Here is a 288,358-nt window from a genome sequence, read left to right as displayed (position 1 = left end):
TCGGTCGGCCTCGAAGAGATTCTGGCAAACCGTCCGGCGCCTCAGGAGGGGAAAGCAGTGCCCTACCACAGCTGTTTACAGTGGAGGGGGGCAGCTGTTGACCTCGACCGGGGATATCATCGGGCGGTGGAAGGAATACTTCGAGGATCTCCTCAACCCCTCCGTCACGTCTTCCATTGAGGAAGGAGAGGCCGAGGGCTCGGAGGCGGACTCGCCCATCACCCGGGCTGAAGTCACCGAGGTAGTCAAGAAACTCCTCGGTGGCAGGGCACCGGGGGTGGATGAGATTCGCCCTGAGTACCTCAAGTCTCTGGATGTTGTGGGGCTGTCTTGGCTGACACGCCTCTGCAGCATCGCGTGGCGGTCTGGGACAGTGCCCTTGGACTGGCAGACCGGGGTGGTGGTCCCTCTTTTTAAGAAGGGGGACCGGAGGGTGTGCTCCAACTATCGGGGATCACACTTCTTAGCCTCCCCGTGGAAGTCTATGCCAGGGTACTGGAGAGGAGAATCCGGCCAATGGTAGAACCTCAGATTCAGGAGGAACACTGTGGTTTCCGTCCCGGTCGTGGAACACTGAACCAGCTCTATACCCTCTCCAGGGTGCTGGAGGGTTCATGGGAGTTTGCCCAACCAGTCCACATGTGTTTTGTGGATTTGGAGAAGGCATTCGACTGTGTCCCTCGCGGCATCTTGTGGAGGGTATGGGATTCGGGACCCTTTGCTAAGGGCCATGCAGTCCCTGTACGACCGGAGCAGGAGCTCGGTTCGCATTGCCGGCAGTAAGTCAGACTTATTCCCGGTGCGGGTTGGAATCCGGCAGGGCTGCCCTTTGTCGCCGGTTCTGTTCATAATTTTTATGGACATAATTTCTAGGTGCAGCCAGGGGCCGGAGAGTGTCGGGTTTGGGGACCACACGATTTCATCTCTGCTCTTTGCGGATGATGTCATCGTGCTGGCCCTATCAGACCAGGACCTTCAGCATGCACTGGGACGGTTTGCAGCCGAGTGTGAAGCGGCTGGGATGAGAATCAGCACCTCCAAATCTGAGGCCATGGTTCTCAATCGGAAAAGGGTGGCTTGCTCACTTCAGGTAGGTGGAGAGTTCCTGCCTCAAGTGGAGGAGTTCAAGTATCTGGGGGTGTTGTTCATGAGTGAGGGAAGGATGGAACGGGAGATTGACAGACGGATCGGTGCAGCTTCTGCAGTAATGCGGTCGCTGTACCGGTAAATCGTGGTGAAGAAGGAAATGAGCCGCAAGGCGAAGCTCTCAATTTACCGGTCAATCTACGTTCCTACTCTCACCTATGGTCATGAGCTGTGGGTCATGACCGAAAGGACAAGACCCCGGATACAGGCGGCCGAAATGAGCTTTCTCCGCAGGGTGGCCGGGCGATCCCTTAGAGATAGGGTGAGAAGCTCGGTCACTCGGGAGGAGCTCAGAGTAGATCCACTGCTCCTCCACATCGAGAGGGGCCAGCTGAGGTGGCTTGGGTATCTTTTCCGCATGCCCCCTGGACGCTTTCCCGGGAAGGTGTTACGGGCATGTCCCACCGGGAGAAGACCCCGGGGAAGACCTAGGACACGCTGGAGGGACTATGTCTCCCGGCTGGCCTGGGAACGCCTCGGTGTCCCCCCGGAAGAGCTGGAGGAAGTGTCTAGGGAGAGCGAAGTCTGGGCATCCCTGCTTAGACTGCTGCCCCCGCGACCCGGCCCCGGATAAGCGGAAGAAAAGGGATGAATGGATAGCCCCTCAATAGTTCCTGAAGTCAATCATCCATTTGAAACATTTATAGAAGTAACTTGTGTGTGTGGTTTTGGTTTGTGTAACAGTCACTGATGAATGGGTGGTGAGTGAAAAATGTTTAATAAACAAAAGAGATCACAGGAACAAACAGGGATTATCCACATGACATACACCAATGATAGGTACATAAATCACAATAATACCAAATAAAATATTGAACCAGGAGGAGAACTTAAATAGAACAAATCAGAAGGTGAAAACAGGTGATGGGGATGAACTAATGAGGAGCATGAAGAGGGAGCGTTGGAAAGTAACGTCCTTGGGCAAAAACGGAGACAGAAGACTAGGGACCGACGGGAGTGTCACACTATGCATGTTCTGATATCAGCCATTATATTTTTAATAGAAGACTTTAAACTGTGTTTCTGTAGCACTTAACCCACACAGATGTTAATCGCGTCTGCAGGAACAGATAACCAAATCAATGAAGCCTCGGTGTGCTAAAGTGCTGTCATCCCAAACTACCTTAATGTATGGAGATACATCAGCTTCAGTCCTGTGAGATTCCAGCCAGACTGCATTACTTTCATATTAAACTATAATCTATGTCACTGTTTTCAGCCTTACACTTTTCCTTACAGAGTTTCTTAAACATGACTCTGAAAGTATTGAACGCTGCTGAAGGAGACTCTTTCCTTTCGTTCAGAGCAATTTTTGAGGATTGGATTGATGTTGCAGATATTTGTTTTGTGAAGAACTGAACAGAGATATTTTTTCAATGAGAAATAATCCTTGTGCACATGTACAAATGAAGGTGCTTGACAGCCATTCCGTAGAAGAACCATCCAGTCAAAGAACCATCTCTTTCTTACTTTTGTATTATCTAAAGAACCTTCTTTCGCCAAAAAATACCCTTTTCTGAAACAGGAGGGTTCTTCAGATGTTCTTGTATGGCATCACAGAAGGATTTGAAGGACATTTTTTGAGAGTGTGAATTTATGAGTTCCATTCATTTGCAATTATGATACATGTTGTAATAGTAAAATGACTAAATTCAATTCGTATCATTCTCTTTTCTTATAAACACCACACAATTCTCATGTGACGTGACTTATTTTTCTTCCTTATTTCTTAGTCAAAATGTGTTTTATTCAAAGACTCATCCAGATCTAAAATATACAATCATTTTGTTTCTTGACCCCTCTTCTCTGGAAAAATCTGTCTCTACCAGCTTCTAACAATCCAATTGATTCCTGAAATATGAAATCAGTGTCACCCCAAAATATTTGCCCATATGTTTGTTATTTCATGCACTTCAGCCAATGTGATGTAGGATTGTCTGTGTTTCATGCGGTCATCTTAACTTCCCTTGAGATCCCTGAATGCTCATTTCATTTATCTGAGAACATTTCCAAAACATCTCTACAACAATTGTTGTTCACACATCAGCCCTGAACAGTAAATGACTGTTGTGCTTTAATCAAAGTGACAGTGGAGTTACTGTAGACAGAAGTTCATTCTCAGTAATATTGACTTTAAAGTTGTAATGTTTGTCACAGTGTGAGTGTAAACGGCTGTTGCAGATATGATTAACACTGCAGTGAATCAATGAGAGGAAATCTGCTGACAGCCTCTCCCAAGCTTATGTTTTGTCCAATAATCCTAATTTCTCTTCACCCAGGGTTATTTTTGTGTGAACCAACAGAATCAGAACGTTGGGAAATCAATGGGGCACTTTTTATTACAAAACAAACAAAAAAGCCTCATAAAAAGTCATAAAAAACCCATTCTTCATTAAACGATTCTGCCCGTCCCACAGAGAGACTCAGATGTACTCAATGAGGTTCATTCAGCGGTGTGGAAAACCTCTCAACAGCACATGAGCTTTAATGTGGGAGCTTTAACATGTCCAGCAAAACTACAGAGCAATAGTTAACCACAATTCTGTACAGTGATTATGTCTTTGAAAAGTCTTAAGAATTTCTTTGCATTTAATGGTCAACATGAACACATTTGTACCCGTGGATTTGGAAAGGTAAAGTGACCTCCCCTCTCGCCGCCACGGCACCATTAAGGGCAATAGATGCAAACACAATATCATCTTAATGCGGCTATTACACATCTAATGTAATAGTTTTAGCTGCCAGTCGACACTTTACACCACAGCTGGTGCAGATGTAAATTGTTTTTTGCTGCAATAACAAGAACACTACCTACCTACAGACATGAAAATGAATACAAGCAGATCAATGAGACCTCAGTGTGCCAGATTGATTCCAGACTACATGAATCTACAGAGATACATCAGCTTAGGTCCTGTGGGATGCCAGGCAGACTGCATTACATTACACTTTCAGAACTGCTGACGCACTCCCTGAAACCTACCCACCCCATAACACATTTCTCAACACTAACACACACATGAACACACACGCACACACACGCACACACTCATGTTCGGTTTCCATGTATGCTGAGATTCCATAGACACAATGGTTTTTATACTGTACAAACTGTGTATCATATTCTCTACTCCTAAACCTAACAATCACACAAACGTTCTGCTCTTTTACATTTCAAACATGTAAATGATGTGTGATTTATAAGCTTATTTCCTCATGAGGACCAAAAAATTTCCCCACAAGGACAAGGACTTTAGATATTGTCATCTTTGTTGCCATACCTCTGGGTTTACCCTACCCACACACACACACACACACACACACACACTACTGCAGTACAGAATTTTGAAATTACCATGAAATCTTATTTTTTGTATCCAAATGTCAGTCTGTCAGTTCTATTTCAATATGAAAGGGTTGGTTATACACATTCAATCAATTCACAGCAGAAAACACAAGCCACACCAACTACCCCTCACATCGATAATCCCTTTCACTTATAAATACATCAGAATACTTCACTTAAGAGGATCTCTACTGAAGTCTTCATGGCGACTTTTAGTGACAGCGGTTGTCTAGTAAATAGACCCCAAACAGAACTAATTCAAACTTAAATCATGCTTTTAAATTCTAATGGAAAATTGAAACACTACTAAAAATTCATGTAGGCAAAAATGATATGTCAGATATATCCACCATTTCATAAATCCAAAATAAATCCCATGTTTTGTGATTGTTTTTATGTAGATTCTTACAGCACAGTGTGTGTAGGCTGTATATGTGTCCAAAAACAAGATGATAATGTAATGTACCACCACAAAAAGCTACAGTATTACACAACTCTATATGTCAATTATAATATACATCTGTTAATGCAACACAACGAATGAGAATCATTTATCAAGTGCTTATGTTCTCAAACTTTTTTTTAACATTAAGCATTTTGTCAGAAAAGATTAATCACTTCATCTCTTTTGTTGTTTTATATTTCATTAAATTGGGCGAGTTTAGTGCTCTCTTGTTTCTTGGTGCCTTGTAAGGTAGATTACAAGATGTCTGATGATGATGTTTGATGGGAGTCGAGATATGCAGCCTTCCATTTGAGAAGCACACAATATGGACAAGATAACAACAGGAAGTGACAACATGATATAACACAAAAAAAAAAACAGAACACAAACATATAAAAAAATGTCCAAAACTCAATGGAGTTTTAATGTTTAGGAGTTTGTAATAGTATACCATTTAAAGCAGAAAACAATAGAAAGTGCATTGTTTTGTGTTTCAAAATGAATGCAATGATACAAATATGTTTGAAGTTTATTACAAAATATAAAATAATGAAGTAGTGTAGGGAGAATAAAATCCCTCTCAGTGGTTTATTCTGGCGGGTGGTTGCTGTGCCAGAGTCCTCTCCCTATAAGTCATTCAAACCTATCGTCTAGATGGGATAGCTGTCGTTCATCTTTAGTTTTGAACTTTACTCAGGATGTTACTGTAAAATCTATGATGAATCTACTTTGCCCATATCTCAAGTTCAAAGCAATTGCAAGAAATAAAAAAATACTGACAATAAGAAAAATGCTGGAAAAAAATGCTTGTGGTAAGGTGAAAACTATTTTATTTGTGACTATTGATGCAGGCAGGCCATTAAACAGGAAACAAGATGAGATTTGAGGTTATATCGTGGGCGTCAGTACATTAGGTCATATGGCACTTTTCCTCTGGTTACCCTCTCAATTGTGATTCTGATTGTTTCCTCTCATGAAATGTAATTTTTCAAACATCTTGGCACCTCTGACCTATTCTAGGGTGGCATGGACAACAGTTAGTAGACAAACATCCATTACAGTTATTGCATTTCAACCTTTAAATACAGAGCTTGCTGTCGCTGGGCAGATGGAGGGATGTACACCAGACTCAAGCAAGGACCCTGCATGGTAATAATGTATTCCATCTGAGATCTCATGAAGGATGTGCCTCACTCAAGTCACACTCAATCATGTAGGGGAGAATTCATAAGTACATGGAGATGGCATTTATATTCAAATTCATTTTACCGTTAAGGTATGAATAAAGCCAAAACTCGTACTGATTCGCTGGCTTTCTCTTAAAACGCTGGGTTATTTTGTAAAATAAATGAACCCGACTATTGGATTAAATGTTATAATGGAAAACAACCCATCTTATAACGTGTACGGTGGCATTCTTAAACCACTGTGACAACAAAACACTATTCTGTCAATGTAGCACTTCTGGACTTCAGAACCTGAACTGGACCAGGCTAACCCGGCACCCATGTGCAAATATTGCAGTATTATGAGTTGAGGGAAATCAAGTGTTATATAGAGGAAAGTGCTGGATGGTTTTCAGGATTTGGGAAGCAACAGAATTTGGTTAATAAACTGTATTGCTACTCCAGAGTTTGGTGTGCCAAAAGATGCTGGCACAGAATTCCCACTACACAAAGATGAATATGTTTCCTTCAGAAGGACAGAAGGGTGGCTCTGGGTCAAACAGAATCAGAAGAATTGCCTGAATAAATGATTCTTCTTTAACTGGATGTTTGGTCAAGTGGATTCAGTCAAGAAACAGAAAGTGAATTGTTACTGGCATAGTCATTCTTCTCTCAATACAGATACACAATTCAAAACTCCACGACTACTTGTATCAGATATTAAAAAAAAGATGAGTTGTGATGAATTGGAAGTTGCAATCAATTGTATGTCTATAATACGCATTTCCAAGTGACATGGAATTTTGGAATGGGAAAAATAGAGGGCGTGGCTACGGTCGTTCTCTGCGATCTGATGTGATGTGTAAAAACAGTCGTCGCGTTTGGTAATGGGACTGGCAGCAGACTGACTGTTGAAAAGGAGGAGTTAATGGATGCTCCGCCCAAGTCGCCCTACATGCTTCATTTAAGATGGATAAACACTACAGGACGGAATGGCATTTTCTGATTTTAACTGAAGATAATGAGGGCACGTGTTTTTTAAAAAGAGAACCAACCACATTGAATATTTATTAACAATAAACGCTGTAATATTTCATGAAAAAATAGACATTGTCAATATATCATTTCATTTAGGTGAAAAGGGTGATTAAAAGGGTGATTGAGCATTCTTAATTTGTAAATGACATGTTTTACAGATTTCACTATACAGTATACATCAATTCAAGAATTTTGTCTGAATGAGCACAAAACAGCAAAGGATATTGACTCAATGCATCATTTGATCTGCACATTGATAGTCAACACTGCATCAAATCCTCAACATTATTACTATGGGCTCAGATCAGATTGTTTGTTTTGTTTTTACACACTGGTTGGTGCTTCAGTTGTTGTGTCTGGTCACTCATTACACTCCACATGGACAGCATATGTACTGTATATGTTAGTCTGATAGTTTTTGATTGTCACCAAGGGGCAATCTTCCAGCCTCTCTCGTGAAACCAACACGGAAGTGACTCCAATTCACCACTGGCCACTAGGGGCTGACTCCAAAACAGAGCAGAATCTCATTGAGCCACATGTTATAATGGGCAAATTTGCAGCACAAAAAAACGTGTTTAGAGTCTGGTTCAAAAACATGTTTTAACTCATCCGTTAATATTATATTAAGCCTTAAAATTCTGCATAATTAAGGGCGTGGCCACTTGAGTGACAGTTGTCCAATTATCTGTCACATGCGCCTTTTTTGTGTAGTTTCAGGTAATTTACCTCAAAAGTAAGGTGTAAACCTCTGTAAACGCTTAAATGTCAACAGCCAATACGTCGACCTTGGCGGGCGTGGTTTGTTTTAGCAACAAGGCACATCAGATCCACTTTGCCCATATTTGATTATCTGGGAGTGACGCTTGATGTCAAGATGGGGACGACCGGCTCCGCCTACTTTAGGCTTTATTTTTACATTTCACAAACCTGCGGGTGACGTTACGGACACTACGTCCATATTTTATACAGTCTATGGTTGTCACATATGTTATACAGTAGATGAGTACTTAAACAATGTGTTAATCATGAATGAGATGATGCACAGACCGACTGCTCTAACACACGGCATCATCTGCGTTCAGAAACAGGGCGTCCCTCGGAGACTCTCGCATGTGAATAAAAGGCAGCCATAACTGTCCGCAGCCACGATAATTGCAGTCAATTTGCCAGTAAACAGATGTGAGGGTGAATGGAGCGTTGTTATCAGGCGAGCAGCAGCCTCTCATTGTACCAGCGAGTTGTGGAGTTGAGGGAGACTAATAGAGTGCTGAGACAACAGAAGGATTACTGACGACTGCTCCGCCAGCACCAAGGACATTTGCCAATAACAACTTTATCAGTCTTCTACATGTGCCCTGGGTGCTGGCACTTCACTCGCTGCAAATATTAGAAAATAAGAAGGTCGACTTTTGTGCAGCATCTGTTTGTTTACAGCAGATAGATATTTGTGAATGCAGACCACTGTGACGCTTGTTCTGTTTTATTGATTCATTTGAGCACAAATGAGCTCAGGAAGTTTCTGTTCCGTTTCATCAGTTGTGTCCGGGACTTCATGAAGACAAGTTAAACATCTCATGAGTCTTCTTATTTTGATATATTCCTTAAGTCATTTCCTGAGTCAAGGCAACAATGGAGAATGTTCCCTTTGTCCAGAATGCCTATTTAGACTAGATCTTTAGACAGACTTTAATATATACACGTATATGTATGTATTATATTACCGTTCTCAATGTGAGCGGACATTCTGTTGCTGTTCACAGATGATCTGCAGGATACCGGCTGCGTCCAAAAACATGCTTGACCGATCAGTATCTCCACAGACACATGCACAGGATCATGGGACATGGAGAGCTGTGAAGGAAGGATCCTTTAAAATCCATCCGATGAAGGTATCTCAGGAAGTCAAGCAAACATTGTCCGAGCCGTGATGCATGCCTGTCTTGGAACGCCGCCACTGGAGTTTTCGGACCCAGCCGGTGTTTTGCAGCATATGGAAGAATTTTAGTGAGTTCACTTCATGGAGATTGTGTTATGGCTTTAATATTTGTATGGTGATAGTGATAAGGTACTGGAGGTCAGTGCTGTATCTGCTTCCTGTCGTGCCTGACAATGACCTTCAGCTGTGACACTTTCTCCATCCAGCACAGACTCTTCTACCACACATATTGTGTTTCAAATCCGTCTTGGCCAGAGAAAGTAGTGTCACCTTGAGATTTGTTAACTAGCTGTGAAAGAAAGAATGTAGAATCCATTTTGACAGAGAAACTCACTTTGAATACGTCACTTCCAATTGTCTAATTGAGCTAACATTGATGTTGGTGACTTGCCCTCCTCATTTTCCCGTTCAGCGACTCACCTTGATCAAGGGTCAGAGAGGATGGGACTGAATGAGACACAGGTTGTTTTAAGGCCACACTAAGCCAGCTGAAATGTCACTTTATGTCTTTTGTTGCCTTCCTTTCATCCCATCAGCTCTAATGAGTCTATTGGTCTCAGAGGAACGTGTCTTTCATGGCTTTTAGAGAAGTGTTACCCCGAAAGGCTTACATTTTCCTCAGAGCCTTCAATTGAAGGCACAATCTGCCTGCGCCGCAGCGGTTTGCATTTATTTATTCAGTTAATGGTCCAGCAGTTTTACAAGCGTATTTCTGTCCTTAATGAAGCTCTGTATCTGTAAGCAGAAGAGAGAAGCTCGGGTCCATTAATGGAGCGCCAACACATCTCTCGCTCTAATGATGACGTTACTTTACTAATACACACATGTTTGTTGGTGTATCTTTCAACCAGATGTAATAAATAATGAGTTATGAGTCTCATAAAAAGCAATTTAATATATAGAAATAATAATCTCAATGAATGAAATCCAGCCCCGCCCTGCATCTCACACACAGATTGCTCTTTTACTTCTGTGGTGTAGAGCAGTGGTTCTCAAACTGTGGTACACATAACACTAGTGGTATTTCTCTATACAATTTCAAATGTTTAATACATGCTTGATAAAAACAGAATATATGTGTGCAATTTTAAAATTGTAAAATGAATGATGGTTAATGTATTTATCATAGGTGTTACTCAGGCGCATGGTAGGGGGCAGTCGTGGCTCGTAGGGGGCAGTCGTGGCCTAATGGTTAGAGGGTTGGACTCGTGACCAATCGGTTGCTGGTTCGATCCTCAGGTCAGACGGGTAACGATTGAGGTGTCCTTGAGCAAGGCACCTAACCCCTACTTGCTCGCCGGGCGCTGCAGCGATAGCTGCCCACTGCTCTGGGTGTATGTGTGTTCACTACTTCCTGTGCGTGTGTTCACTACTCTCTGGATGGGTTAAAAGCAGAGGTATATCTCGGATATGGGTCACCATAACTGACAAATTGGTCACTTTCACTTTCACTTTCATGACGGGCAGCTCAAACACAGAGCGAGGGCAGACAGACACTTGTGATGTGAGTCTCTCTCTCTCTCTCTTTCTATCTTTCCCTCTATTTCTCTCTGTCTCTTTCCCTCTTTTTCTCTCTGTCTCTGTCTCTCTCTCTATCTCTATCTTTTCTGATGAGCTGTGTGTAAATTAAGTTTCTTATGTATTTCTGCACTTGAAGTGCTGTTTAAAGCAGTTATTGTTAGTGTATTAAAGCGCTAATTCAACACGTGTCTGCATCTACTCAAGATTAAATCAATGAAGCAATGAATGAATTTAGTTTTGACGTGCCGCTTTGACAAGAGACGCTGCAGTAAAGTGTGAGTCTCTGTTTGTTATATTCAGCTGTTCACTTGATGTATAGTATTGTATATTTATTTATTTATCATCAGTATTCTTTACTCACTGTTTGTCTTTAATATAAGTTTGTAGTCTTTCTGCATTTATTAATTAATAACCAATAATACTTATTTCCAGAACCCTGTTTACAGTGCACCACAGACAAGTGTTTTGTGTTCACAACTATTTCTGCTGACTAACTTGAAAAACATGGAAAAAACATGATCTTTAGTTTGAAAGCAGCTGGTAAATAAAAAAGTGTGTGTATTATTAATATTATAAACAATCAAACTAGAATTGGAGGATGTGGTGTAAAGATTTCCTGTAGCTCAGTGGTTAGAGCATGATGAGAGCAACGCCAAGGTCATGGGATGGATCGTGGGGGATTGCACATACTCAGATACAATGTGTAGGATAATGCAATGTAACACACTTTGGATTAAAGCATCAGCCAAATGCATAAATATAAATGTACGTGCATTCATGTGTTTTCTATGGCGGTCACTAGTTGGTACTTGGAACAACTCATTTTATTAAAGGTGGTGCTTGATCTGAGAAGTTTGAGAACCACTGGTGGAGACACATCAGAGACAATACAGTCATTAATGACGGCTCACTGTGATGTGTAACATTCATCTGATGTCATCCCACCATATCTCTGTAGCTGTTAAGGGTCAAGCTGTTGGTCTTCAGGAAATCTGTCTATCAAATATTGCAAAGATTGGGCTGAACCGTCGGACAAAAAACATCCTAATTATTTGTGTTTTCCCTCAACAGTCATCTTCATGATGTGCCCTTTGGAAATCTGCCTGTAGCATGACCACAGAGAGACATCACACACCCACAGCTGTTTCAGTAGCTCAGGACCTCTGTTTCATGTGTGAAGGATGGATTTGTGTTTGCTCGTACAGATGTAGAGTTTCTGTCATTCTGTGACTATTACAGTAATATCATGAGCTACAGTATGATCATTGTTATCTGCTGAAACATATGACCAGAGGAACATGAAGCTCAAGGTCCGGATAGCAACCCAGATAACAAACTGGATACTGAAATTAAAATCCCATTCACTTTTCTTAGATCATTTTAATGTGACCAAATACCTTTAGTCAGAGCTCAGAGAAAGGTCAGCGGTTATATTTCTGGAGAAGCCTGAAAATAGTAAAAATTTGTAAATAACTTGATATTGTGTTACAAGTTTTAATGGATTGTCATTTGCAGTTCTTTAGGAATAGTTCATTTTCTATAAACGGTATTTGCCTGTTTCATTCATATACTCTTTTGCTTCAAATCAAAAGTTGTGAAGTTTATCTGGTGAAGAAGGTTTTTATTGCCTGTGGAGAACAATTCTTACAATTGTATCGTTGATGCTCAGTCGCTGCTCTTTCGTAGCTCTCAGAAATCTATCATTTTTAACATTTGTTATGTCATGTTGTAATGAATCGTGCTCAAGGAAGACCAGGAATGTCATTTGAAAAGAGAAGAAATGAACATCGGGTCATTTCTGAATTTGCATGTATGCGGACTGTAGAGGGAACTGAGAGGACTTGAATACATTGAGTCACTGAGCTCCCTTGACTTTTTTCTCTCAATAATAACATTTGAATCTCAGAGACCTTTGAGAAGGTCCGTCCCAAAAACATTCAGCGCTGCACTTCAATTTTGTGTGAATTTGTGTGAAATGTAGTGCTGTCCGCTGTGAAATGAGAAAGTTTTCATTCAATCTCTATGTTTCTACAGTCGGTGTGAGTTCTTCTGATGTGCCTGAGGGAACACCTGACATTACAATCTTTCAGGTTTTCTCAGATTCATGTGAAAGAAGCCCTTTCCCTTGAATAAAGGTCCACCTAGTTTTTATTTTCATGTTAACATGAGATGGTATAAACTGAATTACCCCCCCCCCCCATACGCACACACACACACACACTTATAAGTGCGTTATATTTACAAAGACGTATTAAACTGCCCCAGAAGGTTGCCGGTTCGATCCTCAGGTCAGGCGGGTAACGATTGAGGTGTCCTTGAGCAAGGCACCTAACCCCTACTTGCTCCCCGGGCGCTGCAGCGATAGCTGCCCACTGCTCTGGGTGTATGTGTGTTCACCACTTGCTGTGCGTGTGTTCACTACTCTCTGGATGGGTTAAAAGCAGAGGTATATCTCGGATATGGGTCACCATAACTGACAAATTGGTCACTTTCACTTTCACTTCACTTTTCTATTGAGTCAATCGCGTAAATACATCAAGTTGAAAATAAAAAGCATTTCAGTCATTCTGTCCAGATAACATTCAGATTTTTCTTCTAAAATGTTTCTGATTAATTGCTTTACTTTTGTGCTGAGATACCAAAGAGGGATTTATTGAATGTGCTTGAGATTCCTAGCCCATTTTCAGTTGCCATAGAAACCATAGGAAAGGTCAGGCACTGTTGCTCTCTTTCTCTCATATGGATAGCACTGATGAAAAAGTAAAAACCATTCTGAGCACTTCCAAATGAGTTTGATATGATAAAGCACTGCGTGTGAGAACACCAATGAAGTGCAAATGGTCTGTGTTTACATGAAGGTATATGTGTTGATGCATGTGTGTGTGTGTGTGGGCTGTATGTGTTTAAACACTTTGTTTTCCTGTTCCTTTTTAAATGCTGGTAGAAATCAACAGCCTTTCAGATGAATATGAAGACTGAGTGATATCAGTGACTGTATTTTGACATCTGTGAGCGTATTGTACATTTGACAGAATTAAATTTCATTTCCTCAGCACTGCTTCACGTGTGTGCCAAAAGCAGAATAAGTTTGATAAATAGGTTTAATCCATCTTTCACAATAAACTTTGGCCATAGTCATGGTGACAGACGATTGGATCACATCATATTTTTATTTCCCATGAAAAACTCAGAGCATGGGTTATAAAACGGCATTTAAGTCTAGCGAGCGCTGTGGTTATTTCATTATTTTCTAGGGCTGCTCTGGTCTTCTATTCTAAGTGGGTGTCTTTAATGACAAACCTGCCCGAGAGAGAGGCATTATGGGAAAACTCACGCATAGCCCTTTCTTATTATAGCACACAATTTGTGTAGCATAGGAGAGCTCTCTCTGCGAGTGACAGGAAAGACATTTTACATGCTGCACGTTTTTATTGTTATTATTGTTATTATTATTATTATTATGGCTGATCAGATGGGTAAATATACATCATATTTCTTTTCCGGTAGCATGATGAGTGGGAAAGTCTTGCCCTTGTGCTTATTTCAGTGTGTGCTATACCACTGGGATTGAGTTTTAGCAACATGCCACAGGACATTATTTCATGCATCGCTGCAGTGCCTTGAAACCAATTTAGAGCCGTAATTCTGTTGCTTACATCAAAAGACTTTACTCTCTCTGTATTTCACTCCCTATTTCCAGAGTTACACTCTAAGTCGACATTCCACTTATGTGCCCTGTGATGTCACTCAACTGAACGCTTCTTCTATCATGACTCTGATTGGACAAAGGTTTGATTCTCCAGCACACCAGTGTGAGAGAGATAGAGACACATTGTCCACACATTCCATGTAGTTTTATTTGGAAATGTCTATTGTTTAACTATTGTTGTAGGTGTAGGTACTGTTTAACAAATATACATTTACATTTAGGCATTTGGCAGATGCTTTTATCCAAAGCGACTTACATTGCTTTATCCTATACATTTTACATAGGTATTTGCAATCCCCTGGGACTCACAACCTTGCGTTGTTAACGCAATGCTCTTACCACTGAGCTACAGGAAAGCTATATAAAGAAACCTTCAGAAACACATCCCACGTGAGAGATGTATACCAAACTTTGAACTGTTAAAGGGTCCTAAACAGAAGGCTGATTTTCATTTTGTGCCGCATTTTATGGGATTATTTGTTTGTTCCACACATTTCAGCACAGACTGTCAGTCATCAGTCACAATATGACAATGGCTGTTCAGGTACACTGTTACTGAAACACTCTTTCACCATGTAAACTTGTTGGTATACTGATAGTTTACTAGATCAATACTTTTAGCACATGTTTAGTCTATGAAAGTACACTTTGAAGTTTACTCAGTAAACTATTAGTTTTTATACCTCAAGTGTACTTGTAGGTTATCTTTAGGTGTACTGGTAGTTTACTAGTTCATTACTTGTAGCACAGTTGTCATTCATAAAAGTACACTTTAAAGTTCACTCTCAGTAAACAACAAAATTATTTTAAGTTTATTTGTAACTTTTCTTAAGGTGAACTTAAGAACTCTTGGAACTCTTGGAAAAAAAAACTTGGAACTCACTTAACATGACTGTAATGTCATTGAACGAGGAAAATTAAACCATTCAGCCATAAAAAAATAAAAAAAATAACAGAAAAGCACCAACATACCTCACCATGCTTCTTTACTTTCATTCATGCCTGTCGGATGTGAAAGCTTGATTATCCTGAAACTTCTTACATTTTAATGAGTGTTAAACTGAATTGATTGTGTTGGGCCCGTTGGACTCTCGCTCTTCAAATGTAAATCCTGATGAGCTAACCTCCTCCATAAAATAGTGGGTAAAAAATCTGGATATTATCTTTGATGATGGCTTAAAGTTTGACAAACAGATTAACATGGTGGTCAAATTCTGTTTCTTTCAGCTTCGACATCTGGCAAAAGTGAAAAATATCTTGTCCAGTAAAACTTTGAAAAAGTAATTAATTCTTTCATTACATGTAGATTAGATAACTATAACTCTCTGTATTTTGGGATCGATCAGTCAGCCCTATCCCGTGTGCAGTTAGTAAAATAAAGCTGTGAGGTTGTTAACAAGCACTAAAAAACGAGATCACATCACCCCAGTGTTATATTTTAAAATTCCCCTTCTCGTGTGTAAATCCTTACACGGTTTGACCTCCTCATATCTATCAGATTTACTGGCTGAACATCGGACCATCTTATCTCTCTGGTCATCAAACCAAAGCTTTGTGCATCCCGAAGTCGAGGTTGAAGTGCAGAAGTGACGGAGCTATTTCAGTTTCTGCCTCTAGACTGTGGAATTCTTGGCCCTCAGAATCAGATCTGCATCTTCCTTATCTGTTTTTAAATAAATGTTGAAAACATACCTTTGTGATGTTGCTTTTTGCAATTACAATCTTTTCATTTCTGGTTGTGTTTACACAATTCATGAAAGAATTCACCAATTTCTAACAACTATAAACACATTCTCAGAACAATACACCAGCTTGAACAAACCCCACACACAAACAGCCTCATTTTGTTCTCATTCAGAAAACACAAACACACAATATAATAAAGTGAAGTGTCAAGATGTAAACTGAAATAGCACACATGTATCCATCAGTAAACATTCAGTAGCAAAACTGATGACACACACATCAGAATCTCACGATCATATCAATGGGAGCAAAGGTCATTGTGCATCCTAGAATCGTCTACTGGACTTCATACTGCTTAAACAAACATTATAATCACACTATTACAGTATCCAGTAAACTACGTGCCCACCCTCAAATTTGTGATTGTCAAGATTACTCATTAGAAATGTGTATCTGTCGCCTTTTTTACAGTTTTTTCCAACTGCTTACACACAAAATCTTTTCATGTCACATGCTTTTTGAAACCTCTCACTCAAAGTGCAAAACTACACACCAAATCTCCAAAACCATAAGCTATTTCTCAGCCTTTGACTCAGTGTTTATTGCATAATACACTTTTTTCAAAACACTACACACAATTCTCTACCTAAAACACAAAAATCTAACAGGAAGTGATTTGCTTTCCTTTTCCAAACACAACCAATCAAAATGCTACACGTAATCACCAGGTCACACACACACTCCTCACATGTGGAAACACTAATTGCTTAACTGATCACTATCCAATCACTGCTTGATGGTAGTATTGGCCTATAAATACATCGAAGGTCAGATTACCTGTTTTGAACAATGGATGCCAACAATGGACAGAGAGCAAGAGGAGTAGGAGGAGTAGGAGGAGTAGGAGGAGTAGGAGGAGTAGTAGGAGGAGTAGGAGGAAGAGGAGGAAGAGGAGGAAGAGGAGGAAGAGAAGGAAGAAGAAGAGGAGGAAGAGGAGGAAGAGAAGGAAGAAGAAGAGGAGGAAGAGGGCAAGGGCAAAGAAGAGAAGGAAGGAGAGCAATCTCTGATGAGATTAGGGCAACACTTGTTGATCATGTGATCAACCACGGTTTGACCATGAGAGAGGCTGGAATGAGAGTCCAGCCCAGCTTGAGTCGATTTACAGTGGCGTCAATCATTCGAACTTTCAGAAATGAGAACAGGTGTGGAACTATCTAATGACTATTTTAGCTATAAAGTAATGTACAGTAAAAATACCCATTACTACATAGTATTGCATAAACATTTGTAATTCTAAACCATCCATTTACTGCACTGCATTGAATGAATGAGGTTTGTTATCATGCTGTACTACAGTTTGTGTTGTAAGTTGTTTGAAGTTCCTATGCTGAACACATACTGTGTTTCAATTCTGTACAGAGTGGAAAGGCAAAGATATCATGGAGGACGAAGACGCTTGTTTACAGATGTTTATGGTTTTGTTGAATTCTACTGTATAAAACAGTAATCTTTGGCCTAATAAATATTTTCTGTTGGTACATTGCAATTGTGTTTACAGTGTACTTGTTACCACTCTCAGCGGATTACTTTCACTGTTGAACATTGTATTGAAATATAGATATAAACCCATGAAAGACCAAAGAGCTTTAAATTAAGAACAACAGTGTTTACATGGTATATCGAAACTATTCAGTATTATGAAAGAAGTGTTTGCCATTTGATGCAAATGCTTCATTCTGACATGTGTTTATGGTATTTTGAATGCAGTGTTACATTTTGAAGGAGATGTGAGGCATTTTGCATTTTGTGTGCTCATTTTTGGGAATTGTGTTTAGAGTTTTGAGAAAAGGTGACATAGTTTTGAAAACGTGTGTAAGCCATAAGAAAAAACTGTACCTGTTCAGTGTTTTTGCAGAAAATCTTATACTTTTATGACACTGTGCCAAAGGTGCAGAGGATGACATTTTTGTTTACATTGACATCTATTGGCAAATCACTTCACTGTATTGTTTCCTTTCTCTGTAAGTGACTTTGGATAAAAGCATCTGCTAAATGCCTGAATGTAAATGTTGTTTGTGCAGTTGTGTAGTGTATTGTGTTGCATGACCAGTTCATATTGTTCTTTGGTTTTTGAACTGTTCTCGTCTTGTAAGATCATCTTCATCTACTTTACAGTAGTATAATGTTTTATTTAATTTTTTCCTAAATCTCAAGTGACGAGCAGGTGGGACGAGAGCTGTGAGGGAATGACGCGGGGCCGGTGACGCCTTGCTCGTCACATCTCATTCTTGCATTTTGTTCTATCTGCAATCTTTTATGTTGTATATTCTAATAAACACTAAGCTGTCAAACTATTCTTGAAAATCAGTGAGAGGTTTTAGTAACAGTGTGTTGAATTGATCTCATCAGTGTCTAAGACTATGTTGAGTGTGGGTGTTTTTGTGGGCTTGTGTGTCATGTCTGGGGGAGGGTTTGGTTTTTCAGCAAGTGCGAATGGTTTTGAGAAGAGAGCTTCATTTTGACTTGAAAATAGGATGTTTGGGGAATTGGGTGAGATGTTATGGATTTGTGTTTACTGTTTTGAGAATACGAGGCATCACTTCTAGAAATGTGTTCAAGCAATTGTGAAAAACTGTAATAGTGCTTTATAAATAAAGATGACATTGACATTCACTCCGTCATTGTTCAAAAGGACTCCTGCTACATGTGGACATGCGTAACGGTGCACGAGCAATACACACATGAAATTTACACTTGTAACTTAAGCACAGATAAATTAATATATTGAGTTCTCTTTCTGTCGGTCTCTCGACGTTGTGTCGAGAACGACAGATGGGGTTCGCCCTTGAGAAACAATCAACTCTGACTACTATAGAAAAGGCCAATGAAATTTGGCGAATGAAATTTGCATGCCGGGCTCCGCCCCCGGATATCCGGTATAAAAGGAAGCCGGCGTGCAGCATTCATTTACCTTTTGTTCTTCAGAGCCATCGCTCATGACTACGAACAGAACGAATTCTATGAATTCTTCTTCTTCTACATTGCCGGATCTACGACGTGTAGCAGCGGATCGTCCCTACCTGCAGCGACCTTCGCCTGGGCGTCTCGGCAGTTCCGAGGTGTGTGAGATTTTATCTAAAAGTCCTTTTCAGGACTGACTGAGCATTCTCCAGCGCAGCTGTTCTCTTTGGTGCGGCAGGGAATGGACACGATCGCTGCATTAGGTGTGTGGGCGTCCAGCACACTGAAGCAGCGTTCGTTGACACATCTGCGCGCACTGCGGGCACATTGTCATTTAGAAGTTGCGGTCACGGGTGGCTGTCTTCCTACGGGAACCAACCACCATTTCGTCTGCTACCCGGGCTGTGACATCTGTGGCTACGGCCCCGATGACCACCCACGTTAGCAGCGTTAGTGATATGGGGAACTCTGCGAACGTAAACCCGCCAGCTAAGTGCTCACGGGCCGAATGCACCCCGATTCGCTCTTCTGAACGTTCCCCAACTGGTGGAACTGGTGGTGCCATACCGGATTCTCACGCACACACATCGGGAACGATGTGTGACGTATGAGATGTCGCTCGCAGCATCGGAGGGAGACTGACATCCGACTCTGACGAATCCGAGCTCCACCCCCAGCGGTCGAGTAAGGAGGAAGCAGAAATGATGTCATTCATGCTAACCCGGGTTCCGGAGGTGCATGAGGAGCTGTGTAAAACTTGGAGCGCTCCACTCTCGGATGGCTCCAGTGAAAACCAGCTCCACTTCCCTTACTTCCCTCGATGGAGGGGCAGCTAAGGCTGCCTCCTCTCTCTTCGCCATGGCCAGCCTGCAGCCTGCCCCACGAGGGTAAGGCCGACCTAGGTATAATGCAGGATTTCCGTGCCGCTGACAGTGCTCTACGGACGACTAAGGCGGCGGCACGGGCCCTGGGTCGGACGATGTCCACGGTAGTAGTCCAGGAGAGACACCCCCGGCTATACCTTGTGCAGAAGAGTGACACCAAGGAAGTCCGCTTTCTTGATGCACTCATCTCGCAGGGTGGGTTGTTGGTTAACACCGTCGAGGACTGCGCTCAGCAGTTTTTGACGGTGAAGCAGACAGTGGCAATTAACCACATTTTTCTCACCGCGACTCGGCCGCCTAAGGGCCTCCGAGATCCCGCGTGACGTCTGCTTCCCTGCAATCCAGGACCCCCTCCCCATCGGCTCCGGTTCCTGTGCCCCCACAGGCGGCACCCCGGAAGCAGATGTCGAGGGGGAAAACCTCCACCCCGTCAGCAAACTTCTCACGAGAAGGGACACTGACGGGAAGACTCCAAGGAGAACAATATCGGGCCCGAAACTTCACAGCCACGGCTCTGATCGGTCGGTACGGGACGATTCCTGCCCCGTCACCAAAGCCGGGCCATTTTCAGGGCCTGGCGCCCACTTACTCAGAGTTTTTCCGTTTTCCCCGGATGTACTTGCAGCCGATCGCACACTCCACTGGACTGTGCTCAGCGAACCGACCTCACAGCCATACGACAGCTGTCACCACTCTCAAACCGACAGTGCGTGCCATTGTCCCGCCAGGCAGGTAAAAAGGCGGAGCCGACCTTCCCACCGGGGAAACCCCGCAACAGATGGTTAGACCCGCCAGCCGACGAACCACCCCCCGTGGGAATGATGAAGCAGACTGCCCCCTTGGTCGCCCTGTACAGTCCCTGGGAGCTCGAGAGCTGCCCACACTCTCGCTGGCTAATGCGGGCGGTCCGTCTTCGTTACTCGATCCAGTTCGCCAGAGACTCTCCCTAGTTTCAGGGCATCATCTCTCCCTCTGTCAGAGGCAGGGACGCCACCATACTTCGGGTAGAGGTCACCACCCTTCTGGCAAAACAGGCATTGAGTTCGTCCCTAAAACCAAGATGTTCAGTGGGTCACGACCCGCACTTCACAGTTCCCAAGAAAGACGGCGGGTTGCGCCCCATCGGTCTGCGTACCCTGAACAAGCACCCTCACAAGCTGCCATTCAGATGTTCACGCAGAGGCGCATCCTGACATCTATCAGGTATCAGGATTGGTTCGTGGCAATCGACCTGAAGGACGCTTACTCTAATGTCTCGATCCTCTCGACACCGCCCCGTTCCACGGTTTGCCTTCGAGGGGTGGGCATGTCAGTACAGAGTCCTCCCTTTCGTTCTGTCCCGGCGGGTACTAAACGATCTCGACGACTGGCTTATCTTGGCACACTCGCGAGATCTGTTGTGTGCACAGAGGGACCTGGTGCTCCGGCATCTGAACCAGACAGCCGTCGCACTCTCTCGTCAGTATACGCCTTGCGGAGAGTGGCGACTCCATCCCCGGTCCAGCTCATTTGGGTGCTGTTCGGACAGGCACAGATAGACCTCTTTGCCTCCCGCGACACCACCCATTGTCTGCTTTGGTACTCCTTGACCGAGGCCCCCCTCGGCACAGATGCCCAGGCGCTCAGCTGATGGGCGGAAGCACACTTTCACCCCCAGGAGCCTCCTTGCACAGACACTGTGCAAGGTCAGGGAAGAGGAGCACCAAGTGTTATTGGTTACACCGCACTGGTTTAACCACACTTGGCTTCAGAGTTGATGCTCTGAACAGCGTCTCCCCCTGAACCATTTCCTCTGGAACACCCATGTCTGGTCTCTAGACGGGACGAGAAGATCCTGAGATGGCTACTCCCCCTATAAGGCTGAGACCATCACCCAGGCTAGGGCCCCATCTACTAGGCGGTTACACGCCTCTAGACGGTGCCTCTTCTCGTCCTGGTGTCTTTCTCTTTTCTCTTTCTCAAGTGGTGGACTTGCAGGTGCTCCCCACTGGGGAGGAAGACCCAACCCCATCCGTGTTGTGTCCTGGACCGCACGCAGAGCTTCAGTAGCTCTGACCAGCTCCTTGTTTGTGTTGGAGGACAGCAGAAGGGGAAGGCTGTCTCCAAGCAGAGGCTGGCGCACTGGTTCGGGGATGCCGTTACGATGGCATTCCGATCTCAGAATCTCCCATGCCCATTGGCAGTGAGAGCTCACTCCACGGAGTTTAGCCACCTCCTGGGCACTGGGAGAAGCGCCTCTCTAGCAGACATCTGTAGAGCTGTGGGTTGGGCTACGCCCAAACACCCTCGCAAGGCTTAACTACCTTCGCGTAAACCCGGCGTCAGCCCACGTCCTGCGTGGCGACATGTAGGACTGGCATCCGGGGGGGCGTATGCCTGCGAAAGCACCTTCCCACCCTCCGGGAGGTTGGGTCAGTGTGCTATCTACCTTCCTTCTTACCCAGACACTGGTTAAGAACAGGCATTCCATCCATCACTAAGCAAGCAACCCCTGGGGGTTGGCTGGGCAGAGCAGCCTTCCCCCTTAGGCCGGGATACCATATGAACTATCACAGATAGCTCTTACCGGATCTAGTGCTATCGGACGCAGTAACACCCCCCCCGTGGGCTGTTCCGTCTGCTATACCCTCATGCAATGGTTCCCACACATGGTAACCCATGAGCTTCCCCAGGTGGACCTCCACCTCGCGGTTAACTACCCAGTCCGCACGTTCCATGCGTTCTCCTCCAAGGACGAGACCATTTATATATCTCCACCATATCCCTCCCCACGGGTAGGAGGTGGCCTCTGCAGCGCTTCTCTGATTAAGAGTTGCGCTCACCCGGTGTAAACCCGAGCCGGACGCCCTCTCGCCAGTTGAGAGCTAAGGCCCCATCCGTGAAAGGTTACCGGTCAGGGCTGTACCCATCTTTCTCCAAGAAAGCTCTGGGACCCCCCGACCACCACACTGGAAGGTTACAGTTTCACGAAAGCTTCGAGCTGACACGCCCAGGCTTGTTACCGTCACTTCGCTGAGATTGTGACGCGATACAGCGTTGTGGCGTTTTCCATAGGCAACCCCATCTGTCGTTCTCGACACAACGTCGAGAGACCAACAGAAAGGGAACGTCCTCGTTACGTATGTAACCTCAGTTCCCTGATGGAGGGAACGAGACGTTGTGTCCCTTATGCCACAAACACGTATCGTCTTCTGCTGCAGTCGTGAGAGGCTCTCAGGCTCTTCAGAACAAGAGGTAAATGAATGCTGCACGCCGGCTTCCTTTTATACCGGATATCCGGGGGCGAAGCCCGGCATGCAAATTTCATTCGCCAAATTTCATTGGCCTTTTCTATAGTAGTCAGAGTTGATTGGTTCTCAAGGGCGAACCCCCATCTGTCGTTCTCGACACAACGTCTCGTTCCCTCCATCAGGGAACTGAGGTTACATACGTAACCAAGACGTTTAATCACGTCCTATAGACCAGAGTTGTCTTTGATTAGTTAAACTGGTTTTTGATGTTTGATGAGCACTAAAACAGATGTATTTATTATGCTGACTTGCGTCAGGAATAGACTTTTGATTTGAGCTTGAGCATACAGAATGTCTACATCTGTCCTCGACGCGACACATCTTGTCTGGTGTGCTACTCTGTTAACTTACATGCTGCTTTGTTTGTTTAGGTTGCATTGAAAGCCCAACTGTCACCGCTACAGTCTTGATGGTGAATGATCATGTAAGATCGATTGTTTGGTCTCTCTGCCATAGTTCATCTAGTGTGTGTCGTGGTCTCTGTGTCTCTGATAAGAACGGCTCCTTCAGCTGGTGTAACTTTGTTTTCATTTTGTGCAAGTTGCAACATTTCCATTTTCCTTGCAACAGAAACATGCGGTTCTGGCATGCGAAACCGTGACAGGTTTTTTCTTTCGTGTTTAATATCACTGCATCCCTAAGTTCCACACATTTGTATTTATTTTATTCCAACCCAAATTGGACTTGTTACTGTGTAAACTAAAAGATGTAAGTTATAATACTAAAGTTATAACAAAAACTAGAAGAAAAGATTCTATAGGATGTAAAACTGTTTCCAGGGTGCTCTAAATGATAGCCGGGGCATGGCTCGATAGCTTCATCGCCATCATATGCACAATATCTTAGAAAAGTCATAACACACCACTCCTCAGTAAGTCGCTCAATTCTACACCTCATTTGTGGGTCTACGACAATCAGTGCGCTGCGGGACAAGTTATGCACCGAAGCTTTGTCCAGAAAAAAAATCAATAATAAGAAGGGAACTTATAACTTTGAGAAAAATGTATTTAATAGATTACTAAAGCAAAAGAATAGACGCAAGTACAAGCCAAGTATCCTTAAGATTAAATGTGCGTATATTTCTGAGAAGTACATAAGAAGTAGACTAATAGCACACTTGAATAACTTCTTTTTGATAAGGGAACCCTTTTCAGGGACTCATCCAGGTAAGTTTGTTGTTGAACTATACCATAATAGTGTTATCTTCCTACTTTCCAACGTTACATGTTCCATAATTGTTACGTTTTCCCGGCGTCTTCTAACCTTTGATAAATATAAACACAGTGTCAGGAGTGATCCCATATGTCTTTAAACTGCCTTATCAGCTGAACTTATACACAAGAAGGAAGCATCGTTTTTTTAATAAGTTTTACTCTAATGCCTTGGGTTTAGGATTCCTGAACACGTTTTCATTGTGTAGGTTAACGTTTGGCTCCATTATCAGATTGTTGATTTCAGAAAAGAGATCGCTTCCCAACATAACGTGTGCAGATACACAAAGAGATTCATCATGTAGAGTATTCAGACTCTTTCATGTAGAACCTGAAGCCATTGAGTGTTTAAGAGATGTTGAATGTTCTTTTGATTGTCTCCTGTAATTGAAACAGTTGAAAACTGTTTCAATTTTCATGTTCCTTAGAGAATTATTGTGCACTTTGATAAAAGAACAAAAACAGCAATAAAATCATCCGTAAACGTTTCTCTGCTTGTTTTGTAGAGTGTTAAACGTTTTCATGTATTCTTTTATCTGACCGTGATAATCAAAACAAGAACACAACATTAAGGGGAATAATCAGCCTCAATGATTTTGTTTTCATCTTCTAGTGGAATGAGTATATGTTTTATATTTATAACATCTGACACGCTGCTCAGATCCACCTCAGTTTAAAGACACTTCTGGTGCTGCTTTGTTTCTGTTTAAATGAATCCTGTTCCCTATCAAAAGCTTTACTCGATGCTGCGTTTCAAACGCTATGGGAGAACAGTCTTTGTTCGACCGGTTGTGAAGCACGTGTGTCAAACACGGCAAAAATTATTTTGGCTTTATATAACCTCGGCAGGTGACGTGGCTAATTACACCTGCACCTGCCGGTTATAAATACGCGTGAATGCGGATGCGTCATCAGGTTCTTTTGTCTTCAAGGACCGCTTTGTGTGTGCGTGTGTTTTGAGGGAGAAGTCTCCCTCTTTGTTGTTTTCAAAATCTTTAATATAAAAAAAAGATATAACCAAGATTCTTACACTAGTGACCAAGCACTCTCGGAGTTACTTAGCCTAGTGTAAAAATAAGGAAAATAAAACCATGACTTACCCGGATCGAAGATGTGTTCGTCCCTGTGAGAGGATCCTCTCCGATTTCGATAAGCATGAATTTTGCTTTGAATGCTTGGGGGTTGACCATGCCGCCCAGGGACTTGGGGGAGAGTGTGAACTCTGTGATGTTTTTGAATTCAGAGTTCTGCGTGTTCGGCTCGCCTTTTTTAAACAAGACCGAAGCACCTCTTCCTCACCCTGTGGTTCACGGTTTGTTTTTGCTGAGGCACGGGAAACGGATACGTCCGCTTCTCTCGTGCATTCGCCGAACCGCGGTCTCCTCGCGTCCACTTCTGAAGCGTGCCCCGGCACTTCTTCTGAGCCGGCGGAGGACGAGGTTTCCCTTGTTTCTGCGGGGTTAGATAGCTCCGCCTCGGGGCGTTCCTCTCACGATATTAAAGCGGTTGAGGATCTACTCGGGGCGGTAACCAAGGCAGTCGACAGGTTAACGTTCGACTGGCCGCAGGAACAAGAGGCTCCCAAGAGTTCAAAGCTCAACGACAGATATCTGCTGGGTGGCTGGAGGGATGAGCCCCAAAATGACGTTCTCTCATTCTTTGAGGATCTCCACGGCGAGCTGTCTCGCTCATGGCAGAAACCTCATTCCTCCCGTGTTTTCGTGCCATTAACGTTGATTTATTCGACCGTCGTTGGCGCAGGGACACGGGGATACACTGCGATGCCCAGGGTGGAAGAGACGCTGGCTAGCTATCTCTCCCCTGGGACATCGTCGTCCCTGGAAAAGCCTTCTCTTCCCACCAAGCCTTGCAGAGTCACATCTGCGCTGGTGGGAAAGGCTTTTCAGGCAGCGGGTCAGGCTGGTGCTGCCCTGCACACCATGGCGGTTTTGCAGGCGTACCAGGCTGACATACTGGATGATGTCAGCACTGGCGGGTTGATTGACAAGACAGCGTTTTCAGAGGGCATCAGGGACAGGGAAAGAGCCTTCCTCCTTGATGCCCCGATCTCGCCTTCCGGACTGTTTGGTGGTGCGGTTAATACCGTAGTCACCGGGTTCCGGGAAGCGAGACGTCACGAGGAGGGATTTGTCAAATATCTACCCCGCAGTGCCCAAGTGTCTGGAGTGTCTGCCCCCTACTCCGGACCAGTTCCCCAGTCCCAACTGGCACAAGGCATAGTCTCGGGTGGGTCCAGTCTACCTGAGGCATGAGGTCCTCCGGCAGAGTGTGGCGAGTCGCGCTCCCCCTCGCAGAGGCTGGGGAGCGGCCCACCGTGCCCCTCAGGCCACCTCGGGAGGGTCGGACCTGAGGTGCCTAACTCTTCTAAGAAGAGATCCTAAGATGTGTGCCCGGGACTCTGGGGGTGTGCCCCCCCGAGGAGGGGTTCTTAAATTTCCAAGAGTAATTGGAGGCTCCCCTTCGGCACCGTCAAAGTGCCGCTTTGCAATCTCCGCCGCCACCGGGCGTTTCGGGGATTAGCGGGCTCAAAAAGATTGCTAGATGTTTGGTTGTCTCCTGCCATATCTCAGGCCGCCATACATCTGGCATCCCCCCCAATGAGAAGTGCCAGAATTGATACCCCTTTCGGAGAAAAGCTGGCAGCGTGGAAACCACTGCCAGGTATCTCTCCATGGGTTGAAAGAACTGTAGACCAGGGCTACAGGATAAAATTTGCATGTCGCCCTCCGCGAACGGCGTGGTCTTCACGTCCATGCAACCGGAGCGAACAAATCTGTTGGCACAAGAATTACAAACTCTGCTGGTTAAAGGGGCCACAGAATGTGTTCCCCTACTAGACAGAATTAGGCTACTAAAGCTGGTATATTTTAGTTCCCAAAAAGGGATGGGGGATTGCGTCCGAAGACGCACATGTTCAAAATGTTGACAATCAAGATGATTATGTCTTACATTCAGTCCCACAACTGGTTCGTGAAGAACGATCTGAAAGATGCATACTTTCATAAAGAGATCCTGCCACAACACAGAAAATTCCTGAGGTTCGCTTTCGGGGGCGAAGCTTACCAATATCGGGATCTTCCATTCGGGGTCACCCCGCACATACACAAAATGCACCCTGCAACTCCAGGGCATCCGCATTTGAATTATATAGACGACTGGCTGAATTTTAGCTCAGTCTTGCGAGTTAGCGCTTCAACATCAGGATGTCGTCCTATCTCATCTCAAAACTCTCGGGTTAAGACTCAACGCCACAAAGAGCGTTCTCTCCCCTACGTAAAATACAATGTATTTAGGGATAATATGGGACTTGACCGCGATGCAGGCACAAATGTCTCCTGCACGTGTTGAATCCACCCTGAGCACCCCGAGAAGCATCAGGCTAGGCCAGAAAGCTACTCATCACTTTCAAAGAGTTTTAGGTCTCATGGTGGCGGCTTCCACGGTGATACCTCTGGGATGCCTGCCCAAGAGACCGTTTCAGTTGTGGCTCAAAGCCAGGGGGTTTTATTCAAGGGCCAACCCCCAGAGGCAGACAAGGGTGATGCGCCAGGGGCTTCTGACCCTTACTATGTGGTACAGACCTCGGTTTCTGACTTTAGGTCCCACTTTCGGTCCGTGTTGTCGTCGCAAGGTGCTAACGACAGACGCATCCCTTATGGGTTGGGGTGCGGTCTTAAATGACTGTCCAGCCCAAGGGATCTGGAGAGGACATCTTCTCGATTGGCACATCAATTGCCTCGAAATGATGGCTGTATTTCTGGCCCTGAAATACTTCCTCCGGTAGTTACGAGGCTGCCATGTCCTAGTGCGGGGGACAACCCTTCAGTAGTCTCGTACATAAATCAACAGGGCAGGCTGCAGTTGCGCCACCTGAACAAACTTGGCCCGCAAATCCTGCCCTGGGAAGAGGGCAAATTCTTGTCCCTCAGAGCGATTCACATCCTGGGGCATAGGAATGAGGGAGCAGACTTGCTGTCCAGACAAGCTGTGACAAACGGGGAATGGAAACTCCACCCCGAAATAGTCAAACAAATCCGGAAAGATTTTATGAAGCGGATATGGAACTCTTTGCTATGCAGGAGACGGAACACAGTTCCCTCTACTTCTTTGACTCATCCAGCTCCCCTGGGTCTGGACGCGATGGCCAAACATGTGAGATGGTGGTCTAGAGGGTTAAACCACTGAACTGGTAAATCAAAAGGTTGCTGGTTCGATCCCAGCAGCCACCACCAGTGTGTCCTTGAGCAAGACACTTTACTCCATGTTGTTCCAGGGGGATTGTCCCTGTAATAAGTGCACTGTAAGTCGCTTTGGATAAAAGCGTCTGCCAAATGACTAAATGTAAATGTAAATGCAATACGTTGCCCAGACTACGTCTTTACGCATTTCCTCCGATAGCTCTGCTCCCTGGAGTCCTGGCAAAGGTCTGTCAACAGGGCTCGCACCTCTTATTGATGGCTCCCCGTTGGCAGACCAGAATCTGGTTCTCAGACCTAGAATCCCTCCTTGACGACTCGCCATGGGCGATCCCAGTCAGGAGAGACGTATTGTCTCAGGCGAAGGGGACAGTGTTTGATCCCCATCCTGAGCTCTGGACCCTCCATGCCTGGCCCCTGAAGGGCACCAGCTGAGAGATGTCGAGCTTCAGCCTGATGTAGTAGAGACTATTCTAAGTTCTAGGCCTTCCTCCACTAGAAGGAGCTACGCCCCAACATGGAGCGATGTTGACAAATGGTGATTGGCAAACCATGCAGACCCAATTACTGCCAGATCATTTCAGTGTTGGAGTTTCTGCAAGATAAACTGTCCTCAGGGACAAGCCCCGGTACTCAAGGTTTATGTGGCCACCATTTCGGCCTGCAACGCCCTGATTGAGGGGGTTTCTGTTGTAAACACCCTTTAGTCACCCGCTTTATTTGTGGAGCGAGGCGGCTCATGCCTCCTTCTAGAGGGACAGTACTTCCATGGGACTTAGCGACAGTGCTCGAGGGTCTAGTTAGCGCCCCCTTCGAACCTTTGGAGTCAGCGCCTGTCAGGCTTCTGACCTTTAAAAGGGTTTTTCTAATGGCAATCACCTCTCTTAAGAGAATCAGAGATTTGCAGGCGCTTTCGACCTCGCTGTCCTGTTTAAATTTTGCCCCTGGGATGGTCAAAGCTATTCTGCATCCTCACCCGAGTAATTTACCTAAAGTTCCGTTCTCCACAGTGCATCCGGTTATTCTTGAGGCCTTTTGCCCTCCGCCGTTCACGACGTCGGAGCAGGAACGATTACACCTACTGTGTCCAGTACGTGCTCTTCAGACTTACGTCCACCGCACTAGCTAGTGGCGTAAATCAGAGCAACTATTTATATGCTATGGGGGCCGCAACAAAGGGGGGGCTGCAACCAAGCAAACAATATTACAGTGGGTGAGGGATGCTATTGCTCTATCCTATGAGGCGCGCGGTCAAGCTTCACCTCTAGGAGTCAGAGCTCATTCCACAAAGGGGGTTTCATCTTCTATGGTCTTAGCAAGAGGTGTCCCCTTGCAGCAAGTGTGTGATGCGGCGGGCTGGTCCTCTCCGCACACATTTGTTAGATTTTATAGTCTGGATGTCCATGCCTGGATCACGTGTCCTGGAGTCTACATCCCACAGTCGTATCTGAGACCTCCTCTCGGATTGTGCACACACGTCACACAACCTGGGGGGTCCAGACACTTCCAGTGCAGCGGTGTTGGTATTCTCGTTCCCATAGCGTTTGAAACGCAGCATCGAGTGTAGCTTTTGATAGGGAACTTCTCGGGTTACTTGCCTGTAACCCTGTTCCCTGAAAAAGCAGGAACGAGATGCTGCGCCTCAATGCCGCACTGTAGGCGTGCCCGGACGTCCTTTCACACAAAGTTGGAACCTGATGACGCGTCCGCATTCACGCGTATTTATAACCTCCAGGTGTAATTAGCCACGTCACCTGCCGAGGTTATATAAAGCCAAAATAATTTTCGCCGTGTTTGAAACACGTGCTTCACAACCGGTCGAACAAAGACTGTTCTCCCATAGCATTTGAAATGCAGCATCTCGTTCCCGCTTTTTCAGGGAACAGGGTTACAGCCAAGTAACCCGAGACGTTATCACGGTTAAACTATGTTTTCAACATTTTCATCATTTATATTTTATAATCTATTCCATCTGCACATGTTTTGAATGACATCGATCTCATTTTATTGTGCAATTATTTTGTATAGGCCACATGTGTGACACAGATTGAGGAAGTAAATGATCACTTGTTCCTCTCATCAGTAATACAAGGATTTATTTATGATGGTTCAATGTCAGCTCAAGGTTACACACTAATGTTTTGTCATGGTCTGTGGACCCCCTTAAGTAGCCTTGGCCAATATTAAGTCCAGGACCGCCACTGCAGCACAACAGTTCTTATACTCTACGTCTCTGATGGTATGAACCTCTGGAGCTTTCCACCAAAATACACAGATTATATATAGATGAAGAGTTTGGATCCAAAATGAGAATATACATTTTTTTAAATCATATTGTTATGTCCTTAGTAAGAAACAATGAGGAGGCATACGGACATAAAGAATACTTTATTTTAAACAAAGCAAGTAGCAGAATAGTATAGCGCATGTAGTTGCAGGCGTAACACTTCTCACTCTCCGTCTCCTATTCCCACATACCCATAGAAGCAACCTCTACTGCCACCTACAGGTCAACATGCACATAAGAACACAACATATTCCCTCATTACTTAAAGCAAACTGTCTACACAGTTTTTAACGAACAACAACACGAAAATCCAATACAAAGTTACTACTGTACTAAGTATACACTTTTTTATAACACAATTACTTGCAATTAGACTAGGAAAAATAAAGCATTATAAGAATTATTAGAATGTAGCATTCACATGAAAATCTATATAAGATGACTTAGGAATTATTCAAACTTTATAGACATATAATGAAAGATGACTATGTAACGTAACCTTCCATCCAACGAGGAGGTCGGCTTACACGGGTAGAAACCCTTTGAAAAACTTCAGGAGCTTGAGACTCTGGAGGAGGAAGAAACTGAAAGGACAAGTCCACAGCATCTGTGTCAGTAGCCTCCAGAACAGGTGCAACAGTACGAGCCAGATGAGAAGCATGCCATTTCTTCCCGTCGGATAACAGGTAAGTACACACCCCCAATTTACGCACAATTTGGAGAGGATCACTAAATTTCGGATGTGCTTTCGGAACATGAGTTGGGATGCGCACACGCACCCAATCCCCCACTTTAAAATCAGGAGCACGAGCTACACGTTTAGAATCAGTGTATGCTTTCATTTTCTGTTGTTTCAAAGAGACTCGCTGAAAAAGCGCAGGAGCATCCATCTGCAGCAGGGGAGGAGGAAGAACATTAAGACGCGTTCGCATCTTTCGTCCATGAAGCAACTCAAACGGGGATAACCCCGTAGCAGAATGAGGTGTAGCACGATACACTTGGAGAAATTCCATGACTGTAGGTTTCCACGGCTTAGTTTCGAGAACAGCAGACTGAATGCAGCTTTTCAACACCCGATGAAACTGTTCCACAGCTCCATTCGCAGCTGGGTGGTACAAAGAAGTACGTACGTGGTGAATGTCTCTCTCTTTCAGAAATTTAGAAAAATCGGCAGAGGTGAACTGAGTCCCGTTATCTGACACGACAGTACGGGGATTGCCATATCTGCTAAACACGGATGACAAGAAGGCTGTAACATTCTGAGTAGTGACGGAAGCGGTGAAAGCAACTTCAGGCCACTTACTGTGATAGTCAACCAATGTGAGAGCATAACGACAGTCTCCCACAGCGGTTTCAAATGGGCCCACCACATCAATCGCAATCTTGTCCCACGGAACAGACGGAAAAGGTACTGGCTGCAACGGCGCAGCTGAGGTGTTTGCAATTTTGTCAGAGGACAAACACAGATGACAGGTCTGGATGTGCTCTTTAACTAGGCAATCGAAGTTGTCGTCAGCTGATGCAGGCAAAGGCAGACGAGAAAGACAGTCAGCCGTATTGTTTTGAACTCCAGGCCGATAAACAACATCATAGTTAAAGCACATCAACCGCGCTGCCCAGCGCGCAATACGCATTCCGGCGCGATCAGTTCCTTTGGATGAGAAAAGCACAGTTAAAGCCTGGTGATCCGTGCGCAGAAGGAATTTACGACCCCACAAGTACGTTCGCCACTTTTCAACGGCCCAAACACAAGCAAGTGCTTCCCTTTCAATGGTCGAGTACTTGCGTTCAGTCAATGACAATGTCCGGGACGCAAAAGCAACAATGCGCTCTGTTTTATCCTCGTGAACCTGAGCGAGAACAGCTCCTAGGCCATAGGCAGAGGCATCCGTAGATAATACCGTAGGCAGATCTGGGTCGAATAATGCGAGAGCAGGGCTGTGGACAAGCAATTTCTTTACAGCCTCAAAGCATTTCTGCGCCTCCTCTGACCAGGCGAAATCGGAGCCCTGTCTGATGCAAACCCGCAGAGGCTCCACGAACGTGGCGAAATTAGGAATGAATTTACTATACCAGGATAGTAGACCAAGGAAAGAGCGGAGTTGTGTTGCATCTTTTGGTGCAGGAGCATGAAGAATGGCAGAAAGATGATCCTCATCAGGTTGAATTCCTTGCGCATTCACAGTATGACCAAGGAACCGCAGACTGGATTTGTTGAACTGACACTTCGATTGATTCAATTTCAGTCCGGCATCCTGCAAGCGTTGAACAACAGCTTTGAGTGTGTGGTCATGTTCGTTTTGTGTACGTCCCCAGACAATGATATCGTCAAGGTAATTGGCAACATTTGGAAGTCCTTGTAAAACTGTTCCCAACATTTTTTGGAAGGCAGAGGGTGCTGAAGCGAGGCCATATGGTACACGGCAAAATCTGAAAAGTCCTTCGTGAGTAATAAAGGCGGTCAGATCTCGGCTGTCGTCATGCAATGGCAACTGAAAATAGGCACTCTCCAAATCGATAGTGGAAAATACACTCGCTCCCCGTAACAAAGACAATAGTTCATCAATGTGAGGTAGAGGGTAACTATCCGTAACCACAGCCTTATTGGGCTCTCGCAAATCCACACACATACGAATGGCACTCGATTTTTTCTGTACCACTACTATAGGGGAGACCCAGGGCGAAGCATCCACACTCTCGATAACGCCTGACTCAAGAAGCCGTTGGATTTCCTCAGTGACGGCATCTCTAACAGAAAGAGGTAAGCGGCGGAGTTTTTGGCGCACAGGGGCAACAGCTGATGAAATCTTAACTCTGTGCACAAAGCCTTTTGCACAACCGACATCTGCTGAAGGCGTCAAAGCAGACAATCGCAGAACAGGAGTAGAAATCTGGTTGGGCAGCACAGAATTGCCTTCGAAACGGAGATGTAAGCCTTTAATAAGATCCATACCAAGCAAAGCAGTACCCGACTCAACCACAAAGAACGACGTAGAGCAGGTGATGTCATCCTTAGAGACAGTGACAGGTAAACATCCAAGTACAGGAATCGGATCAGAAGAGTACGTCACCAGTTTCAATGACGGAGGCAGAAGGGCGTCTTTCTTGAAGTGAGTTTCATACAAAATTTTCGGTAAGGTAGAAACAGACGATCCAGTATCAACAGTAAGCTCGACAGGCACGGAAGTAGTCGCGGTCGTAATGACAGCACTGCACCGAATTTTATCCGTCAACGAATCATGCATATAAAGAATCTGCACTTCAGGCAAGTCAATTTCACACACTGAGCGAGCTTGTCCCGAACGACACACCCGTGAATAATGTCCCATCTTTTGACAGTGATTACACTGTGCTGATGCAGCAGGACAACTACGGTCGTTCGCGAGGTGTTTCGTAGACCCACATCGATAACACTCACGTGCCGACGAACCAGGTGCAGAAGATGACGGCTTTGAAGGACGCGCTGTAGACGGCGGTTTTGGAGGCGGTCTACGGCGATGACGCACAGCTGCAGACGGAGACTTGGCATGTATCACTTGCACAGGTACTGAACGATGACTCGATAACACTTTGGCTTGTTCACCAGCAGCTTCTGTTTGAGAAGCAATCGTAATGGCTTTTTCAAGAGTCAAGTCCGTTTCTAATAGCAACCTCTCACGAATCCGATGACTGTACACATTCTCCACTAGCTGATCACGCAACATGTCATCCAGCGTAGCTGCAAAGTCACAAGTAACCGCTAAGTCCCGTAGAGCTGCTACGTACTGAATAATGGATTCTCCCGGTGCTTGAACTCGTTTCCTGAAAACATGGCGCTCAGCCACGATGTTCCGTCGAGGAGTAAAGTGCAGTTTCAAGGCCGCAATCGCGTCTTCCACAGAATCACCTTGATTCGGCAAAGTATAAAACAATCGCTGGCCTTCAGTCCCCAAACAATGTAGAAGCAATGCTCGCCTGCGTGCAACCGGCCATCCATCTCCAGAAGCATCAACCACCAGCAAATAATTCTGGAACATCCGGAGCCACGTGTCAAAAGGGATAGCTGGATCTCCAGGACATGGCAAAAACGGCGTGGGAAACGAAGAAACAGAAGCCATCCTCATCACAAAAAAATCCTCGTCGCCAATTTGTTATGTCCTTAGTAAGAAACAATGAGGAGGCATACGGACATAAAGAATACTTTATTTTAAACAAAGCAAGTAGCAGAATAGTATAGCGCATGTAGTTGCAGGCGTAACACTTCTCACTCTCCGTCTCCTATTCCCACATACCCATAGAAGCAACCTCTACTGCCACCTACAGGTCAACATGCACATAAGAACACAACACATATTTTTTATTGTGCTTTCTTATTAATATCAATCACTATACAGTATATATTTAATTCATGAGTGTTATGGTTGAATGGTATTTCCCCAGGTCCTTCCAGAGAAAGTTTCTAGTTTGTTGCCTGTTCCGTTGATGGTAATTAGAAAAGTCTCAGTTATTTGTTACAAACACCTCACGTGCATCAGTCTAGAATGTTGTAGCCTTATGCATATGAATGATCTTTTTTAAAGGATGCTAATATTGGAGCTAATTTCCTCCAGCCCGTACGTTATCGGTCTACTGCTGATCCATGCCTAGACAACATATATGAAGGCAGCGTGTCAGCATAGCAATGAAGTCAAAGTGACTATGAAGAATAAAGAATGATTCATGCTGTTAAACTTCTGAAGTCCTCTGAGGCCACGAGCACCTCACTCATCTCAACCACTTCTCTTCTCACCACAATTAAAGGAATTGGTCGACACAACGACAAACACAGAGATAACAACAAAAATGCTGTCCAGTCTGCCATATTTACATCCAAAATACTGCACTCGTGTGGACATCCCACTGAATTCTAGCAGTGCTCTCATGTAAACACCCACAGAGTGTCAAATATGTGTAAGAGCCTGGAGGTATGAGCACAGCTGACGGGGTTTATGCCGAAGTGTTGATTTGACTTGGCTTTTTTTGCTGAGATGCAGAAGTGCCTTCAGCGCACACACAGAAGCCAACAATTATTTGCTTTAGATGATAAATAAAGAGGATTTTTTTAAAACCTCACCTGGTGACATACTGTGTAAGTACTGTTTTGTGTTAGAGCAGCAGTCAGATCTTCTCCTTGTGAAAGCACTCGACAAACAGCATTGCTTGACATCACTCGTGCCATCAGAATGGGCTGTGTGATAGGAAACATACGTGTGGCGTGTATGATGTTACATGCTCAAGATCCCATCAATGCCATGATGTCATTTCTGTGCTGGTGTACTCCTAAAACTTCAATCTGAACACAAATGAAAAGACAAAAGAACCTTTAGAAGACAGATTTTATTCCTTGAGATTATTCGCTGTTGTGGATTGCTTTGGATATAAGAGTTTGTCAAATGTTTTTCTCAATGTAGAGAAAATGGGATAAAAAGTTCAAAATATTAAAAATGAAAAATTGATGTCTCATCTTGTCTTTAGTGGTAAATGTAAACATTTGTATAATAAAGATCTCCTGCTTTCAAAAGGGATAACACATGACATTTTCTTTACTGTGTACAGCATGCTCTTTCTGTATACAGTATAATTCTTCATACAGTATACAGTATGAAGTAAATAATCTTCCAAACTGTGTTGTGGCACTTCAGCCAGTCATCATCTCAGAAAGAAATACAGTTAGTTTGCATGTTTTGTTCACATGTGTACTTTACTACAGCCTTACAGTACAAACACTGTGTGCAGTTGGACATTTTTACACAAGCAAAACTCATTTTTGTGCAATCATTCATATATCTATAGCTACAATGAATTCATGTTAGAATAGTTTCAAGAAGATCTTACACGGGTACAGCGAGTGTGTGGCGTGACAGAAAGAGGAATGTCGGATGGTCTGATCGGGCACAGCTGAATTTTAGCTTTGATCCATCAAACGTAACGTCGTGTTTGCTTTGTTTTCACGTGTTTCATTATGTGTGTCTGACATCATGCACACTAATTGAGATTAAAGGATGCTGTCTGAAAATATTGTTCTGTACGATGTATAAGCTTTTTTGTCTATGAGGACCTCAATTTTGTTCCCCACGGTGACACGTGACCCATGTGTTGGTGTGCATTCAGGTTTAGGTCCCAGCCGGGATATAAAAACATATGGACCATTCTACAGAATTTGTGCAAACTGATGTCCCAGATCAAAAAACACTTTCAAAAAGCATTCAAGTATTCAAATGATAGTTGTGTACTAAGATCCTTCTGTCATCTTTCAAACCCACAATAATATTTATAATATCAGTTAGCATAATGTTCATCAAATCATCATTTATTGGGTACTTTTGTTGAGATGGGAGTCCCGAAGCCAAACCTCTAAATTTCAACTTATAAAAATGATATTACATTTGTTTACATCGTTTTCCAAAGTTGTTTAAAAAAAAGGATATGTTAATTTTATATTTCACTTTTAAATGAATCAACTTTATGAAAAAATGTGTCCCGGATTTTCATGTCGCTACCGAAACAGTGTATGTTTTAGTCGATTGGCTGAGACTGATTTTAACCATTTTTTATCAATAATCATTATTGTGTCCTTTTCTCCAATAAGTTACATGCTGAGTAGATCGGTCTTATTGTTTTAAGTAAATGTGTTCAAAAGTCTGTAAATCTGTGATGTAAGAAATATCACTATAGAACACATATTTTCTGCAATTAAGCAAATGTTTTTGGGTGTTACTCCATCAAATGTTGTTTTTATGTGTGTACATCTGATCAGAACTGTCCTAGCAAACCATGTGATGATTAGCATCTTTGAGTTGGCTCAAAAGTATTCAAAAAGTTTCACTACCAAAACAGTCACGACCGAAACGTATCACTGAGTATCATTGTTTTTGTAGAGATAAAAATAGTTTCGGTAGTGAGAAAGAGGAACATTTAAGCCTTTATTTGGGAAAATAAACAAAGCTCTTTACAGTTATGCAAATCATTAGTATTTTAGTGTGTTAAAAGTGATATTGTGTGTGAGAGGTGTGTTTTCTATTAGATATTTACAGTCAAATGTGTGTTATGTATATTTGCTGGCTCCATATGTGCAACATAGTTATTTATTTGTATTATCATGTTGAAAGTCTGATAAAGCTACTCAAATTAAATATTGTGATCACTGCCAAAACATTATTATCACTACTGAAAATGTTTGTGTCAAGACCAAAACGTGTGATGTTTGGTCAAAAATAAAGTGTATTAAAGGACCAACTAAGATGTTATGATGGTTTTGTTCAATGTATATTTGAACTAATTAATCCTTAACTTTGAAATAGGTATGATCAATATTATGCCTTTTACAAAGATAGATTAGTTTCAAAATACAACAAATGTCATAAATTACACTTGAAATATTGTACATGTATTTAGGAAAAGTTAAAAACATATTTTTTATATGATAACCTGGATGTGTTTCATGTGTCTTGTCTTGTCTTTCATATTGCTGTTAGGGAATTTTTTGCGTCTCCTGAGGTTTGATTTTGTTGAAACTCGAAAGACATTGGGCTGGAATGACCACGATACATATAGAAATAATGATTTGAAAAAAAAACTGAAATGGTTCATTTCTTTCCTTGGCCGTATATAGAATGAGAAGAGCATTTGACAGACGTCTTTAAGAAGACAGCATAAAGCCATGTGGAGTGAATGCGGAACAGCTCCTGCTCGCACCTTCTGCAGCACGGCAGGCCCGCTGAGAGCGCTTCAGATAAAAAGCCCTTCAATTAGCGGGAGAAATATTGATTGTGCTGCTTTTCATGTGGCTGTTGTTAAGCCAGACACGTTTCTCTGGCCCGAGCAGACACAGCCATGATGCATTTGTGAAGATCAGCCTCAGCATCACAATCTTCTCATAAGAAGTAAGTAATTGATAAGCAGCTGTCATGGCAGATTGTGCCATCACGCCGGTTAGCCTTTTCACTTTCATGAATAAAGCTGAGCTCTATTACGCAAAGACCTTTCCTCCTTCCTTCTTTTCGGTTTTGTGTTGAAGTATACAGTAGTTGTTTATATAGAGACTTGTTCAAATTCATCTGAACTCTGGTAAAATGACTCTAATGAATGCATCCTGTTACAGAAATGAAGTAAATCTGATAAAAGGCATGTTCAATAAGCATCGCTGTTTATTATTGAAAATCACAAACATTTCCAAGTAAGGCAGAGTAATAACGTGAATCAGGCCCACAGCAGGTATCGTAGTATATTAAAGTCAATATGACGTCTTAATATATGCTCATTCTCTTCTTGTTCCTGATTTGTCACTGCACATTATTTCTAGATTCTGATCTTTTATTAAAACTATCACACTTTTATTACACGGCTGGTTGGAATGCTTGATTCTGATTGGTCAGTCGTGACTTTTGCAGGATTGTTATTCCCAGATAATAACCTCTCAAAACTAATAACACAGAAACCTGGATGCAGCAAATCATTTTGACAGTTCTTTTTGACTAAGGAAATATAAATAGGTCTTTTAATAACATATATTACATTATATTTACAAATTATTAAACAATATTGCCTGTTCGTGACATCTGAACATCATTTCTTACCTTAAGACGTAATTTTTTCTGACCCAAAAGTAAACAGCTATTTCCTCACTGAAGGTCTGTATTCAGTAATAATGAGCTAATAAAATACATCAAATTCACATTTCATGTCCAGTTTTCTCATGTGGCAAGTAGCAGCTGTTATTATGAAATAAGCCCCTTAGCGTCATGTCCTGATCACACTGTCAGGGATTATTTCTGTGATAACAACCGGCTGCCTGTGCATTATCACTTACATATCAGCCTGCTCCACTTCTAAAAAACATGTTTCTGTTTTCAGCTTGTTTTCATCGCCTCCCATTCTGCCACTTCAGATGAAGACAACTTTTCACCATGTCACCTTATCTCATATAGCACTTAATACAACACAGATTGTTTTGAAGCATGTTTACTATAATAAATCAGAAAATATGCAGATTTTAAAGCTCAACAGAACTGAGCAATTCCAGCGTTGTCGATGTGACATACATGGGAGACAACAAACTTTGTAGGATTTCTGTGAATTAAAATGTAAAAACCTGAAGCCATAAGAAATGGAGAAGTGATGCCTCTTCATAGAACATTAAATAGTATCTTTATATTTATTTTCATGTGTCCATTCATGATGAATATGAAGCGTTATGGATGTGACAATCCTGAAAATTGCTCTTACCTGACTGTGAAAAATCATGCACTAAAAATAAAACTTGGAGACGGCACATGAGTAGTTGTTGATATCTGTGATGTTAGTTTAGTAAAAATCTTGAAGGTTGACATTTTCACGGAATCGTCCAACTCACTTCTGACCTTTGAAAATATTTACAAACATAGATTTACATATCATCTTTAAACTTGAAAAGTTGTTAAATCGTTCACATGTATCTTGAGGACTTTATAGAGGAAAATATATTTCATCAAAAACTTATTGTATATAATGAAGTCAATGAATGTCCTGTATAACTAAATTCATAACATCCCAAAAGATAAAATGCTGTGATTTATCCTACACAAATCAGTCCCACACAAATAAGTCCCAACCACAGCCCTGCAAAAGAAAAGAAGAAGAAGTTTATTTATATAGCGTCTTTCCACAAGCTCAAGGTCTCTTTACAATGAGCACCTTCAAGCAAAATATATTTTCAAACAAACATACAAATGTACAGAAACAGATGCAAGATTATTGAAGATACATTTCACACAATGTTTTTTAATTGTGTTTTTAAGATGGATAGAGTAGAAGAGATTCTCAGCGATTTGGGTAAAGAATTCCATAACCTGCGTTGAGACATTCACACAAAACGACCTTCCACCTGCAGTGGACAGTCTAAACTCACAATCAGATGATCTAAGAGGGTTTTTATAGGTGAATAAGGTCTTTGATATGAAAGACCGTTCAAAGCTTTAAATGTCAGCAGGGGAATCTCAAACTGAAGTGTCGTGTCATCACTAGGAATCACAGGCTCTACCCTCCGCAGGTTCAAATCCTACCTCTCCGACAGATCCTTCAGGGTGTCATGGAGGAGCTCGCTGTCCACAGCTCACCACATGATCACTAGGGTCCCTCAGGGGTCGGTGCTTGGACCGCTGCTTTTTTCCATCTACACGACATCACTGGGACCCATCATACAGGCACATGGCTTCTCATATCACTGTTATGCCGACGACACCAACATCTACATCTCGTTTCACCCAGACGATACCACTGTAGCAGCTCGCATTACAGCCTGCCTTGAGGACATCTCAGTTTGGATGAAAGGGCATCACCTACAGCTGAACCCTGCCAAGACCGAACTACTCGTGTTTCCGTCACACCCTACGGTCCAACATGATTTCAAAATCCATCAGATTCAAGTCACTAATGTTTGCCTACAGGACTATCACTGGATCTGCACCGGCTTACTTCCACACTCTCCTGCACTCCTACACCCCATCAAGATCCCTGCGTTCAGCAAACCAGCGGCGTCTTGTATTGCCTTCCCATAAGGGCAGTAAATCACTCTCCCGCTCTTTCTCATTCACACAATTCTCAGTCACAACTCCTTCCTGGTGGAACATTCTTCCTAACTCTGTCCGTTCAACCACATCAAAAAACTACTTAAAACCCATCTCTTCTGTGAATACTTGAAAAAAAAAAAAAACACTAACCCTTTCTCTCAACAGGTAGTGGTCTAGCTTTTGTTGAAACCAGTAACTTTGTATGAACCTGTATGAACTATCGCTTATTGCTCCTAAACTCTTTGTAAGTCGCTTTGGATAAAAGCGTCTGCTAAATGACTAAATGTAAATGTAAATCTGTAGTGTAGAGTAGAGTAGAGTAGAGTAGAGTAGAGTAGAGTAGAGTAGAGTTGTGTAGTGTAGTGTAGTGTAGTGTAGTGTAGTGTAGTGTTTTGAAGTGTAGTGTTGTGTAGTGTATTGTTTTGAAGTGTGGTGTTATGTAGTGTAGTGTAGTGTAGTGTTTTGAAGTGTTGTGTAGTATAGTGTAGTGTAGTGTTTTGAAGTGTAGTGTAGTGTTGTGTAGTGTAGTGTTGTGTAGTGTTTTGAAGTGTAGTGTTATGTAGTGTTGTGTTGTGTAGTGTAGTGTAGTGCAGTGTTGTGTATTGTAGTGTTGTGTAGTGTTTTGAAGGGTAGTGTTGTGTAGTGTTGTGTAGTGAAGAGTAGAGTAGACTAGAGTAGTGTTGTGTAGTGTAGTGTAGTGTAGTGTTTTGAAGTGTAGTGTTATGTAGTGTAGTGCAGTGTTGTGTAGTGGTGTATAGATTAGTGTTGTTTAATGTAGTGTTATGTAGTAGTGTAGTGTAGTGTTGTCTAGTGTAGTGTTATGTAGTGTTGTGTAGTTTAGTGAAGTGTAGTATAATGTTGTGTAGTGTAGTGTAGTGTAGTTTAGTGTTGTGTAGTGTATTGCTGTGTATTGTTGTGTAGTGTAGTGTCGTGTAGTTTAGTGTTGTGTTGTGTTGTGTTGTGTTGTGTAGTGTAGTGTAGTGTTGTGTAGTGTAGTGTAATGTAGAGTAGGGTAGTGTTGTGAAGTCTAGTGTTACGTAGTGTAGTGTAGTGTAGTGTTGTGTTGTGTAGTGTATTGTTGTGTAGTGTAGTGTTGTAAAGTGTAGTGTTACGTAATGTAGTGTTGTGTAGTGTATTGAAGTGCAGTGTTGTGTAGTGTAGTGTAGTGCAGTGTAGTGTAGTGCTGTGTAATGTATTGTTGTGTAGTGTAGTGTAGTGTAGTGTTGTGAAGTGTAGTGTTGTGAAGTGTAGTGTTACGTATTGTAGTGTTGTGTAGTGTAGTGTAGTGTAGTGTAGTGTTGTGATGTGTAGTGTAGTGTTACGTATTGTAGTGTAGTGTAGTGTAGTGCAGTGTTGTGTGATCTAGTGTAGTGTTGTGTAGTGTATTGTTGTGTAGTGTAGTGTAGTGTAGTGTTGTGTTGTGTAGTGTATTGTTGTGTAGTGTAGTGTAGTGTAGTGTTGTGTAGTGTAGTGTATTGTTGTGTAGTGTAGTGTAGTGTAGTGTTGTGAAGTGTAGTGTTACGTATTGTAGTGTAGTGTAGTGTTGTGTTGTGTAGTGTAGTGTAGTGTAGTGTAGTGTTGTGTAGTGTAGTGTAGTGTAGTGTTGTGTAGTGTAGTGTTGTGTTGTGTAGTGTTGTGATGTGTAGTGTAGTGTTACATATTGTTGTGTAGTGTAGTGTAGTGCAGTGTTGTGTGATCTAGTGTAGTGTTGTGTAGTGTATTGTTGTGTTACATATTGTAGTGTAGTGTAGTGTAGTGCAGTGATGTGCAGTGATGTGTAGTGTAGTGTTACATATTGTAGTGTAGTGTAGTGTAGTGTAGTGCAGTGTTGTGTGATCTAGTGTAGTGTTGTGTAGTGTATTGTTGTGTAGTGTATTATTGTGTAGTGTAGTGTAGTGTAGTGTAGTGTAGTGTTGTGTTGTGTAGTGTATTGTTGTGTAGTGTAGTGTAGTGTAGTGTTGTGTAGTGTATTGTTGTGTAGTGTAGTGTAGTGTAGTGTAGTGTTGTGTTGTGTAGTGTTGTGATGTGTAGTGTAGTGTTACATATTGTAGTGTAGTGTAGTGTAGTGCAGTGTTGTGTGATCTAGTGTAGTGTTGTGTAGTGTATTGTTGTGCAGTGTAGTGTAGTGTAGTGTAGTGTATTGTTGTGTAGTGTAGTGTAGGGTAGTGTTGTGAAGTCTAGTGTTACGTAGTGTAGTGTTGTGTTGTGTAGTGTATTGTTGTGAAGTGTAGTGTTGTGAAGTGTAGTGTTACGTATTGTAGTGTTGTGTAGTGTAGTGTAGTGTAGTGTAGTGTAGTGTTGTGATGTGTAGTGTAGTGTTACATATTGTAGTGTAGTGTAGTGTAGTGCAGTGTTGTGTGATCTAGTGTAGTGTTGTGTAGTGTATTGTTGTGTAGTGTAGTGTAGTGTAGTGTAGTGTTGTGTTGTGTAGTGTATTGTTGTGTAGTGTAGTGTAGTGTAGTGTTGTGTAGTGTAGTGTATTGTTGTGTAGTGTAGTGTAGTGTAGTGTAGTGTTGTGTAGTGTATTGTTGTGTAGTGCAGTGTAGTGTAGTGTTGTGTAGTGTATTGTTGTTTAGTGTAGTGTAGTGTAGTGTTGTGAAGTGTAGTGTTACGTATTGTAGTGTAGTGTAGTGTTGTGTTGTGTTGTGTAGTATCCTAGCAGCACCATTCTGGACGAACTGCAACCTTTGATTATATGTCTCCATGACAAACTGAGGAACAGATGATTGTGATAATCTAGCCATGATGTGATGTGATGTGATGTGAGCATGCGCTTGTGTTTCTGTATCAGACAGATCAAGTGAAGACGTACAATATTGTGCAGATGATAAACAGAACTTTTAAGCACTGACAATGTGTCAATCAGGACAGTTGAATTAAAGAAGAGCCCATCAGTGTCAGATAGTATAATCCTCTTTTATGTGTGATGCAGTGGATGTAATCAACATTATCTCAGTTTTACTAACATTCAAATTAAGAACATTTGGCGACATCCAGAGCGATCTGAACCTCTTGGTGATCTGATCCATAACTGTAGCAGACAAAGGTCAGATGCAGTTGTAAAAGAAATGTGCGTATCATCAGAAAAGCCTAAAATACAATCTCCTTCTTATCCGAAAGGGATAAAAGAACCTTTATAACCGTTGACCGAAAGCAGGCAGTCGGCAGCTAAGAAGGACAAACAATTGTGTAGAAACAGATTTTCACTGTGGTGTCTTGTGTGCATCATACTACACAATCCGAGGTCGTTATGAAAATCCCAGTTAACTGATGTTGTGTGAAACTGGTCTCTATAGCCGCAGCAGTAATGGTGACGCTGTTTCATGTTGTGTTGGTTGGTATGTTGTGTGTCAGGTGGGCTGATGTCCCGACACCGTGACTTTGTGCTGGAGACACAGGAGACAGAGAAGAACTTCTCACATTGAGGAGCGTGTCAAAAGGGAGATGCACCTCATTACTCCTATCAAGAGGCCTGTCTGACCCCTGCGGCTCGTCCTTTACCTCCCTCTCTCCTCCATACTGCCTCTGTGCATTAAACACATGAATCTCTGTGATCCAGACAGATTGCAGAAGGGCCACTCACATTTCTGGGGCTCCTCGAAGTCTTTTTATGGACACTTCTCTTTCTCCAAATAAATGTCAGCCCTATGGCTGATATTGGCTGAAGATAAACCGCCCGTTCATTTCCTCAAACCTCGCTGGGATATTTGCATTCGCTCGGCGTCTCCGGTTTGCGCTTGTAATTTCCCCGAGCAGGCCGTTCAGAGACCGCTGGACGTGTCAGGCTGTCTGAGAGCTGCACTGTTGTGAGATGCTGCAGAATTCATTAAAGCTACAATACAAATGTTTTTGTTTTTCTGGTGGAGATTAAAACAGAAATCAGTTATTGAGCAAGTACATAAACAACCAAACTGTCTGCTTAGAGCAGTTCAGGAATGTGATTTCATGATCAGATAATGAAAGATAACAGCAATTCTGTGTTTAAAAAGAGCGTGATGAGATGTTGGTTTATTTGCTGATGTGAACACTGCTGTTGTGTAACATTTGTGTAATCATGAAGAAAGAAATGACCTCTCTCCAGTTATTTCTCTCAAGGTTTCATGAGCCAATCGGCAGATCCGTTAATGTCATGTGACTAATAATGATTGGCTGACCTGACACAAGCCCCGCCTCTCAGGTGTGTTCTGTGATGTCAAAGCTTCTTCATAAGCACTACATGAAACCGTTACAGTCACCGTGTTCCTTCATGACTGCACATTATACTCCAAACACATTCTCCTGCACATTAACCAAATGTGATGAAAAAATCATGTGTTTCAGAGGATAAGGAGAGTAAACGGAGCTATGAGATGTTTCCATGAACTAAGGCAAGATGAGCTGCGAGTGTCAGCAAACATTTGCGTCTGAAGTCCACAGATTCCAATTATAGATGATTTCTGCCCACTGTTTCTATCTGTGTTTCTGTCTGCGGTTCCAGCTTTAAAGTGCACACAGCCTCTTTTATAACTGCTTTACAGGGGAAACAAATACTTAAGAGAGAGATTTTCTTTTCTTTAGACGACACCAAGTGTTCACAGCATCAGCCAAAGACATGTGATTTTTCATAAGGCACGAGTTTATGAGAAACATCAGTGTTTACAGGTAAAATGGAATGTGTTCGGTCAGTGAATAAAATACTTCATAATGAAGCAGAGATCTCAGCTATACTACACATTTCTCTTAGCGATGCAGATGTGCGGATTCACCCGCTGAATATTCATCAGAAAACCTCAGCCTTGCATTAAAAACAAGGACACGATGACCAATCACTTACAGCCGGCACGAAACGTGAAAGGCCATTCCTGTTTTTAGTCTATAGTTTATAACAGTCTGCACGATCTTAAATTATCGTAAGGATGATTGAACTGTGTAAATAAGGTTCTTTGTATGGAAAGAAGGAGATGAGGTCGGATTGGCTGATTCAGAGTTTTTATTCAGCTCTTCGGTAAAACACAAAGCAAAAGTAAATAATATGTAATTTATGGCCTCCTGGCACATAAGTATTTCACGTCCTGTCTCTCTCTCTCTCTCAAACGAACGTCTCTGCTTCTCGTTCCTTTCTTCTCTCTCCTCGAACGTCTTTTGTTGGCATTTATACTCTTCTCGCCAATCACTGGAATTACAGACAGGTGTTTACAATTGTTCTCTGACCTACTTACCTCCCGTCGATTTCCTCTCTCTCTCTCTCTAGATTCCGCTAGGCCACGCCCCCCTTGCCACAAACTGTTTGAACATTTTTCATTAAAGAGTGCTCGCCCATGCAAAACTCACCGCCACATTGCTGGCTCTTCAGTGTTGTTGTCAGGTGGTTGCTATGCAGTTGTCAAGGTGATTTCTCATTGACCCAAGAGTCCACCCTTCAATCTCCATCATATTCTGATGTCCACACATGTCTTTTCGATTGATTTCTTCCTTAACTTTTTTTTGAAGTTTTATAAATGTGTTTTTTAATCCTTATTTTTGCATTTGAATTCTATTCTTTTGTCTTTCAGATTTCAGTCATTGTGGATTGGGGAACGGGTGTTAAACATCTGTCACTGGGACAGTGAAGTAGAAGTGAAGTAATGCAGTGAACATACATGTGAAATAAAGATTCTTCAATGGCTCTTTCAATCTGACTCCAGACCTTCAGCTTTCAGTAACTGATTTCTAATGTAATCTAATGTCTTATGTAAGTCTTCCTAGACCCCAGATCTCCATCATTTAACATGAGTGTCACCCCCCACACAAGCACACACTATCACACCGGCCTACACCGGACGCGACCGGCACGATGCAACATGACAAGAGACAGAAACACGTTAGAACCCATTATCATTTGAAATTTAGTCCAAACTGGATGCGGCGCAACAAACTCATTACAACAAATTGTGTGTCGCGTTGCGAAGGTTGCGTCCGGTGTAGACACATTTTGGAAGGCTTTTTGGATATATTCTTTACTAACACTGTTTTTTGCAGTGCAAGACTCATCACACACACTCAATGATGAAATGTAATGCTTAAAGGTCACTTTGGATAAACAAAATGAATAAACTGATGAATAATTAGTTGGTGTTTCCTTCTTACCATGACTGTACAACCTGTAATACCCTCAAAGTATAAATACTAGCAATTCTACAACAAACAGTTTAAAGAGGTTACACATATTAGCCGGAACATAGAAAGCGACTGTACTAGAGACTCACATATCACCCATCCTTTAAATTTCCATACTTAAAATCGTTGTTTTCTTCTGTCATTGTAACACAACTGATCTGTTAAACTCAAAGCTCAAAGATGTTTCTTCTACATCAGCTTCAAATCATGACCAAGCTATGGTGACTAGATATAATAATTGCTGTGTTTGCAAGACTATAAAAGAAACCGGAGGAACGTTTGATGTTTAGAGCTTCTGTTCAGTGTAAACGAACAATTACTAGAAAAACACGAACAATCTCGACTCAAAATTAAAAGATGAATACTAACCCCAACCAGAAGTGTGAGAAATCTCAGAACATTGTAGTTACTGTTGTGCTTGACATGCTGGTGTAATACAGCCGGGGGGTCTTGTTGGTTGCTCACTGGTCCAAATGAGGAAAGTCTATGTGTAATTCAATTGAATTGTGTTAATATCATCATCCGTCTCAGCATCACTCGTGTGTGAGGAAGCAGGTATATGAATATATCCTCAAGTCCATAAGACTTAAACACGACCCACTGAAAGGATTGTTTTGTAATAAATCATTATAATATCTGTGTGTTAATTGGAAGTTCTCACACTTCTGGTTGGGGTTAGTATTCATCTTTTAGTTTTGAGTCGAGATTGTTCGTGTTTTTCTAGTAAAGGGCTAGATTATGTTGTAAGATCTTATTGACACAACGGCATAAACTGTATTTTGCTGTATGATAATGCAGCTGTATTTTGTCATGTGGAAACACAACAGCGTTTCCAGTGTTAATTCCATCCGTGTGAAACGCCTCCAAAGGTCAGCTGTGTTATCGGTCAGTGAGGAGGTAATTGGCTCAATGTTGTGCAGACTCTTCTCTTTTCCCTTCTGTCCTGTACGGATGAGTCACCATCATAAACTCACACAGATATTATCACAGCAGCTGCTGGAGAAGAAGAACATATATAGGAAAGAAATGGCTAAAAGAAGACCTCCTTCATTTCTTTGTTGTTTATCCTCGACAGCGAAAGCGGCCGCATGTTCTCCTTTGTTCATTAAATTATAAAAAAAAACTGTCAGCTTATTTCATTCCCTTTGCTCTTGCTGGAGCAGAAAAAGAAAAGTTTAGCAGCTTAGAGCCAATGTATAGACAGCCTTTTGTTCCCTAAAAATCTCTCCAATGACTTTCTCACATTCAGACCTTCAGTGTTTCATAAGTGAATGAACCTTCTGAGAACTCACATGCATGTCATCCTGAGCTCCACGTCTGTTACTGTGCTCAAACACAGCCGAAGTCAACAGGACAGATTCTCTGACATGTGCTGTATATTAGTGCTGGGTGATATATACCAACCTTTCCAGATGTTGACAATATTCAGAGTACTGTATTTCTTCGCATTTTTACTTTTGCTCAACAATAGTTAAAAAGTTGATTGTTTTTAGCACCCGTTTAAAAGGCCTGATTAGGATAGAATACTCTAAATGTTTAAAGTGTAGACAGTAGTGAGCACTGTAAGAAATTAGGCTGGTAACTACTCATCCTCCCACCAGAGGAAGTCGTGTCCCAAATACTCTCATGCCACACCCACACTTCCTGTATATGCCATCATCTAACCATCCCGTGAAAATACATCTTGCTCATTCTTACTGTCTTATCGAGCATTTCTCTTAACATTTGTGTGTCTGTTATGATTATTGTGCTTGTCTTGTTGGACTTCTGTTTATTTGGGGGACTGTTCTTGTCTCGTTTGCCTGCTTGGGCTGACCTATTATTACTGCATCTACGACTACATCTGTGCCTTGTTTTGGACTGTTGCTGTCTGCATTTGGATGTCAAGTCCTCACAGGCACTTACTAGCTATTATCAAATGAACAAATATAAACATTGTTTAAGGTAGCGATCGACAGACATCAGTCGGGCTGTCACTCGGTTAAAGGGGTGATATGAGACGGCTAAAATGAATATAATATATATTATAAGATGTAATGTAATGTGTGAACACAATTTAAGGTTCATAAACGCTGTTTTTTCCACATAACGTGCATGTTTGTATCTCCTCTTTGCTCCGCCTCTCTTAAACGAGCAGATTCCTTACACTACTCATGGCTCTGAAAAGCGAGGTATGCTCTGATTGGCCAGTTCACCAGTGTGTAGTGATTGGTGGAATACTGCAAGCGTATGAGGGAAATGTACCGCATCTGACCATATTTGGAACATCAGGTTCCAAGGCAATAATACTAACAGGTGGTAATATGACATCGGTACTTCCTTATATCAATTCGAGCCCGAAAATCTGATACGGAAAATGAAGATTATCGAGCTGATACATCAACTTTGCCAGCGCGACTTGAGCAGGATGTAAATGATTGGTAAGGTTTTATAAAAAAATATGGTGTTAAATAGTTAAAAACTATAGCTAACTGTTTTACCTTTTATAAATGACATTATAAAGACTATAAACAAACAACCATATACATCATATATGTATCATATATGTGATATATGATACATGATATGACATATATGTGATATATGATACATGATATGACATATATGTGATATATGTATGATGTATGCCAAACCCTCTCCGTGTCACTTGATAATGATGAGTTTCATTTTTGATTGTTTAAAGTTTTTGTGATGTCACAGAGGTTAGAGATTGTCTGTCGGTGTCGTCTTTGCTACGTTAAGTGGAAAATGCAATACTTTGATATGCAACACAAAGACCTTCCAGAGAAAACAATTTCCACTGGTGTTTAGTGAAATGGGAATGTCAAGTGACCCGTGGCTGAACTTGTGTTGAGCAGCAGCAAGAGATAAATAATGGAGAAAGCTAAAGGTACAAGATAAGTAGATGCGAAGTCAAACACACACTCCAAAACAAGCCCACAAGGGCATCCGTGCTGTAAAGAATGCATTTTATGGCGGCGCGCTCACACACCGAGAGGAACGAACAGCGCTGGCCTACATGTTGTTTACACGGCGAGTCTCTGGTCTCTAATTATCAAAGAGGAATCTTCATCTGGTGGATCTGTGGGAGCACAGTAGCCTCATCACGCATCACAGCTCCGTCCTTCTCTCAGCCTGACCCAATATTGACTCAAATGTGAATTTCAGAGCCGCTGTAAACAGTGAAACGCTTGACAAGACCACTTCCAATTTCACAGATATGACCCTGCGGAGAGCACAGCAAAACAATCTACCATGTAAAAGAACGGCCTCTCCGCTCAGCCATGCACTAGGAATTCATGACGGAAAAGCAACAATTTCTTCTGATCTTCATTATTTCAAATGACATTTTAGAGCCGCTCTTAAGCATTTCTCAGGTTAATGTATTCTCTCATCTCCTCAAAACAAATATGATAGCATAATAAAGCATTATAAAGAGATAAGAGATCTTTATTATGTTCTTGTTTCAAGCATCAAGATTATTATATGATTAATCATTTTATTTGACAGCAAAGAATTCTGTCAGCTCTGCTTATTCCTCCAACAAGAGGTCGAAGGATCTTTGAAGCGTCTTCAAATGAATTTCTATTAGGTGCAGGTTCAGTCTCAAATTAAAGTGCAAATAGCCTTTAAACTACAGGCCTAAATTTGCAGATTAGAGCCGGTTCGCAGAATGAAAAAGAACAACTCCTTCATTTGATAAAATATAAAACAAAGCAGGTTGTGTCATTGTTCTTTATTGCATTCACAACTGTTTTGTTAATCATTATCTCAATTCAGTTTCATGTTTATAGTTTATAGTGCTTTCAATAATGTTTCATCGTTTACAGGAAGAAAGCCGAAAAGTAAATATTAGTATTAAAATAAGAAGCGGCCCATCTTTGCTCTTGGTTGTTGATGGAGATAACGTGAGCTGGAGCTGACGATCAGTTAAGTGCACAGGATCTTTCAGGAGGATGGCACCTTCTGTATTCCAAAACTGTATCGCTCTAAATAATGTTATTTCGAAGTTGTTTCAAACAATGGTTGAGTGAAATATGATCCCACTCAATAGATTTAAATCAACCTAGAAACTGTCCATATTCGACCCAAAACTTAAGCAGTTGTCTTTAAATCATCTCTTTAAAATAGTTTATTCAAGAGTGAAAACTGTTTCCTTATGACACTCAGCAGATTGTTTCTTCTAGATATTATGTTGAGTGTCCAATCGACAAAATAGTCTTTTGACATTGTTGAATAAAATATGAACATATTTGCTATAGTGCTATAGTGGCTTCCTCAGGTCCAGTGCTCCGTGGTTTAGGGCCGCTGAATATTGGACCAAAGTGTGTCAGCTAGGCGTGAGGAATGATTCAAATGAAGGGCGGAGATGATCTGAGAATCATGTTTCCCTTTTTAAAAACACAGAAACACCTGCAGATTCAACTCAAAATGAAAAATTCCTAGCACTGATGCACTCTCAATGTAAACACTATTATCTTTGAGTTTACTGAGCAGTGATAAATACAGTACAACCATTTTTACAAACTAAAAGACTTTGTGGGTTAAATTACATATTTTGTATCATTGAATAAAATTGAAGGTTGAGCATTTTTCTCAGTTTATGTAAATGTTTTTTAATTTATTAGTTCCGATTTTCTTTAAATATACTGTGTAGACAGTTTGATGGCATGTATTATGTATGTGAACACTTTATCAATATCAACAACCGGCAAATCCCACATCTCTCTGACTTTATTTTTAAAATACTGGTTGAAGTACACATGAGAAACACTTTCATTATTCTGTTACATAACAGTTCAATTTAATAATCGATCAAATTTGTGCACTGCTAGTGCACTTAAGTAGATTGTGCTGCCTGCCTGTCTAGCAACGTTTGTCATACATAACATAAAATAAGCGTGAACTGAGAAAAATGCTTAATGTTCAATTGTATTCAATTATATAAATATGTCAAAGTTGCTTTAAGAACAGGCATAATGACAAGAAAAAACCTTGATGATCTCATTCGTCTGAGACTACAGCCTGTATAACCATCAATATCATGGTATTATATCAAAATAATAGCATTTGAAAGCAGAATAGTATCAGGGTTTGGCTATTTTTCCTTGTCTTGCTTTAAGACGTGCTGTGAGTCAGTAAGTCTATTGCTTGAAGAACTGCAGTATAATTAGGTGTAGACATTATCATAGATTTCACTCATCATAAGAACCCGTCTTCATTTCTCTTAAATGTAAGGATGTTCCCAACCTCCTCATATATTGAGTTATTACAAACCCAAAAGCACAGAACCTGCTCAAGATGAGCTGCTTTCATTTCATTTGAACACGAGAAGTACAAAAATAACGCTCATCTCGACGAGGAGAAGCGAGGCGGATCTCTCTGGAATATTCTCCCCTGCGTGGTCTGTCTCTGGCTGCTCGGCTTTACAGCACACGTGTTCTACAGATACGCTCGATAACAGTGTGATAGCGGGTTAGGCGTGTAAGCACAATAATGTGTTTTGAGGAGCACGAATGCGGTAGGAAACTAAAGATAAATGCTCCCACATATGCACTCGCCCCAACTTCTCCTTTGACTCGCCTCTTTCTGAAACCTCCATTACCATTTCTGAAGCTCTGACCTTTTGCTCCTATCAAGACAGAGAGAGACGGCATAATCTCCCAGCTCCTCGTCCTCCCAAGGATGATTAGCAATGCACCATGGGACATAAGTGGTGATAGTGGCCGTTTAATGGCAATGAGAGCAGAATGACGGAGCACATGTGTGAATGTAGGTCAGTTCAGGCCCTAAGGCGGCTGTTCCCATCTGTTTTTGCCTCTTTAAGACTCATGTGCACTAATGTGTCGTATGTGCAGTGTCCACAATAGATCAAACAAAGGCAGACTTGGCATTCTAGAAGGCCAACCCTCTCCACAAGCCCTTTTTTAAGCAAGAAATGTAGTGAAACTTTTTGAGGGAGTCCGCTTTGTATGATTTACATGTTCTTAGATGGCTTCTGCATAAGATACATAAGGCATGTTGACTATTATGTATTTGATAAAACCAATAACAATACCAAGGCTCAACGGGAACACATGCATTAACCTGCAAAAGACTGCAAGCTCTAGAAAAACCTTTTTTATTTTCATATCAACATATGTAGCGGTACACGTTACCATCGCTCAAATTTTGAACCAGCCCATAATCCTGAGTATTACACTTTTTCAATTGTGCTTTGGCGGTTTATTGGGGAGAAATGTGCTATTACCTTGAGCCTTCAGACTTCACGTGGTGGACAATAAAAGAGATGAAAATCCCACAGGATTCAATTGAATGAGGGAATTGATCCATATCTAAAGACCAGAATATCTTAATAAAACAGACTTGGCCCAGTGAATAACCACAACTAACTAGAAAAACTCTAGCAACATTATTACAGTATTGTTTATTTTCTGTCACATGACAGTATTATATTATAGATCTCTACTTTATAAGGGTTGATGTTATAAGACAATGCGCTGGTGTTAGCTCGCATCATTCAGTCAACGGTACCAACGCTTATACAAGCCCAAAATAAAACATTCAAATGAACGTCATCACAGATATGTGAGAAATATTGTAATTGCGGTGAAACGACAGATTCGTGTCTAGAAGTGTATCAGAGTTTTACGGTAGAAAACCCCAACAAGACTCTGTAAGTGACAGATTGTGAACAAGAGAGAAAATGCACAGGGGAAGAAAATCTGTTTTGAGTCATGTACTTTGTATTCAGTGCCAGATAGGGCCCATGGCTTTTACATTGATCTACAGATGAATGGAGAGGAAGAAAGCATATGGCTGGACATGAGAACTTCTCTGCTTTTGCTCCCTCAGGACCATCCCAGAGACTCACTCCAGATCAATTCACCTGACATCATATGCTGGGGAGTAAAGGCATGTGTTGCGTGAATTCTGGGTCCTGCTAAAGTAAACAGTGGACTAAATTCATCCCTCTCGGAAGTAACAAAGAGCTCTTTTGACTTAAATATGAAAGATCTTCTTAAATGCTCTCAAGGCAGTGGTGTGGATGTGTTCCATGTGGAAGAAGACGACTGTAGTACCTGAGACCGATCAGACACGCAATAACTAATTCAATTTCTTAAATATTACAACAACACCCCTCACCCCACCAGCAAGCTAGTCTCTTGGGGGTCTACCCCCAATCTGCAACTTACACCAAGGCAGGACCAGATCTCTGGTGACCATAGCAACTCACACCAATCCATCAAGATAAGAGTATTTTACGACCGAATGGAATGTAGGGAGCTGAACTCTCTTTAACTCACTTTGGGGACAGACATACAATCCTAAATGCATTTATATGGAAATGTACATATTTCATTTATAATATTTCCATTTATTAATGTTCTTGTTGTTATGTCTGTTTTAAACATTACTCCAAAGTATCCATGAATGTGTGTTTAACTACTGGAATTTTTAGATTTGTAGTACTCATTTAACCAAGATGATATTTAGATCATGTTTGGTGTCTATGAGCTACATTTGTGATGTCCTTTATGTTGATGTTTGTTATGTTTTGGTAACTCTTTTCATATTAGTCTTATCAAACTCTTAAAAGTCTTCTTAGTGAACATCCAATCAGCTTTCACATGCAAAACACCATCTGAAAGACAAAGACAATCAACTTTCCCTCCAAAGCTGCCATCTCCTGACTGGACCAGTCACGTCTGTAGGATGTGACATCCTTACAGTTTAAAAGAGACCACGAGAAGAGTCTCTTTGTTTTTCGGGGGTTTTTTAGGAGTTGTTCTTCAGGTTTGCAGTTTGTGGGGTTTGTTCTTTCTCTCCCTGCGTTCTGCATCTCCAAAGGATGGACTAGAAGAAGACTTCACCTTTAACTCTTAAGTTTGTGCCAGGCTGCGGCCTCGTCTTTCCAGATACAGATCCTCTGCATAAAACTGGTTCTCTCTGATCACATCCAGCCAAGACCACGTGGAGCCTTAACAAACTGCATCAGGACACGTTCTTTCTTTTGATGGGCAAGACGTGCAAGTATCAAACTTAGTCTTATTAATGGATGCATAGGGCATCATTAATCCTTTTAACAAAGGTGCTTTACAAGAAGAAACTGATGTTTCGTTCAGGCTATTGATCTTCTGAATATCAATGAAGGTAAGGTGCGCACTCACTGTTTTCCTGGCGCCCGTGTTCTCGATGTCTCTGCGCAGGTAACTGCGATTCTGAAGGAGGATGCAAGAGTGGGAGCCGTAGTTCTGCACGCGGGGGTGAATGATGTGAGAATGCGGCAGTCGGAGATCCTGAAGAGGGACTTCAGGAGTCTGGTCGATACTGTTCGCAACGCATCGCCCACGGGGAGGATCATCGTATCAGGGCCGCTTCCTACTTACCCACGAGGGAACGAAAAGTTCAGTAGACTAACCCTTACGCTTAATAATTGGTTAAAGTCATGGTGTATTGAACAGAAGCTGCTATTTGTAAATAATTTTGATCTGTTCTGGGAGCGACCAAGGCTCTTCCGCCCCGACGGGCTGCACCCCAGCAGCATTGGAGCGGAAATTCTGTCTGACAACATCTCAAAGACGCTTCGCACCATTTGACTAGTAAGTACAAATTTTAACCATAGTCTGTGTTCTTCTCACCCAACTGTTAAGAATGTTACAGTTAAGAATGTAACTGCTTTCAAATGCATAGAGACTGTGTCTGTCCCCCGAATAATACAACCAAATAATTATTAATTTAAAAGTCTAAGAAAAAATCTTATCATGATTAAATCAAAAGACAATATATTTAATGAGCAAAACCAACGCCTAAAGTTTGGGCTACTTAACATTAGAACACTAAATCCAAAGGCAGTTATTGTAAATGAAATGATCACAGACAACAGTTTTGATATACTTTGCCTCACTGAAACCTGGCTTAAGCCAAATGATTACTTCGGTCTAAATGAGTCTACTCCACCAAGCTACGGTTATATTCATGAGCTACGTCCGGTTGGTCGAGGCCGATTGTTTGGTCTAAAACAATCTTTAGAGACTTTCTTACCGTTACTCGGAGAACAATGCATACATTTAAATCATTTGAAATGCTTGCGTTGAACATAACAGTTCCAAACAAATGTAAAAAATCATTGGTCTCTCTTACATTGGTTACTGTGTATAGACCCCCTGGGCCTTACACTAATTTTCTGATAGAGTTCGCAGACTTCTTATCGGATCTATTGGTTAACGTCGATAAAGTACTGATTGTTGGAGATTTTAATGTCCACATAGATATTGCTAACGATCCATTAGCTGTGGCGTTTAAAGAACTGCTAGACTCTTGTGGTGTAACACAATACAGTTGTGTTCAAAATGATTCAACCCCCAATGCTGTAAATGGTTTTAGGGAATTTAGTGTACATTTGTAATTGTATTCAGAATGAAATCCTACAAAGACTTCTTAAAGAACCATATGCAACTAAAATGACATCAATTAGTTTTGTAATACAGTAGTAAATGTTTCTTTTGTGAATTCTTCATTGACATAATTATTCAACCCCTTAAAGACTACCACTCTGAAGAACAGAGGTTCAATGAAGTGTTTTCAATCAGGTATTGAAAACACCTGTGGATATCAGGGAGCAGCAATAAAGCCTAATAAGCACCAAGCTTTAAAATGACTGTGATACTCAGCTCCTTCTAGACATTTACTGGTGTGGTTACAAACATGGTGAGGTCAAGAGAATGGTCCAGGAAGACAAGAGAACAGGTGATTACTCTTCACAGGAAGGGCAATGGCTATAAGAAGATTGCAAAGATGTTAAACATACCAAGAGACACCATAGGAAGCATCATTCGCAAATTCAAGGCATAGGGCACTGTTGAAACGCTACTTAGCCGTGGCAGAAAGAAGATGCTGACTTCGACTGCTGTGCGCTACCTGAAGCGTAGAGTGGAGAAAAGTCCCCGTGTGACTGCTGAGGAACTGAGAAAAGATTTGTCAGATGTGGGTACTGAAGTTTCTGCTCAGACAATACGGCGCACCCTGCGTAATGAAGGCCTCTATGCCAGAACTACCAGGCCCACCCCCTTGCTGTCCCCAAAGAATAAGAAGAGTCGACTGCAGTATGCCAAAAGTCATGTGGACAAACCACAGACGTTTTGGGATAGTGTTCTGTGGACTGATGAAACAAAATTAGAACTGTTTGGGCCCATGGATCAACGCTATGTTTGGAGGAGCAAGAACAAGGCCTATGAAGAAAAGAACACCTTGCCTACTGTGAAGCATGGCGGGGGGGCAATCATGCTTTGGGGCTGTTTTGCTTCTGCAGGTACTGGGAAGCTTCAGCGTGTGCAAGGTACCATGAATTCTCTTCAGTACCAGGAGATATTGGATGACAATGTGTTGGAGTCCGTCACAAACCTGAAGCTTGGAAGACGTTGGACCTTTCAACAGGACAATGATCCCAAGCATACCTCCAAGTCCACTAGAGCATGGTTGCAGATTAAAGGCTGGAACATTTTGAAGTGGCCATCGCAGTCACCAGACTTAAATCCGATTGAGAACCTCTGGTCGGACTTAAAGAAAGCAGTTGCAGTGCGCAAGCCTAAGAATGTGACTGAACTGGAGGCTTTTGCCCATGATGAATGGGCGAAGATACCCGTAGATCGCTGCAAGACACTTGTGTCAAGCTATGCTTCACGTTTAAAAGCTGTTATAACTTTAAAAGGATGTTGTACTAAGTACTAAGATTGAATGTCACTTGGGGGTTGAATAAAACTGATAATGATGTGAGCTCAGAAAAGACATTTGTGGTTATTTCATTATAAATGTTATGTTATATTTGTCTGACCTACACGTACCTCTTTGATTTAATTGTAAGCAGGATGACTGAATGATCATAATCAATGTCAAACCGACCAAAACAATCAATTTCAGTGGGGGTTGAATAATTTTGAACACAACTGTACATCAATAGTCCTACTCATCGCCTTAATCATACCCTAGACTTGATCATATCTCAAGGACCCGATCTAACCAATATCGATATTATACCTCAAAGCGACGATGTTTCCGATCACCATCTTTTATTATGTACCCTGCGCACTGCAGAAATCAGTTGTATATCTCGTTATCGACAAGGTAGAACAATCACCTCAACTACTAATGATAGTTTCGTAAAGAACTTGCCAGATCTGACTCCTCTAATAACCTTTCCAACTAATATAGAATCGCTCGATGACATGACCAGCAACATGGGCACCATTTTCTCTAATGCATTAGAAGCGGTCGCACCTATGAAGTCAAAAAGGATAAATGAAAAGATCACAGCACCATGGTATAATAACACCACTCGCGCCCTAAAAAGAGAAACGCGTAAACTGGAGCGAAAATGGAAACAAACCCAATTAGAGGTCTTTAAAATTGCATGGAAAGAGAGTGCAAGCTGTTACAAAAAGGCACTAAAAGCAGCAAAAGCCGAGCACTTCCGTAACCTCATAGAAAATAACAAAAACAATCCAAGGTTTTTATTTAGTACAATTGCTAAATTAACAAACAAACAGACTCCACCTGACCTGGGTATTCCGCCGCACCTTGGTAGCAATAAATTCATGAAGTTTTTTACTGAGAAGATCGATATAATACGAGACAACATAGCTAAAACCAAACCTCCAAGTGTGTTGGAAGAATTAGTTTCAACCGTCACTCAAAAAGAAAAGCTAGAGTGTTTTTCTCCTATAGATCTGGAAGATTTAATTAAAATAATTGCAACATCCAGACCGACGACATGCTTATTAGACCCCATTCCGACTACTTTATTAAAAGAGTTACTACCTGCTGTAATTGAGCCCGTTTGTAACATAATCAACTCGTCAATTAATCTAGGACATGTCCCAGGGCCTTTAAGATGGCTCTAATTAAGCCTCTCATCAAAAAAACAAAACTTAGACCCCAATGAACTTGCAAGCTATAGATCAATTTCAAATCTACCGTACTTGTCTAAAATACTAGAAAAAGTAGTGTCAACTCAACTGTGTACCTTCCTACAAAATAATGACATGAACGAAAAGTTTCAGTCTGGCTTTAGACCGCATCACAGCACTGAAACTGTGCTCGTTAGAATTACAAATGACCTCTTTATTGCTTCAGATAAAGGTAACATCTCACTCTTAGTCCTGCTTGACCTTAGTGCTGCTTTCGATACTGTAGACCATAAAATACTATTAGATCGTTTACACAATTATATCTGTATTCAGTGACGAGCACTGCAATGGTTCAGATCTTACTTAACAGACCGATATCAATACGTCCATTTAAATGGGAAATTGTCAAATCTCACTCAAGTAAATTATGGATTACCTCAGGGATCGGTTTTAGGACCCTTGCTTTTCTCCATATACATGCTGCCCCTCTGCAACATTATTAGAAAACATGGAATTAGCTTCCACTGTTATGCAGATGATACTCAGCTTTATATCTCATTAAGACCAGATGATTCCTTTAAGCTATCCAAACTGGCAGAGTGCATCGAGGACATAAAACATCGGATGACTAGTAATTTCCTCCTTTTAAACTCTAGCAAAACAGAAATATTACTTATAGCACCAAAATCAAGTAAACAGAATATCTCCGATTACAGCCTGCAAATTGAAAGCTGCACTGTTACTCCAACAAATACAGTTAAAGCTCCAGTATGTTATAATTTTGTAATAAAATTTCAGAAAATAACTTGCACAGTGTGATAAATTTCCTCCAGTTGTGTACTTACAATATTTCAAAAGTCTCTAAAGATTTTTTATTTCAGAGAAATTCTGATTTTAAATAACTGGCCGTCCCGTCGCCTCTCAGTGACGCAATGTCCGCTCTATACTTTGTTCCGGTGTAGACCAGAATATCACATGGTCAAATGCGGAAGTGGTTGTTATGGATCACGATTACTCTTTGGCGAGTATTGAAGTGCCAGTAAAACGGAAGCGTCCATATTTGGATACACGCAGACTGTGTGACAAACGGAGGAATAAAACCAGGATAAATATCGGCCAGGCGTTTTCGAGATGGAGAGAGCTGCGCGACAATCTTGGACTTGACAGAGACTCTGCTCTCACGAGTGTATTGATAGACAGGTAAGCAAATCAATTATTTATTTTAGAACGATTGGTTTGAGCACGTTAAACAACACGGCATTAACCATAAACACGTAACACTGCACAACATTAACCCAACAAATCATTTAACAAATAGCTGTAAGTTGTAACGGGATAATATAGCATAACATTTCACGTTCCTTGCAGTTCATTAATTATGATGACATAAAATAATACGATCAGATATACAGGTAATACAAAAACAAATAAATTACCTCATCCGTGATCATGATTCGTTTATCCATTTTAAATACATCGCTATGCAAAAAAAGCATATAAAACGAAATCTCCCATCGTCACCTGATTCATAGCGTCATCAAGCTTCGCCTTTGTTATTGTTGGAAATGCGCCCTCTTGTGGTCAAATACCAAGGTTACATACTGCAGCTTTAAAGACCTAGGCGTTATATTAGACGGCAACCTGTCATTTAAAAATCACATCTCAAATATCACAAAAACAGCCTTCTTCCACCTTAGAAATGTTGCCAAATTACGAAATATTTTATGTGTTGCTGACGCAGAAAAGCTTATTCATGCATTTGTGACCTCAAGACTTGACTACTGTAATGCTCTACTTACTGGTTGTCCTGTATCATCAATAAACAAACTACAGTTAGTTCAGAATGCAGCTGCCAGAGTTCTTACCAGGTCAAGAAAATACGATCACATAACCCCAGTTTTATCATCGCTTCACTGGCTACCCATTAAGTATCGTATTGATTTTAAAATTCTTTTAATTACTTACAAAGCCCTGAACGGTTTAGCACCTACTTACTTAACAGAGCTTTTATCACGTTACAACCCATCACGCTGTCTAAGATCTCAAAACTCAGGACTTTTGACAACACCTAGAATAACAAAATCCACCAAAGGGGGACGAGCTTTCTCATACGTAGCACCTAAACTCTGGAATAGCCTTCCTGATACTATTCGAGGGTCAGACACACTCTCCCAATTTAAATCTAGATTAAATCTAGATTATCTTTTCAGCCAAGCCTTCACTTAATGCATAGTTAATGAACAGCAGCTACGCTAATTATTCTCTTTATTCTCTTTCCGCCTCTGCCTCGGGATGCCCATCCCGAGGTAGGAAGAAGTTCCACCATGTCCAGACGACTGACAGATGCCCATCCCAAATTTGAGATTACGCCAGCTACAGCTGCAGACTGACTGACCATCCCAGCTCCATCTAAGGCAATTCCACCACCAACCAAGATAAATATGACCATCGGACCATCCCAGCTCAGACCACTACATCCCCAACCAAGAGCAAAAGACGGACTATTTGTCTTACTAATGCTGAAGTTACAATATCTGGTATTAAATGCTAAACTTAAATCACATGTCAGCAGTTTGAGTGCAGCTATGACACGTCAGAGGGGATCTGGCCCTCCCGGTTGAGCCTGGTTTCTCCCGAGGTTTTTTCCTCCAATAATCAATCATTGGAGTTTGGGTTCCTCGCCAAAGCAGGGCAGTGTTGGCCTACTCACCGGGACACTGCATTCATTCATTTATTTATTTAATTAGAAATTAGATATTATTTATTAGAATGATCTTACTCGTTGTATAAACACCATGCACTGTGCTGTGTTTTAACTTTTCTGTTTTTCCTGTTTGCCCCTGTAAAGCTGCTTTGAAACAATACACATTGTGAAAAGCGCTACATAAATAAACTTGAATTGAATTGAATATACTGCCATAAATCCATGCTCTGTTCTTCTCTCTGCTTCAACTTCAACCTTCTTCCAATGCTAAACTGTATGTGTGTGTATGTTAGATTAGTATGTGTCTAGTCTAGGTAATAAAGTCCTGTTTTATTTCACACGTGATGTTGTTTGTAGTTCATGCTCATGATCCGGAGTCCATAAACATGCCGATTCTTGCTACCTGCTCATAATGCTGATTGATTTCCCCAAATCATGAATTTGATCCGGATAATTATAATTGATCATTATTAATTAAATTCATCCCAATTTGGGTTGATATTTGTTTCCCTTACAAAGAGTGATGGAGAATATATTACTTATAATTTTGATCAAAGCTCATGATAATTCTTACATATTTGATGAAGAATAGTGTTTAAATAATACTGTTCCTCATTGAATTCCCTACACGTCCCAACAGCTCCATCAATCCCAGGAATGATAAATGACTAAGGAATCCTCTCCGCCAGTTATACCAACCGATCTGAGAAGAGCGTAGTTTTACAATCACATTCAGAATCTTAAGAAGCCATTCAGATGGAGTATACGGAGATGTCATTTCACATACACCACTCCAAAGTCAAGTACACCTTATGGCATTTACATTGCAGTTCTGTTTCTCAGAAAGTGTCCACAGATCAGTATTTTGTGCTGTGTTTCAAGAGCCATTATGACACAGTGGTGTAGAGAAACACCCTTATACTCTTAGAAACAAAACTCTCAGTTGATGGACAAAGATTAGTCAGTTGACTTTGTGGACATCTTGACACATAAAGGCTCTTTTCTAGTCACACCAGTGCAGTTCTGAACTACTTGAATCTTGAAATACCAACATCTCCTGATCCACTGCCAAGCTTACGTGTGGTCAAACACATTCTCAAATCACAAGAAATCACACATTGTCTTCTTCAGCTTAAATCGGGGACAAAGAAATATATTTCATCTTGTCGGTCCCACTAAAGTGGGAGGAAATGTTCCCTTCTCAGATGACGATTCCACAGAAGAGTATTCATCTCTTGAGACATCTTTGGGCTTACTGTGGTTTTGTGAAAGAAATGGTATAATTTAACAAAGTTCTCTAGAACAACTGCTTGCGTGGCTCTCCTGATTTTGCCAAGTGGTTAATGACCTCAGGGCAACATCATGTTGACCCTGGGACAACATTTAAATCAACCAATGAGATATCTCTGAACATCCAATTATAGCATAAAAGTCCTTAGTCTAAATTATTGACTTAACTGTTAAGATTGGCTGATGTTGAACAGCACTGGGGTGTGAAGCATGTGTGAGTATATGGGCATGTACTGTATGATATGTGTTATGAATTCATGAATAGATGTTGCATATGTACAGATATGGGGGCCAATTGCATGAACATAGCCAATGACTAGCAATTAGTTATCAGACTATTGGTCTGACTTTTCAGATTTCAATTAGACCAATTAACCTTTTTATCTAAAAGTTATAAAGAGTCTTTAAGAAAGAAAATTAGATGACCAACTTGTAAGACTAGTTTAAAGAGTTTATGCAACCAACCCGTGGTGTTGTGTTTTTGGGTGGCTATAGTGTTGATATGATGTCATTTTGAGTATCGGATGTATTATTGTTTATATTGTCTTTGTATTTATTATTCTTAGCATGCTGATCGTAACACCCTAATTCCTTTCAGGGATTAATATAATATATCCACAGCCACATTGTTTTGAGAGGAATATACATGTAAATCAACATATGTTTTTTTTACATATAATTTAAGTGTTCAGGCTTAATCTAAAATGATACATTATACCACAACAATACACCAACAACTAAATTATTATTTTAATTATGTTTTGAAGGGGTCATATGTCTTTGGTGTGTTATAAATTGCTCATGCATGTATTAGACGTGTAAAAAGCCAGAAACAAAAGTGTTAGAACAAAAGAGTCATTCTATCTTAAAGCAAAAATGCCTGAAACACCTGGTGTAACCACACCCCCACAAATCTATGTCAGTTGGTGGTCTGATTTGACTAAGACCGCCCAAATGTATACGCAAGGAAGGTGGTGTACCTGTCAGTACAATTGAAGAGGAACCTGATATTCCAAATATGGTAAGAGGCGTTACATTTCCCTCACATGCTTGCAGCTTTCGTTGACACATCTTGCCCGCACTGCGGGCAGATGGTCAAACAGAAGTTGCGGTCACGAGTGGCTGTCTTCCTCCGGGAACCAGGCACCATTTCGTCTGCTACCCGGGCCGTGACGTCGGTGGCCCCGATGTCCACCAGTGTTAGAGGCGTTAGTGATGTGGGGACCTCTGCAGACGTAAATCCGCCAGCCAAGTGCTCACGGGCCGCTCGCACCCGGACTCGCCCTTCTGACTGTCCCCCAACCTGCGGTGGCATACCGTCCGGATCCTCAGTCACGCACTCGGGAAACGATATGTGACGTAGATGAGATGACGCTCGCAGCATCGGAGGGAGACTTGCTGGCATCCTTCCCTGAAGACTCCGAGCTCCCCCCCAGGGGGATCGAGCTCAGGAGGAAGCAGAGGTGATGTCAGCCATGCTAACCCGGGCAGCCGTGGGTATTGGGTAGCAGTGTACGCCACTAACCAGTGTAAGCCAGCTAACACGACTTGCCCTACGCCTCCTCCTGTGGAGTCAACAGGTGATCCGCTACCTGTGGGCCACACACATCCCGGGCAAACTGAACCAGACAGCCAAAGCACTTTCTCGTAAGTATACGCCTCGCGGAGAGTGGCAACTCCATCCCCGCACAGTCCAGGTCATTTGGATAATGTTTGGGCAGGCACAGGTAAAACTGTTCGCCTCCCACAACACCACCATTGCCCGCTTTGGTACTCCCTGTCCGAAGCCCTCTCGGCACAGATGCCCTTGCGCACAGCTGGCAGCAGAACGGGCGGAAGTACGCCTTCCCCCCAATTAGCCTCCTTGCACAGACACTGCAAGGTCAGGGAAGAGGAGCACCAAGTGTTATTGGTTGCGCCACACTGGCCCAAGCGCGCTTGGCTCTCAGAACTGATGATCTGGACAACGACTCCCCTGGCCCATTCCCTTGACAGAGGACCTGCTCTCTCAGGGGAAGGGCACTTTCTGGCATCCCAGACCAGACCTCTGGAACCTCCATGTCTGGTCTTTAGAGGGGACAAGAAGATCCTGAGCAGGCTACTCCCCGTCTGTGGCGGAGATCATCACCCAGGCTATGGCCCCATCTACTAGGCAGTTATACGCCTCTAGATGGCCCCTCTTCTCGTCCTGGTGTCTCTCTCAACGAGAAGTCCCACTGAGGTGCTCGATCGGGATCGTGTTGTCCTTCTTTAGTGACTGGAGACTAACATCTCCCCTCCACACTGAATGTGTATGTAGTCGCTATTGCCATTCATCACGACTCAGTTGATGAAAAGTTTCTAGGGCAGCACGACCTGGCCACCAGGTTCCTAAGGGGCGCGAGAGGGCGGAATCCGCCTCGTCTTCGCTCCATACCCTCTTGGGACCCTAACGTGGTCCTGGTGGGCCTCTCTGGGGCCCCCTAGAGCCCCTCGGGGGTTCCTATATTCCTCACCTTCCGAGTAAAACGGCCCTCCTGATGTGCTCGCTTCCTTCAAGAAGGTATGGGACCTTCAAGCATTCTCTGTGTCCTCGGATTGCCTTGATTTCGGCCCTGGCAACTCTCACGTTATCCTGAGACCCAGGCCCGGATATGTGCCCAAAGTTCCCACGACTCCCTTCCAGGACCAAATGGTGAGCTTGTAGGCGCTCCCCATCGGGGAGGAAAACCAAACCTCATCCGTGTTGTTTCCAGTACGCGCACTGCGCCTCTACTTGGACTGCACGAAGTGCGGCGGGGCGTATGCCTTTGAAAGCACCTTCCCACCCTCCAGCAAGCTGGGTCAGTGTTCTATCTACCTCTCTTCTTACCCCACCACATGGCTTAGAACAGGTATCCCATTCACCTCCCTTCTTACCCAACCACTGGTTAAGAACAGGCATTACATCCATAACCAAGCAAACACCCCCTGGGGGTCGGCTGGGCAGAGCAACCTTCCCCCTTAGGCCGGGAGAACATATGAACTATCACAGATAGCTCTAACCGGACGTAGTGCTACAGGACGTCTGTAACACCCCCTCCGTGGGCTGTTCCATCTGATGTATCCTCATGAGTTGATTCCCACTCCTGGTAACCCATAACCTCCACCTCGCGGTTAAATACACGTTCATGCGATCTCCCCCAAGGGCGAGACCATATCTATATCCACTATATTCCTCTGCAGCGCATCACTAATTAAGGAGGTCGCGCCCACCCGGTGTAAACTGGGACCCTCGACCATCACACTGGAAGGTTACAGTCTCGCGAAAGCCTCGTGCTGACACGCCCAGGCCTGTTACCATCGCTTTGCTAGAGATTGTGACACGATACAGCGTTGTGGCGTTTTCCATAGGAACCCCATCTGTAGTCTCGACACAACGTCGAGAGACCGACAGAAAGGGAACGTCTTGGTTACGTCTGTACATCAGTTAACAGTTAACATCAGTTCCCTGATGGAGGGAACGAGACGTTGTGTCCCTTATGCCACAAACACGTATCGTATTCTGCTGCAGTCGTGAGAGGATCTCAGGCTCTTCAGAACAAAGGTAAATGAATGCTGCACGCCGTCTTCGTTTTATTCTGGACATCCGGGGGCGGAGACCGGCATGCAAATTTCATTCGCCAAATTTCATTGGCCTCTTCTATAGTAGTCAGAGTTGATCTCAAGGGCGAACCCCATCTGTTGTCTCGACACAACGTCTCGTTCGTGCCATCAGGGAACTGAGGTTACAGACGTAACCAAGACGTTTTTTGAACCTTACATTTTATATTCACATTAAATTACATCTAAAACAAACCATCATTTTCCTTTTAGCCGTGTCATATGACCCCTTTATTTACGTTTTTAGTCTCCAAAATTCTAAAATAGAATTATGAATAAAATATAAATAGCATGTTTTGCAGTATCAGAGGTTATATTTGGGTAGATGTGTCACAATGTTTCCTAAGCACATGCATGTTTTTACCTATGATGTTTAAGGATGTCTGTCATTGACCGGAGCGAACAGGAGGGCTTTTAAAGGCTAATCTTGTTTTCTCTCTAGACTGCCGTCTGATATCAATGTGTCCGGCCATCTGACACATGTGAAGTCCCCTGAGTGCCTGACAACTACAGGTTTCTCTCATTCCCTGGAAATAAGAGCAATGAGTCTTCAGAAGCGATCCAGCACCACTAACACTGTAATATCACCTCATGAGATTTCCTAGAAATTCTTTTCTCCTAAGAGTAACAATACGTGTTATTAAAAAAACACGACAACATGAACGCAGACAAATGAGCTCTGTAATACTGATGTGTTCAGTTCAGGTGTAGAATCATGTTAACTGCATCATTGTGTTGCTCTGAAATGAAAGAGAAAAGACTGTACTGTATTGTACCGTCCTTTTTATTCACAAGATGCATAGCATCATTTAAAAAACAGTTTTTGGATGTAGTTCCAGAGGGAAAAGTCTGAACATTTCGAGTCTAATTGAGTTAAGAGAGAAATATCAACTGCTGGAGGCGGTTCATGTTTGCTGTGGATTGGGTCATTACATAAGTGACTGGAACAATTTTGGTTGCAAGCCAAACTCTAATCTGTGCCATTAATTACAGTAGCCATATGGTGGAGAGCGGTGGTGAACGACATCTTCGGCTCATCTCCTCAGGAGGAGCTGGAGGACATGCTGACATTTACACCACCTTCACTGTTTCACTAAACACTCACTGTCTGTCATGCTGGGAAACATCACACGCTTTACTACATCACCCTTTAAAAACTATTGAAAGCACACTACTTAAATGGAGCTATATTCTTCTCTTCTCAATGCGTTGTGTGTAGTTGTAGACAGATTGAACAGACGATATTTGAACTTGCATTGAACAAAATCCTTTGCTTCAATAATTTATGCACTGACCTCATGTGTAAACATGGACAACAAAACCAGTCTTGTGGGTCAATTTTTCGAAATTTAGATTTTTACATAATCTGAAAGCTGAATAAATAAGCTTTCTGGTGCATATGACTTGTTAGAATAGGACAATATCTGTCAGAGATACAAACGTTTAAATATCTTGAACCTTGAGTGCAAAAAAATCTAAGTTGTTAATCAGAAGCACTGTGACAGGCCATGCATTCACAAAAATAGCGATTTTATATATTTAAGGTAGGACATTTACGAAATATCTCCATGATCTTTACTTTATATCCTAATGATTTTTGGAAGAAAAGAAAAATCAATCATTTTGACCCATACAATGTATTTTTGCTTTTTACTAAAAATGTTATTTATGACTGATTTTGTGATCCAGGGTAGGATCATTGTCTTTTCTTATTGACGCTGCGTGATAAAAGTATGAATTTGATAAATGCACAGAATGCTCATGTTTACTCAATACTTCATTATCCATGTCGCATAAATATTGTTCCTGAATATTTCAATGTTAAAGGCAGGGTGGGTAATCCTGTCCAGAATTTGTTTTTGTCCTCCTGGTTGGAAATCTCTTTACATCCTGATAGCAATCAAGAAGTACAGTGGTCAAATAATATTTGTATAATTATATATCATCTGTGAAAGGAGTAGGACCAAAAAACTCTCGCCCAATCAAAATGTTCTGGCCGAACGCTGTGACTGGTCATGTGTACATTTTCAGTCAACGTATTTTGGATACCACTGCACACAAACAGACATCATCCGTCATCAGCATGTTCACGTCCGCTGTATCAATGTAGGGAGAATGGTGGACAATCAGCAACAATCAAACTTTCCTGCTAAACTGACAACAAGTACATCTACAAAACGAAAGTCAGTTTCTTTTAAAGCAGAGCCAAAAAAAATCATGAAAGAGGGAAAACTGGAATTAACATTGGTTCAGCTTTTACACGATGAAGACCTGGCAGGTAAGATTTTTTATTTTTGACTGATTTTGTCCTAAGCATATAATATACATTTAATTCTGTATCCAGACTATGAATGTTCTTCAATGAAAATGTTGAGTAGTATTTATATCATATTAATAGTTTAATATTCATTTGCGTGAGCACTAACACAAGGGTTTGGGTGGTTCTCAATGATTGATACTTATAGGATGTGTTATTGAAAGGGCCAAGGACTCTGTCTACCCTCAACTGTACCTTATGGAAAACTCTGTGTAAAAATGGAAATGTAATTTCATAAATCCAGTGTGGCTCTGTTCCTTACTTTAAAGGTTACTGGAAACTGACAGGACATCCTCCTCAAGCAGCAACAACAATAAGATGCGGTGGAGACCCTTGACAGTCCCTGTGAGGTGAGATTTATAGCATTCTCTCAGCCAGACATTACAGTTGATCAGCACCATTGGCCCTATGGTTACATATGCTAAGCATTTATTTTCCCCTAGAAAGTGGCCTTGTTCAATGCACTGAATCCATTTTTCACTGACAAACACTGTGGGCTGCCCGGGGCAAACTCTACCATACGCACACGCGCACAAGTGTTTGTGCGGCTACATGCAGGAGTGAGTAATGGTGTGTGTACCGCAGTACACAATCCTCCAGGTATCACTACACATATTAAACAGTGATACGAGCTGGAATAAAAAGACAGCATGTCAATTTGTAATACAGGGTTCGGCACTCAAAGTGACAAACAAATGCCTTCCAATTACAGAGGAGGTAGAAGAAATTATAGAAAACTTGTAATGTCATTTTCCACATGCTGTTCCTTAAAAACAAAAACTGAAATAGTCTGTTGGTCCTTGAAACTTTACTTCAGAGATGATGTTTTCATACCAAAGGAGAAGCAGTGCAGGTCTGTGTGCTGTACTGAATATCAAATCTGTTCTTTTTCCAGGTTTGAATATTTTATATCACAGCACTGTTGAATTCTACCAGTTGTGTATCTTTTCCTTTAATGCTCGCCTGTATATACAGTATGTAGTGTCATGTATGGGTGAGACAAGGACAGAGGACACAGGTGCAGACAGTGGGTAAGGGGTTGACAGAAAACTTTAATAATACACCACAAGTATCAAAATGAACCAGCACAAGACAGAAAACACAGGGGCATTAAATTAGGGCACAAATCAAGAGGGGAACAGGTGTTGGGCATGAAATAATTAACAAGCAATAATGAGGAAATGAGGCGGCGGGGACGAAGACAAGACCAGAGAGAGTTCATGACATGTCAAAACAAACAATGGCATGTCTCTCTCTACACTAAACATGAGGCTCCGCCATGATCCTGCCACAAGACCACGACATGATGAAGCAGAATCATGACAATGTAGTTCCAGGTCTACAGGTCACATTACAGCTCCATATCACCAAATTATTTATATTCAAATAACCTCAAAGCCAGCCATAGCAAAATAACCAAAAAAGATGAAACCCAAATTAAAACAACTTTCAGTATTGATGAAAACTCTCTCTCCCATATACAGAGAACCATGAATACATCAGAATAATATTTTAATTAAACCTTTTTAAAACATTAGATGAAAATAAACTGTCAGTCGCCTGATCATTACTGTATTATCATGGTTTTGTGGAGCAGAGTGTTGTACACTGAAGGAATAAAAAAGGATAAAAAGTTATCAGAATCAGCGACTTTCTGTCCTTTTTTGCCTTTACGCCACGCGGCATCATTCTGACAGAATAAGGTTGGCAAAAATCTATGATTTTAATACTTTTGATAAACCACTTTGACTTGACTGTCAACACAAATGAAATGAGGCGAGTGCTCTTCTTTAAAAACTCAAGTCAGTCCAGTGGATCAGTCGCTGCGGGTGTCGCTCAGACTGACAGATGACACAGATGCTCATGGAACTCATTTTCTTGCATACTTTCCAGACAGAGCCTTCGCTTGATGCCTTTTCTCTTTTCTCAACAGCATTTAACGTTTTAATCACATTGAGAGTGTGAACCGTGAAATGAAACCCATCTGTTCAAATAGCACTGGCTGTTCTCCTGCAGAAATACATTTTCATAGGATAAGGTTTGTGGCGATGTTCACTCTTGGGGTGTTTATCATATGTGATACATGTCTAAAACCATGTTGAAATGTTTAAAACACAAATGTAGTCTCTCCTGAAGTTTCTGGTTGAAGGAGAACGAAGAGGGACTGTCCGGTTTTACAGTTCTTTTACTGTATGTTCCGGTGCACATGATGCTTGTCATGAAGTATGAGTTCACGGTATTTCGTCAAACACATTAATGTTTACATACAGAATGCCATGTCAATTTGAAAAGTTCCCTAAAAATCTCTAAAAGTCAACCCAGAGAAAAACACTTTGCATAAGGGACAGTGTATTTTTGTATCCTTGCAGACGGTCAACACTCAAGAAGTGCTCAGTCTTCTGAAATATTTGAATCCTGTTTGAACACGCAATCTGGGCTGACACGTCACGCTGTATATTTCACATTGGAAATGGTTTGTTCAAGGGCAGTGCTTCTCAACAGGGAGGCTCCAGCTGACTTCCCAAGGGGACTCAAGATGACTAAAATTTTAAATAAAGACAAAATGAGTGCTGAAATAGATATAAAAAACTTTAAACCAAGATAGGACTCTTTCTTATTATTTGACTATTTTAACCCTGAATAAATGTCAACTCTGAAATAATTTATATGGTAGAAATTTGCTAAGTTTTTGTGAGTGGGAGGAGGCCCTTTGAATATTATTGGGTACAGTGGGGGGTCTGGGAGTCAAAAAGGTTAAGGGGATATCTTATAGACAGACGCGATTTCTTTAAGACTGCAAGGGAAGCTCAGCTTCCCCTGTAATTGTCAAAAAATGAATGGTCAAATATATGTACTATTATGTTTACATTTTATTGACTAAAAATGTGTTAAACACGTTTATCTCGAACGAAAACAATTTCGTTCAGAATCAGCTACTTAGGTCGGCTGACTCGATTTCCTTCTCATTCATTCCCGTAGCGTACAGTGCATTACTCTGTTGAAGCCCAGCGTCCATTGACTTCAATGGGGCTGCTTTAAACAGTTTCTTTCAGTGCTTAGAAACAAGATGGTCATTGGATAATGCTGCGATTATGTCCCACCCACGGACGCTCAGCGTCTCTGGGATGAATGGAGGAGTGGGCTGGCCCGGACTCCGAGCGTCTGTGTGATGATTGGAGGGTCTGTCATCTCTTTTTAATCCCCTTTTATGTCCTAAAACGCTCGTTTTTTGGGGTCGACAGCTTATAAAAACGTATTTCTTGGTTTTTTTAGCTTGTTTCAACAATTTTTTACTACTAAACTCGGACAAAACAGAAGTGTTACTAACTGGACCGAAAACTGCTATGCGTAACAACCAAGAATACTGCTTAACGATTGACGGATGCTCCATAAAATCCTCGTCATCAGCTAAGAATCTTGGCGTTGTATTCGATAGTACTCTGTCATTTGAAAGCCATGTCGCCAACACATGTAAAATTGCATTTTTCCATTTTAAGAATATATCTAAATTATGTCATATGCTGTCACTGTCAGATGCAGAGAAATTAATTCATGCATTCATGACATCAAGACTAGATTACTGTAATGCACTTCTAGGTGGTTGCCCTGCGGGCCTATTACAAAAACTGCAACTGGTTCAAAACGCGGCAGCTCGAGTTCTTACACGTACAAAAAAGTATGAGCATATAACCCCGGTTCTGTCAACCTTGCACTGGTTACCTATAAAGCATCGCATTAACTTTAAGATCTTGCTTATTACCTATAAAGCCCTACATGGTCTAGCGCCGCAGTATTTGAATGAACTTCTATTGTATTACAGACCTCCGCGTACATTACGCTCTCAGGCGTCCTGTCAGTTGGTAATACCTAGAATTTCAAAATCAAGTGCAGGTGGTAGATCCTTTTCTTATCTAGCGCCTAAACTTTGTAATATTCTTCCCTGCACGGTCCGGGAGGCAGACACACTCTGTCAGTTTAAATCTAGACTAAAGACTCATCTTTTTAATCTTGCATACACTACACCTCCATAATATTAATCCTCAGAGGATTTAGCCAGGAACACATCCAACAACAAATGATGCACTTGCTGCATCAAAGAGTGCAGAACAGTACTCTACTCTCAGCCAGTCTTGTCTCTTTGTTCCAAGGTTACCGCAGGATGCAGTTCATGCCCAGACCTGATGGCAGAGCTGAGAATGGGAAGTGGTGACCTGACAAGAGCTGAGATGATAGAGCTGGATAAAGGCGACAACTTTGTTTTTCCTACAACATTTCAAATTCTATTAGATTGTTAATGATAATCTTAAATCCTTAATTTTTATATTTTTATTAAGCCTTGTTATGCAAGCACTGTTGAGCTTGTGCAGAGGCAGCAGCTTTTGCCAGAGGGGAACTGGAATCCCCTGGTTGGGCCTGGGTTCCCCTGAGTTTTTTTTTCTCGATGGGAGTTTTGGGTTCCACACCACCGTTTGCATATTATTTTGCACTATCTGCCTGGCCGGGTGGGCTGCTTTAGAATTCATACTTGTATTCAATGTGTCTCATGTACAGCTGCTTTGTAACAATGAAAATTGTAATAAGCGCTATATAAATAAAGTTGAGTTGAGTTTGCTATACACATTGTCACATATCAGCTTTTAGACATTTTTTTTTTTTTTTATAAATCATAAATGACAAGGAGGCGGCAGCTTCTCGCAATGCAAAGAGACGGTTGTGTGGGCGTGGTCTTCAGATTATGACGCGTATCACTCTGTGTCTCCATTTCCAACTCAGTCCCATCGCGGATTTTGCATGTGTAGTCGAAAGACAAACTGCTGCAACCTTCATCGTATATTTCACACAATTTCACACCACATTCATTGTTTCAGTTTAACATAATTCCCACATTTCCTCCCGTTGAGTTAAATATATATATATATATATTAGATCGTTTGTTCATTAATTAAAGTCACTGGAAAAGACGGGTTGGTACGACAGGGTTACAGAGCATTTTCTTGAAAAGGAACGTAGGGCAGAATTTACATATAAATAAATGGACAATTTTTATGATTTAGGCCGAAAATGAGCTTCCCCTCTTTAAAAGATCAGCAGCCGCCACTGCTTATAGAGACAACATAGCTTCTAAAGATGGCTGCCGTCGCATCACCCAGGTGGATGCTGCACATTGGTGGTGGCTGAAGAGATTCCCCCTTCCATGTAAAGTGCTTTGAGTACCCAGAAAAGCACTACAGTATATAAATGTAATGAATTATTCTTCATATTATTAATGTAAAGTGTTGACAGCATAATCAGAAGATGTACGGATGCACTGAAGATCACAGGATAAAGTGGGTCTGTAGATCATAATGGGTCTGTAGTTGCTGAGAGTGACTGAGGCGTGTTCACTTGAACTCCACACAGATTCTGTCTGCATATGATGAATGCAGTACACAAGGGTTCAGACCCGTTTAATCGTCACCATAGTCAGGCAAAGACATTTAGATATGATACATATCTGATATCAGAGAATGAGATTCAGTACTTGGCTCAGTGAGCTTCAGGTGAGCCAGAGCATCATGGGTATTCTCATACTGACACACAGCTTGTTCCATTGGATACCTGGTCATATGATGACACTGTGTGGGTGGGAGACAGATGGCATGTCTGATACGGGCAGAATGCCAGACCGCTTTGCTGTGACACATCATCAACAGCTGGAACATCAGAATGTTCATCTTCTGAACCTGCTCACAGAACATCAGAGAACAGAATGAAAGAAGATGAGCTGCAGGAACAGATTCTTAGACACTAACAGTGTACTCGTTTGGGAAAATCTATCCGTGGCTAGACAAGAACAGTGATATGTTCCTGTGATTTTATAAATAACACGCTTATGTTAACATTCAGGGGAGTTTAGGAGTGTGAACTCACTTTGTCCAGAGACTAAAGAGGATTGAGCGTGCGTCTGTGAAACAGCTGCTGATGGAGATCTTCAGTACAGACTCCGTAAACATTAGGACTGAATACAAATGATCTGGATTCATTTCAACAGCTGCTTCTAAATAGTTGTGTGAACATAAATCAATCTGAAAGAAGTGAAGTAAAGTAGAGCAGTAAACTGGAGTTCATCTTTACTGTCTAAAAAACACATCATAAATGTTGTTTCCATGTAAAAAAGAACAGAGTTGCTGAGCAGCTGGACGTGAATGTATCTGTGGACATTTTGTGTACATCTGATGGCCAACAGCATCTGCTTGACAAGATCAAACTGCTTCTCAGAACACAGCTTCACAGGGACATTGTTTTGGTGTATTGCTAGCATTAAAAGGCAAGGCAGATGTGTTGATTGGGTCAGTGTTTGTAAGAATGATCTTTGAGTTGAGGTCATTTCAGTAACAAAGTGACTGAAGGAAAATGTCATAGAAAAGGAAAATACATCTTTAAGGGACAGTTCACCTACACATGACAATTCCGTCTTCATTTACTCACTCTTTGTCATTTAAAACCAGAGTTTCATTCTTTGGTAAAACCCAAAAGATATTTTGAAGAATGTTGACAAATGAAAAACACCACTGGCTCTTCACCTCTATTGTTTGGACACAAAACCAATGCAAGTCAATGGGTGACAGTTATCAACCTTCTTCAAAATATCTTCTTCTGTGTTCTGTGGAAAACAGAAACTCATACTGGTTAGAAATGACACCAGGGAGAGTAAGGGGTTTTTGGGTGAACCTTTACTCCAACCTACATGACAAGATTACTGAGCTTATGATTCACAGCAATATGATCTCCAATCTGTCACTGCTGTACACACTACATGTTTCTTACAGCACTTGAATCAAATTAGAACTAAAAATGACTTGTTTGAAGGCAATTTAAATGATTTCATGGATTGATCAAAGCAAGCATTATTCTGATATCACCTCAGGGTGGCAATTTACGGATAGACACCGGTTAGATCCGTCGGCTGAAGAAGTCACACCCGGGAGATGAAACACAGACGATCACTGTATGTTACCAACAGATCACTGTAGCCAGCAGGAACATGAGTTTGAATAGACATCAAAAGAACTTTCACTGTGATAAGAGCAGTTAGAGATGATCAAACATATCAATTCTCTAACATCTCCAGAGATTATAATGGAGAGAGAATCAAAGCTCATGCAGAATTGAAAGAATCCAAGATGTCATTTTATGGTGACGGCCATTAAGAAGATTCTCTAATAACCCAACCTCTGATCTGTAAAAGCACTGGCCCAAAGCGCCTGTTTGTCTGGAGGATTTCTGCAAGTTGAAGATTATTCAATTGCAAACTCATTCTGCAGGACAGAAGCAGAAATATTTTAGCATAGTAAACACTATGGACAAGACTTGCTTATTAGGCCAGTTTCTGTCAGAGGATCTGGAGGAAAGATGATGCTTCGCTGCCGTGTGTCTCATCTACTGTACAGATTTCACAGTATATACTGTACAACCTCAACATGTGTAAACTGTAGCAACAGGAGCACAGATGATGCGGTGTCCATGGCGCTGCACTCCGTGCTCACACATCTGGACAATAAGGACACTTATGCACGCATGCTGTTTGTAGACTTCGGCTCTGCATTCAATACCGTCATCCCTTCCAAGCTAATCATCAAACTTGGAAACCTAGGCATTAACAATTCAACCTGCAACTGGATTATGGACTTCCTGACGAACAGGCCTCAGCTTGTTAGGTTAGGCCACATCTGCTCTACCACCATCACCCTCAACACTGGTGTACCACAGGGCTGCGTACTGAGCCCCTTTCTCTACTCCCTTTTCACACTCGACTGCAGACCTGTGAATGGATCTAACTCCTTCATCAAGTTCGCAGACGATACAACAGTGATTGGTCTCATCAGCAACAACGATGAGACTGCTTACAGGGAGGAAGTACGGCACCTGGCCACATGGTGCTCAAACAACAACCTGCTCCTTAACACCTCCAAGACAAAGGAGATCATAGTGGACTTCAGGAAGGCGAAAGGAGGCACACACAACCCCATCCACATTAACGGGACGGCTGTTGAACGTGTTTCCAGTTTTAAGTTCCTGGGGACCCATATTTCGGAGGACCTGTCCTGGACCACCAACACCTCATGCCTGGTCAAGAAGGCTCACCAGCGTCTCTTCTTTCTGAGGACACTGAAGAAGAACCAACTGTCTTCAACTATCCTGGTGAACTTCTATCGCTGCACGATAGAGAGCATCCTGACCAACTGTGTCACAGTCCGGGAACTGTTCTGTTGCTGAGCGCAAGGCACTGCAGCGGGTGGTGAAAACAGCCCAGCGTATCACAGGGACTACACTCTCTTCCATGGAGGACATCCAAAAGAAACGCTGTCTGCGTCGAGCTCGCAGCATTCTCAAGGACTCCTCTCACCCCGCTCATAGACTGTTTACTCTCCTGCCTTCCGGCAGGCGCTTCAGGTGCCTCCGGACAAGAACCAGCAGACTAGGAAACAGCTTTTTTCCCAGAGCTGTTTCATTATTGAACTCTGCTCCCCACTGATTCCACTACCCCTCATAACTTTAACTTTAATGCTGCTATTACATTGTTTACATTGCACTACAGGGCTGCCATGCATGACTGAACTGTACACACCAGTACTTCATGTATCTGCTCTACCGGACTGTTTACACACACAGCATCATTTGCACTCTATACTGCTCACTTGCACACCAGGAATATTATACTGAATGCTCATTTGCACTAATGGACTACTCTCATAACTAGATTACCTCATCTAGTGCACTGTAAGTTTCATAACTGCATTACCTCATCTACTGCACTGTAACTTCAATAACTGCACCAACTTCTCTACTGCACTGTAACTTATCTATTGCATAACTGCATCTATTGCATAATGTGAGGGACCGACCGGTCAAGGTAAACAACTCACGAGTCCCACTTGTTCCTTTTTTGGGATCTTACTCAGTTTCTCTAGGTAACAGGCCTGATGTATCTTAAAGAAAACTCGGAGAACGAATTTCAGCAGACAATGGCGACTTTAATCAAGCATATCCACAGATCACCTTATCACATCTGTGCCTGCTAATCAATCTCCTGAACAATCTTTCCACCACTCTTAAAAAGGGAATGGATGAGCTCATCACAACAAGGAAAGGGGGAAATAATAAATTCCAAATATCACAAATAACATCACACTTTAAGACAAACATTATACAACAAGCACATCTATAATAATGACAAATAATCTCAAATGACTGAATAAACGCATGAATTTAAACTGAATGGAGGAGATAATTAGACAGTCCATTTCAAGATATCCCCACGTCTCCGCTACAGATGGTCCATCCAAGCGGAACCACAATCGGATAAAACTCCGTTCCCGCACGGGCTCCAATCTTTGCCGGACCGGAATTTCTCTTGCAGACACCCCGCCATCCCGGCAACTCGTACAAAGAAATATGGTTTAGTTAAAGGTACGCAAAACCATAGATTAACTGATTTGTGTGTGGCTGCGTAAATAAATGGAAACTTTAGATTACTGCTGTCCTGTGTGGTTATTGTAAATAATACTTTAAACTATGAACTATCCAAACAACGTGTCATAACCAAATGTAATTTATGGGTGTGTTTGCACATGGGAGAAGTGTATGGATATCTGGGCTCACAAGCGCGCGCAGATGTAAGTGTATCTATGTGTATGCTCGAATACCCATACTTGTGTGGCTGATCTCTCAGTCCATCACACATAACTAACTGCATCTACTCATCTACTGCACTATAACTTCAATAACTGCATTAACTCATCTACTGCACTGTAACCTTAATAACTGCATTAACTCATCTACTGCACTGTAAATGTATAACTGCATCTACTCATGTATTGCACTGTAACTTCAATAACTGCATTAACGCATCTACTGCACTGTAACCTCAATAACTGCACTAAACTCATCTACTGCACTGTAAATGTATAACTGCATCTACTCACGTATTGCACTATAACTTCAATAACTCATGTACTGCACTGTATCTTTAATAACCGCATCAACTCATCTACTGCACTGTAACTTTAATGTCTGTAACTAATGCACACTCAAATCACTTGCACTATTGTATAGTCTATATTGTTATCTGTTCATAACCACCTGTACATTAATGTTCACAGTATATAGCCTTCTGTTTATATTGTTCATAGTACATACCGACTGTCATATTTTCATAGTACATGGCCATTGTATAGTATTTTCCTAATATTGTATTCTGTATTTATTCACACTGTATATCCTGCACTTGCTAATTGCACTTCTGGTTAGACCTAAACTACATTTCGTTACACTGTACTTGTATATGTGTAATGACAATAAAGTTGAATCTAATCTAAAGATTTGACAATAAAACCCTCTTCAACAGAAGACACTCTTGTATGTTGAGGATATAGAAGAGTTCTGGACATCTGTGACTCTGACCTGTTTCCTTGTTTCTTATTGAGTTTCTGCTCATTGAAATCTTAAGATTCATGTTTTTTCACACATGATTACCTTGGCTGTATGCTGATACAACACATCACTTCACTTGTTCTCCATTTCCAGGAGGTTTGTTGTGTTCATCTCCGTATGTCTCACCGGGAGAGTATTACACTGCTGAATTCTGTGTGGAGAATTACTCATAAAAATCGACATCCTACTGTTCCAAAGCAGCCATCCCGTTGCATCGGACAGTTCTCTCTTGCAGTGCAAAGAAACACGTGCTTTCACGTCACTGAAGATAAGTTGAAAGAAGCGTGCAATGTTCCTGTGGCTTATGGAATAGAGAAGCGGTGATCAGTTAATGTCAAGGCAAAGGTCTCCTGCCTCTTCTGCTGCTTCTGCCACAGTGTAACTTCTCATCCTGACAGCGGGGGGAGAGAGAAGAGAGCGCTGGGAAGACTACACGTCCAAGAAGATGTTCTGCTCAACATCACACAGGACATGAGGTTCAGAGTTTCATGAGTCTTCATTGTCTAAAATGAAGACAGCTTTCTCAAAATGACTCCAAACATATGAGGAAAGCTTAGCTATCTGAGTCAGAACATCACAGTTAGTCTTTGAGTCGTTTAGCAGACACTTAGTGTAATGTAATGATTCCTCATCCTCAGGAATAAAATAAGATACCGGCCTCCATTTAATGGACATAATGATGCATTTATAGTTAAATCAAATGTTGTTTAAACATTCATTCTGAGATGCTTGTGAATGTTAATGTTAGCTGCGATTCATGGTGAGGCATAGATAGACAGCACTATTGATTGATGAGTTATTTTGTGAGACACTGCTTGATTAGAGCAGGAGTACAGATGTCTTTATCGGCATGAGAGGAAAATCTTCAAAACAAAACCCATTCAAAACTCATTTATAAAGACAGGACGGTTGGTGACGAGAGGTGTATTAAACAAACAACAGATACGGCCGTCTCCCGAGCGTCCTGCAGGATTCTGGATGTTGCGCTCTCGTGTGTGAACCGCTCCCATCGCTCTTCAGACTCAGCAGCTGTTGTCCTACTCACAAGCTGCCTAATTCATTCTCTCTCTTTTGAATTTCAAATGCAGCGTTGGAGGTTAAAAGCAGCAAGACGTCTTTGTGTAGCCGCTCAAAGTCCCTGTAAATGATGTGAAAGCTGTGGGACAGGATAACAAAATGACTGCCTGCAAATTGAGGGATTTCCAGCCTAAATATTCAAATCCTCCCCAGCTCGTCATGTAAATATGAATTTACAGTAAAGCTTTGTCACAATAACTGTCAGCGTTCTTCTTCCCAAATAATCACTCATATAATATTTATAGCCGTCCAATCAAGTCATTAGCCTTTACTGAGAACTGCAATCCTTTCATTCTTGCCCCTGCCGGTAATGTGCAGGACTAAACGGGCTCTGGTGCTCACATTTATCATTGTGTCAAACAAGAGTTCATTATGAAGCACACGTGATGGATCTCACTCTTTAGTATTGCTGTTTGCTCTGTGTTTGCTTGGGTGTTCTTCAGGCTTCCAACAACATTCATCTGGGATTTAAAATCAGATTTAAATTGCATTTCTTCTGTCTGACCGCTCTGATCAGATTTGCTTTCAGTTTTTCTTGCGTCAGGTTCTTGCATGTAAAGGGCATAAAACGGCACACAGACCTGTGTGTTTGAGTCACGCAGAGCTGCGCAGATCGGTCAGAGTATGTCATGACGGAGGAGTGTGCTCTCCGGTCACTGTGATGACAGTTTGTTGAAATCTCTAGCCCAGACTTAACGGTAAAGGCACAGCTTTGCTTTTCTTTTCTTTGCGATGTAGTGCAGGTGTTGTGTGTTTATTACACTTCACAACATTCTCCAGAAAACACAGCAGCAGGTTGAACTGCAGTACCACTGAGCTCTGGGTGCAAAGACTCTTGGGAAATTTCATGTTTATTCTCCACAGACTTCAACAGAGTCATTGCATTAGGACTGTAGTAACAATGTTTTCTTTTGTTTTGAAAGTAGGAATGAGACACACACACTGTACACATCAATGAACCAAATTGCTCTTTGCTATGAAGGGATACTTTACTAGCAAATCAGAATTTGCCCATGTTTTACTAACCCTCAAGGCATCCTTACTGAATATGGTTTTCTTCTTGAAGAATAATGCATTCGGTGTTATAATACCACGTATCATTTGACTCTTAAGCGGTAGAATGGGAGTTAACGGGAGTTGACTTTTTGAAGCTCCAAAACGTGAATCCATCATCAAAGAAGTGCTCGACACGGCTCAGTGGTCTTAACAAAGTCTTCTGAAGCCAATCCATCCATTTGTTTGCGAGAAATATCCACATGACAGCGCTATTAACGTTGATGTCTAGCTTCCGTCATCTCTTGGATACACGTGAACCAAAGGCTTGTTTTTCCGGCAGATGACGCAGGCGTGTGACTAACACAGGATTTTATAGTTTTGTTCCAATAGGATAGCGTCTACTCTGGCACAGCTTTCGTCACCGTCTTTTGCCTGAAAAGTCTGACTGCATTATTCTTCAAGAAGAAAACCATATTCAGTTAGGATGCCCTGAGGGCGAGTAGTACATGGGGAAATTTGGATTTGTTGGTAAAGTATCCCTTTAACACTTGCTGAAGACTGAAACAATATTTCTCACTGGCGTGAAAAACACCAACAAAGTTAATTTTTTTATGAGAGAAAGTCTGAAGCAACACTGACTGTCTGAATGAACATTCTGCCTGAAGAACACTTCATCAAGTCATCATTTACCAAATGCACTCCTGAATATTAATTTCTCTTGTGCCATAACTGAAAGTGAACTCTATTCCTTGTGTAATGCATCATTTATTCTATTTACACTAGTGGAGGACGAGACTGTTTTTGCTCTGTATGTCAAGTCAAGTCACTTTTATTTCTATAGCACATTTAAAAGCAACAGAGTTGCCACAATGTGCTGTACATTTAAAACGGAGGATGCAGCATATCTTACATCAAAACAACAGATCTTAATCAAACGCTAAAGAAAAGAAATACAATTTAAGAGAAGATTTAAAACATGCTAGTGAGGGGGAAAGCCGCACATTAATTGGCAAGCTATTCCAGAGCCTGGGAGCTGTAGCAGAGAAGGCATGATCACCTTCTGTTTTACGACAACGAGGGACAGTTAAAGAGACTGATTACCAGATCTGAGAGCCCTTTGAGGAGTTTAGGGAATCAGAAGACCACAGATATACTGTATTTTGGTGCCTTACCCAGCAAAGCCCTTGTATACAAGAACAGTCATTTTAAAATTGATCCTAAACTGTACTGGAGCCAATGTAAGGATGCTAAAATTGGAGTGATTTTGGACAATTTGCAGACGGGAGATCGATGTTTCAGGCAAGCTGCTATATAGGGAGTTGCTGTAGTCCAAATGCGATGTTATAAAGACGTGGATTACTGTCTACAAATCTTTATGCCACAGGAGCTGTTTTAATTTCGCAATTGATCTCGAATGGAAGAAACTTCCCTTCATTACGGTGCTAATCTGTTTCTCAAAATTCAACAATGAATCAAATACAACCCTGAGATTTCTAACATGAGTTTGAACACTAGCAGAGAAAGAACCCAAACCTGAAACGGTTAGGCCTAGTTTGGCATAAAGTCAGAAATTCAATTTTGCCTTCATTTAATTGCAAGACATGATAAGCCATCCAGCATTATATCTCTTCAAAACCGTCAGAGAGCGTTTCCCAGGAATCGCCATTATTGATTTTTGCTGGGAGATAAAACTGCGTATCGTCCGCATAGCAGTTGAACGATATCGTATATACTTTTTTAAATGGCACCCATGGGCAACATATACAGTGAGAAGAGTAAAGGGCCTAAAATGGACACTTGGGGAAACCGAATGACAAGGGAACTGGCCGAGAAGAGAACTTCCCAAAGCTCACTGAGCAGGTTCTATCCTTCAGATAGGAGGCCCACCACTGCATGTAGCAAGATTAGGTGTCTTCAGCTGCGGGTGGACCACTGCATGTTTAAAACTTGATGGAACCACTCCGTTTGCTAAAGAGCTATTAATGATAGCTAATACAGCCGGACTTAAGGTTGTAAACACTTCCTTAAAAAGGCTAGTTGGAATAAAATCAAACCCACAGCTTGAGGACTTTCAACAATATCAGCAAGCTCCACTGAGGACACAGGGTGAAAACAACTGTAGGTCAACAAAAACGTTTTTATTCTGCATCTCCAACTCAATGCTTCCAGACTGTTTGTGCTATGAACACAAGTGAAAACTCAAATCCCTAATGCTTGTTGAGGAAAACTGTGATGTGAGTATTATTAAATGACCAAATGTATGTTTTGCATGAATCAGAATACCTTAAAAAGCTACAAACACCCTCACGACATCGCAGCATTCTGGATGTCTTTGTACTGAATGCTCAGAAGTGCAGTACAGTACGTGTGCTGTTATATAACTGCTGAGGTATCATAAGAAGCCTGTTATTGACTATGATCTTTGAGAGCGGGCGAACATTATAACAGTCCAAACAACAAAAGAAAGCTTGTTTTCTTAAATTTAGTATGCAAGATGAAACTCCCACATGCACTTTCCAGCAAACGTTGGTCAAGACTAAACAAATATGTTTCTGTGTGTGTGCGTGCAGTGTGCTGTGCTGGGTAATGGAGTGAGACCTCCTCTCTTCATCAGATCCAAAGATTCCTCCTCCTTCTGCAAGAAGTCGAGCCGCATGCCTGAAATTTCATCCTTTCTGCATGCGTTTCTTTCGGCTTGGACGGAAGATTCAGGGTTAGCCACAAGCATCTTTGAAAAGTGCTGTGGTGGGGGTGTGCTGCTAAATATAAAACTGCATATTCACACAGTCCGCTGAGCAAAAAGAGCTCCTCACAGCACGCTAAACAATAGACCTTCTGGGGTTCGGGCAAGCTTTGTCTGAGGCAAAAAAAGAAAGAAACAGGCGAAGAAACTGTTCATGTTTGGGCCGACGGTCTGCTGAAGCGCTGATAATATTAGGAGTGAAGGAGTGGATTAAAGTACAGGTTGTTGTTCACATCGTGTCCTAAGTGTGTCCTGAGAATAAAACGAGAAACTGCTGCATGATGCGATAAAATTGTAACCAATCAGAAGAGATGTGATATTGAATGAAACGTTATGAGGAGTTGAATTCAAATTTCACTGGATATTTTCCTTGTGTTGACATACAATGCTTGATTTAGCAATAAAAAGTCATTATCACCATATCGCCATCCGGAGCACTGGTTTTTCTTCACGTGACGTCCACAAGGCACATATTGTTGATTCTTTATTTTGTTGGAAATTAATTGTTTACTTGTTTTTGTTGTTGCTCCTTCAAAGCAAGCCATGTCCCTTCTGTGAAATTCTCATTAGCATTTAACTATTAGTCCCTGCATAAGTAAACAGGAGTAAATCTGCAAAGGGTTTAAAACGAGAGCTAAAGGAGAGAAATGTATTCCGACTGGCTGATGGAAACACCCACTCATGCCTGGGAGCGCACAGCTCTCTCCTCTGACAGCATCAAAAGGTTATTCAGAACAACTCTTGTGCAGCGAGTGTCTGCGAGCTACACAAGAGCTCTCTTTATTTACAATAGGCTCCTCCACCTCAAGGCCAGTGCTCACACTGAATCTCCCGGTCGGTCCATCCCAGCCTCGGCAAACACGAATAAATGTGCCACCTCCACCCACACATCTCGGCGAGAACATCGGCGCCAACCTCCGCCCGACATCCCGAGGTGCTTTTAACTCATCTGCGAGATGCAGATCCCTGCTCGCCATAACAGAGATGCAGCCCCTCTGAAAGAGAGGATTTTCTTATCTCTCCGTCTCGATAGCGGCAGTCAGGGCATTCACAGCATGAAGGGTGAGGAATTGATTAAAAGCTCATTATTAATGCTGTGTTGCCTTTAATTGGGAGCCGTGGCAGTGGAGAACAGGGTTGCTGTTGGCGATGAATGTCACAGAAAGATAATTGTGTGATTTCACTGAAAGCCCCTGCTTCAATTCTCCAGTATCCGCACATTATAGACAAACATTGAATATTTCAGTATGAAACTTAAAACCCTAAACTACAAATGTGAGTGTAACAATGTGTGTGCGCTTTGGAGAATGGGCAGTGGCGTTATCGTCAGGTAACCATATAAATACGCGAGAAGAGCAGCTAAAGGGAAGAAGAAAATTTTCCATTGATATCAACGCCTCTTTTAAAGAAGATAAACATCAATATTATATTTCAACACAATGCAGCAGTGCCCTGACACCCCCGTGTGAATGTGGTGATGATTTCCCTAAACTAGAATCACTCACTGTTTTGGTAACTTTACACGTATCAAGTTGATCATGTTAGTTTTGGCTCTTCATGTTCAGACAATCAGGTGCAGCTAATAAATGTCAACACTCACTAGACTGTGTCTTATTTAAGATGACTTCTTACTTCTTCTCTACAGGTGATCAGCTGTGCCTCCCTTGAAACCCCACCTCCATCCCCAACTCCTCCTCATCTGACTGCAGTGGCGGACTGGCTGTCTGGAGCATCAGGAGTTTTCCCGGTGGCCCGCTGCTCGATGTGGGCCAGCCCATTGTAAGGATATAAAGAAATAATAATAATATTTTCTTTTGCTCACTTGTTATAGCCACAGCGGATACAGTGCTCGTCAATGTTTAAAGTTTGGCAATTCAAACAGGGTTTCGAGAACTCTAGCTAATCAAATTACAGAGTCCAAGCAGAACTTAAACCAATCAAACCGAAGAAGACAGACGTTTCAGCCAATTAAATTGAAGGAGACTGGAAGACAGAAGTTCGGTAGGTAGGCGATAACAGAAACCAACGCTGCATCAGAAATCGCCTACTTCCATACTGTATAGTCCAAAGCCTCAGTATGCAAAAAACAGTAGGCGAGAAATACCCGGATGGTCTACTACTTCTCAAAGATTGGTGAGTGTGGATCAGATGGACACATTTCTATCCCATGATGCCACAGTAGCTGAGCAACGTCCACATTTCAAAAGTGAATCAAATAAATATAGCCTAAACCTTTAAGGAGGACGTCTGTTTCTAATGTAAGTGCCAATTACGAATTACTTGTTACTATATTATGTTTTTATCAACGCTCACGTGTAGGCAGTTGTTAATATGTCAGAGGTCAAAGAGCATACGGGTCACATGACCATAAAACATGGCGGACGCAGTATGCCAAAAATGTATTCATACTACTCCCACTCATATAGAACGCACTGTTTTAACGGCCGATAGGTAGATACTCATTGAAATTCAGTACTTACTGTCACAGATTGACATTACGGACGGAGCACAAGTGCAAATTAAGTTTGATGACTGTGAAGTAGTGAGATATGGAAAGTCAAATATAACAAAGCCAACTGTTTAACAATAAACAGTGAGATTTTAGAGATGCAAGCTTCTTGACTTTAGTGAATTCGGCTAATTTAAATGAAAAACATAAGTGGTTTGTCACCACATTTACATTTATACATTTGGCAGATGCCTTTACCCAAAGCGACTTACATGGCATGACACTATATATTTGTGTCTCACTATGTGCAATCTCTAGGATGGAACCCCGGACCTTGGTGTTGCTAGTGCCATGTTCTAACCTCTGAGCTACAGAAAAGCAATGTACTGTAAGATGTTTAACTGTTCGACTTAACATGCCTAAAAAAATAACTGACATCATACAGTTTATTGCAGTGGTTCTTAATCCTGGTCTTCCAGACCCCACCTTTCTACATATTTTGTATGTTTCTCTGATCGCTTCAGAGGTTTGTTCAATGCGACCATATACAAAAATCACTGGATATTCTGCCATGATTTCAGTTCGAAATGAGCGAATGTACAATTCAAAGGGCATTAAAGTGCACAAGAAATATGTCAACCTCACGTGAACGGCTAAATAACACTTGATATTTCTGTGCTGGAGGCAGTCGTGTAGAGCAATCTCAAACTTCAGCGTATTTCCTGTGTGCATGGAGTAGAGAGCAGTGAACACTGTCTAGGGACCATGTCAATCCTTACACAGTTCCTTCATGAAGCGCTCTACTAATGAGCTGGTGAATTAAATCAGGTGTGTTAAACAGAGAGAGACGCAAAATATGCAGAGCCGGGGGTAACGTGGACCAGGATTAAGAATCGCTGGTCCATTCAGGCCATGAGATAAGACTGTGTAAATTATATGGTGGACTTAATTAACATTGAATAATTCAATAGATTGCAGGTAACTATTATCACAGGTAATGAAATGACTATTTCTGGTCAAATTTCTAGTAAATGTACAGTTTTATAACGCTTATTGAAGCAACGAAGTTATTAAGCCCAAAGCGTGAATGTTTCTCTCCTCTCTTCTCGGTTCAAAATTCTATATGCTCACTTTTGTTGAAACTCGAACTCATTCTGTTGTGCATACTACATTTTACATTTTTAAGACTTTTCTTGTACATGTACAGCTTTGTACACATTACGTGTAAACACGTGTAAACTTGCTTGCATTGAAGACAAGATAATCACACTCATACAGCGGCTGTTTATTATCGTAAGGAAGATTGTATTCTCTTTATAACAGTCTATGAAGCAGTCTATACATAAACAGACTTGCACTGTTGACTGAATGTAGAAAGGAGTTACTCTTTTGTGGAGTATTTTTAGGACTTCACCCCTCAGCTGTGTTATGTGTGGCATCTTTCCTGAGCAGTATGTTCACCTCACCAGATCTCTGTTCATATGTGAGCGCTCGGGGATATAAAGGTGTAGGACCGCACTCACAACATAATTGACTGAGCTGACAACAGCTGAACGGGGCTGGCACACCAACCGACATCATTCTGAGACATATATTTCAACTCTGTTCCAAACATTACTGGGGTCAGACCACCTGCTCGTGTGTCAATAAGAGCTGAGATATCACCTCTCAAAGTGACACAATGCCATCTGCTTTTCTTATCGCTGGATATCTATCAGCGCTCTCCTCCCTGCTCTTTATAAACTCACATATTACAGCCATGTCACTCACCTCTCACAACCTTGTCATTTGACCAAACGCTTGTTTGTGAATGTATTATTCAGAAAGTCCAGCGCGGAGATGAACGGATGACAGATGCTTTTCAAACACAAACATGCTAGAATCTGTGTTCTGATACTTGCCAACAATATTATCAGATTCTCTTCTTCACTGCTTTTTAAGATACACGTGGCATTTTCTGTTTTACAATACATTGTATTTTGTTTTGTGGATTAGGATATAAAAAGAATTGAAAGCCCATCCACATTTTTACTTTTGTGTTTTTACTAAAATATAATGTTTGTGTAAAATATATATAACATAATATATTACTTATACATAAAATCTATATGTATTTGTCTGTGTCACTGATATTTCTTTTAAGTTATATTATGAGATGTGTGTTGTAGTGTATTTCGGGGAACTATGAGTTTGATCATCATAAAATATGGATAATTAATGATGATTAACTATACCTATTTTATACACTATTATCGGATTCAGCAGACCTGATAATAGCGACAAACTAAATGCACTCGTCCAGTGAGTGATCAGCAGATCGTATATCAAATCTAAGAAATATTACTTTCCTGGCCTTGGAAACATAACAATCTTACTGTAGTACAGTACCGCTCCAGAAATTACAACGAAATCAAGCAGTTTAAGTGACGTTAATATGTGATAAAGAAACACAGCATTCGAGCGTGGAGACAAAAACGGGTTTATTGACCACACTAACGGGAAAACTAACTACTAACGACTAACTAAGAAATAACAAACGCTAACAAACAAACATGAAACGTAAAAGCAGTAAAGAAATGGAAGAAATAGACAAAGCAAAGAGTGGCAGTGTAACAAACAGCTATTCACATCTGCATGAACCATCGAGGACAGTCTCATTAGTTAAAAGGGGTTACAGCTTTAACGCAGCTTTTTAGGATATAGTTGAGATACTTGCATTGGTTTCCTGAGTGTGCTGGGACAAGTTTTTGTGCCCGTGGAAAAGTGTTCTCAGAGTCCTGATGGTTTCAAAGCAAGAGGGTGAGTCCGTCCACTTCTTTCTTGGAGCCGATTGGCTGGCGAAGCAGAACGAACTTTGCCGAAGTAAAAGCTGCCGGAAGAAAACTGTCTCCAATGCGAGAGACAGGTCTCGATGACATGCCGGGCAGGAGCGCCAGGAACGAGATGAGCATTGTTTGCTCCGTTCACGGATGTTTTAAGCCTGGGGGGTTCACGCCCCTCCAAAGTCGGCGATCCAATGCTATGAGATGATTTTAGGCGCGAAATCAAGTTTCTTTGTTTCGCTTATCAGCTCATTTGCATTTAGGATCACTTAGGAGTTTGGCGCTGTAAAACTCTTAGAATGACATAAAAGGAGTATTGTATACAACACATTACTGTGCTATACATCATCTTTCAAGTAATAAAGAGAGAAACATTTAGATATAAAACATGCCAGTGTTATAAGTACAATGACCTGAAGTTTGTACAAGAATGAAAATATAAACAGAATACAACTAACACACATGCTATTAAAGTTATAGGCGAGGTCGAATAACATGGGGACAAACATACAATGTGGAGATATAGAGGTAGAACATTCTTTTTGTGATTGAGGAAAAAGACAGACAATATTAAGAGGAGATGAAAACATAGGCCACATTCCTTTTAGGCCAAATGGTCCATTGTTTGAGAAACACCCCATCCTCCCCGTTGGAACTCCTTTGAAGTCCAAGGGAGGGTATTAGAAACTATCTTATAAATAAGTAAAATTCAAAATCCCACACATTATGGAGGAATAAATCAATGCATTAGATTATTTTTGCCTAATTACCAAGGAAACATAGAACGTTGCCCTGACATTATTTCCAGGTTTCACTCATGCGTTAGTTTCTGCGAACAAAAGAGAGGGTAAGTACCATCCTTTTATACTACGTGCTGGGGGATGATAGGCTAATCAGTAATTAATTATGAAGTGAGGAGTCTTCCTGATAGAACTTGCGCGGAAGCTTACATTTCTAATAGAAAGACTCAGGAAACATAGAACGATAAATAATATTTATTAAACATAATGTTAAAGATCTTTTGGCATAGGCCCCGTCCAATGAATGAATCATGGAAATATGATTCCGTTGTTCCTGCCTGAAGATAAGGCAGGGGCGGAGCCTATCCCAAAAGAGAAAGTAAACAAAATCAACCCACCGGATGATGTATCTCCTTGCAGTTCCTAAAGGAGAAAGTAAGTCTCGGTTAGCCATGTTTGAAACATGAAGTAACATTATACCTGCCTTCTATTGATGGTGGGCACCGGCTAATTGGGCTTCTAAAAGCCTTCAAATTCTCCAGAGGCCTGCAGAGGCTGAATGGGCTTGCACGAGCGAACAGAATTTTCCCCAACAGAATTTTCCAGAGGCCTGCAGAGGCTGAATGGGCTTGCACGAGCGAACAGAATTTTCCCCAACAGAATTTTCCAGAGGCCTGCACAGGCTGAATGGGTTTGCACAAGCCGACAATTTTCCCCAACAAAATTTCCAGAAGCCTGCTCAGGCTGAATGGGCTTGCACAAGCCAAAAATTTTCCCCAACGTATTTCCAGAAGCCTGCTCAGGCTGAATGGGCTTGCACAAGCCAACAAAATTTCCCCAACATATTTCCAGAAGCCTGCACAGGCTGAAAGGGCTTGCAAAAGCACAAAAAAAATCATAAAATAAACAACAAACATAAAAACGACTCAGCCTGCACAGGCTGAATGGGCTTGCACAAGCCAACTGATTTCCGGAAGCCTGCACAGGCTGAATGGGCTTGCATGAGCCGAAGAATTAACTCAAATCTTACAGAGGCTGATATGAGGCTTGCCAAAGCCATGCTATAAGTAACCTATACTTATTCCACCACCACGAGTAATTGTAGAGTGAGTACCTTAAGCTTGTGGAGGAGGCCTGCTGAGCATCCAGGATGGTTTTAGAATCTAGTCTTATGTAGGATTCAGATGACCATCTGCCCAGGACCTTAATAGAAGAAGTCTGAATCCCTAGGGCGGCTGCAGATGTAGCTGCACCGATCCTAAATGATTGCCCGGTGTAAAGTTTTGAAGACTTGCCGCAACTCTCCAGAGCTGCTGCGAGATGAGTCCTGAACCACTCTTTTGTTATGGGGAAGCCATTGGATAACATAAATAGGGGGGATAATTTATGATGACCGGGGCAAGTTTGGAGGTATCTTATCATGGAAGTGAAGGGGCAAATATCTCCGTTAGAACGTGAAATAGTAAAGAGTACATATACTTATTCAAAATTGTAGTCAAGTAGAGAGTAAAAATTGCTAGTATCTTTAAAACTCACTACAACTACAAAGTAGCCCAAAAGTTACTTAAGTACAGTACCTAACAACTTTTACTTCAATACTTTACACCACTGGAAATGAAGAGATCATCTACACTTCAAGCTCAGAGGAAAACACTAACACAGAGCTGACACACAGGCCAGACAAGACTGTCTTGCAAAATTCAAGGGATTTTAACACTGCGCTTATCCCCGGGTTATCTTCATTCTAAACCCAGCTTTTAACCCCGTGTAAACCAATGTTTCACACTTGTGATTTGGAAGCAGGTTTATCCTCGTATTTTACCCGGGGTTATGAGACCCTGCACCGAAGAATTGTTAGCACTGCTTTTGCAGGGTTTACCCCACATTGGGCTGTCAAACGTGCGCAGTATGAAACGAAGTGGGGGTGGAATGATACGACCAGACGCTTTGCAACGGAGCCCCTATCAAAAACTTAACAGCGTTTACCTCATTTCATAAGCTGTGTACAGTCACAGTCTCCTTTGAGTTTTTATTTATTTGAGTAAGTAACATCTTAGGAGAATTAAAACCGGCGAAAAGGATTTGCGAGGCAGAACAAGGAGGTATTAGGTGATTTAAAGGGACCACGCACTTTTTTATTCAGTCAGTTTGACACTGCTGTATTTATTCAATAATGACTGTTGACACTGCAAATATGCAAATGAGAAAGTTAACCGAGGCTTTAGTGATGGACATTATGAAACATCAGGTTATGAATACTCAGGGTTATATCTTAAGCCCTATAAGTTATAAACAGTGTGAAACGTGACCCAGATAACCCAGGATTCTGTTTACCCGGGGTTTGGAATAACCCGGGGTTAACCATTTCAAGTGTGAAGAGCCCTTCCGTGTACTTACAGTAAACTGTGTGCCCCATCTGAACATTGTGTCTGAATCTTATTACTGCTGCTTCTTAAGATCAACTGTGTATTCTTCAACTGTACCCTAGGAGGTTTTGGATTAAAGGGTCTACTAAATGAATAAATGTAAACGTGGCCTCAGGCCTTTGTTATTTGAATGTGGATCATCCACAGCAGACCCATTATTCATGTCTTTATAAAACAGAGAGGTACAGTAGCTTTGGTTTGATTCCCATCCCCCACTGGAACATCAGTTCAGGGTCACAACGTCCCGATGGAGAGAGGTTATTTTAGATGTCTGTGGTTTCTCATTATGACATCAGCTCAAACACGTGAAAACAACACAAGCTGAAGTCAAACAGTGCTTTGTTCATGGCCTCAGTCTCGCTTTCTGCTGTCCCTTCCACGGTGTCATCTCTCCGGGGTCAGGTGTCTCTGAGAGGGTGTAAATGCAGCGGTTACCGGCCGCAGGCCGCAGGTTCACATCAGACAACGCTTCTTCAGAACAGCAAACTCAAAACTGGTGTGTGTTTTTTATTGGACAGGCCAGCTTTAATCAACACATCCAATCTCATCACATTGATTGGACCCCAGGTTGGCTGAATCCTGGCTCCAATTAGCTCTTGGAGAAGTCATCAGCCTAGGGTTTCACATACTTTTTCCACCCTGCACTATGAATGTTTACATGTTGTGTTCAATAAAAACATGAAAACGTATAATGTTTGTGCGGTATTAGTTTAAGCAGACTTCGTTTCTCTATTGTTGTGACTTAGATGAAGATCAGAACACATTTTATGACCAATTTATGAAGAAATCCAAGTAAGCCCAAAGGGTTCACATACTTTTTCTTTCAACTGTAGTTTACAGCCATCTTCGGTTGTGATAGTCCCAAAAACAGTTCTCTTGCCATCCTGAATAGCATCACTTGGGTTTTAATCACATTTTGAAGAATAGCATCAGAAAAGAGTGATGGAAACCTTTAATTTCGAATTTAAACTCATCAATTCACAAAAATAAATTTACCCTCACTTCAGGTTATTTATCATCTTTGCGAAAAAGGCTTATAGCAAAAAATGGGAGATTAAATGCATTTGCCGAATAAATTCTTCCAAAAGGTCACGTAACTGCACTATGAGACGGTGTAACCTGACTAACCAGAGTACTGATCTGGTTACACAGCATGAGAAATGTTTTTACGGTCATTCTTAAATGCCTGAGCAAAGTTGTCAAAGTATTCTGTAATTGCCTCTTAGAACTGTCACGACTGTGTTTCCCAAACAGCAGGCATCCACAAAAGCAGCGCATTTATTGTGTTTCGTAATCATCGCCTTGCGCAAGTTTTATTCTACCTGAAAATGATTATATTCAGTGGCTTCTCTCACTGTTCTTACTGATATTTTGTGGCAGTTAATTAGGAAGTGATGTTTGACTAGTTGGATGGAAACGGTGCTTATTTGAAAATGTTTTATGTTATATTCCAATTTTGCGCATAAGCTAAATTCGCAACTTTGGATGGTAAACATTGTATACTCTATCCACTAAAAAGAACAAGAATCCTCACTTTTGATTTCATGGTAACTTTAAAGCGACTCAATGGCTGAATAATGGGTAAAACACGTAAGAGATTTGGTGTGTGAGAGTGATGAATGTGTGATTTATTGGTGTGGGTGTGGACAGAGCCCATGTGACACACAACAAACCCTTTACTATGCAGATAAGACCCCACAGGATACTGATAAATGCAGGTGACATGTAAAACAAAGAGTATAGAAAACGAATTTGACATGTTTGTAGACGCCTGTAAATAAACATCTGTAATAGTAGTGATGGCCCTGCAGTATGTCTGGTCTTTACTGCCACAGTTTCACACATCACTGGAGGATTTGAAGTGACGCTGGAATTCTGCGGCTGGTAACCGCTGCATTTACACCCTCTCAGAGACACCTGACCCCGGAGAGATGACACCGTGGAAGGGACAGCAGAAAGCGAGACTGAGGCCATGAACAAAGCACTGTTTGACTTCAGCTTGTGTTGTTTTCACGTGTTTGAGCTGATGTCATAATGAGAAACCACAGACATCTAAAATAACCTCTCTCCATCGGGACGTTGTGACCCTGAACTGATGTTCCAGTGGGGGATGGGAATCAAACCAAAGCTACTGTACCTCTCTGTTTTATAAAGACATGAATAATGGGTCTGCTGTGGATGATCCACATTCAAATAACAAAGGCCTGAGGCCACGTTTACATGTATTCATTTAGCAGACCCTTTAATCCAAAACCTCCTAGGGTACAGTTGAAGAATACACAGTTGATCTTAAGAAGCAGCAGTAATAAGATTCAGACACAATGTTCAGATGGGGCACACAGTTTACTGTAAGTACACGGAAGGGCTCTTCACACTTGAAATGGTTAACCCCGGGTTATTCCAAACCCCGGGTAAACAGAATCCTGGGTTATCTGGGTCACGTTTCACACTGTTTATAACTTATAGGGCTTAAGATATAACCCTGAGTATTCATAACCTGATGTTTCATAATGTCCATCACTAAAGCCTCGGTTAACTTTCTCATTTGCATATTTGCAGTGTCAACAGTCATTATTGAATAAATACAGCAGTGTCAAACTGACTGAATAAAAAAGTGCGTGGTCCCTTTAAATCACCTAATACCTCCTTGTTCTGCCTCGCAAATCCTTTTTGCCGGTTTTAATTCTCCTAAGATGTTACTTACTCAAATAAATAAAAACTCAAAGGAGACTGTGACTGTACACAGCTTATGAAATGAGGTAAACGCTGTTCAGTTTTTGATAGGGGCTCCGTTGCAAAGCGTCTGGTCGTATCATTCCACCCCCACTTCGTTTCATACTGCGCACGTTTGACAGCCCAATGTGGGGTAAACCCTGCAAAAGCAGTGCTAACAATTCTTCGGTGCAGGGTCTCATAACCCCGGGTAAAATACGAGGATAAACCTGCTTCCAAATCACAAGTGTGAAACATTGGTTTACACGGGGTTAAAAGCTGGGTTTAGAATGAAGATAACCCGGGGATAAGCGCAGTGTTAAAATCTCTTGAATTTTGCAAGACAGTCTTGTAACTGTATATACTGCACATGAAAAAGATGTGCAACCAAGTTCATCTGGTTTTGTAAATACAGTGTAAGCATATTCTAATAATAATAATATATATATATTTTTTTATCAAATTATGACTTATCATTATTTAATGATGATTAATGTATGGACATATATGCCACTGTTTTGGGTCAACATGCATTACACCCTGCATATAAACCCATCAAGTGTTTTCTGAATTTGTTCCACCAGTAAGTCACATCATCAAAATTCTGAAGCTCAACGTTGCAATATTACAACATGTCCATAAACGTACTAAAATGTCGAAAATATAAAAACTGTTATATTACTCCAACTTGTTGACTCCAACAACAACATTTAAAGGGTGAAACAGTTTTTTCACTTTGTTTTTTATATTTGGGTCTTACAGGGTTAACTGAAGAGATATAGTAGGTGAATTTTAGGGCACAAATCCAGTTTCACACAAAGAGAGTCACAGTTGTTGTGCCAAGGTTTCATTGCATTTAGAACGGTGACAAAGCAGACCTTCAGTTTAAGACATTTCTACTCAGAGATGACATTACCTTGACAACACATGTGAATGAGTGATGACTGAAAACCTTCTACATGACATAGCTGCTCTCCTCTTTCATTAGCCGTGACAACCTCTTTCTTCCCTTCAATTAGTCACGCTGTATCCATCAATGACCTGCACCTCACCTGACCGAGCCCAGGGCAACAGGAGCCCTTGACATCAACCACAGATATGGCAAACCTGTAGGTCAAGTCCTTCCATGCTGATCAGATGGCGTAACGCTTATAATATTCATCTCGCAGCATGGCGGTCAGAGCGGTCTGTTGTGAAACCATGACTCGGATGCATAATTGATTGAAATAGAGTGTCAGAAAGAGAGAGTGAGAGGTCGCCAGCATCGCTGCTTCACACTTACTGCTTCATTTGCATAGTGAAATTGTGAAGATCACAAGAATCTCACAGATTCAATTATGAGGAGCAAAGCCCAATATTCTGCTAGAGGTCTTTTGAGGAAATGAACAAATCAATAAATATCATGTGAATTTATTACACACGAGTGTTGTAGTCAGTGTTAGGTGGATATCCTGCCTGTGTAAATCATGTCAAGGACTACCTGAAAAAACACTATCTGTGGCTATTCATCACGGTTGTGTTAGTGTGACTGGTTTAGGGCCGCTTGACATCTACGTTAGACTGATACTAGCCCTCAATGCAGCTTTCTTCAGAAGCCATGAGTTCACATGCTGATCTCTTCCTGTATGCTGGACATCTGCTGAAGGAAGGATGATTGGTCAGATTTAATAAGCCTAAGCCCCAGCAGAACTTTTGTTAGAGTCCCTGTGAAGCGAAGAATCCCTATTTCGACGCATGACAAAAAAAAGTGGCCGTGGCTATCGTCTTTCTCTGCAATTTGATGTGATGTATAAAAACAGCCGTTGCATTTTGAAATGGAAGTGGCAGCAGACTGACAGTTGAAGGGGAGGAGTTAATGGATGCTCCGCCCTAGCCGTAACATATGTCATCTGAGATGGATAGACATTACAGTGCATTTTCAGATTCTAACTGAAGATAATGAAGAATTTTAAAAAGAGAACCACCCACACTGATGAACCATTTTCAATAAACGCTGTAATATTTCATGAAAAAATAGGCTTTGTCATTTTTAATTTGAGTGGGGCTTTAAGCACCAGAGCTGTGGTGCAGTAGTCAGTGCTCGTGCTTCAGACTCAGGTCATGTTCTGGTCCCTCACTCATCTCTATAGTCCTGTATTCTCTCCGTGTGAGAGAACTAAGACATTAAATATAAACTTTTCTTGAGGTTGACTGCACAAGCTATTCAGCTGAAGGGTAAAATTAAAATCTGCCATCTGACTAGTAACAGGGCAAGATTGAGTTTTCACTCACACACTAGAAGACATAGCGCTACCAACATTCATCGTTTCCAAACATTGCATTGTTTTTTCAATCTGGTATATTTGGAGAATTCAAAACCTCATGTTTTCACATTATGTTACCCTCCTACATATACATGTACATGTATGTTACACTTGTGTTCCACCTACATACTTGACCTGACATTAAGAAATAACATTTTATTGTTGACATCATTTTGTTTTTGGTATTTAAGGGATTTGCTATTTCAGTTGTTTTATGTTATTATTATTTTGGTGTATTTTATGTCTGTATGTATGTATGGTTGTACTGCTGAAAATCTTGGCCAGGATACTCTTGAAAAAGAGATTTTTTTTTCTCTTGCTGGTTAAATTAAGGTAATATAAAATATTTTTCATAATAATTGTAGTTTATTTCTTTGGCCGTTTTGTTATTTGCTTTTGTCATTGTGTTATTCATTCCATTCCATTTTATATACTTAGATTTTTATTGGTTTTCCTTAATAATTGAAGCGCCTACTTTTATCCCTCATTGGCACGCACATAAAACAACCTCAAAACGAAAGTGTCCGTGGCATCACTGTCTGCTGCCCGTGGAGGCGCTCATGCTCTAAACACTCATATGAGTCACACAGTATGTGAGGGAATGAAGTTGACATGCCATCATATGGATGGAGGACAGGTTGGTCACTTCAGGTGCATTTCTCTCGTTGCTGTCAATACTTGCACTGTGAAGAGTAGTTTGATGGTAGAAATGAGTTTGTGAACTTGACTCTGAAAGTGTGTATGCTGTTGACTCGCTGTGTTCTGACATGTTGTTTAATGCGATGCTAAAGAGAGCGGTCACATGACCCCGCCTGTTTTGGCCCTCTGGGAATGTAAGTGTGTCAGTCTGTGCGAGCGATAACACCCAAGCTCCTGTCACACTTGTGCAAAGAGCGTTTGCTTTGAAATGAAATCTCATCGAGGAGCGCTGTGACAGAGCCCTGTCCAAGCACTTATTTCTGTAAGTGTGTCACACTGGCCCTTGCGTCGTGACACATTTCAATAGAAACGGTTATAACACGAAATGCCACAGCATGTCTGTCACAGCGCTGCCTCCTCTTCATCACATTCCTATTAGATGACACAACATGAAAGTGCTCGTGGGAAGTGAAATGGTGTACAGGAGGCAGTCGCTATGGCACAGGTAAACGCAGACTCAAAGCACATGAAACACTTTTAAAGAAACTTGGTCTTACGTAAGTAGCTGAACACTTGACATCAACTCTTATTGTCTGGATAGTAAAGAGTAATTGGTTCCTTTAGCCCTGCGTAAATGTCACTGGGTACCCCTGATGTATAGGGACGCTGTTTTGCCACTGTCATTACATCCCACAGTTTTCCAGAACATGTTTCTAAAGTCAAGATGTGGAATATTGTGAATGAATGGTACTGACACATCTGGGACATCACAACGACAAGCAAAGATGAAAAAGTCTCACCTTTTCAGAGGATGCAGGCGATGTAAACATCAGCGCTATTTTCCATCAGCTACACTCACTATACATACAGGCTCACATACACCAGACATTGCATTACAATATTACTGGGTCAATTGAAATATAGGATTAATTGCTTTCAGGTCATTATGCCAAACTAGCCTACTGTCTGTCTGAATTTCATCTTTCACATAAAGAGATTTACTTTGACATATCGAGCGCCACATCATTAATTCTTTCGTCTGTAAATCTTTTGTCAAACATTTTATTCAATTGCCCCTGAGTGAAGTAAAGAATGCTTGTGGGGTCATGTGTTTGATATAAAGAGCATGACCTGAGGTGAAGTGCTCTTAAGTTAATGACAATGATAACAGTCTGAGAAAATCAATGCTCAGATCTCATTGGCTCCTCAACATCACTGACACATTCATGTGGAGAGGAGAAGATAGTGCTGCTGTGGACACTGACCTTGACACTGACACTGACCTCCAGCTGTATCACGCTCAGAACTCACAAAGAAAAACTCTCACAAAGCTTCAGGTACAGTACTGTAAAAAACATATAAACAAAACCTTACAGTGTTTATATCAGGGGTGGTCAGTCCTGCTCATGAAGGACCAGTGTCCAATGACGACCAAACACACCTGAAGCAGATCATGCAGGTTTACTTACAGACACACTAGAAACTTTCAGACGGGTGTGTTGGGGTGAGTTGGGATTGATCTCTGCAGGACAGTGGCCCTCCCTCCACAACCTTTTACAGTCTCGTTCCTCGTGTAAGTGTTAAATAAACTGTAGCTTTCCTGTGGCTCAGTGGTTAGAGCATGACACTTGCAATGCCAAGGTCATGGATTGGATCCCAAGGGAATGCTCATAGTCAGAAACAATTGTATAGTATAATGCAATGTTAGTCGCTTTGGATAAAAGCGTCTGCCATTCACCTACCTGTATTATCTTGGGTAAGTACACATTGCAAACATGTACTGTAAAATAAAACATTGTTTTTAAATCTCACATTGGTCTTCTGGTTACCTAAACATAAGTACGGATTGATGAATCTTCCCTTCAATACTAATTTTATTGAGCACATTTTCTAGTGATTGCAGAACTGCATTTGAGAGGAACTTGGAATGTCGTTTCCCTCCGTGACGCTGCATTGGGAGCACAAGCCAATTTGAGTATCAATAGCTAAAGCCTTGTCTGTCTGCGATGCAATTAAAAACTCAATTTTGGAAGAGCTTTGCACACCACGATAAATGAAATTGTCATCCTTCAATTGTTCTTCGATTGGCAGGAATGCACAAAGGATCCAGGCGATGCAGGCTATACCGTACGTGCCGTACAAATCCTTAAAATACCTAATTAATTTGGTCATAAAAGCTAAATTACTATTTTTTGCATTTTGTTTTGGGTTACGGGGGGCACGGTGGCTTAGTGGTTAGCACGTTCGCCTCACACCTCCAGGGTTGTGTGTGTGTGGAGTTTGCATGTTCTCCCCGTGCCTCGGGGGTTTCCTCCGGGTACTCCGGTTTCCTCCCCTGGTCCAAAGACATGCATGGTAGGTTGATTGGCATCTCTGGAAAAATTGTCCGTAGGGTGTGAGTGCGTGAGTGAATGAGTGAGTGTGTGTGCCCTGCGATGGGTTGGCACTCCATCCAGGGTGTATCCTGCCTTGATGCCCGATGACTCCTGAGATAGGCGCAGGCTCCCCGTGACCCGAGGTAGTTCGGATAAGCGGTAGAAAATGGTATGGTTTTGGGTTACACTTTCAACATGTATATAATTAACAGTAGTGCCCACATTATCAACAGCCTGCCCACAGAAAGGAAGTTCATTAAAATACAACTATAGGTAAACACACGACCCACAACCTAAGAGTACTCAAGCAGTGGCGGAGCTCGAGTTTTTCACATGGGGTGTCCTGGGGGTGGCCAAGGCAACTTCAGGGGGTCCATAGACCATGATAGAAAGTCAGTGTGTAATAGTGATGCGCGGATGGCGGTTAAATCCGCGGGTGCTGCGGATGATCCGCGGGACGGGTGTGTCGGGTAATAAAAAAATACATTCGGATTAATTGCGGGTGGATGATATCATATACAATATTAACAAAATTTCTAAAAAAATACGAATTTGTTTTAAATGCATTTTAAAGAAGGCGCTAATTTGCAGTAGGCCCTAATTTAAAAGAAATGTGCGCGTGGTGGACGGTCTATTTCTTAAAGCAGATATGGGGGCAAAACAGATCCGAGAGAAATTTAAAAGGGAGAAATAAAAACAAAACAAAAGGTAGGAAAGAAAGGTACCGTGTGGGAGCGTTTTAGCGAAGTTAACAAGGATGAATCAAGTGCTGGGTATGTAATATGCAACGACTGTGAGGCACTGTATGTATATGAAAGCCATAAGAATGGTACCTCTTATATGGTACATCATGTGTGTGCTAAATCAAAATATTAGATTTAAGCATTTACAGACAAAGACAAAGACGGGAGACTGCATTCATTCATTCATTTATTTATTTAATTAGAAATTTGATATTATTTATTAGAATGATCTTACTCGTTGAATAAACACCATGCACTGTGCTGTGTTTGAACTTTTCTGTTTTTCCTGTTTGCTCCTGTAGAGCTGTTTTGAAACAATACACATTGTGAAAAGCGCTAAATAAATAAATTTGAATTGAATTGAATTGACAGTGCTATAATATTTACTGAGTAATTAAAGTGACGATCGGATTCGGGTCGGGTGCGGATATCTATATCGGAGAAAATTATACGTGCGGCCGGGTGGCGGGTGGATAATTTATTTGAAGCAGCGGGTGACATTTTAGCTTAAATAGGGACAATATATGGACAATTTAGGCTAAATAGGGAACCGATCTCTCTGATTAACCCGTCTAGTGCCAACATTCATGTTTACTCATACAGCGACTTCACTTTCAAAATGATTTCCGCAAACAAAATCATAGTCTTAAAACTAACCTTATATGCGATATATCATTATTCTTCTGTTACTCGCATCACTTTCATCCTGGATTAATTTGAAAGCTGCGCGCGGCACCGGACGCTTTTCAGCAAGTGGTGAAATGAGATGTCAATCATCATTAAACTGCCCAATAAAATTTGAGGTGGCACTCGGGGTGGCCAATCAAATGGCTCCGCCTCTGTACTCAAGCCTAGTGGATGAATGAATGAAGGAACGGTCAACCAAATGAATAGACGAATGGTTGGATGGATGGATGGATGGATGGATGGCTGCAGTGTGTTCCAGCACCATGGACAGCAGCTGTACTCAATAACAGGGTTGCGTTTCTTTCCATAAAAAGCGTTTATTCATCTAATGAAGACTAAGAGTTTGTTGTGTTATTAAATTGGGGAAGTCTTAAGTGTATAATGTTAGATTGTTGATTTATTTACGTCATTTGCCAGGTTGTTTATTATTGCTTCGGCCAAGAACAGTGCGATTGTAGAATAAGCATTGAAAATGTTTCCTTCTCCATTGCACGTTGTCTGCGTTGTTTTTAAACGTGTTGACGTCCGTCAAATGATCGCTGCGTCGCGTCTAACTTGGGAAATTTTAAAACGGCTCAACTTTTAAAAAAAGCGTCTTGTTGGCGTTGCGTTCTCCTGGTTTTTTTTTTCTGAACGCAACGCATCCTGTGAAATTGCCGCTTTATGAGTCTTTGTCTCATAACACAATTGCTGTTTTATTACCGCCGTTCATCCAATCGGCTTTTAGCATGACGCAACGGTACTCCCAGCAAAGTGATGGATGGCGCTATGTTAAAGGGTCCTCGTGTTACCACGGCATCACGCGCGCGCACACACACACACACACACATGTTTTGTCCACCCCCTCCACACTGCGACACGACAAACTGCAGCGCTGCTGTAGAGTGCAGAACTTATTATTATTTCTATTAAAAAACACACGTGCCTGGAGATTTAAAATTATTTTTCAATATTCCGTAATTTTACTTTTAATTGCAACAGCAATTCATTAAATAACTGCTTAAACGGTCGTACATTACATTTAGTCAATAGAAATGGGAATACCAGTGCATATCTGTAGTGTTGGAGGATTAAATACATTTATGAAAGAATTAACAGCTAACATGAATGTATATGCATTAAATCCGTTATAACTGAGGTTTTAATAATGAAAATGAAGTCTTGACTGCTTACAACATGAGTCTTTGAGCAATGAAGTAGCTAACATAAAAATGTTTGCGATTGTTTGAATGCATTATTAACATCTATATGATGAGTTATATGTACACATGCTTCAGTGAAAGTGTTCAAATCTTATTTTTCTTCCTGAACGTTAGTTCAAGTTTCATCCATATTGCCCTGCTGCTCCGATTGGACACACCGCACACACTCAATATAATCCTCCTCTCTCTCTCTCTCTCTCTCTCTCTCTCTCCCCTCGACCAACCCCACCATCAGTCTCTCTCTCTCTCTCTCTCTCTCTCCCCTCGACCATCCCCAGCATCAGTCTCTCTCTCTCTCTCTCTCTCTCTCTCTCTCTCTCTCTCTCCCCTCGACCATCCCCAGCATCAGTCTCTCTCTCTCTCTCTCTCTCTCTCTCTCTCCCCTCGACCATCCCCAGCATCAGTCTCTCTCTCTCTCTCTCTCTCTCTCTCTCTCTCTCTCTCTCCTCGACCATCCCCAGCATCAGACTCTCTCTCTCTCTCTCCCCTCGACCATCCCCAGCATCAGTCTCTCTTTCTCTCTCTCTCTCTCTCTCTCTCTCTCTCTCTCTCCCCTCGACCATCCACAGCATCAGTCTCTCTCTCTCTCTCTCCCCTCGACCATCCTCAGCATTAGTCTCTCTCTCACATTCCTCCCTATCTCTATCTCCTCGACCATCCCCAGCATCAGTCTCTCTCTCTCTCTCCCCTTCTCTCTCTCCTCGACCATCCCCAGCATCAGTCTCTCTCTCTCTCTCTCTCTCTCTTCTCGCTTGCTGAAGATTGTTCTCCACGAGTCTCCGCGCTTTACTGACGCCTGGATCTCTGCCTTTATGAATCTCTTCAGTCAGCTCGTGTTATAAAGGCTTGATTTTGTTGAGGCACACGAGAAAATGGATCAAAGACTGGTGCTTTTTTTATTATGGCTATTCGGCAGATCTCTCGCTGGATTTCCCAATCAGATCAATATAGGTGAGTCCGTGTGTGCTTGACTTGCTTTGCTTTGTCTGTCGCAGTCTGCTTTCGACACATGTGTATTAAAGCAAACGCATGTTGGTGTATCGGTTACATCAGGACGGCGGTGTTATAAGAGCTGCACAAACGCATTATTCACTTCGACAATGCGGGAAATACCGTTGCCATAAGTGATAAGACGGTTGTTTACGCGATTATGTTTCGATTTCCATCACAGCCATAAATGAGCATAACACCCTTCTTATAAACTCAAGAGAAAGTTGAAATGAAAATGCATGCGTATCTTTAAAATTCATACTTTAGCGTTATGTGCATTAGAGATTTGCAATCCAGCTGTTGTCTGTGCATCTGGTGTTAATGTGACATGTGTGTGTGGGGTGATGTTGTTCATCTTTGATTCATTGCTGTTTGTTTCTCATGAAGGTGGGCTCTTCATGCGCTCTACTGTTCAGGAACACAGCGCTTTCAGATTTGCCGTTCAGCTCTACAACACCAACCAGAACACGACTGAGAAACCCTTCCATCTGAGTTACAATGTAGACAACCTGGAGTCCTCCAACAGTTTCTCTGTCACACACGCATGTGAGTAATCCACTGCACACTGAAACATAACCCACATCACTGACTGAAGAGCTACTGCAGAAATAACTGATGATAATAATTATAAGCAATACAAAATGGATGGTGTTTAATTGAAATGTTAAATGCTTTTGAACAAAAACTGCACAGTGGTTTCTACCGTGAAATTCCATTTCCTGTAATACTCCAGTTTTTGCCTTTTCTCTCAATCCCAAACTCACTGGTGGCATAATCTCATACGGTCAGTCCGGTTAATACAATCATTCTATTGTTACCATATAAGCCACTGCCTAAAAATACATTTACGTTGTTACAAATACGTATATTGTTAGTCCAGGCATGGATGTCTCTCGCTCACTGTGACTGTCTGTAACGTTCCGCTTGCTTAAAACACGTCAAGTCAGTGTATATTTCAGCTTTGATGTTTTCCTTATCCAATCTGAGTGGAATTGTGACGGCTCTCTGCGGTCCTGATGCTTGTCCAGTATGATTTGCAAGTTTTAAAATACGAGGATGAGCATTCAGCATGAGAAGTGCTTTGTGCGCACAGTGTGTCGGTATTTCTGCGTCAAAATCACTTTGAATTGAAAGGCAAGTTCCCTTGGCAACGCAGAATAACCCCATGCACTGTGGAGGTACTGATAGGTGTGAAGAAGACAGCAGAAATCATCACACAAACACAGATTTCCAGGATTCGTGGGAGGGACGTCAAAAATGTTTTTTTCAACCTGCTGGTGGTTTCCGTCCCTCAGTATTTCTGAACTATTTCCAAGTGTTCTCAGAAAGAGGACCTCTGCACTTCACGTCAGTCATGCTGTGAAAGGAGAGATTCATGTGAAAAACAAACCGAATATCCTCAATATATATTATGAACACATGCTGTATTGAAGGCACATCCTCCGGATCATGTGTGCATATTTTGCCGTGTTTATCCAAAGCCCTCCTCAACCCCTGCAGTGTCAACTCATTTACAATCAGACCTCATATTGCCTCAGCACAGCCACTGTGTCTGGACGTACATGCATAAATAAATGTACACAAAGGCAGCCAATCAAAGTGAAAGTGTCAAGGTGGGGGTGGGATTGTGGGAAAGGAGGCGTGAATCCTGGTGTTATATTGAGCGATGATCACACACTAATGAGGTGTCTGTGCTGATAACCGTACGGATGTACAGACATCCAATGAATGCATAACACGGATCACAGAGAATGCAAACATTCTCCGGCCTTAAGAAATCACAAAGACAAAAATACAGAACCTTGATTTTTGAAATCCAAATAAAAGTAGGACCACACTCTAGTCTTGAGAGAGTCTTCCATCCAGTTCTGCTGTGTTTTATCACTGCCTTTAACTGAACATCAAGAAGATGACTCAAGACTGACTATAACATCACCGACGTCCTGGACATTCATCCATCATCCAGCAGTGGGGACTGTTGTAAATCACGTTGAATGTTGACTTTGCATACTTCTTTTATGTGACATAACATTCAACAAGACACAAAATTTAGGGTGAGCTTTAATCTACAGGGAATTGATTTGATTCTCAAAGCCAGAGGTGAATGTGAGATGCCCACCATAACGTCTAAGTCTGTATTTAACATGAACGTCCATATGACTGGAGTTTTGCAAAGGATTTTAAAGACATGTTCTTTATTTTTGAATAGCCGTATAGGAGAATAGAATGAGCGTGTATCAAGAAAGGGTTGATTTCATTAATTTCATGTTGAGCTTTATGTGAATGTCAATTTTGCACTTTATGAACAGTTCATGCACACATCTGACCTATTGAATCACTTTATTGACTTCATTTATTTAGGCACAATTAACCCTCCTGTAAAAACACACACAGAAATACAGCATGTGTCAGTGCTCTGAATCACAGGCATTCATCATAACACTCCATATGCAATACCTAAATACATCATCTTGAATCTTTGATGAACGCTTTTATTTCCAGTTTCAAGAAGCACTGTGAAGCTTTGAAGAGTTGTCATGAAGTTGACTTTCGTCACAGCTCAAACAGGACGGGTACACTATTCATGAAGCATTAAAGATTTGCTGGGTAGAATCGCTCAAATCTTCACTTTCCTTTTAAAGCCTTTGATTTGAGGCGTGTGTCATAACAAAAGCAATAAAACATGAACGGCTGCATCTGTGTTTTTTAGGATGTTCAGACGTAGGGGCAGAAAACCATTTGAAGTTGAATGTAGAAATGCCATTTGGTACTTTGTGTCAGTGGCTCTTGTGTGCGCTGTAGTCTGTGGTGTGTGGTCGCTCTACAGTATGCTGTTGTTGGGGTGTTCTGCTGGTTATTGCAGAAAATATGTGTTTATGTGCCCAAGTCAACGCTGCTGTGGGCCTGACGGAGCAGTTTTCACTTTCGAGTCTCTTTTATCGATGCATATATTCATTAAGAGGTTTTCAGCTGAATCGCTGCCTTCATTTGCTGCGTTTATGAACAGCAGGTCAGTGTAATATTTCTTGAAACTGTGTGAAGCATGATTCACCATTTGGCCTTGCATGTTGTGCTGGGTGCTCCACATAAAATCAGTGCATATTAATTTGATTTAGTCACGTGGGAGTACGCAATGTCTTTTAAGGTGAATCTATTTAAGGGAGCTGATGTTCTTTCAAGGCTGAGGCGGCGGCACACGTCTCTCTTCTACCCAGCAGTCCACATTCACACAGCAGGCTTCAACGCAAAGTCAATTGTTACTAACTTGGATTTCAGAAAGCATGTGGTTGTTTGCCATATTCACACCATCAGAAGTCCATCCGTAGAGAAATAAATCCTCCTTCTTCTTTCGTGATTGTGGGTGTGACTGCTTCACTGACAGCGTATCAATCAATATTTGAGATAATTGCTGTTTACAGTATGACAACGAAGATGATTCTGAATGACTGAGCAAAGTAATGAGACTGTTCCCGTTCCAGTTGAATGGTGCTTTTCTTAGAATTTCCCCTTTGAATAATGAAACTGTCAGAAAAAAAGATTTAAAATTGTATCTTTTTGTACATATACCTTAAGTGTATTTTCATACCTTTACAGGTATACAAAAGATTATATTTGGTGTGTGTTAAATGTACTTTTTGGGTGCATTATTGTACCTATTGTCTACCTTTAAATATTTAGTACCCTAATATTTATCTGGTACACAATAATGAGGCCAAAAGGGCACAACATTTAAAGGTTAGGGTACCACCCCAGCGACAGAGGAGGTACCGTTTGAAACCTTTTTATTCTGATAGTAATCACGTGAAATCCTCCGGCATAGCTGGGTTGTATTTGACAAAAAAAAAGAAATGCAATAAGAAAACAAAGCCTATTTTATTTTGGCATTGTGACTCAGTTTCTCCCTCCAATTCTCAATATCATTATGTGTCGTGTCCAGATGTTTTACTTTAAAGGTTTAGAATAGTCAGATTTAATGCAGCAACAGTGATTTATGTTGTAACAGTGAATTCATCTTTTTAAGCATTTTTATCGTTTTTTTCATCTATTTCTTTTATTTATTTACTCATTCATTTTTGTTGTATAATGACAAATGATATTAAAAGTGCTGGAAAAATAAAAAGTAATGGTGACACGCTGTCAAATGTGAGTGCCACACAAGCAGAATGAAATGACCAGCCGCTTTGAAATGTTCTGGCAGGAATGCACGGCTCAGAAAAATAAGCCAATAAATAGACTGGCAATGACATCTCACCTCTGCTGCCGACTGACTGAGACACATTTGTGACTCACTGAAGTACCTACAGAGATTAGGAGTAGTATTTGCCATAAGAAATCAACACGCCAAAGCAAACAGCCGCTTTTCTTTACATGAATCCAGCGTTCACATTCTGTCACTCCTCACCGTAATGAGATGTGCATCTTCCCAGACAGACTTTATGATTATTTCTGAGGGGCTGAAACATCTTCATGTGTGCAGAATGCAGCATGTGTGTGATCCGTTTCATTTACATTTGATGGTAGTCAGCAGATGGATTTGATCCGATTGTGTGTTGCTCTATTTGTTTTTATCTTTAAGTGAGTCTCAGCTTTGCTATGAAACTTAACATATTCTTTTGGTTTGAATTCGTTGAGAATCTAAATTGTTTTCCCAATCACCTGATCTGAGACCAGATGGAATCTGGTGCTTTATTTTTTTGTTTTTCTGGGTGTGACCTTTCAAATCAGATTGATTTCTTTAGTGCTTTTCACAATATGGCTGTTGCGGAGCGGCTTTACAAACATATAGATATAAAGGTTCATCATAGTTGCAAGCTTTACCCATTTCTAGAGCGTGGTTAGTATAAAAGACGCCATTTTAAGACTGTAAGAAGAATGTAAAACAAACCCTGATTGATATTTCACTCATTGTGTAACTGGACTTTATTTCCTCAGGTGTTTCAGCGTGACATATGTCTGACTCATGGGCCCTCGGTCTAAATTAAGATGTAAATGAAAACACAATCAATGATTATGTCTGGATTGATAAGGCTGTGGTGGAGTGATACAAGGGTGTAGAGATGAAAGCTTCTTTCTGTTTCTTATGTCTGTGTACGCAAACCTTTGCAGAACGGAGCTGCTAAATACATTGTAGTCTGTTATATGCACTGAGCTTTCTGTTTCAGCTTAAGCTCTTAATACTAACACAAAAAGTTTACAGGAACAATCGTAAGTCAGTTTGAAGCTTGATTTACACTAGAGCATCAGTTTAGTAGTCATCTACATCCGAGCCGCTGGAGGGAGCGTCTGAATAACCTACTTTGTGGTTTGGTGAATTTACTTTGTGAGCGTCGCTCTTTAGAGCTTACATTAGTGTGAACAGTTGCACGCTACAGTCATTTTCAATCCCTTGTGTTAATTAAATTAGAGACGGCCAGTAGAGCAGCATGAGCGTGCTAATCCTGCGGGCAGGGCTCTCACACAACACTATGACAGAAGTTACTTTGAAGTGCGCTGAACGGGGAGAGGACGGTGAAACATCTCTAATTACATCTGTTTTCCCTTTATGCCATTCAAGTCTTGAAGTCACAGGTACATTAAGACGAGCAGTTCAAAGAGCGGCCTGCAACATGAAAAGGATTGTGGGTACAGCATTTCTTTTCTGATGGCTGCAGCTGAATTGAAGCTGAGCGTGTTGTTGTGAGAATGGAGTAAAGCCTGTGCACTATTTATCATTGTACATTTGTGGATTTTTGTAAAAGAACTTATTTGCATTACCGGGCCTTTAAATCTCACCCCTCTCACGGCCATCTTTCTTTCTGTCATTTGGCTAATGGTGTGCTTCTCCTTTGCCAAGATGTGTCTACCACTTTTGGATTGGATTTTCTTATACACCCGGCTCCGGCTGGAAGATTTTTTTCACTTTTGGGATAAATCGCACTTTAAATGGATACTTCACCCAAAAATTCTGTCATCATTTACTACCCTTCGAGTTGTTACAAATGTGTATAGATGTCTTTGTTCTGCTGAACAAAGAGAAAGACATTTGGAAGAATGCTTATTACCAGACAGGTTTTGACCCCATTGACTCCCATAGTAGGAAAAAAAACAATGGTAGTGTCCCAGAATTGTTTACTGTCCTACATTCTTCAAAATGATAAAGGATTTTTTTCCTGTTATTAGTGGTGAGATTTGTTTGGTTACAAGCATTATTCCAAATATCTTTTTCTCCGTGTTCATGACGGAATTTTCATTTTTAGGTGAAGTATTCCTTTAGAGGAGCTGATAGATGGCATCTTTACACGACGCGGGTTAAAGGCATCAGCGAATCAGCGCTGTCATACAGGAATGTCATTTTCCTATGGCTCAATCACCTGAAGGTGTTTTGTCACATGATATTCATGGCTCAACATTTTTTGTGGAACTAAGGCCGAAGTATGGTCCGTCCATCCGCATGACGCCATTTTCGTCCTCAGAAGGGTCCGCGGTCGTCAGCACACCCTGTCCTTGTGCAGCCCATTTTTTGAGCCAGGCACAACAGCGCATGCTCGAAAGAAGTGCACCAGTCCACATAAAGTGTGCAGTGTGTTGTTGTCAAAGAAGAACGAAAAAAAAACAGCATGCTGAAACCAAGAACAGTAAGCTTAGAAGCATATCCTTCTCCATACGGTTTGGTTGTTGTTCTTGTTGTCTTGTTGTTTGCTCGGATTGTTTGCAATGATGAAAACACTTCCTCAATCATTCATTTGCAGTGCTGTGAGTGACGTGACTCAGTGCTGCCCTCTGACGGTCTAGTAGAGCACACATACTCATTTGTACTGCGCGTGTGTCGAACTCAGACGTCCGCGCTTAATTCATGATGAGTATTGGAAGGAAGCTGTGCACGAGATGGACACTGACGCGGAAAGTCAAGTATACCAGCGGCTTGAGTGCCTATGAGAAAAGATACCGCGCCAGCACAGCAGCTGCCATAGACATGTTTGAGAATGAACGGCATTCTCTGAGACTTAAGAAAATGAGCATATAGACAAAGGTAAAATAATTGTCATCAAGGTCAGGTGTTTTCTTAGGTTTGGGCACGCAGTGAGACACCGGTTCAGCAGTCATGTTTGGCACAGTTTTGCTGTTCATTTCATCTTCTGCATCAAGTGATTTTATTTCAAGAATGTTTGACAAACTCCTAATCCCTCATGAATGAGGTGATTCTCTCTCACTGCACAGCTTGTCCTGTGATCAAACCCTCAGCGCTAAAGAGCATATGTAATGACAGGTTGAAAGATGAAAGAGTCTATCTCTCGCTCTCTCTGAGTTTGTCAAGTCATATATGAGTTCTTCTCACGCTCGATGGGATCTTGTTCTCATTAGCTGCATGGTGCAGTGCTGTTGTGCAGGAGTTTTGTCAGGTCGCTCTCCCCTCACAATCTAAAGCTATAGAAAGAAATGTCAGAATCCTGGTATCCAGCACCGCTGAAGATCTGAGAGAGAACATGTCTTCAGACGAGAGGACAGTTGCTGTTGGACATCTAGTTACTTGAAGAACACAATACATGCACTGATACCCAAGTATACACTGTACAAATATACCTTCTGTTTATCCACTGGGGATAAAGGGTTTACTACTTTGACTACATTTTGGTCTATAAACACACCCAGCCTTCTTGTAAACATAAAATGTGAGCAGCTCACCAGCACAGCATCAGGGTGGTTGGATTCCGGGCTGTTGCCATTTGATTGTTAAGCTGTTGATTATCAAATATTACTAAGTGGTTGCTAGGGTGTTATTTACTCACTTTACAACATTTCTATACTGGACGTGATGCGACAAGAGACTATAGATCGCATTAGAACCCATTATAATTTTACATTTTGTCTACACTGGATGCAGCACTGCGCCATGTCTGGTGTAGACACGGTGTACAGGTAAAGTCTATAAATGCTTACAAAGGTTTTTAATTTCAGGTTGTTCAGTTATTTCAATATTTTTTGCTATAGAGCAGAGGTTCCCAAACTTTTCATCCCGCAACCACCAAAATAACAGTCCCACTGAGTCGACACCCCTACTATCCTCAGAGGTGGTTCAAGTATACAAACGTTGTGCTATTCTACCCAAACGCACATAATGACAACACAAAAGAGCACAGTCTAACATCAGATTATTTTATAGTTATTTACCTTACTTGTTCCATGTCAACTATGAACTATTACTATAGATGGATGAATTTCATCAAACTGATGTTAGTGCTGATGGATGTCCCTCTTTTGGCACCTGAGGACGATGACCCTCTGACTGCGGCACATCTCCGCCCTCCTCCACTGGCCTCCCTGTTAAATCAATGTTTCATTTGGGTAAATAAGAATATCCCAAACCTAAAGCCTGAAGAATAATCTGCGTTCACATGGGACTGTTTAACGTGGTGCTTGCTGCACCTAACCTAACGCGGTCACTGATGTCATTAATGTGACGTTATCACCTCAGGGGTCACAAGGAATTGCCTGGTTTTATTTTTTTACGTAACTAATATATTTATATTTTGTTACACTTATTGATTACATGTGACCCCCACTTTGGGAACCCCTGTGTAAAAGCATTAGAACTGCCAGACGATAACAAAGAGTTTTATTATCATTCAGCAATTTCCAGCTAAAATCACATCACCCTTGCTTAACTGTGTATAGAGGCTTCATTCAATCAGACACATGCTGATCAGATCACGTCCATTACCAGAGGACAGGCAAGACCTTCCTCTGTCCTCGTCTCAATGGATGGGTTTTAAGGAGATTTGAAAGTACTCTGTACAGAGCATCACATTTGATATTCAGCTGAAAGATTCCTGGATGGATCAAGGGCCCAGAATGATCGGTGATGCAGTGCTTTGCTTTAAAAGGATGATATCTTGAACAGAGGTAGTCAAGGATAGAAATAATATGAAGTGCTAAAGAAGGGCACGTAAATATCTAAAGAAATAGGAGAATAAAAACCTATTCATTGAAAACTTTGGGTAAAGACTGAATATATCACACAACACAATAAGCATGTCCCATATTGAGCTAAACCCAACACAACACAACATCTCATTGATTAGATTTATAATAAACAAAGCCATATCTAGAATATGAGACAGGATATTGACCTAGGGGTGGGTTCATGTTCTGCATGTTTAGTCCTACAGTAAATAATAATAATAATAATTACAATTAGATAACAGTGCTTTACATGGAAGGGGGAACTTCCTCAAGCTGGAAGATGTGACTGCAGACATATTGCTCAGAATGCCCACCACACGTCAGCTTATTGGTGGAGAGGAGACACAGTTACGAATTCAATTAGTTAGAGGTGTGACGAGACACTTATCCCACGAGACACGGCACTGGGTTCATGAGAACGAGACGAGACTTTTTAGACTTTTTAAAAGAAATCCACAATGATGAAATAGATAGGGAAAATTTTGTATTATTCACCTTAAAAACAAAAAATGAAACAAAATGTAGGCATTATAAAATAAAGTTGTACTTTATGAAACAAATTAAACTATTTTAATGAATTATATTATGCAATAATAAACTATTTATAAACTCTGCAAAAATGTTTTGTCACATACTCAACTAACAGGCAGAAATTGCACCAAAAAATTATTTGTTTTCTTAACAAGCGCAGCTTTTAGTAAAGAGATCTGGTTGTTTTCTCTATATGCTTTTTGCATAGTGATTTTGTTAGTAGAGGTGGTGATCATATCACACTGTCAATCCTCCTTCCTCCACTGACCTCATATTAATCTTGAGTACAAAAAGAGTAGTATTGCATACTTCGTATCTTCGAAGAGTATTTAGTTTGATCACATTTATAATAGAACCAAAGCACGTGCGCATCCACTGTCAAAAAAACACAGACATCAGTTTCACTCACCGCATGCGGTTCATGTCCGGCATATTTTAGCTCTGGGACGGCTCCATATATAAGTTTCAAACCATCTCCAAATCCAGCATTATGTCCACAGTTTATATAACATTCATCTCCCAAATACTGTGAACAAACAAAAACCTGAACTACATCAACATATGCTCTCTTTCTCTCTCTCTCTCTCTCTCTCTCTCTCTCTATCTCCTGAACACAAGTGAAAGTGACATCTGCGCATGCTCCTCCTGCTCTCCTGTGGCCGTGCCGCATGCTTTTCCGGGAGAATTGTCCAATAAGGGACTAGGAAAAGTTGTTACAAAACAGTTTTATATGTTCGAAAAATACTTTCCGAAACCTGTATGATTGCTGGGGGAGTGTATTGAGCACAGAAATACTACGTCATACGCCCAACTTATTTTATGACAAGTTGACCATGTTAAGCATGAGAAGACAGCACATTTAACATTGTAAAGAAGTCAGAATGCATGAAAATCCATTGGACGGCTGCTTTAATACTACACAAACACATCATGTTACATGGTTACATTGCACATAAGTAAGAGAGAGATGATCTGTTTTTGAAGAGGTTTGCCTGTGAATGTGTTTAAAATACCGTAATGTAAACTTGCAATTGCTATCAAACTGATATAACCAGTCTTTGGCTACAGGGTAATAGAGCTGCCGGCCACAACAAAAACTGAGTCCGTCCAAGACTTCACTAATATGTTTATGAATAGTTTGTGTTGCTGCTGTCCGTGGTCCTGAACGACTGTCCTTGAGTCCTCCGCCAATGAGAAGATTGACATCATTCTGTAGGGTGCGGAGGCTGGTGGGTAGAGTTAAATTAAGGCTTGATTTCTCAAAGAACATAAGAAAACCCACAGGCAGGACTCGTCCCAAGAATTGAGCTCAGGAGAGTTCGCTTTGGGAGGAGAGGGCCCAACAAACACTCCACTCACTTGAAGGCAAATAAAACACAATGAATTTTTAATAATGATATCAAAGCAAGTGTAGCAACTTTGTCTTATTTATCCCGATATGACTCACAGATGTTTGAAATTACAACAGCTTTCAACTCTGTGGCTGTTTGAGGTGTTGCGGTCTTGCCAGCGGAGGTGCGGCTTTGAGCCAAGAGGGCATTTTACAGCACATCAATGATGCTGCTCGTCTGGTGCTGAGCTGTGCCCGTTGTTTTTTGCAGGACCATGTTCCAAGGTTTGTCTTTTCTCTAAATCACTTTGAGATTGAACATCAACAGACGGCAGATCTTGTCTTTGTTGTTATTGAAGATGATATCAGTATGACGATACGACAGGAGCACACAGCTGACCATAAAAATAATTGCTAAACAGAAGGGGGAAACATGGATAAAGAGTAAATATTCTCACACACACTCATACAATCATTCACGATTCCAAAGCGTTTATCTGCAGTGCAAAACTGCAGATGGGTTATGGCATACCTTGTGTGCACAATCGCACAAATAAAAAAGACTTGTTATTATGGGCTGTTTATCACTAAAGCGACACAGCTGCAGATGAAAAATGCTCATATTTTCATTGTGACAATGCAGCAGAGCATGGAGGAAGAACCAGAATGTTCTTTTAAAACAAAACATGTTTGGTCCACTCTGTTCTTCTTCTAAAAGCAAATGTTTTTTATTTATTTATTGTTAATTAGTTCTGAGATGGTCTTTCACAATATCAGTATGATGAAACCATAAACCATGAATTCAACGCTACAGATAACCCGTGGTGTTGGCAATTAATACAGCAAAAAAACAACATGAGAGAGAGAGAGAGTAAGCAATAAGTCTTTTTCTGGCTCTGTGTTTTTGCTTCTCAACAGTGTTTGAAGTCTGTTCTGTATTGTGCTTCTGAAGGTCAGAGCACTTCTGATCAACACTGATCACTGGGCATATTTTTCTATAATCTGCTCACCATGACCCTGCCGTTGTTTCAGGCTTCATGAGGAAAGTTTTGTGTGAATGGAGGCACATGCAGGCTTTCAGAATGTTCCCGCTCAGTTTATTACAGAAGCAGATTCTGGCAGGATTTCGGCAGCCTCAGAGCAGAGAACACGCATACGTCTGCAGACCCGGTCAAGATTAATGAAGATCTGTGAATCAGCACAGAGCCTTTAAAGCGTCGCCCTGCAGAGAAGATGACATCATGTGGGGAAAGTGAACATTTGGTCTAGCTTAACCACATAAACCTTTCAGCTTCCCAGGGATATTATGTGCTCAAGTGCACAAAAATTAGCACACACGACAACACCTGTGAATGTAGAGAATTGTGTTGAATATTTCATATGATTATATGTAACAATAATTCATGAGCCATACATAGAATGTTGTCCATCAGCTAGCTACCGATGGAACAGAACATCCATATTTGATCCTTCAGAGCTGTTAGCGTGTACCGTTGAGGACCTTTAAGAAATGTGCTGTAATTCTTCTTTAGTTTGATGGGTGTTCCCAGCATTAGTTTGACTCATTGCAGGGCTTGAGCGACCACTGTTATTCCTGTGTAACGTGTCATCATTTATCATTGATCTTTGACTGGGGTGTCAAATTGGAATTGATCTAGATTCACCAGCTAAAGACGGCTTTCACAGAAAAGACATACAGCGCTACTGCAAACATCAATAACATCCAGCATTTCTGATGTTCCTGCTTTTTATCGACAGTTGCACTATTGTGGAAGCCTCAACCCAAGTTGTAAGTCGTAATTTTGATACAATTTCTATTGATTCTGCAGTGACAGAATATGGAGAAGTCTTCAGGCTGACACCGTGGTTTGGTGTTTGTCAGTTGAATCTATGACAGACTCATGCTGTGGTGGTCTGAGTTCATGCTTGAGAACAATAGAGATCTCTCTATCTCTCTATCTCTCTCACTCACTCACTCACTCACTCACTCACTCACTCACTCTCTCTCACTCACTCACTCTCTATCTCTCTCTCTCTCACTCACTCACTCACTCACTCTCTCTCTCTCACTCACTCACTCACTCTCTATCTCTCTCTCTCTCACTCACTCACTCACTCACTCACTCTCTCTCACTCATTCACTCTCTCACTCTCTCTCTCTCTCTCTTTCACTCACTCACTCTCTCTCTCTCTTACTCACTCTCTCTCTCTCTTACTCACTCACACTCTCTCTCTCTCGCGCGCTCGCTCGCTCAATAACTCATTCTCTCTCTCTTTCACTCACTCACTCACTCACTCACTCACTCACTCGTTCGTTCGCTCACTCACTCACACTCTCTCTCTCTCTCTCTCTCGCGCGCTCGCTCGCTCAATAACTCATTCTCTCTCTCTTTCACTCACTCACTCGTTCGCTCACTCACTCACTCACTCACTCACTCACTCACTCTCTCTCTCACTCACTCACTCACTCTCTATCTCTCTCTCTCACTCACTCACTCACTCTCTCTCACTCATTCACTCTCTCACTCTCTCTCTCTCTCTCTTTCACTCACTCACTCTCTCTCTCTCTTACTCACTCTCTCTCTCTCTTACTCACTCACACTCTCTCTCTCTCTCGCGCACTCGCTCGCTCAATAACTCATTCTCTCTCTCTCTCTTTCACTCACTCACTCACTCACTCACTCACTCACTCGTTCGTTCGCTCACTCACTCACACTCTCTCTCTCTCGCGCGCTCGCTCGCTCAATAACTCATTCTCTCTCTCTTTCACTCACTCACTCGTTCGCTCACTCACTCACTCACTCACTCTCTCACCCACATGTTCATCCACTGTTCCTCGGAGTAAACGCGAGCGGTTTCTCTCTCGGTTTCACGCATGGGCTGTGGGTGGATTCTGCAGTTCTTCTCATTGGGGGTCGACGCCTGTTTGTCTGACAGTTAATGCAATATTAAGTCACTCTGGAATCAGTCTACAAATGCTAGCAGTGCTGTATATTGTATGTTCTCTTTTTCTTAGTGTGGGCTCCGGCCGTTGTCACCCAAGTCCCTCAGCTGGATTGTTGTAACGTGGATCAGAAAGTTCATTATCCCGTCCAGCTACTGATTGAAAAGACAATCTGGAGCGATTCTATGCTTGAACCCCCTGATGGTGTGCATGGCTCAGAAGTTCTGTGTCCTCCTTTTAAAGAATGGAAAAGCAAAAGAAAGGAGAAAAATGTGATCTGTCAGAAGTGAAGCCCCGTTTCAAGGTTTGTGAAAGGGGACAATGGCTCCTAATCCTGCTATTGTAGTTGTTCTGCTGGCGCGGGTGACCTGCAGGGAGCTTGGTTGTGCAAAATAAGCAGCACAGACTTGCGGTCCTTTCCATTGTGTCGGCATCTCTGGCTGTCTTAGCGCCTGTCGCTTCCGTCACCTGTGCTTTGGCTTTGTGGCCCTGACCCTGGCTCTGTTTTAACTCAAGTGCGGCCCCATGGGGAATGGCTGGATCTCTCGTAGGCGAGCACACCACCTCTTCTATCTCTATTGTCTCTATGTCTTCCCTTTGCTTTTTGTCACAGCCCACTGGTATCTCACAATGTGCTGTATGTGCTGGATATGGAAGCCAAATGTTGGGCTGTAAGGCCGGTGACTGTGATGAGTCTGTCTGACCACATCCCTACTATGTGTCTGTACTGTATAGCATCAGGCATTAGGATGATGTGTCCCATATCACATAGTTAATGGAGAAAATTGTATATGGTGTTGTAATACAGCTCCATAAAATGGAAGGAAGGAGGCGGGAACCGGCAAACATTTAAACATTTAATAAAGTAATATAACAGCCGGCGGCCCCTCACGGATGACAGCCGGCGAACAAAACATAATATAAATACAAACATAACACAAGTTCTGGCCCGGTCCTCTCTCTTCGGCGGTCCGGTCGCTCGTTCCTTTTATATGCTCCCATCTCCTACATGATTCGAGGCCGGTGTGCGCACAGCTGGCGCTAATTCACAATTACTCACCGGACTCGAACCACGGTCTCGCCCCACCTACTCTACTACAGGTGTGAAGTCACTTAATGCTTTTTGTGCTAATGTTGCAGTAAAAGTGTACAAGTAGTTTTGTATTGGCTTTCCTTCAAAAGAATATTAAAGCTGCCAAAGGCTGTGTGGGTGAAAGGCTCCATCACAGAACGATGCAGCCTGGGTTATTTTCAATCCATGGTTGGCTCGAAAAGGATGAACCCAACATGCCCATGCTTGGGTAAAATATGCATATTTTCGCATGTTCATCCCGTTTTGACCCAACCATGGGTTGAAAATAACCAGTGTACTTAACACAGGTCACGAATTTATTGAGATGCTAATACTGCTTTCAGTGAAACACTGTTCGCATCAATACAATCTGTGGTATATAGATGCAATCTGATGACATGTTTGTCATTAAAACCAGAATCAGAAACTGTAGGTTTAGCATCAATGGAAGCTTTAGGAGCTTGTTTATCCAGTTCCACTCTGGGTTAAGAGTTAGGTTGTGATAGTGATCACGGAAAGTGGCTCAGAATTAACGAATAGTGCCCCAATGTGCTTCCATCCAACCACATACTGAAAATGTGTCAAGAGCAAAACTCTTGGCAGAAGCATACGATTGAAACGCAGCACACGTGGAGTTTCTTTCATGGTCTTTGAGTACTTTTACTTCATCTCACTGAGCCACTTCAAGACGACACATCTGTGCGCTGCTGCAGGCGAGACATAAGAAATGCAGAGATATATTCAAACTCCCAAGCTCCAAAATAAAGGGATTGTGAAGCTCAAGTCTGTAATGAAGCAGGCCGGGAGTCCCTCTTTGCTCTAGCATTACAACCTCAGCAAGGACTCCTGAAAGATGAGATGGAAAAGTGGACTGCTTTTTCTTAAAGACTGAAAGTGGGCTTGAGAGAGAGGCAAAAGCATTCTTTAAATGATAGCTTCAAGGTTAAAGAGCCCTCCCTCCCACCCGTGGCTTGTTTAGTTATTCTGGACAGAAGCAGACGACTGAAAGAGAGAGTGCATTGGGAGACTTGCCTCTAAATTTGTGCCTCTAATCAAGCAAACAATGCAAATCCCTTTCTGGCCGGGGTTGGGGCACTGCATGTCATGAATTCGGACACACCGTTTGAACATTAGTGCGGCCGGTCAGCGGCTCGTATGTGAGCGTCACTGCCGCAGAGGAGGCTGTGATGGATAGATACGTGGGTGAAGCAAGAGCGCCAACTTGACGAATGTGGAGCGGCTGAAATGAAAGTAGAGAGAGAGAGCTTTCGAGAAGAACAGCAGACTGACATTTTCTCATTGGGCATTACATGAAAGCCAGTTAAAACGCACGCCACCCACAGTCCTTTTGTAAATGGCTTCTCTTGGAAACTGCAGCTACCCAGAGGAAGAGACGATTTGCAAATGGCCTCCTTGACTGCTTCTCCTGAGCTCGCTGCCCACGCCATCTTCTGCCACGGGGGCGGTTATCATGAGGTCAGCTGCTAGAAACACTCAGTCCAAGGTCGTTACTTTGCTGTGTTCTACTGAAATCACCTTAAAGTTTAACCCTGGGACTGTACTTCAAAATCTGACAAGTAGCAATGGTTTTATTCAATGGTTTTAGTCATCCTGCGATAGGAAAGGCTTCCCACGGCTCTATTTTGAAGCCAATCATTTAGATTAATAATCTTTTCTACGCATGTTGGCTTTTTTAACTGTGTGTAAAAGGGTTGAATAGCAGAGTATATATCAAAATAGCATTAACAGCAATAATAATAACACTGTGCAGTGCTAAAACCACAGCGTCTCCATCATCATCATGTTTAGGCTCCGCAGCCCACTTTCTCCATGTAAAATCATGCTGTTCTGGGCCAGTTGGCATGGTTACAGTTTCTCTTTCTGCTGTCCTGCCACAAAATCAAGATCCAGTGCTGCTTTAATACAGCTCAAATGAAACAGTTTGGGTTTTAATTGTGTTAAATTAAGGCGACGGTGATGGAGTCATCAGAGCGCGTTCGTGATCAGGTAGGGTGGAAGAAAAGCAGTTTCATTCCTGGGGCTATAACTGGACACATTAACCAAAACAAATCTTCTGGATACAGGTTAGGTAACACAATGAGATGTTTGGCCAGCCCTTTCTTCAGATTAGCCTGTAAAGAGTCCAGAGTCCATTGGATTGTAGAATGGCACGACTCCAGCTATATTCTCCCGCTCAGAGCTGATTGGGGATTAGGCAGTTGTTGGAGACTTTGTAAACAGCTTTCTGAAAATCCAATTACAGAATATCATAAGCTGTACATGCATCAACCTCACTCGTAAACCCCCTCGGGGGACAAAAAAAATACGTATAAGGGGATTGGTGTGACCGTAACACATTTGCTCTGCGAAGATATTCAGTCAGAAAACTCACAATGTTCAAGTGAATTTACTGCATGTGCTCAATCTGTATTTGGTGGGGTTCATGTGTGTTTCTCTGTGTCGACACCGCTTTATTTCTGAAGGTCATGTGTAAAGTTGTGATATTAAAATCATTTATTTGAGTGACAAGTGCAAGTCAGCTGTTGATAAAGTGACTTCTCTAGGACAGAGCTGTGTTTGGAAACATTACGTTCATTGTTCAGATTTGAAAGTTTATGCAAAATATTTTGTTATAGGTTTTTGGGTGACACTATTTAAATTTAAAGAATAGATGTTGGACAGTAGCTGATTTTTTATTCACCCGTCAAAGGTACATTTGACCTCACTATGAGACTCAAGCTGACTTTGTGCTTCATAACCCTTCCACTGACCTCAAATAAACTTGAACATCTCTGAAAAGTATCCTGATTGGTTTTTAAAACAGTGAGTTTTGATAAAAGCCAACAAGAAAAAACATTTACATGATGATAACATAAATAGATGATAATGTCGTTTTCATGTGCTCTTTTCTCATGTCTTCTGAAGCTCGATCTTGATGGTGTGAGGGAACCCACGTGGCTCTTTTCAAAACTCATGTGGCTTGCCAGGTGTCTTACCCTCAATCAACATTTGATTGTTAAAAACATCATAATATATATGAATATTTCATGTTGTCCCAGCAGAACTCACTGTAATCACATGTAAAAAGTTTTTTAAAACACACCATGCAGCAAAGTGTCCGGTGATCAGATGGAAACACAATGTGACACGTCAGTATGGATGCACTGTGTTTAGCTCCTCAAGTCCGTGTGAGATCTCATATAAAGTCCATACACACAGCTGTAAATTTTGACAGAGGAGTTTCAATACTGGTGTGTAAGGGTCTTTAACACTCACTAACCAAACAACAAAACGATTAGCAAGACGCTGGTTATGTCTCTATCATGAGGTATTGCGTAGACCGGTCGATGTATGACATCAAAGTGGCACGCGTGCAGAGCTCCGTGTGCTTTTGAAACTCTTCTCGCACTATTCTGATGTCACACATACACCGATCTGTCTGCAGCATTTCAAAAGTCAGATGCACCTACTGCAGAGAAAAAAAAGGAGAATACGCAGAATTTCGTGAGTATCAGTTCTATAGGAACGTGCACTTTCGAATTGTTATGTGTTAGATGTAATGAAGTTTAATTAAATTGAGGTCTAATGTAAACCTGTAAGTTGTTTATAAGTCATGGAAATCATTTTTGGATCCCAGATGTATGCTCTGTTGCCTTTGTTGCAATGGCAAATGAAAAAGGTATCCGACCTATGAGAATCAAGAGGATCTTGTGGTTTCTACAAATATAATATCAGTTCAACATAAAAGAAGTGTTTACATTTTTTATGTCTTGGCAGACGCTTTTATCCATAGCGACTTACATTGCAATGACCTAAACATTTATACATGCAATCCACTGGGATCAAACCCACAACCTTGCGTTATTGACGCAATGCTCTTACCACTGAACTAATGTAAAGTTTAAGAGTGTGTTTGTTTGTTTTGGTCAAATTTTTGAAGCCAGGCCGTTCATGTTCCAAATGCTGTTTATTAAAATGTTGTACAAATATCATGGAGTATTTCTGTGGGTCATACATAACTTGTCACTTTGCAGTCTTTTGAAAGGAGGTTGAAAACATCTCACATGATGATCTTTTCATGATTTCAGCTTGTTCTGAATATAAACCCTGACTGAAACACTGAAAGATTCAAATGTGTGTGTGTTTGACAGTTTCATTCAAAGTGTACCGTTACTGTTGCCTTTTAACAATTATGCATTTAAAACACATTATGATATTAAATCAGTTATATTGGGATAAAATATTCTCTCTCACACACACAAAAGCTGAATATATCAAGATAGTTATAATGATTACAAAGACATGCTACTGAGAACATTATGAAACAAGAGCTGAATAAAAGGGACAGCTACAGATTTATGTGTGAAGTTTATTATATTTATGTGAAGTTATACTGTGGAAAATATGATATCATCCAGTAAATCCGAGTAACAAACTGACCAGTGAACATTATCATCTGTGCTGGTCGCCTTCATTTAAATCGTGCGACGGTGACATTTATAGATGCCACTCTGTGTAGCTTGAATTTTGCTCTAGAAATATCGACATGCCATAATTGTATTGACTAGATGGTCGGTAACAGTTATTCAGGTTCATAAAATACATAATAAACATAACAAATCATATTTATTGAAAATGCAGAAATCCTTATTTAAGAGATATTCACTATAAAAAGCATGAAGTGGTTGTGATAAAGAGTCCAGATGTATTAATGTATGTTGTTGTGGTGAGTCATGATGACCACAGGCCAGAGAAAGAAGAATGACGGCTTTATCACGGTCACACTCCCCATGTCATTATAAACCAATTATATGAGGCCAAATTTAAAAAGAGATGAATCCCAAAATCCGTCGATACTCTTAGTGAACATACAATGTGTTTTGATGGGTTTTGTGCTTGTAAGTCCTGTTGATGGGGGTGTGGTTTCCATTTTTATGTAGAATCCTCCTTTAGAAGGTACTGAAATGTGAAAAGTGGGTGTGGTCGGTAATGATGTAATGTAATGTTGGTGTTCCTGATGGAGGATCTCAACACGCGTGTCTCATGTACTGTATATATGGAGGGGGTTTTCTATTTAACATCCAGCGCAGTATGCAGAAGAAGAGGAGGTGGATCATGAAAGCGCTCGTCTTTGACAGACGTCGTGCATCATTAGGGCAAGAGGATTCCTGTTTTCAGCTGACATTTCAAAACAACTGTTTGAAGGACTTCACATGTCTCCTCACAAGAGCAGAGACAATTACTTGCTCAAAGGCCCAGAGGAGCATCTTCCTCCGAGTGTGTTGTGTGTGTTTGAGGGGGTGGGTGGAAATGCGCTAGAACGAGAAGAGAGAAAAGAGGACAGTGAGTACAGAACGCCTGATGATCCAGTCTGACATTTACAGCGATGTGCTCCAGGTCTGTGGGCCATGTATGATGGTGGTGGTGGAAAGACGGCTTCAAGGGCATGACACTGCCATCACGCTATCTCAGACTGAAATGAGCCGTTGGGACCGAGTCTTTCTTAATGATTCTTATCTTTTCACCACCGGTGCCCTCTTGGTCATTTGAAGCAGTCAGGCATGGAGAATTGGAGAAATCTTCATGTCTGAATGAGGAACCTACTGTATGAAGCATAATACCGACGATCGCTCGATGGAAATTTTGATCAAATTTGATAATTAGTTCAGTGTATAAAATGAACATGAGCTGTGAAACATGTCTTTCTTTTCTGTGTTGTTCCTTCTACAAAACTAGCCCTTGGCGACAGTAAATAACTCAGATCATTCATTGAAAGTATGTGATTTGTATAATTACGTTTCATTTGCTTCAAGTGTTTTGGGAGAACACAGAACGGCTCATCAGTTGTGTATTTTCTTTAAGGCCAGAGTGTGTTGTTTAGTGGTCGACACGCAATTATATCTCCACTCACACGAGCGCAGTCAAAACAAATGTACACATTGAAAACGATTTCTTCTTCATTTCCATCACCCACATGACAACAACATCCCACTCTGTTTTGCACGACTGCTTATCTTGACGACAAATGATGTGGTTGTTTTCCCCGTCACGTTTGTTTAGGACACCTCTTATCAGTTGAGTTGATGGTGTTTTGATGAAGAAACTAACGCCTGCTCCCTCCTCTCGCTCTGTTCACAGTTTGTTCGCAGTTCTCCAGAGGTGTGTACGCCATCTTCGGCTTCTACGATAAGAAGTCCATGAACACGCTGACTTCCTTCTGCGGCGCCCTCCACACCTCCTTCGTCACGCCCAGTTACCCCATCGACTCAGACGTGCAGTTCGTCATTCAGATGCGGCCGCCGCTGAGGGGGGCCGTCCTCAGTCTCCTGTCTCACTACAAGTGGGACAAGTTTGTGTACCTGTACGACACAGACAGAGGTGAGTGGTCTCAGTAATGCTGTCGGGTTGAGCTTTGATGTTTTTTCCGGGTTTATAGCACATACACAGCGGGGCAGATGGAGGACGCCCCATTTGGGTGGAGATAGAGCGCCTGAAGTGCTGGTGCAAAGGTTCAGAAAGCTCTGGATATGTGATGAATTTAGAACCCGTGTCGTGTGGCCCAGATCTGAACGGCACAGAAAAATTTGGGGCCCTAAAATACTTCACTTAATAAAGCTCTCGCTTACCTCACTGCGCTAATCCACCGTTTGCGCAGCGATATTGATGTTGAACGACTACAGGTGTCTCAAAACGTGTTCTATACGTGAAAATCTGTATCATAAAATATATCATTAGGTAAATGGAGTGGCAGTAAAAGAAGGTAGAGCAGTAAAATAATGCCATCCTGAAGTGTCTTTGTTACCCAATTAAAAATTCAGTCCCGCAACACCGGCCATGCCTCATCGCCCTCTTTCCCCGAGCGCACCTGTTCCCCGGCCACGGTTTGTGTTTACTAATCATAGAGAGGTCACAATCTCCATTTGACCCTGCAGACATCTGGACGGTAATTCTTCTAGTGCAGATAACTTCTCTCTCACAACATCTGCGCAGTCATTTCACTGTCAAGCCCACACGCCGCACTGCAGTTCTGTTTAACCGTTCATTTCCATGCAGTCGCTCAAATCAGAGCAATTAATAAACCTCAAGTGCTTTCTGTTGAGGAAATCTGCCGCGAGTCAAACCGTCTGGAGGAGGAACTCAAGCTGCAGGCTGTGGCATTTCGGGTTTGGCTCGAGCCCGTCGGCGTCCTGCGCTTTAGTTCACGATGGCTCTTTTGCCCAAAAGTTTATTCCTAATTAGATGAGACGCAGAAATCTGGCACAGACGGCTGGAGGAGACTCTTCCCGCTCCTATCTCAATGTGTCTTTCTGAATCCACCTGGATTCTTTCTTTCACTTCTGCCTTAAAGGTCAATTCCTCTAAGTGGCTGAGAAGCTTCTCCATTCACTGACAGATAATGCAGAAAAGAGAGATTTTACGCCACAGCCTTTTAGAAGACTCGATGTAAATTTGTAAAATCACAGAACACTGAAAATAATCTTTTGCCATGAAAAATGTGTGCATCATAATACAACAACAAAACTTCAACTCTAGACTAATGCCAACATGAATCAAATACTTACTAAACTGAACCAACACAAATCATTTAATGCAGTAGAAATAGATATGTGAGACGTTTTACAATGAGGACTGTCTAAATGATAATTACAATGTTTTCATTTTGTCTGCACTTACATTCAATAGTATGTAATATAATCATTAAATATTAGGGATGTAACAATATCAACATCTCACTCTCTGATAATACCTGGGGTATATAGTTACATTTACATTTCATTACATTTAGCAGACGCTTTTATCCAAAGCGACATACATTGCTTTATCCTATACATTTTACATAGGTATTTGCAATCCCCTGGGATCGAACCCACAACACAATGCTCTTACCACTGAGCTACAGGAAAGTCCACGGTGCAGTATTTATTGCACTATTTTAAATGAGAAATGATGACTTGGAAAGCATTCTCTTTTCTTTATCCTCTTATCATAAGTGTTGTTTAGAGGTTGAGTAAATGAGATGGGTCTAATGACCTAAAAATCCCTTTCAAAGGTAACATCTATTATTTTTACTAGCATTCTCTATGTTGGGTAGGAAGACCTATCGTTTCACACAGTCATGTGACCACCATAATATGGAGACAGTTTTGCTCTTGTGATATCACAATATCCATAATATTGTTACATCGCTATTAAATATTGAAATACTGTTTCAAACTCTTCTTCAGTTCAGTCTGTTGATGTTCTCTATGGCCGTATGTTACTTACACGTAAGACCGTAAGCTTGTCACAATGCACAACATAACACAGACTGATTCTCAGCTCAAATTTACAATTATTATCCACAACAGCATTAGGAATATTATTGTTGCAGCAGACACCTGTGACGGCCAAAGGCATGATAATGTAGCATGAAAACACTATAGCCTCAGAGTCATGCCAAGCCTCACGACCAGCCAGCATCTCTCCCTCAAAGACAGCGCTGAAATGTAATCCTTATTACTGCAACCCCGAGAGAGGATTAACAGGCTTTATTAAAGCACTTCATCACACACACACACACACATGTGCTGTACACATGAGTGTGGTGGAGACATGTCTTACGGCTTCCATCAAACAGGTGGAGTTGTTATCTTTAAAGGCGGGGTTAACCACAGAATATTTACTCAAAAAAAGAAACGATTCTCAGCAGTCAGTTCAGATCCACTTTGTCATGTACCAGAATAATACATTGAGCTGAGATGATGATATCCCGTCTGGCTAACCTCTCTGAAGGCCGACCTTCACAACATTCATTTCTTCTGTATAGTCAAGTTTGATCCTCATCTCTGTAACCCTTCACCAGACACAGGTTAAACGTCGTTTGCGGGGACACATGACTAGGGTTGGGTTTCCAATTCTGGATCAATTCTATAAAAAAGGAATGGGATCTTTAAAAAAAATTGATTCGACTTAACGATTCCAGACCACACAGTCACATAAACAGGAATGCACCGTGTTTGATGCGTTGTGCATCCCGAGTGCCGCCGCTGATGACACTATTGCAGGAGCCATGCGCACCAATGTTACGTAATGTTTTCCTACCTGTTTAGTTTATACTGCTACAGGAATCTGATAGTGTATTTCCGTTGTTAACTCATTCTACATATTTATTTAATACTGGTGGTACAATATGATAGGATGTTGCGCTGTAAATTAATCCTACTTTAATTTTAAGCTGGTAGGACTATCTGACAGAGTATTTTGTATTGTAAAATCGTCCTACCTGTTTATTCTGTCGATGTGGTTTAGATTAAGTTTTGCACTGCGGTAGGAGTAAATCTGACAGGGTAAGACAATCGACAGAACACATGATGCTTCACTAGGACCCCCTTCGCCCTCGCTTCGAAAGGAAGGCTCTCAAAAGACATTTTTTTTGTGTTCAGCTGTAACTAATGGCACAAAAGAAATATTTTTGATCTTGCTTGACTTATATTGTGTTTTCACCGCTTTGAATCAAAACTAAGAATCATTAGGAATCGGAATCGATAAGCAGAATGGAATTTGTAATCGGAACCAATACATTTGAAACGATGCCATTATATAAAAGTCACAACAAGACCGTCATGTAACCAACCATCCTAAAATCAAACGAATCTTTCTACTTTCTGTCCAACATCAGAAAGATTATGTAAACAATCTACATAAATATAATTCTGCAGTGTATGCACACAAATGTAAGTGTGTGTGAGCAGGAGAGAAGAAGTGAGATGGATTTTGGCCTTTGTAAAGTGGTGTATGGTCAGGTATGGGCAGATAATTGCGGAGCTTGTGCAGCAGAGACGGATGATTACAGGCTTTATTGTCTCTCGCAGGCACAATCAACCTTACCTCATGTCCCTGATTCAGCACACTCACTGCCACTTGATTTATGACTCTCTCTCTCTCTCAGAGACACTGTTTGACTTGCATTCTCTCTCTTATGTGCTTTGAATTTCACATACTGTATTTCTCTCTGTGCTTCTTAAGTTCACTGTGTGTGGAATAGTGAGTGACACTGCCTGATAACTTCTGAGATGTACTCTGTATTAACCCTACTCTATTAGGTTGTGAGGGACATCCAGTTATCATTTTAACAAATATGCTTGTTTTGCATTCTTAATCTGATCTTTAAAATATCTTATAAAATGATGGTTCTTGATTCTGATTGGTTGAGCCGAGTTCCAAGCTGTTATAAAATATCCCCATCTATAATCACTCATCGCATTGCTTAGTCTAAATATCTCTTTATTTACTTTATTTTATGAAAAAGGGTTTTATAAAAGCAATAAGCCGTGTGAAGCAGTGGTTTAATGACTTCACATCGTGCCACAACACGCTTAGCTGTTATAAAATGCACTGTAACCACTGCTTCACACAGCTTTTTGCTTTATTAACTTCAAAAGTATGATCGTTTTTTTTACCATAACATAAACTACGGCTGTCAGAATATTCTTCAAGATTTAACCCTGAAGAATTAAACCTAAAGTTTTTTTTCGTTTTGTTTGACAGTTGTGACTGGCGATTTTGGAAAAGTAATGCAAGTGATGTGTGGAAGAGACCAGCAGTCGTCTCTATAGAAACTCAAATACGTTTATCCCAAATACTGTATAAAATATGGACGTAGTGTCCGTGACGTCACCCGCAGGTTTGTGAAGTGTAAAAATAAAGCCTAAAGTAGGCGGAGCCGGATCTGGGGACACTCCCCATTCATTAATGCGTCACTCCCAGATAATCAAAAATGGGCATAGAGGCGGTACGTGTGTGGATCTGATGTGCCTTGTTGCTAAAACAAACCACGCCCGCCAAGCTCGACGTATTGGCTGTTGACATTTAAAAGTTTACTTTTGAGGTAAATTACCTGAAACTACACAAAAAAGGATGATGTGACAGATAATTGGACAACTGTCACTCAAGTGGCCACGCCCTTAATTATGCAGAATTTTAAGGCTTAATATAATATAAAAGGATGAGTTATTAAAAAAATCCCCACCTCACAGTTGTCATGAAGGGAAAAATGACCTATATAGACCAAAATATGTTTTTATTACCAGGCTCTAAACATGATGTTTTGTGCTGTAAAGTTGCCCATTTAACAATCGGTGAGTTTTAGTCACTTGCGTGTTGGTTTCACGAGAGAGACTGGAAGATGGCCGTTTGGTTTATCCACATCAAGCCGCCCACACTGATCATCAACGCTGGAATATGATGTAGTTCAGTTAATGGTGGTCCAAATCAATACTTACAACAATGAACATGGGAAGGTATAGTGCAGAAAGACATACACAACATACTCAATGCATAGAAATGTGTTCGGTTCCTTTTGTATATCTTTTCCTGTTTGATGGACCTGGACGTAAAGCAATGAAGAATACAAGAAAATAAAATGCCACCATTTAATGGTGCAGAGATCTCACACATTCTGTACATGCTCATCCACTTTTAAATGGAGAGAAAAACATTCTCATATTTTTGTTATCAAAGTGTGTACGCGTCCACTTAAACTCAGTCATTTGTCACTTGATTAACTAACACTGAGACATATTACAGCCAGTGTTGGTTCTGTGTAATGTCTGATAATCTGTTTATATTCAATGATAAATATGGCAAATATATTCATATTTTTGCATGTTGTGTAGCTTATGGTTCATGCACTTCTAAATAAACGTAACTTGCATTTTGTTTAGAAATTAAAGACATTTTTAAAGATAAACAAAATATCAAAAAAGATCTTAAAGATGTTCAATTTATATCTGGCATTGCTGTTGCAGATCCCTCTGTAAATGTGTTGCCACGCCTCGGGTTACAGTAAAAGCAAAAAACTGCATCCACTTTGGATTTATGTATAACATCCTTCACGAGTCTGTGTGATTGTTTTCTCACTTCTAATGAATTTACGCAAGCCCTCCAATAAACAACTCTCATAATGGCTGTGTGTGGTGTTTGTGAGCATCACAAGAACATCTTCAGTCTAATGACTGCAATCCATTACCAGATGTGCAATAGCAAACACTAATCTACATAATGCACACATACACAACTACTGCACGTGTCAATACAGGGCTCGTTGAATGAAAAAGCACATTTATCATCTTCCGTTTGCAGCGGCCATGGAGAAATGAGATTTCAGTGGCCCGTGATAAACCGCAGCCACACCGCTGAACTCTTTAAGCTGTGATTGATACAGACAGAACCCAACACAATCAATTGTTAAATATTCCAGCGCAGTGTTGCCGGTTTAAATATATCAGCACAGTGCGTTTTAACTCCATCATTACATGTTTATTCTGTTGGGCCTGAGAGAAATGGACGGCATTATCACTACAGTACTGAAGCCCAACACAACAGCGCTCAATACTGCGTGGCGAGACTTGTACTTAAAGATGCTTTGTGATGCGTGTCAGCCTAAATCCAGCAATATTCCTCCTTTATTGACTAAAAGCTTTTCATTAGAGTCAATAAAACATAGAAGTCTTCCCACCGTGAGAGCCGTGTAGCCCCGCTGAAGCACACAATTAAAATCCATATTTCATAGTCTGTGTAGAAAGAAACAACATTACAAATGTTGACGCAAAACAAATCATTATTTTATGGAAAACATATTTTTAAAATGCAGAGTGTGTTTTGTTACAAGGTTGAGATTTATGAATTCTATTTCACCAGAGTAATTGACTCTCTCCTCACTAACAGCGATGTTCTCGTGTATGATGTGTTTTCATGGGCACTATATTCACACAGAAATCAGACTTAAAGTGGGGAGTGTCCTTTAAAGGGTTTCTACTTTGTCTGTTTTTCAAAGGCTTTATTATTTTTATGATGTGGTGTTTCAACTTCAAAAAATGCTTTAGATATTTCACCTGTGTTTGACACCGTCATCTTGATTCTCAGAAAAGGCAGTTGAGTTCCTGGACAGTGTTGTCAGATTGGGTGGACAATTTCCAGCCCAAAGGCTCAATAATACCCACCCACTCAAACAAACACTAGCTCAAATTTTAACTGCCAAAATAATGTGATAGAAATGTATTGCAATGTCAATCAACAATGATAATGACCATTTTATCTCCTTAAAATCAACTACAAGATGAAAAAATATAATTAAACCAGGAAAACAGGTCAAACGGATCAAACAGAGCATTAAAGAGAGTTAGAAAATATGACTAACATGTCCAGAAACCACTTCAAAGCAACAATCATGGAATGAACTAATGACTTTAACCCATAAAAAACACATTTTGTGCAAAAAGTGCCCACTATAATTAATGGCATTGGGAAAGCTGAATAAGCATTTTTCCACTCGTTTATGAACTTCATTCACACACCACAGCAGGCAAAAATGTAAAATTCATTGACACACAACAGAACAAAAAAAGAACAGCAGCAACAATAATGTGCTTAACTTTGAGAGTTGCCCTAACATCTGACAGAACTACAGTACGTGAAGTATATAGTGCAGAACATATAATGCAAAATTGAGCAAGTCCAGCAGCTGTCAAGGACGAGTATAATAAACAGAAGTAACATTAGTAGAATCCCATATTCACTTTGATTTTTATTCAATCATTCAACTGCTGTGAGTTCAGTTATAGTTATATTTACAGAGTCTTCGAGTCATCTGTCACCACTTGTATAATTCACGTTGTGAGATTTGAGTTACTCACCCTACTGTGCAACATATATTTGGGCCACTTTGGCATTGCGATCGCTTCAGTATACAAAGTCTGGTCCTTTAATGAGCCAAAAACCCTGTCACTCACAAGACATAACATGAGCTCAACTGTAGATTGATTGACATGTTAGGCCTCCAGATCCCAGACCTGAATGGTTAAACTGAACCAATAAGGGCTGTGTAAAGGAATAATGTGTTCATGACTGCACTACTATTATTTTCATATGTTTTGAAATAACTTGAATAATCAAAAGCAATGAAAAGTCAAGCTGCTTAAGCGGGTTTTTAATTTCATAAGCAGCACAAATTTTGTCCACCCGCCCAATGCATTTTTCTCCGGTCCAACCCGTTCAAAAGAACATGCGCAATCTGACAACACTGTTCCTGGTTCTATGAAGTCCCTCCTTCCGAAACGCTCTGATTGGTCAAGCTGTGCCAGTCTTTTGTGATATGTCTACTGTTGAGACGTCCCGCCCATTACCCTATCAGCATTGCAGGGGGCATGGCTTATGTAAAATTTGGCCATCATGATGTAAGTACTGCAGGAAGTAGTTAGTCGTTGTTGTCTCAGTGAGCCGTTGATTGCAGTCTTTAAAAAGTGAAAAGTGAACTTGACCTATTAGTCAGGTATGGTGACCCATCCCAGAAATGTGACCTCTGCTTTTAACCCATCCAGAGAGTAGTGAACACACACACTGCAAGTGGAGAACACATGAACACTTGGAGCAGTGGGCAGTTATCACTGCACTCTAAACATTAGGCCACGACAAAAAAGCGTTGTGACTTGGCAGATGTTGTTGATGGTTAAACATCTATACTACTCACTGGGTAAATTTAAAGAAGTTAGGGTGGGGTCTGATGCTTGATACTAGCATGCTATTGCTAGCCTCATCAAAATAGTCTCCCCTACCTCTTAACGATTTGCCACGTTTCATATGTGCTGCAAACCAAAGCAGAACTGCATGTGCAATAAATAATTAATGACTTAATCCCAAATGTAAAAAAGAACAACAACGTATGATTTATCATCCATTTAAAGGTGAAGTGTGTCATTTATGCAAAAAATATTTTCAAAGAGGTTTTTGTAATTCTATCGATATGACAAACACATAGTTCATTTGCATTCATACTGACAGTTTGTGATGCCTCGTGAGGTCTGCTATAGACCGATTTCACACCGTCGCCATGTTGAAATGGAAAGCGAGGCAGAGGTGGGTAGTATGGACAGATATATTGCAATAATAACCTGGAGTTATTAAAACCATCTTAAATGTGACAATATAAGCATACACTATAAAATCTAATTAGTTGATCTTACTTAAAAAAAGCATGCAAACCGATTGCCTAAAAAAAAGTTAAGTGAAATGGTACTGTTGAGTTCAAGTAACTAAACAAATTTGTTCAGATGTACTCTTGACTCAGTGTGGAGTACTCGGAATTAACTATTATTACCAATTTAAGAATTTCCATTGGATTTATTGCACTGTAAACCCGGACAAGTTTGCAATACTAAATTTTGATTACTGTATATCTAAATTAAATTTTACTACAGTTTAAATATTTAATTTATCCATCATTGGAGTTTTAAGTTCACTAAATTAAACTCTTTATTTCACATAAATATTATTCTAAAAATGCATAAATCAAACACCTTGACTTGTGCCACAAAATGAGCAAGAGGAGACTGATCTCAGAACTGTATGCACAGACTATGCTCATTGGTACAAATCGCAGACCCTAATCACATGCACCTTCTAAACAGGGGCAACAAAAAACTGAAAAATATGTCAAACTCTTCTAAATATCTAAGAGAAGTGAACATTAAACACGATCCAGTCTTTAACTTTACTAAAAACATATAAAATAATCATATTTTAAAAAATGTACTCTCCTAATGTAGTCTGGCGCAAAGCATGCTGGGAATCTTTTCTGCGTACAGGCAGGATCTGCTCTCCACTGCCTCTCGCTGGTGTGGTAAAGTAATTGCTACGCTTGCCGCTACTTGCTTGATTTAAGTAAGATATACTAAAGGCGAAAAGTAAATTGTTTTATTTCCCCTGCAAGTAATCTTAACTTAATAAAAACTATTTATACATTTTGACAGCTGAGGAAAGTTAACAAATAATTTGTAAGGACAACAATTAGATTTTACAGCGTAGGATGCCTGTCACACGAGCGGTTTTACTTCACCACTTGTGACTGTTTAATCTGCCAAATGTGGGATTCATCCGCGCACACACAGTCAATCAAATCTTGTTTTCAAACACATCATATGTTGATTTATGTCACAGACACTGGATGGTAGTCCAAACCATTGCAGTCTGTCCGTTCTTCTGGTTTTCTTCCCACCTCTGCCTCGCTTTCCATTTCAACATGAAATCAGTCTATAGCCTCATGAGTCTCATATGAGCTTCACGTATGTTTTCTATCTCTTTACCTTTGTTCAGTGTGCTCAGAATGAACCGATGAGCACAAGGCAGTGGTAATGACACACAGAGGTGTGTGAATGCTGCTCATTGGCTCTGCATTAAACTCTCATAATTCACAATAATGAGCCTGTTTAGAGACTCACGGGATGAATGCAGCCTGACACAGTTGGCAGAGACGGACGACACGAGGGCCAAGACGCCTGTGAATGAGATGATTAGATGACCACACATAGTTAGATCATGCGTCTGTTTCATTAGTCAAGCATGAGAAGTGGACGTGACCGTATCATGTTCACGCAGTCAAAGAGCCAACATGAAGAAAGAAAGAAATGAAGAGTCAAAGGACGACCCTTAAACCCTCTGCTGTTTAACATCAAAACAGATTAACCAGATTGAGATAGAAAAGAACGTCCCTTCAAACTGATGTCAGTCATACATTGTTTCTCTCATATACTCTAACATACTTGGATCATACAAGATAGACTTCCATCAAACTGCCAGTAAAAAGATAGATTTTATGTAAGGTTTTAAAGCATTTTGGAACCATGTGGGATATACAGTATAATACTGGTTTAAAGCTAAACTTGTGTCCTGTAAGTATTTGATATCAGATTTGTAGAGATGCAGATGCCAAAATGCAAAAAATCTGTAGATCATCTTGTATATTTCCATTTTTGGATGTTTGTGTTGTTTGCATAATTGATGATTCAAGTCCTTTTGACCTTCAGAAACTTAAATCTGCATTTGAATTATTAATTCAGACATTACTCTTTTATTAATAGACTTTTTATTGAATGGGATGTTTTAAGCAAGAATACAGTTCCTCGAGAACAAAGGTTTACAAAAGAAAGGACATTAGGAATATTTCACGAAGACGACAGTACAGAGCTGAATTATTAAGCCACTGTGACACAAAGACATGCTTCAATATTCACCTCTGAGCTCAGAGATATTGTCACGTGTGGAAAGCGTGTTCAGAGACTTTTATTGGTAACTACACAAAAAGAGTAGGATCTGCTCGTGGTGTCTGTTGCTAACAGCGTCTGGATGAAGGCCATTTACTCACCTACTCACTAACAGCTCCAGCAACCATGAAATTGCTGCCGCCAGCACCTTTCCTTCATTAGAAATGTTATACAAGACTAAATGATGACCCAGCCTTTGCTTTCAACTGAACCAGCGATTCTTACACGCACAACACCTATGCACACAACACTATGAAAGATCATGTTTAAATTGTAAGAAGACGCATAATGTGACGTTATTCTGATGAGACATACAGTTATTCTGATGAAAACAAAGAATTAAGGAGGCCGAACAAACACGTTGGACTTCATTCATGAAACATAAGTAGAACGTTTTTTTGTGTAAATCGATGCGTAGTCGTTGTGACATACGTTTTCGGATTCATGAAAATGTTTGTATTTTAAAAATGTTAGTTGGTAGGACAGAAATGTACATCTGCTCTTTATCTCGTGTGAATAGTGCATAAAACCGCATGTAACGTTCTGTATTCTTTTAGTCAAACTGATGACACTGTATTGTGATGCATCTATATATCATAATGATATTTCACCAGTTCTTTTGCTCGTCTATTATCAGTTTTTACTCTGACTGAAACACAGAGCTTGTCAATCTCCTATTTCACACAGACATCCAATCACAGTGGAGAAGAGGCGGGACAAACACTACATTGACCAACCGTCATACACAACAATGGAGAAGTTAATATTAATGGTTACTGCATTTCCATATTCAGTATTATTCTGTAAAATAAGATACTAGTTACATGTAAACTAACTATTCTCTGGAATAACGCGCAGTGCCTCCAAAGTGCTCTCGGGCGCCACAAGCTGGTTGTTTTCAGAAGAGCATCAGGTATTATTATTTTAGCTGGCTGAACACGCTTTGGTAGACAGATTAATTGATGAATTTATTGGTTATCATATAGTCTATAAGTCTCTTATGCATGTATGCAATATAATGTATCCAAACCAGAGAGTGAAGTCCAGAGGATTATACGTCATGTGTGTAGCTGTAAGATCACAGACGGGTTTATGCTACTTGTGAGTGAGTGTGCATGTGCGCCCCGTTTACCAGTGATTGGAATTCATTAACACACACACATTGTATTATCAAATCCGATGTTTAAGGAGTATTTGTTTATTCAGAGGAGAATTTTCAGGAAGGTCTGTTTTTGGCATAAATTACTCGGAATTTACACATATATTTACTAATGTTTCATGAATGAAGCCCATTGACTGAATAAGTGTTGACATTTGCTCAAATGATGCACTATTCAAACAATATTATTTGTGCTGTTGTCGTTTTATTTTTGCATTTCAGGTTCTCAAACAGTCCCCCTTAATAAAAACAGATTATTAGCATTATTTAAACATTACAGAATTGATTTGTTGGATTGAGTGGCTGATTGAATAATGGAATCAAACAACATTATTTTGTTCATAGATTCTACACGAGACGCATTATAAAACATGACTGTGTCACATTCAGATATGAGCAGACATCAGGAATGTAGAAAAGCATTGAATCACTGCGTGCGTGTCATTGCAATAGTGTAATAATAATCTTATGCACTTTAATATCAAGAGTTTCTTCAACACTTATTCGGCCCATTGACAGTTTGAAGAGGTTTATAAATATATACACAGGCTTAGAGATGGAAAATGAGCAGATCGTTTGTAAATGATCTCCCAAATGGATTTTTATGACTGAACTGTGATGCTAATGATAAGCCAGCATGTTATTAACATTTTCTTCGGCTCGGACTGGTTTGTGTGTTTTCTTCCGTCTAAATGGAATATTTTACGATTGGCTTCTTGAAACATAAGCCTCCAGAAATCATGAAAATCAAAAATTAAAAACATTATCTTGCTCCAGTTGCTGCGCGGGAGCATAAAAAACTCCCTCGTCTGTTTTATTTTTAAACCTCAGTATCGGATGTCAAGATGTTTTTTGGGGGGGATATAAAGGAAGGTTAGATATTGAAATTGACTTGATATTTTTCTCTTCACATCGTGTTATGAGTCACGCCGTCTGATGATGTAACAGATAATTGAATAGAGTCCTCCAGTGTAGGCTATGTGTTTTCTGCGGAGGTGTTTACGGTCCTGAATATCACTGTGTGTGTGTGTGTGTGTGTGTGTTGTGTGTTGTGTGTAGCCGCTGGCTCCAGCAGTCTGTAGGCTGTGCAAATGAAAATCAGCTCTGAGAGCCCCTACACTCTTGGCATGCGTGTTCCTTTATAGATACGCCGTACATGCTGCCTTGCATTTAGATTTTCTGCATGGGCTGTCTGGTCGATTAGGACTGTACTTGGCTCAAGATCCTTTTAATTAGAATAAACATACCACATCAAAGACTCTCTCTCCGCCCTCCGCCATTTCAGGCAAACACACTGAGGACACTTCCAATCTATCATTTTTATGATGGGATACGCGAGCGCATGGGTGGGGGATCTCTGTACGCTGGTAGATGCGGATCGTAAAAGTCGTGACCGCCTGCTCTCGGCGCGAGGTGAACGCTCATCAAACGTTAAGCTGGTATTTATTTTGGCTGTGGCAGAGGACAATGAAGATTAAGTATCCAAGAAGACATTGCTCATTAATGTGCGCAACAACACTGGCTGCCAGTGTTCTCTGAGGAAAGCAATATCTGCTTAATGAAACATGAGGTATGAGTAAACTAACCCAAAGCCAGCGGCACACCATTATCCCGATCCCCCGCTGTCCTGATGGGGCTGTGCGCTTCTCTCTGTACACGGCACAAACTCTGAATGGACAACCATTTTTCTAAATATAATCATAGTTTAGTGCTTTTTCAAATAAAAAGTATTTAGTGTTGAATTTTTGTGAGGAGCTCAAGGAAAGTTTGAGCGGGAGAGTGAAATACAGCCCTGTTCCCACTTTGTAAAGTAAAACTTCCTACACAAATGACCTACCATATTTTGCTGAACACCGAGGTCCTGTGATAATATTACTCCCGTGCGAAACGCCATCTTTGTGATTTGGTGGGCTCATAAATACTTTTTCAATAATGGAGGCTGTGTTAAAGTCTTTTGAGATTATTTCGGTCGCTGGGTCATATCCAGACCTGCCAATACAGCTGTTTTGTTATTTCTCTGGTGAGACTCCTGTACAGAGGGAGATCCCGGAGCGCGATCGCAGGTCTGATGTGCTGACAGGTACGGTCATATTATTATACACACCCAAATATAAGCAAAGCGTATATGTAAATTTGAGTAAAATCACAAGCTTCACTTATCCTGTGCGAATGCGCCACATAAGATACAGATGTGTGGAGGTTGATGTGGAGTTACTCTAGTTTTCCTCCGTAAATTAAACTGAAACGGCATCAATGATAAGGATTTAGCATTTTCAGAAGAAGTGCGTGTGATGTGAGGTTGTGTTTTTGGGTAGTTGTTTTTACCACCGCGAGTAAACAGAGACTGCCACATGTCATCATGATATAGTCACTAGATATGACTTGGGTCTCTTCTTCAGTGTAAGTGTCTGGGGTTTCTTCTGTGTGTGTGTGTGTGTGTGTGTGTGTGTTTTGTCAGGCATAAGGAAGGAAACAAGTAGATGTGCTTGCCTAAAAAATAATCATACACAAGGAGTATATGAAATAGGAAGAGTTTATGCAAACAGCACTTGTTTTCAAAACAAGTTTCTTCACAGTATTTTCATTCACAAGCAGGTTGTCTCACCTAGTGGCGTGTCTCACCAACATATAGTAGTATTATTAACTGACCAAAGTATATCAAATGTGAGAATTATAAATGAAAGCCTGAATTTTTAAGTTAGAGTGAATTTTGATGTCAATTCCACTATTGCACAGCACATATACAAATCTGAGTAATCCCTTACTTTACGTTTTGTAATGAAAAGTAATTAAATTACAGTAACTAATTACTTAATACTAGTTACACCCAACACTGCATGCATCCGAGTTTAATTCATGACAATAATTTAATACAATAATGTAGAGAATGAGTAGATGAATGATCTCAGATCTGATCTACTTATGGGCAAATGAGAGTGAGTCCTTTACTGGAAAAATATTAGAATGTAAAAGCAACACGCTTATCCCATCAGCTTCAGTGGCATAGTGAGTAAGACACGTGACGGTAGTTCTCACACTTCATATGAATGCAACTACATTTTCACAACACATATCAGATCATACAGGCATTCATTTTCAACACACTGAAGAAATTTTTTGAAAAATGTCTAAACAGGTGTTTAATAATAACGTGTATGGTAAGGTTGGGAGTAGTAGAGAGGTCTTTACTGTCCTAGTGAAGTCAAGTCAACTTTATTCATATAGTGCTTTTTACCATTTTAAATTGTTACACAGCAGCTATACATGAAACATAGTGACTATAAGCAAAACATAAAAGTTCTACAAGTAAAAAAAGTGAAGACAGGTTCACACCCACATGCATTAAACACAACTCCACACGCACAGAGCCAAACATACACATGCACGCACACATACGCGCACTGACACACACGCACACAGACACTCAAACACACACAGACACACACACACAGTGTAATTATCACAGAGAAGCACACATTTAAGATAAATGAGAGAGAAACACGGGTCAAATATATTATACTATAAGTATGTCATAATAAATAAATTAAGCTGAATGTTACATTATCAAAGTTATATTAATAAATATGAAAACGATCAATTCTAAAGCTGATGTCAGCAACAGGATGCAAATGAGTTTGCATCCATTTCATAATTTGAATACATATAATCATTTACACTCTATACATTACTTTGTTCACCTTGCTGTGTCCAAATGAAATCAAGATTAATTTATAGGGACATTATATGACTGAGCTCGTCAATGTCAGTCTGATTGAGGCAGCCGAAAAAATGAAGGAAGGTGAGATCTGCTACGGATAGAATCCGAGGTTGAAAGAGTTAAAGGGCCAGCGCGATGTAAGTAGCTAAATGTTTTATGTTTGACAAATGTCAGGGACGTTCATATATCATGTGCTGGCTGCGTTGCTTTTTTCCACTTTCTGGTGCTTTTGGGAGTTTGCTCTCCCTTGAAGTCTGACATTACTATTTGAGCCTATTGACATGTCAACATTTAAATAATGAACCTGAGTAAACAACCCATGAGCAGTAATTAATGTGCAGCGTGGTCGTGAACAGACAGAGGGAGCTGTTAAAAGTTTTTGCATATGTCCTGAACCGGACCACTGGTTCCAGAACAACATCACACCAGGGGTTCAGGTAGAAGTGGATAAGCTGGACATCTCAAACCAACCAGTGTTGGGTGTAATGAGTTACTAAGTAATTAGTTTCTGTAATTTAATTACCTTTCCCTTGAAAAAGTAATGTCATTTAATAACAGTTACTTCTGACGAAATTAAACAAAATACTATGTGTAATATATTAGTGTGCAATAGTGGAATTAACATAAAATTCCAAGTCTAACTTTAAAATCCGTCCTTTAATGTATCATTCTCACATTTGTTATTCTTTGGTTCAGTTAATAATAATACTTTATGTAGTTTTATAAGATTTATTTGAATGAATTAAGAGCCGTTTCATGTCAATCCTTGAATCACTGAACTAATCAAAATTGATATAATATATAGAAAGTCATTAGTAATAAGTCATTAAATACTTTTTGGAGAGAGTCATTTGTACAGTAATCTAATAACACAATTGAATATGTAATTAGTAACTAGTAATTCATTACTTGCCCAAGTAATTCCAAGTAACTTGCCCAGCATCTAGTCAAGAGTACAGAGGATAGAAGGCTTACCTACCGTTTGCTTCTAGTCACCCCAGCGCTGGGTCTTCATGGTGTCGCTGTCATCGGTCATGGAGAGACACAACAGAACGAGAACATATCTTACATTCACAGACCATCCAAACAGCAGATAAACACATGAATCCAGAGCTCTCGTGAAGGTAAAGTCCATGGATTTCAATGCTCTTTCATGTTCTCTGGAGAACTCATCTCAGTTCACGTTCGTTTCTTCAGACATTTCTGGGAAAAGAGAAAATAATGCTGCACACACAGCAGCAGTGGATAACACTTCTGTGGAAACCTGACAGTCTTTTGTCTGAAAGGAGTCAATGAAGAGTGAGTTATTTATCTAGAGAGTCAGTAGAATTGATGGGGTCCTGGCGAGGGTCCTTGGCATATCAATAACAGCTGTGCCGATGACATCAGTGCTGTCTGATGACCTGGATGACAACCCGTCTGCTGGAAATCACCGCTGGATAGGCCGGGTTTTTTTTCTTTTTGTTTGTCTGGCAGTGATTTACTGTGTGATCTGTCTCTAAATGCAGCGGGCAAGTCACAGAATTGTTTCAATTCAAAGTCAATTAACTTTGCCTCTCTAATTAACTGTCAAAGAGAGAAAAGTAAGTCATTCTATGTATTAATAAGCTCTGGAGAGGGCTCGGCGGGGGTCTGTTTGGGGCTGCAGACAGTTTTGTCAAAGCTGTCAGAGTTTTGTGCTTCTTACTGTTCCCTCCATCCTGACTGTTGATGTCTGTGAGAGAACTTTTCTGCTGACTTTGAAAAAGTGAAAGTGAAACTCGTCCATTACTCCCGAGAATGTTTAGTCAGATTTCATCTCTTCATTTCCATTCAAATGTGAATCAAGACAGGGAAGAAATCTCTAAAAGAATCTTAAATGAATTCCATTGTACCCGTTCAGATTGAGTCTAGCTGCCAATGTGAGACACTGCTGGTGTTAATAATGTTTTTCACAGTAAGTCATGTACAATTCGCTGGGAGAATCATCCGGCTTTTACAATGAATGCTTTCTGAAATATCAGCAGACTTTTGTCAGTGTTAAAATGATAATAATAAAATTATTTAGTATTATAATACTGTCAAATGCTGCAGCCCTCAAATGTATGCAGACATTTCAATCACATTTTCCAATAAATGGATGTCATTGCATTAAAAAAATGTATTCTTCCATTTTCTTTACTTCTAATCAATGATGCTAAAGCTTTTGAAAAAAAAGCTTAACACACACACACACACATTCAGAAGTGAAAACTGCTGTTTTATATCATAAGAGCTCTTATCTGATGAGCAGCTGAAGAAGGAGGTTATCCCCGTCATCTTCATTGTTGTGACGTTTGGATGTTATTGCTCTGATCTTTGAACTTCACCTCCAGAACAATTTCTTCTACTGGACAGTAAACTGATGGAAGCTTCTAGAGTCCTCCTGAACACAAGTGAAGACAGTTTGTTTTGAAATATTACTACAACATTTAATGGCAAAATCAAGTTCCTTAAAAGTCGGTGTATGTAACCAACAAGCAGGAAGCCATTTTATTGTTATGTGAACAGAAAAGTATAAAACAGGAAATGACATCAGCATGTAGGCCCTGATGATTCACGGTTGCATTTTATATCAAAGCAGAAACCATTCAATCAAATGTACATTATTTAGTAAATTCACTTAAATAAAAAAACTTTTAACAGATTCGATACATGTAACCATTTAAGAAAAAACGTGATGTTTAGTTATGGCTTTTGGAGCAAAGGCGCCGCCATCTTACAGCCCCACGGCATGTGACATCACTGGGTTGATTCGCGACATTGCAATATTTTCTGATTGCATTACCCTACACTGAGCCGTGAAGAAAAACAAGCATTTCCTTACTTTTAGAATGTGCACTTGTTTTAAAATGGATGGAGACGAACTAGAACCATCTGATGAGCACATGATTAGACTTATTAATTAACATACATTGATTTCATAACGTAAAACACAATGTGATGTAAACAACGTTTCATACAATAAGCGTTTATGTGGCATTTTGCCATGTTTTCATACATATGTGCAGTACATTGTGTTACTAACTCAAAGCTACATAACATATTAATGCTATATAGTATTAATACACAATAATACAAACAGTCAGTGAAGCGGTTCAACGGTCTGTTCCCGTGATGATCCTGGTGGAATATCTCACAGCTATCAGCTAATCAGATTCGAGAACCATAGAGAACTGATGGATAATTAATGTTATTGAAGACGTCCACCTCACGGCATAATATAGTAAATGTTCGCACCATAGAGATGCAGAAATGGCCACGCAATATATGGTCCAAACCAGCCTCCTGACAGCAGATAGACCTTAGAACGGTAGGCATCAACACACACCATCCAAACTGACACCAGCTAGTGTTTCCGACCCGCTCTTCACCCCAAACCAGTGGGTTCACAACATCTTCATTCCTCCCGTAACGGATACATTGCTTTGCCCTCTTGGCGTATTGGCTCAAACGCAAAAGAAATGATCATGTGCTCATCAGTGCGCATTCTAAAAGTAAGGAAATGCTTGTTTATCTTCAAGGCTCAGTGTAGGGTAATGCAACGATTGCCTTTGCTCCAAAAGCAATAACAAAATAACAAGTTTTTTCTTAAGTGGTTACATGTATCGAATCTGTTATATGGTTTTTATTTAAGTGAAAATAAGTTTACTATATAATTAACATTTGATCGAATGGTTCGTTTCCGCTTTAATGGCATGCATGGCGTGGTTAGTTCAGACTTTCAAATAGCAAATGTCCAAGAAAACTTTGAAAACACATTATTTTTGTTGAAAGTAACACAAAACTTTTCACCCTGAAAAATATGTTTGAACAAAATCAATAAAAAACAAATGAACATTCTCACGGTGAATGAACGACCCTTTCAGAGCGATTCACAGTGGCAAGAAGACCTTTTTAGTTTCTGTTTCCCAGAAACATACATCATGTTGACATGTAAATGAAATAAGGCAAAATGAGTAAACTCTAGCACAGCATACACTTTCAGCTTTATTCTGCCATCATGTTTGCACTACAGACCATAATTTCACTCATATATAATATGGTTTAAACGAGCGTACGATCCTCATGCACTCAGAGGGAGATGACCTGTCATGACTGACACATCAGCTCTTTGAGTCGATGGTGCAACACTTTTTCAGCCATTTGCATATGGTGGTTTTATATGTTGTGAGAAGTCATTTAAGGTGGTGGAAGCGGAGCGGAGCGGTGCGGTGGCAGCTGTGCGCTAAGAGAGCAGACACAGGGCTTTTCACGCCACCTGGACCGGGCACATCAACTGAGCCGTGGAAAGCCTGAATGGAGTGAGTGCAAAGAAAACTTCCAGCAATCTGCAGTGAAAGGCAGCTGCCAGAAAAAAGCGTTAGACTTTGTTGCAGCCGTGCGTGCGTTCAGTGTCTGTGATAAGTCTGTAGACGAGCAGAAAAACGTGAATTCATGATTTACTCTGGATATGAAATAACAAACCTGCATCGAATACAGCACATATGTTTAAAATGAATGATGTTGTCTTGTGCTTAATAACATGTTTAAGCTGTACTCGATGAATATTACGCGAGCCCGAGGCTGTTGATTTGACTCTACTGCTGTGCACATGGAAACTAAATCAATCCTTTGACAGAACCTCATATAAACCATCAGTTCATCAGGATACTTTTCATTATAGAGGACATCTGTCACAACATCTGATGTTTACATGACTACACAAATAACTAAAGAAAATGGCAGATTTGACTACTTTTGTCATTTGGCTATGATTCTTGATGATGATGTAATGATGGTGAGCAGCTCACAGTAGACTGAAAGCAGATGATTATTTTCACATCATTTCTGTGCAGTTGAGAGGTGATGGTGATGTCTCGAGTGCAGTGATAGGCGTATAAACATGTAGACAGGTCTAGTGTTCATTTCGTTAATAAACAACAACTAAGACTATATCAACATGCAATATCATTGATAAATGATGAGACTAAAATAAAGCTATAAAATCAAAACTATTTTAGTCTTTGTTGAACATATTACAGCGAGCCTCTGCTGTGCCAGCGTTCAAGTTTGCGGTTGGCAGATGACATGAGTTCAGATCCCATACCAGAGATAAAAAGTTTTCTGCCAGTGGGTGACTCCATTTATGCAGTGTGGCAACCACACGCAGATGTTCTCACTGCGGACGCGCCGTTGATGATCTTAAAGTCATCATGCAATCAGACAGGGAAATTCTAAGAGTTTTACAGTGTTGCAGTGATTATTATAAATGATTTTTACATTTTTTTTTAATAATTTGCACTTGTAATCTTTAATCAAGATCGTTAAACTAATCTCCCTCTCTCAACAACAACTCTTCACCACATGATGTCGGCAACATAAAAGAGGTCGGACCATACTCACTGTCCAATGACCAGGCACTTTAGCCTCCAGGCCCAACTTACAACAAACCAATCAAAAAGTGAAGGGCCGCCTTACAGTTTTTTCTAATTTCAGAAGCCGTTTCACTCTGATACACGTCACCATACGAAAAAGAAGTCTATTATGGTTTCATTACATTGACGCATTTGGCAGACACTTTAATCCAAAGAGACTTACAATGCATTGTACTATACATTTGTTTTTCTTAAGTATATGCAGTCCCTGGGATAGATCCCATGACCTTGCCGTTGCTAGCGCCATCCTCTAACCGATCTGCAGCCGGTCTGTGTTCTCTCATGAGCAGCTCGAGCCACGTTGATCTCTGCTTCATTGTTTTTTTGAGTATTTGGTTGCTGAACAAAGACATCTCATCTCGTCAAAACTGAAAGTCCGTTTGCATGCTCAGTCGCATTGTTTTTGGGTAATTGTCAATATTTTGCGGGCATCAGGAAGACACCAGTAATTTGCAGGAGAACTTAAGGCAGAGGTTGGATGTCTATGAACAGGCCTCTGCACTTATCACACCTCTGTGGAAATACTTCTTAGATGAAGTTATACCACATGACGAAAATGTGAAGTTAGGGTTGTGAAGACTTGTGAAGACTTAAACCAGAGGAATATGTATAGACATTTTGTTGACTAAACTTGACTAAACAGAAAAAGGACATGGATAACTAAATCAGATCAAAACTCAAAAGTATATTTGTCGTGGGATTAAAATAAGACTAAAATAAAAATTTGCTGACAAACTGGTCACACAGATTGATTGTCGGTTTTAAAATAGCGATGTCATTGTTTAGTATAACGTTGTGTTGCTGTTTTCACCAGAGCTGACACCCAATTTTACATGAAATAAGTTGCGGTCATTTTGACTGACGTTGTGTTAATTGAGTTTCAAACTTCAATGTGTGTATGTACATGAGTGTGGATGCTAAAAACCTTTTCAGTGACAGCATTTGAACATCTGTGAAGTGTGAACTAACACGTAAATGACTGTTTTCCTCACAGGATTCTCCATCCTTCAAGCCATAATGGAGGCAGCGGTGGCCAACAACTGGCAGGTAACTGCACGCTCGGTGGGCAGCATAACGGACCCCCAGGAGTTTCGCCGCATCATTGAAGAAATGGACAGGAGACAGGAGAAACGTTACCTCATCGACTGTGAAGTGGACCGAATCAATGTCATCTTAGAGCAGGTGAAGTCTCAGACGCTCTCCGTCCGAATGTCTGACAGCTTGTCTACATGTTTCACTATATTTTAGAGCTCCGATCACCACCACATCAACTGTGAGCTTCAGTTCAGCAACATTAAAACCTGTTTGTCCATCCCAGTACATTGAGCACTGTTGTTTAGACAATTATTAAAGTAGAAATATGCATGAAAAATGCACAAATGATTTTCATAAATCTCTTATAAGTCATTGTAATTTGTTGATGTCAGATGTGGGAGTAGATATTGAATGATGTTTTATTAACAAAGTTCGGGAGGAGCATGTGCAAATAATAACGCGCCGGCCCGGCATTAGCAATCACGCCACCTATCCTACCAAACCAGAGCGAGCTCTAGAAAAAGTGGAATAGCCTTACCTCCTCCACTCAACATTTTCGCAGCATCCCGCCTCCACCCTGACTCCTCACCATTAACCCTATTTTTCACCCAAAAAGGGGGGGGTGCTCGGGGCTCGGGCAAACACAGAGATCGGAGCCCTCGCTCTAGACAAAGCAGGAGTGCTCCGGGGTCGGCATCTCTCTCAACCCCGGAGCACGCCAAATACGCATGCTTTATTCTCTGCTTAACTAAACTGCCACCCATTTAATTATTTGCTACGGTGAACTCGTGAAACGATATTCTCTTTGGACGCTCGTAGATGAGAGAGGTACTTTGACATCTTCAGTCAGCTCTCATTTCTATCTATTAGCTTCAATAGCACAATAGCCCTGCATTCACTTTGACTTTATGAATCAGTTCTGAGATTCATAGAAAGTATTTAGTCTTCATTTACTGTGAACAACTTAATTCAATTTTCTTTACTCAAAGATTCTGAGTCAAATTGAACAATACATGTTGTCATTGCTGCATTTTTCTAATGGACCGCAACAGGTACAAGAAATCAATAGAGTGACTGCAAACTTTTTTACAGGTCCTTTGTGAGGATTCTGTTTTAAATATATATTCAATTATGCATTAAGTACATTGATAGAAGAAGACTTGAATCAGATCTGACATAACCGAGTCAGATTTTATATGTTTGATTTATAGTCATTGATTTAAGCCAGGGGTTCCCAAATTTTTCAGACCACGACCCCCGATATTAGACTGCTGACGACCCGCGACCCCCTCCTCCTCCCCCTCCTCCTCCCCCTCCTTTCTCATCTTTGTGTTTTCCTCCGACAGCTTGTAAGGATTTGCGATTTGGTTACATACTGACAGAGCTAAAACAAAAAGGAACACAATCTCTAAGCCAGGCTATTTTATTAACAAATTACGGACAAAAACAAATACATCCCATAATCTCTAAGCCAGGCTATTTTATTAACAAATTACGGACAAAAACAAATACATCCCATAACTGTGAAATAAAGACAGAATAAGAACAAGCTGCCTGTAACACGCATACAACAATAACTTTGTATTCAGAAAAAAACGCCTAATGTGATGGATGGGCGCTGTTGCGCGGAGCAAAGCAGATCGCCACCCGCAGATCATATTCCACCCGCAGATCATATTCCACGTTAAACCGTGAACTGTGTTTATTCTTAATGTAAGTCAGCGCGGTGAATGTCTTTTCGCATAAATACGTTGAGCCAAATTGCATGAGTACATCCAACGCGGCTTTCGACGACTGTGGATATTCCAGCGCAACAGAAACCCAGAACTCTAACAGTTCTATCAGCGCATCTTCCATATCTGACGCCACATTATTTTCCGTGGTTACATTAAATGGTGACCTTATCCAGTCAGATTGGTCGGGAAGTTTTATTTCCAGTTTATTTTAATTATCCTAAATTTATACTCGCATCATTACTACCTTTTTTAACATATACAATTTTTTTTTTTAATTAAGTTTCTGTAAATCATCTCGCGACCCCCCGCCCCCCACTACGCGACCCCCCGGGGGGTCGCGATCCCCACTTTGGGAACCAATGATTTAAGCGACCATGTACATATACAAACTATTGCTTCAGATTATAGGCAGTCTGACAGGATTACATCATACTTACAGCAACTCATGTAAATCACTCTTGATGACTTAATTTTTTTATTATTAAACTGAAAATACTTTCACTCTTGATGATCTCAACAATCCACTCTGTTTGAAAAAATAATGATGAAAGTTTTATCTTCTTTTAAATCATATTGTCTGATTTGTGAATGGGGCTTCGTCCTGTGAAATTCAATGACAGTCTGTTGATGAAAGGCAGTGTTCTACAGGCTTTATCTCTCTGATACATTGCTGTGGGTTTATTAGATAGATGAAGATGAATTGGAGAAATAATGATGGGAATTCTGCATCGTTGGCCTCTGCGGCACACATTTGTTTAATCCCTTTGGCGACCTCAGCATGTACTGGCTAAACTGGGTCTAATTGAAGTAATCTCCCCAGCTCCGCTGACACCGATAGCTGAGATAAGTCGCCGGACCTTCTGAGACCCGAGCCAAGAGATGTGCGCTGTAGAGTTCGCTCATCGTAATCCATCTGAATTTTGTGATGCTCAGCCGTCGGGCATGGGCTGGGATGAGAAGCCGGCCTCCAGAGGGTTTCAACAGCTGAGTGAAGCTTTGTGAAGAGCAATGGTGACAGCTTTTACTGCCCTGCTATACCGAGTATGTCAACCCATGGCAATAATTTATAAGCAATACCCTTGCAGTGGGAGCACAGAGGGGCTTGTGCTTTTTCAAGAGGAAAACGAGCCTCTGATCTGAGCTTTATGTGCTTTTTTCACTGTGTGACTGTAACATTCTGTCATGAAGTGATGTGATTTCTCTCATCAATATGGTCAAAGATCAGGGCCAGACCCTTACCAGGTCTTTGCACATACAGTATGAAATTTTCGTATGCCTTTTTTGTATTTGGCACAAATAGATAGTGCTGTTAGTGCCGAAAGTGTCATGGTTTCACCTCTCCTTGTCAGGTATTTCTTGGTTTGGAGGTGGAATCATACAGAATACTTTGTTTCATGTGGGGAGAGATGTTTTTGACCTTGTGGCCTTCCATACTCTCCCCGAGTCGCGTCATCGTTCCTACCCTCCTGTTTCCTAGTTTGTGTTAATTACCTCCCCATGAGTGTTTATCCCCTTCACCTGTTCCCTCTTAAGTTTGTTCCCTATAAAGAGTCCTCATGTTTCATTGTCCTGGGCGCGTTCATTGTACGTCTTACCTTGCATGTATGCTGTACGTCTTACCTTGCATGTATGCTGTACGTCTTACCTTGCATGTATGCTGTACGTCTTACCTTGCATGTATGCTGTACGTCTTACCTTGCATGTATGCTTTATGTGATACCTGGTCCTCGTCTGAGTTGTTATCTAAGTAAGTGTCAGTTCAGTGTCTTATCAAGTGTTTGTTTTTGTATCCAGTTTTAGTCAGTCAGTGTCCTTGTATTTGCTTATATTTTACCCTGTCGTGTTTTCCCCATTGTGGGTTTTGTTTTGCCCTTTTTGTCCTGTTTTGTATATATTAAATACCTTTGTTACCCCTACCATCTCGTCCTGCCTGTGTCTGCCTGCTATTGGGTTCTCCTGCCCTGTCTTGCCACGAGAATCGTGAGAGAACCGTGACACGAAGGATTCTGGGGGAACGTTCAACTAAACCCAAAAGATATTCAAGCTGTATCTTTCATCAGTACTAGAGGAACACCTGGAGCTTAACCGCTTTACAGAACTGACGGCAAAAACAGCTGAATGAGAGCAAAAGAAAATCATGTGAGGGAAGTCATGAAGACTGGGGCTTTAACATGTCTTAAAGGCTCACAGACTCTGGAGAGCTTTTAACATGTCACTTTAACAATCTAATGGGATTACAGGTTTAGTTTAGTACCGCTCGAGTCACAAACACAAGAAGAGGGATTCAGGACAAAAGCGGGTGGAGGAAACCTGAGTCAGCAACAGTAATTCACATTTCATTGTGTTTGTATTTGTGATGAGATGAATGAGCTCATGAGCTGTATTAAGACATATTAGCTGTGAGCAGATTCCCACACTTTCCCATGCTGTATCAAAGGAAAGAGACGTTTGTTTAATGTAGATATTAACGCTATCCCACCCACATTCATTGTACAGCTTTACTGTCTTTAAACAAGAAATAAACTACATGTTTTTTTTTAAACGTTCAAGAAAGACAAATAATACTAATGCCTTCATGAAACATTACTGAGAACTTTGTTCAATCTTTAAAGCTCTGAAAGGTGAAAATAAAGAGCGCTGTGATGTTCCCCTCGGCTCAGCTGGTCGTGGGGACAGAAGTGTGGTTTAGTTTTGTTGTTCATATGGTCTTGTGGGCCCATTAAATGCACTCAATAATATTCTTTAATCAATGAGCCTCCCAGTCAAGCAGATATTTTAGGAGTTGTGTGATGTTAAGAACCCTGCAGGGACTGGACATCATTGACTGGGTCATTGTTCAGGTCAAACAGGAGGAGGAGAATGATGACAGAGTCAAGAGCCGTATTGATTTACAGGTCAGTATTTGACTCTGCACTCTTTAACAGGAAAAACACACATGCATGATGAGAAACTCATAAAATGACAAGTGAAGGAAAATGCAGAAGAGGGTCGAGGGATTCAATGATTTGAGGAACATTTGTGGAGGGTGATGTGAAGCGTGCTGGATGTCACAGATGGCAAAGTTAATCTCAATAGTGGATTTTCTGAGGCGTATAGTACGTTGAAGGTCACCCTGTGATGTTAGGGATTTTAAACTGGTATCTGGTGACAAGACTGAGGACTCTTCACATCACAGAACCATTGTGAGTGGTGTCTAGTTCTGGATGAATCTCACAGCTCAGTTCTCAACAGCTCCTGAAGCCTGTTTCTTCTTTTGGATCCAAATACATCAAGACACCGTCGTTCAAGTTGTCATGTCAGATTTGAATCTGTGTTGTGAAAACCAATGGGTGTGTTGCCCCTGTAGTGTTTGATGTGTTGTTGTGCTAGGAATAGTGCGACTGTTTGCTGTGATTATTTGATGAGTTTTATTAGACGTAACATGATCTGTCAATTAAGCCACGTACATCAACATAAGTTTGGCATTGCCTTGGCAAAAGAGGCTATTGCAACAATGGTGATTTGAGAGCCAACGGTCTCTCGGCCAACTTTTTCAGAAGACAGACGCTTGCATTGATAAAAGTTAACATAGGCGAGTGGCTTTAGCTGTTCTTCTGGAAATGAGGCAGATCTGCTCAGTTCACAGAGCATCACAGAGGAACGACGATGTACAGATGCTCCTGACGCTTAATGAGAATGTATTCCCCCTGGGAGCATTCCACTTTCTGGCCTGCCCACATAAGAGCTAGCCTGAGGGCGGAGAAATGAAGATAACTTAGTGTTCTAGTGAGCTTCTGCAATGCATCGGGGGCCATTTGTCCACCCCCATCCTCAACCCTCAATGAGTTTTCCAGAAGCCTTATTGATTGGTCATGCCATGAGCTAACGTGTCACAGGAAAACTGGTGATGTAGCAGCTTTGTTTGTTTGTTTTTGTCCTGTTACACTTTGGATAACATATGCTGCTTTACACAGACATATGTTTGGGAATAGTCTGTAGAATATAAATCTGCATGCTGACACTAATAAATATAGCATGTTGATTTATTTGACTAACATCACTTCCAAGAGAGCACTTGATATTAGGGCTGTTACATTACATTGAAATTGAAATAGTTAAAATCTCTCTCTCTATCTCACTCACTCTCTCTATCTCTCTATCTCTCCATCTATCTCTCTCTCTCTCTCACACGCTCTCACTCTCTATCGCTATATCCCTCTGTATCTCTCTCTATCTATCGATCTCTCTCTCTACCCCTCTATCTCTTTCTCTCTATCTTTCCCTATCTCTCTCTTTCTTTATTGGCATGATTGCGTGTTCCAAAGCATTGAACCTAAAAGAAATACATTCAATATGTTAACACCATAAAGCCTCTATACTTATCTCTGCCTAAACCTTCCTCATCATTAAATAGATTTAAACAGTTTCAAACTAAATAAATGTAATAAATCACTATAAATAAGCTCTCCTCATCAATCAAAAACATTCACACAGTAGCTTTGAATTCAAAGTCAGTGAGTGCAGCTGAAGCGTGTCAGAGGAGAACTGACCCTCCCAGCTGAGTCTGGTTTCTCCTGAGGTCCTCTTATTATTTCCTTTTATTTCATCATTGGAGTTTTGCTTCCTCACCACTGTGCCATATTTGCTCGGTCACAAGGAGACTGTTGAATGTATAATGTATAATTACACTATAACACGGGCACTGTCAAATAATGTTGCTCGGAATGCTCTTACTCTTTCTATACCATGCACTGTGTTGTATTTGACCTCTTTCTGGGTTTTCCTTGTTTTCATGTAAAGCTGCTATGAAACACTGCAACATTGTGAAGCACTTTATAAATACTATTGAAATTGACAAAATTTGACCAATGACCAATAACTCTGATATGCTAACTGACTAAATGTCTCAAAGTTTCAGATAGATATTCTTGTTTTTATAAAGTAATGATGTAAGTATGAGCCCTGTGATGAAATGACAGTATTTCTGATGATGGTTATATTTGATGTTTTTGTCTTCAATTCTGTCATCTTTTTACAGTAAGTCTTATTCATATACATCCCACGAAAGCTTTGATACACACAAGGTTTACTAGCACTATAAATATAGAACAGTCCGATTGCTTACGTAGACAAATTTACTCAAGTTTTGCCAATGTCCATTGTAATGATACAAATAACAATTCAATCTACTCAATGTTTTTTTTTTATAATTACAGTAAACTTTACAGTTTCTACTATAAACATGTCTAGCTGCTTTACAACAATGCTTGATTTTAAAGGGCAATGTGTGAGATTAAGGAGGATCTATTGACAGAAATGCAATATAATACACATAACTATGTGTTCGGAGGTGTAAAAAAGGCTTGTTTCTACAGGAGCCCTAAAAGGACAAACTGCTGTACAGAACGAGTTTCATAAATACGTAATCTCCTTCGTTAAAGAAGTAGAAACAAGACGACATCATAGTGCTGTGTCAGCCACCGTAGTGCTTCAAAAGAGAGGGGTGGAGTGAGCTGCTGGTTGCAATTCACAGTCTCTCCACTAAATGCCGCTAAAATTCACACACTGTATCTTTAAATTCAAATATTTGTCAAATTTAAGATAAGCATTCACATAAACATTTCTCATCAAATGTACTCAAATCCAGATTATTTGACCTCTACAATCTACATTCATTTACACCTCCAGACTCTTCTACAATTACACTGTCATTTCTTTCTCCTTTTATTTCACTTCAGCCATTTCTCAGAAACATCTCTTGTTCTTCTCCATAATATCTTCATTTTTATTTATTTCACAAATTTTTTACTGTTGGCAAATGTTCAATTTTATTAATAGTTTATTACTATTGTTATTGTTCGGCTGCCGGGCAAGCACTCAACTTTCCTTTAGAAAATACAATTCTAGATCTTTTTTCATATTTCGTTTTCTTTCATGGGACTATTTCATGTCATGAATGTGGTTTTCCTTCAAAAATGAAAAAGCCTTTCACCTCTCACAGCAGGCAAGAGTAACAGCAAGCATTTCATGTCTTCTACTGTAAGATTATTTTATTAAGACAAGGAGGGTGTTTATAGTGTTTTTGCACACATGTACCGTCAGGTCAGTGGTGTTTTAGCTGAAGGTCAGATCTGAACAGAAATGAGCCGCAGCAGTCTTGAGCTTTTGTTGAACATCTGGATAGAATGAATGAATGAATGAATGAATGCACTGCTGTTCCTTTCATTGCTTGCCCATGTGCTGGTTTCTCTCTCTCTCTCTCTCTTGAGTCATTCTGCTCTCTCATTGGCCATCGCAGAGGTCTGAATTACCCCCTCAAGGTCACCAAATGTCACAAAGGTACCAGTGCTGGGGGTGGGATCAATGTGACGGCGGGTTAAGGAGGATAACAAAGTGAGTGGAAGAAGATTCTGGTATTTATTTCACATTAACCGAGAGAACAACTCTAATCCAATCCCATAATGCCTTTCAGAGATCACACCACCTTCAGTCCTGTATTATATATGGACTTTCTAGTGAAAAAGCGAACTGACTAACTTTTGCTTGTTTTGATTTGACATGTATGAAAGTATAATATAATCAGTATATTATATACTGATAGTTGTGTTTTTTCTTATTACACTCATACATCTTAAAATGAAGTTCTGATCGGGAGCATCCTGTAACAGTCCTGTCTGTGTTTCTTTGTTTCTAGTGTGTTTTTTCTTATTACACTCATACATCTTAAAATGAAGTTCCCTATCAAAAGCTACACTCGATGCTGCGTTTCAAACGCTATGGGAGAACAGTCTTTGTTCGACCGGTTGTGAAGCACGTGTGTCAAACACGCCAAAAATTATTTTGGCTTTAAATAACCTCGGCAGGTGACGTGGCTAATTACACCCGCACCTGCCGGTTATAAATACGCGTGAATGCGGACGCGTCATCAGGTTTTTTTGTCTTCAAGGACCGCTTTGTGTGTGCGTGTGTGTGAGGGAGAAGTCTCCTTCTTTGTTGTTTTCACTTGAAGAAACAAATAGAAAAAGATATTACCTACATTCTTACACTAGTGACCAAGCACTCTCTGAGTTACTTAGCCTAGTTTAAGAATAAGGAAAATTAAAACAAAACCATGACTGACTCTGATCGGAGATGTGTTCCTCCCTGTGAGAGGATGCTCTCCGATTTCGATAAGCATGAGTTTTGCTTTGAATGCTTGGGGGCTGACCATGCCGCCCAGGGACTTGAGGGAGAGTGTGAACTCTGTGATGTATTTGAATTGAGAGTTCTGCGTGCTCGGCTCGCCTTTTTTAAACGAGACCGAGCCACCTCTTCCTCACCCTGTGGTTCGCGGGTTGTTTTTGCTGATGCACGGGAGACGGAACAGCCCGCTTCTCCCGTGCATTCGCTGAACCGCGACGTCCTCGCGTCCGCTTTTGAAGCGTGCCCCGGCACTTCTTCTGAGCCGGCGGAGGACGAGGTTTCCCTTGTTTCTGCGGGGTTAGATAGCTCCGCCTCGGGGCGTTCCTCTCGCGATATTAAAGCGGTTGAGGATCTACTCGGGGCGGTAACAAAGGCAGTCGACAGACTCAAACTCGACTGGCCGCAGGAACAAGAGGCTTCCAAGAGTTCAAAGCTAAACGACAGATATCTGTCGGGTGGCTGGAGGGATGAGCCTCAAAATCGGGCTCTCCCTTTCTTTGAGGATCTCCACGGCGAACTATCTCGCTCATGGCAGAAACCTCACTCCTCCCGTGTTTTCGTGCCATCGACGTTGATTTATTCGACCATCGTTGGTGCAAGGACACGGGGATACACGGCGATGCCCAAGGTTGAAGAGACGCTGGCTAGCTATCTCTCCCCTGGGACATCGTCGTCCCTGAAGAAGCCTTCTCTTCCCACCAAGCCTTGCAGAGTTACATCTGGGCTGGTGGGAAAGGCTTTTCAGGCAGCGGGTCAGGCTGGTGCTGCACTGCACACCATGGCGGTATTGCAGGCGTACCAGGCTGACCTACTAGATGATGTCAGCACTGGCGGGGTGATTGACGAAGCAGCGTTTTCGGACCTACGCTGCGCCACAGATTTGTCTCTCCGTGCAACCAAGCAGACGGCCCGTGCCATCGGCCGTTCCATGGCTGCTTTGGTTACTGCGGAGAGGCACCTGTGGTTGAACCTCACGGGCATCAAGGACAGGGACAGAACCTTCCTCCTTGATGCCCCGATCTCGCCTTCCGGACTGTTTGGAGATGCGGTTAATACCGTTGTCACCAGGTTCCGGGAGGCGAGACGACATGAGGAGGCTTTCGTAAAATACCTACCCCGCCGTGCCCAAGCGTCTGGAGTGTCTGCCACCCACTCCGGACCAGTTCCACAGTCCCATCCAGGCACACAGTCTCGGATGGGTCCAGTCTACCTGAGACGTGAGGTCCTCCGGCAGAGTGTGGTGAGTCGCGCCCCCCCTCGCAGAGGCAGGGGAGCGGCCCACCGTGCCCCTCAGGCCGCCTCGGGAGGGCAGGACCTGAGGCGCCTTATCTCTTCTAAGAAGAGATCTTAAGATATGTGTGCCCGGGACTGTGGGGATGTGCCCCCACCGAGGAGGGGTTCTTAAAATTCCAAGAGTAATTGGAGGCTCCCCTTCGGCACCGTCAAAAGGTCACTTTGCAATCTCCGCCGCCACTGGGCGTTTCGGGGATTAGCGGGCTCAAAAAGTATGCTAGATGTTCGGTTGACTCCTGCCATATCTCAGGCCGCCATACATCTGGCATCCCCCCAATGAGAAGTGCCAAAATTGATACCCCTTTCGGAGAAAAGCTGGCAGCGTGGAAACTACTGCCGGGTATCTCTCCATGGGTTGAAAGAACCGTAGACCAGGACTACAGGATAAAAATTTGCATATCGCCCTCCGCGAACGGCGTGGTCTTCACGTCCATGCAACTGGAGCGAGCAAATCTGTTGGCACAAGAATTACAAGCCCTGCTGGTTAAAGGGGCCACAGAATGTGTTCCCCTACCAGACAGAGAATTAGGCTACTAAAGCCGGTATATTTTAGTTCCCAAAAGGGATGGGGGATTGCGTCCAAAGACGCACATGTTCAAAATGTTGACAATCAAGATGATTATGTCTTACATTCAGTCCCACGACCGGTTCGTGACGAACGATCTGAAAGTGCATACTTTCATAAAGAGATCCTGCCACAACACAGGAAATTCCTGAGGTTCGCTTTCGGGGGCGAAGCTTACCAGTATCGGGTTCTTCCATTCGGCCTTGCCTTGTCACCCCGCACATACACAAAATGCACCCTGCGACTCCAGGGTATCCGCATTTGAACATAGACGACTGGCTGAATTTAAGCTCAGTCTTGCGAGTTAGCGCTTCGACATTGGGATGTCGTCCTATCTCATCTCAAAGCTCTCGGGTTAAGACTCAACGCCACAAAGAGCGTTCTCTCGTAAAATACAAGGTATTTAGGGAAAATATGGGACTCGACCACGATGCAGGCACAAATGTCTCCTGCACTTGTCGAATCCATCCTGAGCACCCTGAGAAGCATCAGGCTAGGCCAGAAAGCAAAAACTTTCAAAGAGCTATAGGTCTCATGGCGGCGGCTTCCACGGTGATACCTCTGGGATGCCCGCACAAGAGACCGTTTCAGTTGTGGCTCAAAGCCGGGGGTTTTATTCAAGGGCCAACCCCCAAAGGCAGACAAGGGTGACGCGCCAGGGGCTTCTCACCCTTACTATGTGGTTCAGACCTCGGTTTCTGACTTTAGGTCCCACTCTCGGTCCGTGTTGTCGTCGCAAGTTGCTAACGACAGACGCATCCCTTATGGGTTGGGGTGCGGTCTTAAATGGCTGTCCAGCCCAAGGGATCTGGAGAGGTCATCTTCTCGAATGGCACATCAATTGCCTCGAAATGATGGTTGTATTTCTGGCCCTGAAATACCTCCTCCGGTAGTTACGAGGCTACCACGTCCTAGTGCGGGGGGACAACACTTCGGTAGTCTCGTACATAAATCACCAGGGTGGACTGCGGTCGCGCCACCTGAAAACATTGGCCCAGCAGATTCTGCCCTGGGTCGAGGGCACATTTCTGTCCCTCAGTGCAATTCACATCCCTGGGCATATGAATGTGGGAGCAGACTTGCTGTCCAGACAAGCTGTGACAAACGGGGAATGGAAACTCCACCCCGAAGTAGTCAAATCTGGGAAAGATTTTACGAAACAGAGGTGGACCTCTTTGCTACGTAGGAGACAGCATAATGTCCCCTCTACTTCTCTCTGACTCGTCCAGCTCCCCTGGGTCTGGACGCGATGGCCCATACGTGGCCCAAACTGCGTCTTTACGCATTTCCTCCAGCAGCTCTGCTCCCGGGAGTCCTGGCGAAGGTCCGTCAACAGGGGTCTCGCCTCTTATTGATAGCTCCCCATTGGCCAACCAGAATCTGGTTCTCGGACCTAGTATCCCTCCTAGACGGCTCTCCTTGGGCGATCCCAGTCAGGAGAGATCTTTTATCTCAGGCACAGGGGACAGTGTTTCATCCTCGTCCCGAGCTCTGGAACCTCCATGTCTGGCCCCTGAAGGGCACCAGCTGAGAGATGTCGAGCTTCCGCCTAATGTAGTAGAGACTATTCTAAGTGCTAGGCCTCCCTCCACTAGAAGGAGCTACGCCCTAACATGGAGCGATGTTCACAGATGGTGCATGGTACACCATGCAGACCCAATTACTGCCAGATCGTTTCAGTTTTGGAGTTTCTGCAAGAGAAACTGTCCTCGGTGACAAGCCGCGGTACTCTCAGGGTTTATGTGGCCGCCATTTCGGCTTGCCACGCCCTGATTGATGGGGTTTCTGTGGGAAACACCCTTTACTCGCCCGATTTATTGTGGAGCAAGGCGGCCGATGCCTCCTTCTAGAAGGACAGTCCCTCCATGGGACTATGGGGTCCTGTTTAAATTATGCCCCTGGGATGGTCAAAGCTATTCTGCATCCTCACCCCAGGTGCTTGCCTAAAGTTCCGTTCTCCACTGTGCATACGGTTATTCTTGAGGCCTTTTGCCCTCCGCCGTTCACGACGTCAGAGCAGGAACGATTACATCGACTGTGTCCAGTACGTGCTCTTCAGACTTACGTCCACCGCACTAGCCAGTGGCGTAAATCAGAGCAACTTTTTATATGCTATGGGGGCCGCAATAAAGGGCGGCTGTAACAAAGCAAACAATATCACATTGGGTGAGGATGCTATTGCTCTGGCCTATGAGGCGCGCTGTCAAGCTTCACCTCTAGGAGTCAGAGCTCATTCCACAAGGGGGGTTTCATCTTCTATGGCCTTAACAAGAGTTATCCCCTTGCAGCAAGTGTGTGATGCGGCGGGCTGGTCCTTTCCGCACACATTTGTTAGATTTTGTAGTCTGGATGTCCATGCCACTCCAGGCTCACGTGTCCTGGAGTCCACATCCCAGAGTCGTATCTGAGGCCTCCTCTCGGATTGTGCACACACGTCACACAACCTTGGGGGTTCCAGACACTTCCAGTGCGGCGGCGTTGGTATTCTCGTTCCCATAGCGTTTGAAACGCAGCATCGAGTGTAGCTTTTGATAGGGAACGTCTCGGGTTACTTGGCTGTAACCCTGTTCCCTGAAAAAGCGGGAACGAGATGCTGCGCCTCAATGCCGCACTGTAGGCGTGCCCGGACGTCCTTTCAGACAAAGTTGGAACCTGATGACGCGTCCGCATTCACGCGTATTTATAACCGGCAGGTGCGGGTGTAATTAGCCACGTCACCTGCCGAGGTTATTTAAAGCCAAAATAATTTTTGGCGTGTTTGACACACGTGCTTCACAACCGGTCGAACAAAGACTGTTCTCCCATAGCGTTTGAAACGCAGCATCTCGTTCCCGCTTTTTCAGGGAACAGGGTTACAGCCAAGTAACCCGAGACGTTCTGATCGGGAGCATCCTGTAACAGTCCTGTCTGTGTTTCTTTGTTTCTAGTGTGTTTTTTCTTTCACCCTTGTTTCCTTTTAGCCACGCCCCCTTACCATGGACTTTCATCACAGACCACACCCACCTCATCTGTTACCATGACTATTGGTTGATTCATTGCCACTCTCTGTGTATAACTAGCCCTCATGTTTCTTTGTCCTGTGTCCAGCTTTTTTGTGTGTATCTGTTGTCGGTGAGTGTTCTGTCATGTTTTATAGATCATGTTTTTGTTTAGAATGTGTTTTGGATGAATAAACTGTGTTCTCTTTAACTGGCCCTCGGTGGAACTTTATTGCACATTAGAGGGTGAGATTGGAATGGATTTGCCATCACAATCCCGCAAAAAAACTGGGGATAAATCCCTTCCCAATCCAGGAAGAATGACTCCATTTTTCCCTCCTCCTCCCGTGTTTTTTCATTAAAAAAAATGTTACTTCAGACCGCACAGAAATGTCGGTGAGCACCACAGATGCATCATTTCTCCCAGTTTAATCGTTGCAGCGTGAGTTTCGGGTCCGACTTCATTTACATTTAGATTTTCGTGGCTTCAGTCTAGTGAGTTCATGGGGAAGCCGCCGCCTTCTTCTCTTATATTATTGGTGGTTGACATACAGGACCAACTTGGTGCATCGCTGCCAGCACCTGTTAAGGGTGTGTGTGTGTGTGTGTGTGTGATGCTGGTATGTGTGTGTGTGTGTGTGATGCTGGTATGTGTGTGTGTGTTGCTGGTACGGGTGTGTGTGTGTGTGATGCTGGTACGTGTGTGTGTGTGTGATGCTGGTATGTGTGTGTGTGTGTGTGATGCTGGTATGTGTGTGTCTGTGTGTGTGTGTGATGCTGGTACGTGTGTGTGTGATGCTGGTATGTGTGTGTGTGTGTGATGCTGGTACGGGTGTGTGTGTGTGATGCTGGTATGGGTGTGTGTGTGTGTGTGATGCTGGTACGGGTGTGTGTGTGTGATGCTGGTACGGGTGTGTGTGTGTGATGCTGGTACGGGTGTGTGTGTGTGTGATGCTGGTACGGGTGTGTGTGTGTGATCCTGGTACGGGTGTGTGTGTGTGATGCTGGTATGGGTGTGTGTGTGTGTGTGATGCTGGTACGGGTGTGTGTGTGTGATGCTGGTACGGGTGTGTGTGTGTGATGCTGGTATGGGTGTGTGTGTGTGTGATGCTGGTACGGGTGTGTGTGTGTGATGCTGGTACGGGTGTGTGTGTGTGATGCTGGTATGTGTGTGTGTGTGTGTGTGTGTGTGATGCTGGTATGTGTGTGTGTGTGTGATGCTGGTACGGGTGTGTGTGTGTGATGCTGGTATGTGTGTGTGTGTGTGTGATGCTGGTATGTGTGTGTGTGTGTGTGTGTGTGGTGCTGGTACGGGTGTGTGTGTGTGATGCTGGTACGGGTGTGTGTGTGTGATGCTGGTACGGGTGTGTGTGTGTGTGTGTGTGTGTGTGTGTGTGTGTGATGCTGGTACGGGTGTGTGTGTGTGTGATGCTGGTACGGGTGTGTGTGTGTGATGCTGGTATGTGTGTGTGTGTGTGATGCTGGTACGGGTGTGTGTGTGTGTGATGCTGGTATGTGTGTGTGTGTGTGATGCTGGTACGGGTGTGTGTGTGTGTGATGCTGGTACGGGTGTGTGTGTGTGTGATGCTGGTACGGGTGTGTGTGTGTGTGATGCTGGTACGGGTGTGTGATGCTGGTACGGGTGTGTGTGTGTGATGCTGGTACGGGTGTGTGTGTGTGATGCTGGTATGTGTGTGTGTGTGTGTGTGTGTGTGATGCTGGTATGTGTGTGTGTGTGTGTGTGTGTGGTGCTGGTACGGGTGTGTGTGTGTGATGCTGGTACGGGTGTGTGTGTGTGATGCTGGTACGGGTGTGTGTGATGCTGGTACGGGTGTGTGTGTGTGTGTGTGTGTGTGTGTGTGATGCTGGTACGGGTGTGTGTGTGTGTGATGCTGGTACGGGTGTGTGTGTGTGATGCTGGTATGTGTGTGTGTGTGTGATGCTGGTACGGGTGTGTGTGTGTGTGTGTGTGTGTGTGTGTGTGTGTGTGTGTGTGTGTGATGCTGGTACGGGTGTGTGTGTGTGTGATGCTGGTACGGGTGTGTGTGTGTGATGCTGGTATGTGTGTGTGTGTGTGATGCTGGTACGGGTGTGTGTGTGTGTGATGCTGGTACGGGTGTGTGTGTGTGTGATGCTGGTACGGGTGTGTGTGTGTGTGATGCTGGTACGGGTGTGTGATGCTGGTACGGGTGTGTGTGTGTGATGCTGGTACGGGCGTGTGTGTGTGTGATGCTGGTATGGGTGTGTGTGTGTGTGATGCTGGTACGGGTGTGTGTGTGTGATGCTGGTACGGGTGTGTGTGTGTGATGCTGGTATGGGTGTGTGTGTGTGTGTGTGGAGCCTGTGAACAGTGTCATTAGGTCCTGACTGGGTTCAGATGTCCTGCTGGCTCACAGGCTGTGAAGTTCAGTTGTGAGTTCTGTTCTTCTGCCAGATCTCAGTCAGGTGTGATGTGCCCGCAGCAGTATTTGTTTTTGGGATGGCAGCGACACCTTCACTGGAGCCAAGAGTCAAGGGCAAAAACAAGCATAGAGAAGATGCTACAGTGACATCATGATATCAGCTTTAGGAACCTTGAGTTCAATAGCTTGAGAAAAGTGACCTGGTGTAAATATGCATCATTGAATTGTTCTTTTGTTCAGAATCTCTGTGTTATGAAGTTAGTGATGTTGTTGTTCTAGCGGCGTGCTCATGAGATCAGAAGGGGAAAGTCTTCTGCTGGGCAGATTTCATTCTCCCGTCCTGTGCAGCGCGTGCTGAAAGACAACAACACAATCACATACAGTCAATGCACATTTCTCTTCAAACAAACATGAACACAGCTTAATACCACAGTCATCATTTCTGCATTTTTTTTACCAACAATGATCCAGTAAAGCCACTGATGCTGATACATCAACATGAACATGTCAAATAAAATGAGTTCTACACATGGGTTGGGTTCTGCAGAAGAAGGCTCATGCGCAGATGAAGAACCTCAGTATTTTCCTTTATCTGATGTATCTTATTAGGGGGAAAGCTACAGTGGATCAAATATTAAAGCAGGTTTTTATGAATGATGGAATGTTTCAAACTTACAAGCCCACCTCATGAATATGAATCACTTGATTTAATATCCAATAAGCTCAGTAGTCTTTCATGATTAGCTGACAGACGGTAAAAAGCAGATAGGAAATAAAATTGCTTTAACATGGCCATCACTTTTGTCCCTACTGTATATCATTTGTAAATAAATATGCTGTATAATGAATATTTCTCCAGCCTGTGATGTAAACAGATGTGTCAAGTTGTCCAGTGTTTGTATTCTTTTATTCCCTCGTCTCTGACTGGTCTCATGGCTGTGGTGGGTACAGTAAGGGGTCTGTCATGAGGGGCCGATGAGGTCACAGGTCTAGTCCGGTCCATGACACACACACTATAGTGTACATGAGAAATCACTTCAGAGATATAAAAGGTTTGGTGTTTTTCACGAGAAAGAGCGTTCGTCTCACTACAGCAGCAACATCCATCAGTTCTGAACATCTTTATCAGTGTGTCACCAGAGAGGCTGTAAATGGAGAGAGAAGCTCACCTGAGAGACGCTGGGATGCCCTCTGTGCTCTCGTTTTTACATGGATGGATAACTCTTATTGATTCTTTCTTCTGTAGGTTGTGGCGCTGGGGAAGAACAGTCGGGGTTACCATTATATTATTGCCAATCTGGTGAGTTTCATCTCTCTCTTACTGCTTTACAGAAAAGACTGGGAATATGTCAATAAAACTAAAAGAAAGCTATCCTTCAATGTATACATACAATACCATACACTGTCTCTTATCTTTCCCTTATTTCATATGATGGATGCAAAGCTGCTTTGCAACAATGAAAACTGTGAAAAGCGCTTTATAAATGAAACTGAATGGAATTGATTTAAATGTATAACTGAATGGCTAAATACAGAAATGATTTCCAGTGCAGACTTTTATTGGACTGTTCTTTGTTCTCAGAATCTTGATATTTTAGATGTTCAGCCCCCATCCCCAAAAACATATTTGTTTGTAATGTCAAAACTGTCGGATCATATAAGATGTGTTTTGAAGTTATTAATGTAGGTATGAAATTCATTCCCTCAGTTTTGTTTCATGTTTTAGGTAAGGTTTTATACTGTAGCAAAGGCTTGTTGTTGTTGTTCTGCTTGAGTTATGTAAGTGTTTTGTTTGAGGGCATAATGGTGATAACAGACTATTACTACTCTATATTTCTCAGGCCATAAGCACATAAACACTTCTCCTGGTGTGTCATTAAGCTCAATTACTGTATAAACCTCCAACAAATGAACCATTTAGTGCAAGTAACAAAAACACAAAACCTTATTGCAATGATGATAACATCAGCATGATGTATCAGAGGTTTCAGGAAAGATTTAATAATCTGATGTCCTCCATCTTCTTCCACAGGGCTTCACCAACATCAGTCTGGATAAAGTGTTTCAGGGTGGAGCAAACATCAGTGGCTTCCAGATCATCAATCCTGAGAACCCTGTTGTACAACAGTTCCTCCAACGCTGGGACCGTCTGGATGAAAGAGAGTTTCCAGAAGCTAGAAATACTCCTCTGAAGGTAAAACAATCATTATAATAAAAACCTGTTGTGCGGTGAAAAGAGCAGCTTTAGACTGGACTTGATCAAGCTGGTTTATGGTGGTTTGGTGCTGAAATATATAGTAGCTGCAGTAGATGCGTCGCCAACAGGCTTTTCTTAAGAAACTAGTTGAGCAACAAAAGTGAATGTAGTTTAGAGACACCAGCGAGCATCACTCAGACTCAGACTCATTATTTGTATGCTGTTGTGTGAGATGCTTCCTCTTGGTTTCCTCAGTCTTCTGTTCTTTGACTTTCTTTCTTTGTTTTATTTCTCTTTTTCACCCTCCTGCAACAGTCAATATATTGACATTCAGTCCAAGGTGCTGCTGAGCCCTGAGCTCAATTTACATCTTATTAAAGAATGATCATGAGAGGAATAGATTTTAGCCGGCTTTAATTAAGTTTTGCTTGTGGACGGGTGGGTAAGAAACAGTCACGCTTCTGTCAAACTGGTGAGCAGGTTGAGATAGACTCGAAAGAGTTTAAAAGCACTTCACAGCAGTTGTCAATGAAGCATCTTACAAAACATGTCCTCGCCATTAAACAACAGAGAAAAGTTTATTTGCTTAACCAACATAAAGGCAGTTTTAAGAACTATTACGATCTTGAAATATTTAAAAAAAACTTTTAAAAAAAATGAAGTCATTTCCATCATTGCAGTAGTGAGAATCATTCTTACTTGACATGAAAGTAGTTTTAAAAAGTAAAAGATGACAATTCATTCTTTTAATTTAAGGATGAAAACAGACATTCTCCAAACTGACTTGTTAAAAATCACACGCACACATTTCTAATAAGAAAAAGACTTCAGTCAGTATTTAAAGAAGACATCAGAAGACATTGTGACTGAAGTATGTGGAATTATCTTCTTTTTACATGACAGTACTTTTATTTCATTCACTGAGTTTTCTGGCCATAAACGCTTTGAAGAAATACGAATAAGATAAAACAGCGATGCTCACGGCGAAATTAGTGGATGCCAGCTTGTTCTCTTCTCTGGTTTGAAACGGGTTGTAATTACAGATTGCACCCGTGAACAACAATAGCAGCAAAAGAGGCACTGAACTAAACATTTTACATATCTCTGTAATTAGAAACCTGCTTAACACTCTTTATATAGCAAGTAACAATGAACAGGCCACATTGCTGAAGTGTGTCGTCCTTTGTTGCGTTTGCCAGCTATGATTACATGCGTTAATGCATCGCAATTATCTTTCATTATGTGCATCAACACGCGCTGGCAGATCTGACAGAGAGCAGCTTATTTTAACCCTCGTCAAAGTGTTTACTTACAGATAATGTGTTTGCTCTGACAAACAACAGTTGGTGTGAGGTGTGTAACCCGTGACTGTGGTTGTGTACAGTATACCTCGGCGCTATCCTACGACGCCATCCTGGTCATTGCCGAGGCTTTCCGTTACCTGCGACGCCAGCGAGTAGACGTGTCCAGACGGGGCAGTGCCGGGGATTGCCTGGCCAACCCCGCGGTCCCTTGGAGCCAAGGCATTGACATTGAAAGAGCTCTGAAAATGGTGAGACCGACTCCTTTCCTCTGCATCATTTTTTTTTCTCGATGGTCAGAGCGCTAGCTTGCTGCCAAATTACGCCTACGTTACGCTTCATTTCTTTACGCCGACGCGTTCTATTCCACTCCCCAGTTTCAAAGGGCTTTTTTGCTTTGTGTTTGGCAGGTCCAGGTGCCGGGCATGACTGGAAATATCCAGTTTGACAGCTTTGGCCGCAGATCAAACTACACTATTGACGTTTATGAAATGAAAACAGGGGGGCCGAGAAAAGTAAGTCAGCAGTCAATCCATTTGTTGGGAAACTCATTAAGGTCAGTGTGAGAATTCAGAGTGGACACACATCTTTATTCTTTCCTCCCCGAGACCAATGACTGTCATAAACTCTATTATCTAGGTCCATTGACATCATTTGCCTGCTGCAACTTACTGCATAATAAAACCCCCATACGAAAATGAACCTTTTTTGTGGTACAAGTGTAGTAACCATGTTTTTTTGGTGGATTGATTACTTGGGCAAAATCATGGTTTTACTACAGGAACCATGTTTTTTGGGTTTTAACTATAGTAAGGGATCTCTACAGTAGTTGTTACCCAACATCTGTGAAGGTATACTGCAGCATAGCAGAGATGAGACTAGTGTCACCTGAGGTCAGACGGGTTCAGTGGCGGTCGGCTGTGATTTACAGGACTGTGTGGGATGCTCACCTCAGTAATGTCTCACGCATCGATAACCGTTCTGACACATGCCACTCAAATGCTAAGCACTTCATAACGCATAGAAACATGCTCGTGATAGAAATACATGGTTTCTGCAATACTACTGCAGATCTGAGAGGGACTTCAATTTCCCGGAAAATTCCACCATAAGCACTTTTTGCCTGTTTAACAAAAGTGAGCCAACAGTTTGCCTCTTTCGTTTAACTCCGGGCTATGAGTGCTGCACAGGAACCTGATAGTGTTCTAATGAACACAGTCTTATGAGAGTACAGATCCACAACAGCCTGCTTAGGAGAGACTGAAGGGGGGTGGGCAGTTAGTGTTAGTGTTGTAGAAATGCCTCGTGCTCAATAATAACCACAATGTTTTCCCTTTGCAGATTGGATACTGGAACGAGTTTGAGCGCTTTGTAAATATAATGGATCTGCAGTTCAGCAACGATACCTCCTCAGTGGAAAACCGAACAATTGTGGTCACTACTATTATGGTACACGCTCCACGATGTTTTAAACGTGTCGCATATTCTGCCCATCAGGGTCATGGTGTTGACTCCTAGATTGATACATTCTGTCCTGGGCGGGCAGAAGTACGTTTCTTTTCTGTTGCTTTCCATCCACTCATTACATGTTGAAACAGTCGAACGCAAAAGAAACCCGGCAGATGAGTGTTTCAACTGTATCAGTGTGGGTGTCAAAGCATTTTAAGTTTCCATAAATCAGTGGCCTGTCGTAGCAGTGACATCACAATAACGGCATTATAGGTATGATTACATTGACATCATCAAAGTAGACATACAGTGCATACGTAGGTAAGAGTCACTTCCACTCATCAAGTAAATGGTGAACGACACATGGATTAAAGCAGCACGCTAATGTTAATACTCATGCTAACAGCAGCAAAGAAGGGTTCGATGGTTTGCCTCTGGCAATGTGAAATAGCATTTGACTCTGGCCGGGTTTGGTCCTCTTAGATCTGTTTTACATTGACCGGTGGACTGTTCCGTACTGACGCATCACTTCATCTCTGGCCGCTAACGGAATTAGCTTCAGCCTTCAATTGGCCGAGCAATTGCGCGTCTCTGAGAAATTCCAATCGATGCTCGCCGTGTAAAACAAAAATTGCTTGTAATTCTCCTGTCTGACAGAAAGCGCAGGTCAGTCTTTGAAATCACTTGAATGCAAGAGATTAAAGCAAACATCTGCCGGTTATTCCGTCACTGGATGTAGCGGCTAATTCAGGAGGGAAACAATGGCAGAAAGGATGAGGTGAGAGGATACATTCAGCTCGGAACAAACAAACCATCGCTAACCCTCCGACACTTTAATTGTGTCTGATTCTAATGGGATACGCTGTGTCTCAGCGAGAAGCCATGTTGTTTGGTAATAATGATGTGCTTAAAAAAGCAAGCCGCTGACGCAACCTTTCCAATGGAGAGAGAAGAATAAAACAAGCTTGCTCGATTGTCTTTTTTTAATTCAGTGTGTTATCAAAGTAGGTTTTGCTTTGGTTTTCTAGCTGAAAAGACCAGCATACAAATGTGTTGTGTTCTTCAACTTCTTTGCTGGTGAAATGGAAAGAATGCCTGTTGACCAGCTAACCCACCCGAATTAAGACTGTTTAAACCAGCCTGAAACCATTGGTGTCTGTCTTTTCAGCTGATGTTTAATGTTCTTTTGAATGATTAAGGCTTCTGGTAGATATAATCCTACATAGCATCATGCTTGTCCAAACTGAATCGACTCCACGGCCATTTACTTCATGAGACGGATTCCTTCTCACTTCACTTGTTGTTGTCTTCCTCATCTATCATCTCTCACCCTCGACTCATCTCAAATTACAACACCTGCATGCATGCGTGAAAGAGAGAACTTGGATTCATTTCCAGTGCTGCGTCGGGGTCTTGGGCTTTGTTTATACCTGATGTCCTCCATCTCAGTGGATCCAATTACAAGTGGTAATACAAAAATAACAGGAATAAACGTGCAAGAGATTGAACAGAACAATGATCCAAAAACCTGACGTCAACATCCCGTGAGAAATTCATGCGTGAAGTGCGTGCGTTGGAAAATTTGCAGAGTCCAAGACAAAATTATTATGTATGGATCTATTTGTCCAAGGAGCAAAATGTATACCTCACGGACCCTTGTGGGACATCCCCCCCCCCAACGACGGCCCTAAACACAGGTGCTCAGTGGAAATCTATGTACGATACAGGAAAAAAACAGTCCAAGGTTAAACTCCTCGAGACTCTTTGTAATTCTGAAGCCTTTGCGCCAACAAGTGGTTGAGGAATTCTTACATATGACTGACACCAAGGCCATGTTTACTGTATAATATCAGGTTGAGATGGCAGTCTGTCTCAGCTGAACACTTGTGATTGGATCACCCAAGACAAATGTTAAAAGCAGCTGTGTTTGAAGGGATCGGGCACACTGGCATAGCGTTCCGACCGACCACGGCCAAATGTGGATCCATGTTCCACAATCCTCTGTATTTCCTCTTGTATCAGTTCCAGTTTGCTAGATCAAGCGTGTGAAAGAACGGGTGGGTGGGTAGAGTATGAATGAGTGATATCCCAGCATGCCTGCATGCCTGTGACTGATAAGCTGTCGGTGGGCTCCGGCGCCTGTGACACCAAATATGAACACAAGAAAGGAAGACAGCAATAAATGAACGTGTGTTTGATTAACAGGAGGCGCCATACGTGATGTACAAGAAAAACCACATGCATCTGGAAGGCAATGACAAGTATGAAGGCTACTGTGTCGATTTAGCTTCTGAGATTGCCAAACATGTTGGGATTAAGTACAGACTGTCTATAGTCATGGACGGAAAATACGGCGCCCGCGACCCTGAAACCAAGACATGGAACGGGATGGTGGGTGAACTCGTGTATGGGGTGAGTACTGGATGTTTTGATCTTCTTCCCCGGTCTCTTTCACACCTGCTGAACATAGTGTAAATGATAAAGTGAGGAGCAAAGACGAAAAAAGCTGTTCCTTCAGTGCTGAGATTGACTGGAAATGTCTTGCTGTTGTTCAAGTATAACTAAAGCCAGAAGGCGCTGGTGGCGAGATTGTGTTTTAAAAATGTTCCTTGCCAGCATGCAGCGCTTTGATTCATGGCTCTGCTGTTGGATCTCAAAGGCAATTTTCACAGTGTGCTCAGGCAGCCCGCCATTTTTGCATTTGTCAAAGCGCTCCCCTGCTATAGATGGAGGAGAACCCAGTGAAATCACTTCCAATTCCCCGGCCCGACATTCAAGACGGAAGACCCTATACAAAATGCATGAGGGTTAGGCTACCTCGTCTGTTCAATTTCCTTATCATCAGCCAGAGAGATTGCCTGGTTTTGATGTGCTAACGTTGGAAATTAGACTCAAGTTATTCTCCAAATGAAAAAAATAAGAAATGCGGCATGTGGAGATAAAAAGAAAAAATATTGCCATCAAGAAACCCTCTAGCAGCATAATGGTGGCTGGCCGCTGTCAAGCTCAAACAGTCAGGGCAAATGTTTCCCACCAACGCTAGACCTCTGACAGATTTATTCATTCCTGTTTGTGTGTCTCTCACAGACATACCTTCACGATAACAACCGAATATCTCTGAGATAAAGTCGTTTAGAATTCTTTTAAGCAATTGTTTATTTTCTTATTGTAGGCCCACAATGTGTGTAGGGTATGGAGTAGGGCAGGGGTCTTCAACTACTTTTCATTCAGGGCCACATAAGTATAAATAGGATGCAGAACCATATTCTATTATTTTTGTATTTCTGCATTTTGTAACTTTTATGCTGTTTTTTGTTGTTGTTGCTGTTACTTATAGGACATACGTTGCATCCAGTAGTTTTGAAGAAATGTAATTAAAAGGGACATAGTATTTTTAGTTGAATTTGATTGTCCTTATTGTGTTAGTCTACCCAAAATGAAATTGCTGTTCATGTATTCACCCCCAGTCCCCTAGTCAGTCAAAGATGTTGATAACATTGTTTTTCCAAGAACACAACACCAACGTTTTTGTTCATCACAAAAGTAATCCCTGCCCCATTGTGATTTTAAAATCGTGTCTTATAAAGCGAATCAATTGATCTGTGCAAGAAACTGAACGCTCTTATCACATCTTCGGGTGAATTCCAACGCATTCATGTGGCCCTCGCACTTATAGGGCAGATCCTCTGTAGTGTGAGTTCTGGAGGGAGATGGACTGCTGTTTCTCATACAGTAAATAGACATATTTTCATACATAATGAACGCAGTTATAAAAACAACACAGTTTTCCCTTCTCTGAGACAACCGTTCACGTCATGTACTCTTCCTGCAGTTACTTTCAAGGGCACAAGACTCGTTTTAGAACGTGACCTATCATGTGCGCAAACTGATTCCCTGAGGCTGTGGATTGGTGGGTGTAACGTTGAAAATATCAAGTTTCTTGGACAAATCGCTTTAGAAGACATCAGTTTATCGTTATGAGCCTCGGGGATTACTTTCGTATTGATTGTAGCAGTGTTTTGGACTTTCAAAGATGTTGCATCTCAGGACGTAGATTTCTTAAAGCACACCGTTCTTAAAGTCTCTTCACTTATTTGAAATGTTAAGACGGGGCGGGTCAAGATGATGGACGGCCGCCAGTTGACCAGCCCTGCTGTATGGTGTCCTGCAGCTAACACAGCATCGGTTCATCTCGGGAATGAAAGATTGTGTTCAGCCATTGAGTTACAACTTACACACTACTAAACATTCAGCTGAAGTGAAACTTAAACTAAATATTTACAGAAACCTCTGATCGGAAGTAAATGTTGAAATGAAATATCACAGACTATAAGCTCTTGATTTACTTCCACATCTATAATAACACATTTAACAACATATAACATTTACACTCACTTATCTTTATTCAAATACATTCACATTATGTGAACACTTGATTATCAACACAAGCCCCTCTCTGTGTGTACAGCTATTAAGATTTTATTATGGTTTATTGTTTTCATCAGTTTTTGTTTATTACTCCTTATGGAAGACTGTTTATTTGGTTACATTTTACTTTTTTTGTTTAACTTAATTTTATATTGTTCATGAATAAGCAGTATGATATTTAGTGGACACCTGTTTTTACTGTTATTATGTGTGGTAATAGAATCAAGTATAAGCTGAAAGTCACAGCACAGTCTTCTGCATACAAATTCAAAGACAGCTGTTGGATTAAAGAAAGTAAAGGTGATATAATGTATCTATCCATCACTTTACAGAGAGCTTACAAACTACCAACCACCTACTATAACATCCACACACACGCACACACACACACACACACACACACACATCCACACACACAAGCACGCACTTACACGCACACACACACAAACGCACGCGCACACACACACACTCACACACACACACATCCACACACACACACACACACTCACACACACACACACACACACACACACATCCACACACACAAGCACGCACACACACAAACGCACGCGCACACACACACACACACACACACTCACACACACATGTTTGTACAGCTATCTTTATGAGGACATACATACATTGACGCAATGCATTCTCTAGCCCCTTACCCTAACCATCAGAAGCGAGTACCTGACCCTAACCCTCACCCTAAACCTAACCTAAACCTGATTATAACCTAAACCTGATTATAACCTAAACCTGATTATAACCTAAACCCTAAAACCAGGTCTTGACCCTCAAACAGCCCTTTAAAGGGGTCTCAGAATGTGAGGACCAGCCAAAATGTCCTCATTTTACTCTCTTAGTCCTCTAAAACTCAAACTGGTCCTCATAAAGATAGATGTACAAGTACACACACACACACTTGAGTAAATGTAGCTGATACTATAATCAGATGGTGACAGCGATACCATACTCATCTTCTCACATAATTTGTTGATTCATCCGACAGTAACAACAGCTTTGCTAAAGATTGACAGTAAATGATTCTCGTCTTATGAGACAGATGAGATGCTCTCACGTTCACAGATTTGTTTTGCGTTACGTGTCACAAGCAGTGAATGAATCTCCTCTGGGACATCCCAGTTCAGTCTGTTATTTCATTTCACTGTTGTCGTATCAACAAGTTTGCCTGATAATAAAAGATAATTCCACTCTTAAATAATAAAGCGGATCACATGACTTTATTTATCTAGCGTTTTGGAAGAATAATTCTGCCCGGCTGATAAATCACGTCTGCTCGACTCTTAATTAGCTATTTATATGCAAATGATGATGTGATTTATTGAGACAGTACACCGGAGTTCCATTCACTACAACCACGAGATAAAAGAATATTAATATTTGTAGAGGCGCGTTTCCTTGACCTCATACTACCTGATTGCATAACTAATGTCGTCCTTGTTGAGGACACACGCCGGATAAAATCTTTCGCTTGCTTTCCTATGATTCACTCACACCAGAGTGCCTCTGCTCTGAGGATTATGGGAAGCGCCTGCGACAGCGTCGTGTGTAGTGTGAGAGGGGAAGATTTTCATACCAAATCTCTCGCTTGCCTCCATCATGCTCAGTCGCGGCGGTGCAGCTTCACAGAAATTTGCAGGACATTTGTTATCAGGACAAGTGAGTCCTCAGCGCTCGCTTCTGTACAGAGCGGTCGAAAGCATTTGTTGATAGACTTTACACGTGTCTCTGTGAAGCGGTCAAACATGTGTGTGTGTGAGTCTGTCAGAGCTCATGGCCTACTGGACAGTGATGTGCATGCGGTCCTTCTCTCCTCCCTGTCTCCTCCTGTCACTAACAGTGCCCCTAAAATATACTCACTGAAACTGCCCTGTTTATCAAGATATAAAGCACATGTTACAGAAATGATCCGGGTCCTGCTTTCCTAACAAAATCTGAGACGTGCTGATCATAAAATGTGTGTCATGTGCTTACAATGAAAGTCTGTGGGGCGCTGCATTTGCATACATGTTAAAGTGGCTCACACACTTTCTGCATACCTCATGTTAATCTTGAGTACTTACAGAATAGTGTCGCACCCTTTGAATATCCCTGGATAAAAGACAGTTTCAGATGTACGATTATTTTGCACAGGGTGGAGAGGCACTAAAGCACGTGCACACCCATTACCAACAAAACACAGACGTATGACTCAGTTAGCCTTACCGCGTCCGGTTCATGTCCGCCATCTTTTAGTGCTGGGACCGCTCCATCTATCAGTTTTATATCCAGGGTTTATTTTATATTTATATAACATTCATCACCCATATTCAGAGAACAAACAAACACAGCTTAGTGAACGCAGTGCTCTCTCTCTCCTGCTCCAGCTGGTTGACGTGTGCACATGCTCCATCTCCCGCTCTCCCTGGCTGACGCGTGGGCATACTCTTTCTTCGAGCTCTGGCAGGTTGACGCGTGCTATTTCTTTCACCCTGCCGTGGGCGTGCTTTTCCAGAAGTGTTGTCCAATAAAAGACTATGCAAAGTTGTTATGAAACAGATTTTGAGCACAGAAATATGACGTCAAACGTCCAAATAGTTTTTTGACAAGTTGACCATGTCAAGAAGGAGAAGACATCACGTTTAAGTACGTAAAGAAGTCAGAATGCCGTAAACACCGTTGCACATAAAATATGTTGACTCGTGATGTCATGAGCACATAAACCTTGTGGCACAAATAACACTCACATGTCTGCTTTGATTCCTGCGTCCCACAGATGTCCATTAGAAGCCAAGTTATGTTCTTCCGAGCAAGGAGACCTCTGTGCCCTAACAGGTTTAACTCCCGTCTGTTTCCAGAGAGCAGATATAGCTGTGGCACCCTTGACCATCACACTGGTGAGAGAGGAGGTCATCGACTTCTCCAAACCCTTCATGAGTCTGGGCATCTCCATCATGATCAAGAAACCTCAGAAGTCAAAGCCAGGTGTCTTTTCATTCCTGGACCCTCTGGCTTACGAGATCTGGATGTGCATCGTGTTCGCCTACATCGGCGTCAGTGTGGTCCTCTTCCTCGTCAGCCGCTTTAGCCCCTATGAATGGCATTTGGATGAGAGTGATGAAGCCAAAGACCCCCAGACCCCTCCAGACCCGCCTAATGACTTTGGGATTTTTAACAGCCTGTGGTTCTCTCTCGGGGCCTTCATGCAGCAGGGCTGTGATATCTCGCCAAGGTTGGTGGACTCGTTTCTTATCCATATGCCTGTCTGCCTGTCTTTCTTATGTGTGCTTCATTCACCATTCTTTATGTCTGCAAGCAATTTATTCAATTCAAACCTGCAACGTTTTGCTTAAGGGTTCAACTGTCTCAGTCACTTCATAGATTATTTGTACCATTTAAACTTATATTACTTTGCACTGCAGTTTAGTCTTGTTTAAGTGGTTTTTTATTCCATCAGATGGTTTTTGCACGCAGTACCGTGATAGAGCTTTTCAATGGTTAATGGTTTCAATCTGGTATGACAAATATGAGAATCTGTAAACTTGCCACATCATGAAAATGGTGCTTATTCCGTGGCAGTAGAATGATATCAGTATAAATGACTGTGATGATGTCGTCGTAATGGACACAAGAAATGTTATTCAAATGGATTCCAGTCTTTAGCATGTGAATGTGTTTGTGTGTAAAGGATTAGCTCAGGAACTTATTCTCTTTGTCTGTGTTATGAATTTCTCATTTACCTGATTCAGTTATTGTTGGAGAAGACCCGCTCTGTGAGAGATGGATGATTATTCACATTGTTCCTTCATTTAACAGCGGGAAGTTGATTAATAATGACTTCATTGTGCTGCCAGTTGCTCATTTTCCTCATATAAGGCTGTCTGTCAAATGTGAATTCAGTAAAAAAAGACATGGCACATAAATGCCTTTGTCATGAAGAACGAAGAGAAGACATCAGCAGTGTGTCTGTAGGATCAAACAGATGGAGATGTGTTGAGTGTGTTCTTCATCACTTACTCCATCTGTACACTGACAGAGAAAAGGATTACAACTCTAACTTTTGCATTAAGTTCTTTTTTTATACCTTTACAGGTATACAGAACGCACCCAAAAAGGTACAAGGTCTGATGTGTTGTATACCAGTAAAGGTACAAAAAGGAACCTTTAAGGGTAGATCACCAGAGCAATAGAAAATGTACAATTTTACAGAGCGTGTACATGATTGTGTTCCTGCAGGTAGTGTTTTAAATGACGTGTTTCAATGTAAAATTCAATAATTATATTACATAAGTCCACAAGAGATTCTGTGTGCTGTTTGCATTCATTGTTTGATATTTCATGAGGCCGTAGGGGTCGACTGTAAACATAGTCACGCATGATTCTTCTGCGTTTTGCCCTGCGGCGAGAACCCTTAGAGGAAAGAACACACACGCATCCGTTCTATATGTTGATCGGAGGTCATGTGAGATTTCATTGATAGGTGTTACTGCATTTCCATCACAACTCTGAGGACACTTGGCCATATTGAAGAAGTGCATGAACTTTGTGTCTGTGAGAAGTGCAGCTAGAAACAGATAGGAAAGTGAGGGAAGGATTGTCATGTAGTCGCAAAGGATCCAAACCCAACATTTTGTGTGTGTGAATTGGTTTTATCAAACAAAGACAGAAATGAAAACGACAAACTATACCATCCGCTATATTTCACTACATGACAGCACATTTCATGTGTGTGTGTGTGTGTGTGTGTGTGTGTGTGTGTGTGTGTGTGTTTGTGTGTCCATCAGGTCCTTATCGGGCAGAATAGTGGGAGGCGTCTGGTGGTTCTTCACCCTCATCATCATCTCGTCCTACACGGCTAACCTGGCTGCTTTCCTGACAGTGGAGAGGATGGTTTCTCCCATCGAGAGCGCAGAAGATCTCGCCAAACAAACAGAGATCGCATACGGAACCCTGGACTCGGGATCAACCAAAGAGTTCTTTAGGGTGAGTCTCCTCGCTGGCGGGTTCATGGCTTGTCTGAAGACGGTCTGCTGAGGAGTCACGGTCGCTCTTTTGTCAGACGGAGGGAGGGGTGAAGATGAGGTCATTAAAGTGATGAAGATGATGCTGTAGGTGCTGTGTGTAAGCGTGAGTTATCTCGAGCTGTCTGATGAAATCTCACATGTGAGGTCAGCGCAGTAAATCGGTGACTTGCTTTACCTGGACCTGCAATGTGCGTCTGATGAAAGAGGCTCAGAGGGTCAGATAACACTTCAAAAACAAGTCCATGAGCACATGAAGACTGACATCTCCTTTAGAGCTGAAATGATTCTTTATTAACTCCTCGCTTCACATCGGTTATGATGTATGTTTACATCAAGCGTTTGATGTCATTCAAGTTTTGCACGGCGACATGCGAGGCTCTCTAATATTCTTCATGTGAGCCGGGACTTTAATTAAAACCACAGAGGCCTGACAAGAAGAAAAACCTCCAGATTAATGAGGCTCTGAGATCTATTTTAGATCTGTTTTCAGGAAACACATCCCAGTTTAATTATGAGCATATGGCAAAAAACAGCTGGAAGTTTCAATTCAACCACGACATTTGGGGAAAGACATATGTCATCATCTTTGACACAACCTCAGAGTCAGTGTCAGAGTCTGTCAAAGAACGATAAAACATGAAGTCAATAATAATAACTAATGCACTACACTATATGACAACACTTGACACTTCAATCCAATGAAATGATGATTGTTATTATTCTCAAAATAAACCCTTTTCAATTGAATAAATTCCATGAAACAAAAACAGATCAAAATGATGTTTAAACCAAATGTAAGGCAGGTATGAAGACAGGATAGCATCAGGGCTGAACATGTGATCATGTAGCACATCAGAACACTTCAGACTCATCACTTCAGCTTATCTTAACAAGTCAGACATGAAGAGATATTGAAATATTACACTTCTTATCATCCAGCAGATAGTGTCAGTGTGCTTGTGTCCCTCAGAGATCAGTCATGATGAGCACATCTGACATCTTGTTTTCAGTATGTGCTTTACACATACACATACACTAGTCTATCTATCACTCAGAAGTGTGCAGGGTGGAGATGTGACGCTATACATTACTAATGACACATGAGCAGAAAATCAACTCCTTTAGAGAAACATGTGTGAACGCAGACAGATATGACTTTAATGTGCACCGTGATTGTTTTAGAGGTTTTGAGGACTGTTTTAACAAAACTCTTTTCAACGGTCTTTTATAACGGTCAGCCGTTATATGTCAGGGTATTTTATACCGGATTAGAACTCGGCTCAGCCAATCAGAATCAAGGACCAGAACTGACCGTTTTATAACAAGGATTTCATGTGATCGGTGTGACATAGACTTTCATACAGTTTAATATGTCACTTATGTTTGAAATTCTTTCATGAAGAAGTGTTTGATAAAACATTAGGCCTCATGTTTACTGTCTAGAAAGCCGTGCAGTGAAGAGTGAAGAACACATGATGAAAGTGTCAACAACACACATAAGCATTACACATTACATACACTCTTAATTGTTTGCAGATTTTCACGCAAAAAGGAATTCTTATTTTTTTACAGGTTATTATGTCTTTTTGAAATGCGGTAAAAACCGTGAAATAACAGATAAAGACTGCAAATTTACAATAAAACATAGGAAATGTAATTTTACAGGGAAAAATTGTTGTTTTACAGCTTTTTTAAAAACTTTTTAACGTTTGTTTTTGAAATATAGATATATATTTTATAGAACTATAAAATGACAGAATAAGATAACACATTTACAAGAAAAATGGAGACAAAAATCTTATAAATATCCTCATATCCTATTGTTTTACAGGATAAAATATATTTTTCGGTATATTTCGGGTAAATACAATCATTCCTGGTGGTTTCATTTGACAAATCATACCCTAATACATGTCATCACTGTACAATTCTAGCGCAATATATCATTCCTGCCTCTAGAGGTGCTGTGAGAGTCACATCTGGTTTAAGTCAAGGTGTGAAGATTACTATTTGTGCTCAACTATAAATTGAGAACACAGATATGTGAGGAGTGTACATGTCACTGTTCACCTTTACATTTGTGTTGTACAAGACGATTGTAAATGAAGTGAATGTGAATACCAGCACCCAGGCTTCAGTCGTTGAGTCTGCGACGTTTTGTTGTATTTGGATGATGTTTTAAGGCCCGTGTGATTTAGACGATCGCCCCGCGCAGCTTCCATCTGTTCCTGTGAGTTTTTCAGGAAGAAAATGGCTGTGGTTTTCTGCTGATGCAGTTGTCTCTAATGGCATATGTTGTCATTATTTATGCATTGACGCATTAAATAATTTGGCACCTTCACTTCAGGCATTAAGCACATGGTTTCTTTCAAGTTATAACAGTTAGACGTCTGTTTCAGGACTGATTGATCAGTCGTCCAGAAAGACAGTAAAGCTCAAGTCAGCAGTGTAGAGTTGATGTTATAAACATGAGACGAGAAGGAAAGCTCACATCACACAGACACATCCACTAGAGCCGTTTGTGTAGTCAACATCCCTCATCATCATTCAGTTCCAGAGCTCCCCAGCTGCTTATCTCAAGCAATGAGGTTCAGGTTACAGACACAAGAATGAATCCTAAACCCATCATTCAATAGTCATGTACTCCAACCTGGCTTACTCATTCACAACCATTTCCATTGAGTTCTTTAAAAATCACTATTTCCGTTCTTTTGTCTCCTCTTTTGTTGGGATAGACTTTAACTTTTAGGTGTCATGAACCTTAAACCATTAATAGGAGTATATTTTCAGTTGATAATGTTCTCTGAGGTAAGTTTTGTCTATTTTCTGTTCAGGTGTCGAGTCTCTCCCTGTAAGACACTGTTGTAGTTGTGTTGCATTCAAGGAAGTAGAATCCCAGTGCTGTGATTGGCTAACACTGCTGTGATGTATTCAATAGGGGTCATTGTGATGATTAATAACAAAGATAATAGATATTAACAAGATGTGTCACTGCCATTACATTAAATGGGGAGGAATGCAACGCTCAATGTGGCCGCTCTAGCGAGGAAAGCCCCGCCCTCCAGTAGAACGATCCAATCGTCAATCGATTCTCTGGGGCGGAGCCGCCTGTCAGTATGTGTGCATGTTCAGTAGCTGAAGCGTCCTCTACAAAGGTGATTTTTAACGCAATTTAAACTAACAAACTGAAAGTATAGTACAGTTCGTATCAGGTTTAATATTGATCAGAAATAGGCCATTTAATATAGATTTTTTGAAATATCTGCCTTCCCCCATTCAAAGAGATTGGACTGTTGACTTGCAATGACGTAAAGAACTGCTCAGAGGCGTCACACACATGGCCGCCGAGTGACATGACTTCTGTAAACGGACTCTGACAAGTACTCAACAGATATGAAAGCATCAGTAACGGACAGAGCAAGTACGGTAAACATGGTAACAGCAGGCTTACTCACACTGTTGAGACACTACTGTCAGATCATTACAGCCAAACATCTTTTACCATGTTTTAAAACAAATCCACAGTAAAATAAAATAAAACAAGTGAGTAGTGTCAGACTGACATGACCTGTGAGGATCACATTATTGTTGTGTGGTGTATCTGTCTCTTTACTAAACGTGTGAATCAGTGGGCGGAGCTAAAGAAGCATCTGCATCATCACGCTATGATGTCATACTGAGACAAAATCTGACTGGAAGCATTTGGCAGCTTGGTTAAAGAACAGTTTTGAACTGTCAAAAGGTTTTGTGTGTTTTAGCTCAATTGGAAGAGCTGAGGTTTGATCTCTGGATCACACGCGTCTACAGATGAAATGCCCTATGCGTGAATGTAAACATGTTTAATGAATTTTATGCAGCAATTTTTATTTGAGGGAGAAAATAGAGTAGCACATTTAAACCTGTAACGTGTGCGATTGACTTTGTGTTTCGATGATATGTGACCGTGTGTTTCGTCTTTGTTTCCCGTGTGTCTGTGCAGCGTTCCAAAATAGCGGTGTACGAGAAAATGTGGTCGTACATGAAATCAGCCGAGCCCTCCGTGTTCGCCAAGACGACACCCGACGGTGTGGCACGGGTACGCAAGTCGAAGGGCAAATTCGCCTTTCTTCTGGAATCCACCATGAACGAGTACATTGAGCAGCGGAAGCCGTGCGACACCATGAAAGTTGGCGGCAATCTGGACTCAAAGGGCTACGGTGTGGCCACCCCCAAAGGCTCAGCATTAAGGTGGGTGGAATAATATAACAATATTCTCCATGTTGTTATAGTATTCCACCTACCCTGATGTCCTGTGTTGTCATTACCCCGACCCCCTAACCCCGATCCCCCAACCCCCCTCCCCTCTTTCTCTCCCTGTCATGACGACGAGGTAACGGTATATCATGTATTTCTGATGTCATTTGATTGACCATGATGATGCTCTTCTTTAAATGTCTGTGTTCTTTTCTAATCGCAACAGATTTCCATTTTCGAGAATAAGTGGCTAATTTAAGCGAATCATTTCACATGTGTGTGCGCGTATGTCTCTCTCTCTCTCTCTCTCTCTCTCTCTCTCTCTCTCTCCGTCCTTCAGTCTTTCTTGTGTATCTTGTGTGTGTGTGTATTGTCTGTCCTTCCTGACTGTCGTGTTGTCACTTTTAATTTAACAGTTCAACGGTTTTTCAATTTAGCTTGTAAAAGCTGCGCCGTCACTTGTGACGAATGTTAATTGCATGGTGTTTGTTGTGTTACTTTTCCTTCTCAATGACAATGTCCCCATCCCGCACACTTCAGTTTGAAACGGCGTAACCCTCCATGCCACCTTGAATATTTAACACTTTCTTTGCTCTGAGCGTCTTATCTTCAATTCTTTAACCAAATTGTGCTCTTTCAAGCATTCTGATAACTGCTATCATGATTACGATTGACTCTCAGTAGCAGTAGCAGCTCATTGCCGTTATTCAGTAACGTTACTGTGCTAATACAGTACAGACCTGTGCATTTTCTTACAAGTTATGTTTTATTGTTTCAAGAAATGCTGTTAACCTGGCCGTTTTAAAACTGAATGAGCAAGGCCTGTTGGACAAATTGAAAAACAAATGGTGGTACGACAAGGGAGAGTGCGGCAGCGGGGGAGGTGACTCCAAGGTCAGCCTCAATGTCACCAAAATCGGGTACCATAGTACAGAGTAATCGGCAAGCCTGTTAGTCCCCAACCCGACCAAACCCAGGCGTCTTTTCAGCGCTGTCCAGATGATTGTGCCATCTGATGTCAAACCCAGAACCCTGACTTGGCTAACGGATGGTCAAAAACCACCGCTGTGATTTTGTCCTGCTGACGAGAAGCAAGAAGGCTGAGGCTTGTTAGCGACGCTCATTAGCCGCCTAGCAGATAGTGAAGAGAGAGAGATAAATAATTAGCTTCTCACTTTGCTTCTGCTGGGCGGATGTCCTGGCCTCGGCTCGCGTTACTATTGCACTCAATAAAAAGTCAAACGCAGCCTGTGCGGCAGGACACTAAGAATAGCTCAAACAACACTTTCATTACTGAAACACTCTCCTAAATCTTCAAGATTTCAATGGATGAATTAGCTCTTTTTTTAACTTTTAAATTATAAAGGCAAAAAGGAAATGATTACATAATTTATCAGTGCACGTCATTCCTCAGGATTCTTCATAGTTTCCTCATTCCTGAAAACTGGCCCAAAACTGCCGCATAAATCTAGCAAATATAAGGCAGATTGTATGTTTGTGTTGTGTGTGGACGAATGTGTTTTTGTGGCGATTAGTGGACTTACGGTGGATGGGTTTGCTGTAATGATGTAATGCACTGGACACAACCACAGAGAGCGCGAGAGAGAGAGAGAGAGAGAGAGAGAGAGAGAGAGAGAGAGAATGCAGAATGCGGCACCTGCAGCAAACAGACATGATGAAGTCAGCTGTCATCCTCACAGCTCCAGTCGCTCTCCACACTATTACGTTATCATCCATGTCTCTCCAGCCGCTAAAAGAAATGTTAGCGACACATAGAAATGCACTGATGAATTCCAGTAAAAGTGATCACGGTTACTATAGTAACATGACAGTCAATTCATGGTTTTCATGTTTATTTGCAGTAAATCCGGGTTCGTTTAATAATGGCGGGTTTTTTCCGTGAAAGCAAACATGTCAATATTAAGAGATGTGTGTATGTACAATACGGTTGTTGTCACTCTTTTGGGGTTTTTGTATTCCTACGCTCAAGTCTCCTCAGCCTGAACGAAATCCTACTGGTCATTTTCATTGGTCTGTCAGTCAATAGAGGGTTGGGCTTTGAAAAGCAATCAAATTTAAGCACGAGACGTGTCTGCTTTTGTAGCCGCGCAGACAGACAGACAGACAGACAGACTCCTCTCTTAACAGTGTATGCCGATTACTCAAAGCGATACGGGTAGGTCCTGGCACACTAGTTTAGTCCTGGTGAATGGAAGGTTCTAGTCAGTATGCCTGCCACTCTGTGTGTTGTATTGGCCAGGAGCCCTGCTTTATCGCTTTGTAAAGTATGAAGTAGTTAAGACTTGAATAACATAAAATAACATAATATAATGTTATTTATGTTATTTCCCACGTGAAGAACTCCTGTAAACCTTGCAGTATTGAAACTCAGTGAACAAGGCATCTTAGCCAAGCTGAAAAACAAATGGTGGTACGATAAGGGTGAATGTGGAACCAAGGACTCTGGAAGTAAGGTCAGTCGCTGCAGGTCTTCTGTACTGATTCCAAAACTGCATTTTGACATATTGTTCATATGCAAAGAACAAACCAGTAGTGAGTTAACTTCTCATGTGTAAACTTACATTTTTTATGATTCTTGGCCACCAATAAAGACTCACACGTGGCATACAGCTGTGCACCGGTCCCCATTTCAAATAGTCGTAAAAACACATTCTTCTCTTTTTTAATTCCCATTAGTTTTTCACTCTTAAGAAAAGACGTAATGTTAAAGAGCAAACATGGGGAATTATGTAAATAAAAAAGAGGTGCAAATTGATCAACAGATAAGATCTAGTTTTGTTGTCTTTCTTGCTTATTTGCCTCTTGAAATGAAACTCCATTTACCATTATGCTGCTGTTCTTACTTACCAAACTTCCAATTTAAAATTTGATGTATTAGTGTTGTTACTTATTTGTCTTTGACGTGTCTTCTCCGTTATTTAACCTCCTGTTGAGCAAGAGATTGGGGGTGCGCTTCCTTTAGACGACCTCAGAAACACACCCGTTCCACATAGACTAGTGTTTATTTCCACACCAGAGGTTCTCTCTCAGTAGCCTCCTGTGGCTAAGAACTTCAGTCTGTTTAACTGCATGTCTTGCTACCACAAACAGCGCCCGATGGATTAAATGGCAAATAGTGTAATACTAATGGACAAATTTTTAATGGACAGGTTTGGGGGGTAAGCAGCAGCAGAATGGTTCCAATTGATTCTTAAATTCAGTATTCTGGTGTAGAAAATATGTCAAAATAAGAATTTGAAGGTTGAAGAATGTCTAGGCAGATGTTTCATGTAAGGTTAATGAGTTAGAGGTCTGACCTGTACGTAACTGACCAGCTTCCTCAAAATACATGAAGAAGCTTAGAGAAAGCAACACAATATCTACATTCACCAGTTATGGTCCTGATTGACTTAATTCATCTATGGGATCCATCTTAAATGGACTTACAAGTCTATATATATAAAGCATAGATCAAAGAGCAAGAAGTCCCCTGCTGGAATCTAGATTCCTCCGCTAGCAGCAGTGTAGACAGAATGTCAGTAGTTCTGCTTGATATTTGACATATACTTAAAGAACATGTTAAGAACTGTGTAGGATAGCGGGTTCTCTAAATTCTGTCTGATGCTCACCACTGCAAGATAAACTAACTCTCTTCCTCACTTCTCTTAGGACAAGACAAGCGCTCTGAGCCTGAGCAATGTGGCTGGTGTCTTCTATATTTTGGTTGGTGGACTGGGGCTGGCCATGATGGTGGCTTTGATAGAGTTCTGTTACAAGTCACGTGCAGAAGCAAAAAGGCTGAAACTTGAAAAGAATGCCCAAAGCTATAAGCCAGCCCCTCCAGCCAACACTCAAAACTTTGCCACGTACCGAGAAGGCTACAACGTTTACGGAACAGAAAGCGTCAAGATCTAATGGTAATGATTCCACGTCTGCTTGGTACATGCTGTCGATGGACGGACAAATGGAGAAGAAATAAATGGATGGATGAATGGATGGATGGACTGGAGAGACGGATGTATGGATGAAAAAAAATGGATGGCTTGACGGACAGATGGATGGCTGTTGTGTTGTGTCGTTTCGTTTTTTCTAGCGGCATCATTAATTTGAGTGAATATTATGAAATGAGAGGAGAGTTGTGGTTTGTTTTCAAAGGGTTGCATCAGCTCCAGCACACAACACAAACACGTTCTGTTTAGATTTGTACTTTGGCAGAGAACAGTGAAAGATTTCTATGTACTGCATGTGTTGATGCCTCGAAAAAAAAACACCAGCGAACAATAAATCAGTACAGTGGAAACACAGAAGGATTTTCTGGAGAGTTGAATCCTATCCAGATGTTTGTCAGTGTAGTTAGCGATCATATTAACTCAAAGCACAACTTATTCAGACATTTTGTTTCATCTGGCAAACCTTGTCATGTTTATGTCATGGATGGATCTCAAAAATGAAACGTCCGTTTTTCCGAAAAACATTTATGTGACACTGAATTAAAGTTTAGGCAGCTAAGGGAGCACTTTACATCAGAATGAAAAACGGCATCTTGATAGGTTCTAATATGGTTAAGTTCTTATATTGTCTGTTTCAGCAGAGACCTGCAGTGTTGGGAGATCATTACGACGAGAGATGGCTGGATGTTCAGGAAGGGTCGCTTGCCCGTCCGCCTCTCTTGCCCACTCTTCATTCACATCAACCCCAGCCTCTCCTCTCCTCTCCTGCCCACGCGCCGACGCACCAACACCAGCGTGGACTGTTGGAAGAATTGGACACGATTTCTTCAGTGCCTTATGGGATATTCAGAGAATCATGTTGATGCAAACTCATAGTAGAAACACTGCATCGCTCAAATCACACAAACATCATCATCATAATCTGTGAAATAATCTCTGAGTACACACATAACTCCATGGAAACCAAGAAATAAAGCCATCGTTTGCGATTTTAGCACACTGAAAGAGCCAATCTGACTTCAGACGTCTTCTGTGAACTTTGTGAAACCTGGTTGTCAAGCCAAATGGGGAATCGCTTGTCAAACATCAACTGTAAATTTGCTTTCACAATCATTAAATCGCTGTATTAGTTTATCAGATTTGGATGATTTAACAACAGATCAGGATTATTGTGAATCTGCTGACATGTTAAATATTGTCTGTGTTTTTTTATCTATATTTTACAGCAAGTTAGATCACAAGCTATAAACCCCATTTGACCGGTAGTAATAATAATAATAATCGTGTTCACGCATATGAATTTCCAAAAATCACCTTGGAGTTAGCCGATTTCATTCATACACACTAACAAAGTCTTGAAATGTTGTAGTTTTCACAGCATACTGTACAAGAAACTCAAGCTATAAAATGGATGACATTAATGTAGATAAACTGCTCTCCACTTAAAGGACATGGCTTTTATGATGTAGTATTTGATTACCTCACAGTTTTCCGACTATAATTCGCACAGAAAATCAAGCTTTGAGATTTCCTCTGATTTGATGAGCATTCTAAGTGTTTGGTGAATTATTTAGACAACAAAGCTAAGATTAATAACATTTACAATAGATGTGTCCTGGAGAAAACAGGGGAAGGCTTAGCACATAGACATTTTTGTGTTTGAAAGAAAACTAAACTGTGATTCGGTGTGATTCAGGAAGGGAGTGACCCTGGATCCACAGAAAGATAGTTTTATAATGAAAAGCTTTTCAAGGAATAAAACTGTACAGTGAGATTTCTAGCTAAGTATTCACAAATGAGTGACTGAATTCCCAGATTTTCTATCTGCATGCGAAAATTTGTGATTGCCAAGTAAAAGCCCTGAGACTTCCGTTAGATTCTAGAGGGCCGGTATAGAAAGGCAATTTCAAACCTTGATATTTTGACCTGTAAAACTGCACTTCAGCCCAGACGACATGAACAGTGTCAGGCTAATGTAAGACTGCATGCATGGCTATCAATCCCTGAGCCCTGATAGTGAGGCCTTGTACAAAGAATTTTAATACATTTTGTAAATAAAAACAAACAAAAAAAAATGTGTGATTTATTTCTTGCGACTCAAACAGGTTCGAGAATAAAAATGGAATTAGTTTTTCCCGTCGGCAGGTCGAGCTAAAATATTTATGAACTGTTGGATCTAACGTGACTTTTTCTGTGTGAGTTAACTCTGTTACCCAAATGTAGGAGTTCAAATAAAAATTCTTACTATTAGAATATGAGCTCAATGTAGCGCTTTACTAATCAATCTAACACAGTCATCCTGGTTAATGTCAAGGTTATTTTAAACTTTGATTTAAATGAACAGGAACATTTTCATTTTTTAAATATAGTGCTAAAAAAATTGGAAAACTTTCGCCTCAAAAATAACTTGAAGTAGATTTAAAGCAGTAAAAGTGTAATGATAAACAAAAAACAAAAATAAAACAACATAATTATATTATTATATAACAACAAAAAATAAACCAATTCATTATAAAATGACAAAAGCACATACCAAAATTGCAAAAACTTGAACTAAATTTAACACAAAAACTAAAACATCTAAACATAAAAGCGAATTTAAAATATGAATAAAACAATAATAACTCTTACTGTAAAACACTAATAAAACATCAATTGCGAAGAGAAGTATATTTTACATCAGTGGTAAACTGATCTAATACTAATAACCTAATAAATGCTGTACAGAGTTGCTGTTCATTGTAAGGTTAGTTTATAAAACAAATGTCTTTATTATGCATGTCTTTAGTGTTGAACACCTCAACTTTTCCAGCATTAAACAAGAAATGAATGCAAACAAATATATTTTATAATAAATAAAATGTTAATAGAGCCGCAATTTTAGCTTACATTCAGTTATACCTTGATAGGATCAAATGAAAATGAAATATATATTGATCAATTCACAATAACTTTGGTATCAGCTGCATGCTTGATCTAAACATTACTCTACAATCAGTGAGATCATTCAGAAATGAGACCATTCACTTGTCATAAGGTGAATGGTCTTCTGAATGGTATTTCTGACATGATAAAGGCTCCAAATGAAGTTATTTTGTGGGTGTTAATGATGCAGTTTTTTATTTGGATGAACTTGGTGGTGATGGTGATCCTGCATCCCCTTGACTGCATTGAGGCGATGCAGCGCTCAATATGGCCGCTCTGACGGAGGAGGAGACCCGCCTGACAGAAAAAGAGCCAATCAACTAAAGCCTGATGACTCTCTAGGGCTCTGTGTAAAGATGCTGCGTATTTCTAGTTTTGAGGTGAGAAATATCCAGTGAATTTATTCATATTAAAACTGCTGTTCCAGAAAGCATTTTTTTCTGGATTGAGGCGAGTAATATCCTCGATCTCAGATGTTTGGAAGACAGCATAAAGGCGCATTTACACTTTGCCATAAACGCATGACTTCCCGACTGCTACCATGTGCATGATCTGAAACAACCTTGAAATTTGAGTTTAATTGTTGGTGGGAGTAAGGACTGTGGTCTCACTATGAGTGAAACAGGATGGATGAGCTCCTCACATGGCTGATGAGTGCTTCAACTTTTCTAAAGGAACTTTGGTTGTTTTAGAAATTAAAAATGTAGTGCGTGCAGCAGTTGTACGTGTCAGTTATTAAAGAGGTTGAGTTACAGCTGTATCGTTTATCCTTAACAACATAAAGGTCAAACAAGAAACCATGAAGACTCGACGTCTATTCACCAGTTGACATCCGAAAGAAACAGTTTCTTTACATCACAACACTTGAAAAGCATGCCATTAAGGACAACCGACACACGGTAGACTAAGAAAACTAGTTTATTTAGAAAAAGCATACACTGTCAACTTTGCCAGATAAAAACATCATGAAGTAGTTTGGAAAGTCATCATTTGTTTTGCCTCGAGTCCATTTATTTAGGGAGAAATCCAGCTTGAAATTCTTTATACAAATCTTTTAAAAACGTGATTGAAGACAAAGAAAAGAAGGATGCGTACATGGGAAATCAAAAGTAACAGGAAAAGTCTTATTACATGGAACCATTTTATTATTTCTGTATACATAATATACAAATAGAGCATGTGTACTGCTTCAAACACCTAGCCTAAATATCACATGTGAATTAAAAAGAAGGAATAGTAGTATCCTGAAACCACTCTGAATCGAGGCAAAGACGTCATTTTCTTCTCACTTAAAAAAAACCCAACAGAAAAACCCCCACGAGGGAACAGGAAGATAGAATGAGGTCATAAAAACACAAGCATTTGAGAGCGACACACCAATTCCACCTGAATCTGTTTGTGATGCAAGCAGCACATTGTGCTAAATATTTAAAGGAAACAAACTTTCAGTCAAGTACTGAAAATATCACAATAAAAATGGCAGATTAAAATACAAGCTACAACGTTTCTAGGCAAAACAACAGAAGTTTGGATGCAGGCAAAGGAATCTTCTTTCCAGACGGTGACGGAAGGAAAAGATGAAGACGAAATGATGAATCCTGCAGCGGCTCACAGCGGGGAACACTGCTGAACAACAACAACAACTTCATTTCAAACACCGCTCGGCCATATTCATCTTCTGCACATCCATCAGCCTCCATTTCCTCATATTCTCACACTCATTTACACATTTCACAATTCATTATAAGAACGCTGTAATTGTCTCTTAAAGACAAAACGCTCAGCGTGAACACACAACCTGCTCTCATGGTGGTACACGACCCTTTCATACACTTGCTCATTCTCATCTGCCAATGAGGAGTTTATGGGGGTGGGGCTACATTTGTGTTTCTTCCAATATTTGTACATTTTATGATCTCAATAATATGAGGGTGTGTTCACATTTGCCGTCTTTTTGGACAAAAGTTGGCACTCTTTTAGTGAAAGAAAGCGAGGGCGTCTTTTGTTGCTATAGCAACAGGTGTAACAGTGGCATCTACTGGCACCTTCTCCACGGCTCAGTGTGAAAACTGACTGTTCAGAGGCAGCGTTTGTGCATGAAGGCAGCTCAGAGAAACTCATTCAGACACCTCTCATAGGCAGTGTGACGGAAGTCTATTTGAATTTTATACCAAAGGGCTGTGGAATGCTTCATTCTGATTGGCTGACAAACATTCTACGGGTGTGTATTATTTTTCAGTCAAACACAGAACTATGAAGTCGTCAGATCAGCGAGATCTGTCGACCGTATTACAGCTCCATATCACTGCGCCAACTTTAACTGAATAAGGTTACTCTGTTGTTAAATGGTGACATAAGAAATACCGCTTTGCGTCCAAGCATCTATTCATTTCAAGCGGGGCTACAGCTTAAACATCTCCAAATGCTTTCCTGATATGACCAGGCTGTTGAATACAACAAAGACAAATATCCATACTTGGATTCTCTGTCCAAATGAAGCAAAGGCATGAGCATATGTGCGGTGTGTCCTGCTCTCTCTCTCTCTCTCTCTCTCTCTCTCTTAGATAACTGCATACAGGCTCAAGCGCAAGATGAGACGCGCAAGAAATGAGTTCAATTAAATTAGCGGCCTATTAGAATTTAGCGCATTCCAGGAATAATACCTTAAAGATGTCTTGACAGCAAACATCAGAACAATGAGGAAACTGTGGTATAAGGGGAATAATTGACTCTAGGCTGTTGAATTCTTAGAAAATAATGCACACAAATCTGTCGGATCGGGAAGAAAATGATTCCAAGCAGATAACAGGTGAACACAGTGAATTTTCAGCAGGAGTGGGTCGGAATGCAATCAAATTTATTGTGCACGATAAAAAAAACAGTCCCGAGCAGACCTCTACACTCCGCTGCGCATCGTGGCCACATCAACACCTCAGTGTGGATTATTTTCTATGAATTCAACAGCCCGTCATCAGTTATTCCTTACATACACAGACAGCGTCTTTGCAATAATCAATCACATATTTCAAAACTACACTACTCATTTCTCTCTAGAAATGCATCAAAAGTTAATGAAAGTGAAAATTAAACATTAATTTATACAAAACTTTAAACCAACGGCCGCCATTTTCTTTTTGGATCTCCATCCTGCTAAAACAATAACCTTCATCGCATGTTGTTATGGAAACGACAGGTCTGGCTGCTCGCTTGTCATTGGTCAGCTGTGAAAAGTTCATTTTTCAACTTTAAAAGCCGCTCCGAGCTGCAGAATAAGACGTTTCCTCCACAGGATTATAATGTAAAACAGACTCTAAAAGCTTAAAAAATGAAGTCAAGTGTGAACACGGCCTGACTTTACACAAATTAGCCACCTTGTCAAATGGTTGTGAAATGCTGTGAGATTAGCTGTGATAGCAAGTACTCACCTCGAGTGACAGCAGACATTATCTGTGCTTCTCTGATGATTTATGGGTGAAAAGTGTTAAGGGAAAAAACACCATATTACTAACATACACACATACACACACACACACACACACACACACAGAAGCTACACACTGCTGTTTTTTGCGATTAAAGCATGGAAGGATATTGTTTCTTGTCTTCTTTAGCGCCGGTGCTGTCTCTCTTCTTTTCAGATTTCTCTTTGTCATGCCTGGATTCCTGCGTGATAACAAACAGACACCAGGCGTAAGAGCTCTTTTCTACGGTTAATAAAGAATGCAAGAACGTATGTGCAGCGTCACTAGAAGGCTTGATGTTAACTGAATCATGATGCTAGTTTAAGCACTTGAGCTCATCAGCTGGATAAGAGATGCTGGGATGATCCAGGTGCTTTCATGGATGTGACTGCTACACATCTGCTGGGTGTCGCTGTGTGATTCATTCTAAGCAGTTGCGAAGGTTAGCATGTTGCTAGGATAATCTGGCCCATGTCAAAAGAGCCACCCTGAGACATCACAACATCTCTTCTAATGACAGGTTTACATGTTCTTTTATTTTATAGTGCAGCAGGCCAAACTTCAGAGCAGTGATCATTAGGGATGGGTATCGTTAAGGTTTTAATGGTACTACTACTTTTATCGGTACCACTTATCGATCCGGTAGGCTACTTTAACGGTACTCTTATCGGTACTTTTTGTTGTGTTTTTTTATAAAAGATAAAACTAAAGCTGGAGTTGTTTTCACTATTTAAAACATTCTTTACTGACCTTACGTATCTTAATGCATGTAAAAGATGACTGATACCCGCCTATTATTCATAGAGAATTAAAATAAAAATGCATGTGTGCCCAAGTTTGTTTGTGTTTTTTGTTGTTGTTTAATAATACAGAAAAGGTATTCCAATGATGTGTTGTGGCTGGAGATCTTCTCTTTTGTGATGATGTGTGTAGTGTAGCACATGCACATGCATCAGCAACAGGCCCTGTCAGGTTCATGCCTTAGACACTTTATACATTCAAATTCTTGCTATCAGATGCCCAGATGTCATTTCAAATCATGGTCTTGTCCTGGCTGTGCAGTGTAACATGTTTGGGCTTAAAAGTTATACAGGTTTGGAACCTGTTGCAATGTACACACACACAAAAAGTTTATGTATTTCATCACTACAAATTAATTTTTAGGTAAGCTCTGCTTTATCATTTTTTAAGCGTAATTTACTATTATTCATCCTTTTTAAGTGCAGTACTCTGAAAGCATTTGTAATGTTTAAGATTTATTTAGGCTACAGCAGAAAAAAAAACTAAATATTTATATATAGGCTATTCTTTAATGTGATGTGTGTTTATTAAATTATTACATACTAATTTAAAGAAACCTTATGCAATGTTTATGTCGGCGCTAGGCTACGTACCTCAGGACGTGGATGATGAACTAGTAGCTAGGTTGTCGAAATCTTTGCATTTATCTGTCTGCACATTAATCACTTTTGAAAGATGTTTTGTCAGATTGCTTGTGTTTCCGCTCTTTCAAGCAAAAATCTTGTTTCACTTGTCGCAACGAGCATTGTCTGCATCCACTCGACCGTTTGATTCTCTCCACTATCGTCACTCTATTAAGCGCAAACTTTCATGTTGTGCAAGCGCGCGCGAGCTCTGTGTAGTGTGGGACTGACGGACATTTCGCATGCGAGATTGCGATTAACGAAAATGCAAGTAAATGTCTTTAATATTACCGCATATTAGAAATGGTTGGTCAGTTAAAATATGCTAGTTAACGTTTATTTAGCAACAAGAAATAGGAAATGTTTTTCTTAATTTATCCAGTACCGACAGCAGAACCATTAACGTCAGAGCTTATCGATACTTCGGTCTTTCACAATTCAGCACCGGGACCGATAAAGTACCGAGTTTCGGTACCCATCTCTAGTGATCATATATCGTCTTCTCAAACAGCATCAGTGAAAGACAGCTGTGTATCAGGTGTAACCGCACAGACAGTCTCTGACCTTTTTTCCTCCGGAGGTCTTCTCTGGTTTGGTCACATCGCTCTTGTCCTTGCTGGTGGATTTGGAGCGTTTGCCGCTGTCGTTGGAGTGTGGTGATTCAGAGGGGCTGGCGCTCTTGCTGTGTTTGGAGGAGTCTGTGTGAAGGAAGAAGAGCAGTGGTGTGAGACAGATAACACAACAGCCACGAGCACAGCTTTATATGATTACTTCCAGCGCTGAGAAACACAACTTTCTGCTTCGCTAGCTGGCTTCTCCGCTCAAACAAATTCCACAGATATCCACTCACTCATTCCGTTCTCGTCTTTGCGGCGCTTTGCTTCCTGACTCATCTCACGGTCGCTGTTGGAGTAGTCCTGGATGAGAGAGGAAGAAAGAGGCAGAAATCAGATGCACACTCGTGGCTTCAGCAGGTATCACAAACACAAAGCATTTCACTCACTCGTTTTCTGTCCTTTCTCTCCTCCTTCTTCTCTCTCTCTTTGGAGCGGTCCCTGGATTTGTCAGAGTCTTTCTTCTCCTCGTCCTTCTCTTTGCTCTTGGACAGGGCTGTGCTGTGGTTAGGGTGATGCTGAGGGGACATGGAGAGATGACAGAAGGGTTAACATCTCACACGCTCATCTATCCCTCCATTAGCCTTCACACAGAGCACTATTAAAACTGCTGAAGCTCCGTCATAAACGCTTCAACACAACACTTTACCTCCATGTGTCACAGATTAAAGAATCAATGCAGTCATAAAAGATCAAATCAATTCAGTGGAGCCAGACTCAATGTGGACCTGCCCTCCACATCATTTAACTTCATTCATGTCGATGCACGTGCACATGATCAGATTCTCTTTCATTGCTTTGATTTAAAGAGATACTCCGCAAGAAAAAGGACATTTTCCCATAAAGTTGTTCCAAACCTATTTGAATGTTTTGGTTCTGTTGCACACAAAGAAAGACAGAAAAGAAAGTTCTTGAGATTTCTGGACTGGTCAAAGTGCCCCAGAACTATAATAGAATAGAAAGATTTTCTTTTGATACAATAATTTCTACTATGGTAGTCAATGGTTCACCAGAAAAGTCAGTTGCTAACATTCTTCCAAATATCTTCCTTTGTGTTCAACAGAGCAACACATTTGACACAGGTTTAGAACAACTTGAGGGTGAGTAAATGACAGAATTTTTTTTTTTGGGTGAACTCTTTAAGTCCCGACACCACTCACATACATCATAAAATCCAATGATTGGTGACACTTATTGGGACTTTATAAGTGTTTGACTAACAACGAGTTTATAACATTGGAGTTGAAACTAAATATCTTAATCTATAGACAAGGATCTATGGTCAATTTGGAATGTCAAGGTTTCTAAACACTGTCTATAGAGCTGGGTCCTGTTCACATGTTAATCTGTAGTGGTATGGTCCCTTGAATTTGGTGCTGGTACCAAACCAATTAAATGTAATTTGGTCAGTGCCCTTAAAAGGACAGAGTTCAGTACCCAACCCTAACTGTCAGATTATTAAATCAACCAGATATGTAATGGTGATATATTCACTCCTCTTTAAGAGGCTCAGCACAGAGCAGTTTGTATTCAGATGGAAAACGCAGTTTAACTGATTAGATTAAACAAGGCATTCATAAACTTGCTTGAGGTCAAAACAATCCTGTTGCTGTGAGTGTAAATGAATAGACAAGTTTGTAGCAGTTATATAATGTCTAATTTTATACTGAAGAACACACAGAATGCCAAATGCATGAGACACAATAACACAACTGCCCACATGATCACAACAAAAGAAAAACTGCACCGTTTGTTCATTAGCATAATGAAACTCATTACACTCAGACTAAAAGTAACTCAAACACATGCTCTGATCTTAAACTTCAGATTAGATTGTGCCACAAAAAAGATGAAGACCCTAAAGATGTTACAGAGCTGTAGCAAGAATTATTTCTTCAAATATTCAGAAGATTTTTGCATGATCTGCCCAGTGGCTCTGAATGTTCTTCTTCTACAGAGACCAAACATGGCCAAAAAGATTCTTACATCGATGTGTTACTTTGGCTGTTCTCAATTCGCTGCATGGGCTTGTAGTATTTTCCATGTTTAAATGTGTCATTCAATGAAAGACTGAAGAAGTTTTTTACAGCTTTTAAATGATACCTCGCTCTTTACTAAAACAAACACATGAACTGTGGCCCTCACTTACACTCTCAGCCCTCCTCCTGTCACCCAAATCAATCCTCCTTCTGGAATCAGAATCAAAAGGTTATGAATCGGATTGATTGGAAAGGAATAAGAATGGGATATTAATCCAATATGGCTGAAGTGCAAGTGTGATTGAGCTAATAACAGCCATGCTGATATAGAGACATGAGGCACGAGTACAGGAGACAATCACAGCTGCTGATATGCAAGTTATAATGTCCAGGCAGGAAAAAACTGGACATGAAATGTGAATTTGAAATATTTTATTGGCTCTGTGAGGAAAAGCAATGTACTTTTGGTTTATAGGTAAGAAACAACATTCAAATGTCACAAGCATGCAATTTGGTTTAATCGTTAGTAAATATAATGTCATATAAATATGTCTTTTCATTACATATATTTAACTTGTCCTAAAAACCTGTTCTTGTTTTTGATTTATCCTAAAAATATTTGCTGCATCGAGGTTACCATGTGTCGTTAGTTTTGAGATGTTATCTGAGAATAACCAACCTGCAAATGTTGCGACTGGCCAATCAGAATCAAGCATTTCAACCTGCCATGTAATAAAAGAGCAATATCACACCACTACAAGAGGGACATGGCATGTATCCAACTGTTCAAGGGCAGAAGTGTGTAGATGAAGTAGAAACAACATCTGAGTGTCTTTAAAACCCTCAAAAACCATCACTGAAGTGGTTCCCATGGTGATACAGGTAGAATATGGCATGGTTTCTCAGCTAATCAGATTCAAGAATCAAAAAGAATCGTTGTATAATTGAATTTATAAAACGATCAGTTCTGGTCCTTGATTCTGATTGGTTGAGCAGAGTTCTCAGCCGTTTTAAAATACACTGATATATAACTGCTGAACGCATTACATTGCCTAAATATCACTTTATTTATTTTATTTGATGAAACCTTGATACACATATAGAATAAGTGTTTTATGAAGCAATACGCTGTGTGAAACAGTGGTTAAAGTGTATTTTATAACAGCTAAGGGGGTTTTAGGCATATTTTTATGGCTAATATTCATATACTGTACATTGTGCTCATAATCACACATTACGGCAGGGTGATATATATCGCGGTTGACGCTAAATATACATTTCTAAATCTGTTCTGAAATCGATTCGATGTTTTATGCAAAGCTTTTCCGTGAACTACGGCTCTTTGAACAGTAGGAAATACTGCTCAATCTAAAATCACTACGAGATTGAGTTGATTATAACGTACATTTGAAAAAGCAACTATCATCTAACAGCACCACTATAAATCAACTTTATTATGAAAAAACCTGAAAAGGTTTAAAGAACAGCGACAGAATATGACCACAGGCATTTCCTGGAACTAATTGTTCCTATTCTGTTTCCCATATTCAGAGTTTCTGCGCAATAGCGCCCTATGGCTCTCAGGTGTGGTGGCATTTAACCATAGGTCATTGAGAAACTGAAGGCATAAGAATCGCACGATATATCACCCAGCCCTAATATATATATATATATATATATCTCAGAACTCCATGTATGCATTCTGGCACACTATTTGCTTCAATTAACTTTGACCAGCCATAAATTTGCAGGTAAAAATTTATTCTTTTGTAAAGTTTTCAAGTGCAACGTATGACACCTACTGCAGCTAATCTCATGATGTATGACCAAACTGAAGCTCATATGCAAATGTGACTTACAACTTAAAGGAAACCCAGGGTATTGAGAGATGTACAGCGAGGGAAATAATGATTTGATCCCCTACTGATTTTGTAAGTTGGCCTGCTTATAAAGAAATGAAGGGTCTTTCATTTTTATGGTAGGTTTATTTTAACTAACAGAGACCGAATATCAATTCAAAAATTAGGGGACATTTTTTATATTCAAGTTCTAAATTGATTGCATTTCTAATGACATATTAATGTCTTTTAATGTGAATCGACCGGTCTGTGCAATAATGAATTAATATTAGTGGTAATCTACAGCTTCTGTGTTTGAAACTTCAGCTGAATATCAATCACACTCCGGTGCCTACTCACAGGTCTTGAAATAGAAATTCTGAAGGGAGATCTCATCACACAGCCGTTTGGATCACACTTGGCAAACAGAGTGATAAAAAAAAACGCCATTTTTATCTTTATCTGCAAGTATAAAGTATTCAGCAGTGCCTTTCATGGGCGAAAATATGACCTTTGGCACATGCTCTTCCCAACACATCCACGGACAGAATGAGGCTGTGATGTTGCCTGTTACTGTTTAAAATGATTCAAATATGGCACCTGAGGACTTATATTTTATAAATCACTACTCCACCCTCCGAAAAAAAACCTCTTTGGATCTACATGATTCACAAGAATGACATATTTTATTTTAAAACATCTTAATGACTAGAACATACAAACATCTGTCACAATATCCTATGAGAAAGCACTCCTGCAAGATAAACACAATGTTTCCCAAAACGAAGAATATGCAAAAATCTGCAGTTCAAAATCAGCAACTAATGCCAAAAAAGCACCTGTATTAGACAACAAGACATTTTCTCTTTTAATACGAGGAAAAAACTCCACTTAATGTGGGAGGAGATCTGACAGCAAGTTTCAGAAAGAGAGAGGACACAATAAAACAGCAGGCAGCTCAAAATGCAGCAGGATTGCTTTTTCAGGTGGTGCCATCAGCACATTTTCAAACATTCTTCAGTGACCAAACCGCAAAAAACACTTATCTCCCTGCCGGCGGACAGGAGCCGTTGAAAAGAGAGCGAAGCGAGGGAATAGAGGACCAGAGACCAATGAGAGGAGCCCAAGAGAGCGTGGCCACGGAAAGAATGGAGGATATTGTTGGACTGAAATTACATTAGCAGAATATAAAATGTCTTCTGGCGGAGGAGAGGGAGGTGCGACATGCTATTCAGACGGCTTCTGAAGGAAGAGTTCACATACTGGCTCCCAACAAATACAAAAATCCATAGCTGGCCTACAGAGCACATGAAAAAGTGCAAGAACCTACAGATGCACACATAGAGTGTCAAAACCATACGACACAGCAGCCCTAGGCATCACACATGAAATCTGCATCACTACACAAAATTCTCAACACGTCTGCATGTACAACACATGTTCAAAGACATCACTGTACAAACACAATTGGAACAAAATCTGCACTTCCTGTCATCAGAGTTTAGCATCTCTGAATAAATGAACTTTGTTAAAACATACTGTCTAAGCACCATTTGGAGTGTTCCAGAACATTACTTGGCAAGTTGTGAAAAAATGCTGCTTTTCAACACCGTGGAATGTTTAAATAGTCCAAAACAAGCTAAACAGCATTTTCACCAAAGAATCCTTGCCCTCATGTCATTCCACAACCATAAGACCTTCATTCATGTGCAGAAAACAAAGTTCTTAAAGAGATTGTTCAAATACTACATTACATGACTTGATCGCAGAAAGAGTGGAATAAAGTGGTTATTTTTGTTTCATTGCATAGAAAATTGATTCTCATGGCTTTGACAGATAAAGTTGAACCCCTGGAGTTACTATTTGAAGGATGTCTTTACCAACTTTCTGCACTTTGAGTGAAGGTTGTGTTGCTGTCTAAAGGAGGTCACACTCCGGATGCAGAGGCGCCGAGCCACGCAGCATCACATCTAGGACAACTCTGTTATTAATGTGGTAGATTCAAGAGGTTTTCAGTATTAATGCGCTCCTTTAAGGTATTCCCAAACAGATAAATGGTGAGATGGTGTACTTGTGGGTTAAACCACTGAACTGATAAATCAAAGGTTGCTGGTTCGATCCCAGCAGCCACCACCAGTGTGTCCTTGAGCAAGACACTTTACTCCATGTTGCTCCAGGGGGATTGTCCCTGTAATAAGTGCACTGTAAGTCGCTTTGGATAAAACCGTCTGCCAAATGAATAAATACAAATACAATAAATATATTGTGCAGTTTATGGTGAATTCAGTGTGTACATTAATGACGTCAAAGAACATCTAATTATTAAATTAAGTGTGGCGCGTTGTGTCGCTGCAGGACTCAGAACAGCGTCTTGAGTTGTAGCATAGCGCCGCCGACAGGCGTGGAATGGTGGTGCCTGTGTGTGTACACTCATAGAAACAATGTGTTCATTTTTACAAACAATAGCACTACACTGCGTGGCTCGGCGGTTCCACATCCGGTGTGTGACCCCTTAAGGGTCCAAACTCTTGCGTGCTCCTAAGATGGAGGTCTTACGGTTGTTGAACGACAAAAGGTTCATTCTTGGGTGAACTTTGGCTTTAAAGCATCTTGGACATTCTGTGTCGGTGTGCAGCTGAGCAGATTCAAAGACACAATAAAACAGTGAAGAGTTGAGAAATGTTCCAAACCTTTGGAGCTGAATCCTTGAGGTCGTTGAGATTGTCCTGTAGGAATGAATGGAGATGACAGATGAGCTGGAGAGGATGGCACACAGCAGGAGAAAGGCTGGGGGGAGGCTGGCCGTCACTCAACACATCCCCCTAAAGACCTTCAAAGACTAGAACTTTCACATGGTTAGAGATGAAGAGACTACTGGAGCCTAACTCAATCTGGACTCAACCTGCATCTCACACTGTACTGTATGTTCTGGTCTTCAAGATGTTCACCTCATCTCACTGCATTAAAGGTACACGTCTTAACATCTAGCTTTGCTCTAAAATACAGCATACATTCAGTCAATTTACTCTGCGCTACATGAAGAGGATGAGAAACAATCTAAACTCAGCTAGGATTAATGAAAGAGGGCTTCTAGAATAAGAGGAGGTCATGTGCACTCAGGCGTGAGGTCTTTGTGCTCATGGATAAATCCTCTGGGAAGACTTTGCATTTGTAGCTGGTGGAGATGTGTCATCACTGGATGATGTCTGCTGGACGTGTAGATGTGTTCCATCACAGGCCTCGAGAGCAAATGTGACGCACAAAAATCAGGGCCAACACTCCCCAAAAATGAGCAGGTGCAAAAATGAGCGCTGTTGAAGAGGAACGTATCCTTGCCGGAGGATTCCAAGATGGACGTCGCACCTTCCACATCTTCTGTCTGATGCTACATTCAGGACATCTGGCAAAATCATCCTCCCGGCTTTGTATTTAGTAAAAAAAACACGCGATTCTATTTCTTTTTCTTACTTTTTCTTTCTCTGTATGTATAACACCATGGCGTGAAAAAAATCTCAAGGGGAGGACAATAAAAAAAAAAACAGGTAGATTCTATATTTACACTCTTACAAAATGTGTTCTACGAAAAAGGGAAGAAAAATGTAGGCACTTGGGTAGACTTTGTCTGTGCTAGAATTGACTTTTTGGCAAGTCCTTTTGGTCAGAGAAATCTGACATCTATGAAAAAATTGTCCATAAGCTGCAAAATGTCCCCCCCACTGCTCTGGTTCACGGGACGGGCTCCAGAGACCTCCAGAGGCTGGGCTTTGGATAAACACGTGATCTCCGGACAGGTAGGGACAAGAGGAAAGAAGTGCACAGCTCTCCTCAGGCCATACTAACCTTAACTGCAGAGGAGTGCGACGGTGACGAGTGCGTGTCAACCTTTCGTCTTTTTTGCTCTGCGAGGGAAAAGAAAGGTGAGGTTTAGTTCTCAGAAAAACAATTTCATGCAAAGGCCTTCTCACACTGCGCGCCACAGAGCGATGATTCCCCTGAGATGCTGTCCTATCAGATTTGAGCTGTACATCACGTGCCAGGAGCTCTGGACACACTGGCGTATGATAAATATGTAAGTGGTGATTTTCAGCACAAACTAGATTTAGAGCATAAATGGGCTTGTTTATGTTTCTTTCAGTTATAAACATTAAACTCAGCAGTGAAATATCACAGATAACTGCATACATCCATCATCTGAATTAAATGAGATGATCAATATATCTGTATGTCACTGATAACATGGTGCTGTAAACCCTGCAGTCAGAACCAGTCGGACCACTTTCTAGTTCAACTGACAGGCATGAAGACATCCTTACACTTTCTCAACTCATGGTTTTTTGCTTAATGATGATAAAATTGTATATCTGTGTCCCAAATGACATACTATGCACTCCACCATGTAGTGTGTGAATTTTAGAAGAGTAGTATCACCCAAATGGAATACTAGAAGGAAATATATCGGTTTCCCAGATGAGCGCCAATGACGACGATCGCACACCACAATGAGTGTGAATAACAACCTACTAGTGTATTGTTCATTTAATGTAGTTTCATGTGTTTTGCCCATCATTACTTTAGTCATCATCAGATTGAAGCGTTAGCACTCTGAAGGAGAGATTTGCTCCAGCAGGGTCTGATAGCTCCGCCTCCCTTCCGCTATGCAAGCGAAACTGCAAACGTCGAGTGCGTGAAGTGTCCACAGTTCCACACTTCATATTTTCGGTTGAAAATGTGCATCCGTGTACTTGCAGTGCACTTCTGTTTTGAGGATAGGGTTAGGTTCTATTCACACCGTTGATAAGAAGAATTGGTGTAGAATAGTGCATAAGTGCGCAATTTTGGGACGCAGCTTGTGCTTCACTAGGTTTGTCTCCCGAGTGCATTCAAATCTTCATCTACTGAAACCACAACAAACTTGTTTACAGGAGTGAAATAGCTTTCACATCACGTCCAGTTTGAAAAGGTGTTAAGAGTTCAAAAAGGTTAGGAAAACAAAGAAACAATCGCCTGGTAAGTAAGGACTGTGTCTTAGTTCAAGGAGGATCTTAAGTGTCTTTATTAAAATGCCTCAGATAAAAACATCAAAGGTGTGAGTCTCCAGACAAAACAATGGTAATGATATATTTTCAGATATTTATTTTCAGTTAAGACAGCTCAAACTTTTATTTTAGTCTGGACTGGTCCTCTTAAACCTCGTGTGAAACTGAGCAATAGAGTTTTGTCACTAGATCATCAGTCAATGACTAACATTTATTGTGTCCCTTGGAAACAGCATCTCAATCATATTTTTGTAATTTAACAAAATAAAATGGTATGAAATCAACAATGGGTTTCCTGGAATGGAGAAGAGCTGCTCAGACATGAGTCCTGAATGAAGCACAACATGTGTATTTGCCAAATGTCTTACCCCGTTCAGACTCGAGCCCTTCAGATCTGGGCACGGGAGACTTCAAAGGTCCAGCCGCAGCGCTCTTCTCCACCTTCACGCTTTCCTTTGTCTTGCTGTCGTTGGACACGTCACGCTCTTTCTCAGCGGATTTCCCGTCGTTCTTGCTCTTCTCTTCTTTCTTGTCCTCCTTCCTCTTGTCTTTATCAGCCTTGGGCGCCTTCTCCTTGCCGTCAATGACTTTCTCCTCCTTTGGTTTGTCCTTCACTCCTGCTTTGGCCTCTGGAGTGTTTGCTGGGTTCTTCTCTTTCTTCTCTTTTTTCTCCTTCGCAGTCTTCTCTTTGTCCTCTTTCTCTTTGTTTCCTTTAGTGCTGTGGAGAGATCAAAGAACAAAACAAAGGTTTGAAATTATGATAACCAACATATATTATTAATAAATACATGCACTTAACATCACATGTACATTTAGGATCCTTCCAGAGCGACCCCTAAAATCATTTAGATTATTCTTCCATTTCAGCCAAGTGTGCGTGAAGGTATTTATGAATTCTCTACATTTATGGAAAAATTACTTAACAGGATTTTTACTGGCATAAAATGAGGCGGAGGTGGTGTTTTATCGCCTCAGTATGCTGAGAATGAAACAGCGCCACCAGTGTGGCATAATGCCGTAACTGCAGTTACAAATGACAATCTGTTAAATGCACGCAGCATTTCTTAGGCAGACACCCCACATATGTTTAGCGAGAGTCAGAGGCGGCACGACATTTGACGGAGGCGGCTGCTATCCAGGAAAAACCCTGCAGATGAACTAGAAAACATCTAATCCCATGTCAAAGATTCTCTCTATACTTTTGATAGAGCACTGGATGTGCACATAATCCAGTTAACCCTGTGTCACACAACCCTGATACAGATTGGGTTTAATCATGTCATTTCATTAAGATGAACAGCTCATTTGACCTTCTGAGGCTGATCCTCCATTTACAGTTCGTATAACTGCAGAATGTATAACTATAACTGTAGAAATAATTCTGACCCTTTATTGTAACATGCTCTTGTTAAAAATAATAAAACCATACATGGCCCATTCGTACGGATATAAAGTAAGCAAAATGAAATGTAATACACAAATGAGAATAAAAATGAGAAGTGATTTAATGTTGACAGTATTAGTTTAAAGGCGTTGCACATTGAGTGCGAAATTTTCATCCAAATTTATTGCACGCTTAAAAAAAAAAAAAATACGACATATGGTGTGTCAATCACATACACACACTGCCTCTGGAATGTTCGCAAGATTCAACTTTTGTCACTATGTTCTTCCCTCAACTTTGACGAGTTGATACATATCTGTCCCGTCTCAGTGTGCACTATCGCTCTAACACTATGTTAGCGTTTAGCTTAGCACCAGTCAATCCTTAGGATCTAAACAGAGATTAATTTAGAAGGCACTGAACACTTCAATGTTTTTCCTATTTAAAGACGGTAACATAAGTAGCTTCGGATGGAGAGGTCAGAACATATTCTTCTCTCTAATAAAGGCAGGAATCTCTGTGTCTGTCTGTCTGTTTGCATTTTGACTATGAGGAGAACCGTTCATCCACTCGACTTTACGCGTGGCAGGCGTTTTGCTACAGACCCAAGGGAGTGGAGTGTCGCATTTTGGACACGTGACCTGTTCAGAATTAATACATAGTTCCGTTTTGATTTTAATCGCAAATATTTCGTTTGGTTAGGGGTATTTTTTTGTGTGTGGTTCAGGCAGAGGACGCAGTTTGATTGCCAACTGTACCAGAGACAGGGATTTAAATGCATGATGGGCATGAGACTGTTTCAATTTCTCATTCGGTCACCGTAAGAAAAAAAACGTAATACAGATAATTTGCCATTTACAAAAAATGTAAAAAAAGAAATCTTTCATTAATTGCTCTCGTTTTGTTTTGATAACATAAGCAAATCTGCACAAAGTTGAACACTTAAGTCACAAAATAGCATTTTTGTTGGCATAGGCTACTACTCACAGAACTCATTAGATATTTTTAAACTTGATGTGCTGTTGTTGTAGGCCAGTTTCAAACCGCATATTTTTGTCTTGTCCTCAATGAATTTAAAGTTCACTTATGGGCGATTCATATTCATGGTTAGCATGTGTACCAAAGTTGAAAATCAAATGCCAACAACCAAACAAATATTATAATTTTCTAGTACAGCCCTAGTGCACACACTGAGACAGGACAGGTATGCATAAGCTCGTCTAAGTTGAAGGAAGAACATAGTGACATATGTAAAAACAGTGATGTTTTCCTTTAAGAGAGGGTGTGGCGGATGATTGTGGAACAGCTTGGAAACAGAATGCCATGTACTGATTTCAATATGGGGTGTATGCAGAGACCAGAGATCACGTTCCAGGGAGGGGTGACGGGGTTCTCGGGCCGTGCACACACACACACATTCAGGTGACCCTCGGTCCATTCAAACCGTGTCCCAAGGATACTCCCTTTACACATTGCGAAAGAGCAGCGTAGAAATGACTGTAAGACGGGAGTTATAACAAAACGTGAGGATGGCGAGACATGTTCGTGAAAAACGAGAATGAAAGGAGAGAGAGGCAGAGCGACAGCAGCGTCAGGCTGGATTGTTTTGAGAATATGTTTGCAACAGATTAATTAATACACATCAGACTCTGTGTTCAAGGTTTCTGTGTGTGACGAATATTTAGATGATGAAAGGTATATTTCAGTACCCGTGAGCTACAGGATGAGAGCATTATTAAAGTCAAACACTGACCTCTCACCATGACCTCTCATCTCAGCTGAATTACAAATGCCTGACTCTGCCATTTTCCTTTGCCCTTCAAACCGTGTCAAAAACACACACAAACAAACTCATTCACACGCTTCATGATTATTAATTCATGTCAATCTCTAATCCGGCAGTCTTTACGCATCGCTCATTGAAGTATTTCTTTCAAAACGATGTTTTACACAGCCGCTTTGTTGGACCGTGGAGCCATTGTGTGTTGTAACAGCCATGCTTTTCAGAGACGGTCTCTTTCAAGACATTTCTCTCTGCAATTGCTCAATTTAATAGAATTGTAAGAGGATTCTTGCCTGGAACACTGTTCAATTTGATTACACAGTTCATAAGGAAGGTAGACTTTGATAAAGGATTGATTTATTTGGAGAGTAGTTTGAAATAATAAGCCCCAGCTAAACTTTCCCACCCCAGGGCTCTAACTTTTAATAACATTATATAAGAGATGAGAGCAGTTTATCATTCTTTGCCTCGGCTGCACACTAGCGCATGAGACGCTGCGAGGCAACAAGGAGGTGGAAAGGGTTGCAGCAGGGCGAGAGGGAGGTGGTGTGAGGGAGGTCGCGAGGTGTGTGTGTGTGATGGAGGTTGTGAGGTGTGTGAGGTGTGTGAGGTGTGTGTGTGTGTGAGAGAGGTTGTGTGAGGTGTGTGTGAGAGAGGTTGTGTGAGGGAGGTCGTGAGGGTGTGTGTGTGTGTGAGAGAGGGAGGTCGTGTGGTGTGTGTGTGTGTGAGAGAGGTCGCGAGGTGTGTGTGTGTGATGGAGGTCGTGAGGTGTGTGTGTGTGTGAGAGAGGTTGTGTGAGGTGTGTGTGTGTGTGTGTGAGGGAGGTCGCGAGGTGTGTGTGTGTGTGAGGAGTGATGTAGGTTGTGTGAGGTGTGTGTGTGTGTGATGGAGGTCGTGAGGTGTGTGAGGTGTGTGTGTGTGTGTGAGAGAGGTTGTGTGAGGTGTGGGTGTGAGGGAGGTCGTGTGGTGTGTGTTTGTGTGAGGGAGGTTGTGTGAGGGAGGTCGTGAGGTGTGTGTGAGAGAGGTTGTGTGAGGTGTGTGTGTGTGTGTGGAGTGATGTAGGTTGTGTGAGGTGTGTGTGTGTGTGATGGAGGTCGTGAGGTGTGTGAGGTGTGTGTGTGTGTGTGAGAGAGGTTGTGTGAGGTGTGGGTGTGAGGGAGGTCGTGTGGTGTGTGTTTGTGTGAGGGAGGTTGTGTGAGGGAGGTCGTGAGGTGTGTGTGAGAGAGGTTGTGTGAGGTGTGTGTGTGTGTGTGAGAGAGGTTGTGTGAGGTGTGTGTGTGTGAGGGAGGTCGTGTGTGTGTGTGTGTGTGAGGGAGGGCTGAAGGACTGAGCTCTTGGATGCTGTACCTGTTTGGTGTGCTGCTTCCGTTGCTGTTGTTCACTTTGTTTGCTGCACTGCTGGTTTTGCTGGCAGTTTTCTGAACCGCCTGAGATTTCTCCTTGGATTTCTCTGTAGAAACACAAAGACCATACAGGCAGGAAAAAACTAATTATTTTGAGGGTACTTCACATTATCAAATGAGATGATATCATAATCATTTATTGTAAAAACCTAAACTGCCTTCAATAGCATGACATAAATGAAGAGCGATTACAGATCTGCCTGAACATAAAGCAAAATAACTGACGGGTTTGATGGAGGTCATTTTTTGGGTAAAAATGTAATGAAGAGTTTTTTCTGGATGTAAGAATATAGCCACTGATGTGGGCATTAGGCATGCAGGGAGACTGTGGGCATCCTTCATGTGCCTTTGAAAGTTCATTAATAGAAAATGAAACAAGAGATTGTGCTTCATATATAATGAATTATTAAAACACACCTGACATCTCCTCTGGGATATATGTGAAAAGGACAATGAAAGAGACGGCACAAAGGGCATCTCAAAGTGAAGGAAATATACAAACAAACTGCCTGGTATCCATTTCCTACACACTGATCGCACTGAAACTGGCACATTTCCAGACTCTTGTTACGTTAATGTGTGTCAGGTGGTCCATTAACAGTGGGTGGGCGGTCTGTGGGAGGACCGTCTGATGTCTCAACTTAACAATCCATTATTTGTCTTCTGTCTCTACACGCTCATGAAGTGATTCTTTATTCTTGACTTCAGCCTTCTGTGCTGTCATTACAGTGATGAGATCACACACAATTCTGCTGTCTATGGGCTTGGGGCTGTTGTGTTTTAGTTTTACTATACATGTTTATTAGTGCTGTGAAAATATCATGTTATCTCATCACATTAATGCTTTCAGATTAATGCGCTAAAAATATTTAACAAAATGAATGCAGCATCCATTTCTGCCTAAAGCACATTTGCTGAGTATCTTGGTGAGCACAGACTGCTTCCAGATGAAGAAAATGTCAAATGAGTTTGTCAGATCCAAGCTTTCTTAAACTGCTGCTGTGACTCCTGTCACTAACGTTCATCAAAGAGCAAAAGAAAAGAAAGAATTCAATGTGTTTTGTAGCTTTAATCAGAATTCCTCTGTATTTCATGCAGAATTTAGCATTAAAGACTGTAAATGAAGCGCACAGATATAAGATTATAAATTATCCATATTGTATAATTATTATATTGTAAAGATCGTTTAAAGTTCCCTTTAATTAAAGTTTTTTTAAAGCCTCAATAGCTTTCAATTATTTTGTATAGTTTCTTTATGTTGTTTCTACATTAATACATTCATTAGATTAGAATCTAAGGCCCGGTATCTTAGACAAGATCTTAGTTCATTTAGAATGTTTTAGTCACTAAAATGCTGCAGAAAAAACCTTACTGGTTTGCATCTTGAGACGAAACAATGACACCAGGTCTGGGTGAGCATCAGCTTTTAGATACAATGACTCTTCGGTTCCCACACTTTCATTTCTGCAATTTGACATGTCTAATACAGGCATGGGCAACTTATAACACACCAAAGACACGTGTTCATACCATATGACCCCTTTAATTCCTACTTATGCAGCCTTCTGGCTTACGGAGTGTCCAACAAGTCTACGTACATACACGGTGTAAGAACCTTTTCTAGTAATAGTCAGTTATTGTTACCTCACTTCTTGACTGACTCTCAAATGATTCATTCGCCTATTCATCGATCTAATCCCCTGCTTTCTGTCAGCCAACTCTGATCTGATTGGTCAGATGGTCTAGTCTGCTGTGATTGGTTTCTCACTTGCAGTGTCGCAAATGGAACGTAAGCGAGCATTTCACAGAGTGACGCAAATCTGACCTGGAACTGAAATAAGAACGACAGACGACTCGTTCGAGTGATTCAGAGTCGACTCTTCTTTTAACCTTGTTATTGGTTCACTTTCACCTGGAGATGGTGGTCTAGTGGGTTAAACCACTGAACTAGTAAATCAAAGGTTGCTGGTTCGATCCCAGCATCCACCACCAGTGTGTCCTTGAGCAAGACACTTTACTCCATGTTGCTCCAGGGGGATTGTCCCTGTAATAAGTGCACTGTAAGTCGCTTTGGATAAAAGCGTCTGCCAAATGACTAAATGTAAATGTAACTCGTCAGACTGTTGACATCACACAGAGCAACATTACACACCGCATGAAATGTCATTTTAAGGACGTTGCAATAGTTCCTCTTAAACAGCACTAATAAGCACTTGCAGTGATTGTGTTAATGGGTCTGTGCCTGTGTAATATCTTCAGCAGTTAAACCTCAATTTACGCAGTCATTGCAATAAACCGGGCAGTTCCCACAGAGAGGGTCGGGTGCAATGGCAGCGTGTTTGAACGAGATGTCCCAGAAAACTGGATAAACAAATCCAAACTCACCCGAGTCGTCGGCGGCTCCCTCCTCTGTTTTGCCAGCGCTGGCGGCGGTCTTGCCCGGTCCGTTCTGTACGGTGCCAGGCGTGGCGCTGCGCACTGGCTGCTCCTTGTGATGGAACTCATTCTCCGGCACCATGTGCACTTTCCTGCCTTTCAATTGGCCGGAGTAGCTGCAAGTCACATACATGGTTAAAATCACTGCAGACGCTAATTCAAAGAGTAATGCAGAAAATCACTCTGGATAAACGGATTCAACAGAAAACACTCCAGAGGGGCTGTGTTCATTCAGGGCACATTTATGACAACATTAGCACTGACTGGAGATGAACACAAGGTACGAATTCCCTCTTTCATTTGTTGTTGATTCCATTTGTCTAGAGGAACTCAAAGGACAGGCCCACGTCTGCTCAATAAGTTGAAGTGTGCTGAGAAATCCCACCGCTGGTGCAAACACACTCAATTACACGTCAACACCCATTACCACTTCTGCAACCGTAATAAGAAACACTTTCTCATTACACACGACACCTAAATCAATGCCACTGACTACAGCTCTCTGAGCAAGAATACATGCAGAATAATTACATCACCCTTTAGGATAATACAATGCAAGACAATCCCAGAATGCACTGCCAATGAATGGCTGATGAGTGAAAAGAACCTTTCGTTGGAAGAGAATGACTGTATTTGTGTGGTACACCTATGAAAAGAACTCCAGATCTGTGATGAAATATGAATTATGTCATCTATTCCCCTCATGTGGATGTAAATCTGTATGTCAGTCTATCTTCAGTGGATATTTTATGTCTCAGTGGTTTTGTGTTCATACAATAGAAGTCAATGGGGTTCAATGTTATTCAAAATATTTTGCTCTCTGCAGATTTTAATGAGCAAATTTTTGGGTGAAATGTCCCTTTAAGACACAATCATACCAAGAAAAAGAAATATCAAGTTTTAGAAACCATTGTACATTCATAAGTTATAGAACAGCAGAGTCCAAGTCACAAGTGTTTTACAGATAAAGCACTTAAAAGCAAGGAGTGTAGGGTTTGGATATTTTTTTAGAGCATTATTTGTTTTCTAGAAAACACAATAACAGCCATTTAACTGTAAAGGTCTTGCACATTTGTAGATGCTCTTGATATGAACAAGTCTTCAGAAGGCAGCTGACTGGATTGAGAAGCACAGAATGCGTCTCATTCATGTTTAGTGTTTGAAATTCTCTTAGTAGAGCACGTGTGATACTTATCATCTTTAATGAGCTGTTCTGTATGACCATTGGTGCATGGTGTCCTCTGCAGTCTGACAGATGAATGCACAGTGTTCATTAAACAGTAATAAATAGCCTCTCTTGTATTCATTTGATAACCAAGTTTTCTTTTTCAAAACACTCCTCGTCCACACTAGCGTTTCCCAGACGCTGCCCATCCAGGCGTTTATTTACTTTCAGCCCTATGTCGCAGCAATGTGGAGCAAAGAATTATTTGCCAAACAATAATTTCGTAAACTGACATTAATACTATCACAGCAGCCCAAACAACTGCGTCACATGATGAAAACCACCTCATCGTTTTTATCCCCTCCGTTTCCCTCATCCACACTAAACGACATTTTTCAAACGTATCCACTTTCTAGTGTGTTTTGGAAAAGGTCAGTTTTCAAAGGAAACGCAGTAGAGTGGTTCAGGTCTCTATTATCATCTTCAGCAGGACCAGCCTGATCCACTGCAGAGCACATGCTCCAAACAAGCAAAGAATAAATCTGCTGGAATGTGTCTAACCTCCCTGGTGATAGTTCAAGAACACCTAACGGCTGGTGTAATGGGATTTCCTGCAGTAATGATTTATTTCTGCTATTATCCAGCAGCACTTTACACATACCTGAACACAACCGCTCTAAAACTCAACACATTTATTCAGGGATTTAAATAAAGCTGCTCTAAGCGTTAGCAGATCCAGCATGAGGTGTAAGTTGTGTGGGGAAAAACTTCTAATGCGTGTAGTAATGTGCTGAGGAGGGGTGTCAAGACAACGTCCATCACATCATTGTGACGTTTAAAGCAGCCATGAGCAGTAACAGTTACTCAACACATTGTGTGTTTATTATCTCACAGACAACAAAACTCTTGTAAGTTAATTCATTAAAGTCTTTTCCACTAATGAAACATGAATTGTTGCATTGTTAGAATTTACACAAATGTGACCAGTCGACTGACACTGTCTGTACACTCGCCAATGCAGATTTTCCCACGCATTTATCACTTGCCGGGTGTTAATTTTAGAGATCTGTAGCGCTAGAAACAAGCATTGCCCAAGACAAACAACAGTTGTGTGTGGAATACACTTCCTAAATATCAATGTGCAGACCGATAAACTTCAAACACTGACAGACACTAACAGCTTTCCAAGTACCACCAGCTAGACGGACTTGTGAAAGTGAGAGATAAGCCTGGACCCTGTAAACCACTGTGATGAGAAGACCAGTCGGTGTCAGCTCAGTTACCCCATAGCTAAAGCATAGAGATCAGGCCTCTTCTCTTTCTCCTCCTGGCAGATCTTGTGGACGCGGCACTCCAAAGCCTGGCCCAGGTTCAGCACCTTAGGGTACCACTGCAGAATCTTGGTGAGCACGATCAAGATGTTGCGAATGTGAGTGTACTCGCCCGTCTCCAGACAGTGAACTGATGCCTGGGGAAGAAATCAGACCATAGATGAAAACACAACACAGTTCACACCATCAGACGTGAATGTCAGCAATCAAATTGATTTATTTAAGTACCAGACAGTTTTTTCGATCATATTTTGGACAAATGTGTGATATATTCTACTGTACATACTACTGTAGTTGGGACTGCTTGTAAAATACTAACTTTAGTCAATTTGTAATGCCATTTATGAACAACATGTCGGAAATTCTCATAGTCCAGCTGATCTGCTTTATTCCCTCCGTCGAATCCACTGGCTCGGAAAATAGTCAGGAAGCCCGGATAATTGCCACACTCCTAGTGAAGAAACACACAAACAAGTCAAGAACAAATCTATCAGAGCGCTGAGGCAGAGAAATAAAACCGAATCATGTGGCGGAGTATTGTACCTTCTCATAGATGGCCCTGTCGCTGTGCCATCGGGTCACCGTCTCTAGCATACAGCACAGGAAGCGGCCGTAGCGACGCGACTCGTTCTCCGTGCAGCTCGCTACCGTGTAGATGATGTCAGAGAACACCTGGATGAGAGAAGGTTTGAGAACCGCTTCAGATAACAGGAAGAGACGGCGCCACGTTCATGAGTGCTAAAGCTTGACATCACACAGCGGTTTTATGGGCACGTTCAGTTTCTTCAGATGTGTCAACTTGGTTTTTAAGCATGAAATGATATGAAAGGTTGTTGCGATAAAAAGGAAATGAGAGCAGCAGCTGTTGTGTAAGTGACTCACCCTGTCATAGCAGAGCAGCGTGCAGAAGTTGGGCGTCTTCTGTTGATGCACCAGCTCTACGAAGCGAGCGCAGTAAACCGCGTCGATGGCTGAGAAGACGCAGCGAGGAAAGATGCACAGCTGAAGAAACTTTGTGATGGTTTCATTCTTTGTGGATTCTGAGAGGACAGAGTGACAGCGCTGAGTAAACACAGTCTGTGATCAGAGATGCAACACTGAGCGCTTCTCCACCATTGCGCCGAACCCTTCTAAGCACAGTCTCAAACGGTTACATTTATGTTTCCACGTGAGCCTGCTTCGACTCGACACGATTACATACGACTCTCGGCTTGGAATTTTTAGCTAGGTTCTATAAGTGTGCTGATTCGTGCTAATGAATGCGTGCAGAGGCGTTATAGCTCAGTCTCTTGTGTTACAGAAGCAGCTTGTGACGTTTGTTTTACATTCTAAAAATGTCTGTTATCAGCCGTGTGGTGGAAACGAAACAATTAACGTATCGGCTGGCGTGGATCTGCAATGAGAACAATTCGGTGCGATGGTGGAAAAGCGCTCACTGAGGGGCGGTTCACATTTCACGTCTAAAAACGCACGGAAAACGCAAGCCGCACTGCTTTCTCCATTTCTCCAAAAGCGCCTGGGAGTTTGCACTCTCCTGGCATTTGTTGTTGCTAAGCAATCATGGGCCAGGCTAGCCGTTGGTTCTTGTCACATGACTAGAGGTGCCCGTGTGGCACATTCGTGTGACGTGCCTAGAAAAATGGGAGCGCCGCACATTTAAAACAACAAACACGCGCGCTCAAGACACAAAATGTGAATCGCCCAAGAGCACTGCGAGTACTCACTGGCCAGTAACCAGTTGTCTTTCTCCAGTTTGAGTCGCTGAAGAACCCTTTGCACGTGTTCCAGCTGTTTCTTCTCCTCCTCTTGAAGCTTGTCCTGCAGCGCTGTGCAGCGTTCCTTCTCTTTCTTCTTCTTGTTCAGGGGCTAAGAGAGAGAGAGACAGAGAGAAAAAACATCATCACCTCTTCATTATTGGGCTTTGAGAAGAAACAACAGTATGTAGCAGCAATAATAAAACCGATGAGAGTTTTGACGGATTGCTCTTCTTCATCGGTTGAGTCAGTCGAGTTTGACTCATGTGAAGCATCTGTACAACAGTCATTACTCACTGAAGCCCTCGCCCAATCAAACCTTAGTCTGAAGATCTGTTAGCCGGTGTTCACACTTGACTTCCATTACGAGCTGCTAGTGTCTGTTTTACATTATAATCCTATGGAGTAAACAGTGTTTACAAAAACTTCACAAGCACTTTTTTATACACCAGCGCCGTAGTTTTATTCTGCAGCACAGAGCTTGTGACGCTGAAAAACAAAACAAAAAAAAAAAAACGCCCTACGTCCCCCTTTTCCCCAGCTAACCAATGTCAGAGACCTATCGTTTCCATAACATTCGAGGAACGTAATTGGTCGAGAATGCTCCAGCTCGAAACAACAAGTTTTTTATTTTGAGTTTGTATAAATGCAAGTAAAATTTTCTCTTTCGACAACTTCTGATTGCATTTCTAGCGAGAAATTAGTATTATAGTTTTAAAATATGAGATTTTTTTTGCAAAGACGCTCTCTGTTTGTAATTGAAATAGACTTCCATTACGCTGCCTATCTGTTTCTCTGGGCTGTGTTCAGAGACGGTGACAACGAAGACATGGGGTTCAGCTGATGTTTGTAAGCAAATGCTGGCAGCGTTTTTTTTTTACAAAAAAAGCGCCTTGGTCAACTTTTTCTGCTCAAAAAAGAATTTAATTGTGAACATGGCCTTACTCTACTGTTCAGACTGAACACAGACTGAGCTTGACCTTATGATTTTTAGTTTTAAAGAAACTGAGCGTCTCACCATCTCGGTGTTCTCATCAATGGCCTTGATCTGCATCTTGAGCTTGTTGACCTCCCGGTCGTAGGCGTTGTTAGGTACGGCCAGGTCGTACATGGTGAGGGACCAGAAGGTGGCGTAGAACTGAGGTCGAAGATCATCCCAGACTTTGGGCAAGTGCAGGGACACCACATTCTCGTGCACGGGGGTCATGACCTGCTCACACGCGGCGATGTACTTGTGCACCTTCTGCTGCTGACGGTTGCCCTTCTCTGCCTTCTTCAATTCGTCATACTTGGACTGATGGGAGCAAAAAGACAGCAGGCCAGCGTTATAATTCACTCAGGCACAACAAACAGATCTGAATATGAGCGTACACACAGGCCTGCATATGGAACTAGAGACAGCTAAATCTTGTTGGAGCTAAAGAGAGATGGGCTTCACTTTACACCACCCTGGAGAGCTGTAGCGTGGCCCATCGTATCACACCGAGGTATGGGACAACACCAAATGAGCTCCGCATGAAATATTCATAGGGCAGGCGATGTCATACACGAGTCGTAATGCAGCAAAATGCTAAAATAAATCACACTTTAATAGCAATGCCAGAAGAACTGCGTTAAAGCAACACGAGAGTAACACGGTAACAGAATTATTGAATCCTAGACAATTTCAAGCCCTGTTCAAACATTTGATCATCGCAAGGGTTGGGTATCATTTTAATTTCATCGATTCTGGTTCCGATTCCAATGCTGCTTAGCGAAACTGGTTCCTATCGATTTTGTTTCAAGTCCAACATTTTTTAGGAGAGAGAGAAAAAATAGCAAATACTTAAAGAAAACTGTTTTAACCTTTATTTATCCTGTCACATTTAGGCAATAACCAATAACTGTTAACTGTGACAATTCGTCAAATAATGAAATAAACAACACTTCCATTTAGGAACAATCGGAAGCAATTACAAACCCAAACTACTCCTAACATAACAAAATATATAACATGCAGTTGCTAGATCGTCCATTAGCCAAATAATTATTTGGGAATTAAATACTGAATTAATTCATTTTTAGAAAGTGATTGAATTAATCATTCAAGTTAATATCATTTAAAATAAACTATAACATGTCCTATAGCTGTATCTATTTGTGATCACTATTTAAAAAAATAAAGTAACAAAAAAACTGATTGTCTTTTCCTCTCTATCTGTATGCTGTACCCAAGTGTGAGAGGCTGCTAATAACTGAGTGATCTGGTGTGTTGTAGCAGGAGGACTCGAGGCCGAGAGAATTAAACACGGTCCTTCAGTATTAATAACGCGTTTCATCATATAAGAGGTACTTCCTCCCTTTCACCAAATATCTTGACCACACATATTCCATGTGGCATTGCGGTCATCCTTTTTCACGAAGTTTATTCAAAGTTTTGAACGTTTGCTGCATTCATAATGCCGATATTAATGAACTGCGCATGTGCGTAATGAGATAAGGTCCTTGTCGCAGGTCTTGGCTAACAGAAACAATGGTAAAATGCTCACTGCCGTTTGCAAGTGATTGAAAAAGTCAAGAATCGATAAACGGAACCGAAATGCACGTTCTTTGACATTTGGAACCGGTTCTCGATACCCAGCCCTATTCAGCGCAAGATGTCGCTTCAGTACGTAGAGCGGCAAACAATATAATGGAGAAGAACGTAGGGTCCTGCACTGTCACAAATAGAATCCTGGGGTATTTATAATCAGGTTTTGCTCTTGTAATGGCCCTGAAACTCTTCAGAGAGCATTCTTTTCAAGCAATAAACATTCAATAAATATCTTACTCTCTGTAGTTTGATGGTTTTTCACTGGCAATAACATTAGCAACAGGGTTGAACAGAGTCACTTAACAAATGCAAATGCAAAACTACTCGTTTGTTTAAGAAATAATACAGAGAGCATTTACAGTTCACCATAAGTTTGATGTTTCATGCAGTTTTCCAAATCACCCGAAAGGAAAGCTCATGTGCCAACGGGGTAGAGAGCAAAACAAGATGCGTTTTAGGTCAAAAGAGTAACTGAACAAGTTGTGGTTTCATTGCTTTATCATGTGAGCAGTGTCAGTTGTGTTTACACTCACCAGAATCTGATGGGCATACATGGGTCTAGAGAGAAAGAAGGCGGCGTCATGTGGCGTGTGGAACTGGTTACAGAGCACATCGACTGACGGCACTCTCTTGATGTAGTCTTCTGTACTGAGGTTAGATGCCAGGAAGCCACCAAACTGCACAAGTGTGTCGTGACACTTTGGGAAGGAAACAGAAGACAAATTCATCATTATACGCCTCTCTCCCTCTGGTCCGTGTTCATTTCCCAGCCAAATGCAGATGCTCTTAATAAATCCTCAGGACGCTCATTTATTTGGGGAACTGCACCTCGCTTTATTAAAGCCATTCATCACTGGCTCACCATTGAAATCGATGGAATGCACAGTAAAGCAATTTAGCTGGAGCGAGACACTGGGGAGAGCTTTCACAGGGAGGACGGTGTGAACGCAGCATTGGGTCAAGCACTCAATATTGAGAATATTGTGCTACAGCTTTAAATGTGCTGAACCGAAAGCATCCTTGACTTCACCTGCCATAAACCGCTGTACTATCTGAAGACAAAACTCATTTCTCCCTCAAGTGTCATCTGAGGTACACGGACAGAACCATGACAAGCTCCAGCGTGATTGGCCGGATTTGGGTAGTTGACAAATATATTGCACATGACATCCTATGGTGTTACACAATAATAATTTAGGGAAAAAAAGCATATATGTTCAATATTAACATAACCATGAAGATTAATCTCATGCTGTTTTGTTCCACACTTTTGCTGTCACACCACATGACATTCATTTTCATTAATGCAAGTCTTACTATTCACCATAATGACTTCAAGACAGGAAATTATATTTGTTTTGGCTTAGTTATATATCCAGTTGTTCTCAGGGTCCAAATCTTCCCATCCACAATTCACATCAAACTAGACCAAACACAATTCACTCTTTTACTAACCAGCAACGTCTACACAAGCCTTCCAGAATAAACTAAAAGTGAAGCAGAGTCCCATGTGTGTCAGAGGTCAAGCGTCTCAGAGAATCATGGGTCAGGGATACTTCCCTTTCTGCATTCAGTCATTTAAAGAACACTTCATTCAGCCAGAGCGGCCATCTTGTGATAGAATGGAGCGTGGACACGACAAGTTCTCTGAGGTACTCAAACACACCTAACCGTCTCATCCATCATCATGTACAGCTAGCCTCAAGAAAACATTCTCTGTCCAGAGACTCCTAAACCAATCCTAATCATCACAGAACATGACACTGGTCTTTAGGGTTGGCAATCGAAAATCAATTCTTGATATGAAATTAAAATTTCAGTTTATCTTGATCATTTCTGTGTGTACGTTTTCAGATATGTGCGTATGTTAACTTGCACTGTGTGAAACCTCAAAGAATGTCATGTACCACCACAAACGTTATTATACAACTATCTATTAATACAAAGTGAATGAGAATAATTGATCATGTGTTTGTGTTCTCATAGGGCGTCATAACCAGGGCAGATTAGAATTAGTTCAGTTTGTGGACTTCTCATCTGTATTTATTTACAACCTGTAATGTTAGGACAGAAACTCAGTCCATTTTGTTTTAACCGTGGTGTAGTTCTATGGATTATGAGTTTTTTAACAGCATTGCCTACAAAGAATAAGAATCTTTTGCAAGGTGTTGTGAATATGTGTTCAAAAATAATGGGCGTTCCCCTGCGAAGTACTGAGGATGGCTCATAGAATAACAGGAGACAGGACACATTCCTTTGCATCATCTTTTTGAGATGCTTCCCCATGGATGACAACTAAGTGCAAATAGATGTTCTACGAATCGTTATAAATTCACTTTTGTGCCTGAAGCGATACGTTTATGTAACAAATTGTAGCTGATCTTTATGTTTTGTATATTAATATGTATTGTTCTGTAGTGTAAATGTTGGTTGTGTATTATGAAGCACATGACAGTTTGAATTAAATTGCCGCAAGGGAGATTAATAAAGCTCTAACTTAAAACTTATTATACGATTCAGTTACTTCTCTGAAAACATTTTTTGTTACGCATTTCATAATAAAATTGGCAGAGATCGAGTGGTGACTTGATTTTTGCAATGTTTTTGGAGATGCCCGTCAAGGGTGCTTGCTCATACATATACAGTAGATATACTCTACTTGAGAAATAGTGCGTGTGTGCACTGAGGGTCTGAACTGTGCAGGACAGCAGATCTCCAGGAGCAGGACTGATATACACAGATAAGACTCAGACACCGATATCAACTGTACTCAACCAGATATTAACAGCTGCTTTAAAAAGAGTCAAAACATTTTACCCACAGGCCTCTATGCCAGTGGTTCTCAACTCTGGCCCGCGAGATCCATTATCCTGTTGAGTTCAGCCCGAACTCTGATAATCACCTGAAGAGGCTAATCAGTGACTTAAGGAACAGACACGGTCAACTTAATGTTGGGCTGCGCAGATTGTTGGTCATATCGCATTAATATACCGCGAGAGCAATTCAAATGTGTACCGAGGAATCTGCAGTACTTAAATCTCATACACTGATAGATTTGTGCAGCGTAGGGCTGCACGATTCTCACTAAAATGCGAATCACAATTTTTCTTCATGGGAATTGAGATCACGATTCTCTCACACGATTCTCGTTTTTTCAACCAAAACATTTATTGAACTCAGGTAAAAACATAGAACATTTAGTTATTATTAAGTTCAAAAAGTAACAAAAATTGTTTCTCCTTTTATTTCTCCTTGTGAATAACTTTGCTTAAGCTTTTGAACATAAATAAGAGAAGAATGTTAACAATAATAAACAAAAATAACAAAGAAAACTGTGCTTTTGGACCATAAGTAAATAACTTAATAACTTAAGCTGTTAAAAACAAAAAGGGGAAGAGTATTAATTTATGTTATGTAATGCACTGTCAGGCTTAAATACGGCCCCATAGTTCGGCTTGACCATAGGTCTGCTGTTGCGGCAAAGTTCTGCATATCTTGCAGTTCTTTCTCGACTGTCATTCTACACTGGGTGTATAGATTTGGCAATGCAACAGACGAAAAAGAGTTGCGAGAGGGCAGAGAGTAGCGCTTATCAATAGTCTTTATCATTGCCTTGAATCCCTCGCTTTTAACTGTGTTGATTGGAGCCATGTCTTTAGCTAGGTGATAAGCGATGGCGTTTGTTATATCTTTGTGCCACTGGGAACTTGAAGGGTATGGCGATGCACCGTGTAATGTCTGAGTTATGGACGTTTGTGTCGTCTGGTTGCAGGTGTTACAAAATTTTCTGTTACCCGTGATATTTTGTGACCGCAGTAGGCGCTGTTGTCACTGTCGACAATTCTCTACGCAAAGAGCGTAAATTCGGGCGAGGATGCGCTTTATTTAGCTCCCTTGTCTCTCATTGCAAACTCGTACTGTATTTTGTGGTGACGTTTGAGGTGGTTATATAGATTTGTTGTGTTACCTTGCGGAGCTGCGACGGGTTTAAACCTGAAAAAGTTCCACACGGTGGAATACGATCCTTTTTTTATACTGATGCTTCGTCGTCAACAGGATTTTCCACATTGGTGTCCATTTCCCTTTTTTTACCGCTCCAAATTTTCCACTCCAAATCCACAAAGTGAGCTGATTACAACCGTTAGCTCTGTGACTGCAACCGTTAGCTCTGCCTCCTAATAAATAACACGTCATGTGAGTGATAGCGCTTAACGAAGTAAATGAAAGAGGAGGGAAGGGCTCGAGATCTTACTAATTTGCTATCTTTGACCTGATTGGTGAATTAACAGTGTTTTGTTTTAGACTGTGTGAGTGTGACCAATACGTGAGTGATCTAAATGCGGGAAATACAAGGAAGTGAATCGCCGTCCTTAAGAAAGTAGATCGCATTTATGTATGAATCGAGATCAATTTTTTTTTGATTAATCGTGCAGCCCTAGCGCAGCATCACATTAAATTGAACTCATCAATCCCTAAAGATGCTGATTAGCTTGTTCAGGTGTTTTACATCAGAGTTGGGGCTAAAAGCAGCAGGAAAATGGATCTCGTGGGCCAGAGTTGAGAACCACTGCTGTATGCCCTTCAAATGAATGAACATGACTTCTGACTCTTCAACATGTGTGTGGAAGACAAGAGAGAAGAGTTTGATCATCAGAAGCAGGATTTAACACACCGCTCATGTATGAAGTAACACTGTGAGACAAGTTAAAGATCAACACAGTTTATCACTTAGTATGTGTGACAGCACGAGCCAATGAAAATTGAATATTAAAAATGAATTAAGTGGCAACTCTTAACAACCACCATTTATGAAATGATGTACTATTAAACATGCAAAATGAGGCAATTTTATACAAATGATAAAGTTGTGATGTTTCTCAAGGTGCTTATGCATAAATCATGTAATCAGAAGGAAGGCATATTTATCATATGAGATGAGTCAATCGTTCTCCTCAGAGGAGGTGACGGCCGGCTGCCCAACATTTCAACTGATTGTGATGAAAGACGAGCAACTTCACGCAAAGTGTGCTTAAAAAAAAGTCCAAATGAATGATAAAAAGCTTCCCCACTGATGTCAGGAATAGCACACTGCTCATTCACACCACAAGCAATTATTGAGACAATTTGGCATCGTGAGAAGGAATTATTTGCTAAAGGCTCTAATTTGAGACATTGAGGAAAGATGAAAAAAGAGAAGGATTTTGTGGTTGCGCACAGAATGGAGTTGATGATGTTAGTTTTTAGCACCATCTGCTGTGAATGTCGACATGTCTAGAGAAGGTGGGGGGGGAGGAAACTCAAGGCAATTGGATTACCCAGCGAGTAATTGAGCTCCACAGCTGCTGAACATGAAAAGCTTCGGTGTGGGAGGACGAAAACTTCTTCCTGTTTCACACTGACAGTCCCCACAACTTTACCAAACTCAAACACTTCTCGTTTTCAGCTGGAAAACCACTCAGAGGAGGATGTTCACCTTGATCCTTTCCATTTGCTGAGAGCAGGGCTCGTCAAACCTCCATTAAAACAGCCCATTAAACTCATGGTAACGCTTGAAGACTTTCAACATACAGTATATGACCCACTCAAATTCACAAACTTCATCCAAGATCTTGTGAATCCCATGACATGAGCTGTAGTGATGCGCATGACTCATCAGTGAAATGAGCGGCATCTTATGTTCTGCGTGTGCACAGTGCGTTAATGTACCTGATCGTAGAGTTTGCCCACGAGTTTGAGGTGTTTCTCTCCACCCTCTGAGAAGACCACACCGTTCCTCTGCTGGGCCATCAGCAGACAGAGAGGCAGAGCCAGCTCATGATCCAGAAGAGCATCCTTCAGACGCTGTGAAGACTTCTTGGTGTTCCTGATCTGCCCGAAGTAACCTCCCTACACACACACACACATTATCAATACAGACTTTTCATTCTTACTTCAGAGGTCACACTTCAACATATCAACATAATACAGTTAAACATCTGGGCAATACAGACCCGTGTAAACTGCGCTAAGAAAACAGATTTACAGCTATTTCAACACAAATGATTGATCTGTTTTGTATTGGGCACAGCAGTCTGTCTTTATAACATCAAAGTTTGAAGAACAAACACAAGTAGACGACATGATTTGTGCATTAATGCAAGCGACGTTTCTTTTCCCCATACAGCTCTCTTAAATAAATGTTGTGTCATTCTTCACGTCAATATGAGCTCACTGAAAAAAAGCTGATGAAAGTCAAGTGAGTGTCATGTTCATCACATGATGATGATGAGGTGTGTTGTACCTCAGCTTTGAGCTGTTCTCCTCCTGTCATAGCCTCCAGCTGCTCCACAGTCATCTCATCTGTGATCTCAATGCCCGCCATCTTCTGTACCACCTCCTTCAGGATCAGCAGGTCAAAACTGACAACACAGACAACACACCATCAGATATTAAGATGTCTTCACATGAGGTACAGTATAATTATTAAATATCCATGATGATTCATAGCTGTAAGGAGAGAGACATCAGGACAAAAGTAAACGCTGAATGTGCCTCAAATTCATGTCCTGACACTTTTGCTTGGTAAAACACAACATGCGATTCAATTTATATCTTTAAAATCAAGTAGTTTATGTAAGCAACATGTTAGCTTAAAACATAAGTAGAAATTAAAAAATGACTTGTTTTTATTAGTCCATCGAAGATATGAAGCCCCGCAGTGATTACAATCCCAGAGTCATTGCTGATAAAGTAATAAACCCTGTGGTGTGTGATGTCAGTCTCACACACACACACACACACCCATGACTCGAGCGGTCACACTGTATTGACCTTTAACCCTTTACATTTGTCAGATCTTTGTCAATGTTTCTCACTACAGCTCCACTAGCTTTGAAAGAGCCTCTTCTTATGACCCTTTACTATTTACACAAAGAATCCACTTTCACACATTTTGTCCGGTGGGAATAATGGGTTCATCATCATGTTAGGAAGTTAGGTGTCTGCGTCGACAGGCAATGACTACTAGGCATCAGTGTCCACACGACAAGAGCCAAAGAAGTAGGTGGTTTGAGAAGCATCAGCAGTGATAGCTGCAAGTAAACAGTCACTTTTGTTGTAGATTTGAGATGTTTTATACAGAAGAACAAATAATTTACTTCGATAATTCATTCTGAAATGCGTTCGAGTAAACATGAGTCTATCACAGAGGGTTATGACCTAAGGGAGGGGTTCAAACAGACCAATCACAGCGCTTGGGCTCTGCGTTACATTTTTGGAGAGGTGCGCGTCAGACTACAGTGTAGGGTACACGCCTCTGTGTAGGTTATGGTGTAGGTCCAACACAGTAAATTGTGCATAAGAAGTGTGCTTTACATCAAGGTCAGCGAGATCTCAGAAGTATAACTGGATTTTCATGCTGATCTTCTAAACATCCAATAGTGTGCTGTTACAAACAGGGACATTACATGCAGTTTTGGGGGAAATTCAGACTTTTCCCACAAGTCTTAAATTATACTGAAGTTTATAAAGCTTAGAAGGATTTGAGGATTAAAATGCATAATTCACTCTATTCAATCCAGTGCAAATCTGTCCCACAAACAACTAGTGTGGTCTCAAAGGAGGGTTAAGACACACACACACACCTCTTGCCGGCTTTCAGCTGGTTGGTGACGTATTGCAGAAGACCAGCTAACTCAATGGGATATTTCCGGAACACAGCTCCACAAAGACAAGCAAGACCTGAGGAAAGATGTGAAAGCAACACATTAACATAAACATTTGCATCCGAATCCACAGAAGGGCAACTGAACAGCGGCACACATTTGTGCTTCAAACAGGTTTCTGTGCGCGCTCGAGCGGCGAGGCCGAAGCATTTAAAGACATGACATTTAACTTCCAATGAGAATGTCAGCGGGTGGGATCAATGTATTCAGCATGTGGACATATCAGAGGACTGCTGCACTCACTCTGGAGCCATGAGGAAATCGTGGTGTCATCGTGCTTCATCTTCTCTTTTTCTGGATTGGCTAAAGCTTCAATAATGCAATCTGGCCACACGGTCAAGGGTTCAAACAGATCATGACTCGCTCTTCTAAGACAAAAAGTATGCCATATCTATCAATTCAAACAATGCAAAAGAAAACCCTGCTTTCTCTTTCTCTGTCAGCAACAGTTTGTCACTCATTTTAAACACAGCTCTGGCGATGATGAAGGTGAGCGATTACAGGTTTGAAGCAGGCAGAAGCATGTGGAGTTTTGAGGAGATCAGCAGGTTTCAGCTAAAGCAGTAATTATAAGAGCCATCAGAAAGGATACAGGCCAGCACGTCGTAGTTGAGTGACGTGAGGTATTTCAGAGAGTCCACCACTGGAGTTATCAGGTTGTCGTACCACTGAATCTGAGACAGAATCTGAAAGAACAAAACATTTCATCACCACTAAATCCACTGTGCAGTTTCAATAAAACAAACAACTATCAATGGTGTTATATACATACAGAACCTTCTTTTTGCTATAATAACAACATAATAAGGTCTATAATATGGCACTGCTCGCCCATTCAACACATGGGATTCTCCTAGTTTACACATTTTTGAAATCTATTACAAATGAAACTTCTTTACTGGCTGTGGCATTAACTGTGGCAGTGTGATATTGCTTTGATTTCAAGAGTAACTAATATTGTAAGAACATAGCAGGAGTCTTATTTAGGGTTGAGAATCGGAATACATTTTCCGGTTCCAGTTTTGCGTTTCGATTCCCGATTCTGGTTCCATTAACATCAACTATTATTACTTTACTTACTACCTTACAATGAAGGTAAAATAGTTTTAATGTTGAGTAATGCTAGTCTATTAATCACATGTGTTTCTACACTATCAATTACATTCTGCTTTTAAAGCAGGAATAAATTCTTAGGACAAACAGCCCCTGAGGGCTAAGACACTTGTTAATTTCCTTAAATGAATGATATATTCAAATTAGTGGTGGGCATATATATATTTTTTTAATCTAGATTAATCTTGGAATTAATCTAGATTAATCTAGATTAAAATGGCTCATTTGAATTCTGCCGAAGGCATTCAGAATATGTGTGCTACCCAAATAATGACTAAAAGTAAGTCTTTGAGAACGGGTGTCTCCAGGCATGTGGCGCATTAGACCAGGGGCTCATCTCCTGTTTCCAAAATGCATCACAAACTGCTTGAGAAAGCTGTTCTACTATGATAATTGGTGATGAAAATAAATGATGTTCAATAAGATGAACTTGTGTTTACTTTCGCACTAGCTAAGGGATGCTTTGCGTTTAGGTGGTACTTGAGACTGGAAGAGCTCCTACAGTACATTTACATTTAGTCATTTAGCAGACGCTTTCATCCAAAGCGACTTACAAAGAGTAAGGGAGCAACAAGCGATATGTCATACAGGAGCCATAATACATTAGATCTCAATACAAAGTTACTGGTTTCAACTAAAGCTAGACCACTACCTGTTGAGAGAAAGTTTATTTTTTAAAACCAATTTCGCATTGCAAAAGGTGCAAACAACCTTAGTCTTGTCGATGTTTCCATTGGGAAGCTTCTTAAAAATAAGTTTTCCCTGAAGCAACCCGGCAGCTTCAAAGCTGCATCCATGTTAGCACGTCACGTTTGATGCGGTAATTTCACAGTAACGTTATGTTGTGTTCAGACCAAACGTGAATGGTGCGTCAAGCGCGAGTGGTTTACATGTTAAATCACTGCAAAGGGGCGATAGACCTACTTGCGGCGCGAATGAAGCCCTGGTCATGAGATGACGAGGCGGCACGAATGACGCAAATTGAAAGATCTCGTTCTCGCCCGGTACAGTGCAATTAAGCTAGTTATACATCCGCGCTAAAATATCAAGGTGAAAGTCATCATAGCTTGCGTAGTATGGACCCAGCTCCCAACTCAACTTTGAGAATAGATTAACGGCGACATTTTTTTTTAATCGCGCGATAAGAGTCTTACGTAAACACCGTTAACGGCCCACCACTTATTCAAATGTTAAAAGATGTATTGACAGAAATGCAATATAATACACATAACTATGTGCTCAGAGGTGTGTATAGAGCTCACACAAAGAAGCTTCGTTTTATTTTCTTAGAATGAGCTATTTCTATCTACAAACACCACAGACCCGTACATGGACTTCATCATGTTGTTTCTACAGGAGCCCTAAATGGACAAACTGATCTACAGAGTGCGTTTCAGAAAATACGTGAACTCTTTCAGAAATACGTGAACTCTTTCAGAAATACGTGAACTCTTTCAGAAATACGTGAACTCTTTCAGAAATACGTGAACTCTTTCAGAAATACGTGAACTCTTTCAGAAATACGTGAACTCTTTCATGAATGGAAAACGTGACGACAGCTTAATCCTCGCTCGGCCTCCGTAGTGCTTCCAAATGAGGGGTGGATGGAGCGGTTGGTTGCAATTCACAGCCTCACCACTAAGTGCTACCAATCAATTACACATCACCTCTACCTGTCATACTTATAATCATGTATACACACAATCCATAAAAAACAGATTTTACTAATAATAATGCAGTCAGGAGAGGGTGTGATGCATTTAATGCTTTACACATTTTTTTATAATTTATAAAAAAAAACACTGACCCTTTCTCTTAACAGGTAAGGCTATAGATTTTGTTGAAACCAGTAACTTTGTATTTGCACTTATTGTATTATTGCTCCTGTATGACATATCACTTACTGATTGAATGAATGATAGAGGCATTTATATTGCGTTTTTTATTGTGAATTGCTGTACACCTAAAGCGCTTTACAATCAATACGTCATGCTTCATGGGAAACGATGTTTTCAATAATTTAAGAAGCGGTGCTGGGTTTCTGTTTAGTTTGTGAAACGGCGGACTAAGGCTGCTCCAGAACCGTTTCTGAACCCAAACTTATAAATTGCTCACAGTTCCCAACCCTTGTCTTATCCAACCTTACCAACATCAGCCACATTCAAGTCTCTCTGTGTCTGTGTGTGTGTCTGTGTGTGTGTCTGTGTGTGTGTCTGTGTGTGTGTCTGTGTGTGTGTGTGTCTGTCTGTGTGTGTGTCTGTGTGTGTGTCTGTCTGTGTGTGTGTCTGTGTGTGTGTCTGTGTGTGTGTGTCTGTCTGTGTGTGTGTCTGTGTGTGTGTCTGTCTGTGTGTGTGTCTGTGTGTGTGTCTGTGTGTGTGTGTGTCTGTGTGTGTGTGTGTCTGTGTGTGTGTCTGTGTGTGTGTCTGTGTGTCTGTCTGTGTGTCTGTCTGTCTGTGTGTCTGTCTGTGTGTCTGTCTGTGTGTCTGTCTGTGTGTCTGTCTGTGTGTCTGTCTGTGTGTCTGTCTGTGTGTCTGTCTGTGTGTCTGTCTGTGTGTCTGTCTGTGTGTCTGTCTGTGTGTCTGTCTGTGTGTCTGTCTGTGTGTCTGTCTGTGTGTCTGTCTGTGTGTCTGTCTGTGTGTCTGTCTGTGTGTCTGTCTGTGTGTCTGTGTCGACAGATCAGTTTCCTGATGCTTTTCTTACATTAGATGGAGATGTCTAAATTTAGCTGCACATTCATGCTTTCTCTTTAATGCTGGGCATTAGGCAGACGCTCTGAGTTTATATATGTGCTTTTTCATCTTGGGAGCAATGAAAATTGATGGCACGCTGCAGATGATAAAGAAGGCCTGTAAAAGGCCGTCATTAGTCTAGCGGACCATTATGGCCGTCACAAGCAATAAAATACTCACATAATCAAAGAGAATAGTGGGGTTACTGTGGCTTAACTTCCCGATCTGCCTGCCCGAGGGCTTCACGTTCTCCTTAGTCAGTCGCCTGCAGAAGAGAACAATCACAGATGACACAAGTATTTCATTTTATACCGCAGTAATGCTATCACGACACAGTTATTCTTGCTGGAAATTCAATAAAAATGTTATCCATAATTTATAAGTGAGGAGGAATAATATTACGGACAGTGTAGGGAATAAGAAACACTGAACAGAAGGAAAGTTTCTCATTTTATTTAAAGGCAAAGGGGAAGATGAAGTATAACTCGTGAAGTGTAGCATTGGTGCATTAACAGCCACACAACAATTTCACGAATAAACACCAGTTAAAATCATACGAATCTGAGATCAACTCCACATCATGGCAAGCAAAAACCCTGACCTTACAAGTGGAATCTCTAGCAGTTACTACTATAGTCACATAGTATGTCCTTTAACTGCATCCAGCCCTGAAATCAGCACACTTAATAGATCAGAAACTCACTCTCGCATACATTCTCATACTTGAGCCGAGACAGGCGACAGACGTGTGTCGTCCTCACGCCTCCGCTCTGATGTCTCATCACACATGCCAGCAGGAGCGTGATGACCGCCTCGCGTCTCTGTTAATTGTACGTGCGGGGGGGCTGTGTTTTTCTGCTGAGCTGCAGGGCAGCTTTCTCTGAAGTGTGACACAAAAGAGCCAATTATAAAAGTCAATTAATAAAGTAAATGGGAAACAGCAAACCGTGGTGGAGGGCACAGAGCCAGAGCTGACACTGTGTACTTTACATCTGAGCTGCTGCGTGTGGAGCAAACCATAACGCTCACCTCCTGCTCTTAATAAAACCACCCTGTGCGTGCCTGAGATCTGATCATTCCTCACATGGCACCACTGTTCATTTGAATCTCGAGAGAATACCTCTGAACTACTTGATAAAGCTCATGTGACACAAGTCAGTCCTGTCCCTAGAACCAACTCATCAGTGAACAAGGAAAATGCATTTCCTGTTCTAGAAAACCATATGTGATATGCAATGATGATTATTGCAAGATCTACTACACAAGCATGTGATCGCAAACTCTTTTAGCTGCATAAGCTTCATTTCATGCGCCGCTGGATTGTGAAATGAGTCGGACCATAAATACACTTCAGTGCAGTTGTCTCTGCAGCTCTGAGTAGCATCACAGCAGGTAAAGGAAGGCTTAACAGTGGCTGTGTGCTCTAGTGGCCTTCTGTCTGTCAGGTTAATATTGCTTCTGTCACACTGGAGATGGAAGTGTTTTGTGGGATACAGCACCTGAACACGCTCTGGTTGCATACTTCTAGCAAATGCAGCAGTTCATCCAGGAATATTACACATGTAAAGTGTGCCTACATGTAAAGTCAACACACAGAAGTCACAGCACAAGCAGCGCATGTGTGTCTTATTACAGAAAATAAAGCAGCAGACTGCAGTGAAAATAATGACAGTAAAACACATTACTGTTTGAGTGATCACAGATCCTCTGCAGCATCACTGGAGTCAAACTCACTGCATCACCACCTCACAGCTCACATGCTCTCAACACACATCTGCATCAGATGAATCATCTCCTCACAGCTCACACGCTCTCAACACACATCTGCATCAGATGCATCATCTCCTCACGGCTCACATGCTCTCTACACACACCTGCATCAGATGAATCATCTCCTCACAGCTCACATGCTCTCAACACACATCTGCATCAGATGAATCATCTCCTCACAGCTCACATGCTCTCAACACACATCTGCATCAGATGAATCATCTCCTCACAGCTCACATGCTCTCAACACACATCTGCATCAGATGAATCATCTCCTCACAGCTCACATGCTCTCAACACACATCTGCATCAGATGAATCATCTCCTCACAGCTCACATGCTCTCAACACACATCTGCATCAGATGAATCATCTCCTCACAGCTCACATGCTCTCAACACACATCTGCATCAGATGAATCATCTCCTCACAGCTCACAACACACATCTGCATCAGATGAATCATCTCCTCACAGCTCATACGCTCTCAACACACATCTGCATCAGATGAATCATCTCCTCACAGCTCACAACACACATCTGCATCAGATGAATCATCTCCTCACAGCTCATACGCTCTCAACACACATCTGCATCAGATGAATCATCTCCTCACAGCTCACAACACACATCTGCATCAGATGAATCATCTCCTCACAGCTCATACGCTCTCAACACACATCTGCATCAGATGAATCATCTCCTCACAGCTCACATGCTCTCAACACACATCTGCATCAGATGAATATTCTCCTCACAGCTCACATGCTCTCAACACACATCTGCATCAGATGAATCATCTCCTCACAGCTCACATGCTCTCAACACACATCTGCATCAGATGAATCATCTCCTCACAGCTCACACGCTCACAACACACATCTGCATCAGATGAATCATCTCCTCACAGCTCACAACACACATCTGCATCAGATGAATCATCTCCTCACAGCTCATACGCTCTCAACACACATCTGCATCAGATGAATATTCTCCTCACAGCTCATACGCTCTCAACACACATCTGCATCAGATGAATATTCTCCTCACAGCTCACATGCTCTCAACACACATCTGCATCAGATGAATCACCTCCTCACAGCTCACATGCTCTCAACACACATCTGCATCAGATGAATCATCTCCTCACAGCTCATACGCTCTCAACACACATCTGCATCAGATGAATCATCTCCTCACAGCTCACAACACACATCTGCATCAGATGCATCACCACCTCACAGCTCACAACACACATCTGCATCAGATGAATCATCTCCTCACAGCTCATACGCTCTCAACACACATCTGCATCAGATGCATCATCTCCTCACAGCTCACATGCTCCCAACACACATCTGCATCAGATGAATCATCTCCTCACAGCTCATACGCTCTCAACACACATCTGCATCAGATGAATCATCTCCTCACAGCTCATACGCTCTCAACACACATCTGCATCAGATGAATCATCTCCTCACAGCTCACAACACACATCTGCATCAGATGCATCACCACCTCACAGCTCACAACACACATCTGCATCAGATGAATCATCTCCTCACAGCTCACATGCTCCCAACACACATCTGCATCAGATGCATCATCTCCTCACAGCTCACAACACACATCTGCATCAGATGAATCATCTCCTCACAGCTCATACGCTCTCAACACACATCTGCATCAGATGCATCATCTCCTCACAGCTCACATGCTCCCAACACACATCTGCATCAGATGAATCATCTCCTCACAGCTCATACGCTCTCAACACACATCTGCATCAGATGAATCATCTCCTCACAGCTCATACGCTCTCAACACACATCTGCATCAGATGAATCATCTCCTCACAGCTCATACGCTCACAACACACATCTGCATCAGATGAATCATCTCCTCACAGCTCATACGCTCTCAACACACATCTGCATCAGATGAATCATCTCCTCACAGCTCATACGCTCTCAACACACATCTGCATCAGATGCATCCCCACCTCACAGCTCTCAACACACATCTGCATCAGATGAATCATCTCCTCACAGCTCATACGCTCTCAACACACATCTGCATCAGATGCATCCCCACCTCACAGCTCTCAACACACATCTGCATCAGATGAATCATCTCCTCACAGCTCATACGCTCTCAACACACATCTGCATCAGATGAATCATCTCCTCACAGCTCATACGCTCACAACACACATCTGCATCAGATGAATCATCTCCTCACAGCTCATACGCTCACAACACACATCTGCATCAGATGAATCATCTCCTCACAGCTCATACGCTCTCAACACACATCTGCATCAGATGAATCATCTCCTCACAGCTCATACGCTCTCAACACACATCTGCATCAGATGCATCACCACCTCACAGCTCTCAACACACATCTGCATCAGATGAATCATCTCCTCACAGCTCATACGCTCTCAACACACATCTGCATCAGATGCATCACCACCTCACAGCTCTCAACACACATCTGCATCAGATGCATCACCACCTCACAGCTCATAACACACATCTGCATCAGATGCATCACCACCTCACAGCTCACAACACACATCTGCATCAGATGCATCACCACCTCACAGCTCACAACACACATCTGCATCAGATGCATCACCACCTCACAGCTCTCAACACACATCTGCATCAGATGCATCATGTCCTCACAGCTCATACGCTCTCAACACACATCTGCATCAGATGCATCATCTCCTCACAGCTCATACGCTCTCAACACACATCTGCATCAGATGCATCATCTCCTCACAGCTCACACGCTCTCAACACACATCTGCATCAGATGCATCATCTCCTCACAGCTCACAACACACATCTGCATCAGATGAATCATCTCCTCACAGCTCATACGCTCTCAACACACATCTGCATCAGATGAATCATCTCCTCACAGCTCACACGCTCTCAACACACATCTGCATCAGATGCATCATCTCCTCACAGCTCATACGCTCTCAACACACATCTGCATCAGATGAATCATCTCCTCACAGCTCACACGCTCTCAACACACATCTGCATCAGATGAATCATCTCCTCACAGCTCATACGCTCTCAACACACATCTGCATCAGATGAATCATCTCCTCACAGCTCATACGCTCTCAACACACATCTGCATCAGATGCATCATCTCCTCACAGCTCATACGCTCTCAACACACATCTGCATCAGATGCATCATCTCCTCACAGCTCACACGCTCTCAACACACATCTGCATCAGATGCATCATCTCCTCACAGCTCACAACACACATCTGCATCAGATGAATCATCTCCTCACAGCTCATACGCTCTCAACACACATCTGCATCAGATGAATCATCTCCTCACAGCTCACACGCTCTCAACACGCATCTGCATCAGATGAATCATCTCCTCACACCTCACAACACGCATCCGCATCAGATGCATCACCACCTCACAGCTCTCAACACACATCTGCATCAGATGAATCATCTCCTCACAGCTCACACGCTCTCAACACACATCTGCATCAGATGCATCATCTCCTCACAGCTCACATGCTCCCAACACACATCTGCATCAGATGCATCATCTCCTCACAGCTCACACGCTCTCAACACACATCTGCATCAGATGAATCATCTCCTCACAGCTCACATGCTCTCAACACACATCTGCATCAGATGAATCATCTCCTCACAGCTCACACTCTCTCAACACACATCTGCATCAGATGCATCATCTCCTCACAGCTCACATGCTCTCAACACACATCTGCATCAGATGAATCATCTCCTCACAGCTCACATGCTCTCAACACACATCTGCATCAGATGAATCATGTCCTCACAGCTCATACGCTCTCAACACACATCTGCATCAGATGAATCATCTCCTCACAGCTCACACGCTCTCAACACGCATCTGCATCAGATGAATCATCTCCTCACACCTCACAACACGCATCCGCATCAGATGCATCACCACCTCACAGCTCTCAACACACATCTGCATCAGATGCATCATCTCCTCACAGCTCATACGCTCTCAACACACATCTGCATCAGATGAATCATCTCCTCACAGCTCACACGCTCTCAACACACATCTGCATCAGATGCATCATCTCCTCACAGCTCACATGCTCCCAACACACATCTGCATCAGATGCATCATCTCCTCACAGCTCACACGCTCTCAACACACATCTGCATCAGATGAATCATCTCCTCACAGCTCACATGCTCTCAACACACATCTGCATCAGATGAATCATCTCCTCACAGCTCACACTCTCTCAACACACATCTGCATCAGATGAATCATCTCCTCACAGCTCATACGCTCTCAACACACATCTGCATCAGATGAATCATCTCCTCACAGCTCATACGCTCTCAACACACATCTGCATCAGATGCATCATCTCCTCACAGCTCACACGCTCTCAACACACATCTGCATCAGATGCATCACCTCCTCACACCTCACAACACTCATCCGCATAAGATGCATCACCACCTCACAGCTCATAACACAAATCTGCATCAGATGCATCACCACCTCACAGCTCACACGCTCTCAACACACATCTGCATCAGATGCATCACCACCTCACAGCTCTCAACACACATCTGCATCAGATGCATCACCACCTCACAGCTCATAACACACATCTGCATCAGATGCATCACGTCCTCACAGCTCTCAACACACATCTGCATCAGATGCATCACCACCTCACAGCTCACAACACACATCTGCATCAGATGCATCACCACCTCACAGCTCTCAACACACATCTGCATCAGATGCATCACCACCTCACAGCTCTCAACACACATCTGCATCAGATGCATCACCACCTCACAGCTCACAACACACATCTGCATCAGATGCATCACCACCTCACAGCTCACAACACACATCTGCATCAGATGCATCACCACCTCACAGCTCTCAACACACATCTGCATCAGATGCATCACCACCTCACAGCTCTCAACACACATCTGCATCAGATGCATCACCACCTCACAGCTCTCAACACACATCTGCATCAGATGCATCACCACCTCACAGCTCACAACACACATCTGCATCAGATGCATCACCACCTCACAGCTCACAACACACATCTGCATCAGATGCATCACCACCTCACAGCTCTCAACACACATCTGCATCAGATGCATCACCACCTCACAGCTCACAACACACATCTGCATCAGATGCATCATGTCCTCACAGCTCACAACACACATCTGCATCAGATGCATCATGTCCTCACAGCTCTCAACACACATCTGCATCAGATGCATCACCACATCACAGCTCTCAACACACATCTGCATCAGATGCATCACCACCTCACAGCTCACAACACACATCTGCATCAGATGCATCATGTCCTCACAGCTCTCAACACACATCTGCATCAGATGCATCACCACCTCACAGCTCTCAACACACATCTGCATCAGATGCATCACCACCTCACAGCTCTCAACACACATCTGCATCAGATGCATCACCACCTCACAGCTCACAACACACATCTGCATCAGATGCATCATGTCCTCACAGCTCTCAACACACATCTGCATCAGATGCATCACCACCTCACAGCTCTCAACACACATCTGCATCAGATGCATCACCACCTCACAGCTCACAACACACATCTGCATCAGATGCATCATGTCCTCACAGCTCTCAACACACATCTGCATCAGATGCATCACCACCTCACAGCTCTCAACACACATCTGCATCAGATGCATCACCACCTCACAGCTCACAACACACATCTGCATCAGATGCATCACCACCTCACAGCTCTCAACACACATCTGCATCAGATGCATCACCACCTCACAGCTCTCAACACACATCTGCATCAGATGCATCACCACCTCACAGCTCTCAACACACATCTGCATCAGATGCATCACCACCTCACAGCTCTCAACACACATCTGCATCAGATGCATCACCACCTCACAGCTCACAACACACATCTGCATCAGATGCATCACCACCTCACAGCTCTCAACACACATCTGCATCAGATGCATCACCACCTCACAGCTCTCAACACACATCTGCATCAGATGCATCACCACCTCACAGCTCACAACACACATCTGCATCAGATGCATCACCACCTCACAGCTCACAACACACATCTGCATCAGATGCATCACCACCTCACAGCTCACAACACACATCTGCATCAGATGCATCATGTCCTCACAGCTCACAACACACATCTGCATCAGATGCATCACCACCTCACAGCTCACAACACACATCTGCATCAGATGCATCATGTCCTCACAGCTCTCAACACACATCTGCATCAGATGCATCACCACCTCACAGCTCTCAACACACATCTGCATCAGATGCATCACCACCTCACAGCTCACAACACACATCTGCATCAGATGCATCATGTCCTCACAGCTCTCAACACACATCTGCATCAGATGCATCACCACCTCACAGCTCTCAACACACATCTGCATCAGATGCATCACCACCTCACAGCTCACAACACACATCTGCATCAGATGCATCATGTCCTCACAGCTCTCAACACACATCTGCATCAGATGCATCACCACCTCACAGCTCACATGCTCTCTACACACACCTGCATCACCTCCTCACAGCTTTTACTTTTGACACATAGATTCAATCATTGTCACATGATGTAGTTAACTCAACATAAGAAAATATGCGTGAGGTACCTTGGAACTCCTAGTGAAAACATTCTGTATTATCCTTAAGTATTTACTATAGTATCTAGTGATTTAAGTAAAGTCTGCTATAGCATTTTTTAACTGTACTAAAATGTATACTCAAGGACCCTGCTGTATTTTTCATTTGGCCTTTTTAGTTTTATACTTTATGCTGAGATCAGTAGACTTAAATTCTATGGTTTTATGAGTACATCAGTAAATATTCAATGTCAATGGTTTTCATTTTGACCAAAAAGCATGCGCTATGGCTTGAATTCATCACAGGTGTGGAAACAATTACTGCACGGCTGCACTGCATCAATCCTCCAATGCACGGACACTGTATCTGTGTGCAGTGAGAACGCTCAAAGTTGTTCATGTCGGCACAGATATAGATTACGTCAAGTCACCAAAAAAGACAGCTAAAAAGAATAATTAATACTGTAAACATGAGTATGACACGTGCCAGCAGCACTTTCGAATATAAATCTGAAAGTGAAAGAATACTGCTCATCAGTATTTACATTCTAACATTTGATGTTAACTATTCCCTTCATCAGACACCAACATAAGGACCAGCAGACATGGGTAGAGTCCTTAACATCTCTGAACTGCATGCGTGTTATTGCAAACAGCAAGCTAACCGAGGAGAAATAGCACCAGCAGTGGAAGAGTCAGCAGTGAGTGATTCAGTAAGCAGAAATACAGCTCACACAACACACACAAACACTCTTCTGCATAAAGTAAAACACTGAATAAATGCATAACACACAGAAAGTGTTAATACATAACTGAAAAAAATAGAAATTCCAAATCTCAGGGTGCAGTCAGGCGACATTCATAAGCTCGAAAACCGTTACAAACAGCATCCAATGAGAAAGGCTAAACACTCGAGACGGGTCTGACATACGCAAGAACCCGACTCAGCCCGTTTGAAAGGCGACCTTGAGCTTCCCTCTCTTTCACCCCAAACACTTTTGATGTGTTTAACTTTGACTCGCGCTCTCTCCATCCAATTATCTGCCAAAATATCATCATTTATTCAACAGAGTTGAATAGAAAGCAAAGGATGTGATGCAGTGATCCTTCGAGCTCATGTCAAACAGCTCATCTGTATGCACACACAGCAGTGCGGTTCTCTTCAGCACTGTTTAGTATTGAGCACTAACACCCCCTCCAGAAGACACGGAGCTGCCTTCCACATTCATGTCCTTTGAGAAGGTATTTAGATCTACCCAGCGCCTTTAGATACCTGGGCACCATTTAAGAGCGAATGACACGTCTCTTTCATTAGGCAATGTCAGGATACACTGCACCAAGATCAACAAAATACATCAATACAAGGTGGACGATAAAAAAACTGTTGAGGGCGTTCACATTAGAACGTTAACTATAAAAAGTTGTAAAGATTGATCTTCGTTTAGGAGAATAGCAGGCTTCACATCACAGCTATAACGATAAAGAGAATGATTTCATAAGAATCACTAGAATTTTAAGCTAATGAACGATAAAACGTACTATTAAACTGTCTTTGTCAGATCTCTAATGTTCGGCTAATGATGATCGTGACGTGGGTTTAATATCTGACTTAAAGACTGTAAAGCCGTGTGTTTGAGGCAGGATATTAAATATGTAAACATGACATAAATCTGAGAAAACTGGCAAAATACACAGAGGGAAATAATGATTTGATCCCCTACTGATTTTGTAATTTGGCCTGCTTATAAAGAAATTAAAGGGTCTGTCATTTTTATGGTAGGTTTATTTAACTAATAGAGACAGAATATCAAAAATAAATCTTTGGTTGTCTTGGCAATATGTTTTGGGTCTTTGTCATGTTAAAGGCACATCCACAACCCATGTTCAGTGATCTAGTGAAGGGGAGGAGGTTCTTTAGGGTACATGGGGCCGTCCCTCAGCCCCTCAATGGGATGGGGATGGTGTTCTTGAGGTCATAGTCAGCATTTCTCTCCCTACAACAACAGGAGACAATTTTGGTCTCACATCACGTGAAGCCTTTTCTAAAATTATGTTGATGTTTATTGTCAAACTTCAGACGAGCCAGACGGGTCTTCACGGGCAGGAGGACCTTGCGTGTGCTTCAGGATTTCAATCTATTGTGTCATAGCGTGTTACCAATGGTTTGCTTTCTGTGGTCCCCCCTGTCTTGAAATCATTAACACACTTCTTCCGTGTAGTTCTGGGCTGATCTTTAACCTTTCTCATGATCATCTTTACTCCATTGGGGAAATCTTGCAGGGAGCACCAGAACAAGAGCATTTGATAGTTATTTAGTATTTCTTCTATTTCCAAATAATCACACAAGAGTATTCTCACCAAGCTTCTGTCTGTAGCGTGTTCAAGGTTTGTGCAGGTCTACAATCTTGTTCCTGACATCCTTTGAAAACTATTTGGTCTGGACCACGAGAGGTTGAAACGGAAGATACAGATTCTTTTATAAACATAAGCTGAATGAGGAGTACTATTTTAAAGTGACAGAACTAATCTGTGGTCCATTTAGACACAAAACCAATCTGTGGAGCCAGAATTCTTGCTGGTTGGTAGAGGATCAAATACTTATTTCAGTGACTGAAATGCAAATCAATTTATAACTTTATATAATTTTTCCCCCTGTCATTTGGGTAAGATATTCTGTCTCTATAAGTTACAATAAACCTACCATAAAAATGATAGACCCTTCATTCCTTTGTAAGCAGGCAAACTTACATAATCAGCAGGGATCAAATCATTATTTCCCTCGCTGTATATGCTTTACAAATGTCCCAACTGCGTTCTAGAGGAAGTCTCCTTCCGTCTGCAATGTGTTCAGATGTAGAGAACCAGTTAAGGAAGCAAGCGATGAAGGGAGAGGGAACGCAGAAAATGCTATTCTCAAATGACTTTCAAATCGCAGAATCTCAGTTGCGTTGCTGTCTACTGGCAGGAGTCAGAAAGCCATGCAAATATCTTCATTTGAATTGTGAAGATCAAGGGATTTCTGAATGTCTTGAGGGCCAGTTATTCATGGCAGAATATAATTTTTCTGCAGAGTTCCCCTTTAAATGCGTTCCTAGTTAAATGAAGTTGTGTGGCAGAGTCTTGTTTAAATAATCCACACAGCCATCACTCCTCACAATCTTAGGGAGATCAACTGGAAACTTACTTCATAATGTATTTTGCTCTGTCCACCGTCTGAGCCTTGATCTTCACCAGGAGCGGATGACTGCCGTAAGTCTCATTCTTCCACTGTCCATACAGCCGATACCTTCAGACACATCCAGACTCATGTTTAAATAGATGTGAACACAGTTCATGTGTTTAGATGTGTTTGTGTATGAGAGTATGATGAGAGACAGTGATCTAGCGTAGCAGTAAAAACCTCAGCTGGTATATGATCATAAAGCTCAATCATTTCATATAACGGCTCCCATGATATAACAGCCCATAAACTTACACATCCCCATCATGTTTAACTCTTGATGTTATAGCTTGAAGGCATCCTTTGACTCTCTTTAATGTGCTCTGAGGATTACAGTGCAGGCCACGGGTTTAATATCAGGCTGATGACAGCACATGGCCACACACGTTCTTTATTAGATTAGATTAGATTAGATTCAACTTTATTGTCATTACACATATACAAGTACAGTGTAACGAAATGTAGTTTAGGTCTAACCAGAAGTGCAATTAGCAAGTGCAGATATACAGTGTGAATAAATACAGAATACATTATTAGGAAAATACTATACAATGGGCATGTACTATGAAAATATGACAGTCGGTATGTACTATGAACAATATAAACAGAAGGCTATATACTGTGAACATTAATGTACAGGTGGTTATGAACAGATAACAATATAGACTATACAATAGTGCAAGTGACTTGAGTGTGCATTAATTACAGACTAATTAGTTTATCCCATGTACCCAATGAGGAGCCTTTTGTCTTTCAGAAGAGATTGAGATTAGAATGACATGAAGGTGAGGGAATGATCGACACTCGTGTTGTGGGGTAAGTATGTTCATTAATGTTTTAAATACGTTTGTGACCGAGTGCTTGAGATGTCTTGAGAAGCAATGAATGTGATGTGATAGAAGTGTTTCTCCTATGTGAAACCATCATATGAAGTTCTATGAAGCTGTGGTGCTCTGTGAGGATGACGAGTCTATACCTGTAGTTATAGGGGAAGAGTTTGAAGAAGCCCCAGATCTCCTCTGACATGCAGGCATTGCACTCCATGAGCGACAGAGACGGCAACAACACCTGATCAGCAATACTTAGGAAACAGCTGAGCAGAGAGTCCTAACACACACACAGACATACACACACAACACAACACGACACAACAAAACACGTCATATAGAGACAAACAAAGGCTGGGGTCTAAAAATATTACTCCACAGAAAGAAGTTAAACTGGTATCAGAACAAGTTCTACCATCATTACTTTGTGAATACTTTACACTTCCATTATGAGATTTCAAGTAATAGTTCCCCCGAAAATGTGAATTCTGTCATTATTCATTCCCCCTCTTTTCATTTCAAAGCTGTATACGTTTGTGTATACATAGGTTTTGTGCCTATACAACAGAAGTGAATGGATACTGCTGTTGTGCAGGTTACCAACATTCTTCTTTTGTGTTCTGCATAAGAAATAAACTCAAACAAGTTTGAAATGACAAGAGGGGAGTGAATATTACATGAGGAGAAGAGATACATTCATCATTCATCTCAAACTACTGCCTTCATCTGTTACAATCAAAGCACATATACAGTTTACTCTTATCACATTCTCATCTTCTGCCTGAAATCTACTTTTGATATAGATCATTTTATTTTATAGATTTCATTTGTTTACTTGCATATAAATAATTTCATATTACATTCTATATTAATTCTTGTTCAGCATCTTATTTGAATTTTACTCTATTGTTTGTACTTATTGCGAGTCTTTTGTTATATGTTCAGTGCTTTAACAATTTTGTCAGAACACACAATCATGCAAATAAAGTATCTTGAAAAGGATTAAATTATTTTCCTTTTTCGGTGAACTATGCCTTTAAACTGTCCCGATTTAACTTGTCTTTTCCATGACTCACCATTTTGTCCTTGGTGTCCTGACTGCTTTCACTTTGGTACTGTAAGTGCGAGAGAGGGAGTGAGAGAGAGAGAGAGAGAGAGAGAGATGTGTCAAATGCATATCAGTACACACTAAGAGCCAACAAAAGCATGAGCCTGTAGAGATCATAGCTGATATACAACTAGGGCTGGGCGATGGGTTTAAAAAAAAATTGATAATCAACTTTAAAATCATCACAATATCCGATAATATCAGGTGTGTTTGACTTCATGCAACGTTGCGCAGATGATCAGCGTACTGATGTCATAAACTGATGTCATATGCCGATCAATCTGTTGATACAGACCGGGAGTGTCTGGAACCGCCAAGTGCCAAACAAACACACAAATAGGTGCACCACGCACAGAAACCAGTGTTGCAGTGACTTCTTTCATCGGGTCAAGCATTTAGATAAATCATATTTTTTATGCAGTAGAAGGATGTTGCCAGTACGGCCCTTCGGGCGTGAGGTTTTGCTTTGCCGAAGCAGCTGGTCTTTCTCTTGGTCTATCTGTGCAGTGACCGGCAGAAAATAGCAGCACGTTCAACTGAACAAACAAAACAGCGTTTCCAAAATTCTGTCACTGTTACTGACTGCCTGGGCATATGAACATGAACCTTAATGCTAAAGCCTCTACATCACATCATCATTTTATAATGTGTATATTCCATCATTATCGATTATCCTCTTGTATGTGTCTCTTGTAATCGACATTGGAATAGTTGCGAGACATCAGCGATACACGATACATTGTCAGATCACCCAGCCCTATATACCAACACACAACCAGAAATGACAACGCTGTACACAACTGATACACAACAGAATGAACAGAACCATTCAACTAAATCTCAGAAATGTGTGACTGCACTACAACAAGACCTATAAAAACAACATTTACTTCCAGAGCAGAATGAAGGCAAAAATCATCCTGTCAGCATCAATCCAAGATATTTTATATACAGGATTAACAATAAACATCTGGTCAGTTAATCCGGGGTTTATCTGGGTCAAACACATACACAGGGTTAAAAGTACCCTGTGAACCCAATACTGATGAAAATAATTGGGAAGAAACAGGTTCACGTCCAAACTTCTTATTTATTCTTGAAATAAACAATACTCACTGTTAGGGGAGCTCAATTTTAAATTCTATTATTTTAACTTTAAATGTCATCATTAAATCAAAGATTTGTAAACATATGTCTTCCGTCAGCACCTGACCGATCAGTTCAAACTTCACTCTCTTTTCTACTCTTAGGCTTTGTGAGACCACTTTTACTGCACTTATTGTTGTTGTTTTTTGTCCTTATGTTGTTTCTATTGCTTCCATTGTTTTCCCCATTTGTAAGTCCCTTTGGATAAAAGTGTCTGCTAAATCTTCTAAATGTAAAATAGGAGTAATGAACTTATCAGACACAGATTTGACCTGAAACCGTATCAAAAGCAAAGACATTAAAAAGTAACTTGAACAGTTGGTAACACTTTCCTTGAAGCATGTATGTTTAATGCATTATAAAAGTAGTTTTAATGCATTGTAATGTCTTGTGTATTAACTGTAATAATTATTATTTATAACACTTAGCAATTCATTGTTACACTACACATTAAATTGGTACTAATTCTTTACAACTACATATAATGCATTACAATACACATTATGAAGAATTATAATGCATTTTAGCCTTTAATAACTGTTAATAATCCATTATATATACTCGCTTCAAGGAAAGTGTTACTAAACAGTTTTGTGCAGTCAGATGGCTGACACATGTAAGCACTGTCAGGTGGTCTGACTTCCTCTGCTCGTGTGTCGCTTCATATAATGAGAAATGATTTGAGGTGTTTCATTCATTAACATGAGGTCCTATTGCTCACTTCATGTTTATTCATAAACATTACATCACAAACATAACTCAACACTCACCTATTTTCAGTTTGTTATTTCTCATAAACTGTGCTAGTCATTTCAATGTCACCATGACACACTGTATTTCCACCACACTAATGTTTTGATGTGTTCTGTGTATTACTGTTTGCTGTTATCGTAAAGCGTCCTTGAGCTCTGGAAAGGCGATAAATAAATAAAATAAATTCACTTATTTATGTTTTAAAGACTTATCTACAATTAAAGAAAAAGTGGAAAAAAACAAATGAGCGAGTGGACAGAAAGCGAAGTGGGAGAGAGGGGAGGTGTTTGAGAAAGGACCCCGAGACAGGAATCGAACTCAGGTCGCCAGAGTACTACCAACATTATTCACTTTTAACCCTTTCAGACCAGTGTGATCATTCTAGGGTGGTCTCTGAAGCGCACCATCACACCCCTTTAGAACGCAGTTGTAAAACACCCATGAGATGTAATGCCGAATCGTCTTCGCGACAGATTTTGGCTGAACCATTTCAGGACAACATTCCTGATGCTGTACAGCACCACCGCACCGTGAGCTGGTTAATCAAGTCCATCAACTGAGGCAAAGTCACATGACTTCTTTGATGCACATCCAGAAAATTACCAAGTTAATGCGTTTCAATCCTAATTAATGCACATTTCTTCTATTCAAATAAAAAATGGTTTTAAGTCTATTGAGCGAGTTTTTATAGCCATCTTGGCGTTTCCCTTCAGTGTTTCTTTATGCAAAATCCCAAAGTGCTCATTCAAATAAGTGGATATAAACATCTGTATTTTTTCTGAGCTGTATCACTCAGCCCTCATGTCAGTTTTTACCTCTTTCATGAAACTCTTGCCCAGTCGAACGATCTTGGCAAACAGTATGGGGTCATGGGACAGATGAGGACCCAGGTAGCACAGCATGGAGAACACGTCTCTGGATAAGTCTTGGAAGGTCTCAGCCGGCCGCAGTGCCTGTTTGTTCCACAGAGGTCTCATCAAACTGCCTTTGGCACCTTTGGGAACCCCAGCCCTACAAACACATGAAGTTCAAAGAGCTCTGTCAGAACAACTGAGTTTCAACTGTGCCTTCTACCCCGGCGCCGGAGCCTGACAATACGCTTCAAAGCACGTCTCATGTGGACTCCGTCGTGATCACTTTAGGAGGCGGGCAACAGGTGACATCTCCCCGTCTCTCCATCCTCAGATCTTTGCGGTGATTTATCAGCGGCTGCCCGAGTGAAATTTGGAACTTCCAAAGCAAATTAAATAACATTTTATGCTCATTTTCTTCCCCAAATAGAACCGTGTGATCATCTCCGTTCTGCATTTTTAGAAAGCAAGAGACAGCCGCTCCCTCCCTACTCCTGCTGTTTCCAAGCAACAGACATGTGTGATGAAGAGGTCTTGAATGTAAGAACATGCATCTCCATACAGAAAACGGTGTCAAAGATGGGTCACATGCCTGTCGAGCAGAGTTCGGCACCTCATAGACAATGCGGAGCAAAAATAAAAAAACGAGCGGAGGTGGAGGAAAGATACATGGCGGAGGCAGAGAAATCAGCGCGACCCAAGTCATCCAAGGTGTGGGAGCATTTCACACTAAATAAACAGAAAAACTGCAAAATTTGCAAAAGCGACATGGCATGGCACAGGAGCACCACGGCAATTATCCACCACCTGAACGCAAACATGTTGGACTCTTTGATGAGGAGAAAGGGAGTTCAATAGCAGGTTAAGTCACTACAGAATCCTACTTTTGTTTCGTTTTTGAAGTGAGGAACGTAATGTCCCTGGTGCGGATGTTAACTCGTTATCCAGATGGACAAGCATGACAAGTTAGCATTAGCTGGTTAATAACAGTAGTAAAGCAGGGGTGGTGTAGTTACTTTGCACTTTGCATTGCAAGAATAAAGACACGTTTTTATTCACTTTTATTCAAAATGCCTTTTTTGAACCATTCATTTATCAATCTGTTGTCATGTATAGCTACACTGCAAAAAAAGTAGGGCTGCAACTAACGATTATTTTAATAATCGATTAATCTGTAAATATTTTTTTCGATTAATCGATGAATCGGATAAAAACAAAAACCAAGAAAAGCATTCATTTCCAACCCTTTATTCAAAAACAGAACTAAAATCTTTAGAAAGTGCACAAGCATGTTGCTCCTTGAACATCCCTGAGCTGTTATAAAAATAATAAAATCAAATAAAAATGGAGTAACACAAAAAACATACACATGTATGCTTTACATCTGCAAAATATATAGACTTTTTTTAAATAAAAGTGCCACCTGAGCTGCCAGAACAATAAATAATTTATAAAAACTAAAGAACAATACAAATCAGAAAACTTAACAGGATTTGTTTGAATGTAAGAACTTGTTCTCTACACTACACTGCAGACAGACACTCGCAGATGCACACACTCGCAGACGCACATACTTTTGCAGACGCACACACTGACAAACACTGACACACACACACACTCTCTCTCAAATTCACTTGAAGCTTATTCATTCAATTACTACAATCATTGTAGTAAGTGCAAGCTTCATTTATACACCACATTTTAACAAAGCTTAAGATGACCAAGAGCTATAAAAGAACTTTAAAATTAAATTAAAAAGTACAACACACACAAATATATTTGTCAATAATAACCTATATGGGAGAAAGCACAGAATATACACTGCAAAAATTGCTTTTCTAACTTAGTAGTTTTGTCCTGTTGTCAGTCCAAATTGTAAAAAAAATCTTATATCAAGAAACATGTACTAGACACATGAAAAAGCATAAGAAATTATGTCTTTTGTTTTCTGAAAAAAAAACACCTCAAAATTAAGTGATTGTTTGCTTAAAGCAAGAAAAATTATCTGCCAATGGGGTACAAAAATAATCTTAATGAGATATAATTTCAAACAGAAGTTTTAAGCATCAATTAATTTTCTTGTCAAGTAATCTTGATTTAAGATTTTTTAGATATTTGGACTGGAAATTAGACAAAATTACTAAGGAAGTTTTGCAGTGTAGCTATACATGACAACAGATTGATAAATGAATGGTCCAAAAAAGGCGAGTGAATAAAAACGTGTTTTTAGTCTTACAATGCAAAGCGCAAAGTAACTACACCACCCCTGATTATACTGTTATTAACGAGCTAATGCTAACTTGTGATGCTTGTCAATCTGGATAACGAGTAAACATCCGCACCGGGGACATTACGTTCTTCACTTCGAAACGGAACAAAAGTAGGATTCTGTAGTGACTTAACCTGCTGTTGAACTCCCTTCCTCCTCATCACAGACTCAAACATGTTTGAGTTTCAGGTGCTGGATCATTGCCGCGTTGCTCCCGCCATGTCGCGTTTGCATATTTTGTAGTTAACACAGTTTTTCTGTTTATTTAGTGTGAAATGCTCCCGAAAAAAAGCTTTTCTTACTTCGTAATTTTGCCTCGTTTCCAGTCAAAGTATCCAAAAAAATCTTAAATCAAGATTACTAGACAAGAAAAATGGCATGAGAAAATTAAATGATGCTTAAAACTTCTGTTTGAGTTTATATCTCATTTAGATTATTTTTCGTACCCCATTGGCAGATAATTTAGCTTGTTTTAAGCAAACAATCACTTAATTTTTAGGTGTTTTTTCAGAAAACAAGACATCATTTCTTATGCTATTTAATTTGTCTAGTAAATGTTTCTTGATTTAAGATTTTTTTGATATTTGGACTGACAACAGGACAAAACTACTCAATTAGAAAAGCACTTATTGCAGTGTATATTCTGTGCCTTGTCCCATATAGGTTATTATTGAAAATATATTTGTGTGTGTTGTACTTTTTAATTTAATTTTAAAGTTCTTTTATAGCACTTGGTCATATTAAGCTGTGTTTAAATGTGGTGTATAAATTAACCTTGCATTTACTACAATGATGGTAATAATTTAATGAATAAGCTTCAAGTGAATTTGAGAGAGAGTGTGTGTGTGTGTGTGTCAGTGTGAGAGTTTGTGAGTGTGTAGAGAACAAGTTCTGACATTCAAACAAATCCTGTTAAATTTTCTGATTTGTATTGTTCTTTATTTTTTATAAATTATTTACTGTTCTGACAGCTCAGGTGGCACTTTATTTAAAAAAAAAAGTCTATATATTTGGCAGATGTAACGCATACATGTGTATGTTTTTTGTGTTAGTCCATTTTTATTTTATTGTATTATTATTATAACAGCTCAGGGATGTTCAAGGAGCAACATGTTTGTGCACTTTCTAAAGATTTTAGTTCTGTTTTTGAATAAAGGGTTGGAAATTAATGCTTTTCTTGGTTTTTTGTCTTTATCCAATTCTTCGATTAATCGAAAAAAAATGAACGGCAGATTAATCGATTATTAAAATAATTGTTAGTTGCAGCCCTAATAACAGCCCTTTTTGGGACGCTAACATACATCTGCGTTTTATTTAATCCCAGTCGGTTTCCCTTGCAGAGATCACCTCGTGTGCGGTGTGTACCTGCGGTACAGCGGCTCCACGCTGTAGTGCAGCAGCTGGCACAGAGCGATGGCGATGGTCTTGTGGGAGGTGGCGTAGAAAGCTGGCATCTGATCCATGACGCTCTGAGCATGCTGCCAGTCGCCGATCCGCAGCAGAGCCTCCAGCAGCCCCAGTTTCTGATTATCAGGAGGCTGACATGAGAGAGACAGATGGATTAGAGGAGTGGAGGACATACCTTCACATACGCCATCATTATAGACTCTATAGCTCATTATCAGTGCTGCCGGGATCTCATGTTCAGACACACACATCTGTGCTGTTTCTTACTAATGTCACAGATAATTCACCCCACTGAAAATCTACAAAATCTGGATTTTTTTATTGGACGCAAAAATCATGTTTTTTATGATGTAATTGTTTTCTTGTGTTATCTAGCTATTTTGCTATTTTGTATTAGTAATTATGGCTTGAATCAAAACAAACCAACTGCAGTTTGATTAATATGAATTGGAACATTGTGTGTATGAGTGAATGCGTTGTACAGTTTAAGACGTTGACACTTGTGGATTTGTCTGTGAAGCTAAAGTCAAACACATGCTGAAAGTCAAGCGTTTTTGCATCTACCTGCCAAAATAAAGGCCAGCTTCATTTGAACCAGATGAAAAAAAAAAATTATAGTAAGATTCAAAATACTCTAGTACCCAAAAATTGTACTGCAGTTTACTGTAGCGGTTATACTACTGGCAACAAAACATCCTTTTAACACACTTACTAAAGTAATTGACATGTTTCTTTGGCTTGTTTTCAGAAATAATCTACAGGGACTCTGTTTTGTGTATGTGTGCCAGAAGTTAAGCCTGGGCCACAATGCTTGTTTATTTTGTTGCTTTGAAACCATCTATAGCCAGTCAGAGAAGCATTTACTTAGTTTCAGTCAATTTCTTACAAACAGTCAAAAAGAGTGAAGATATTCCTATTATGTGGGCAAGCTCGGTATACACTTTAATAACACACCGCAGCACCCGCAGCTCATGATCAATGATCAGCACACATGTCATTACATTTTTGATTCATGACAGCACAACTGAGATGCGCTACCTTCTCGTTCTTCTCATCCTCCTTTTCTTTCTCTTTCTCCTTGTCATCTATCTTTTCAGAAGGGACAACCACCATGGTGAGTTTGCGTGCGATCTGTTTGGCCTCGAGGATCTCTCTCTTGGCCTCTTCCACAATGCTGGAGTCCACTGGGAGGAGCTGGAACACAAGAGAAAAGTTCAGTTCAGTGAATCAGCTGCATCGAGTGAACAGTTGACATGTAAAGTCAAGTGTCAGAAATGTAATCTGATGCAGGAGACACTTCAGCTGCAGCAGGTGATTTCAGACAGATGATGAACGGTAAGCGAGCACTAATAATGTTAAACAGTGAACTGACTCAATGAGCAGCAGAGGAAGATCTCTTAATGTTGTGTTTTGAACGGTCCATAGTCATTTTGAATATTGACATCTGTACGTAAACCAAACGCTGACACGAGCGTAGAGACATTTATATTTCCCATTACAGGTACAGGTCGAATGGGGAGGCTTACACTTTCAGACAAAGTGACAGTCAGCAGATAAACCAAACGCTGATCTAATCATTCATAACTATAAACGATAACATCCACCATTTAATATTCCCACATCGGTCCGTTCCATCTTTTAAAAGATGGTAGATGTCATTTTATGTGGCATGCAGTAATGAAGATCTTAAAGATCACAACACATTAGGTTACAACACAACTGTGATAAGATCATGTTTGGATCAAAGAGAAGTTCATCTCTGTTCTGTTGTGATATCAAATAATCACTCATCTTCAGACAGACGTCACATACACAAAGCACACACATACGAGAGTAAAGATGAACTTACATGAACATAGAGATCTTCAAGAGAGATGAGGTTGTGTTGAAGAAGAGCCGCAGCGATGTGGTACAGAGAACATGGTGTTTCTCCATTGGGTTCCTGAACGCATAACATTAACATCATCAGCCCCCGGCCTCCACGAGCATCATCTCCTTTCTAACTGTTGCAGAAGTCTGCAGTACTGAAGATGTGTGGGTAACAATAACGCACCTGATGGAACTTGAACTTGAATCCAAGCATGTGGCAGAGGGTCTGATGTTCACACATGTAGGATTTGATGAGGGGGATGAAGAACTCATCTTGGTCAGAGCGACACTCGTACACTTCTAAGATGATGTCTAGCACACGGTTCGGGTCCAGATTAAAACATCCTAAGGACACATCACACCAAGATCTCAACACATGTTCAAACATACACTTTCACTTTTGTTCTGGCTCGCTATCCCAGTTCACATTCATGACCAGACCTGGCGCCATGACAATCCTTTCTTTTGTTTTGTCGATATGTTGCATGAGAAATAATTGCGATGATCGATATTATTGTTATTATATGACACTGATAACGACGTGATAATATAAAAATCCAAGTACACCCTTTAAAGGTTAGCTTGCAAGGGAAGTAGCAGTTGTCTTTCTCCGTATGGTGACATATGCCCGAGTGATATGACTTCTGAAAGGAGAAAAAAAAATGTAGGGCGGGACTTGATTTCTCAACTCGCTCGAAACGCTCAATTTTCACCGTATCAATCGCGTCTGCGGGAGAACGAGTGAATGCAGTATGGAGATTTATTAAAAACCGTGAAGTAATATTTGGAAATATAGACATTTCTCTTTCACCACAGTAGGTGGCACTATGCACCTCTAAAGTTGGTCCTCAAAATGCCCTGAAACCTTTAAACTATGGTCACAATGACTTCTTGCGAGAAGACAAAAAATTACAATTCACCTGCATAACATTGTTTATGGAAACAGTTAGAAAATATTCTGTAATCTGTGATGGACCCCTGGCTAATGTCGCTTTATCTGAAGCTACTTTTTGAATGGTGTCCCCTTCATGAAGGGCCATTTAAAGGACCAAAAACACTGTTTGGAATTTATCTAACACCCCATCCTAACCAAGCCAATCAGAAGAGTTTTTCCACTGTGCCCGCTCTCGATGCCGCTGAAGAGTGCTTCTAGAGAGATGCGCCCTGTTCTCATGACTTCAGTGTTGCCTCACCGTACGCTGTGCTCTTATTTCAGAATCTAAATGCACGTTATCAAACGCATATAGCCTGACTTTATCATTGTTTGCCGATTAATATTCATGAGGTTTAGAACTTGCATCCAATGAGATCGTTGTGTGGGTGGAGCTGTCAGCCCGGGCTGGTTAGGCCAAGACTATTTTCAAAGAAGTTATGCGATACGTGTGCTCACTGTGCCCTTCTGCTTTTATAAAACATGCACATTTTTCTTTTTTTATTTGGATGTAAAACACTTAATGAAATGAAAATTTATATTCTTGCAATCAAACAAAATATAAGTCCATCTGAGTTGGACGTATGTTTTCTGTTAGTGTTTTTCTAGACTGCTTGTAATGAGATTTTCTGTAAATTTACAGTGTAAAGAGGTGAAAGAACACCCACCTATTAAAGACTTGATGTTCTCAAGGACAAGAAGACTGGTAAGATTGGTGGAAAGATCCTGACCCAGTTCAGTGATCAGCTTAGCGTAACCTTCATTCTCCTCCCGCAACAAATTAAACTTCTGCTGTTTGTAACTACACAGTGAGAGATGAACTCAATCAGGTTAGCATAAAGTAAGAGAATACCAAACCAATTCATTGACTGGAACATGATTTTGTTGATGAAATACAGCTGTAACCTTCATTTCACTTAGAGTGCCATGAGAAACATTTGACAGATGAAGCAGTTTCACATTTCAGTCAGATTCAAGGAAAGATTGAAATGTTGAAAAAGATGAAATCCTTAAACTCTTTGTAAGTCACTTTGTATAAATGTGTCTGCTAAATGACTTGATGTAAATGAAAAGTTGATTATGTTGAGAGTATGGCATTTGGTGTAACTCACAATAGTTTGGTCTTAATTTTGACAATCTTCTGGTTAAACTGCTGTGCCTGTTTGATCAAACCCAGAGACTCCAGTGTTTCTGGATCCAACCTCTCCTTCAACACGCTATCAGGAATACAGAACTACAGAAAATGATAAAAAACACAACAACGATCACTTATAACAAACAAACAAGTTCTATTACGCAGCTTAGAAAGGAACTTGTGAAGATTAAATTCAACAAATGTAGGAGAATTATTTCAGTGCTGCACAGCCCACGTCAAAACTCCTTCAGCTAGACTTACATAAGCCACTAATGACACTGCATAACAAGCTTGTATTTGCATAATAATGCAGCTTACAGTGATTTCAATGAAAATAAGAGACACTGCAGGACTTTATGAGTCACCCTCCACCGCCATTACAAACTGCTCTCTTCACCAGACAGACGCTCTGCTTTGAGGTTAACGTGTGAAGGCTGTTCTCATTCTGAGCGGTGCTGGCGGTTGGTTCATGGCCCTCTGTGAGTGGACTTTCATTTTTCACCAGAGGACAGAATTTGGGTCACTCGATACACTAATGCTGCTAATCTTCAGAGTCAGGGGATCGGGCCACCCGCTTACGTATACACACTCACATAAATACACACCAGATGAGCTGTTCTTCGTTCTCATAGAGTCTCGCAGTACAATAGTGCTACCTTGTGGTCGTAAAAAGAAATGCACTGACTACTCACCAGACACGCTCCCACCAGCTGGGTAAAGTGATCGCGCTTATGTTTCTCCTCCAGACAGCCCGTCTCAATATCTGAAACAGAAAATGAGGGTAGAATTCAATTTTTTTTTGAAGTTTTTTTACACCATTAAACATGAATACAGCAAGTGGAAAATGACGTGCACGCAACAGTTAAATACTTAGAAATCAATGTGGTTTATCCAAACATCTATAATATCACAGGACTTCCTGACACTCATTGCAGCCATACCACCAACTCCGTGTATATTTGACAGGACTGTGTGTACTGTTTGGCTTTAAAGACACCTCAACATGTTTTACCAAATGCAATTTCTCTCTTGTAGGTCTTGTCCTTTTTCCAATATAGCCTTCATTATGTCCGAGCCACATAATGTGCTTCTGACCACTGTTTGTCTGTGAGCGCTCTTATTAGAGGAGAGGACATTCTCTGTATAAAGACATTGGATCTTGCCTTTTACAAATTTAAGGTCCATTTGATTTCAGCTTCAGTATATACAAAGAACACTGAACATGTCAGCATGAGTGAACCACAGTGTGGGGGTTTCAGCTCAACTCTGTTCAGAAGCTGATTTATGCAAACATCTGTCAGAGGAGCAATCTATGTGGACATATGACTGCAGTTTAATAAGCATGTTCATTCATGCGGCTCACAAAACCATCTCTCAATACAAACACATGCCATCCCTGCTTCACAAAGACAAATGAGATGATACCAAAAACTGTCAGGCATGCATCCTTTAATCTGCATTACAAGCACAAAAAAATCTAACACAAAGAAACACTTACCTAATATACTGAAAACATCAGCTAAAATAGACGGCAGATCATCCCGCAGATCCTGAAAAAGAAAATCAACGATCGCTTTCAATAAGACATTGCATACAGAATCTGTGCTCTTCATCCTCCTCTGGTGAACCTTGTGACAGAGTATGTGTGGGGAAGTGGATGATCTGTCACTTCAGCAGAAGCCGTGTTTCATCATGTCACAATCTGTGCAGTGATTCTGTGTCTGCACTTGCTGGATCAAAAATACATATTTGATTTGAAACTTTCAGAACACCTTTTTGAGACGGCAAATCTCGCACCTCAGAGAGACAGACCCAACAGTACTTCACAACATAGATATAAATAACCAAGTGCCACATTCAAGCGCTCCAGGCAAGTAGACGTGTCGGCCATCTTGGAACAGTCCACTGACGTCACTCACAGTTTGCTAGAATGAAACAATACTGCACAGGCAGGGCTTTGAACTCACAGGGATTTAAATAACTGAAAAATGGGATAACCTTTCATTGTCAACTTTTCATTAATAGTATATCTCATATATAGGAAAAATTTTGCAACATTGGGAAAAAAATTAAATAGAAAAATACATAAAAACTGCATTTAAACCTGTGCGGTATAATACAAAAAAATCATACCAAACAAAAGCAATGTATACTGACAGTTTATTTTGTTTAACATGTTTTTCTTATCAAGAACAACAAGCATAAAGGTCTATTTTACTCTGGTGAAAGTCTATTCAACAAGCCAACAGCGAAGAAAACCCAGATCTGAAGAGAATATCTGGCTTTATAGTTCTTATAATGTTGATAATAAATAAGTAAATAAGCATGATACCTCCCTGCCCGACAACCCCGCAACCAAGATGAAGCCATTTCACTGTTTATTACGTGACCGTCATCTGAGGAAGATTCCTTCTGATCATCATCACATATAAATATAGTTTTCTATGTTGTTCATGGTCCGTGTCTGTCTTATTAATGCAAATGCAATGCAAAGCTTAACAAGTAATGTATTTATTTCAACTAAGGTAAACAAGGAATAACCGCGCGTTTTAAAAACAAACAAAAAAAAGCATCCGTGGAAATTAATTTGTATTAATTCATTCATTTCCATGTTTCAAGTTGTTAAAATTAGCATTACTTTATATGTTTTTAACAAACTAATGAATTTACAAAGAACAACTGCTCTGAACAAGTTCTGGTAAGTTATGGATATTGTTAATCATTTAATATGACGTTGGTATTTTTATGCCAAATGTAAGTGATGTTAACGAATTCTCTCCAGTGGCTCACCGGTTTTGAAACATTTTTAATGTAGTGATATGAGCAGAGGATTATCTGGGTATCCGGTGAGTAAACTCATAAACTTGTTAAAAATTTCAACTAGCCAGCGATCGGATTGAACAAAATATTTGGAAAAATAAATGATTTTTTTATATATTCTGTATATTGTTGCATTTAATAAAATCATTACAAATGAAGTGAAGAGCGTTAAATAAGACGTGACAGCTCTAACACACGTCTACACCGGACGCATCAGGATCGAGACAACAAAAGACATTAGAAACCCATTAGAACTCATTATAATTTAAAATATTGTTCACACTGGATGCAGCGCAGCACGACAAACCTATTAAGAACAAGAAGGTTGTCATGTCGATTTAGGAGTGTCGTGTCAGGTGTAAACACGATGTAAAGTCTTCTTTAGCGGTAACTTAACCCTGTGGGTTTTTATTCTTAAGAAAAATAAGAATATTCGAATAGCATTTTTCATTTTCAAAAGGTTATTGTGGATCGAATATTCGAACATTTGTGCACATCCCTAATTTGTGATAGAAGTTCACTGTTGTAACCGGTTACACTATTTGACATTTCAATCTAGTCTAATTTGACAGGCATATATGGGCTCCTACACAAAACATCGTTCAAATTAAATTTAAAAAAGTTAATACTCATTTTTATAAAGATTTTAATGCATTTCTGGGGTCGTACCATTTGACATGAATACCTAAGAATACACACCCTAAAAATGTCAAATTATCTAACTCTTTTAAAGAGTTTCTAGCCTTTGCAAGCAGCAGTTAGTCTCAGCAGGGGTTCTTCTCTGTGTTTTGTTTCCTGTCATGTGTCTTAATATTAACAAACGTGCTCCTTGAATGGTGCTTACACCACCGTGACACTTCATGAAATTGACTTCACTCACATGATTCTCAGGGCTCAAGATGAAAAAAACATATTAAAGAGCCATTGGATCCCATGGATGAAAAACACAGGGCCCAAATTATGTTTTTAAGAACCACATTACATGAACTTGCATTTTTAAATGACGTACTTTCAGTTATTGTGTTGTTTGTACATCTTCCCTCTCATAGGTTTTGCTCACAGTTTTTTTCAAGTTGTGTTTCCTCACAAGCAAGACCATACAGAATCTGCAGACTTTTCATGTTAATTCTAGGGATGGGCATTTAAAGCAAAAATAATATTCGAAGATCGATGAGAACTATTCGAAAATTATTCGAAATTCGCACCCCTCCCCCACATGGACGCATTTACAGTATTACAGACACACAAACGGAGAGAGAGAGAGAACATTTACGCTTCAAATCAGTATGACGGCACACTGCTTTATGTATTATGGAATATGCAATCTAATAAGCAATACATTAAAATAACGTGCTGAAACAAATATATTAACAACCGAATGACGGCACTTATTAACAGTACGTCGATCAGCATCAACCGCTCATAATGCTAGAACATTTCATTGTTAAATATGGGCATGCACATTTATACCAACTAAAAAACAGCAGTGTGATTAATCAAGGAAAATATATTAAAGATTTTAGAGCAGACTTAACACGTGTAAAACATATTAACCGAATGACGGCATTTATTAACAGTTCGGAGCGATTTCATGAATAAACAGCTCTAAAGGCTTCAGTTTCTATTGTCATGAAAAAGTTTCTCCAGTCTGGCAGTGATGGTTTTTCTAGACGAACAGTAAACTCGGGCTGAACAAACTCCATTAGATTTTTAAAACCCTCTCCTCTGACAAAGCCGATCGGAAGCATATCCTTAGCGATCATCTTGCTAGTTAGAGCCGTTATTTGCTCCTCCCGTTTGGGATCCAGATTGGTTGTTCTGACCATAAACTAGTAACTGATTGCTGACCTGTGGATGGACCTGCTGGGTGCTTCAGCCCTCAGATGATCGTGCATCGTAGTTGTTGATTCATGATAAACCAGCTTTGCATTGCACAGTTTGCACTGCACTTTATTCTATTAAAGGACCCCCACATACAGAACACATTTTTGATATCAATTTACCGTTTCCGTTATGTCACGCGGGTCTACAGTGTGCGTAACTTCGTTACCAATTCTTGTGGGAAAATGTTTTGCTCTACTGTCTCTTGATTGACAGCCTTTAGGTTTTAGGTGTGTTGTTATTGGCAGCGCCACCCATTTGAATGCAGTTGATAGCTTATTTGGTTCTGCTTGTATAAAAAGAGGCAGATAAGCTTTGTTATTGATTGATGCTTTAAACTAGTAGTGGTCATAGATTTTTTTTTTTTAATCTAGATAAAAATGGCTCATTTGAATTCTGCCGAAGTGAATGACACGAATGACGCGAATCACGCGAGTTAAAAAATCTTGTTCTCGCCCCGTGCAGTGCAGTTAAGCTGGTATACATCTGCGCTAAAATATCAAGGTGAAAGTCATCATAGCTTGCGTAGTATAGACCCAGCTCCCAACCCAACTTTGAGAATAGATTAACGGCGACATTTTTTTTATCGCGCGATAAGAGTCTCACTGCGTTAACGGCCCACCACTACTTTAAACTCTGTATAGACTAGACCAAATTTGAACTCGGAATTAATTTGACCCAACAGAAAAGGTGCATGTCAAGACATACTTTCTGAAGAGTAAACAGTTTTTGTTTATATAGTTTAAAGCAAAAATAAAGGGGTTGTGTTAATATGTTATTCTGTTGATTTTAATTTGGATTAATGACTTTTTTCTGCATGTTCACAACACAATGTAAAGATAACTTCAAATAACACTGAACAAGAGAAATCGCATGTTGCTTGTTCTCGCTTTGAATGGATTTGAAATGATCCAGTGGTGTGTCAAGTAATAGACGAATTAGGTTCTCTGAACTTCAATGTGGTTAGTTTCCATTTAATCATCTCAAATATCACAATGTTCGTCCTCAGGCTCACTGAAGTCTGACACAGCAAACAGTCCATCATAGTAATGCGCTCATGTTGTGTTTGTATCTTTGTCAATAACAAGCGCTGAAATCCCCGGAAAAATTCCATAGAGTTTCCTGCAGTGATCTGCACTGCACTGCATTACATTACGGAGAGAAGAGCACTGGCACTTCTGTTAAAAGGCATCAGAGTTGGGCGCTCTTACGAGGAAAGACCACAGCCTCTAGTGTCTGTCGCTAAAGCACCTCTTGGGGTCAGGTAGTGATGTTTACCTACACAGCTCCATCTCTCTCTCTCGTTGGCATTCAGTAAACTGGCGACGCTTCCGTTGGAAACAATTTTTAAAACAAGTAAATTTGAATGGTAGCCAGTGGTGATCTCTGTAAAAAAGTCACTCGCAAATGAATATATTTAGACGCAAATGCGACAATTTTGGTCGCAGTCTGGAGCCCTGATTCCCCAAATTAATTATATATACATTATTCAAAACCACTACTGTTATTTACAATATAAAAAAGCCTAATGTAAGATTGTGCCAAGCTAACCTGGTATAAATTTCACCTTCACCAAATAATTATTTGATATCCAGTTTTTACGGTTACACCACATTGACATTTCTGCAGTCATTCCAAAAATATTCCCTCACAATGAATTAAAACCAGATTTTTTAAGTAATTAGCTAATTTATTTTGAATGTAAAGTAATTAAACCACAGGGACACTAAACAAATGTCACTGACCCACATATAATATCTGTAATTCTGTATAAACAATGACATCATTAAATCTAGATTGAGTTGATATCAATCTGTTCTTTAATGTTGAGGAACAAATGTTTGGATATAGCATAGTTTTTATTTATTAAAATTAAAATCACCTCATCAACCATCAAGTCTAGTAGCTGTTTTCAGATTTCCTGTTCAATTTTAAGAGTGACGTTGTTATAATGCAAGTTAAGGTATTTCTACTTTCCTACTTTTTGTAGACCTACTGAAGTTTTGAAACGGGGTTGTCTAAAGTCACAGAAGAAAATTTAAGACAGTAAAGCAGAATATTTGAACATTACCCCACCAGATTACTCTGATGGCTTGAATATTTACACAAGAATTTGACTACTTCCAGATCTTGCTGAACTGTATGCGTCATCAGTCCACCAGCGCTTGAAAATCCTCCATTAAGCAGTAAACACAATTCACTTGAGCCATGTGCCTTTTACCCACAAATGTGTTATAATACTTTTCAGGTCAGGAGACAGTCACAGTCAATTGAAGTGTTTGGATGACATGGGCACTCACCATAACATCAGCCAGGAGACTGGCAGCCAGATCCACCTTCAGATTGCCCTGGATCACATGCCAGCAGAGCTCATACAAAGCTGTCTGGAGATCTGAAAACAAACACATTCAATTACAACTTTCTACTGTCATACTGATCACAAACTGCTCTTCATGCTCATATTCCCAGTAGTTTAAAACAAGAAAAATTTAAGCAGTGATTCAAACCATGTACTACCATCCTTCTATATTTCTGCACGTCTTTATAAGCACCGATTAACATGCTCAATTTCTGCACAAGTGAAACCTAATAAATTACTACATTCACCACAAGTCTACACAAATTCATTCCGATTGCGACCAGGGTTTTTCCTGCATAGAATAAATTGGAGGCAACCGCCTCCGTCAAACTTCGTGCCGCCTCAGTCTCGCCCAATTTATGTCAGGTGTCTACACAAAAAAACACTGCGTGTAATCTGTCAACAGACTGTCATTTGTTGCATAAGTTGCAGCATTACGCCGCAGGGGAGGCATGGTTTCATTATCAATCCAATGAGGCGGTGGACAGTTTCAGTACAAGAGCTAATAGCAGCTGTATTAGCAGTGTTTCGCGGCTGTTCACATGAATATTGTTTGTTTTGAATCAGCGTACATTCAATTTCTTAAGTTTTCCTACATTAACCTGGCACACATCATTGTAATGTTGAGCTGTGCAGATGGTTGGTTGAATCAGCGTTACACTGCACACAACAGGTGCGTCAGTAGCTGCGTTTCAATCACCCTTCAAAATGGAAACACATCTATTTTGCAAAACTGAAAACCATGAATCGCAAAAATGTTTTCCCACTCGCATGAGATGATTTTTCATGCAATACGATAACGGGGGCGCAGAAGAGTTGCAGTACAAGAGCAATATTAGGAGCTGTATTAACTGTGTTTTGGGGCTGTTGATTGTTTGTTTTGCATTCAAACACGTTCAATTTCTTAAAAGTTATCTTAAATTAACGTGGCGTAGATGATTTTTTGAATCAGCATTTTACTGTACACAGCGAGAGCGTCAGAATGAACAAACGTACATTGCAATCAGAATGACTCATTTGAACAGATTCGTTTAAACTGTTGAAACTTTTCAGTCACTAGCAAATATAAAAGATTACTGAATCATTTAAATCTCAGTGAAGCACAGGATGTGAATGAGCTTTGCTAATGTAGTAAGACTCCATTTTGTTGGCTATTTTGGGATGAAAAGTAATTTGAAAAGCATATAAAGCTTTATTTGATTTAAAAACATTTGTTTGTTTGGTAGAATCAAATAAATGTTTTATATAACTTAATAATTGTAATTAATATTTTTTAATATGTAAAGTGTTTGGTTAAACCGCTTAAAGGTACGGTAGGCGTACACGTGCGTGTGTGTACAAGATCAGGTTGACACCACCTTCGCTTCATATTAAACCGGGAACTGCCCTCTATTTATTCTATTGTTCAAAAGAATATAGCAAGCCATCATCTTCATAACTAAAGCCTGAGACTTTACAAATAGACAAAAGTTCAATGAAAAGCAAAATTTGCTGATCTGAAAAATGATCCAACGGAGCATTACTCAAAATCTGTGGAATTTTGTGATGAGTTTAACCACAAAAAAATAATTCTCCATTGAGTCTGAAATGAGCTGCATCCCAATTCAAAAGCCTCACCTTCATGTGTATTAACCTCAGTATACTTCTACGGCTGGTAAATTCGCTATTCTGTAGGATGATGACGGATTCGCAATATTAATATTTTTTGGCGACAGGAGCAGCAGGTGACAACTACGAAATCTTGGTAGTCTAGACCATTTCATTTGAGTTCAATCCTGCCGGCATTGAATCAACAACCTTTGTCAAGTCAGCTAGTAGGAGTGACAACAAGTACAGAAGATAAGCTGTAAACTGCCACAAACTGGTAATAATTATTTGGAAAGACAAACTAGAGCCTTTAAGTTTAAGCCTGAGGAAAAATATTTTATTTTGCAAGAACAGAATATATGGCAAAGCCAAACAGATATTTCGGTGAACACATTCTCAAGATGACACCATAAACGTGCCATTCTTTGGCTGTTTCCCCATATTTATTTCACATACTTCAAGTCTGTTGTTAAGAGCTGTCTAGGACTGCGCGATACATCAAAATCGAATTGCGATATGAGACTTTGCTAATCGTAAGTGGCTGCAATGTGGAGGCGATGTAAAAAAAATATGAAACGCTTCTGTTCAGGCCGCTTTGAGTGGCATTCTTGCAAACCAACTGATTGAGCGCATCTCCGTAATGCCCAATCAGCACTGCCCGAGCCAACTGCGTAAACGTTCGTCATTAAAAAATAATAAGGAGAGAGAGGGAGATTATGGCATCTGCAGAGTCAGATAGATCATTTTAGGCAAATAAATACTAAAGAAAATTCCAATTCAGCAGACTGCACACACAGGACGTTTCAACCTTGTGCGTCTCTGCCCTGGGTAGCGTGTCTCGCGGACGAGCCGTTTAAACTTGACACGCACACACAACCTGTTTCATACTCTGCCCCATCCAGTGTGTCTCCCAGATGAGCCATTTATATTTGACATGCGCAAACACAGCCTGTTTCATAATGCTCGTTTATAGAACGTGAGTCCGACTCCACACCTCAAGTCTCCACAGGTGCATCTGTATAATCTAAAATACAGTATAATGCGACAGATCAGAGAGTAGAAGAAAACCAGATATCAAGTGCTAACACTAACAGGAGGCAAACAAGATGTGTCACCGGTATGCTACTTAGTTTGTGACGCTGTCAGTGCCACAAGTCTTTCAAAATCCGGTGGGAAACACTGAATTCATGAGTGAATTACGTAATATTTTATTTGAGGGGAACCCTTCCATGTAGGTCTGCAAAACATTTCAGACAACTGCAGTTAAAATCAGTGAGAAGATAAAAGAAACAAGTGTATTTCACTCACCTTTAACAAACTCTTGTACACTGGGTTTCCCTGCAATGTCCTGACAAAATTGGAAACTGGAAATAGAAAACAAATCACATGTAAGCAGCTGACAAAAAAAAAAACAGTATTAACAAACACATGCGTCCCACTAATAATGATGCTAAATAAAGATCCTCTCTCTCTCTCTCTCTCTCATGTACACACTTGTGAGAGGTCTGCCTGTAAATCAGGCCACCATAGTGTATAACGTTTTTATTCAGCCGATTATCTCTTTATTACTGCATTACCTAACATGAACTAACAACGAGCAATGTCTTTTCAGTATGTATTACATAAATACACGATACAATCTATAACGTAACATACTATGTCCATTGTATGTGTGTGCATGGTGTGATTGACCTCCTGTTAACATGAATGTAACACATCCCACACTGACTGATATGAGTTACGCTAATGCTAATATAGCTAACTATTAGCTCAGTGACAACACACTCCTAAAAATCACTGTTTATTCACCCACAGACATATAAAGTCACATTGCACGCGTTATGCTGGTTATTTAGTTTATAGTATATCCAGGTTTAATCGTTATTTTAACGAACTTTCAGTAAATGAGTCTTTCACGCGCACTAGCTGTGAACATTTACAATGAGCAGAAATTCGTTTATTATTTCGTCTAAAACGCTTGATGATATCTCGCAAGAGCAATAAGTATCACTTTATGCTCAGCGCCTCTTTGCAACCGTGAACAAAACTCTTACTCACAACTCATTTTTGCCGGATTTTTCCCAGTTTTTGAGCCAGTCAGACGGGAAGATCAGCGCCGCCATCTTCCTCCGCACACATTCACGCACTCACGCGCGCGCGCCCACCGGATGTTAAACCAGAGAGATGGAAAGACGACAAACTGCGCTTTTCTACTTTTGATAACCGTATTCGTTTAAAAGAAAGCCGCTTAATTAGCATTTTGATGGAAAAATACGGCCTTTTTATGAGGGTTACCTCTTGTTAATTTTGTAATAACATTAACTTTCCTTTTTTCAATCACAGTAAATTCACTGCTCTCTTTGAATTTCGATAAGTGACAGGTTGTGTCATTACCGAATTGATGCATTATTATTTTACTTGTTTATTCTTTTTTATTTATTTTATTTACATACTTTAAGCAGGGCTGTATGTTAACCTATTGCCCATTGCACCACAGAGGTTTTAAGTTTTGGAGCACAAGCCAAAACGTTGTAGCACGAGAATAAAAAAGTAGGGTTCATCACATTGATAGGCAGGTAAATAAAGGAAATTAATCTTACATACAGGTGGATAAATTAGGCCATATCATTTTTAGTTTTTTCCTTATGTTTTGCTATACAATTGAAAATACATTTGTTCATATTAATTGTAGTATGCTATAGTAATTATAATATAATAATTATTTAAGTAATTATTACATTTACATTTAGTATTTTTTAAGTGAAAATTAAAGTGTACTATAGTGTTTATTACAGTTTATAATTTTACTACAAGTGAATTATGTTTTTCATCTGGTTCAAATTTGTTGGACTTTTATTTTGGCGGGTTGTCGCGAAAGCTCTTCAGTGTGTTTGAGGCAGCTTCACTCAATCATTCGGTGAGTTCAGAACGCTAACGGGATATATCGCCCTCCCATGGGCTCTTCGAGAAGGGCCACAACTTAAAACATCGCTCCAAATAAAGAGAACATTTCGTGGTTTTTATTGCTCCATTTTCTAATTTTCTAATTTGGAACGGATGCATTAAGAGATACTACTGCGTTTCCCTCCAGAGTTATTATTAAGAGCTTTACTCTTCAAAAGGATTAGGGCATGATCACACCTGACTGGAACGCAGGGAGTGAAATGTTCGTAAAATAAACTCTTCAATTCTGTGGATGAAGTTCATTGGTGTCCTCGTATAGTGAGATATAGAAAAATCCAGGAGTGTCACGCTTGTAACATGTTTAAGTGTGCACGTCATTCACTCATAGACACACAGAACAGAGGACATATTTAAACAGTAGAATTCTGCTTTCGTGATTCCTTCCATGATTTCCCACATCGCACAGATCATGAGCTCTAGATAAATGGAATAAATGCAGCAAGGAGAACGAGTTTTAATAGCAAAACCTAAACATAAATTAAAATATATAGTGGTGCTCGATTAGTTTACCTCACACACGAAAAGCACAAGGGGGCATTTCACACAAACAAACGGCTCTGTCTAATGCTCGATCGAATCCTTGTGATGCGTGCTACACCATTTAATTTATTCTTGGCACCGAGCAATTTTCTTCGCAGGAGTAAGCTGCAATTTGTTAGAAATTCCAAAAGCTTAATTAAATTTTCATACAATACAAAACGTTTTGAAATATAAACTAATTATTTCCCCGTTGCTCTGTCTTTCTAATTTAATTTTCTTTATTAGACTTTTACCCCCAAAAGCTTTGATGTAATATAGTCTGAATAGCTATACTGTATATAGAATTGGACAATCACCTTTATGTTACGTTTCTTTTGTTAAATGTTATTATTACCCATTTTGAACTAAACGTTAAGACCTTGTTAATCGACGTCACGCCGTGTTGAATGTTGCGCCATCTTGGGAGGACGGCAGCTAGTGCATTCAATGCAGAGTTTTGTTTTTCTTGTTTGATTAGGAAATATAACTATGTGAGGCCATGTCAAAACAACGTCAAAACAATGCTAGCACTTGAGTATTATCCTCCCAAGATGGCGGTGTTCGGTCGAAGAGTAAAAAATAAAAGTCAAGGTCTGCTTTATTGTCAATTCTGCCACATGTACGGTACAAACGTATAGAGGAATAATAAAAGAGTTACTCTCAGAACCATGGTGCATACAAATAACACCACACAGAATATATATATATATATATTAATACAAATAAATACAGATTATGATATATTTATGACTCAGCTTGATTCTGATTGGCCAGTCTTTTAAAAAAACAACCCCTCAAAACAAATAACATCCTGTAACCCGGATGCTGCAAATAATTTCAAAGGGGCAGTTTTATATTACACAAAATTAATTATAAATATGTCTTTTAATAACATATATGATATTATATTTACAAGTGACGTTTGAATGCCGTTGCTTACTTTAAAACTGAAACTAAACAGCTTTTCCTCACTGAAGGTCTGCATTCTGTAAAAATCAGGCTAATCAAATATTTCAGATTCACATTTCATGTCCAGTTTTCTTCTCATGTGGCAAGTAGCCGCGCAATAAGCGGGATAACGTACAAGCAGCCGACTGTTATTTTGAAATAAGCCCCTTCAGTGTGATTCAAGACCCTCCGCTTCATGTCCTGATCACACTGTCAGGGATTATTTCTGCCATAACAACCGGCTGCCTGAACATTATCATGTAAAAAACAACTATTACGAGCAGGGATATATAAAAATAGAAAAAGAAGATAGGTAATGGTAGATAGAGTGCAAACCAGTGAAATATACAACAGTGCAGTGTAGATATTTACATTAAGCATTTAGCAGATGCATTTTTCCAAAGCGATTTACAGATGAGGGAAACAATGGAAGCAATTTGAACAACATAAGGACAACAAGAAGTGCGATAAGGGGCACCACAAGACGTTGTTTGTTTGCAGAGCGTAGGGATCTGGCGGGTACATAAGTCTGCATGAGTGAGTGAAGATAAGGGGGTGCAGAACCAGTGGTGGTCTTGTAGGCCAGGAGCAGAGTCTTAAATCTGATGCGAGTGACTATAGGTAGCTTAATAAAGAGAGCAGTGACGTGTGCTCTCTTCGGTTCATTGAAGATCACTCTTGCCGCTGCATTCTGGATCATCTGTAGAGGTTTGCTTGTGAAAGCTGGAAGTCCACCCAGTAGCGCATTGCAGTAGTCCAGTCTAGACAGGACCAGAGCCTGGACTAGGACTTTCGTAGCATGCTCGGATAGGAAAGATCTAAAGTTCCTAATATTGTAGAGGATGAATCTACAAGACCGGGTGATGCTGGCAACATGATCTGTGAAGTTAAGCTGATCATCAATCACCATTCCCAGGTTTCTGGTCGTTCTGGAAGATGTGATGGTTGATGAGCCCAGTTGAATGGAGAAGTTGTGATGAGTCTTTGTGTCGGCCGGGATTACAAGCAGTTTGTTTTTGCAAGGTTGAGCTGCAGTTGAAGATCCTTCATCCAGAGCAAAATGTCACTCAGGCATTGTGAAATGTGTGCAGAAACAGTCGGATCGTCAGGCTGAAATGACAGGTGGAGTTGTGTATCATCGGCGTAGCAGTGATAGGAGAAGCCATGTTTCTGAATGACAGAGCCAAGGAATGTCATGTATACGGAAAAAGCAACGGCCCAAGCACTTAGCCCTGAGGCACCCCTGCGTCGAGATGTTGGGACTAATAGACCTCACCTCTCCTGGATACTCTAAATGACCTACCCGAGAGGTAAGACCTGAACCAGTTTAGCACCAGTCCAGAGACCCATAGCTTTGAGGGTTGACAGGAGGATGTGATGGTTAATGATGTCAAAGGTGGCAGATAGATCCAGTAGAATAAGTACAGATGATATATATTTACACTGTAATTTTTACAGTGCATTGTCCTACCCGTGAGTCAAGTTTAAATGGCTGGCACAGGCTGTATGATGATGATTTTCCTACCGCAGGGCCAAACCACATCAACAAAATAACCCAGAAGCATAACTTGACAATGCAAAATACTTTGTCAGATAGTCCTACTATCTTAAAATTAACACATAAAATAAAGATTACAAGATACCAGCATAAAAGAAACATGTAGAATTAATTTACAGAGCAATGCCGTATAAAATTGTACTACCAGTATTAAATACATTTGAAGAATGATTTAACAGCAAAAAAATCTGTTGTTTAAATCAGATTCCCCTAGCAGTATAAAACAGGTAGTTAAAACAGAAAAAAATATCGTAACATTGATGTGCGCATGCCTGGTAGGATGCAACACGCAACGTTGGGCGTGACGTCAGCTTCATATTCTCTATTGTGTATGCTATAACGCCCAATTAACCTTGTTTACTACAAGAGTGGTTCTAATCTGCAATACATTCATTTAGTTTGTAAGTAATAAATACATATTGCACAAATCGTCTTGGAACTTTGTTATAAAATGCGCCGGTTTAGAACGAATGGCTTGTATTTTGGAAAAATCGAATAAACAGTCTTTTATTTTGAATAAATAAAAGTCTTCCGCATCGCTGCGCTCCACCAATAGGAAGCGGACAGGAGTTCACGCAGGACTGTCTTGGCCGCACTGGCAGCTTCACAAATGTTTTCTAAACTTTTATTAGTTGTTTTCTTCGCTGTTGTTTTGCAAAATACGCCATCAAATGGGCAGAAAAAGAAGGAGGTCAGTGTGTTTTCATTTAGAAGTGAATTCATTCAAGTGTCTTGTACGCTGAGCTCGTCGGTTATTCAAATGACCTGACGACTGATTTTTAGTTTTAACATTTCGACGACATTTTAATATTCACAGTTATGAAATCACTGAGGCCATCATCTGTAAATCATCCGACATTAATGACTGACCTCAGATCTGTTTAGTGCATATGTTGCGCTTTGACCCGGTATGCAAACTAAGCTTGACTTCCTGTTTGACAGCAGGAGCTCATCAACTCACCCGACTGCTAAATTATTCAATTTGTTATTACTAAAAAAAATGTTTTTGGTTTGTGTATAGCGACTAATGTCTATCAGAATGGCTTTTGATAAAGGGTGTTGTTAGTGGATAAAGATCTGGACTGGCAACTATAAATGTTATAGGTTCAAACCTCACATGGTTTTCACCATTACGTCAAGAAATGAAACGAGCGGTAACTTGAATGAATGTATAGTTAAAATAAGCTTGCACAACATATTTGTAGTGTAATAAAGCTGTCACTCCTCCTGTGAAGTATTGAGTATGAGAAGGATTCTCACTGATACACTCAGACTGTACTAGATGAAGTCTAACTGAAGTGCACTTGTTTCAGTCTCTGCTGTCAGAGAAGGTCACTCAGATGATGGAGTGGACCAGTAAGCGTGCAGTCATCAGACTGAATGGAGAGAAGTTCAGGAGGTTAATCAGAGCTCCTCCACGAAACTACTCTGTGATCATCATGTTCACGGCCCTGCAGCCGCAGAGACAGTGTGCAGTCTGTCGGTAAGCATTCATTTCACATAACCTTCACATTGGGCCTCATTCACCAAACACAAGCAGAACGATTTTTTGTGTAAAGTCTTTTTGACATACGTTTTCAGATTCATGAAAATCTTTGTATTTTCAAAATGTTAGTTGGTAGGAAAGAAAGTCAAACTGATGACACTGTATTGTGATGCATCTATATATCATAATGATATTTCACCAGTTCTTTTGCTCGTCTATTATCAGTTTTTACTCTGACTGAAACACAGAGCTCGTCAATCTCCTATTTCACACAGACATCCAATCACAGTGGAGAAGAGGAAAGACAAACGGAAGTTACCATCCCTATGCCCTACTCCCTTTGAAGGGATGAGCCCTTGAAGTGAACTCTTTGAAGGGTGTAGGGCATTACTGTCTCTCGTGCAGCGAATGACTGGCCAAATGTTAGCTTGACAATGCCGCACGTGCACTCTTAATCCAGCTCTCGTTTGTTGAAAATGAACAACATTTTTATTACTTCTTGTTAAATATTGTTTAATTATGTCTTATTCACTTTGTTCTTTCACTCCACTTGGTATTAATAAAGGTAATAACGATAAAGGAAACCTATAAACAAGTAGCTATTTCAAACATATTAAACATACTTAAACATACATAAACAAACAAATTACAACTATGTTAGATAATATCTATATAATTAGATAACCAATACAAACTAAATGATTGTACTTGCATTTGTAGGTAACTTCAAAATCCCGCATCATATTTGCTTCAAAATGCATTCCGAAGAACTCGTAATCCAAGATCACATGATCACAAACAGAACTCGCTTCCTTGAAGTGATCATGGCATGTGCCCTTCACTAATGGACGTCTGAAAGGTCCCTTCATGAAGGAAAACAGGTGTTCACTTTAGTTTGGAACGCCCCTACAAATGGTTTCCCCTTCGCAAAGGGTCTTTCATTTGCACATAAATGCAGTTTGAAAAATGCCCAAAAGCTGTAATGTCAATCTGTGACAGTATGTACTGAATGTGAATACGTATCTACCTATCAGCAGTTAAAACAGTACCTTCTATATAGTGTGAGTGGGAGTAGTATGAATACATGTTTGGCATACTGCGTCCGCCATGTTTTATGGTCATGTGACCTGTGTACCCTTTGACTTCTGACGTATTAACAACAACCTACACCTGAGCGTTGATAAAAACATAATCTTGTCCCGAGTAATTCGTAATTGGCACTTACATTAGAAACAGACGTCCTCCTAAAAGGTTTAGGCTATATTTATTTGATTGACTTTTGAGTCCAGAGGATTATACCTCATGTGTGTAGCTGTAACATCACAGACGGGTTTATGCTACTTGTGAGTGAGTGTGCATGTGCGCCCCGTTTACCAGTGATTGGAATTCATTAACACACACACATTTTATTATCAAATCCCACATTAACAAAGTATTTGTGAATCCGGAGGAACGTTTTGGGGAAGGTCTGTTTTATGCACAATTTACTCTGAATTTACACATATATTTACTAATGTTTCATGAATGAGGCCCATTGTGTGTAAAATGTCAATAAATGCAATGAATTTAAACACAGTGTAGGGCTGTGCAATTAATCATAATCGTCAATTTTGGCCTTCGACTATTACAAAACTTATATTATTATATTATACTGATATTTCTTTACATTTATTTTACAGTTGAATTCACAGTTTAAAACAGAAAATAAATCACTTTATGTTGTTTTAAAAGTTAATGAGTAATCATGTTGCGTAATCTCAATATTGGCCAAAATAACGGTGATGATGATTTGTGTAATAATGGAGCACTCCTTACACAGTGTTGACGGACAGTCGTGGCCGCTGGATTGCTTTATTATCTCCAGACAGTGTTTTTTACAGTCGTTTCTGAAACTTGCACTTCTGACAGTTTTTATTTTAACAGTTGGAGTCGATGGGACTGTAAACAAAGAGAGCAAAGTCCATCTAAAAAATTAAATTGCATTATTAAAACTAGCTCAATGTTTTTGCTTTGATTTTCAGACAGGCAGATGAAGAGTACCAGATCCTTGCCAACTCTTGGCGATATTCAAGTGCGTTTACTAACAAGATTTTCTTTGCCACAGTGGATTTCGATGAAGGCTCAGATGTTTTTCAGATGGTAAATATTCCAATGTTTTTTATTTCTTATTACACAGTAGATTATTCTCTTAGAGAAATCACAGATTAAATGTCACACCTGAGGGAGAACACAAGGAGCTTTATGGGAGCGTGGGCTCAGTCAGTTCTCTCCGGATTTTCTCCATTTAGGAAACGGTTGAATATTGAGGTGTAAATGCAAGTTTGTTACAACAAAACCTACATTAATATTCTTTGTGTCATCCAAAGCTCAACATGAACTCGGCTCCAACATTCATCAACTTCCCAGCCAAAGGTAAACCCAAGCGAGCGGACACGTACGAGCTGCAGGTTCGGGGTTTTGCGGCGGAGCAGCTGGCTCGATGGGTGGCGGACAGAACAGATGTTCAAGTGAGAACGCATTTGGCCTTTCTGTTCAACACACTGTGTGTTCAAGTGAGCCGTCTTTGTCTTTATTTCATGTGTGTTGGCTTCAGATCCGGGTGATCAGACCTCCTAACTATGCCGGGCCGCTGATGCTGGGATTGCTCCTGGCTGTCATCGGCAGTCTGGCTTATCTGCGGCGGAATAACCTGGAGTTTCTGTTTAACAAGAACGTCTGGGCTTTCTCTGCTCTGGTGGGTTCTTCCTTCTCTTGAGAACTTTCACTTGACTTGATGCTGATTCATAAAGTGGTGTTATTTACATCTTACCGTTGAAAGAGAAGTCATCTTTCACACAGTAGAGCTGCATCATTGTTCTAATTTGGTCTTTCTGTCTCTAGTGTTTTGTTTTGATCATGACATCTGGCCAAATGTGGAACCACATTCGCGGGCCGCCGTACGCTCACAAGAACCCAAACACCGGTCAAGTGGTGAGTCCATAACCCACACATGAGCTCTGTGTCAGCTTATCAAACGCTTCATGTAGTCTGTCTGTAGACAGAGAGGACAGCTCACCAAGTTTTGGACTTGTGGCTTTGTTTGTTTGGCTTTTCTTAACTACATGTGTCTGTCACTTTCAGAGTTACATTCACGGCAGCAGTCAGGCTCAGTTTGTGGCAGAAACACACATCGTTCTTCTCTTCAGTATCCTTTACGCTCGCTGCAGTCAGATCAGTTAATTACATCATGTGAATCTGTCCCCTGTGTGTTCCTCAACTGTGTGCTTCAGACGGGGCCGTGACTTTAGGGATGGTGCTGCTTCACGAGGCCGCCACCACTGACCTGGACGTCGGCAAGAGGAAAAGTATGCTGTCAAAGCAGTGATTTGATGTTTCTGTATGAATTCCGTATGGATTTCTGTATTTTCAGGCATCATGGGACGACCGGTCTAAATTACCCAATCACAGTGGGGTGGGGGGTCTTGCATTGTGCGCGGATTCATCATTCAACCGCTAAACTGGTCCTTGATGGCTGGAACATTGTGCACATTTATTGAGACGTGCACAATGATCTGTTGTGTTGGATTTGATGTGGTGCTGCACAGACGGGTCGGTTTGTGACATCATCAAACTACTGTAAGAACAGCATGTTCGATCTTACATTAGTTTTATGTTATACTAGTTGTCTGGCGCAGCCCCACAAGTCCAACACACTAACTCACCCAGAGAGTCTGTGGAAAATATACCAAATATACTGTAGATGGATTATTACACCTAGCATTATTTTTACTAACATTAAATTTCATTTCAGCGGCGAACTGAACAGTGTTTGACTGTAAATTTCTGTCGAATTTTAAGTCGATTGATATTCATTACAGCAACATTTTAACTATTTTGACTGAAATGGCAAAATGGCCATAAAAACTTTGCTTGAAATTATAATAATGGTTAAATTACTTCTTGTTTATAAGTCATGTTGCAATGAAGGGTCAAATAAATGTAAATGTACAAAAACTGCTCAATTTTGCATCTTGCAAACACTGATATTCATGCTGATGACACCAAGGGAAGAGTTAGCGACACCATCTAGTGGTTGTTAGTGGAACTCTCATGCAAATATCATCCTATTTGTTTAAACATTATTTATTGGACTATTAAACATTTAACTAATATTGATAATCAGTATCAGGTTATTATAATGGTTTGTATATTGTGTGGCACAGTAGGAAATGTATGTTTCAGGACAACAGGATTCAAGTATTTAGCCTCCCAGCCCGTACTAAAGTTCTCTTTTATAAGGAACATTAGTTACTTTTTAATCATGTTTTATTTTCATTTTACAATATGTTTGTAAGACAAACGAGTGAAAAATATGTATCGTTGTCTGGAGGGTGGGGTCAATATGTGTGTTGGGCTGTGGTGAGGGCCTATGTTCTTTTTTGTTCTTGGCCAATCACATGCCTGCAAAGGATGAGTACTGGATGGTTTGCTTGAGACCGTTTTTAATATTCTCCTGTTTTCTCTTCAGTTATGTGTGTGGCAGGAATTGGTCTAGTGGTGCTGTTTTTCAGCTGGCTGCTGTCCGTCTTTAAGGCCAAATATCACGGATATCCGTACAGGTGAGGCCATCCACACCAACAACAACACACTGCTTCACACTCGTATCTGAAGTGTTCTTTATGCACGATAACCAGCGACAAAACATTTTGTAGCTCATATGACTACTGTGTAATATTACAGGTAGCAATACTTTGTGTGTCAATACCATATCCAAGTTAAACAAATCTAGATTTTATCGACCACATGTGTCTGTGATCCAATGGGATTTAATGTTGAGATTCCGTCACTATTTCTGAGTGTGTAGTGCTTATAAAACATTTTCTTTAATAAAACATTTTCAATATGAACTTTAAAGAGTACATAACTTGGGATTTATAAGGTCCTACTTTGGTTTGTGGAGTGTTGAAAAACAAGTTTATGTACATAAACACTATTATTTTTATAAAATAGTAAATTCTTACCTTACTTTTTGAGTGACTGTCAAATAATTCATTCCGTGATTCATCGGTCTAATTCCCTCCTATCAGATAGCCTAGTCTGATCTGATTGGTCAGTTCAGTTCGAGCTTTATTGTCATTCTGCTGAATGTGGGGACACACAGTGGAATGAAATGTCGTGCCTCACATGACCATGGTGCTACATATATACAGGCATACAGAACTATCCTACTGATTGTTTGACAATAAATATACTATTTGTAAAAAAGTGTTTACCTATAAATAAACAAAAAATACAAACTATACTATATTAAAATGCTCTTCTATACATAATTTAAAAAAGAATACAGACTATACAAATGGTTCACATGAATACTGTACACGTGCAAGAGAACATTGTGGGTCAAGCAGCTTGGCTGGGGAACAGTGCAGGAGGATTTGTAATGCATGAGTATTTAAACATGCAAATATTTCTGCGTCTTTTGTGAGATTGTGTTCACACAGCAGTGTGTGAAAAGTGTCTAGTGCGCATAGAGAGGAGGGGGGTGTGATGGTCCATCTTACGGGAGGTAGGTTATGGGGGGGATCAGAGAGTCAGATGGTGTAGTCTGCTGTGATTGGTCACAAGGCATGAAATGTCATTTACATGATGTGATGTTCTGTACTCTTTAAGTGTTCTCGTGTTTTTCTCTGCAGCTTCTTGTTCAGCTGAAGACTTCTGGGACCCGTGGCAGATGTTGATGTTTCAAGTGCCTTCATGTTTAATATTGAGTGATTGATTTGGTAAACGTCTGCTTCACCCTCTCTACAGGACTTTCTTCTTTTCTTGTGTGTGTGTGTGTGTGTTTTAAAGGCGGGATGTCTGATTTCTCATAGCCGTTGTTAGTGTTCAAATCACCGGAACAGACACACCCCATCTTTCACTTTCATTAGCACTGGGCTCGATTAATGTCCGTCCTGTGCGCGGTGTACCTCACTGCTGATTGGCTACAAGTTTGTTTTGGTACTCGGCCTGACTTTGTCTAAACAAGCATAATTCCGAAATTGGACACCCCGCCTTTAACTGCAAACAGAAGCATTGATGACATTTTTCAGTTTGAGTTGAGAGCTGATGATCTGGGTTACGTTCATTTGAAGCAGATAGACTGTATTTCATTGCTTCAAGAGAGGTGATCAGATGTACACTTCGCTAGTGAATTTGGTTTAAATACTTTGACGTGGGACGTACACCGAGACGAGGATGGTATTTCAGATTCTACCTCATCAATGTGCATATAAAGTGTCCGAAGTGAGTTGAGAGATGGAATGAAGCTCAGTGTGATTGAATGTGTCTTAGGTGAGGAGAGCAGTTGAATGTTTGCTCTTGTTATGCCTCAGGTGATGCCATGTCTGCCATTAAAAGTGCCTTGACTGCCTGTACACAACAACTGCTTCTTTAAATAATGTGTCGTTGCATCCGAACCGTTACAAACGTATGACAAACATCTGCAGATGTAACGCATGTCAACAACCTTGTGTTTAAAAGCATCAAAATCAGCCCGTTATACTAACATCATGTGGTTCTACAGACATCTGGGATGCGAAAAGAAAGACACGCACTCGAGTGAGCTTCAATGCTGATCTCAACTATCATGTGTATATATATGATCATAATCACTCACGTTTATTCCATATAATGTGGTTGATTAGCCAAGTAGACTCATAGGTGCATTAGTAAGGAGGACAAGAAGTAAACGTTATTTCTTAGAAGTGGACATTAGTCATTTGGACAAGATTCTACAAACATGCTTGTGTGATGGACGAAGTGATCATTCATGACAACTAGATCTATTGCTCAGATATATGCGTAAAGGTGCGAGAGCCCAAATATATTTTACACACACACACACTTCTCTGCTCTTATTGAGCACAATTCTTTGTTTACAGCTCCTTTCAAAACTATTTATTTCTTGAGTATACGTCAAACGCTTTTAAACACAAAGAACTATTATAGTTGTCCTCATTCGCTTTTCACGGGTTAAGACAGACATATTTAGAACATCTTGTTCAATCTTAACATCATCAGATCACTTTTGCACCTGATACGAGCAAGGTCTCATTCTTCTGTACAAATCACAAACGTTGTGTTTCCTACATTTTCAACTGCTTTAATCATTATACTTGCTCTCTGTTGAATAGTCCCCCCAAAAAATATAAGTCATAACCACTTTTGGTTCTTTTACTTTTTGTAATTTTTTTCCAATAAAAGATCAAAAAGAGTAAAATGTATTGTGCATTCCAATTAATATCAATCAAACTGCTGTTGGTTGTTTTTGATTTAATCCATAAAACCCCCCATAATACAGCTAACTAATACTATAAAACCATAATCGTTTTAAAATGTACTTATCTCATTTTGGAACCAAACTGTAGCAGTAAATATAACCTCCTTTATAATAGTTATACTAACTAAATAGAGAGAATCACATGAAGAAAAGAATGTATCTGTGTGTTCTGACAGTACTGAGGACATCGTGTACTGTATTATGGCACACATGTGAATGTGAATGGCTCTCACCCTGGTGTCATTTCACAACCTGCCCCAGACACTGAAGTCTCTACCTTCATGGGTTACAGAAGAAATGTCAACAAAATACATTAAAAAAAGCTGATTGTAAATAAAGAACTGACTGGAGATTGTTCCACTGGAAAAAATATGTGAGTATATGTGAACCTGAAAAAAGCTCTTATCTCTCACCAACCGGCCATCCCAGAACAGAGAAGAGAAGATTGTATTAAAGGGATTATTAGGAATATTATGGTTTGTTTTAGATGTAATGGAATATGTATACTAGATTAAAGGTACAAAAATGCTGTATTTTCCACACACCGTGCATGTATCTCCTCTCTGAAACACACACTCATGGCTCTGAAAAGCGAGGTGTGCTCTGATTGGCCAGTTCACCAGTGTGTAGTGATTGGTGGAATACTGCAAGCATGTGAGGGAAATGTAACGCCTCTTACCATATTTGGAACATCAGGTTCCTCTTCAATTGTACTGACAGGTACACCACCATACTTGAGTTTACATTTGGGTGGTCTTAGTCACATCAGACCACCAACTGATGTAGATTTGTGGGGGTGTGCTTACACCAGGTGTTTCAGGCATTTTTGCTTTAAGATAGAATGACTCTTTTGTTCTAACACTTTCGTTTCTGGCTTTTTACACGTTTAATACATGCATGGGCAACTTATAACACACCAAAGACAGAAAAATACCTGTTCGGCACGTATGATCCCTTTAAAGTTTTACTTCTTCTCTTTTAAAGTGCCTGTACTGTTCCCCATTTGCTGTACCTCCCTCAGAGCACTGACACACAGTGATCTAGACATTACAGTATAAAACACATATTATTGATCATATTTATATGTACTGTATGATAATATTGTTTGGGTGCTCTATGTGAAACTTGCTTTTAGAAAATAGTGTAAAAAATAATTCATGTGATGTGTCTGTCTCTTACAGTAGCTGTTTATGAGAAGGCTTCTTTAGTGGACAAAATAAGTAAATGTCCAAGTAACCCGATGAAACTGAAAGTGTTCCTAAGTTTTCAGCTTCACGGACAAGTATGTGCTGAAAATAACACGACACAAAGAAATACATAGCCTACTGTATAGTACATTACATGTGTGGACAATACATTTTATGTGAATATAAAGCAAAGGAAGGTTTTAACTGCAGTAACCATAGCATTTGATTTTATATTTTTTAAACATATTTACATTTTATAATATATTTTCCTTCATTAATTCTTTTTTTTATTACACATCATTGGGAAGAACCAGGCATTGCACCATTCACTGAGGTAGTTGAGTCACAACTTCCTCACAGCTGATTGGTTCAGTTTCAGTGTAAGCTGTTTCATCCACATCAAACCTCAGCTCCCGAGCAGGTGAGCCGTCACGCCTAATTTCCCCCATTTTTCGTGTCATTCAGCATGACTTTCAATTCACAGGCCGCATGTGTGTATGCAAATTTACAGTTGTGTTATTCAACCCCCAATGCTGTAAATGGTTTTAGGGAATTTAGTGTACATTTGTAATTGTATTCAGAATGAAATCCTACAAGGACTTCTTAAAGAACCATATGCAACTAAAATGACATCAATTAGTTTTGTAATACAGAAGAAAAATGTTTCTTTTGTGAATTCTTCATTGACATAATTATTCAACCCCTTAAAGACTACCACTCTGAAGAACAGAGGTTCAATGAAGTGTTTTCAATCAGGTATTGAAAACACCTGTGGATATCAGGGAGCAGCAATAAAGCCTAATAAGCACCAATTAGGCAGCTTTAAAATGACTGTGATACTCAGCTCCTTCTAGACATTTACTGGTGTGGTTACAAACATGGTGAGGTCAAGAGAATGGTCCAGGAAGACAAGAGAACAGGTGATTACTCTTCACAGGAAGGGCAATGGCTATAAGAAGATTGCAAAGATGTTAAACATACCAAGAGACACCATAGGAAGCATCATTCGCAAATTCAAGGCAAAGGGCACTGTTGAAACGCTACCTGGTGTGACTGCTGAGGAACTGAGAAAAGATTTGTCAGATGTGGGTACTGAAGTTTCTGCTCAGACAATACGGCGCACCCTGCATAATGAAGGCCTCCATGCCAGAACTCCCAGGCGCACCCCCTTGCTGTCCCCAAAGAATAAGAAGAGTCGACTGCAGTATGCCAAAAGTCATGTGGACAAACCACAGAAGTTTTGGGATAGTGTTTTGTGGACTGATGAAACAAAATTAGAACTGTTTGGGCCCATGGATCAACGCTATGTTTGGAGGAGGAAGAACAAGAAAAGAACACCTTGCCTACTGTGAAGCATGGCGGGGGGGCAATCATGCTTTGGGGCGGTTTTGCTTCTGCAGGTACTGGGAAGCTTCAGCGTGTGCAAGGTACCATGAATTCTCTTCAGTACCAGGAGATATTGGATGACAATGTGATGCAGTCCGTCACAAACCTGAGGCTTGGAAGACGTTGGACCTTTCAACAGGACAATGATCCCAAGCATACCTCCAAGTCCACTAGAGCATGGTTGCAGATTAAAGGCTGGAACATTTTGAAGTGGCCATCGCAGTCACCAGACTTAAATCGATTGAGAACCTCTGGTGGGACTTAAAGAAAGCAGTTGCAGTGCGCAAGCCTAAGAATGTGACTGAACTGGAGGCTTTTGCCCATGATGAATGGGCGAAGATACCCGTAGATCGCTGCAAGACACTTGTGTCAAGCTATGCTTCACGTTTAAAAGCTGTTATAACTGTAAAAGGATGTTGTACTAAGTACTAAGATTGAATGTCACTTGGGGGTTGAATAAAACTGATAATGATGTGAGCTCAGAAAAGACATTTGTGGTTATTTCATTATAAATGTTATGTTATATTTGTCTGACCTACACGTGCCTCTTTGATTTAATTGTAAGCAGGATGACTGAATGATCATAATCCATGTCAAACCGACCAAAACAATCAATTTCAGTGGGGGTTGAATAATTTTGAACACAACTGTATATATTTAACCTGATAACAAAAGTAATCGTACATATTTTAGGATGTGGCTAACCAACATCTTCCCTCACCCCAAACTCTAAAATCACAGCCGCAAAGGCTAATTTTGTTAAAAACGTGATTTTTGCTGGTTTTTACGATAAATGGCTTCCCCACTAAAAGCATGCAAACGCACACGGGCATGGTTCGATTGGGAAAGGGTAACCCACTGACCATCTGCTCCATTTATTTCTCTTAAGACGTATAATCATTCTAGTTTCATTCTTATCTTGAAGTATAACCAATGCTTTCTGAAATAAAAACTGATAAACCTTAATGACGGATGCGGTGGACAAATGACCTCCGGTGTTCAGACCAATCTTTGCTACCCATAGAATTTTGCTACCCTCGTGTTGTGATTGGGTTGGGGAGGGGTTAGTCCTGTTGTGTGTGGAGGTAGCAAAATTTGATAGGGTAGCATAAATTGGCAGAACACCGGATGTACACCCCAAATCAAAAATAATAATCATAATACTTCACTCAAAAGTAAAAAAGTGTTTCAGGAACTTAAAATATTTAAGTAAGTTGATTAGTTGATAGTTAATAGTTGATTATTTTGAACATTTGGGTTTACAGTGTGGGGTGTGTAAACTGTTTTGAATTGGAGGCAAAATGTACTTCTATTGTCTTCTGGGAAATACATTGGTTAAACATGCTTAGTGTGAAGGGAAGAACTAAATGAAAAACATATTATCTATAAACAAAATAAAAAATCTTTACACATCATCCTGTTTAAACATTTTCTCTGAATGCTGCTTTGTGTTTAATACAAACTTATTTCCTTCATATTGTGTAGACTCAAAAAAAATTAACATAACAGTTTGCATCAATATCTTTGAGTTGTGAAAACTTCTATCACAATTGAGTTCATTCAACAAACTACATTGGGTCAGACAGATTACTTTTTTCTTCTTAAATTTTAAAATTGTTGTTCATCATTGAAATTATTAATTTTGTTCCAACCTTTTTAAATACTGATTTAATTAAAGACACTGGTTGCAAATACAGTTTTTTATTTTATATTCAATATATTCAATAGCAATTTAAAACAAGAGCTGAATCTGCCTATAATATCTCCAATGAAATGGCTTTTGAGAAAAACAGCATTTGTGGACATTTTCTTTGAGTCTAATCAATCCCTAAGCGAATGCTCTCATCTTCAGGACAATGGTAACCTCTTTAAACATAACCAAAAGAGCCAAGAGAACAAAATATTAAACAGTATTAAGTCTCATGCTGTTCTCATATTTATAAAAATCCACAAAATAACTCTAATGTATTTCTACATTAACTCTCATTATCCAGTGCCATGCAAAGCGTCATGGGAAATGGAGATACTCAACAATGCTATACTTTGATACAACAAGCATAAGTCATGTAGACTCAACTGTAATAGATTAAGTAACATAATTTTACGCTTTTCAAACACTCGACACAGAGTTTGAACTTGTTTACGTATGTCACATGGTAATGGAGGAGTCTTGAAATCCAGAACTCAATTGGTATTGAAAAATTAAGTTATCTGGACAAACTTTGAGTTACTGCAACTTAAATATTGTCATAAACACAGATTTTTTGGTTAAAATTACACACAATATTAAACTTAAGTAAATATCAACATTATTAAGTCAGCAAAACACATCAAAATAGAGTTTCACACTTAAAATTTTTAATTATAAAAAAAATGTAGATTTTTGACTTGCACCAATTCATGAAATTAAGTTGTGCCAACAGATGCAATGAATAATTTTTTAGAGTGCACTAAATAAAAAAATAGTTAAACTATAAGAAAAAAGTTTCAAATGAATAAAAACAAGGTACTCGCAAAACAAGAAACCAGTGGTTTATCATTCAGGTAACCTCAGACATTAAAGATTCAAGGGTGTGTCCATTTTTATGTGGCAATTTGTATAAATTGGCTCAAATTGTGTAATGGAGTATATGATAACTTCTATTGTGTGAAATAGCTTATTCAGAACAGTACTAAAAAAATGAATAAGTAATTTCTATGAACCCAGATCCCTTGTTCTAATTTTACACATTCTGTGAGGGGCATAAAAATAAGCAGAACTGTAGTTTGAGATGCTTTAGCAGAATGTCAGAGTCAGAGAATCACAGATGGCTGTTTACATTCATTGCCTGTTCCAGTTAATATAAAGTTTTACTGAAATAAATGCCATTGAAATTTCAAGTAATCACTTTGGTAATCTAAACACTTTACAGATGTAACTGTAAATAGATTACATTTAAAAAGTAACTGTAATGAAATATTGTTTCTCAAATCTTGTATTTTAAATAGGCAACGAAGTTACATGTATTTCATGACTCCACAGGCCTGGTTGGGGCAAAGAAATCTGGCTAAAGGCACTTTAACCGGCTTCAGGCGGGACAGGCCCAGGACATTTAGATGGCACTAATGTGTTCATTGACAGAAATACTTACTTTTGAGATATGAACTGCAAGTTTTGTTCAAGGTTATAGACTTTAGCAGGTCATTGGTGATGTTGTGCTGTTTGTAAGAACTGTAGTGAGAAATCACTTAGTCATTTACAAAAGTCACAGATGATTCCTGAAGTCACTGAAAAGCATCATTCAGGAGTCATGTGTGACTCAGGCCTTTAGGGGGCAGTCTAGACTCCAAACATCTCCATGTTGAATAACAGCAAAATGTTGCCATTGGCAATGTTGCTTTTCTTTCTTTTAATGCAAATCCTGAAGAACATGAAACATTTTCTAGTGTTGAATCTGCAGTCATCATGAATATAAGACAGATGCTGTGCACAACGTATGGTTCACTGCATCATACAGTGTGACGGATGCTGAAATAAAGGACCTTTATGCCTGTTTGTGTATGATCACACGTGTCTGTGGAACAGCTCATGAGTTTCTCTATTTCTTTATTGTATAATGTTGTTTGCATTTAAAGACATTGTGAATCTTTCTCTGTCTTCATGACTTGAGGGGCTTTTCTCTCAGTGTCTGGTCGGTTTGAGCACAGTTTCAGGTTTAAGGTGATATTTATATGTGAAAACATCACATTGTGTGTGATTTACATGTCTAAACAGGCGATCCAGGGTCATTTGCCGCTGTGAATCTAAACCTTGTGCTTTAGATGTCATGAGCCAATCACAGCACACGTTGTCTTTAACACCATATAAGGACAGAGCTGGAGTATGGCGTGTGTTTCCTATGCACATGAAGGCGTTCATTGTTCCTCACACACAAACACACGCCTGCACGGCCTGAATCATGTGTGCAGCACATCAGCTGCCCCCTTCCCTAAAAAACACATTTATATCCTACACTTTACAATACAGGGCAATAAAGGGCTTTTTAATAGCAAATACTCTTGTTTCAGTGTAAAGACAGGCCAATAACCACCAGTCCACCCCTAAATTCATAATTACTTTACAATAAACCTGTATTTTTATGAGATGACCACTTACCCTCGCATCTTCAATAAAGATAAAGAGTCTTGTGAAGCAGTGGGTTACAGTGAATTTGAACAGCTAAGAGGTGTTGTTTGGCACGAGTCATTAATCCCCCTCAGCTGTTATAAAATACACTTTCATTATACATTTAGGCATTTGGCAGAAGCTTTTATCCTATACATTTTACACAGGTATGTGCAATCCCCTGGGATTAAACCCACAACCTTGTGTTGTTAACACAATGCTCTTACCACTGAGCTACAGGAAAGCTTGTATCTCACAGCTTCACAGGGTTTTTTGCGTTTATAAAATGGTTATTCCATATGTTTAGCAAGAAACACAGACACACAACAGTGTCACACTGATGTTTAGGCTGTAATGCGGTCAGCACTTATAAATAAGCTATTTTATAACGGACCAGAACTAAATGTTTTACAATAACATTTCATTGCTTTTGTTTCAGTCTTTGTGAAATATAAAGCCTGTTAAAGGCACAGAGACTTGAGTCACTTTAAGAATTGACTTCCATTGAAAAACAAAACCACTGAGACATTTCTCAAAGTATCTTCTTTTGTGTTCCACTGAAGAACCATATGAGGGAGTATAAATGATGAGGGCCATTCAGCGTTATGGACGTGACATATAAACGCTCAGAGATGTATTTGTATTTGTACAAATCTGTTTACAAATCTGTTTGTATCTGTTTATATTTTACTAAACTCTTGTTGGTAGAGTTTAAATATCAGAAAAATCTCAATCTATGAATACGTTTTCTAGTTTAAAAAAGGGAAATAAACATGCATAAAGGTTGTGACAACAAGGGACACAGTTTTAGGGAGACGACAAACTTTGTAGGATTTCTGTGAAATAAAATACACAATCCTGAAGCAATAATATCCAATGAATGGAGAAGTGAAGCCTCTTTAAAGAACATCAAATAGTTACTTTATATTTATTTTTATGTGTCCATTTATGAGGAATATGTAGAGTTATGGATGTGACAATCCTGAAAATGACTCTTACCTGACTATGAAAAATCATGCACTAAAAATAAAAATATGCTGTTAGGCTTAGAAAAAAAACTTCTCATCGTATGCTTGACTTTCATGGAATTGTTATGTTTTATTTTTTATTTTTTGTGCATGAGGAAATGAGTTTGAATGAAATATTAAGATTCTCACATGCAAACGGAGTTCTTTCTCTCTCTCTCTCTCTCTCTCTCTCTCTCTTTCTCTCTCTCTCTCTCTCTCTCTCGCTCTCTCTCTCTCTCAGACCCTCAGGGCAGGAGGGGGGAGGTGTTGAATTGTGCCTGCATTGTTTTTAGGGTAGAGTTTAGGTTTGTTTTCCTGTATGACATAATCTCTTCAGTCTTGAGTCTTAAGTGAGATGTCTAGATTGATTCCGCACCAGGCAGCACATTTTTGTGAGGAAGGAAAAATCAGTGCAAATTCTTTCGGCAGAGTTGTGTTACTGTGAGGACTGGTGAATCCAGAATAACAAAGCAGAGTGAGTAATGAAGACAATACTGAGACACCTGCAGCGTCTGGAGGCATCTGATATCCTGAAATACTGGTCTCTGCTGCTTAACAAACCTGACACATCAGATGAGGGAGGAAACACCTGATGAAATGTATCTGTGTGTGTGTGGGTAGGGTAAAGCCTAAAATGGCAATATCCAGAATCCTTTCCCTTGTGGGACCTTTTTTGGTCCCCATGAGGAAACAAGCTTATAAATAATACAGAATTCACTTTTTTGAAAATCTAAAAGAGTTTTGTGTGATTGTGAGGTTTAGGGGGTTGGTCAGGTGCAGGGAATATGATATAGAGTTTGTACTGTATAAAAGCCAATCCGTCTATGGAATGTCCCCATAAAACATGGAAACCCAACATGTGTGTGTGTGTTTTATGTTGTTTTGGTGGTCACAGATACTGTAAAACTCTGTAAATCCACAGCCCAGCCGGGTGGATCAAAGACACAGGGCGGTATAACCCTTAAAGACTCACTCGTTTCAGAGGAGGATATTCTTCTGAACGGGAACGTTACTCTCAAAGCAATATGTAATTATACTGAATATACAAAAGAGAGAGAGAGACAGAGAGATAGAGGAAGAGAGAGAGTTTTACACTCTTTTTGCCTGTGAGAATCAGAGGATGACATGCCGTCTACAAATGCAAACTTTAATACATCTTTATTTGCATTAGATAACAAAATATCAGAGGAAATGCTTGTCATCTGTCATAAAAAAAATCGTCTTTGTTCTGCTCATCAAATAGACGTGAGAAATCATGTTTTATTGTCTTTATATAAACTGTGCCATAGTCAGAAAGTCAGAAACATTCATTCTTTATTAAACTGTTAGAGATGACAAGTATAAGACAAGACAAATGCATTGACATCATCTCCAAATATTAAAGGGACAGTTCACCTAAAATTAAAATTCTGTCATGAATGACTCCAACCCAGGTTTTTCCAGTAAACAATGTATATGTTTCGTTGTTCTGTTGAACACAAAGAAAGACATTTGGAAGAATGTTAGCATCTGAGGTTTCTGGGACATCATTGACTCATCTATCATTTCTAAATGTCTGAAATATCTCTGACAGTGATAGAAACGCTGATGATGAATTGTCTTCACTGATAGGATTGTGGTCACATAACAAGAACCTCACACTCGTTCACTTCTTAAAATGATTAAAGTGACCAATTTTAATCTTACAGATGATCATTTTCTTACAGTTAGTATCAATGATGATAGATTGAATACACACTTGCTTTTGACAAACTATTTCACAATGAATTAAATGTACAGACAATTATAAACGTACAGACCATTATTTGTTTGTCTGTAGTTGTATCTCTTCACATTGTATGTCAGTTAAAGGGAGGACATTTTTAATAGCGTTTGAAAGAGTTGTCGGAGGTTGTGTGGAGGTGAAGATGATGTCGAGTGACGGTTGTGTCGCCTGTGTGTAGCCTCACATCAGCTATATACTTCTGCTGAAGTAACACATTCTCTCAACAAACAAGTCAAAGACACTTAAACTGTGTTTGAAAAGCTGTGAGTGAGCAAATATATCCTGAGCATCTGTACTTTAACCTCACTTTAACTGTGACTTTATGTGCTAAACAATAAAAGTTCTTTCACTGTGTGAGGGACGTCTGAGCAAAATCATTCTGTTCTAACACTGAACACTGTGTTTCACGTGTCAACAGCCACTTTTGTTGATCATTTACACTTCACACCAGTGTTTTGTACAGCAGGACACTCCATTAAGTGAAAATAGAAACAGGAATTTCTTGAAAGTCTTCAATGTGATTTTCCAAACTGCTGTTAACATCATTGTCCTGAACGTTTGAAGATCCCATCGAACCACATCAGTTTTGGTAGCGCTTAGTTTGATTTCACTTTCCATGAACACAGTTTACGTTTGTGTCTCCTGACTTTCTGTAAGCAAGCACTACATTTAATCCATTAAAATGTGTGAAACAACATCCTTTCTGTATCTTTATGATACAAAAATATATTTTGGTATCACTTTAGATTACGGCCCGCAATGTACCACATTCTAATTAACTAGAATTTACAGTAACTATTTTTACTGTAAGTATTTTAAAACCAAGGGTTAGCTATTTCAAAATGATGTGGTTTGTAGTATGCATGACCTACTATTCTGTACAACAATGTTTTTAATGTGTTTACAAGAAAACCTGCTGCATAGAAAGAAACATGTTTAATCTTCTGCCTGTTTCTGTCATTTCATACACCAGTTTATGAAACCAAAGCAACGGAGTGGTGATGAGTTGTAAAGGTAATTCAAGCCAATTCATGACCTTCCGTGCCATACAGCAGACCTAGACAGGTAGAATCTATCTCAAGACTCATCCATTATTTCATAGCAATGTACAGTAAAACTCACATTTGTGCATGTTTTATAACTTTCTGCGAGGCAACTGCATGTCACATAAACATTCAAATCAAACCGCTCTTGAAATACTTGATAACTATACAAATACTTGTATAGTGTCAATGTTGATTTTACCCAAATTTAAACTCATCACAAAAAATAACATGAAATAACTGTGACCAGTCAATCCAAAAAAAAATCAAACCTAAAGTCAAAACATTGTTCGTTTTCAGTAGACACGAGGCTAGAATAACACATGTGCATATCTGCTTGAGCACGCATCATTTCACCATATTTCAAGTTTGCTATATTAATAAAATAAGTTCCCTGTAGTAAATATCCACAATAGCTTATATTTATGTGTACATCATTATTACAGAAATGTATCACATAATATCAAAATATGAAACCTTCAGTTTTAAAATGTTTTTTTATTTATCTTCCTGACTTCTTTATTCCCCAAACGTAGCATGTTTTTCACCTTTACCTACAGATATGTAGTGTAGAGGAACATAATTGTTGCTTTTAGTTACGCTACGTTTGATTATGCGCTACATGCCGCATGCTCTCTGTTCTGGCTCAGTGTGGTGTTGCTTGTGTTGGTCAAGTTCAACCCTGTTACCAAACTTATTGAAACAAACATCAGTGTTCAATTCATCAAGTTCAGTGTTTGGTCATCAGGTGTCAAACTGGCTATAGCCTCTAAATATGCAATGTCATAATATTAAAGTAAATGTATTGGGGTGGGACTGTCATATACTGGTTTAGAAAGTGTCATGAGACAAATGTTTCCACTGCACTTTATTGTGTCATGACAGTGTATTGTGTTCTTCAGTTTGAACAGCTGCTTTTATCTGTCATTACACTACAAACATCACACGTACACTAATACACAATAGGTTATTCCATTGAAACTATGATTTTACATACAATGCAAATAT

The 288,358-nt window shown here is 40.9% G+C and overlaps 3 protein-coding genes across 9 annotated transcripts; 2 read left to right on the top strand and 1 right to left on the bottom strand.

Moving 5' to 3' along the window:
* The first annotated feature begins 104,333 nt into the window (after positions 1 to 104,333).
* Positions 104,334 to 188,791, top strand: gria3b (glutamate receptor, ionotropic, AMPA 3b). 6 transcript variants are annotated; one of them, XR_008909220.1, is made up of 16 exons: positions 104,334 to 104,722; positions 105,149 to 105,307; positions 125,717 to 125,956; positions 147,960 to 148,147; positions 165,382 to 165,435; positions 166,168 to 166,329; positions 167,717 to 167,884; positions 168,044 to 168,148; positions 168,975 to 169,082; positions 171,288 to 171,494; positions 176,375 to 176,748; positions 178,301 to 178,499; positions 182,520 to 182,767; positions 183,553 to 183,667; positions 185,133 to 185,247; positions 186,443 to 186,581. XR_008909220.1 is itself a non-coding variant. In XM_056769168.1 (16 exons), the coding sequence occupies exons 1-15, from the start codon at positions 104,644 to 104,646 to the stop codon at positions 186,686 to 186,688; spliced, it is 2,652 nt and encodes an 883-aa protein (XP_056625146.1). In that variant the 5' UTR covers positions 104,334 to 104,643; the 3' UTR covers positions 186,689 to 186,690; positions 187,362 to 188,791. The 6 variants fall into 6 exon arrangements, 5 of the variants coding, with proteins under 5 accessions (XP_056625146.1, XP_056625147.1, XP_056625145.1 ...); XM_056769168.1 differs by lacking the exon at positions 183,553 to 183,667 and adding an exon at positions 187,362 to 188,791 and having other exon boundaries at positions 186,443 to 186,690; XM_056769169.1 differs by lacking the exon at positions 185,133 to 185,247 and adding an exon at positions 187,365 to 188,791 and having other exon boundaries at positions 186,443 to 186,690.
* A 1,757-nt stretch (positions 188,792 to 190,548) lies between these two features.
* On the bottom strand, positions 190,549 to 264,220 carry thoc2 (THO complex 2). Of its 2 annotated transcripts, none has more exons than XM_056769068.1 (39): positions 264,102 to 264,220; positions 263,352 to 263,407; positions 260,398 to 260,489; positions 254,895 to 254,946; positions 254,089 to 254,159; positions 253,374 to 253,495; positions 252,930 to 253,063; positions 251,515 to 251,675; positions 251,311 to 251,403; positions 250,500 to 250,655; positions 249,420 to 249,592; positions 245,750 to 245,945; positions 243,004 to 243,042; positions 242,077 to 242,207; positions 241,065 to 241,166; positions 229,554 to 229,638; positions 226,124 to 226,217; positions 225,775 to 225,855; positions 225,451 to 225,547; positions 224,109 to 224,226; positions 223,535 to 223,714; positions 218,362 to 218,526; positions 216,275 to 216,550; positions 215,227 to 215,368; positions 214,385 to 214,542; positions 214,046 to 214,174; positions 213,822 to 213,953; positions 213,455 to 213,639; positions 210,956 to 211,122; positions 208,515 to 208,617; positions 204,369 to 204,718; positions 202,805 to 202,863; positions 201,655 to 201,690; positions 195,537 to 195,665; positions 195,384 to 195,450; positions 195,098 to 195,231; positions 193,241 to 193,311; positions 193,074 to 193,119; positions 190,549 to 191,274 (listed from the first exon to the last, which is right to left on the bottom strand). In XM_056769068.1, the coding sequence occupies exons 1-38, from the start codon at positions 264,164 to 264,166 to the stop codon at positions 193,092 to 193,094; spliced, it is 4,629 nt and encodes a 1,542-aa protein (XP_056625046.1). In that variant the 5' UTR covers positions 264,167 to 264,220; the 3' UTR covers positions 190,549 to 191,274; positions 193,074 to 193,091. The 2 variants fall into 2 exon arrangements, with proteins under 2 accessions (XP_056625046.1, XP_056625047.1); XM_056769069.1 differs by having other exon boundaries at positions 190,549 to 191,271.
* A 4,352-nt stretch (positions 264,221 to 268,572) lies between these two features.
* On the top strand, positions 268,573 to 275,302 carry magt1 (magnesium transporter 1). The gene is made up of 10 exons (XM_056770266.1): positions 268,573 to 268,723; positions 269,346 to 269,515; positions 271,540 to 271,657; positions 271,885 to 272,025; positions 272,112 to 272,252; positions 272,399 to 272,488; positions 272,639 to 272,702; positions 272,788 to 272,862; positions 274,026 to 274,116; positions 275,191 to 275,302. The coding sequence occupies exons 1-10, from the start codon at positions 268,643 to 268,645 to the stop codon at positions 275,204 to 275,206; spliced, it is 987 nt and encodes a 328-aa protein (XP_056626244.1). The 5' UTR covers positions 268,573 to 268,642; the 3' UTR covers positions 275,207 to 275,302.
* Positions 275,303 to 288,358: the final 13,056 nt, after the last annotated feature.

This window comes from Triplophysa dalaica, chromosome 16, assembly GCF_015846415.1.
Source record: "Triplophysa dalaica isolate WHDGS20190420 chromosome 16, ASM1584641v1, whole genome shotgun sequence".
Lineage (NCBI taxonomy): Eukaryota > Metazoa > Chordata > Actinopteri > Cypriniformes > Nemacheilidae > Triplophysa > Triplophysa dalaica.
Note: the sequence above shows the minus strand (reverse complement) of the source record. Positions and strands in the feature narration are given on the sequence as shown.

What these genes read in the sequence shown, in the direction of transcription:
- gria3b (XM_056769168.1), top strand. Translation starts at nt 104,644, where the DNA reads ATGGATCAAAGACTGGTGCTTTTTTTATTATGGCTATTCGGCAGATCT. An exon ending in TTTCTCTGTCACACACGCAT is followed by an intron (nt 105,308 to 125,716) that starts GTGAGTAATCCA and finishes CTCTGTTCACAG; the next exon opens with TTTGTTCGCAGTTCTCCAGA. An exon ending in AAACAGGGGGGCCGAGAAAA is followed by an intron (nt 168,149 to 168,974) that starts GTAAGTCAGCAG and finishes TTCCCTTTGCAG; the next exon opens with ATTGGATACTGGAACGAGTT.
- thoc2 (XM_056769068.1), bottom strand. Translation starts at nt 264,166, where the DNA reads ATGGCGGCGCTGATCTTCCCGTCTGACTGGCTCAAAAACTGGGAAAAA. An exon ending in CTCTATGCTTTAGCTATGGG is followed by an intron (nt 211,123 to 213,454) that starts GTAACTGAGCTG and finishes TGTGACTTGCAG; the next exon opens with CTACTCCGGCCAATTGAAAG. An exon ending in GCTAAAGAAGACAAGAAACA is followed by an intron (nt 193,120 to 193,240) that starts ATATCCTTCCAT and finishes AACACTTTTCAC; the next exon opens with CCATAAATCATCAGAGAAGC.
- magt1 (XM_056770266.1), top strand. Translation starts at nt 268,643, where the DNA reads ATGTTTTCTAAACTTTTATTAGTTGTTTTCTTCGCTGTTGTTTTGCAA. An exon ending in ATGGGCAGAAAAAGAAGGAG is followed by an intron (nt 268,724 to 269,345) that starts GTCAGTGTGTTT and finishes CACTTGTTTCAG; the next exon opens with TCTCTGCTGTCAGAGAAGGT. An exon ending in GGACGTCGGCAAGAGGAAAA is followed by an intron (nt 272,863 to 274,025) that starts GTATGCTGTCAA and finishes TTTTCTCTTCAG; the next exon opens with TTATGTGTGTGGCAGGAATT.